The sequence below is a fragment of the Oryctolagus cuniculus genome, chromosome 9, assembly GCF_051225735.1.
Source record: "Oryctolagus cuniculus isolate XC-2025 breed Fujian yellow rabbit chromosome 9, ASM5122573v1, whole genome shotgun sequence".
NCBI lineage: Eukaryota > Metazoa > Chordata > Mammalia > Lagomorpha > Leporidae > Oryctolagus > Oryctolagus cuniculus.
The window spans coordinates 137,112,320-137,340,554 of NC_142875.1; the positions used below are offsets into that span (position 1 = coordinate 137,112,320).

The 228,235-nt window shown below is 53.8% G+C and overlaps 1 protein-coding gene and 2 long non-coding RNA genes across 12 annotated transcripts; 2 read left to right on the forward strand and 1 right to left on the reverse strand.

Moving 5' to 3' along the window:
* Nucleotides 1-2,326: 2,326 nt before the first annotated feature.
* Nucleotides 2,327-29,821, reverse strand: SLC38A2 (solute carrier family 38 member 2). Of its 6 annotated transcripts, none has more exons than XM_089304808.1 (17): nucleotides 29,559-29,807; nucleotides 28,993-29,154; nucleotides 28,813-28,894; nucleotides 28,565-28,680; nucleotides 25,989-26,062; nucleotides 25,800-25,892; nucleotides 25,608-25,689; nucleotides 23,958-24,040; nucleotides 23,649-23,707; nucleotides 23,394-23,561; nucleotides 22,949-23,028; nucleotides 22,756-22,856; nucleotides 21,091-21,215; nucleotides 20,621-20,765; nucleotides 20,414-20,511; nucleotides 3,189-3,371; nucleotides 2,327-2,618 (listed from the first exon to the last, which is right to left on the reverse strand). In XM_089304808.1, exons 2-17 carry the CDS (start codon nucleotides 29,106-29,108, stop codon nucleotides 2,586-2,588), a joined length of 1,638 nt encoding a protein of 545 aa, XP_089160934.1. In that variant the 5' UTR covers nucleotides 29,109-29,154; nucleotides 29,559-29,807; the 3' UTR covers nucleotides 2,327-2,585. The 6 variants fall into 6 exon arrangements, with proteins under 6 accessions (XP_089160934.1, XP_089160933.1, XP_089160932.1 ...); XM_089304807.1 differs by having other exon boundaries at nucleotides 2,327-2,622; XM_089304806.1 differs by having other exon boundaries at nucleotides 2,589-2,970.
* A 7,677-nt stretch (nucleotides 29,822-37,498) lies between these two features.
* LOC138843914 (uncharacterized) lies at nucleotides 37,499-38,349 on the forward strand. The gene is made up of 2 exons (XR_011379117.2): nucleotides 37,499-37,997; nucleotides 38,096-38,349. It is a non-coding gene; the product is annotated as an uncharacterized LOC138843914 (long non-coding RNA).
* Nucleotides 38,350-56,159: 17,810 nt separating this feature from the next.
* On the forward strand, nucleotides 56,160-225,620 carry LOC138843915 (uncharacterized). Of its 5 annotated transcripts, XR_016213711.1 has the most exons (5): nucleotides 56,160-58,006; nucleotides 76,269-76,383; nucleotides 150,452-150,581; nucleotides 179,377-179,596; nucleotides 225,340-225,620. It is a non-coding gene; the product is annotated as an uncharacterized LOC138843915 (long non-coding RNA). The 5 variants fall into 5 exon arrangements; XR_016213712.1 differs by lacking the exon at nucleotides 76,269-76,383 and having other exon boundaries at nucleotides 56,172-58,006; XR_016213708.1 differs by lacking the exons at nucleotides 56,160-58,006; nucleotides 76,269-76,383 and adding an exon at nucleotides 116,665-117,376.
* The last annotated feature ends 2,615 nt before the right edge of the window (nucleotides 225,621-228,235 follow it).

Here is a 228,235-nt window from a genome sequence, read left to right on the forward strand (position 1 = left end):
ACCTTCCTCAGTGGGCTGGCTTCGCCTCCAGGAGGTGGACAAGAGCAGCCCTCTCAAGTCACGTCCTCAGAACGTTTGTCAGTGGAACCTAGCGGAATTCTGTGCTTTACAAGAGGGCTTACCAGCTAACTTGCTCTGCTGCTGCTCGGTCTCCCTGCGGCTCAGAGTGGGCCACTTGGCCATGTGCACTCAGCAGCCAGCTCAACAGGTCCTTCCCGCTGCTCGGGACGGCGACTTTGATCAAAAAGGAAATACACTGATCCTTCTGTTTTCTGCGTTGGAAAGGAACAAAATGACAGGACAGCGTCCCCCTGCGGGCAGGCATTCGCCCTCACTCACCCCGGCTCAGCCTTTTTGCACATTGTATATCTCCTTGGGATACTTGCTCCTGTGTTTTTATATAAATTGCTCATCTTCTGTGTTGTCATTCTCATCTCTGTGGGTTGTAAAGTCTTCAAACCTCTACCATCATTAACAAAGTGAAAGCAGGAGGACCCCGAAGGGAGAGCGGGAGACAGAGGGCGGACATCTCCTTGGCTGTCCACCAAAGGACGGCTGGTCATGTCTGTTGGTATCTGCCTCTCACTTTCTAAACACACACACACTGATTCCTGCAAAAAACAAATTCACCGACTGTAGAAATCTTGAAGAACAAGGCCAGCGCCACGGCTCACTAGGCTAATCCTCCGCCTTGCAGCGCCGGCACACCAGGTTCTAGTCCCGGTCAGGGCGCCAGATTCTGTCCCGGTTGCCCCTCTTCCAGGCCAGCTCTCTGCTGTAGCCAGGGAGTGCAGTGGAGGATGGCCCAAGTGCTTGGGCCTGTACCCCATGGGAGACCAGGAGAAGCACCTGGCTCCTGCCTTTGGATCAGCGCAGTGCGCCGGCTGCAGCGTGCTGGCCACGGCGGCCATTGGAGGGTGAACCAACGGCAAAGGAAGACCTTTCTCTCTGTCTCTCACTGTCCACTCTGCCTGTCCAAAAAAAAATAATTAATTAATTAAAAAAGAAGAAATCTGGAAGAACAATGAAATGTGGAAGAGAAAACTGACTACCCAAGCTCACAGACTCTCCTCACGCACCGGTGGCTGTCATTGCCTGGGAGTTCCCGGCTGCTCTCCTGCTTTGCATTCGAGGTCACGTCCAGCTTTGATTTGCAGGTGCCAGCAGATCATGATCACTGTACTGTGTCCTTAAAAGTCCTCACAAAACATAGCTTTTAATAACTACAAATATTCTACCACGTGGTTTTACAATTCTCGATTTCCGATTTCCACTTTTTATATGTGTAAAATAGTTTGTCCCCATTACTATTTTCTTTTAAAGATTTATTTATTTATTTGAAAGAGTTACAGAGAAAGGAAGAGACAGAGAGAGAGGTCATCCATCCGCTGGTTCACTCCCCAGATGGCCGCAACGGCCAGGGCTGGGCCAGGGTGAAGCCAGGAGCCAGGAGCTTTATCCAGGTCTCCCGTGTGGCTGCAGGTGCCCAAGTACTCTGTTGCTTTTTCCAGGCCATTAGCAGGGAGCTGGATCAGAAGTGGAGCAGCCCAGACACAAACCAGCACCCATATGGGATGCAGGCATCGCCAGGAGTGGCTTTACCCGCCCCGCCATAATGTTGTCCCCTACTATTTCTAAAAGATAAATCTGTGGGTTGGAAATGTCAGAATTTCAGGGTTAAAATGTGCTAACATTTAGAAGTATTTGATGCCAGCTTAAAGATTACCCATGAAAACCCTCGCACTGGTGAGGTGCATGGTGGTGCTGGTGGGATTCCTTTACTTTGAGTGTGTTGCTAGTTTTTCTATTAACCTCGTAAGTGAAAAAGGACTTCTGAGGTTTAATTTGCATTTCTCTGTTAGAAGTTTCGTTGAACTTTAAAACTGCTGGGGCAGAGGTTCAGCCCAGCGGGTTGAAATGCCCACATTCCACCCTGGGAACACCTGGGTTCTGTTCCTACTTGGGGCTCCTGAGTCCGTCTCTTCCCTAATGCAGGCCCTGGGGGGCTCCAACAGCTGAGTCCCTGCCAGCCGTGAGGGAGACTGGACTGAGCTCATGGCTTGCAGTTCAGCCCCAGCTCAGCCCCAGCTCAGCCCCAGCCGCTGCAGGCATTTGCGAGAGTAAACCAGCGGATGGGCGCTCTTTCTATCTCTGTCTTTCGGTCGCAAATAAATATTTTTAAAACGTGCTTATTTCACCTTTCATTTCTTTTATACTGATTATACATTCATGTGCTTTGCTCATTTTTCTTCTAATATTTTAATGTTTTTCAAATCCATTTGTGTAAGCTTTTTTATGTCAAATCATATTGGTATGTCATTGCCTATGAGTTTACCTTCCATTTTATTATGCTCAGAAGTTTGACATTTTTATGTCAATGACAGTTGGGTTTTTTCTTAGACCTACAAACCGGTTTCTCATACACAGACCATATCCCCCGTGTCCGTCTTGAGTTCTTGTGATTTGATTGTCTCCCACGCTGGTGTGACCAGAGCCTGGACAGACACACTGCACGCTGCTAACCAACTGCCCCAGCACCCGCTGGCAGGAGTCTCCTCTTCCCTTTGTCAGTCGTTAAAGCTTTCCTATGGTGTAACTCTTCCTCTCTCTCTGTAACTCTGCCTTTCAAATAAATAAAAAAGGAAGGATGAAGACACGGAAAATCCACCACACTCTTGAATAGCCTGAGGATGTCGACTTCTGCTAGATTAATGGATGAAAAAGTAGCTTTGCACATAAAACCCTGACACCAAGAAAAAATGAAGTGTACTAACCATACCGGCTACGTCAGCCATTTGCCAGTAGATAACATTCCCGTGCTAGGCAACACAAACAGGAACCCCGTGTGCTCACTCCTTAACCATCTGTAATGCATTCCTGCACATCCTTATTCTACAGGGACAAGTGCAGTGACCGAGAACGAGGGAGGCTGTCAGCTCCTGGGGGCTCCGGGCAGGAAGATGCTGAGATCTGGGTGAGGAAGGGAGGGAAACAGGGCGAGCCTGGGGGAGAAGCTGGGGTCCGCCACCCCACGGCGAGCTGCCTGCTGTGGTGGCTGCACACTGGGCCTGGTTAGGGCCAAGGGCTGGGTCGCCGAGTCATCAGGCTAGGCCTCTCCAGGCAGGCAGGGGCAGGCCTGCAGGGGACACCACACCTTTATCACCTCCATGTCCTTGGTGTGTACTCACAGGTATGTGCAGCACAGTCTCGCAGGGCCCGCGGGGCTCCACGCACTCTGCTTCCGGCTTGTGTGTCTCCGGGACTGAAAGCCAGGACTCTCGTCTCCTGGCAGCCTGCAGCCTTCCCTGGTGAGGCAGCCATGAGGAGCAGCACCACGGGCCCTCCAGCTTTCTCAGGGTTCCGAAGCAGGCCTGCAGGGGGAAGGGCAGGGCAGGGAGGATGCGGGGGAGCAGTGTGAGTTACTGACTTCCGGGACACAGGGCCCACTCCCCCAGCTTGCAGAGGGGCTCCTCTGCCCAGCTCGGTGCTCACTCCGCCCTGCGAGCCTGGGTCCAGAACAGGGCTGTGGCACTTGGAAGTCGCCCTGCCTCCTGGGGCAGCTAAGGCTGGCTGCTCACCGGCTCAAGGGACGTTCAAGGGAGGCTTTCCGGCACCTTCCTGCTTTGTGGGATTAACAAGAGTCATGAATTCAGTTTCACTCCCGGGGATCCACTGGGTGTACCAGTGCCATTAATTATTGGGGTGTTGGCTTTGCCATTTCAATGGCATCACTGTCCAATTACTGCCCTTGGCAGTCTGCCTGAGTCATCGGGGTGCTGCTTTGGGAAGGCATTCTAGGCGTGGGGTGCGTGGGGTAGTGGATTTTGGAGGCAACAGCAGTGTCAGGAGGCCAGCATCTCAGGGAACTCCAGAGCGGAGGGGCTCTCTGCCTAGCTGGCTGCCACCAACACAGAAGTTACATGCCATGTGTTCTGCCGATGGTGTGGGGCACTAGTTTCATGCATGGCCTGGGCTACAGCCATGCCAAGGGCTGGTCTCCTGCGTGTCCCAGAATCTCCATGATTCCGAGTTTCACTTGTAAAACAGGCATAAGCGTGCCTTCTGTCTGATGAGGGACGTGCGTTGGTGCACCTGTGTCTTATCCCTGAGGCAGCGCTTGGTGCTCCTCAGCCACTGGCCACTGCAATCAGGGGACGAGGAGCACTCCCTGGGGAGAGGCTTGTGAGTGCGACTCGCCATCCTGGTCACCGCACTGCCAGGGGTGTCAGGACATGGCCCCTCCGGGCTGGCTGGAGCTGCCGAGCACGCGAGCCTCAGACGCACGTGAGCGGTATGAGTGTGGGGTCCTGTCCCTGGAGAGTCCTCTCCACCCAGGCAGCCGAGGGGCTGCTTCTGTAACTGAATCCTAGGTGAGCTTGAAGGAGGAACACACGGGCTGCACCTGCTCCACACCTCCCCCACACCTTCTGCCTGCATCCCCCCTCAAACTCCACCGCACCCCTGGGCCTCTCCCTCGTCCACGAGTGTTTGCGGAGCCAGGAGCCCTCATTAAGGAACATGCTGCTAACTTCAGCTATAAAAGCATCTTTCTGTTTGAAAGGAGGAAAGGGTCCGAGCCGCTCTCCCAGTCCCCAGGACCCTTCCTTCCCCAACCCCTTTTCCTAGGCCTCGGCGTCCCCTTCTGTGAAGCGGGGACAGACGCCATGCACAGAGTGTCGTAAGGAACAAAAATGGCACGAGCCAGTGTCGCTCCCCCTCTTCGTGGAGGAGCAACACAGGACCCTGCGCTGTTCTTTTCGTCTGCTCGGCCCTCCCCGGGTTTGCTGCTGGTTCTTCCCGGGTTGGCTACTATCCCTTCCACCTCCGTGGAAGGGCAGTTCCCCCTGGCCGCATTCCCCACTTCCGCAGGGGAGCGGCACACCGCCGGCTGGCTTTCTCGGGGGCTGCACGGGTTCCCTTAGATGTTCCCCATAGATGTTCCTCGTGCATGCCGTCTCTCTCCTCCTTTATAGTCCTCCTCCGCCAATCCTAACTCGGCTGCCCACACGCCGAGTACGCTGCTCTCCTCCAATCAGGAGCAAGTCCTACAGTTTATTAGTTGAACTGGAGGCAGCTGTGCGGAAGCTGTTTACTTCTCTCCCAGCACCATATTGTGGGAGAGCAGATGCATAGAATAAGTCTTAATTCCAGTAACTCAGTCTAGTCCGGTTGCTCCCCACAAGCCAGAGCCTAGGGCAGGGCTGGTGCGTGGGGAGCAGAGGACCTGGAATGGCTCTGGGGGGGTCAGGGACTGGACGCAGAGAAACTCTCGGACGCCTCTCCAGGGCCAGTGATGACAACGACACGGCGGCACGCTCGTGCGCTGCACACGACCCCAACAGTGCTCGACAGGCAGGACCACAGCCCTGTGGGGACATGACTGTCATCCCCACCGCCAGACGGGGGCTGAGGGGCAGAGGGACAGGGCTCCTTGTCTCAGTGGCCACAGAGAGAACTCACATACTCAGCAGACTTGGCACCCCGCTGCCACTGAAGCAGGGGAGCGAGGGGATGTGTGACTGTCGGGGATGGGGACAGAAAGCAGAGGGCAAACGCCTCCGTGTGGATGGCAGTGTGCGGGCTGGCAGCCCCGGCTGAATCCACATCCACGGGCATCAAGCCTGCAGGAGCTGCGTCTGGCCTCATGTCCTGGAAATGTTTGATCACAGCCCTGCAGGTCAGTTGGGAATGAGGCAAAACTCATGTAAAGGCAGGGCTGTGTCTGCTGCCTGCGCTGAGTGCCCCAGGCGCGTGCTGTGTGTGCCCAGTGATCAGCTGAGTGCACAGGTGCCTCTCTCAGGCCTTCCCTCCCCCTGCGCCAGGGAGTGTCAAAGGCCGGCGAGGATTGGTAGAGACTGGGGACGCGGGGAGCAGAGGTAGGTGGTGTTCACCTTACAGTGAAACAGCCGGTGACAGCTCCCAAGGCAGAGGTTCTGCCAGAGACGTCACACATGCATTCTTACGGTGTGGCTAATAAAATGGGAAGACACAGCGATGTTAACCAAAAATAAAGTAGGGAACCAGTGTGTGCACAGTGACTCGCAAATGGCAGAACTAAAGAGGGCATGGAGGGGGCTGGCATTGTGGCACAGTGGTTAAGCCACCACTTGCAGCACCTGCACCCTGCAACAGAGCATCGGTTCCCATCAGCTCCACAGCTCGTGGCCTGGGAAAGCAGCGGAGGATGCTCTGGGCCCCTGCCACCACGTGGGAGACCCTGATGGAGTTCCTGGCTCCTGGCTTTGGCCTAACTCAGCCATGGCTATTGTGGCCCTTTGGGGACAGAATTGGTGGATTAAAGATCTCTCTTTGGCCGGCGCGGCAGCTCACTAGGCTAATCCTCCGCCTTGCGGCGTCGGCACACCAGGTTCTAGTCCCGGTTGGGGTGCCAGATTCTGTCCCGGTTGCCCCTCTTCCAGGCCAGCTCTCTGCTGTGGCCAGGGAGTGCAGTGGAGGATGGCCCAAGTACTTGGGCCTGCACCCCATGGGAGACCAGGAGAAGTACCTGGCTCCTGGCTCCTGCCATCGGATCAGCGCGGTGCGCCGGCCGCAGCGCGCCTGCCGCGGCGGCCATTGGAGGGTGAACCAACAGCAAAAGGAAGACCTTTCTCTCTGTCTCTCTCTCTCACTGTCCACTCTGCCTGTCAAAAAAAAAAAAAAAAAAAAAAGCAAAAACAAAAACTCTCTTTGTCTCTCTCATCACTCTGCCTTTCAGTTAAATCAAATGAATCTTTTTAGAAAACGTGTAAGATGCCTATGGGAACAGCCACACTGACATTGAGTGACTGTTTGTGGTCCAGCTCTGCTCACTCCTCTGTTCCAACTTCCTGCTAATGCAAACCCTGGGAGGCCACAGATGATGCTGAAGACGTTGCGTCTCTGCCTTCCACGTCGGGGACCTGGATTGGTCTGGTCCAGTCTATGCTGCTGGACTATGCTGTTTGGGGATGAACCAGCAGATGGGCGCTTTCTCTGTCTCTTTCTTCTACTGATTCACTCTCTAAACACCTGCAACAGCCATGGCCACACCAGGCCAAACCCAGCAGCCCGAACTGCATCCAGCCATCACCTGCTACCTTCTCACACTCATTAGCAGGAAACTGGATCTGAAGAAGGGGCAAGACCTGCACAGGCATTCTGATGTGGATGTGGGGTGGCTTAACCTGCTGTTCCACCATGCTCGCCCCCTAATGTTTTTAAAAGGCAAGCATTTAAAATGTTTCATTAGAGACTATTTCTGGTGAAAGGACTTAGTGTGATCTTAGGTTCTTTAAACTCATTTGCATTTTTTCTACGCTTGTATTCATTTTATAATCAGAAGATTCTCATACTGTTAACAATGAAAAGCAACGTGCAGTGTTTGTTTCCTCGCAGGTCTCTGAGTCCTAGCTAAAGCCACAGTGTCTGCCGAGCAGTGCTGGCCTCCACGGTTGCTTTAGCTGCTGCGCTGCTGTGCTGGGAAAGCGTGAAGGGCAGCGGAGAAGTCAGGCCTCATCTCTCCCTGGCGTCCACTGTGGAGCAACACCGAGTGGACGCCCTTCCCAGGGCCGGGCACTGTGGTGCAGCCCATTAAAGCCACCACCTAGGATGCCGGCCACCCGTGTGGGGTTGGTTCGAGTCCCGGCTGCTCCACTTCCAACCCAGGTCCCTGACAATGTGCCTGGGAAAGCGGTGAAGGGTGGCCCAGGTGCTTGGGCCCCTGCCACTTATGTGGGAGACTTGTTTGCAGTTTCAGGCTCCTGCTTTGGCCTGAGCCAGTCCTGGCCGTTGTGGCCATATCGCAAGTGAACTAGCAGATGGAAGATCTCTGTTTCTCCCTCTATCTGTAACTCTGCCTTTAATAAAAACATCTTTAAAAAAGAGAGAGAGAGAAAAAAAAAGAAATGCTTTCCTCCTAAGCAGAAAAGGGAGGTTGGCCAGGAGGGCAGAGAGAGGAAGCAGTGGTGAGAGAGGGGACTTGCTCTGCGCACTGGCTGCCCTGCAGCCTGCAGCTGTGGCTCCAGGCAGGGCGGGCGATGCACTGAAGTATGGTGGCCTCCCAGAAAGGCCAGGGGAGGGCCTTGCGGGTTCAGCTGCCACGCGGAACGCCAGCATTCCATACTGGAGGGCTTCCTGCTCCTGTGCACCCTGGGAGGCCGCAGATGATGGCCCAAGGACTTGGGCCCCTCGCCCCTCAGGATGGAGACTTAGTTGGAGTTCCTGGCTCCTAAATTCAGCCTGGCCCAGCCCCAGCTGTTGCAGGCATTGGGAAAGTGAGCCAGTGGGTGAAGGGCTCTGTTTCTCGCCTCTCCCCCTCCCCCTCCCTCCTCCTCTCTGTTGCTTTCCTTTCAAAAGAAAGCTGAAGTTCCATCTTGCGGGCATCAGAAAGCTGAAGGGGCCTGCACCTGACACCGACACCCACGGCCCACTAGCATCAGCTGCGCCACCACTGGCACTGCCCTGCTTTTACTCACTGCCTGCACGATGTCACACACAGCGTCACTTACGCTTACGTACTCTGAAATTGTGAAAACACTCCATGACTGCAAAGAACATCTTAGAGCAAGAAGGCAGTGACTCGCCTTTGAGGACCCAGGTATTTTCATTTGGGGGTTTTGAAAGGGTCAACTCATGTCATAGGAACTTGGAGGAAAACATGACCCCCTAGATTCCAGTCCTGAAGAAAACCACCATCACTTCCACGCTGTGTGCACACAGACAATACTAAGTATTGTGGGAGTAATAATTTTGCAATCTTATTTCCTTTTGCATTTCTGGCTAGCATCATGCTAACTAGGAGTGTGAGGGAGAGGAGGCTGGGGTGTGGGGAGAGGAGGCTGGGGTGTAGGGGGAAGAGGCTGGGATGTGAGAGTGAGGAGGCTGGGGTGTGGGGGGAAGAGGCTGGGAGGGAGGCTGGGGTGTGGGGGGGAGGAGGGTGGAGTGTAGGGGGAAGAGGCTGGGGTGTAGGGGGAAGAGGCTGCGATGTGAGAGTGAGGAGACTGGGGTGTGGGGGGAAGAGGCTGGGGGGAGGCTGGGGGGGGAGGAGGGTGGGGTGTGGGGGGAGGAGAGTGGGGTGGGGAGGGGGAGGCTTGTGTTGGCCGCTGACGACAGCGTGTGCCCAGGTGCTCTACAGCAGGGGGGAGCTCAGAGAACTGGCCGGGAAAGTGACAGAGAACAGCCACAAGGCTGGGAACTCATAGACCTGCGGAAGGCAGAGTCCAGGGATCTCGCTGGGTCCAGCCACTGGACACGGCGATAAAATGCTGTGTGGGTCAGCACGTCCCCTGCTCCATCTCTTTAAGTGGCTAAAATAGCTCCAAGTGCAACAGGATGAAGACGTGACTCTCCCACCAGAGACAGGCCCAGAGGAAGACAGAGAGGGAGGGAGAATAAACCAATCAGAAGTATGACTAAAGAGAAATGAAAACCCATGCCTTACAAAACTTGAGCACAAATGTTACTGCAGCATTATTATGATAATTGCCAAAATGTGGAAGTAGCCACTTTCCATTGACTCATGGGTAATAAAATGCGGCACAGCCATGCAATGGAGTACTTGCAACAGTAAGACAAAGCCACACCTAGGTTCAGACATGTCCCACAATGGGCATGGGGCTCCACAACGCTACACCAAGGCCAGGATGGGACAGAAAGCAGCGTGAGGGCTGCCACACCTGGGATGGGGTGGGGGAGGGGGATGGTGGGAGAAACAGGGTGACAGCTCTCCCTGGGGTGCTGCAGAGGCTCTGTGCTTGCTGCTGATGGTCGCACAAGTCTGGGGATTAAATCTAAAACCTACTGAGCTGTGCCCTTGATGTGTGTGAATTGTCTGGTCTGTGAATACTACCTCTCAGAAAAGTAAACTTGAGCGAAGAGAGGGACGTGTTGGGCAAAGGACCGTGGCTGTGGCAGCTGCCTTGGAGCTCCGTGCCCCGGCAGCTGTGTGCTGGGGTGCGTCACAGTCCAGGGGACCTCTGGACTACAGGGCAGAAAAGGGAGGGCAGCCTCTGCCAGCCCTCCAGAGCAGGAAGTGGGCGAAGACATCTTCTGCCCCGTGCCCCAGACATAGTAATCTGCCCCCCACACGTTAGTAGAGGAAGGGCGCTTGTTCCAGGGATGTGAGGGGCATGGGCTGAGTCCCTGCCGGGGGCTTCCATGACTCAGGAGGACTTTCCCAGTGCTGGCCCAGGACACGGACCCTGACTCCAAACCCAAGTCTGGGGGCGCTTATCCTGCCCCTGCCCCACGGCTACTGATGACAACCTGCCTTTCTGATTCACAGGACTTGCAGCAAGGAGTGTCACAAGCAGACGTCCTGTAGGGTGCAGGGGCCACCTTCCGGGGCCCGAGACTCCAGTGTGATGCTGTCTGCCTGCAATGACTGTGTCGTGGGAGAAGGAGCCAAGCACAGGGTGACCAGAAGAGTGGGCCGTGTGAGGTCATCAGGGACTTGCTTCCAGCCACCTGCTGGGACCACAGTTCTCGGCCGTCTTGAAGGAGCACCATGGACTGTTTGACCAATGAAACACAAGCAGAAGGGGGCTCCCTGTGCACAAGCCAGCACATTCTCACCATCCCACTGCACACCACGCCTGCTGAGACAGAGCCTCAGGGTCCCGAGTCCGCCCTTGAACACACACATGGACTGAGGAGGAAGCAGTGTGTGTGGAGCCACAGATTTGGGCTATCTGGAGATGGCAACACGACTGGCTCTGTCCGCCACACACAGCCAGGCCAGTTGTGGGTTATGTCATTGACGAGGGCCATTTCCAGAGTGGGAATCTCTTCCTTTCATTTCATCCCAACAAAGAATCATCCAAGCTTAGTCCTGGGCAGGATCGGCAGACAAAGGCGTGTGCAGGCACACAGAAAACCTTCGCTTTCGTCTCGGGTCCATCTCTAGTTCTATGACCGTGACTCCATGGTCACCAGCTCCTGATTCATTTGAACATCATAGCTTCCAAAAGTGAAGACAGGGCAAGCAGTAGTGATTCAACTGCTTATTATTTGGGTTTGCAGATGAATTCATTGTCTCATGCAATAAATATCTTTCTTTCTTTCCTGACAGGCAGAGTGGACAGTGAGAGAGAGAGAGAGGCAGAGAGAAAGGTCTTCCTTTTGCCGTTGGTTCACCCTCCAATGGCCTCCACGGCCGGTGCACTGTGGCCGGCGCACAGTGCTGATCTGATGGCAGGAGCCAGGTACTTATCCTGGTCTCCCATGGGGTGCAGGGCCCAAGTACTTGGGCCATCCTCCACTGCACTCCCTGGCTACAGCAGAGAGCTGGCCTGGAAGAGGGGCAACCGGGACAGATTCCGGCGCCGTGACCGGGACTAGAACCCAGTGTGCTGGCGCCGCAGGGCGGAGGATTAGCCTAGTGAGCTGCGGCGCCAGCTGCAGTAAATATCTTTCTAAATAGGAATCTATTCTTGTCAGCTCCCTTTGAAAAGCCTTTTTAATGATACCTATTGAGCCAAACCATATGAAATGTTTTGTAGGTAGAAGCAATGACAGAAAATTGTCAATTTCCTATCATTCAGTCTGTGCAAAAAAGCATTTTTAAGGACTTCAGAAGCACATTTGGGACAATCAGTCTGTTCTCGGCACCCTCATTGGTCCACACGGGTCCTCTTTTGTCTGCCTGTCCACTCTCCTGTCTGCCTTTATGTACTCTCTACCGCCCCCTGTCCCTATCGCAAAGTAACTGCTGCATTGAACATGGCTTCTTTAATTGTATCAAACATTATAATAAAGATACTGTTTCATTTTGATAACTTTGAACTGTATAAGGAGATGCCTGTGATAGTCTGGGACTTGCTTTTTTTTTTCCCCCCCACTGGAGTATTTGCTTCAAGATGAACCACACTTTAGCTCATTCTCAGCACTGCACACTGTTCCACTGTGTGCTATGCACAGTGACAGGCACTTCCTGGCCACTTCCTTCAGTACCCGAGATCACCCTAAAAGCCAGGGCTGCCTGTGTGTCCCTACTTTCCTGTGGACAGACGGGGGCAGAAGTCTCGCTCGGTCGCCTTTCTGGGTGTCGCTCCCCGTCTTCGTGGGGGAACGACATAGGACCCTGCGCTGTTCTTTCTGTCTGCTCGGCCCTCCCCGGGTTTGCTGCTGGTTCTTCCCGGGTTGGCTACTATCCCTTCCACCTCCGTGGAAGGGCAGTTCCCCCTGGCCGCATTCCCCACTTCCGCAGGGGAGCGGCACACCGCCGGCCGGTTCTCTCGGGGGCTGCACAGGTTCCCTTAGATGTTCCCCATAGATGTTCCTGGTGCATGCCGTCTCTCTCCTCCTTTATAGTCCTCCTCCGCCAATCCTAACTCGGCTGCCCACACGCCAAGTATGCTGCTCTCCAATCAGGAGCAAGTCCTACAATTTATTAGTTGAACTGGAGGCAGCTGTGCGGAAGCTGTTTACTTCTCTCCCAGCGCCATATTGTGGGAGAGCAGATGCATAGAATAAGTCTTAATTCGAGTAACTTAGTCTAGTCCGGATTGCTCCCCACACTGGGGGTCTCACTGAACCTCCGAGGTCGATGCACAGCCCGCAAGCCTCGTCTTCTTCAGCCGAACGTTGGTCAGAAGCACCCACCCAGGGGATGGCAGCGACTGCCCACGCAGCGGCCTGCACAGGGCGGGGACTGGGAGCCGGCTGAGGCAGGGACAGCGGCAGGGCCTGCTGGGGACCACACAGCCCAGACTGGTAGCCCTGAACTTGAGCCCCACTCCGCACAAATACGTCAGCCCCTCCCCACATCCTGGCCTGGAGCAGCGAGCAGCCGCTGGCGCTGCCTGGTGTGGGCTCTTCTTCCAGAAATACCACGGCGGGGCCTGTGATGCCCTGTGGGAAGCCGGAGCCTTCTGAGTACGCAGCTGCTCGTGTGTGTCTTTTCTTTTTAAAAATTTATCTATTTGTTTATCTGTCAGAGAGAGAGAGAGAGAGAGGGAGCTTCCATCTGCTGGCTTACTGCTCAGATGGAATAGTGGCTGGGCAGGAGCCAGGAGCTTCATCTGGGTCTCTCACGAGGCTGGCAGGTGCCAGCCACTTGGGCCATCCTCTGCTGGTTTCCTAGCCGCATCAGCAGGGAGTTGGATTGGAAGTGGAGCAGCCAGGACTTGAACTGGTGCCCATGCACGATGCTGGCAGTGCAGGTGGCGGCTTCCCCCACAACGCCACAACGCCAGCGACTGTGTTTCTCTTGAGGGCAGCGTGCGTCTCTGAGGCACCATCCTCTCATCGCTCCCCGAGGAGCAAGAACGCTCTCCGGCCAGGCGGAAGCCCCAGGCGTTTCTTCCCGGGCGCTCCGCGACACAGGAATGCCTGCAGATTTACGAGGCTCCCGCTCGCTTGTATTCCAGATTTCCTTCTTTGGCTCTATTTAGGGATCGGCTAAAACTGCAGCTCCTCCGTCTGGGGCGAAGGGCGGTGACCCACCGTCTCGAGAGACTTCGGGAGGACGCACAGGGAAACGAGAGGCAGCGCCGACCTGGCTCAGCACACGGCACAGCATGCAGCGCGCTGGGCAGAGCCAGGGACACTGGTGGGGAACCTTCTGCTTACCCAAGCTCGAGGCCCCTTTTCCCCTTGGGAAGAACAAACCACCGCGGGGGAAGCTGCGTCCTCATCACAGCACCTCCTGCCCCGGTGCCCACCGCGGGGGAAGCTGCGTCCTCAACACAGCACCTCCTGCCCCGGTGCCTTACTTTCCAACGTTTCCAGTGGGAATTTCGCAAACGTTGGAGGTTTAAGTTACGTGTTGAGAAGCCAGGGATTGGTATCAACTCCCTGAACAGACGATTCCGCGGACTGCTGTCGTAAGCAAAGACTGCCGGCACGGGAGCTAGCCGGACACCTGCACTTGCCTCTGAGCTCTTTCCCTACGCGTTTAAGGTCACAGGTGGGGGAGCGGAGCAGCCTTGAAGCCCCGGCTTGAGACCCCACATCAGAGCTGGTAGAGTGCTAGGAATCTCAGGATCTGGAAGGCAGCGCATCAAAGCCCAGCTGCTTGGGCCCCTGCCACCAACCTGGAGGGTGCAGGCGGTGCTCCTGGCTCTTGGCTTGAGTCTGGCCCAGCCCTGGTTATTGCGGCCACTTGGGGAGTGAGCCAGCAGATGGATCATCTCTCTCTGCCTCTGCCTCTCTATCATTGTGCCTTTCAGACAAATACATCAATTGTTAAAAATAAAGACAAAAAGATTGTGATTCCTTTCAGCAAAGCAAAGGCAAGCCCCAGCAGCAGGCATCACCGGCCGACCGGGGATTCGGAGTCGGATCATGCAATGCACGTGCCTACTTCCCAGTGGGATTTCTCCCCTGCTCTGCCTCGGGACCACAGGACACGAGCACTGGCTCGGCAACAGTCACAGCCAGGACAGCCAGGCTTCTGTATACCTTGTTCCAGTCCGAGGCTCAGCAACGGACGGTCCCAGCCTGGTGGGGCTCAGCACACCTTGGGAGAACCGGGCGCCACCGAGGGCCTCGGGTGAAGCAGCTCTGTGTGGCCATCGAGCGGGGACGAGGCGGGGGAAGGAGGCTCGTGCTGAGGCCTCACCTGTGTCCCCGTTTCACCCAGCACAACCCCGCTGCTATCCACTTTACACGCTGAACGTGCTGTCAGCATGGTCTCACAGAGACGGAATTCAGCAGGACGCCGCTCTGGGCAACGGCTGTCATCGCTCAGGCTGTTGGGAGGAGACGGACCTTGAACAGCACAGTGGCAGTGAAGACGGCCGGGCACCTGACGTCATCACGCCGAGGGCCGGCATGCCACCGCAGGGAGGGCCTCCAGCTCATGGCACGGCCAGAGGGCTGGGTAAGACATCAGGGTGTGGTCCACAGTGGGGTACGCAGCGTTAAACCCCGTGGCAGGGGGTGTGCACAATGGAGCCTTGGAGAGAAGCCGGGATGGAGGCTGGGGGCCATGAGCTGACGGTGGAGACGAAAGCAGACAACGTCCGAGTTCCACTTGAATACGACACTTGCTGCTGCTGTTCTCGAAGCAGACACCAAGTACGGGAGAGAAAACTGCACCCCTGCAGCTCAGAGAGGTCCAGCCCCAGCTTCCAGGTCCTGCCTGCGCCAGGCCACACGGCAGCGCTCCTGTCCTGGCCGAAAGCTGCAGGGGCTGAGCAGCCAGGATCCAGCACCGTCCTGGAGAGCGCCGTGCGGCACAGGAGAGCCCAGCCACCACGGCTGCCTCCTGAAGGGCACTCCCAGGCAGCGGCCCGGGCTTACGCACGGCTCCTGGAAGACACACAGGTAAGCAGCCCAACGTGCTGGTTTAACCCCTCCACCCAGTACTAGGAGGCGTAATTATTCCTTCAATAAGCGCATGGAGTCTCTGCGTTTATTTGCTGGACACAGAGTACAGAGTAAATTCAGGAAGAGACAGATGCGTGCTCTAGGAAGCCTGGAACTCCTGCAGAGAGCCCTGGTGCAGAGAAGCAGAACATGTGTGATTTGAAGGAGCTACAATCCACCAAATCGCAGACAAGGCTGGCGTCCTGCACGGAAGTCTGGGATGGGGAAAACCACTGAAAGTGAGTTTATGGTCAACTGGGCTGTGCCTCTCTGGCTCAGGGTCAGACCATCCCAGCTGGCCTGGGTTGCAGGATGTGCCAGGGTGCAAGACTCTCAGGGCTAAGCTGGGATAGCTGGTGGCCCTATTTCCAGCGTAGGACCATGGCATCGCCTCTGGACTCTCCTCCCAGCCAGAGGGGTGGGGCCTGGCAGCTGTCACTCAGACGTGCAATGAACAAAGGTGGAGCTGTGACATTTCACACACTTCTGTCCAGGAGATCACAACACAAATCTACAATTTTTGGAACCCACTGTTATCCGTTACTTGTTAATCCTCTGAGACATTTCACTCTGCTTCTACTAACTTCCTTCCACCTGCGATTTTTCCTTAAGCTAACGCAAATGGGTTTTGTTTCCAGAAACTTAACCCATCTCTCCCGAGGCGACAGCAGCTCTCCATCTCTGCAGTGCTCCTGGAACCATAACCTCCAGGGGTAGCCGGCTGGCACTCCCAAGCTCGAGCAGACCCACCTTCCAAGCCTACTTCTGGTTTCTGCTTAATAAGTTGCCATTCTGGTTCATTTGGCTTTTTTTAAAAGATTTATCATTAATTCAAAAGGCAGAAAGAGCAAGCTCAATCTTCTATTCACAAGCTCATTCCTCAAATGCCCACAATAGCCAGGGCTGGGTCAGGCCACAGCTGGGAGCCAGAAACCCCACCTGCATCTGCCATGTGGGTGACAGGGTCCCAAGCCATTGAGCCACCACCCGCTGCTCCCCAGGGGCATCGGCAGAAAGCAGGATCCAACAGAGAAGCTGGGACTCACAGCAGCACCTGGCTGTCACGAGCAGCAGCTTGACCTAATGCGCCACACCTGCCAGTCTTCAAATTAGCATCATCCTATGTACGCAGGGCCTGGGAGACCTGACACAAACCCTTCCCACAGGCTCGCTGGACGCTGAACACCGGGACAACGCCACAGCTTCTGCCCAGGCTTGCTGCCGGTCCTGTGGTGTCATCATGGCACCCAGGGGCCCCCACCCCAGCACCCTCCATTTTGAGCCTGGGTCCCTCAGCTTCACGGCCTCAGCAGGTGTGAGCTGCAGCTCAGGTGCCCGTCGGCTGGTGCACCACTCCTCTCCTTCCCTGTCCAGTTCTCCAGTCTGCCAGGTGCTCCCGACATGCTCTGTGCATCACAGGTGTGGTGGGGTGGGGTCCTGAAACCAGGAAGCGGAGCCAGACCCTTGCCTGTTAGCCCAGGCCTGGTTGACTTCGAGAGCTGAGCTTCCACAAAGCTCTCTGGCAGACACCCCTCCCCGCACCGGTAAGGCCAGGTGCCAGACTATGACACACAATACGTCAGGTGTGACCTCACCACCCGTACTTGAAAACAAACGGACACTGCCACTGAGGAGTAAGCACGTATTTATTTTAGTTCAGTTACAACAAACATCCATTGTTTCATTGAAACGGTGCAGCACTCCCGGCCAACCAGCCGCTCTGGAGCTGCCGGCCTGACGCACAGCGGAGCTATTTACATCTATGTACACGCCTTCAGCACACCCAGGTTCTTGAAGGCCTGCATCACGCTAATCACATGTGGTTTCACTGCGCTAGATCACATTGTAAAACTGCTGCATTTTGAAGATTTAGACTTTATTTAAAATTCAAATAAGGGGCCTGAACTTGCACCAGGTTTTCAGTTAAAGATTTGATGGCCAGCCAGTTTACTGCAAATACAATTTAAACAAGTATCCTCAATGTTTGGGGTCTGCACACAGTTTGCCTGCTTTTACACTGAATTCTCTGTACATGTTCTATGGGGACAATTCTTACAGATATATATAATGGGAATCCATCAAAATGCAGTTAAGAAATGCACAGGACTATATACACTTGAACCCAAGACCCCACCTGACATTATATACAGCCTATTTACAAATACATATGGACAGACAATGTATGTACAGATATCATAAATATTGAAAAATAGGTTAGCTTTCATGGATTAATGCTGTTCTATAAATAACATTACAGTTATAACTGAAACACCCACGGAAGACAGTAATGCAAAATGAGGTGATGAGACAGTGGTTCTAATACTGAAGACCGCTCACTCTCGGGATGCACTGTTAGGGCCTCAAGGCGGAGGAGTGACGCAGCGCGATGTCCCCAGGCAGGCGACTCCCAGCTGCAACAGCCCGGATTCCTTTTCCCTGCTGGGTGCCAGGGTGCTTCCTCCCACACAGAACAGCTCAGGTTCTCAGTCACAGAATCAGCCACTCAAGCAGAAGCGCCAATCTCAGCCTGAGCGGGTGGGGAGGTGGTGGATGTGATCGGTGCGCCCGAAGCCCGGTTAAATGCCAGCAGCGCTGTTTCCAGGCTGTCCCTGATGATTGTGTCTTCACAGAAACTGACAACACTGGACCACCGTTTCCCTCAACACAGCACTACACGATGTCTCCCAGGTCTGTAAGGTTCTAATTACAGACTCGCCTGGCCTGTACACTCAGTCACAGAGTACAGAAAATCAAAGAATGTGTAACAAAACCATGTCTGCCCTTTCTGGCCCTGGCCTGAAGCCAAAAATGCTTAGTTCAAGAGAAAACCTTGGAGCCAGATGACCAACTGAAGAATCCATTATTTGTTTCCCTCAACCACTTGATGGAATTATGCATGTTAGACATTATGCCTGATGAGCAAAGTACCACGTTACTTACTAATAGTCACCATACACCGCAACGTACAATGAGTGTGCTCTTAACGCCGAGTTTCAGAGTGACGCTTTCACCTCTAAAGGGGCTGCACGGCAGGGCGGGCGCGCGCCAGACCGCAGCAGTGCACGCCCATGCCCACTGCTTCCCTCGCTGACCACTCGCTGGACGTAAACAGGGAATTCCACGTTGTACAAGAATGAGATGACAATCCAGTGCAAAGGAGGTTTTTAAGAAGCTTACGGCACGAGGAAGCCAGTGGCCTCCACAAAGAGAGCTTCTACTACACCAGTATCGGGGTGACCTGTGGAAGAGACCTCTACCAGACAGAACACGAACACAACCAAGCCATACATTGTCAAGTAATCGCACTTCCAGGAGACGAGCATTTCGCAAAGCTGTGCTCTGGCTTCGTGCCACCAAATGCCCATTCTTCACTGCTGGAAGCAATGTCCAAAAGGGGCGGGCCCAAAGCAAGGACCCAGGGCTGTCAGCACGGCGCTGCCATCAGATGCGGCTGAATCAACCCTGTCTGACCCAACTGTATGATCTGCAACACAAAATTACTATTTCTCACAGAAATATCCGCATTACCTCCCATTCAGAGGTTGGAGAACTGAACACTTCAGAGTCAATGAGCCAAATTGTTTGGGGACAGAGAAGCGATGAACACGGCAGCTCACCAGAGCCGGCGTAGCAGGAGCCGACCCCGACCCATCGCCCTCCAAGTCAGGTGAGGCTTCAGCGGGAGGACACCACCCTCCTAACTCGTGGTGCAATCTTTCATTGCATCATCTCTCAAAGGTAATTTGGGTAAAAAAGCATTTGGCTTATTATGCCTACAAAAAGGCAAATCATTTCATATCACTATCTGTTTTAAATATCAGTGAAATTGTTTTGTCCGGAGTTCACTGACAACCGTTTCTGGATCAAGTCCAAGAAAAGCAATTTCTTCAAAGTAAAATAGTGCTTCTGAGGTCTTTAAGTATTTTTGGTACAAAAAATAATAGTGTTTTTCCTCAATGGTTATTCCAATACTTTGCAGTAAATTAAGAATTGTTTCTCACATCGAATGATTCCATTAGGCACATTCAAGTAAAAGCATAAAATATCCAAGTTAAAACAATGACACAGCCAAACATGTGGCTTGATAAAAGTTAAGAGTTTGTCCATTCTCTGGAATGGAATAAAATTGTCACTTCCCTTAACCCGAGACTCGTGGTTTTGCTGTGAATATCCATTTCTAACACACAGATAAGTTTCCTTTAAAAAAAAAAAAAAAAAAGTTCACTTATTCTGCACTCAGAAGAACGCGCGAGGAATCTGCACTTCGAAGGAAGTGAAACTGAACACATCCGTGAGACTTCGCAGTCGAGAAGACTCAACACTGGCGTCGGGGCTCGGGGCGCGGTGTCACTAGTGGCCCCCCGTGGAGGCGTTGTCCACCCAGTCCAGGACGATGAGCGCCATGCTGCCCGCCATCACCACCACGCCGCTCAGCAGGAAGAGCAGCGCCTGCACGGGGCACAGACAGCGTGAGCGAGGGCCTCCCGCGGACAGTCACACCTCGCTTCCGAGGGCCTGCTGCCCCGGCCCAGGGACTGCCCCAACTCCACGCAGCAGGCAGGCTACACCACTTACGACCGCAGGTGGGTTTCTGCCATCTTAGAGCAAAGCTTCAGTCACGAACTCAAACCCAACCGCTTGACTACACAGGCTGCGTCAAGGGGAGACGCGGCTTCGCTCAGCCCAACCCTACCATTCAGGGACCGCCATCCCTAGCTCTGATGGAGAGGGACAGACCACAGTGGCAGTGGACACCACAGCCGGGACGCAGCCCCGAGGGCTCTGCAGGACAGCCGCACAAAAGCCACCACCAGGAGGCTCCTCTTTCAGGAGGGCTCATTCACCCAGACACGTCACACACTTTCTCCAGCATTCGCCTGACGCCTGCTGAGTGCCTGGCACACGGCAGACAGAGCCCGACACGCACTGGTTCCAGGGCTCTGCACAGCTATACCCATCTCTGCCAACCAATCCAAGTGCCGAATGCATAGACGATGCCTTTCCCCACCCTGCCTCCACCTGTGAGGTTCACATATACTTCAGAGCGAAGCACACGTGCCCAGGCTGAGGTACTAAATCCAGTACCAGGCTCAGGAGTTTCTGGTCCCCGCCGCTCGTCACTCACCCCGATCTTCTGCACAGATGCCATGGGCTCCTTCTTCACTAACTTGATGTAGAAGGCAGACGGGAGGATGAAGATCAACATGGCGGCTGCAGATGCACCTGCAAGGGACCATCCACTGCGTCTGAGAGCTCAGGAGGTCACTCACTATTTTTAAAAACCTTACAATCCCCAGTATTTCAATCAGCTTGGGCACTTAGTACCACTTACCAATGAAACCAAAGATATCCCTAATTGTCGGGACAAAGATGACCAGCAAATTGGTAAATGCCAAGATAGACACAGTGATGAGACTGTGACGCCACCAACTGAAATCTTTGGCTGCACACAGCAAGTGGGTGATGGAACTCCGGATCTGTAAAAGGAGCAACAGAACATTTGCACGATGCAGCCGTCCATCCCCAGGTAACAGGGGCTGTGTCTGCAACGGCACCTAGTGGAGCGACACCACGCTCCCTCTCGTCACCACCTTTCCACCTGCCTGCCTGACCACTTACAAGAAGCATTCTATAGATCCAGCTGTGGAAAACATGCCCCATGTATTTAGAAAAATCTACATATTTTAAAAAGTCCCTTCAAAACCAGACTTGGTTTCTTTTTTTCTAGATTTTCATCTCTCAGCAAATCCTCCCATCTATAAAAACTCATTCCTACCAAAAGCAGTACAGGCAGTTGCTTACCGGGAAGATGACCACTGGCACGGTGAGGGTGACAGCTACCAGCACAGCCAGTCGGACAATGAGCAGCAGCACGTCGGTCTCCATGACGGTGGAGTAGGTGTGAAGCAGCTCCGACTCCACATGTTCTACCGAGAGACCAAGACGGCCGTGAGTGTTCCGCAGACAAGGTACAAAATCCGACCCATGGCCAACTCTGTTCCAAGGTTATTAGCTACTCACAAAGTGACCACACACTAAGAAGTTAATAAGATTAATTTGGAATTATGCTTGATGCAATTAAAATAACATTGAAGAAAGTTTTTTCTAAATACCAAGTAGAGATTTAGCCACATGACCCCCATTAAAAACAACGGGAGCTAAAACTCTAAATCCCGTGGTTTGGCTCAGTTTCTCTGTGCATGACACAGTCTGAGGGAGATAGGAGAAGAGGCAGTCAGTCTCAGTGTCTGATGGTCTGAGGGAGAGGGAGAAGAGCGAGGCCGCAGTCTCTGTGTGATACAGTCTGAGGAGACAGGAGAAGAGGTAGGCCCCAGTCTCTGTGTGTGACACAGTCTGAGGAGACAGAAGAGGCCCCAGTATGTGTGTGATACAGTCTGAGGAGACAGGAGAAGAGCGAGGCCCCAGTCTCTGTGTGTAACACAGTCTGAGGAGACAGGAGAAGAGGCAGGCCTCAGTCTCTGTGTGATACAGTCTGAGGAGACAGGAGAAGAGCGAGGCCCCAGTCTGTGTGTGATACAGTCTGAGGAGACAGAAGAGGCAGGCCTCAGTCTCTGTGTGTGACACAGTCTGAGGAGACAGGAGAAGAGTGAGGCCCCAGTCTCTAACACAGTCTGAGGAGACAGGAGAAGAGCGAGGCCCCAGTCTGTGTGTGATACAGTCTGAGGAGACAGGAGAAGAGCGAGGCCGCAGTCTCTGTGTGATACAGTCTGAGGAGACAGGAGAAGAGGTAGGCCCCAGTCTCTGTGTGTGACACAGTCTGAGGAGACAGAAGAGCGAGGCCCCAGTATGTGTGTAACACAGTCTGAGGAGACAGAAGAGCGAGGCCCCAGTCTCTGTGTGTAACACAGTCTGAGGAGACAGAAGAGCGAGGCCCCAGTCTCTGTGTGTAACACAGTCTGAGGAGACAGAAGAGCGAGGCCCCAGTCTCTGTGTGTAACACAGTCTGAGGAGACAGGAGAAGAGGCAGGCCTCAGTCTCTGTGTGATACAGTCTGAGGAGACAGGAGAAGAGCGAGGCCCCAGTCTGTGTGTGACACAGTCTGAGGAGACAGGAGAAGAGTGAGGCCCCAGTCTCTAACACAGTCTGAGGAGACAGGAGAAGAGCGAGGCCCCAGTCTGTGTGTGATACAGTCTGAGGAGACAGAAGAGCGAGGCCCCAGTCTCTGTGTGTGACACAGTCTGAGGAGACAGAAGAGTGAGGCAAAGGGAACTTGGAGGCAAATATGCCACTGTCTAAGGGTGTGGTTTTTACCATGGATTTTAAACATTATTGATCAAATACACACGGAGAAATTTTGAATCCTACACTCAATGTTTTCTCATAAATGTGAACACACAAACCAAGTGAAATTTTCAAAGGGATGGAAGTACACACGGCCAAGTGTTAGTCTCATCTCAGTAACAATGTGTGTCTATGTGTCTGAATAAACTAGGCACTGCAACTTACCGTAAAATGTCAGGTATCCAAAGAGAGCAGCAAGCAGGTACATGAGAAACATGGCGAAAAACGAGATCTTGGACACGTTCATCATCCTCCTCCGGCTACGGCTGTGCAAATTCAGAAGAAAAAGCAATTGTGTGTCGGCGGCGGCTAGAATCGGAGTCCAGTATTTCCCCAGTCACGTGATACAAACACTCACCCTCTCAGTTCCTCGTAGATGGGGAGAACAGCAGGGTGACAGACGAACGAAAAGGTCAGGATTGGCACGGCATAGACAGTCTGGAAAACACAGAGAGGTCCACTTAACACCCTGCGTACCACACTGTCACAACGGTTTCACAGCTTCTACTTCACGTGGACAGTCTCAGTCTCTAAGCCTAAGGAGTCGCTTTCACGTAATTAGCTTCCATTCTTCTAATGTGCTCCTCGTGTCACCGCCACTTGCAAATGCGTCAACTACTGCAAGAGTATTACTTCATTCTCGACCACTTAACACACAACCTCTGCACACTCCTCAGTAATGAACCAATCACACGTGCTCTAGAAAGTCCCTGCCAGTCCTCCTCACTTGCCCGAGAGGTGTTTTAAACTTTCCAGAGGCTAACTTCCCTCTGTGCTCCCCTAATGCAGACTGCGCCAGCTACCTGGGAGTTGAAGATGAAGTAACGCGGCTTGCAGGACTCATGGAGAGTCTCGTTGACCGCCGAGCCACGTGCAAAGGCTGCCGGCTGCAGCAAGGTGCCATTCACAGTCTCGTTAAGCATCAGCGCCATCTCCACGGGACAAGGAATCTGGAATTTCTTGCAGATCACCTGGAAACACATTACCCTGTACTTGTTAAACTGAACAGTCTCGAAAGGGCTTTGAAGCAATATTTTCTGAAGGAAAATGGTACTTGCCACAATTAGAAAGAACATCATGCACAACAAAGAAAGGCCACTGGTATATCCCAGATATCCTGTAAGAGGAGAAGAGCGACCGGTGAGGTGGGCTCCGGCGTGGCAGACGCCCCGTCGCCTCCCTGTCTCATCCTCACACTGTCACACAGCTTGCAGCACACTCAGCACAGCCAATCAGACAGCCTCATTCTGCGTCACCATGAAGCGCAGGCCCTCCCGTGGGCCCCTCGAGCCCTCCCGCGGCTGCGCTGCCCAGGCGACCCCCTGTGCCTTCTAGTCTCACGCACTCGTACTCGGGGGTCTGCTCACCCAAGTTCCTCAGCAGTGACAGAGGGAGAATGAGCACCAGCGACACCAGCAGGACCAGGTAGTCGCCGTTCAGGTACCACAATCTGGGTTGAGGAAAGGAGAGGCAAGGTCAAAAGCAGCCACAAAACCCTCATTCTAGAGCAACATCATGAAAACAAACAGACAGAAAAAGACAGGTTTGGGAAAACATCCCTTATTCAAGCCAGCAGTCACTTTTTAACTCTGTGGGCTAGAGGAATATTCACCCAGTTAGAAATGAGGCAGCAGACAGTGTAACCTCTGTCCCTCTGTTTACTCTGGGAAGGCTGCCAGTGGACTCATAACATAAAATACTCCTTAAAGGCTTGGTGCTCATGCGGCCAACAAGGCTGCTTTGTTAAGCCAGGAATCTTATCTTTAAGCACTTGGAGAAAACTGTATACTAACTTGGTTATAACTTTTAGCTTGCAAAGTCTAATGCTACAAACAAGGAAATTTTTTAAAAAATCTTTTGTCCCCGCCAGCCCATTTGTTAGCAAACGTACTTAATAAACATTTCAACAATTCTTTCATGCTTAGTTAAAAGGCACAGGTGAAACCAAAAAGACAAAACAATCCCCAAAGCAGGACTTCCTCCAGGTTGTCGGCTATTTCGTGACACCTTCACCCAGCTTTCCTCCAAAAAGTCAGAGCGAGGCCGTCCCTGAGGGTTCTGGCCCTGCAGTTGTCACAAACCCTTAGACCTCTCCTTTCAAACTCCAACTGCTCTGTGAATTCCACTCACTGCACTGAAGACTTACTTACCCAATTCTGTGCCTAAAGCCACAAGCAAAGATGAACAGCCTGCTCTGTGGTGAGCGGATAAGCTGCATCCAAGCAAGTGGGCCCTACTCCGTGTTTACTTAGAGGGAAAGCTAGCCGTCCACCAGGAGCAACAACTCTGCCGGGAGAGGGAGACTGTTCCACGGAAAGCAGAGATTAAATTTTAAGAGCCAGGACCGGCGCTGTGGTATAGCGGGTGAGGTCACTGCCTACAGTGCCAGCATCCCATATGGGCACCAGTTCGAGTCCCAGCTGCTCCACTTCCAATCCAGCTCTCTGCTATGGCCTGGGAAAGCAGCAGAAGATGGCCCAAGTGCTTGGGCCGCTGAACCCGCAGGGGAGACCCGAAGAAGCTCCTGGCTCCGGATCAGTTCAGCTCTAGCCATCATGGTCACTTAGGGAGGAAACCAGTGGAATGGAAGACTTCTCTCTCTCTCTGTCTCTCCTTCTCTGTGTAACTCTTTCAAATAAATAAATAAATCTTAAAAAAAAAAAAAAAAATTTAAGAGCTTCGAACCTAACCAAAAGCCAGACAGGTATTACATGACCTTTTGAGGTAAATCTGCAGCTTCAAACCTAACTCAGGTTGGAGTTCACATCCTAACTTTGACTCCAAGAGACAGTGAGTGCTAGACAATTCACCTCCACATACAGGTTAGAGAGCAGGTGACCAGAGTGTCACAGGGGAGCTACTACCTCTGGCCTCTTCATCCTCAAGTTTCAGGGGTCTCTGGTTGGTTTCCACAGGAACACGTATGGATAACTTACTCTGTATCTGACTAGGACTTAACGTGTCGGACCATTTGAGACTAGAATGGTTTCTTACGAATAACCTTACTTAGCACCTACCCAGTTGTATCTTCAATGTTCATTAATGCCTGGATCACCAAAGGTAACTCATATTTCACTATGAAGAGGTAGCTTGACATCGCTGGAGGAAAACAAAATTATACCATTACAAGTGCAAGATGTGCCACAGGACACTCAAACTCGTGTCACCACTCTGCGCTACACCACAAGCAAAGCCCCCCGGGTGCTTACCGCCGATGTTCTGCATGGTGATGGACCCGGAGGCGGCCAGCTTCCCCACCAGTCCGAACGCCTTGTGTCCCAACTGCTCGTACAGCAAAGACCCTGCGAAGCGAAGAGCAGAGAGGCCAGGCAGACGTTTTGTAAGAGGCAAGACACCATGACGAGCGTACAGTGAGGACACGCAGGAATGTCTCCTACCTCCTTCATTGGCAGTCTTCAGAAGAAGATGAACAGAGTACAGGGAAAAGATTGACACAAATGTCAACAGAATTCTGATGGGGAAAGCAAAGGCACAGGGTCAGAAACAAGCACAGCTCTTGGCGGCTGAAATAACATTAAGCATGGAATTTGTCTTATTCGTGCCCAAATGCCCCCAGAAACAGGTGTGCCCTCTCCTGCTGGCTCAAGTGTCAACATCTTCTCCTGCCTGGCAGTGTCTCAGGGAACAGGCCCACAGCGCTGGCTACAGCTAGGATCTACCCACTGGGGCCAAACTAATCCCAGTGGGGAAGCGAGGATACCGGCACCGGCACTAGCTACTGCTTGCCACTTCTGCCTTCAACATGTGGGTCACACCCGCCCCTAAAGCCAGCCCACGAGGTCTTGTGACGCCCGACTCCGATCAGCTCAGGGAAGGCCTCAGGACCACATGGACTGCGCTGATAAGAGGCAGCGCACCCCTCCCGCTGCAAGCACCAGGCGCTACAAGCTTTCCTAGCAGCTGGGCAAAAACCCGAGAAGGCGCCACTGTGGGGATGCACTTCTCCATAGCCCCCCATGAAGACCCAGGCCCAACCTCGTCACAAGTGCAACAGTGCCTGCGCCAGAATGAGCAGGCCACCACCAGCCCACTGGGGGAGCCAACTTCCCAACTTCTACCAGGGCTGACTGGGGGGTAAACAGTGGTGCAACAGGAAGGGCTGCAGGAAGCCCCGTGGCCCTCAGCTTCCCTGTAGGGCACAGGTGCCCCTTCACCCCAGCTCCAGGTTCCTGCCAGCCAGGAAAGCCAGGAGAAATGGAGGCTGCTTTAAAAAAAAAAAAAAAAAAAAAAAAAAAAAAAAAAAAAAGGAATAAAATCCACATTCTGCAAACAAGACAGTCGTGTGGCTTTCGACTCCGCGTGAGCAATCCGCATGCAGGGCTACTGAAGGGGCTGGCCAGGGAACCACGGCCTGCTCCCACGGTGCCCCGGTGGGGTCTACTCTACCACGGCCTAGGGCACCTCTGCCTGGAGATGCTGTCTCCACGACGACCCTGAGGGACAGAGGGGGCCCCTAAGCTCTGAGTCAGGTGTGAGCGGACAGGGCAGCACAGAAAAGGGTTAGCTGGGAGCTGCCGAGGCTGGTGTGGAAACCCATTCACCTGTGCACCCCTGGACACACGGCAGACACTGATGAATGGAAACTCACGTTAGCCACCTTCATGTCGCTTATCCACTGACTCAAATGGTTGACCCAACACAGAAGCACTTATGAAAGCACAGGGGATTTCAGCAGCGCCAAGACCCACAGAACTTCACTTAGCAAACAGATGCCATCTTATCTCCTTTAAATCTGCACTACAGCCACACCAGTAGCACTTAAAAACTGCCTCCAGTTTTTACACCAAGAGCCAGCGAGGACTTCCAGTATCTAACAGGACATCATTCAAGTTTCCCACTAACACTTCAGGATTCTTCCCATGTAAATTCCTGGGCACAATCTTAGTGGGAAGTCTGAAAAAAAAATCATCCTAATAAAAGGAGCCCAGGTGGCTCCTCCCTCCCAGGACCCTAAGGAAGGTGTGGCTCAGCGTGCAATGCCACAAAGCAGGGCTGTGCAAACTGCTTCTCTTTCAGGAATATTCTCTGGTCCTGGAGAAAGTGACTTGGGAAGGCACCAGTCAGCTAACGCAACACATCTGTGGCAAAGCAGCAACCCCACGCTACGTGGAAGGGACGACTAAGTCAGCTTCTTCCCTCCCGCCAGGAGTCTACCAACAATAAACCTGAACAGTTCTGACATGCACACCACTGAAAGACACGCCTGCATCTGCATTTTGTTCAGCATCTATTTTTCATCAAACTCCAAGGGTTCGTGATGCCAAGGGTCTTTCACCTCCAAATTCTATCATTCTACCCAGGCATTCACACTGGAAAGTCAAGAATAATTTATGCAAGGGGGTCGGAGGTGCTTTTAAACACAAGCACTAACTGGTACTAATTAAAACATTCAGTTTTGGCCACAACACGGATCTGAAAATGACAAACACTGGGGGGAAAAAAAGAGCACGAATTGCTCTCCAGCACTCAGAAAACTGTGACTCACTGGTCTGAGGAGGACGTTCCAGACTAGGTAAATACCACCACACCTTGTACCTTGTTTGGAAGAATTTTCTTTCCCTTATGCATGTGAGGGGCCAGAGGTCCTCGGGGAGATTTTTTGTTTTTACCAAACAGATGTGGAGACGCTGTCCTGACATTTGTCCCTTGTGCATTTGCCCCCACATTACTGACAGCTCCCCTGGACGTCTCGACAGTTCACTGGCACACGCGTTGCGATTCTGCCTTGGCCAGTTCTCAGTGCTGGCCTGTTTGTTTCCCCCCCTGCATAACTGGCATTCTTGACACCGCGCAGTGTGTAGGAGCACAGAGACCTGGGGGCTTCTCACACGTTTGAGTACAGGATTCTTAAGCCAACTACTTTGACGGTAAATTCAGTTTCTGGAGCCAAAACACGTTCTTATCATGCTACGAACGGCCCTGCACCGCACACTCACTGCTTACACATACTTACATAAACAGAGCAATTCCAGTATTAGCCATGGCATAAGAAAGCCCAAGGATTCCACTGCCCACAATCGCATTGCTCAGATTAAATACTGACATTCCAAAGGAAGTAGTACCTGGATGCTACACAGAGGGAAAACGATAACCAAACATATGACAAGAATTAAACGGGGGAAACCAGCGTTGGGCAAGTCAGATTTGAATGACTGCGTGAACAGCCACAGACACACACGCCAATCGTCAGCCGCAACTTACAAAGTCAGTTTCGTATTTCTTCTTGCCCAAATTCGACTCCAGCAAAAAGTTCTGGTTTTCGGGATCTACGTCCGCGTAATGGCTGCGAAAACAAAAAAGGAAAAGAAAAAAAACCCCGGTGTGTACGCGGTCCTGTCAGGCGGCGCCCGCGGCCGCCCCCGGGGGCGCGCGCCCGCCCACCTCTTCATGGCCGCCTGCTTGGTGGGGTACGAGTAGTTGAAGTCGCTGTTGGAGCTGTAGCTGCTGCTGTCCTCGTCCGGGGAGATGCTGAACCTGCCCATCTCGGCCTTCCTCATGCTGCGCGCGCTCCTTTTGTCCTTGGCGCTGCACCGGCCCGGCCGCCTGGAAGGTGGAGGCGGCGTCAGCCCCGCGGCGCGCGCTCACGTGACGGCCCGAGTGGAAAAGTACCAGGCGCGGCGGGCGGGGCGCGCGGGGGGCGGAAAAGTACCGCGCGGGGATGCGCCCGCCCGCCGCCTTCCGGGCCTCCCCCACCCCGCGCCAGGCTCGCGGGGCGCCCGGACCCCCCGGCCGCGCGCCTCTGCGGCAGCCGCGTCCCCGGGGAGCGCGCGCCGGGCCCCCTCCCCCAGCCCGGGCAGAGCTGATGCAACCGGGCCCGCCGATTGTCAAACCCGCCCGGCCGGCCGCCGCCCCGCGGCCCCGGCCCAGCGCGGCCGCCGCAGACCCCCGCAGCCGGGTCCTGCGTGGCCGCAGGCCCGCGCCCCCCGCCCGCCGCCCCCGCGCGCTACCTCGGTGGTCCCCGCTGTGGTGCCCGCAGAGCGCAAGCGTGCGTCCCCGGTGCGTTTGTCGCACACACGATTCGTGGCGACGACGACGGCGACTACGACTCCCCCCGGAGCGCGGGTCCGACAAAAGGCAGCAGAGACGGCTGGGGCAGGCGCGGGGCAGGGCGAGCGGACGGCCGCTCCGGCGTGGTCAGCGGGCGCGGGGCGGCGGCGCCGGCGGGGCGCGCGGTTATAGCGGCGCCGGGACGCGTCAGGGGGCGGGGCGCGCTTTGTGTACCCGCAGCACCTGGCCGCGCCCCGCCCCGCGCCGCCCCGCCCCGCCCCGCGCCGCGCGCCCGCCCCCCGCGCTGGCCCGGCCGCCCGGCGCGACGCGGGGCCGGGGTCGCCGCGTGTCCCCGCCGAGGGCGGCGGCCGTGCGGGGCCGGCCCGGCCGGAGACAAAGGCCGCCTGGCGGTCACGAGCGCGGGCCGCCGGAGGAATACTGCCGTGGGGGACGCGGGAGAGCGCGGGCCCCGCCGCGGCCCTGCCCCCCACTCCTAGCGACCCCTCGCCGCGCTGCCCCTGCGTCCAGTGTCTTCCGGAGGAAGGCAGCGCACTGCCCGCTGCCGCGGAACGGGAGCCTGCGGCGCCTCGGCCTGCGCCACGGCCCTGGGTGGAGCGAGGCGGCCCGGGCGCCCCTTCCGCAGCTCCCGGAACCCCACCCCGAGCCTTCTCTGCCCGGGCCGCGCACCTTCGGGGGGGCTGGTCCTGACCCCCACGGACGCCCCTCTCGGTGGTCACAGACTTAATTGTTTTCAAAGTGTATTTGAGAAATCGATGCCCCAAATGGTCAAGGATGGACCGGGAGCCAGGAACTCAATCCAGGTCCTGGTGGGTGGCCGGGGGCCAGCACCTACTCCCCCCCTCCCAAGGGTGCCTTAGCCCGAGGCTGGGGTCCAGAGTGCGGCTAGGACTCAGACCCAGACCTGTGGCGGGGACTGTGGGGCTGTTTTAGAACTGTGCTGTGTTGTCCAGGCTGGAGGTCTTTCTCTCCGGGGCCCCTTGGGCGCTCTGGGGGGCTGGCGTGCACTGTGACACATCACCCCTCCTGTGAGAACTGCAGTCATAGCCTGGAAAGGGCCTTCATTTCGGCTTTCTGCTGATTGGCAGGTGACTCTGGGGTCATCCCCCAGGCCCTGGAGAGGAGCTTAGGAACACTGGGGGGTGGGCGGGGATGGCCACCAGTCTGCACTGGCCACTGCACCTCCGCGCTTCACTTGGTGGTGGTCAGGCCGTGCGCACTTGGGAGAAGTGGGAGGCTGTGCAGCTGAGTGTTCGGGGGTGTGTCTCAGGGCTGTCATCTGGATCTGTTGGCCTAGGATCAGAACCTGGACAGGAAATGACCAAAAGGGAGGGGAGGGGCTAGCGCTGTGGCATAGTGGGCTAAGCCTCCGCCCGCGGTGCCAGCATCCCATATGGTCACCGGTTCATGTCCCAGCTGCTCCTCTTCCGATCCAGCTCTCTGCTATGGCCTGAGAAAGCAGTGGAAGATGGCCCAAGTCCTCGGGCCCCTGCACTGCTGTGGGAGACCTGGAATAAGTTTCTGGCTCCTGGCTTCGGGTTGGCTCAGCTCTGGCTGTTGGGCCATTTGGGGAGTGAAGCAGCACATGGAAGACTTTGTTACTGTACCTCTCAAATAAATAAACAAAATTTTTAAAAAGAAGAGGAGCGCCCCACACTTGCCAGCTGAGTTCATCTGAGGTCCATCTGAGGCCAGCTGCTGACTCAAGCCTGGCCGCAGGTGCTTTGTGCTGTGCTGGAAGGAGAAGCAGACCACCAAATTCCTGCTGGGCCAAGTGCTGTCATTTTGGTTTAAAGGAATTCTCTGAAAGGCAGAGTGACAGGGAGAGACAGAGATATTCCATCTGCTGATTCACTCCCCAAATGACAACAGCCAGGTCTGCACCAGGATGAAGCCAGGAGCCAGAAACTGGATCTGCGTCTCCCTGGGGTGGCCATCACCTGTGCCTCCCCAGGAGCACTAGCAGGGAGCCAGATCAGAAGCACAGCAGCCGGGACTTGAACCGGCACTCCAGTTTGGGATGCTGTTGTCACAGGCGTCACCCTAACCCACTGTACCACCATGCTGGCCCCCTGAGTGGTGCGATTTTGATTTCTAACGTAGGGTCTCACAACAGCAGTAATTTTCAAACTGTAACCGGTCGGTGTGCACAGTGTGAACTCCGCGATCACTGTCCGGTTTTTTATTTCTTGAGGGCACTAGAACAGGGATGCCCTGTATGGTCACGTTAAGTGTTCTCTGTAAGCCTCTCGATTACATATACCTGTGTGTGCATCCTGAGATGCAAAACAAACGCTTTTCACGCTGTAGGTTGGGGCTTGAGCAGGCCGAAAACAAACCTCATCATCGGTTCTTGGAAAAGCAGTCACAAACATCAGTTGTCAACTCTGGGTTTTCAGGAATGCGTTGTCAAGGTAGGTTGATGGGTTCCAGTGAGAGCAGAGGGCTGTCCTCCGTGGAATTATCTGACCATTACTGCCTGATTATTAAAATACAGTGGTTTTGCTTCCTCAGAGCCGTCACTGATCTTCCTGGCTTGTTCCACAGGCGATCTCTGGGGGGCCCTCAAAATTCTGTTTATCCCCCACTCCACTTTGCCTGTTGTGGGACTCGGCTGTCCCACTTGCGTCTCTCCTGCTTGGTTTTCATCTGAACAGATTCACTCTTAGGTGGCTCCCATGGCTCCCCGTGATGCAGCCCACCTGTTTCCGACCTGGTCTCCCATTGTTGCTGGGGCAGGCACTTCTAATCTTCTGGTGGGGAACCCTCTCCTGAACCATGAACCAAGCCTAGTGCGGCATGCCCCCTTGCGACACATCAGGGGATGGAAGGGCTGGGGCTCCCCAGCCCTCATTTGCTTTGTGGGGAGCCATCTTGTGAACTGTGCTATGGCGAGGCCCACGTGGCAAGGAGCAGTGGCCCCTGGCCGTGACCCGGGAGGTCGTGCGGCTGCCAACAGTCCCAGCAGCAAGCTCAGAAGCAGATTCTGCCCAGCTGGACCACAAGGACAGCCCCAGCCAGTCCCTTTGCCGGAGGTCCTCGGTAGGCCAGCCCGGACTCCTGACCCATACAAATAAGTGATAACAGACGGCTACTGTTTGAACCGCTAAGTTTGGCACACGTTACTTCTCAGCAACAGGCACCTAACATGTCCCTCCTTCGTCTGGTGCTTTTGCTCAGTGCTCCCGCCACAGGCCGTCCTCGCCCGCGACACTTCCTGCGTGCTCTTTCCTCCCCCAGTCTGTTCAAATTCTGCCTTGGCTTTCAGGCCCAGCTAGAGTGCATCCCTGCGAGTGCTTCTCTGTCGTGCCCGCCGACTCAGAACACCAGTCTCACTCTCTCTCAGCTTGGTGCTTTGTGCCTGGCTTCTCGCGACACTGCTTTTTCTGTTGTCTGTAGGTGACGTTTTTTGTTTCTGACTTTTCAGGGCGCGTGGTCACACCTGACCCCGCCACTTGTAAAAAAATGTGCATACGCATGAATCAAATACTTTCTCTGTTACGGCGCCTGTCACCACCCGAACTTAGGTGGCGTTTGTGTGTTTACTTGCTGTTGACCGTCTCTGTCACTGGAATCGCAGCCTGGAGGGCCTGATCTGCTCCTGTCACGGGCAGGCACCCAGGACAGGTGCTGTGAGTGACTAGATGCAGCAGTCAACAGTTCCCAGGAGAGACCCGTGGTCTGCCAAGTCTGGTGGGCATCTGTCTGACCCCTTACTGCCCAAGTAGACTCTGTCCAGCCACTGCCTCGCCTTCTCCTTGACCGTCCAGTGACTCCTGAGGGAGCTCAGGCCCCACGCCTGACCCCAGTGTCTCACGGCTTCTCACAGCCTACACGGACTTGTCATTGCGTTGAGAGTGAAATCTGTGTCCCCCTCCCTGCAAAAGGCCTTTCCTGGCAGGGCCCTCGGGGGCCCGCTCACCCCTGCACCCTCTGTCCCTGCTGCTCCGGTCCAGAACCTCTTTTCCCGGGCCTTCCTGTTGTCCTGGAGAGCTCAGCTTCAGTGTCATTGCCTCAGACTTCCTTGATGGCCACAGCCACAGCTGTCCCTTCATTGTCTGTCTTCATGACATGAATACATGGTTTAATTATCTCTTTGCTTATGCTGTCCCCTCTCTGCAGTGTTGACTTCAGAAAGCAAAGACTGTGGCTCACCTTGGGCTCTGCAGTTCTCAGAAAGTTTGATACGGGTGTGCTGAATCAACACATTTAAAACTTGCCCCTTCAGCACCTTACCATAATGAACTCTTCTTGGAACCAGTCTTCTGGAAGCCACAAGCAGGAGTATGGACTCCAAGACTTCCCTCTGATGTCTCTGTTTCACTCAGTTAAAGGACCCTGTGCTGTGTGCGCAGCCTGATTCCCTTGTCCCAGGTTCAAGGATGAACACTGGCATCGTGGAGAAGAATAAAATTGCTCTTCCTTCCATCTCCTGTCAAACCACACCCTTCTCCTTGCTTTAATGACTTCCGTATTTTCTTTTACTGATTTTTAATTGACAAGTTACATATTTATTTACCATGAGGTAAACCATGTTGTTTAAAAATACATGTATATTGTGAAATGGGTCAGTTGAGCTAATTAGCTATATGCATGATCTCATAGACTTTTTGCGGTAAGAAAACTTCAAAACCTACTCTCGGCAATCTTCAAAACAGTACCAGGGCTGGTGGTGTGGCACAGTGCATTAAGCCACTGCTTGCAATTCTGGCATCCCATACTGCAGGGCCGGTTCGAGTCCTTGCTGCTGTGCTTCAGATCCAGCTCCCTGCCACTTGGCCTGCAAAGGCAGCAGCAGAGGGACCTAGTGCTCGCACCCCTGCCACCCATCTGGGAGACCCAGAATTCCTGGCTCCTGTCCAGTCCAGACCTGGATGTTGCAGCCATTTGGGGACTAGACCAGTGGATGGAAGACCTCTTTCTTTCTGTCTCTCCCTCTCTGTTGCTCTGCCTTTCAAATGAGTCAGTCTTAAAAAAAATACAATATTTTGTTAACCACAGCTGCTATGGTGTGCAAGTGATCTCTTGAACTTACTCTCTCCATCTAACAGATCTCGTGTCCCCTGACGAACCTCTCCCCAGTCCCCCTGCCCCATGCCTCCAAGAGCTCAGTCTTGCTGGGTTCTGTCGGTGCTCATGTCCTGTGCCTGCTTTCCTTCCTTTCACATCCTGCCCTGCAGGTTCTCATGTCGTCACATTCCCTATCTTTTCAGAGTAGTCTCTCCCATTTCCCTTAGCAAATCCCTCTCTCAACTCTTTTTCTTCTTATCATTTTGTGTATCTTACGCTGGATCGTCTTCAGAGAGTGCTCAGTAAGTGAAGGGTTGTGTCTAATCTTCGTCAGGAGGTCCCGACCACAATCAAGAGTGCTGACTCTGGGAACGTTTTGCTGGCTTTGCCGTGTTTTTCTGGTTTTCAAGCTTACTTCATTAGGTACCAACTGCTACACAGCAGTTATTCCCAAATCAGCAGCTAAAACCAACAATAATTGATCATCTCTTGAAGACCAGGAACTGGTCGTGGAGACTAAGTGCCAGTCATTCTTTCACTGCCACGCTGTCACCATGCTGGGAGGTCTCCTGCCCTGGGCACATGGTGGCTTCAGGGGTTCAGGAGTCACAGGCAGCCAGGGCCACATCCGCTGGGGAACAAAGCGGTGTCGGTTGAGCGTGCTACTGTCGATGCCTCAGATCCATGGGCCAGGGCTGGGGATAACAGCCGTGCATAGAAACACACATTTTGTTGTGAGTGCCGATGTGTGCACAACCTGTGATTTGTGCTTATGGTGCTCATTTTTCAGTGAGAAAGTTACGGTGCCCCCGAAACTCAGCCTTAAATATATCTTACAGGAGCAGGCACCTGGTGCAGCAGCACATGACCCAACTACTCAGGCCTGCAGGGCGTCGAGTGATAGTGTGAAAGGGAGGACCTTTGCATGTAGTAGTTTTTTGGTGTTCATTGAGTAGGAATAAAACTTCTGAACATTTTTTTTTTCATTTAGCTAAGTTTATTTTAACATCTAAGTAATGGTTAGAGATTGGACAACTATGGCCAAGTGAAAATGCCACTTGAGACAGCTGCATCCCACACTCAGTGCCAGGGTTCGAATCCCTGTTCCACTTCTGACTGCAGCTTCCTGCTAATGCACACCCGGAGGCAGAAGGCCATGGCTCAAGTGCTTGGCTTCCTGCTGCCCACATGGGAAACCTGGATGGAGTTCGAGGTTTTTGGCTTCGTTCTGGCCCAGGCCAGGCTGTTGCAAACATTTGGGGAGTGAACCAACCAGCAGCTCGCTCTCTCTCTCTCTCTGCCTTTCAAGTAAATGAGAACTTGAAATTACAAGTGGGGAACAAAGCATTTAAAAAAATCTTAGAAAAACTTAGATGGTTTTACAGCTATTGTATAAACAAATTCAATTCTACCAAAACGGAAGACCGTTCCAGGGGCTGGCATCAGTGCTCTTGTGTGTATCATCCGCACACAAGGCGGCCAAGGATGTCCCTTCCAAGGTCTACCGAGGCTGGCCTTTCCGTGTGGCGCTGCAAGGGTCCACTTCCCTAGGTGTGACATTTCCCAATGAACGCGAGAGAAAACAGAGGCAGAGAGATTAAGGACTTGCCGGTTCTTTGACTGTGTAAACAGACACCTGCTAATTAGCTTGCACAGGAAATGTGGGAGCAAAGTCCTGAGGGAGGCTCAGAATGCCCCCAGGCTGCATCAGGAAGTCAGCAGTTGTGTCAGAGCGAGGCCCTCATGGTCTTGAAGTCAGAAATTCCAGACTCTCACAGATTTGCACACCAGGCTGACTTCGGAATGCCTCTGCTATTCCCCTGGAGTGTGTCACTGTATTCCACCTAAGACCGCTGAGGCCACAGTGGACCCGCCTTCCTGGCCTGCGGTCAGCTCCTGGCTGTTTCTTTGCCCAGGGCTAAGATACTGAACTAAGGATTTATTAAAATGAACATACCTGCAATTCTGGTTCTTAAACGGGAAGTGCTTAACATACAGGCTCCAGCACAACTCCCACTGTTTTGGCTGCGGCCTTTGGCACCTCGTGCATCCGGCCCACCGCCCCGGCGACCCGGGACTGCACCTCCCTCGGGTCCCACTGTCACCGCGTGGCCGTGGCCGGGTCACCCAGGCTGCAGAAGGGCGCCTAGCGCTCCCAGCTGCTTCCTCAGGGATAAACCCTTGGGTCGGGGAGAGCTAGGGAAGTGTCGCGGGGTGGGGACGAGTCCGCTTTCGCACGGTTAGGTCGCGGTGGCGCTTCTTCCCGAGCCCGGCGCAGGCGGGGGCCTCCGGGCGGCAGCCACCAAGGCGCCGAGGCCCCGCTCGCGGCCCAGGGGCGGCGGCGAAAGGGCGCGAAGGGGAGCGGGCGGGGCCAGCGCGCGGCCGCAGCGGGCGGGGCGGGGCCTCCGCGGCGCAGGCGCAGCAGGGCCTCCGGAAATTTCCACTGAGGCTCGGCGCGCCGGACTCGCCCGATCACGTGACCCGTGACTCACCGAGCCCGCGCGCGGACTGGGACGGGGAGGGGGGAGGGGAGGTGTGGGGAGAGCGGGGGAGGGGACAGGGAAGTGTGGGGACGGCGGGCGGCGAGAACAGCCGGAGGGGGAGGGGAGGCGGGGCCGCCACGTGGCCCCGCGGCGGGCCGGCCCCGGGCCGGGGCGGGCGTGCGCCCCCGAGGACGCCCGGGCTTCGCTGGGCAGAGGCCCCGAGGCGGCCGCTCTCCCGGCCGTCCGGCCGCGCAGGGCCCGCGCTGGCCGTGGGCCCCGGTTGGTCGCCGTCGCGCGGGGCTCTGCGGTCGCAGCGATGGCCGGAAGCGTGGCCGCTGCGCCCGGCGGGCGCCGTGTGAGGCTGTTGGTGCCGCTGTTCCCGGCCTTGCGCAGACCAGGAGATGGGGCCGGCCTGTCCGCCCGGTGAAGCCCCTGCTGCGGCCGTGTGCGGGACTTGGGTGGGGTTTTCCCCCTCGCCTTGCTTCAGCCTCCCTCCAGCGCGTTTTGGAGACCTAGTGGCGTTCCGGCCGGTCAGAAAACCACGCTGCATCTGCAGGGGCGCTCTGGGGCGGGCATGGGTGCAGGGCCCAGGTAGCCGGGTGTCACGGGGGCGGTTACTGAGGTGTTTGACGTCAGAACTTTAATCGGAGCCTGCTGGCCGCCTCGGGCCTCCTTCCGGGAAGACGCGCGGGCGCTCCAGTGTCAGTGCGTGCCGAGCAGCTATCGGTCCAGCGGACTCGGGAGTGCGCACCCCGAGAGTCCCTGGCACGATGCCAAAGAAAGGGAGCTTTCCAGGAGACACGAGAGTGGCCAGCCGTCACAGGAAGGTGCTGTTCGTTCTGGAACCTTCTTTGACGCGTCTGAAACCCTCGCTGACCCGCATGGCTGGTGAGGAGCGTCCCAAAGGCTCGTGGCGCCCAGGCGCTGCCCTTGTCTGCGGCCTGGCTGTGCTTCAGAGACAGGCATTCTGTCTTCTGTGTTCCCAGGCGTAGCAAGGAGCTGGGGAGCTGAAAGGACACACTTCCGTGGCTGTCTTGAGCTGGGACTTAGCGTGCAGGAGCCAGCACCGCCCCGGAACACAGGCCCCCTCCCTTCTCACGTTTCCTTGGCTTCCCTCTGAATCCAAGGACATGCAGATATGAACTGCACACGGCAGATGTAGGTTTTCAGTCCCACTTGTTTTGCATGTAATATAGCTTTTTGGTGTTTATTAAGTAGGAATAAAACTTAGGAAAATTTGTGATCATTTAGCTAAGTTTATTTTAACATCTAAGTAATGGTTAGAGATTGAACAACGACAGCCTTAACCCCAGCCTCATGATCCGGGGCGTCTTTAAAATGATAGACTCACAGGATTTTTTTTTTTTTTTTTTTGCTTGCCGAAGGAGAACTTGTAACCACTCTCTCCAAGAGGACTTCAAAAGTTTTATGGAAAAATTGAATTAAAAGATAAAAATTGTATTTTAAAAATATTAATTTATTTGAAAGGCAGAGTTACAGAGAGAAGGGGAGAGCCAGTGGGAGGTCTTCCATCTGCTGGTTCACTCTCCAAATGGCTGCGACAGCAGGGGCCGGCCAGGCTGAGCCAGGAGTGTGGAACTCCATCGGGATCTCCCCCGTGGGTGACGGGGTTTGAGTAGTTGGGCCATCTGCTGCTGCTTCTCCTGGCGCGTTAGCAGGGAGCTAGATTAGAAGGGAAGCCTTTGGGACTTGAACTGGCACTCACATAAGATGCTGAGGTTGCAGGTGGTAGCTTAATCCACTGCACCACGGTGCTGGGCATAAGCTCTGTGAAGTTTCAAACACTTGTATATCATGTGATACCAGCATTAAGTCCATCTCCAAAGAATTGGGGGTTCTCAATTCAACCAGGTCAAGGCAGTCCATTTTCTATTAACTGGAGAAAAATCGGTGTCCTTTAAATTTTTTTTAAAGATTAAGAAGTATGGGGCCGGTGCTGTGACGTAGCAGATAAAGCTGCTGTCTGCAGTGCTGGCATCCCAAGACCCGGCTGCTCCACTTCTGATCCAGCTCTCTGCTATGGCCTGGGAAAGCAGCAGAAGATGGCCCAAGTCCTTGGGCCCCTGCACCTGCGTGGGAGACCCAAATGAAGCTGCCTCCTGGCTTCGGATTGGCCCTGCTCCGCCCATTGCAGCCATTTGGAGAGTGAACCAGTGGATGGAAGATTATCTCTGTCTTCCTCTTTTTCTCTCTGTCTCTGCCTCTCTGTAACTCCGCGTTTCAAATAAATAAGTAAAAGTTTACAAAAAAAAAAAAAAAGATTAAGACGCAAACATCAAAAGGAGCTGAACCACGATTGTAAGGTGGATGCCTCATGATTTTCCATCAGAGCTCTTGCAAAACTGACCTTGCTGGATGAGAGGAGTGAGCAAGGGCTTTTCCACAGTGGAGAAGCTTTTTCTGTGTGTTTTACTGCTAAGACTTTGGCTAATTTTCTCAAAACACAAACAGCACTGGTGTTATCATTCTTTGGCCCTCCAGAAAGTCAACGTGGAAAATCCAAGAAACTGTTGCCATAAGCTTTGCTCTTTAACAGTCTTCTTCTGAAAGGCGCTGTGTCAGAGAGAAAGAGAAATAGATTGATCTTCCATCTGCTGGTTCACTCCCCAGATGACTTTAAGGGTCAGGGGCCGGGTCACACCGAAGCCAGGAGCCTAGACCTCCATCTGGGTGTCCAGTGCAGGCGGCAGGGGCTCAAGCACGGGTCATCTGCTGCTTCCCCTGGCACATACCACATTAGAGCTGGATTGGAAGCAGAGCAGCTGGGACACAAACCAGCACTCCCCCATGGGATGCCTGCATCGCTTAACCTCACGCGCCACAGTGGTGGCCCCTTGACTGGTCCCCTCTTACACTGACTGGACCGCTGTATTTCCATGGTAACCATTGCTTTGGTTGTGCTGGTAAAGTCGTGTGTCCTTCCTGCTCTGCGTCTTCCCGGGATCTCGACCCCACGTTGAAAGCTCTGCAGCTTGTCTGGAGCTGATCTGGGCACAGCGGTTTTGGCACCCGTTGACAGCAGGTTTGCTCTGCTTTCCTTGTCAGGATTGTGTAAGCTGAGCCCATTGAGATTTCTGGGTGCTCGCTGCTGCTGCTGCTGCTAATCGTTGGTCCTCTTGCATGAGGGCACGAGCAAGAAGAACTTTTCCTCCAAGAACTGATGTGGATAACCTGCTGCCCCACGCTTCCATTCAGTGTTGTCTTGTCCATTCTTAGAACGAGTTACACATTGGTGAACCATTGATTTCTTTGGGCATTGTCCCCATAAATTTTGGTGACACATCAGTGCTTTCAGTATCCTTCCATCCAACCTTCCCCACAATTTGGATCTTTTTCATGCTGCAAGTTTAGCTCTGATGTCTCAAACTTAGTGCCTCAGACTAGGTTCAGACATGTTGTGACGAGTTACTGTGAATTTATTTTGGTGCGAAAATTTTTGCAATCCATGCATAGTTTTGTTTTTTCACAGTAAGCATTTTGCACGACCTGTTCAAAGATGTCTCCCACGTGGTGACACCAGCTATTTAGATCGAATAAAGGAAATACAATGAACAATTAAGTTCTTCAGTAGCATTAGTAACATTTAAGAACCTGATGGTCACGTGTGATTAGAGGCTGCTGTGTTGGACAGTACGGATAGAGATGTTTCCATTCTCGCAGAGAGTTCTAGTAGGAAGAGCTGTTAAGTTACCAATAAGTAAATAAACAAAAAGGCGAAAGAGCGTAGTTTATTAGCTTAACTCTGTCACTGTCACTAAAAATCATTTCGGCTTGCGTCCCCGGGGCACCTTCAAACAAAGAACAGCTTGTCCTAGCTTAGGTGGCTGCTATGTCATGCAGGCCAGCATTTTTCAGTAGTCGAGTCCAGTGTGTATTTAAACATACAGAGTCAGAAAAGCTGGTGGCTCAGAGGGTCTCTCTTTGCATTCCGTTACAGTGAATCTTCTGTGAGCTTCGGTCTCTTCTGTGGGGGGGGGGGGGGTCCACTGGAGCCACTGCACAGGCTTGACCGTCATTCGATTTGGCTGTGCTTTCTAAGCCTGCGTGATTGGGAAACTCAAGTGCTCAGTAATGTTGGTAAAGGACAGATGCCAGATAGTTTTGGACTGACCAAATATATATTTAATGACATCACTCAGGCAATACAGACAGTTCTCAACTTACAAACCCTCTATTCAGGAGGAGCCCAAATAGAAAACAGCCTGGGCAGACCTTCGGTAAAATCCCGCTTGGAACAGGACTGCCCAGGTGGCCAGTGTGTAAACAAACAAATCAGTAAGTAAAAGTCGGCGGCGAAGTCAGTCTTGGCGTTCCTGGAGGACGTACAGCGTGAGTCTCTGGGCAGTGAAGCGGCTGTGTTTCCACAGAAGAGCAGATTTGCCTAAGTGGCAACCCCCCAGACAAAAATAACCCAGTCCCTCCCTTGGCTTGTCCCCTCCTGTACATCCCCCACCCCTCCAGCCTTTAAATCCTCCCGTTTTGTTGGTGTTCCAGTTTCAGTTCAGTCAAATCAGTGTTCTGGGGCTTTGGGCAAGTTTGCTGCTTTCTCTGGCCTTCAGTTTCCTAAATTATAAAGTAGGCACAGCAACATGCCGAGTGTCGAGATGAAGGAAAACTTTGCATGCAAACACAGATAAGAGACCTAACGAGCTGGGGTTTGGTGCAGGAGGTACAGTGCTGCTCGGACACATGCGTCCCTGTTGGAGTGCCTGGTTCAAGGCCTGAACACTCTGCTTCCCATCCAGCTTCCTGCTAATGTGCATCCTGGGAGGCTCAAGTAGTTGGTTCCCACCACTCACGTGGGAGATCTGCCTGGGGTCCTGGCTTTGGCTGACCCAGCTCTGGCATTTGGGAGGTGAACTAGCAGATGGAAAATCAATCTCTCTCTCTCAAATAAAATGGAAATGAATAAAAATTATAAGAAGAAATCTCAATGAAAGTAGAAAACTAATATGGGCTGGCGCCGCGGCTCACTAGGCTAATCCTCCGCCTTGCGGCGCCGGCACACCGGGTTCTAGTCCCGGTCAGGGCGCCGGATTCTGTCCCGGTTGCCCCTCTTCCAGACCAGCTCTCTGCTGTGGCCCGGGAAGGCAGTGGAGGATGGCCCAAGTGCTTGGGCCCTGCACCCCATGGGAGACCAGGAGAAGCACCTGGCTCCTGCCTTCAGATCAGCGCGGTGCGCTAGCGGCAGCGCGCCAGCCGTGGCGGCCATTGGAGGGTGAACCAACGGCAAAGGAAGACCTTTCTCTCTGTCTCTCTCTCTCTCTCACTGTCCACTCTGCCTGTCAAAAAAAAAAAAAGTTAAAAAAAAAAAAAGAAAAAGAAAACTAATATGCATGCAAAACATGCAAAACATACGTTTACAGATATTCACAAAGCGCCTCGCCCAGGTTAAGTGGCCCTGTGGTGGGCACGGGGCGGGACTTGGGCCCATCACATTCTGTATTTAAAGCAGGTGGTGGCACAAGGGTGCTCACAGAGGAGCCGGACGCTGTGGGAGAACACAGTGCACACTGAGAAGAGCTTGGACAGACGCCACCTTTTCCTCTGAGGAGCGAGGGTCGTTGCTTACATTTCCCTCAACTTCCTTCTTCTGTTGCGTTGACTATTCCCGGGGCTACTGTTTGCTCTACATTCCACCTGACAAAGCATGTTTTTAGAAACACAGCCTCACTTACTTTGGTTTTCCTGTTGTCGTTTGCTGACGGGGCTTCTGTGAAGGCCACATTCAAAGTGCAGCTGGCACGCAGCGCAGTGCCGATGGGTGGGGGTAGGGTCTGGGGGTCACACCGCACAGGGCAGCTTCATGTTCAGCCCCCAGAGCAGCACCGGCCACGGCCATCTGCTAGTCAAAGACAACACTTCCTAGCCTGGCCAGGCAACGGCAGACCCACCAAGAGGGAGAGGAGGTGGGAGGGTACATGTGGGAAAGGGGGAAGGAAAGCACATAGGATTACAGTGGATGCATGGTGTCACTGGGGGAGGCACCTGTGTCAGCTCTGAGTCTGGTGACAGCCCTGCGAGGTGGGAACCACTGTCCCCAAGGAGGCAAGAGCATCCATGCCCAGTGCCAAGCAGCTCCTGGGCATCCCCTGGACCCCTGCAGGAGCTGTGGCTGAACGCTCCAGTCTCAGGGCCCCATGCACTGTCAGAAATGACTGGGGGGTGCGACGCTGTGGTGTAGCGGGTAAAGCTGCCGCCTGTAGCACCGGCATCCCATAAGGGCGCCAGTTTGAGACCCGGCTGCTCCACTTCCAATCCAGCTTTCTGCTGTGGCCTGGGAAAGCAGTAGAAGATGGCCCAAGTTCTTGGGCCCCTGCATCCACGTGGGAGACCCAGAGGAAGCTCCTGGCTCCTGGCTTCGGATCGGCGCAGCTCTGGCCATTGTGGCCAATTGGGGAGTGAACCATCGCATGGAAGACCTCTCTCTGCCTCTCCTCTCTCTGTAACTCTCTGTAACTCTTTCAAAGTAAATAAATAAATCTAAAAAAAAAAAAAAAGAAAGAAAAAGAAATGACTGAGGAACCCAGAGTTTTGTTTAGATAGGTTTTACTGATCAATATTTACCATATTAGAAATTAAGACTGAGAAATTTAAATTTTTTATCTTAGATATATTTATTTGAAAATTAGAATTACAGAGAGAAAGAGGGAGAGACAGAGGTCTTCTATCTGCTGTTTCATTCCCCAAGTGGCCACAATGCCCAGGGCGGGGCCAGACTGAAGCCAGGAGATACGAACTTCATCCGGTCTCCCACGTGGGTGCAGGAGCCCAGGGACTTGGGCCATCCTCCGCTGCATTTCCAGGCGCATTAGCAGGAAGCTGGATCAGAAATGGAGCAGCTGGGACTCAAATCAGCATCCAGGTGGGAAGCTGGTGCTGCAGAGGGTGGCTTAACCCACTGTGCCAGAGCACTAACCCCAGAACTGAGGAATTTAAGAATAGTAAATTTGTTAAAGAATAACTCAGGCATGGCACATTACAATGGAAAGAGCTGTGTTTCTCAGAAACGATGGAGAATGGCATTGTTTTAGCTCTGCCTTGTCCGCACTGCGCTGTTCCTCTTGTGCATGGCAGATGTTAGGAAGGGGAGAGGGAATGGAGAGAACACAGGTCTCTCTGTGAGCACCCACATAGCCTGCATGAAGAAGGAGCCAGAAGTGATTTGGCTCCTTGATTTTCATGCCTGGTCCAACCCTCTGCAGCCTGTCTGGATTCATCTGAGGCCCTAGCAGCTGTCTGTCTCTTTCTATACACACACTGAGGTTCAGTCTGAGTCACAGGACAGATTATAAACTGGAAAGGGACTCAGAGGTTACCTGACTGACCTCCCTAGGTTATGTGTGGACAGACCTGAGCCAGGCAGGAAGACGACTGTGCTGGCTGCAGTGGTGGGTGGTAGTGGCAGGGCTGCAGGTAGAACCTGGTCTCCCGCCTCACTCTGCTCGGATGATGTCCATGCGGCAATCACTCAACCATTCAGTCCATCTGTGGCGAGTTCACAGGCTGGGGCCCTCTGCTGCTTTTCTGGGATTAGTTACTACATCCTGCCTGTCGCTTTGTGTTTCACAGGCAGTGCTTAGGGAAATGGGCATGAGAAGAGGCAGCCAGGGTCCTGGGCCTATGAGAACGCCCCCGCCAGTCCCTTCTCTGCTCTGCCTTTCCCAGGGATGACTACATTTTGGTCCACAGGTTCTCAAGGGAAGCACACTCCTGCTAACACGACCCCTGCATGGGCTGTTCTGGAATTTCACCTGCTGCAGCGAGGGGGTTAAGTGCAGGACACACACACAGGTTTCTGTGGGGGGCAGCTGTAGCTGGCTCTGTTAGCACCTCATTATACAACAGTCCCAGGACCAGGCCACGCCAGATGTGCTGTCAGCCGGGACATCCTGCCTATGTCGTTAACCCCTTAGGCGCGATTCCAGTGCCAGAAGTTAGCTGGCTGATGACCGAGTCCTGGCTTCTTCCTGAAGCTGACTCTGGGTGGACTCTCACTTGCAGGGGCTTCAAGGCGCAGGACAGTGAGTGCAGCCAGGAAGTCCTATGCGTCCCATGCATGTGCCTTTGGCAGGGATGGGAAGTTCAGCTTGGGTGCTGGACGTCACTTAGGAGGGTTAGGAGGACTTGCAGGGGCACCGTGGGGTTTGAGTGAAGATTGTGTGCCCCTGCCTCTGAGGGCTCCGTGGGGGAGCAGGGCCTTCCTGTGCTTGTAAACCAGATGTGAAGCCACGCACGTGTGGGCTTGCAAATGCGGATTTACAGAGGCAGCTGAAGGGACAGGGGAAGGCGCCGTCTGCGGTAGCACGACGTGACCCAGAGGTCGTGGCTTTGTGTTACTTGGTGCTGGAGGGGGCCTGCAAGTGAGCGTTTGCTTTTGCTTTCATGTGTTTCATGTTTGTCTGCAGAAATCTGTGGTGGACACAGCGGAACCTCAGCTGGTCCTTTACTCTAGATGCGCTTTGGGCAAGGTATAAAACAGACGATGGAAAGTTCAGATGTTATCTGGCATTTGTTTGCCAAAGCCTGTGACCTGGACACTGTGCACTGGACAGGGCCTTTGGGAAATGTGTTCCTCAGATCCAGGCTGCACCCTGAACAAATAGTCTCTGTGCACTGGGCTCTGGGCCTGCACTGCCTGGCCCGGCCCTGCCTCCCTGCTTTGCTTCTGCACTGTGAACAGGGACTTGTGGGGACTTAATGAGCCCACACTTGTCCAGAGAGCACTCAAGGCCATCTGGCATGCACTGAGCACTACACGTTAGCTTAGACACAGAATCTCAGATCTCGTCTCTGCCATGCCATCAAGTGACAGCTCGAGTGATGCTTCAGTAGTTAGAGTTAACAGAAAAAGTCCTCTCTTGTGGGAAAGTCCCGGTGCTCCCATCGGGCTGGGTCCCCTGCTAGAAGACAAGCAGGTGAGGCCGGATGGCATAGCGGAGAGCCAGTGCCACCGACGAGGGCTAGGCCTGGGCCTTGCATTGGCGAGAGGACCTTGGCATCACTGCCTACAGGAGCTGGGTCCACAGACCCATGGGGTGTGTAGACTGTCAAGCACCTGCAGCCTCACAGTGGAAAGAGCTTTCTTTGTAGAGAAAAAAGCCATTTTCCCTAAGTCCCCTGGAGCGTCTCTGGGCCATGGCTCATCAGTCTGCAGCCATTTTGTGACAACTGGTTGCCTTGTGCTGTTGGAGCTTCAGACTTGCTTAGCAGAGGCTGCTCCTCGTGGCTGAGGCAGCCTTCACACCCCCTGCCCGTGCAGTGCAGCAGCCCCCATGCAGGCTGGATTTAATCCCTGCGTCCCGCCCAGAAGGGTTGTCGTGGTTCCTTCCACTGAGACATAGCGGATCTGGGGGCAGAGACGGCTCAGCTTGTCATTGAACCTGACGGCTGACTCTGATTATTGAGACGACACACAGACATGTTGCTATCAGAGGTTACAGTACGTCACCTGAGGCTGAAAGCGGGGAGAAAGGCAGCAGAATAGACCCTTTGAGCTATGCAGTGCCATTTCCTACCGCTTTTCCACGCGCTCTCACGATTTACGGCGATGCCTTTTGTTCCCTGCGGTCTGCGAGCTGCGCCTGAAAGACGGAGCGCTCGCACGGCCCCTGCTGACCCCGTCAGTCTATTGACACAGAATCATGTCACAGTGCCTTCCTCAGATCTGTTGGTTTTGGCCTCTCGTTTCTCATCCAGTGCTCCTTTTCAGTATTAGCACAGTCAAATTCCTCCCTGGATGTGCAGTCAGTTAAAACCACGTTCAAGTTTGGACTGCATCCAAACACAGCAGAGTCTGGGTTCTTTGTCATTTCCTCCCGGGACCCTCCGCTGCATTTCAGGCCCCAGCCTTGGGACGATGGCAGTCAGGCGGTTTCCCACCTGCACAGTGAATGCCACCTGTAGGTCACACTCAGAACATGGTTTTGGGGCTGGCGCTGTGGCACAGCAGCTTAGCAGAATTAATATCAGCTAAGCACTAAATAGAACCATGAGAATCATAACAAAAATATATGTAAAATAAATATCCAACTGCTTGTTATTCATTAGATTGTTCCTTATTTACGTATAGAAAGCATAAGCTCTTAGAAACACATGAAAAACCAACAGAATCAGCTGTTAGATTTGCTATCAAATTTTATCTTTGATAGATGTAGTTGGCAATATGTAAGACCATTTACTACTTGAATAATGCTTAAATAATAATGTTGAATATCTATATAATGTTAAATACCTTTGTTTTAAGTTAATAGCCTTAAAAGTTCATAATAAACAAAATCCTATGAAAACCTCATTTGTATGTCCCAAAGAAAAAATTATAGAAATTACATCGAATTTCAAGTCAGTGGGAACATCCCTGTGTCAGGGCCAATGTTGTGGCACAGCAGGCAAAGCCGCCGCCTCTTATGCTGGCATGTCATATGGGTGCTGGTTCAAGTCCCAGCTCTCCACATCCAGTCCAGCTCCTTGCTAGGGGCCTGGGAAAGCAGCAGAAGCTGGCCCAAGTGCTTGGGCGCCTGCCACCCATGTGGGAGACCAGGAAGAAGCTTCAGACCCGCCCAGCCCTGGGTGTTGTGGCCATCTGGGGAGTAAACCAGTGGATAGACTCTCTCTCTTTTCTACTCTAACTCTGCCTTTAAAATAAATAAAGAAATTTTTTTTAAGAAGGTTTCATGGGGCTGGCGCTGTGGCTCACTTGGTTAATCCTCCGCCTGCAGCGTCGGCATCCCATATGGGCGCCGGGTTCTAGTCCCGGTTGCTCCTCTTCCAGTCTAGCTCTCTGCTGTGGCCTGGGAGGGCAGTGGAGGATGGCCCAGATGCTTGGGCCCCTGCACCCGCACGGGAGACCAGGAGGAAGCACCTGGCTCCTGGCTTCGGATCAGCGCAGCGCCAGCCGTGGTGGCCATTTAGGGAGTGAACCAATGGAGGGAGGACATTTCTCTCTGTCTCTCTCTCTCACTGTCTGTAACTCTACCTGTCAAATAAATTTAAAAAAAAAAAAGAAAAAAAAAAGAAATGAAGAAACGAAGTGGGAACTTTTTTTTTAAAGAAAAGAAAAAATAAATAAATAAACAAAAAAAGAAGGTTTCGTGATTTCAGGTAGATTTTCCCTCATTCTCAGGGAAGCCTGAAATCACTGCTGTGGTTCTGGTCTTACCCATTTCGTTTCCATTCCCGCCTCCTGCCCAGAATCTTTCCCGTTCTAACTGGAGCAGGAACCTGCTTTCCAGCAAGGTCAGAGCATACCCACAGTTCTGTAAACAGTTGTCTCCGTTGTCAAAACTTGAATAAGGAACACAGGCTCAGCACGATACAGTCTTAGAGCACATTTCAAGTGCACAATCACAGTCATCGTGATCTTTTGAGATGGCTGGTAGGAGTTCTTCTGCTTATTATACAAATGGGAAGACTCAAGTTCAGAGATCATTTTATTGATTAAAAAATGAGGTTGGGGCATGTGGTGCAGCAGGTTAGGGCACGGCATTGGACACCCACATCCCTTATCAGAGCACAGTTCAGTGAGTCCGGGCTGCTCTGCTTCCAGTCCAGCTCCCTGCTATTGCTTTCTGGGAGGCAGTGGACGATGACCCAAGTGCTTGGGCTCCCAGATGGAGCTCTTGGTTCCTGGCTTCCTCTGGCCAGCTCTGGCTGCTAAGGGCACCAGAGGATGGAAGATTCTCTCTCTCTCTCTGTCTCTCTGTCTCCCTCTCCCTCTCTCTCTCTCCTCTTCTGTTTAAAGTAGATGAGAAAATAAATAATGAATCAACATTAGAAATATTTGTTCCCACATTTCTCATGGAGTTAACCAGTACCAAAATATTACAACATCCCTCACTCATTTAGTTATGTTTAGTGCGTAGTACTTGTGGTATGGCCTAAACTGAGGAATGTGCATTTGTCCCTACTTAGGTAAGATAATCTTTTGGAATGATATAAAATTCTTAGAGTTTTCAGTTCAGGCTAGGACACCCATCCCTGCCACACACACACACACACACACACACAGAGAAAATAATTAACAACCTTCAGGCAACAATCAGAGCAGTGAGCACGTCTGCAGCCTTTCAGAGAAATCAGAGAAACTTGGACTTTAGCTTTGCTTCATCTACGATGTGCCCCACCTACTCTGACATTTTCACTTTTTCTGACTTCTTTTCAGTGTGTCTGACAGACTAATTTTGAGCTGCTTTAAGACTATTAGTGTCGGAGCTGGCGCCGTGGCTCACTTGGTTGATCCTCTGCCTGCGGTGCTGGCATCCCATATGGGTGCCAGTTCTAGTCCCAACTGCTCCTCTTCCAGTCCAGCTCTCTGCTGTGGCCCGGGAAGGCAGTGGAGGATGGCCCAGGTGCTTGGGCCCTGCACTCACATAGGAGACCAGGAGGAAGCACCTGGCTCCCAGCTTCGGATCGGTGCAGCGCCGGCCGGAGCAGCCATTTGGGGCGTGAACCAACGGAAGGAAGACCTTTCTCTCTGTCTCTCTCTCTGTCTATAACTCTACCTGTCAAAAAAAGAATATCAATGTTTGGGCCAGGGATGGGCAGCAGGTTAAGCCTGTGATGCCGGCTGGTTTGAGACCCGGCTGTTCCACTTCCCATCCAGCTCCCTGCTAATGGCCTGGGAAAGCAGCGGAGGATGGCCCAAGTGCTTGGGCCCCTGCTGTGTTCTGTACTGGAAGAAGCTCTGAGAGCTGGGGTGCACGGGGTAAGCCTGAGGACAGCTTTGCAGGCCCTTCTGGGGGTGTTGCTGCCTCATCGTGGCCGCCGAGTGGGGCTTCCTGCGTCCAGCTGTGGCACTGCACGATGGCTTTCCCATGTTTGTGACTTTCTGAGGTCAGCTGGACCTGAAGCGTGGCAGTGCTTCCTGTGGCATGTGTAGTGCGTACAGTCTCTGTGCACTCTTGTCATGCCGTGTCCACCAACTCCTGATCGCAGTGAGGTGTAGGAAGTGTCACCAGACACTTGGATGTCACATGAACGTGCCTTAGATGTTAAAGTTTAGGTTAAGAAGCTTTAGAAACACATACAGTTGTGGAATGTTTGAATAGATATCTACGAAATGTCACCGAACGTCTGACTCCGGCTTCTGTGAGTGCAGCCCCAGGGGGCCGTGGTGATGGCTCTGGTACTTGTGTTGCTGACACTCAACTCTGGGAAGCCCTGGTTGAGTTCCTGGTCCCTGGATCCGGCCTTGGCCTTGTCTCGGCTGTTACGAGTATTTGCGGAGAGAACCAGTAGATGGGAGCTCTCTCAAATAAATAAATAAAACTAGTAAGAAACAAAGTTTTGGAACCGTCACAGCACTGCGCCTCCAGCTCAGCTGCGCCATCCAGAAAACACCTTGCAGGGGCAGGTGTTCTACTCTCCCCCCGAGAGGTTCCGAGGGTTCCCACTTCAGATGGAATCCTTTGCAGCCACCTGTCCTGGAGGCTGTTTCCCTGTGGAGGGCTCTGGCCTGGGTGTGGGGAGAATCAGTCATTCCGAGGCCTCATTAGCATTCCCCGTGTGTGCTGATGGGGGCGGTGGACTGGGCACACGCTGGGGTTAGTCATATGAACTATTGGCTGGTGTGGAGACCTGGCCGCCCCCGCCCGGTGGGAGCCAATGAATCCTGCAGACAGCTCCAACACCATCGCTGTGCCTGTCCCCGCACGTAAAATTCCATGCCAAGGTGCAGACCACAACCCTCCTTTTCTTGGTTCTTCTGGCAACGATTTTAGAATGGATTTAGAGTTGAGCCTTCATGAGCTTTGGGCACAAGGGGCTTTGGATCGTTCGTTCACAACACAGCTAAAAGCATCTGTAGAATTCTGATGGAAGTGCTAACATTTTAGAGGCCTGTGCTTTTCATGGAATCTAAATTCCAGAGAGCACCACAGCTGTAAGATGCAGGACTAGGATACAAGAAGAAACGCTGGGAACGCACAAATGTCAACAGTGGAACTTCACGCACGGGGAGGCCCAGGCCTCCACACGTGGAGGGGAACGATGGCTGCTTTATGTGGTAGGCAGACAAGTGCATCAAAAACATCTCAACACAGAGCTCAACAGGCAGAGCCACAAACGTCAGAGCAGACGGACGCGTGAGGGCTACGCACGGGCCCAGTGCATGGACAGCTGGATGCCTTTCCCCGAGGATTTTATGACATACACATTTCAGACTAAGTACACATCCCGTGCCCGGAGTCTTAACAGTAGAAAACACATTTTAAATCAGCCCTAGACAGTAGAACAACTTCCTGCAGGAGCTGAAAGAGGTTTACTCTCCATTTAACAGACATGTAGTGATAACAGAAGGCAGGAAGTTCCAGGACATGTCTGCAGTTTCAAAGAACATAAAGTGGTAGAGATCCTTGAGGTTTTGGTTGTCAGGGAATTAAAAAGAACTTTTACATTGTTGTGTGAGCAAAGTGTGAAACCTAGGGGAAAAGGGAGGGGCAGGTATTTGGCACAGGGGTTCAGATGCCACTTGGCACACTGGCATCCAATGAGAGCGCGCCTGGTTCAAGTTCTGGCTCCCTTGCTTCTGATCCAGCTAATACACCTCGGAGGCACCAAGTGATGGCTCAAGTGCTTGGTGCCCTACTACCCATGTGAAGTGCCAGATGGCGTTCTGAACCTCTGGCTTAAGCCTGACCCAGCCCTGGCTGTTGCAGGCATTTGGAGAGTGTACTGGAAGGTGGAAGAGCTTGCTCTGTTTGTCTCTTTCTTTCAAATAAAATGGAAAGAAGTAAATTAAAAAAAAAGAGGAAAGAGGTGACCAGAGTTGTGATTCCCAAATTATAAGCCAAAAAAGGAACATCTGGGCACCCTGGAAAAGTCTTATGATAAAGGTCAATATTAAGAATTGAAGCAAGAACAGTATTTGCGTATTAATTCAGGGTCTCCTGAATTATGGAATGGACTCCTTGGAGAATCTAGGGACAGTTCTGGGCCCAGAAATATCCAAGTATCCATAGAGGTTCACACATGATGTCAAGGATTTGGGCTTATACTTTAAAGCTTGTACAGTGCACCTGCCAGTTCCTCTCAGAGGGTAGAGGCTCCCCCTACACGCCCACAACAGCTAGGGGGTGGGCCAAGAACACCATTCAAGCCTCCCAACTACATGGGCCATGATCCACTGCCTCTCAGGGTACACCTTAAAAGGAACTGGAATAGGAAGCAGAGCTGGGACTCAAATCCAGGCACTCTGATACGGGATATGGGCATCCCAAGCCACGTCTTAACCACTGCACCAAAGGGCCACCCCTACACAAAGAGGGATTTAGAAAACAAATGCACAATACAAACTGTCCTAGACTTCTAGCATCCCAGCCAGAGGTAAGAGTTCATAGACACAGAGTCAGCATAGTAACCATGTGTGTGTCACTGGAAGAGATTAAAATGCTAAGGTCTGACGTTATACAGAAAAGTCCAAGTGCATATTCTGGCCCAGGATTTTTAGCAGATCTTAAAAAGATGTGAAGCCTTTGAAGTTCCTAAGAAGCCCTGAAGAGACACAAAGCCTGAGGCACAGAAGTCAAAGCCACCAACTGGTATAGGGAGAGGCATCACCAGGCAACTCCTCCCCAGGTCGGAGGGGGATGGTTGAGGATGGCTGAGGATGTGGGAGGTAAGAGGGGCTTATGGGAGGGGAGGCTGGGATCTTCCCTGTCCAGTGGCAGGGCCAGGTGGGGCTATCAGTGGGAATAAATGAAACCCCTTCTGGTGGCCACGACATCAGAGACGGGCATTCCCAGGACAGAGGCTCCACGACACAGGGGAGGAGATGGAAGGGCAGTTGGGGAGCTGGGATGGACAGAGATCTTCCATCTGCTGGTTCACTCCCCAGATGGCCGCAAAAGCCAGCACTGGGCCAGGCTGAAGCCAGGATCCAGGAGCTTCATCCAGGTCTCCTACGTGGGTAGCCCTGACACAAGTACTTGGGCCATCTTCCACTGCTTTCCCAGGCACATTAGCAGGGAGCTGGATCAGAAGTGGAGCAGCCGGGACAAGAACCAGGGCCCATATGGGATGCTGGCATCACAGGCAGTGGCCTAACCCGCTACACTAAAACACCACCCCTCATCACATATTGAATGCTGACAGGATGTGTTACATCACAGATGAGACACATGACATCACTGGACTTGAGTGAAGGATGACTTGTACAGTCTCCTGGACTTGGGGTGTGCCCACGTGGACAATGGCAGGACATGTCCTCCATTACCACGTGTCTGGGCCCCTTCAAAGGGGATGGGAACATGGCTGCCTCTGGACCAGTCTTCCCAGGGGACAAAAGTAGCAGTGGGCTGTCGCTCCCCCTCTTCACGGAGGAACGACATAGGACCCTGTGTTGTTCTTTTATCTGCTCGGCCCTTCCCGGGTTTGCTGCTGGTTCTTCCCGGGTTGGCTGCTGACCCTTCCACCTCCGTGGAAGGGTGGTTCCCCCTGCCACATTCCCCACTTCCGCGGGGGAGCGGCACACTGCCGGCCGGCTCTCTCGGGGGCTGCACAGGTGTTCCCCTTAGATGTTCCTGGTGCATGCCGTCTCCTCCTTTATAGTCCTCCTCCGCCAATCCTAACTCGGCTGCCCACACGCCGAGTATGCTGCTCTCCTCCAATCAGGAGCAGGATCAGCTCCTGGAGGTCATCACTCAAGTTGGCAAGAGGCAGCTGCGTAGAAGCTATTTTCTCCTCTCCCAGCGCCATATTGTGGGAGAGCAGATGCATAGAATAAGTCTTAATTCCAGTAACTCAGTCCAGTCCGGGTTGCTCCCCACAGTGGGCAAAAAATAATTCAGTGATGGACTCTACTACCTTAAACCCAATTTCAAACCACAGCTCTGAACATCACTAGGTACCAAGGGCAAAGCTGCAAGGGGGCCCCTGCCACTGACCCCAGCTCTTGAACTCTTTCTGAGAGAAGAGCTTTGGTTTTTGGGATCATTTCACAGCATTCACTGTCTTCCCACCGCCATTGACTGTTGCCCTGATTCAGTCAGCGCACTATAGTGTTAGTCAAAATACAGATGTTATTAGAGGAGGATGAACTCACCCAACACAGGTCCACATCTAAGAAAAGCTGGGGAAAGTTCCAGGCTGGACATCGTCCACGGCCTTCACCGTCTTGGTTGTGGGGCTAATCCACAGTGACATGGCTGGCATAGCCATGGCTCTTAGGAGGCAGGGACACTTTCCATACACAAAGCTGCCAATCAGGAGGCAGTGAGGGCCTCCCGGAGAGTCTGGGCTCTGGCATTGCTGTGTGTCCCTGGCGCAGACTCTGGCCATGGGGTAAGGGACAGAGGGCCTCAGTGTGAGCCCCTGGCACCACTGACACAGGTTACCAGAGTTTCTTTCTGTAATCGTCATCCCGCCAATGCTGGCTAGGGTCCCAGGTGTCTCCAGGTGCAAGGGGCTGCCCCAGCCACCCTCCATACCTTAACCTGCTGAGTGTTCACAGTGGTCGTTTATATCGTCAGTCCCCTCTTACCCACAGGAGAGTATGGCCCAGAGAGGCTGGAATAGGAGTTGATGCTGACGGCAAACTTGAGGAAGCCATGGCTCTCCTGCATGGTAAGAAAATCATCTAGGACTTTGTCCTCCGTTTCTGAAGGGACCATCACTGAGGGCTGCTATCACCCTCCTGACCTGGCCTTGCAGCTGCCTGGATGGGCCACCATTGAGAGAAGGATCAGGACCAGGGCAGAGGCTGCGGGTAGGGGCTGGCCCCAAGCCTCTTCTCACCCCCCCCCACCACAGAGTTCCGGCTGTAAGTGTGTGGCAGAGAGAGCCTGAGGCCACCACCGGCTGCTTCATGTGGGGCTACCGGGATGTGTGGTGGCTTCCTTGTTTTTGGGGAAGACTTTTCAAGGGTGCCTCTGTCCTTGAATGACAGAGGGAATCAAGAGGATAAAGGGGAAAGACACAATCTTGTTCTGTGCAGAAACACGTGAGTCCTAGGACATCTGTTTCCAGTGCGCTGGTCAGGGGTAGCACTGTGAGTTGGGAAGCACTCCGGAGCTATGACATTTAAACTCCAGTTAAGAGCCCCAGAGGATGCACTGTTTTAGTTTTCTAATAACATTATAAGGAAAGTCAGAATCTTCTAGAAATCTTATCTGGGATATGCCCTCCTGGGCAGCCCTGGTGCTCCACAGTTTAGATACGGGGTTGTGAGTGATGCCTGGACCTCTGGGTGTGGGCTGGGGCCTGGCTCAGCCACGCTGGAGGACGGCACCTGCCTCTGCTGCCACATTCACCACAGGAACTCATTCCCTTTTCTGCCTCTTAGATGATGCCTCCGGGTGCTTTGTGCTGAGGGTGACACTTAGTTCTCTACACAGGCAGTGCTCTAGTGTAGAAGCGTCCTCGTCATTCTTTACTGCTTTTCGTATCTACGCCATCTCTTACAGGATGGCCGGAACTTCACAAACCTGTGAATGGCGCCATTGTCTTCCTCCTGAAATGGTGATGGGCACAGTGTGCCAGGGGAGTGTGCAGCTCAGGTGGGGACAGTGGGGGCGTTAGTTGGCAGCAAGGAAGTCATGAAGCACAAGGGCACTTTTGCTTTAGGCAGGAGAGCTCAGTTGCGTGCCAAATGCTGTTCTTATGTTTTATGTGATTGGCACTAGAGTGTGTCCCAGGCTTCACATCTATCAGATTTCATTCTCATGAGACATGAAGCCCAAGATAAGGGAACAAAAATGAAGTTCGAATGTTCAAAATAGTGCAAAAGTCAGCATATGAAACATTAAATTTAATCTAGGAAATTTAAGAGGAACGTGTATGAAGGCGCTTCAGGTTTGTGGAAAAATGGAATCAAAAGATCTTGCAGCAAAAAAATTGAAATCTGTGTGCAGTTTTTTTACGCCATGCATTGCCATGAACTTCTGTCATCCTGAATTTCTGGAAATAAGCATGGAGTTCCAGGTCGGGTCACTGAATCCATGTCCTTCCTCTCGGCTGCTCATTCATCCTCACTGGGTATATTTTTAGTGATGAAGCATCTGGAAGGTGTTTTACTTTTGTTATTTATTTGGAACTCAAAATTGCACCAGGCACTGGTTTAGGTTGGTAATCTGTGTGTATCAGAACCCAGAACGCTAACACCCGGGAAGAGGGAAAAAGCAACAAAAAGCAGCGTCCTTCTCAACACTGAGAGAAGGTGCAGGTGGCCTGAGCATCAGGGCCACCAGTCCAGGCACTGAGGCCAGGCCCTGGGTTAACCAGCTAACTCCTCTCAGAACCCTCGGGTAGTTACTAGCTCCTTGCAGAGCTGCAGTTTCGGCGCCGGCCTTGTGGTGCAGGGTAAAGCGTTCACTTGCGGTGCCAGCATCCAGGTAGTTGCTGGTTCAAGTCCCTGCTGTTCCACTTCCTAGCCAGCTCCCTGCTAATGTGCCGGGGAAAGCAGCGGAGGAATACCCAGGTGCTTGGGCCCCCAGCACACACGAAAGCAGCTCCTGGCTACGGACTGGTCTAGTTCCGGCAGTTGCAGTCACCTGGGGAGTGAACCAGCAGGTGCAGGATCTCTCTCTTTCTCTCTCTCTCTCTCTCTCTCTCTCTCTCTCTCTCTCTCAGCTCTGCCTTTCAGATAAATAAATCTTACAAAACCCAAAACCAAACCGAAACCATCTGCAGTTCCTTCTAGATGATGCCTGGAGAGTTTGCGGATTGCTGACCCCACAGAGAGCTTGCCCGCTCACCACGCCTCCTTCTGTCCCTGTTTTCTGCATGAAGACGACAGGGATTCGAGCAGCTGAGAAGGGGAAGGCAGGGGGAGAAGCCTGCCCCCAAATCCCTGCTGGCTGTCCGGGCCTCGCACTCCATTCCACGAGACGCCTTCCGAGGGTGAAGATTCCACGACATCCAGAAAATCTCCATCTCGCAGCACGCACTTCCGGTGTCCACAGACTTCCGGCGTCACACGCACTTCCGGCGTCCGCATGGCGTCCGCATGGCCTTCACCGTCGGCGCAGTCGCGAAGGCTCCACTCCGAGCTGCCGGGCCCCTCGCTGGGGCCGCGGTCGGCTGGGGCGGCGTCGTGGGCCGGGGGCTCGCTCCTTGGGCAGTTCGTCGCCCTCCGGACTGGGCAGGCCGAGCTCTGGTGTGAGCGCTGTGGAGAGACACGGCTTCCCTCCCTCTGACGACTGGAAGACGGCAGGGGCCGCCTGGCCGCGGACGCTCCTGCCCAGCGTCCTTGAGGGCGGTGCTGCCCGTCCAGTGGTCGTGACGGCAGTGGGGAGGCCGCCTCGGTCCGTCCCACGGCAGTGCCACCCCGACGGCCCCTTCCAGAAGCGTCTCCCAGCAGAAGAGAAGGCACCTGAACGGGCAGGCTGGGCAGGTTGCGCTTTGAGTGGACAGCGCTGGGTTCGCATGCCAGCCACAAAGGCAGCCCCGGGCTGTCCGCCCCGAGCTGTGCTGGTCCTCTTGCCCACTGCCAGCGGCAGGACCCTGCTGAGTTCCGTCTGTGGCACTTCGTGCAGCTTGGTTTCCAGGCCGCCGGCGGCAGCCGTGTGTTGCCGAGAGAACGCGGTGGCTGCCGGAGACTGGGACAGAGCCGCGGCTGCACCGTGCGGTGCCCGATCACCCCGGCCGGCTCGGGGTGCACTGGGCCCAGGCAAGGCTCTCTGAGGCCAGGAACACGGCAGCTCCAGGACTTCGCTTGGTGGTTTGGTAGCAGAGAACGGCGGATTCGCCAACACTTTCAGGTCAACCCACGTTTGTTGCTTGCTGAGACTGAACACCTGTTCCTGACCTTACCAAGCTTGGAGCTGAGCCAGGCAGACCACGGAAACCTCACTTCGCTGGAGACCTTGTCCCTCACTTCCTCACAGTTCAGAAAGGAATGGATCCGTGGGAGATGTCCTGGGCAGTGCCAGCAACCCGTCTTGGTGAGAAAGAGGGAGCTGGGGCTCTGAGAGAAATGGAGGGAGGGAGCTGGTGGCGGGCGCTGTGTTAGAGTCGCAGGAGAGGCAAGATGACGATTCTGCTTCTTGGGTGGAAACCTTTCAGACTTACAGATAAGTTAGAAAATAGCGCAGTGACACGCTTGCCTGCTCTGTGTGGCTTCAGCGCTTGTCAGTGTTCTGTCTTTGTATGCACTTTGTGAACTGTATAGGGGCGTGGCAGACATCATGGCCTTTCACACCCATCAAATAATCAATTCTGTAGTGTCGTCTGATTTAGAACTTGATTCAGATTTTCTCAGTTGTCCCAAATGTGCCTTTCATAGATTCTTTTCTCTGTGTGATTCATGATTTGACCGAGGTCCATGGATTGTATAGTTGTTGGGTCTCTCGGCCTCTTTGGATTTGAGTTTTTGTTTTGCTTTGTGTCATGACATTGTAGATTTGAAGAGTTTAGGTTGTATTAAAGAACATCCCAGATGTAGCACCCGGCCAACTGCCTCTTCATGAATTGGGTTAAACATTTGTGGCAAGGATCCTACAGATAGAGGTTGTAGCCCAGTGATTCCAAACCTAGGGCTCCTGCGTCTCATGGGTCTGCATGTGCTTCTTAATATTTCCTGTTAGGGAGCAGGTTTTAGTTTTTATTGGATTTTCAAAGGCTTCTAAAATTCCGAAGTCCCGGAGGTTAAGAATTGGAGCCAAGGTAGAAGACGCTGATATTAGCAGGAGACAAATAAGTGTCCAGTCTGCACTTACTTCAGTTTTCTTAAGCCATTAGATTGCATGAGCATTTGGACTTCTTAGATGATAAAGGCTCTTGAAAATAATCTGAGGCCGGCGCCGCGGCTCACTAGGCTAATCCTCCGCCTTGCGGCGCTGGCACACCAGGTTCTAGTCCGGTCGGGGCGCCGGATTCTGTCCCGGTTGCCCCTCTTCCAGGCCAGCCCTCTGCTGTGGCCAGGGAGTGCAGTGGAGGATGGCCCAGGTGCTTGGGCCCTGCACCCCATGGGAGACCAGGATAAGTACCTGGCTCCTGCCATCGGATCAGCACGGTGCACCGGCCGCAGCGGCCATTGGAGGGTGAACCAACGGCAAAGGAAGACCTTTCTCTCTGTCTCTCTCTCTCACTGTCCACCCTGCCTGTCAAAAAAATAAAAAAATTTGAGAGGGAGGAAGGAAGAAGGAGGGAGGGAGGGAGGGAGGACATTCCCCTCTGGTGGTACACTTACCAAATTTCCACTACAACTGGGAGCTTGGAATTGATTCCAGATCTCTGTGTGGTTGACAGGACCGTTTCTTGAGCCATCACCTGCTCTGCATTAGTGGAAAGCTGGAGTCAGGATGCTCAGCTGGTGTCAGTCCCAGGCTCTCCATTGTGGGATGCAGACAGCCATCCTAACCACTGAATGCTACCCCTGTGCATTTTTGTATTTATTTTCCAATTTACTTAAAAAGCAGACTGATGAGAAAGAGACAGAGCTCTGGCTAGGCTGAAGCCAGGGGCCAGGAACTCAATTTGGGTTTCCCATGTGGGTGGCAGGAGCCCAAGTACTTGAGCTGTCACTTGCTGCCTCCTAGGGTGTGCATTAGCAAGAACCTGGATTGGAACAGAGATGGGACTTAATCCCAGGTGCTCTGATACAGCATGTGGGCATCCCAAGTGGTGGCTTAACCTGCCGCATTGCAGTGCCTGCCTCTCTCTGTCTCTCTCTCTCAAGGTAATGCATATACAAGGTAAGATCCTAACCATGGAAAGATGTGAAAGTCAGCAGTACCCGTCCACTCCAGGTCTTCAGGTCATGTCCCTCTTGGCTGCAGTGGCTGGCCCTGCTGGTTTCTTGAGGCTCCCTCCTTATGTTCTAGTGCAGGTCAGTGTTTATGAGGACGTGATACTGCACCTGTTTATTTTATACAGTGGGGATGTGGCATAAGTGCATTTCATGTACATGAAGTAACTGTCTAACAAAACAAAAATAGTGAAACATCAAAGGAGAGCAGGAGACAGTCCACACTGGGTATGCTTGTGCCTTCTCTCCTGCAGCCAGACTCACATTCTGGACCCGAGGTGGGCCTTGACTTCTGAAAATAATTTTGTGTGATCAGAACGTCTCACATGAACTCTGCTGGTTTTGCAGTGCACAGTGTGGTTCCACTGAGAGCAGGTGTGGTGTTGTATGGTGGACCTTGCCTCCCCCAGCCCCTGACAACCCCCTCATACACTGTTTGGCCTGCTGTGCACTTACCATGATGTTCTCTTGCACTTACCATGATGTTCTCCTGGTTCACCTGTGTTGTAGCAAATGGGAAAGTGTTCTTTTTTGAGACTGACCAGAGGTAGCTGTTAAGACTGGATTTAGGGGCTGGCGCTGTGGTGCAGTAGGTTAATCCTACACCTGTGACGCCGGCATCCCATATGGGCGCCAGCTCGAGTCCCGGCTGCTGCACTTCTGATCCAGCTGTCCGCTATGGCCTGGGAAAGCAGTAGGAGGTAACCCAAGTCCTTGGACCCCTATACCAGTGGGAGACCTGGAAGAAGCTCCTGCCTCCTGGCTTCAGATTGGCTCAGCTCTGTCCGTTGCAGCCATTTAGGGAGTGAACCAGTGGATGGAGGACCTCTCTTTCTCTCTCTCTCTCTCACTATATGTAACTCTACCTCTCAAATAAATAAAATCTTTTTTATTTTTTCAAGACTGTATTTATCACGAACATGGCCTGGGTGCTGACTTAATCTGACTTGCCGCGGAAGAGCTAGCGATGCCTTTCAGCACCAGGGGAACCTGGCTCCGAGCACGGCTACCAACAGGGGGGTGTGAGTCTCCACTTGGGCATGCCTCCAGGGTCCTTGGGGTCGCATTAGGCTGCTCCAGACTCACATGTGGGCCCGGAACCCTGTGTGAGGTCGGCCCACTGCCCCTGGGCCAGTCCGTGCCGTTCCTGCTTGCTCAGCATTCCGAGGTCTGCTTTCCCCTAGAGATCTTTGTTCCTGTGGACAACTGTTCTGCACAAGTAGTGAAAATGTTTTGGTCCCCCCCTCTTTTTTTTTTAAAGACTTATTTATTTATTTGAAAGTCAGAGTTACACAGAGAAAGAGAGGCAGAAAAAGAAAAAGAGAGAGGTCTTCTTCCGCCAGGGCGCTCCCCAACTGGCTGCAATGGCCAGAGCTGTGCCGATCCAAAGCCAGGAGCCAGGATGTTCTTCTGGGTCTCCCATGTGGGTGCAGGGGCCCAAGACTTGGGCCATCTTGTTCAGCTTTCCCAGGCCACAGCAGAGAGCTGGATCAGAAGTGGAGTAGCTGGGACTCTAACTGGCGCCCATATGGGATGCCAGAACTGCACGTGGTGGCTTTACCCACTACACGACAGCACCGGCCCCAGTCCTAACTTTTAATATTTCAACTTTTCAAATTAAGTATAAGCATAATATAAATTTTTTTTTTGACAGGCAGAGTGGACAGTGAGAGAGAGAGACAGAGAGAGAAAGGTCTTCCTTTGCCGTTGGTTCACCCTCCAATGGCCGCCGCGGCCGGCACACCGCGCTGATCCGATGGCAGGAGCCAGGAGCCAGGTGCTTCTCCTGGTCTCCCATGGGGTGCAGGGCCCAAGCACTTGGGCCATCCTCCACTGCACTCCCTGGCCACAGCAGAGGGCTGGCCTGGAAGAGGGGCAACCGGGACAGAATCCGGTGCCCTGACCGGGACTAGAACCCGGTGTGCCGGCGCCGCTAGGCGGAGGGTTAGCCTAGTGAGCCGCTGCGCCGGCCGCATAATATAAATTAACATTTAAAAACCTAGTATGAGCACTGTGTTTATCTGCTTGGTGTAAGCGTTTGGCTTAGTGAGTATGTTATTGGACACGCTGCAACAGGGGTTCTCCCCTTTCTTTGAGAATGTCAGCCGTGAGACAGAGATCTGCAGCGAGCAAGTGTGGAAGCTTTAGTGATGCGAGAGCACCAGACAGGCCGTGGGCACCCAGGCTGCACGCGGGCTGTGGCTTTTATGGAGGTGTGTGAGGGGAGGGCACCTATTCCTACTGTTTCTGCTCCCCTCACCCTCTTCTCCTTCTGGGACATTGCTGGGAAGGCTTTCTGGCTGTGAAATTTTTCCAGGGGCTTTATCTTAAAAGCTAAGTGTTATTGGACCAGTAGTCCCATTGACACTGACCTGGGAAGATTGCCCAGGGGTGTCTGGTGGGGAGGCTGGGGTGTGTAAATGCCAGACAGTCAGAGTCACATTTTTTTCCTTTGCCTACTCTCACACGATAGTCCAGTTCGTCTACTCTACCTTCCTACCTGGTAGTGGAGATGTGGCTGAGATGCCCCATCACGTCACAGTGCCGAGATCTGATGCCCTGCTCCACTGCTGACTCCAGCTTCCTGCTAAAGCAGACTTTGGGAGGCAGCAGGTGATGGTTCAAGTAGTTGGATCTATGCTGCCCACTTGGGAGACCTGGATTGAATTCTGGGTTCCTTTTTTTTTTTTTTTTTTAAGATTTATTCATAATTTGAAAGGTAGAGTTAGAGACGGAGAGACAGAGACATCTTCCATTTGCTGCTTTACTCCCCAAATGGCTGCAATGGCCGGAACTGGGCTGATCTGAAGCCAGGAGCTAGGAGCTTCTTCCCTGCACATGGGTTCAAGGGCCCAAGCACTTGGGCCATCTTCTGCTGCTTTTTGAGACACATTAGCAGGGGGCTGGATCGGAATTAGAGGAGCCAGGACTTGAACCAGTGTCCGTATGGGATGCCGGTGTCACAGGTAGTGGCTTTACCTGCAATGCCACAGTGCCAGCCCTGAGTTCTGGGCTCTTGACTTAGGCCTGGCTCAGCTCTGACACCATTGCCAGCATTTGAGGTGTGAAGCGGTTGATAGGAGCTCTGTTTCTGTCTCTCAAATAAAACAAGTGACAAAATTAAGCCATTTAATGAAATCAGGACCCCAAAAGCTAACTCAAGCAAGGGACTTCAATAGGTATTGTTTATTTAACACTTTTTTAAAAGATTTATTTATTTATTTGAAAGTCAGAGTTACACAGAGAGAGGAGAGGCAGAGAGACAGAGACAGAGACAGAGAGAGAGAGAGAGAGGGAGAGAGAGAGGTCTTCCATCCGATGGTTCACTCCCGAATTGGCTGCAATGGCCGGAGCTGCGCTGATCTGAAGCCAGGAATTAGGAGCTTCTTCCAGGTCTCCCACGTGGGTGCAGGGGCCCAGGCAGTTGGGCCATCTCCTACTGCTTTCCTAGGCCATGGCAGAGAGCTGGATTGGAAGTGGAGCAGCTGGGTTTCGAACTGGCGCCGCCCACATGGGATGCCAGCACTTGAGGCCAGGGTGTTGACCCACTGTGCCACAGCACTGGCCCCAACACTTACTTTTTTTTTTTTTTTTTTTTTTTTGACAGGCAGAGTTAGACCGAGAGAGAGAGAGAGAGAGAAAGAGAAAGGTCTTACTTTTTCCATTGGTTCACCTCCCAAGTGGCCGCTATGGCTGCGCATTGCGGCCGGTGCGCTGTGCCGATCCGAAGCCAGGAGCCAGGTGTTTCCTGGTTTCCCATGTGGGTGCAGGGCCCAAGGACCTGGGCCATCCTCCACTGCACTCCCGGGCCACAGCAGAGAGCTGGACTGGAAGAGGAGCAACTGGGACAGAATCCGGCACCCCAACCGGGACTAGAACCCCGGGGTGCCGGTGCTGCAGGCGGAGGATTAGCCTAGTGAGCTGCGGCGCTGGCCAACCAACACTTACTTTTAAAATAGTTTTTATGGTTTACTAATCTCCATGATATGCATGATCACCATAAAGAACTGCAGAATGTTTTTTTTTTTTTCTTTTCATTTATTTGAGAGAGTTAGAGAGAGAGGGAGGGAGAGACAGAGAGAAAGGTCTTCCATTCTTTGGTTCACTCCTCCAAATGGCAGCAATGGCTGGAACAGGGCTGATCTGAAGCCAGGAGACAGGAGCTTTTTCTGGGTCTCCCACATGGGTGCAGGGGCACAAGTACTTGGGCCATCTTCCACGGCTTTCCCAGGCACATTAGCAGGGAGCTGGATCTGAAGAGGAGAAGCCAGGACATGAACCGGCACCCATGTGGGATGCTGGCACTACGGATGGAGGCTTTACCTGCTATGCCCTGGTGCCGGCCCCACTATAGAATCTTCCCTCCTTCCACTGTTCACTTTCCAGCTCACTTCCTGCCAGCGTCCTTCACTGCATCTTTTTTTTTTTTGTTTTGTTTTTTTATTATTTTTGACAGGCAGAGTGGACAGTGAGCGAGAGAGAGACAGAGAGAAAGGTCTTCCTTTGCCGTTGGTTCACCCTCCAATGGCCGCCGCTGCAGCCGGCGCACCGCGCTGATCCGATGGCAGGAGCCAGGAGCCAGGTGCTTTTCCTGGTCTCCCATGGGGTGCAGGGCCCAAGCACCTGGGCCATCCTCCACTGCACTCCCTGGCCATAGCAGAGAGCTGGCCTGGAAGAGGGGCAACCGGGACAGAATCCGGCGCCCCGACCGGGACTAGAACCCGGTGTGCCGGCGCCGCAAGGTGGAGGATTAGCCTATTGAGCCACGGCGCCGGCCCCTTCACTGCATCTTGAGGTCTTTCTCCTCTCCATAGTCCATGTCTTGCAAGTCTGTGTCTGGGTTCACTTTTCTTTGCACAACGCACAGAATCGTAAATCACAGCAGTGGCATTTGTCCGGTCACCACTAAGCTGAGTTCTGAATTCAGATACAAAGATTGCCATCCAGTATGGTCTTGTGCATTTGAGCTTGTGTTTCTTGAATTTCTGTTTTAGGCATTTGCTTTCCTTGAGTGGAGGACATTGTTCTCAGTTATCAGTCTTTTAGTATATACACATCACAGATTGGAACTGACAAAATATTCTCATAGAATATTGCTCTGGTTTTTATTGCTACAGATTAATGTAAGGTTTCCTTTGGAAACTGAATCTAGTTAACAAGAAAAGCAGGAAGCCTCGGGGTCGTGTCTCATGCCTCTTGTCTTGCACTTGCCGTCAGTAGCCCCTGTCTGTGCTGGAGGTATTAGCACAGAGAGGCTCAGCGTCCCGGGAACAGCACGCACTGTTTGCTCCCTGCGATGCACAGACCGTTTCAGTCAAGGGACTGGGAGCCCGCCTCCCCAGGCCTGTGTTTTGTGTGAGTAAGAAGGAAATGATTCATTGACAGTGAACTCCCAAGACCTTGCCTGGAAAACACAGCTGCCGGTGCACCAGCAAGTATTTGGAAACAGCGTCTGAGGAAGCAACCTGGGAATCTGTCCCTGTCACTTTCTCTCTGAGTGGCGCTGTCTGTTGTGTTAATGATCGCATACACACTCTCGCTCTGGTGGTTTGCATTCTTAAGTGCACTCCAGGCAGTGAGGTAATGCCTGCAGGGACTGAGGTGTCGTCATTTTGTCACAGGAGCTGAGGGCTCGCAGAGGCCCAGGGGCATGCCCGGGTCTGCTCCGGCAAAGAGTGGGAAGCCAGGAAATGGAGGGCCTGGGCTTTGTGACTTCGTCTTGTAGAGACTCAGCCTTCTGATCTGTAGAATGAGCCTAATACTTGTGATACAGAATTGTTATCAAAATGAGGTGAGATTGTATCAATAAAACATCTGGGTTAGTATTTTCATACTGTGGCGATCAGTGCCTCCCTTCCCTTTCCTTTCCAGCTCCGACCCTTGGTGCCGGGGTTGCAGTCCTGCAGCTGTGGTGGTGCCATGTCCGTTAGCATTGCCCTGCTCAACTCCTTACGTACCCGAGGGACCAGTCAGGGCATTACTGCACTGAATCCTGGACTCGTGTAACCCTTCTCCTGGGGTTTCATCACTCACTATTCTTTTCGTGTTCCAGTCCCTGTTCTTCCCCCACTCTTGGGCAAAAAGCCGGGAATGTTTTGAGGAGACTGAACCTGCAGTCCGTCAGTCAGATCCCAAGTGGAGTGAAGCTGAAGTGGTAACAACCGTTTTACACGGGGACGTATCTGAGGGGCAGTAGGCAGCAGGCGTAAGCAGAATCGTAAACCATTTGTCTGCCAGCACATTTAGGAAGGGGTGACGCCGCCGCTCAGGAATTTCCTGCTGTATATCCAGTTTTTTTCATGGGACTTTTCAATAGCTTGAAAGGGCTGTGGCGCTTCCTGTTCAGGCGCGGCTGTTATCGCGTCCACTCAGAGACTCCTTCCTGCTCAGTTGGAGCTGTGGTGCTTGTGAATGGAACACCTATTTTTAAGTGAATTGCATGCTGATTTGTATCACGGAAGGCTCTTCACTTACACTGCTCACACCTAGGACTGCTGTGAGAATTTACTCTTTTCTACCTCAACCTGATTATTTGAACCTATAGGTGCAAGGGACTGTGCAATCAAAAACTACCCGTGATTTTTATAGGAAGAAATTTCCTACAAAAACTACTTGAGGGAGTCTTCAAAAAGGTCACAGAAAATGTGTATTATGAAGAAACTATGCATGGATTTCAACAATTTTTGGCACCAAAATTACCTTAATAAGTTTTTTGAAAAAAGGTTTGTTTATTTGTTTGAAAGGCAAAGTTGCAGAGAGAGAGAGAGAGAGAGGGAGAAGGAGAGACAGAGACAATCACCTTCCGTCTGCTGGTTCACTCCCCAAATGGCTGCACTGGCCAAGGTGGGCCAGGCTGAAGCCAAGAACCTGGAATTCCATCCAGTCTCCCACATGGCTGGCAAGGGCTCAGGTGCTTGGGCCATCTTCCGCTGCTTTCCCAGGAGCATTAGCAGAGAGCTGGATTGGAAGTGGAGCAGCTGGGACTTGAACTGTTTACTGTATGGTATGCCAATGTTGTAGGCAGCAGCTTAAACCACTGTGCCACTTTGCTGGCCCTAACAACCCTGAATTTTTATTCCATTTTTTCACAAGCTTTTTTTTTTTTTTTTATCTTTTATTTAATGAATATAAATTTCCAAAGTACGACTCATGGGTTACAATGGCTTTCCCCCCCATACCGTCCCTCCCACCCACAACCCTCCCCTTTCCCACTCCCTCTCCCCTTCCATTCACATCAAGATTCATTTTTGATTATCTTAATATACAGAAGATCAGCTTAGTATACCTTAAGTAAGGATTTCAACAGTTTTCACAAGCTTTTTGAAGTCCCATTATATGCCAAGGTAGTAACTGAGGACGTTTTCTGGGCAAAAATTCACTTGGAAAAGACCCTTCTGTATAGCAGGAAACCAGCATTTAGAAAGTGATCAAAAAGTAGATGAATATTTTCTTTCAGTGAGAATCATTATTCTGTTTTTTCCTTTAGGTTCACATATAACTGATTCAGTGAATCACTCAGCAACCTAAACATAACCTGACGTTCAAGTGTAATTCTTTCACAATTTTTACATACAAAAATCTGGCCAGAAAGAAAAAACTGTTTTCTCAAAATGACGTTTGTGCCAGTTGCATGCGATTATTGTCAGTAGTATCCCCATCAGATGTGTCCATCCAGTGAGATTCACATTTCTGGGACTGGGTGTCAGGGTGCAGGGTTAACCAATGCTTGGCATGCCCGCATCCCAAGTCAGAGTGCCCATATCGAGTCCTGGCTGCTGCAGTTAGAATCCAGCTCCCTGCTAATCTGCCTGGGAAGGCGGCAGAGGGTCGCCCCGTGCTTGAGCCTCTGCTGCTCATGTGGGAGACACCGGTGGTGTTCCTGGCTCCTGGGGTGGCCTGACTTGTGCATTCGCAGCTGTCGAGGGCATTGGGGAGTGTACTGGCATATGGGAGTTTGCTCTCATTCTGCCTTTCAAATAAATAAATAAACATTTCTAAAAAATCCAGAAGTTGGGGCCAGTTGATCAGAGGCATTTTCAGAAACACAGAAGGAAGCTGAGCTCTCTGCAGGGCTTGCAGGCGAGCAGAGCACGTTTGTGCTCAGCGCTGCAGGGCTCGCATTGCCAGCCCCTGGAGCAGGTAGCAGTGGCTGAGTGAATGAACACACACTAACAGCCACCGCAGGATGTCTGGGGATCCCCATAAGTGGAATGCATAGGTGCTGTATGAAGGAAGGGCTGCCCTGGGAAGCCTGAGCGTGAGGAGTGAGACTGTGCAAGCCTTCCACCTGGCGCCCTCCCACCTCTGCCCTCATTGGCACACTCTCCCGTTCACCTGGCCGTCGCCCACGGAGCACTTTCTGAACTTGTCAGATGAATTTAAGCTCCACGGAGGCGCGGTTGTGTCGAAAGAGCTGTGACTGTTCCAGAAGGAGGACGGGGTCATGTGGGGGACACTTTTCTCCACTGCACGATTATTCACTTCACAAACCTGTGCTTGGCCGTGTTCCAGGCACTGGGGAGGTGAAAGTCGGTAAGCGCCCTCCCCAATCCCTCTTCTCATGGGACTTACCATCTAGTTTGGAGTCAAGGAGAACCTACAAATAGACGAGTAAGATCTAAAGGGTGCCAGATGGTCTATGTGCTCGGTGGGGGGGGGGGGGGTGTGAAGGTGGAGTGGGGGGTGGGGGCTCAGGGCACATGGGGGCAGAGGCTGTGCAGAGGGTGCAGGGGAGGAAACTGGGAAGGTGACAGTTGAGCAGGGGCCAGCAAGGGGAGAGTCAGGAGGTTATCGGGGATATTAAAAGCCACAGTAATTAAAACAGTGTGGTCTTAGCTCCAGACAGGAAAATAGAACAAGACATTGAATTCAGAAATTGCCCCAAATACATATGAAAATGTAGCTTGTGATGAAGCAAATGGACTGTTTATAAATGGTGCTGAGAGAACTTGCCAGCTGTTTGGGGAAAAAAATGGTAAGTTAGGATCTTACCTTGTACATAGAAAAATTACCAATGCACAGAGGATTTCCATGTTAGAAATACACATTAAACTGCTAGAATACTTAAGTAACCTTTACTTACATTTGTTAATTAGAGAAGGCCTTTGTATGCATGAGAACAAAGCTGGAGAATCAATGATGTTAACAGATCTGACCACATTAATGTGTGTGTGTTTAAGATTTATTTATTTATTTGAGAGGCAGAGTTACAGACAAAGGGAGAGACAGAGCGAGGTCTTCCATCTGCTGATTCCAACTCCCCAAATGGCCACAACAGCTGGAGCTGGGCTGATCCAGAGCCAGGAGCCAGGAGCCAGGAGCCAGGAGCTTCTCCTGGATCTCCCATGTGGGTGCAGGGGCCCGGGCACTTAGGTCATCTCCTGCTGCTTTCCTAGGCCATTAATAGAGAGCTGTATCCAAAGAGGAGCAGCTGGGACTAGAGCTGGTGCCCATATAGGATGCCAGCATCACAGGTTAAGTAGGTTTAACCTACTACGCCGCAGGACTGGCCCCAGCCACATTAATGTTTACATGGCACAGATAAGCAAAATAAAAAGTCAAAATCATCTCCCATAAATTTTTTTTTGAGAAAGAAACCCCATATGTGACAGGAATACTCTTTGTTTTCTCTTGTTTTTGTCCCTTAGGAAGTTAGGATACACATTGCATGTGGTAATGTCTCTGTCCCCTGGCTCATCAAAGTTGCTGTATAGCTTGTCCGTGGTCTAACTCACTGCCTGCTGGAAAGCACAAATAAGGTTGACAAGGACCTTTAGAACGCAGGAACAGGGGTAGGTGTTATGTCACATCAGGTTAAGGTGCTGCCTGTGATGCTGGCATTCCATTTGAGCACTGGTTGAAGTCCCTGAGGCCCTGCTGCTGATCTAGCTCCCTGGCACTATGCCTGGGAAGACAGTGGAAGATGGCCCAAACACTTGGGCCCCTGCCACCCACTTGGGAAATACAGATGGGTTTCTACCCTCCTGGCTTCTGCCTGGCTCAGTCCTGGCCTTTGTGGCCATCTGGGGAGTGAACTAGTAGAGGGAAGATTGCTCTGTCTCTCCCTCTATCTATCTGTCTGCCTTTCCAATAAATAAAATAAAATCTTAAAAAAAGAAAGCAAAGACATTTCTTTTGCCTACTCCTATAGCAGAGGGAACAGAATATCAACATGGTTCCCAAGGAGAGGAGTGCAGGTATCTCACCATAAACAGAAACTGAACTTGGTGGTGACGGAGGGAAGGTGCCTGGAGGCAACACTGAATGCAGTGTTGACCAGTTGGCTGAGAGACTTGGTGTGGAGTCTTATGAGAGGCTAGGGGCCTGCAGTACCCTCCTTTACTGCCGAGGGGAGCATAACTTCCCATGACCTTTGTTACAATTCATAATTTTTGGACCTTTTAATTTTTAAAAATTTTTCTTCAAAATTATGTAACTGAAAGTAATCAACTATGGCTATATGAGTGTTGTTTGCAGTAGCAAATAATTGGAAATGACCTTGATGTCTGTGCGAAGGGCATGGTTAAGTAAGCTTTCATGTCTGCAGACCACAGAGTGCCATGCGGTGACGTGTTTGGGTATGAACTGGAAGGCTCGTGGCCACAGCCCTTTTGGAGACAGTCTGACAGTTTCTTAGCAAGCTGGGGATGTGCCCCAGCAGTTACACTGCTGATGTTTCCCCAGATGAGCTGAAACTTAGGGCTGCACAAAAACCAGCCCACAAGTATTTATGGAAGCTTTGTAATGGACAGAAACGGGAAGCAGCCAAGATGTCCTTCAGCAGGCAAGTGGTAGGCACGCTGTTGTGCATGCTCACAGAAGCCATCACTTGGCAACAGAGAGCAAAGGCTTGGAGGGCCTCAGGGCTTCTCCTGAGTGGAAGAAGGGCACGGCAAGTCCACGGGTGCCCCTGGTGTGACTGCCCTGGCAAGCATACTCATGCATATGGTGCAAGGACCAGCGGCTGCTAGGGTTGGTGGGAGAGGAAGGAGGGATAAGTCAGCAGAATCCCTGGACTGTTAGATCGTGAAACTACTCAGCATGATGCGATGGTGGACACACAACTGCACGTTTGGCAAAACCCATAGAAGGCTGCATCCCAAAGTAAATTTTAGTTGCTAAAAACGTGCCAGTATTGGTTCCTCCACCGTAACAGGCACACTACGCCAAAGCAAGATGTCAGTCGTAGGACAAACAGGGAGTGGGCAAAGAGCTAGGTATGTGGGAAGTCTCTGTAGGTCTGTCCAATGTTTCTATGGAAACAGACTATCTAGAATATCTATGAACCTCTTTTTGTAATGTGTGTGTGTTTGTGTGTGTGTGTGTGTGTAGGAGGAAGTGTAGAAATAAATTTGTCAGGATTATGTAAAAATGCTAGCAATATTGTCTTCCATTAAGGGATTGTGAAATATGTATGTGTGTGTATGTGTAGTTAAAGATTTATTTATTATTTTTTAAATAATTATTTTTATTTGAAAGAGTTGGAGAGGGGGTAGAGCCAGAGAGAGGTCTTCCATTCCGCTGGTTCACTCCCCAAATAACCACAATGGCCAGAGCTGAGCTGATCCGAAGCCAGGAGCCAGGAACTTCCTCTGGGTCTCCCACGTGGGTTTAGGAGCCCAAGGAGTTGGGCCACCTTCTACTGCTTTCCCAGGCCATAGCAGAGTTAGATCAGAAGTGGAGCAGCCGGGACTAGAACCAGCGCCCATATGGCATGATGGCGCTGTAGGCTGGGATTTTAACCTGCTGTGCCACAGTGCCAGCCCCTATTTATTTATTTTTAAAAAGATTTATTTATTTATTTGAAAGGCAGAGTTACAAAGAGGCGGAGAGAGAGAGAGAGAGAGGGAATGCAAGCGAGCAAGAGCACGAAAGAGAGGTGTCTTCTATCTGTTGGTTCACTCCCCAAGTGGCTGTAATGGCCAGAGCTGTGCCAATCCGAAGCCAGGAGCTAGGAGCTTCCTCTGGGTCCCCCACGCAGGTACAAGGGCCCAAGGACTTGGGTCCTCTTCCAGTGCTTTCCCAGTCCATAGCAGAAAGCTGGATTGGAAGTGGTACAGCTAGGACTCGAACCGGAGCCCATATGGGACGCTGGCACTGCAGGTGACGACTTTATCTGCTGTGCCACAGTGCTGGCCCCAAAGATTTATTTATTACACAAAATTAGGACCGTAACAACATATTGTACAGTGGTATACAGGGTACTTCAAAAAGTTTGTGGAATAATGGACTTGAGTAATTAATTTTGTTGCAAAATTTTTATGAAATCTGTGCATAGTCACCTTATAATACACATTTTCCACAAACTTTGGAATGCCCTGTGTATGTGGGTATGTGCTGTTTGGTGAATATTTATATATATAAACTTTCTAAACTTCATATATCATTGATATTTTATGAATCATAAACAGTTTTTTAAAGGGCCATGTAGGATTCCATGGTATGGCTGTGCATTATTTATTAAACGAAACACTTACAAGTTAAAAAAAAAAATAAAGATTTATTTATTTTGAAAGAGAGAGCAAGAGGGAGAGATCTCCCATCTGCTGGTTCCTTCCCCAGTTGGCTGCAGTGGCCAGTGCAGGACTAGGCCAAAGCCAGGAGCTTTGCTGGGGTCTCCCATATGAGTGGCAAGGGCCAAACACTTGGGTCATCTTCCTCTGCTTTGCTCAGGCCGTTAACAGGGAGCTGTATTTTAAGTACAGCAGCCAGGACATGACCCTGTGCCCATATGGGATGCTGATGTAGCTGGTAGCCTTATATGCTTATGTCATAACACTGGCCCTGTGGTATTATTAGTTGGTATCTTTTTGTACTGTCTAGATATTTTATAGTTTTTATAACCAGAAATAAAAATGCAACAACTAAAAAAGAGAAAACCAATAATAGAAATAAAAATAGATAATTCTAGAGATAGCTACTGTTAACATTTTGGCATACATCCTTTCAGGTCACTTCCAATAGAATATGTAATATGTGAAATATGTACTGCAGTCTCTATATGTCTGTACACACAGATACATACATGTAATCCACAGTCTCTTTGTGTCTGTACACAGATATACTGCATGTAATCCACAGTCTCTATATGTACACACAGATACACTACATGTATGTCTGTACATGTAATGTTTATATGTCTGTACATATAATCCATAGTCTCTATATGTCTGTACACACAGATACACTGTATGTAATCCACAGTCCCTGTATGTCTGTATACACAGATGCACTGTATGTAACCCACAGTCTCTGTACGTCTGTACACACAGATACACTGTAACCCACAGCCTCTGTACATCTGTACACACAGATACACTGTATGTAATTCATAATCTCTGTATGTCTGTACACACAGATATGCTACATGTAATCCACAGTCTCTATATGTACACACAGATACACTACATGTATGTCTGTACATGTAATGTTTATATGTCTGTACATATAATCCATAGTCTCTATATGTCTGTACACACAGATACACTGTATGTAATCCACAGTCCCTGTATGTCTGTACACACAGATACACTGTATGTAACCCACAGTCTCTGTACGTCTGTACACACAGATACACTGTAACCCACAGCCTCTGTACATCTGTACACACAGATACACTGTATGTAATTCATAATCTCTGTATGTCTGTATACACAGATATGCTACATGTAATCCACAGTCTCTGTACATCTGTACACACAGATACACTGTATGTAACCCACAGTCTCTGTACATCTGTACACACAGATACACTGTATGTAACCCACAGTCTCTGTATGTCTGTACACACAGATACACTGTATGTAACCCACAGTCTCTGTATGTCTGTACACACAGATATGCTACATGTAATCCATAGTCTCTCTATGTCTGTACACACAGGTACACTGTATGTAATTCATAGTCTCTGTATGTCTGTACACACAGATATGCTACATGTAATCCATAGTCTCTCTATGTCTGTACACATAGATACACTGTATGTAATCCATAGTCTCTGTATGTCTGTACACACAGATATGCTACATGTAATCCATAGTCTATGTACACATAGGTACACTACATGTAATCCACAGTCTCTGTATGTCTGTACACACAGATGCACTGCATGTAATCTGTAGTCTTAGTATGTCTGTACACACAGGTACACTACATGTAAACCACAGTCTCTGTATGTCTGTATACAGATACACTACATGTAATCCACAGTCTCGGTGTGTCTGTATACAGATATACTACATGTAATCCATAGTCTCTGTATGTCTGTACACAGGGATACATTACATATAATTTTGCATGACAATCATGCTTTGTGTACGGTTTCATAAGTAGTTTGTTTTGCCACCTCTGATATGTTCTTGTATTGTGAAGGCGTCAGAGTACTGCATCCTAGGATGCAGTATCATAGTGGAATGCTTGGAGTTTTTTCACGTATCTTGATGTTGTAGAAAATACTGTGGTGAGTCTTAAGAAAAGAACTTTTATTATATCCTCATTATCTCAAGGTCAAGAAAGTTCCAGGGGTGACAGCATGGATGGGTTGCCATGTCCTCACAGTGGGAAGTGGCTTTAAGAATCTTGATCCCACTCCTGTTTGCCTGGACATCTTGCAGCCTAGCAGCGTAGAGTCAAGGATTCTTTCTAGCCTTGAAATTTTACCAGTGCACACGATGCCTTTGTGAAAACATCCCCAAGTGGAAATTGAACTCTTGTACATTCTAAGTCGATGTGATATGCAGTTCAGCTAGGATGCCGAGCTGTCTTATAGTGACCGAGCACCACCCTTGGGGATGGAGGAAGGAGCAGGAGCCAGAGGTCCTCTGGAGACTCACAGAAGCTGTGGCTTCCGCTGAGAGCATCACCTGTATTCTGAAGACACCCACGTGTTTCTGCACCTGGTACTGGACATGACATTGGCCTCAGGGTAATGCCCCTGCTATAGCCTCTGCAAGTGACAAAGGAGCCCAGCACCTCCCACCAAGATTTTGTGTTTGTATAAGGAGGGTTTCTAAAACCCTTTCCTGTGCTCGCTCTCCCTCCTCCCTTCTTCCTTCCTTCCTTCCTCCTTGCCTCCCTCACTCCCTTCCTTTCTTTTTAAGATTTATTTATTTATTTGAGAGGCAGAGTTATAGACAGAGTGAGGGAGAGACAGATCTTACATCTGCTGGTTAACTGCCCAAATAGCTGCAACGGCCAAAGCTGAGCAGATCAGAAGCCAGGATCCTGGAGCTTCTTCTAGGTCTTCCACATGGGTGCAGGGGCCCAAACACTTGGGCCATCTTCTGCTGCTCTTCCAGGCCATAAGCAGAGAGCTGGATTGGAAGAAGAGCAGCTGGGACATGAACCGGTGCCCATGTGGGATGTAGTTACTGCAGGTGGAGCCTTACCCTACACCATAGTGCCAGCCCTTCCTGTGCCATTTCATTCAAGCATCCCAACCTCTGGAAGCCACTAGTGCTGTGATATTTATTTCAGTTTCAATAGCTGGGAAAATTAAGGGCTGAGAGAGAAAGATTGGTTCAGGGTCTCTCTCCCCAAAGGGTGTGTGCTAGAATTCAAGCCCTGCTCTTCTGACTTTAAATCCAGCTCTGCATCAAATGTTCCCTCTGCTTGTCAGACCTTGCACTCCGCAGAATTGAGTACAAAGTATTTGGCTGGGAGCAGATGGGGGGCCCTCCATCCCCACTTCCAGGTCCCTGGTTCCTTTCCTGGCTCTGGCTTCTGACTCCAGCTTCCTGCCAGTGCACACCCTGAGAGACAGCCGTGGTGGCTCAAGTCGTTGGGTTCCTGCCACCCATGTGGGAGACCTGAGTGGAGCTGCAGACTGCAGGCTTCGGCCTGGCCCAGCCCCACCACTGTGACCATTTAGGGAGTGACCCAGTGGATGGGAGACCTCTGTCTGTCTCTCCGTGTGTGTGTGTGTGTGTGTGTGTGTGTGTGTGTGTCTTTGGACCCCTTATGATCTTGTCTTTATGTCCCTGCAGTATATACAGAGAAGGTACTCAGTCGATGTCATCAATGGCATTTAAGTTTACTTGCAGGACATCCTGGTGGTGGTACATGCGACCCCACTTACTTTATCTACACAGCGCTTCTTGCAGTCAAGCTTGTGATCACTCTGGTTATTTTCATAAAGACAATTAATGTATGAAGGAATTTTTCTCCCTGAATCCTTAGTGGAGTTGTGAAAAATTAAACATCACAATAATGCGTTGATGTGTTTATTTGAAGATGGATTGTTTGATGGTTTTACAATTGAGTTTCGTTTCTCTCATCAAATCTTCCTTCGGTGGGGTCTTCAGCTGACTGGTGTGGGAGCGAGTCCAAGGGGTTTGTGACACACAAGGTGCCTCTTGTCATGCAGTTTTCAGGGGCTCCTTCTGAGTGCATCTTCTCCCTGGCTAAGTCAGGGGCGTCAGGAGGGTGTCCCTGATGTGTGTGTCCTCATCTGTTTCCAGAACATGCAGCGTTCCCTGTGACGGGGGGAATCTGTCCACAGGAACTCAAGGCTTGAGCGTGCTGCTTTCCAAAGATGTTTGATTGACCACTGCGGACTGGGAACTAACTGAATCTGTAAGCAGGGGTTACAGAGGGGGGAGGGAAGGAAGGAAACACAGCACGGAGGGCAGAACTGAGGGCCGGGCAGCAGGCCAGGAGCCAGTGGGAACAGAACTGCGGGAGCACATGGTGGCCGCCCTGGTCAGGCCTGGGCTCGTCACTGCAGGCAGCTCCTCCCCGTCCTGTCTCACAGAGTCTGGGGCTGTCATTTACACTGAAGAGTGACGAGCCGTGAGCTCGCGCTGTGGTGCAGCCGGTTAAGCCGCCACTTGCCACATAGACATCCTGTATGGAGTACCAGCCTTTCCGCTTGTGATCTAGCTCCCTGCTCACGCACCTGGGAGGCAGCAGATGGTAGCCCGAGGGCTTGGGCCCTGCCTCCATGTGGGAGACCTGGACAGAGCTCCGGGTCCTGGCTTCGGCCTGTACTGGCCCTGGCTGTTGTGGCCATCTGGGGAGTGAAGCAGTGATGGAACATTCTCTCTCTCCCCACCTCTCTCTTTCTCTGTCACTCTGCCTTTCGAATAAGTAAAAAACAACAAAACACAACCTTTAAAAACCAACAAGGAGACTGGCTCAGAGAGGTCAGTGAATGGCTCAGGATCACACAGCCTGTAAGTGGCCACCGGGACCTGGACTCCAGGCATTTGGACTCCAGACCTGGGCACTTTGCCATGACGCATGCGGCCATCCGAGGAAGGCTAAACTGTGGCAGTTTCTCCCCATTTAGTGTTAACTGCCCAGAAGGTTTTCAACACAAGTGGCACATGCTCTGGTTTCTTTTTGTCCCAGATAAGAGTGTAGGGGGGTGCAGGTCTCCTTGGTTGAGGCTGACTTTTGTAGTCACTCCCTGCTGTGTGTTGGAGCTGCTGCAGGCTCCTGGGGTGCTGTGTGGGACCTGCTGTGGGAGCTCTTCTTTTCCCTGGGGGTTGTGACAGTTTGCACCTGTCTCTGGCAGGAGCTGGAGACTTCCCGTATCAGGGATTCTCTGCATTGCATGGGAGTTAAAGAGTGAGTCTGGGGGCAGATCCAAGTGATGCGAGCTTCCCACTGGGGCAGGCCTCAGGGGTCCGAAGGCTGCGGTGAGGCCTCTGCCACTGGCCTCGCAGTGGGGAAGGGAGCGGGCAGCTGCAAGGACTGGGCACTTGTCTTGCACCACAATGCAGGCCCCGGCCTGTTTCATTCCCCTCAGCACCTCTCCCTCGGTTCTCTTGATTCAGTTGGCTTCTGTGGTTTTGGCTCTGTCATTTCTAATATTAAAAACCAGGACATTGGCACACTGACACTGAGCTTCTCTCTGCTTCTAGGTCCCTGTCCCTTACCTCTTCCTCAGGGGCAGCCAAAGTCTCACACATGGTGCATGCTGAATTTTGATGCCTAAACAGTCATTAAATATGTAACTTGCTGAATTAGCAGACCCTGTGTTGGTTACATGTGCACATACACATGCAAATCAGAACAGACACAAAACCCTAGGCTACACATAGCACAGGTTTAGTGTCAAGAATCAGTAAAACATTCTTCTGTAAAAAGAGTGGTAGGGGTGGCCGGCGCCGCGGCTCACTAGGCTAATCCTCCGCCTAGCGGCGCCGGCACACCGGGTTCTAGTCCCGGTTGGGGCGCCGGATTCTGTCCCGGTTGCCCCCCTTCCAGGCCAGCCCTCTGCTGTGGCCAGGGAGTGCAGTGGAGGATGGCCCAGGTGCTTGGGCCCTGCACCCCATGGGAGACCAGGAAAAGCACCTGGCTCCTGGCTCCTGCCATCGGATCAGCATGGTGCGCCGGCCGCAGCGGCCATTGGAGGGTGAACCAACGGCAAAGGAAGACCTTTCTCTCTGTCTCTCTCTCTCTCACTGTCCACTCTGCCTGTCAAAAAAAAAAAAAAAAAAAAAAAAAAAAAAAAGAGTGGTAGGGGAAAGCAGTTGTCGTCTTCCTGCCTGTGAAGTTTTTGATTCTTTCACGTCATCTCCCAGTGCTTTGGTATCACAGCAGGTCAGGCCTTGTGCTCATAAGAGGGGACAAAGAGGCAGAGTGGAGCTTGGCTCCCGGTGGGCAGAGGCAGACAATGGACGCTCCTAGTGGGCAGGGTCTATCGTATCGTGTCCTTCTCACAATCACTCTGCGAGCACTTTGCTCTGCTGGTCAGAAAAGGATGTCTGCAGCCTCAGCTGACTTGTGAGGGTGCTCAAGGGTGAGGTGTGGCCTTGCAGCTCTGACTCCTGGCTCTCCTCAAGCCGGTGCCCTCCCGTGAGCTCTGACTCCTGGCTCTCCTCAAGCCGGTGCCCTCCCGTGAGCTCTGACTCCTGGCTCTCCTCAAGCCGGTGCCCTCCCGTGAGCTCTGACTCCTGGCTCTCCTCAAGCCGGTGCCCTCCCGTGAGCAGCAGGAACGCACTCTGTCCGCCTCGCTGCACAGCCTCCGCCGTGCTCCCTGCAGGTGAGGGCCCTTTATCCTGGCGTCTGTCTTACCTCCTGCTTCCTCTTCCCTGAGCAGACAGCACTGTCAGTTGTGGAGCTCCACCTTCAGCTGTTCTGTGCTTGGCGCTGTGCCTGCGGCGTCCCCAGCTCTGTCTTCTTCTGGGAGACACGGAAAGGCCCTGTGTCAATGTTTTGTGGCTCCAGATTCTCAAAAGTGGGCTCTGGGGATGAGAGGGCCTCGGGCAACTTGGGCCACTTCCTGGAAGTGCTTCTCAGGCAGCTGAGGTCGGGCCTCGTGAGTGGGGCAGGACCCCCCCCCCCCTGCGTTGGCCAGCAGGTCGGATCTGTGGCCTTGAGAGGAGGGGCGCGTGGTGATGTCCAGGCTGTGCAGGATGACACCAGGGAATGTGCCCTCTCTGTCCTGTAGCTGTCTGGGTGGGCGTGGTGGAATGCAGGGTGGTGCAGGAGGCAAAACCACTTGGGAGCACCTTCCGCTGTGCTTCCCTGCAGGTCCCAGTTGGATCTGTGAGGTTCTGAAAGGGCCAGCACGGAGCACTGCAGCAGCTCCATGGCTCAGGTACAGAGCGAATCCAAGGCCTGTCTCCTTGGACAGGAACACTGATAACCTGGAGATTTTTCTTCTGTGGGCTTTAGGAAAATCTTAAGTGCCCAGCCTAGGTGGCACAGTGATCCTGTTTGAAACCCTGAGATCTCATTCTTGCAAGCAATGCGGAAGAGGAGGGGCTCCCACCTGGATCAGATCTCCCTGGTTCTGTCCTTTCCCCAGCACTCAATGCCACAGGTGTGCGGGGTGAAGGGCCCACCGTCTCTCTGCTGAACAATCGTAGAGAACTGGGTGTGCAGGCAGAAGGGGGTCCCTGCTTATCCTTATGCGCCTGTCTGAGCATCTGAGGGAGTGAACGCCACTAGCAATCACTTCTGCTCTTGCCTACACATGGGGGGTGTGGGGTCCCACTCCAGGTGTGCCCCCGGGGCATGACTCCTGGAGAAGGTGTCACTCAGCGTGGGGTCCTACTCCAGGTGTGCCCCCGGGGCATGACTCCTGGAGAAGGCGTCACTCAGCGTGGGGTCCCACTCCAGGTGTGCCCCCGGGGCATGACTCCTGGAGAAGGCGTCACTCAGCGTGGGGTCCCACTCCAGGTGTGCCCCCGGGGGCATGACTCCTGGAGAAGGCGTCACTCAGCGTGGGGTCCCACTCCAGGTGTGCCCCCGGGGCATGACTCCTGGAGAAGGCGTCACTCAGCGTGGGGTCCCACTCCAGGTGTGCCCCCGGGGCATGACTCCTGGAGAAGGCGTCACTCAGCGTGGGGTCCCACTCCAGGTGTGCCCCCGGGGCATGACTCCTGGAGAAGGCGTCACTCAGCGTGGGGTCCCACTCCAGGTGTGCCCCCGGGGCATGACTCCTGGAGAAGGCGTCACTCAGCGTGGGGTCCCACTCCAGGTGTGCCTCCGGGGGCATGACTCCTGGAGAAGGCGTCACTCAGCGTGGGGTCCCACTCCAGGTGTGCCCCCGGGGCATGACTCCTGGAGAAGGCGTCACTCAGCGTGGGGTCCCACTCCAGGTGTGCCCCTGGGGCATGACTCCTGGAGAAGGCGTCACTCAGCGTGGGGTCCCACTCCAGGTGTGCCTCCGGGGGCATGACTCCTGGAGAAGGCGTCACTCAGCGTGGGGTCCCACTCCAGGTGTGCCCCCGGGGCATGACTCCTGGAGAAGGCGTCACTCAGCGTGGGGTCCCACTCCAGGTGTGCCCCCGGGGCATGACTCCTGGAGAAGGCGTCACTCAGCGTGGGGTCCCACTCCAGGTGTGCCCCCGGGGGCATGACTCCTGGAGAAGGCGTCACTCAGCGTGGGGTCCCACTCCAGGTGTGCCCCCGGGGGCATGACTCCTGGAGAAGGCGTCACTCAGCGTGGGGTGCAGAGTGCAGGCGATGAGCTGTGTGTGCGGTGCCTGCAGGTGTCTGTAGATGCAGGCTCTGTGCCCTGCCAACCCCACGGGAGGTGCACCTGCTCTCCACTGCGCGTGCTTCAGGGAGGGAGAGGAAAAGGTGACTGCTGGGGGGGAGGGGGGGAGGGGACGGAGAGGGCCGGGGTGCCACTGGAGGACTTGGCAGCTTGTGGTGATTCTGTAGCCAGGGGCCTTGCTGCAGTTCGCGACCTGAAGGGTCCTTGGCTTCCTGGGGGACTAGAATGGATGCTGACCCCGAGGGCAGTGAGGGACCGTGCCACAGTGCAGACTGGGCTCCGTGCCGGAGCCTTCTCCACATCGAAGTGGAAGGAGGGAAGGGAGGAGGAAAACTCTAACCAGGTTTGTTTCAGCAGAAATTGAGGGTTCAGAAGAGCTGACCTCAGAACTGACCCTCATTCCTGTTGCCTTGTTTGGGCCCCCGTCCTGGCTGTTGGTGGGAATCCCACAAATCCCTGTGGAAGGACCTGGGAAAGGGTCCAGATGCTTGCTTTTAACACCTTCCCTAGGTCATGCTGGCGGGCGGCGAGGGTTTGATCCACTTGTCGATGAAGCAATGAGGGCTTGGGTAATCTTTAAACATTCACTGCACTCTGACAAAGACCAGAGGCAACTGGGTTGCAGTTGTGTGTGAAGAAATCCCCTCAGGTTTACTGTCCTGTGGCCAACACAGAGATAAGAGGAGCTGTAGGGAGTGCGCAGGTCAGTCTTTCCCCTCTGCACTGGGTCCTTGTGGACTTGACCTTGGAACCACGTCTCCCGCTGCTCTGCAGCCCACTCCCTGTGAGATAGAAGGTGCTCGAATGGGAACACTGGGTGTTCAGGTGGACCTGGTGTCTGGTGTCTTGTGTGAGCCAGGGTCTGTGCTGGGTGGTCTCCTGCCATGCGTGCAGCAGGGTCGGCAAAGACGCTGCGAGCTGGGGAGGGTACCGTGGAAGGTGTTGCACGCATGCCCATGAGACGTGATCCAGTGCTTCAGAACCTGGAATGTGCAGCGTTCTTAGGACTTTACTCAAGGATTCCGTTCTGAGAGTCATCTTAAGGAAATGTTTTTTTAAAAGTAATATGTTACATGGGTAAGTGTTTGACACAGTGGTTAAAGTTGCTCCACTTTGGAGCACGTGGTTCGAGTCCCAGTTCTGCCTCCAGCCCGTCTCCCTGTTGATGCACCTCGTGGGGAGCAGCGGATGATGGCTTAAGTCCGTGGACTCCTGCCACACACGTGGGAGACCAGAATGGAGTTCCTGGCTCCTGACTTCAGCCTGGCCCAGCCCTGGGAGTTTTGGGCATTTAGGAGACTGATAGAAGATCTCTCTATCTGTTTCTCTCTCTCTGCCTGTGTCTCCCTCTCTGTCTCTCCACCTTTCAAATAAAAAAAAGGGAGTAATTATTGTGCATTTAAAGTGTAGCAATATGTGGAAATTCCATAAATATTAATCATTAAGGAAATGATGGGTAGATTATTGCATAATACTTCATTAAACGTTAGATGCTTAAACTTGTGGAGTCCATGTAGGAACTGGCAACACACTTATGACAAAAGGTCAGGTGCAAACCTGTGACCCGGGTTAGCCCACTGGGAAGCCCTGCGCGAGGGGAATGCTGCCTGGGTTTCCCTGAGGTGTGGTGATGGCCCCTGCCCCTGTCCCCGGCTTTCCCCTGTGGCTATTGCCCTCTGCCTGCACTTGATGGGGGCTGCCAGTCTCCTCCAGAAGGCCAGGAGCTGGTGGGACAGGCCAGGGTCAGGCCAGATGGACAGAGCCGGGCTTTCCTGCAGCCAGCTTTGGAGTCCCCAGGACCACCCTGTAAAGCCATCATTTACGAGACTCACTACTCCTTCCGCTTGTGTTAGTTACTCCCAGGACAGAGCTGATCTGGTTTTTGAAGTTTCCGTTTGAAGTCAGACTCTGCCAGCCTCCGGTGAGCCTTCCTCAGTTCCCAAGGAGGGCGCATCCTGTACCTGTGCGGAAACACCGTGCTGTGAATCACTTCCCCCTGAGTCACTTGCAGCCTCTGACCCCGGAGCTGCCCTTCCCCTCCCATCTCCCGCTCAGGGATCCCTGTGGTTTCCCTGCTTCCTGCTCTGACAGCAGCCGCCCCATGAACCAGGGCGGGGAGAGTGCCGAAAGCAGCCGGCCGACAGCCATGAGTGCCTGATGTGTGTGGCCCTGTCACTCAGTTGTACCTGGCCGTTTCAGGAGCTTGGATGACATCAGTGTGCATGGAGCTTTTCCGCTCGCAGCACCAGGTACACTGTGATCACACCCCTCTGTCGCCTGATGAGGAAGTAGAGGTGCATTGAGGCTGTGGGAGGCACCCAGGATCCCAGAGCTCACAGGCCAGAGGTTTAACCTGGATGGTGGTGCTGTAAGAAGCTTGCTCAGAAATGCTGGCTCTGGGACGTAAATCAATTTTTTAATTTTGTTTTGAAAAAGAAAAAAAAAGCTGATTAAACTGTGTCTTGATGGTGAGGGACGCAGGTATCGAGCTAGGATGAGGTGACTGGGGACTCGCTTCTCAATGCGGCATATGTGGAACCGTGGAAAAGCGTCCTGAGAAAATCCATCTACCGCTCACTGCTCAGGAGTCCACAGAACAGGCAGCAGCTGTGGCTACCAGGCACACTTTGCAGAAGGTGCTCAGTGTGGTCAGAGCAGATGTGGCCAGCCCTGTGCAGAGGAGTGAGAGCACTGAGGACAGAGGGAGGGAGGGAGTGGGCAGTGTTGTGTGGAGGTGGACAAGTCCCGGGGCGCTGGGGCAGGAGTGCTGGGGAAGGGTCCCCGAGAGGAGACACGTCTGACTCACTCAGGCGTCTCCTGGAGGTCAGGTGGCTCAGGCAGGACTGGGACTGTGAACTCTCAGATGCACGCATGTCTCCTGAGCACACACTCCTCCAACGCATGCTGTTAGATCATCACGTGGTGTGTATTTGTGTGCCTACTCATACTCTCAGATAAGCTTATCATAACCCTCGTAAACTACACAGAGAGGAGGTTACATAGGCAACACTTAGAGATACCCTGTTACTTTGGCTCTTGCAAACAGGTTCTTAAGTCCTGGAATGAGCAGTGTGTTTGGAAATGCTTTATGTTCTTGAGCACTTTAATGGTCTGGGATAGGGTAACTTTAAGGACTCGTTCTCAGTTCAGTTCATCCGGATTTCTAGTTTCAACCAAAGGAAGACACTTGCACAGAGGAGCAGTCCAGCCGCAGGAGTGTTGGTGGGGGGTGCTGAGAGGCCGTGGTGCCCACTTTTTGGACTTTGTAGAAGTGGAATTAATCACTTTCTGCCTTCCTTGATGAAGTCATTCTTGTAAACTCTGTAACTCTTTGGAAGGTGTTGCGTATCTAGATATCGTTTTTAAATTTTATCTATTTAATTTATTTGAAAAGCATAAAGAAAGACTCTTCCACCCTCGGTTCAATCCCCGAATGCCCCCAACAGCTGGCCGGGTTGGGACAGGCTGAACCCAGGAGGCAGGACCCCCATCTAGGACTTCTGGCATGGGTGACAGGGTCCCACGTACTTGAGCCATAACCTCGCGCTTCCCAGGGTGCACGTCAGCAGGAAACTGGATGGGAAGGAGAGTCGGAACTCAGTGCCGGTACTCCAACAGGGATTCGGGTGTCCCAGGCAGTAGCTTAACCTGCTGTGCCACACACCGGCTCCCGTGAGACTCTCTGGACCAGTCAGCCTGGGTGCTCTCGGGGAGCAGAGTGAGACTTCTTTGTGCTGCTCCACGTGGCCCTGTGGGCACCTGGGTGGGTGGGTGGGGGAGCTGAGGGATCCCACCCCACCCCATCCCTGCTGCTCAGGAAGTGGGAAAGGAGCGTGTGTGGTGACTGCTGGGCTTGTTTACTGGGTGTTTGATTTAATTTTTCATTTGAAAAACTGTAGAGGTCCATGAGGACAGCTTCTGCTCTCTGAACACTGGGGGTGTAGAACGAAGAGGCTCTCCCTGCCGTCTTATGATTCTGGCTGATTCTTGAGCAAGACCCCACAATGCCGAGTGAGCCAGGTGTGCTGGACAGAGCCTTGTGTCCGATTGTTAACTGTGACTGTAGAGGAGACCTTGCTCTCTCGTGGGTGGCAGTGCCTGCCCTAGCACACCTACCAAGGAATGGAGGGGTGGGGGGCCTGCCTGTGGCGTGCAGAGGAGCCCCTGCTTCGCGCCTTGGGTTGCAGCCCTTATGGCCTGCAGGGACTTGTGAGGGCCTGAACCAGCGTTTCCTGGAAGGTGAGTGTCAGTGCCACGGCCACCATGCGCTGTGAAGATAAGAATAGAAACTGCTCTCTCGTCAAAAGTGTGCAATGCTGGGTGGTGAGATACGGTGAACAAAACATTCAGGAAAATTTAATTTTTGAAAATATGGGGAGTCCTATGTTTCTAGATTCTCATCTTGTACCTTTTTATTTTTTAAAGATTTATTTTACTTATTTGAAAGAGTTACAGAGAGGTAGAGACACAGAGAGAGGTCTTCCATCCGCTGGTTCACTCCCCAGGTGGCTGCAATGGCCAGAGCTTCACTGAGCTGAAGCCAGGAGCCAAGAGCTTCTTCTGGGTCTCCCACGTGGGTGCAGAGGCCCAAGGCTTTGGGCCATCTTCTACTGCTTCCCTAGGCCACAGCAGAGAGCTGGATCGGAAGGGGAGCAGCCAGGACTTGAACCCGCGCCCATATGGGTTGCCGACGCTCAGGCCAGGGCTTTAACCCGCTGTGCCACAGTGCCAGCCCCATCCTGTACCTTTTAATAGTGGATAAGAGAACATGTTCTGCTCACACCTCACTATCCCTGCCCTCCAGACCTGCACTAGGCTACTTGTACTGGCTTCTGTCTTAGGGTCCAGGCAGCCCCTTCCTGTTGTTGTAAGTTTGAGTAGCCAGCTGATCCCCAAAGAGGCAGACCATGGGCAAGTCTGTGGTACACCTGCCTTCTCACCCACTTCCCTTGCTGCTTGGGTACTGTTGGCATGGAGGCACTTGCAGACCCCTCACCTTTGCTGTCTGTGTCCCAGGAACACTTTGAGTGGTCTCCTGGCTCCTGCCCCTGACACCCTTGCCTGTCAGCACCCACCCCCTCGCCCCCAGCTTTCTGTTCCCCTGACCATGCTGCGGGCCGCAGGTATGTAGTCCCACAGCCTGTGTTCCCCCTGCCTCCTGTGACACGGCACAGGGAGTGACAGTGGCAGCGCAGGCAGCCAGCCTGGGCATGTGCCAACACACTTGCTTTTGTTCGTCACTTCGGCAATGCTCGGCTCCATCTGAAACCTCAGCGTTCAGTGGAAGCTCATCGGGCACGGGCTCCACACCGCATCTCACAGGAATGTGCACAAGCTGGGGCTAGTGGGTGACTCAGCAGCACAGGAATTTCAAAGTGGTGATCTTCTGAGAAAGTCAGCCTCAGAAGCAGGGCAGCGGGCTAGAGGTTTTTGTTAACCTCAAGACAGCCCTTCCAGGAGCCCCTTCTAGCAAACATGGCTCCCAAGCACACAGGTCAGGAAACAGGTCACGAGTGGCCATGGGTGTTGAAGGTCGGCCCCTCTTGGTGCAGGCAGAATGGGGACTGCATGCCAGGGCCACCTCCTGGTCACATGGAGACCTCAGGAGAGGATAGGTGGGCAGAGAGCCCCCAGGTTAGGGACAAGGGCCCTGCAGGTGGCAGGCAGCAGGGGTGAAGGAATGCGGGGGAGGGTACTCTCTGCTTCCTTGGGTGCTGCGGCCACTTCTTGGAGCTGTAGGGCTCAGGCAGGGAGAGCTGGTGGGACTGTTCACTGTAACCGCTTGATAACTAAGTGAGGCCCTCACTGTGCCCGCTGATGAGAGGTGGTGCGGGGAGCCATGCTCTGAGAAGCCTCATCTTTGCAGATCGGGTGTAGCCCTGCAACACAGGTGCTGGGGGTCACGGGCAGCTGAGCAGGGCTTGGCCTCCTGGCCGAGTTTGCTGCCAGAGACTTCTTGCATTGGGAGGGAGTGACTTGCTGACCACTGCTGATGTCTGCCTGCTCTTCCTCCCTCACTAGCTTCCGTGTGTGCGGAGGTTCTTGGTGCTCTCAGGCCTGCTTCTCCCTCCCCTGCTGCTGTGGCACCCAGGGCCGCTGCCCCAAGAGAGAGCTCTTGACAGCCCCTGTGCCCCTCCCACAGCGGGCCTGAAAGCCAGCTCAGCTGCTGTCACTCAGCTCTCGAGGATCATTTTTGTCATCAAACAGGTGGAACCTGCCACCAGGAGTGTGACCCCAGGGAGCCCCTGTGGGAGTCCAGAGTCCATGCCACCAGGTCAGTGCCACTGGCCATGTCCGGCTCCCCTCTGCCCCCTCCTCATGCGGAGTCACAGGGAAGCTCTGGGCAGCTCAAGGAAGGCTGGTCGGGCTTTCTCAGAGGCTCAGACACAGAGCTCGGGGAGGAAAGAGGTCTCACAGTGCTCACCGTGTCTCACCTGTTCTCACACAGTCTCAGCGTGCTGAGCTGCTGGCAGCAATCCGTGTGCTGCTCTCGGACCGTTCAGGGCCTCCCAGCCTTGCTCCTTCCTCTGTGTTAGCTGCTGCTGGGTCAGGCTAACCCGACCTCCAGATGCTTCCTGGTCTGCCTGGAGCCAGCGCGGGGCTTGAGGAAGCGCCACGCAGGGGAGGAGACCTGCTGAGCTCAGGGGCATGTGGCTTTTAAGCTGTTTCCCGAGTTAGTGATTGTGCGACTCCTCCTGCTTTGTCTCCTGGCGCCTGCATGTACCTGAGGCACGCAGGGTGGCAGGGACTCCTCTGAGGAGACGCCGCGCCAGGTCAGCACGTGGAAGGCACTGCCGTGTCCACATGGGCGGCTGCAGGTGCCCAGCCCGGCTCCCCTGAAGCCACGAGGAGCAGAGGCGCTTTTGCGCTGCAGGGGCCAGTGTCCCTCCTTTTCCTTGCTTTCAGGGCCCGAGTGCCCTGGCGTCTTCAGTTTGCCCAGTTTTTTTCTTGTGAAGGTTTTGCTGAAACCTGTGAGTTTAGACTACCTGGTGCAGAGCCATATCCTCTTGCTATTGATGTTTCTAAACATTTAAATATTTTGACCTAAATGCTAAAGAACAAAGTCAATTGTTTCATTAGAAAAGCAGAATGTAAATATTTAGCTTAGGTATTTGGAGCACCTGTTTTTGCAGTCACAATGCTTTCTGACAAATGTTTGAACAGGGCTATAACGTGGCTTTGAAAAGTGTGGGAAATTAAGGATGAAATGAGAACTTGGCCGTGGATTTCCTTCCTTGAATTTAAATGGGATCTCAGTGAGGGTCTTGAATTTATTAGCTCTTTTTTTCTATTTTAAAGATTTTATTTATTTATTTATTTGAGAGGTAGAGTTACTGGCAGAGGGAGAGATGGAGAGAAAGGTCTTCCATCCACTGGCTCAATCCCCAAATGGCTGCAGTGGCTGGAACTGCATTGATCCTAAGCCAAGAGCCAGGAGCTTTTTTCAGGTCTCCCACGTGAGTACAGGGGCCCAAACACTTGGGCCATCTTCCACTGCTTTCCCAAGCCATGGCAGAGAGCTGGATCAGAAGTGGAGCAGCCAGAACTTGAACCAGCGCCCAAATGGGATGGCAGCACTGCAGGCAGTGGCTTTACCGGCTACGCCACAGCTCCGGCTCCGTCTTCATTGGCTCTTTATGTGGCTTCATACTGCTTATGTTTGGAAAGTACTAATTGCATTTTAGTTCTGACAAGCTTTAGACCGAAGTAAGTGAAATGCAGTTCTTGAAAATATTTTTAAAATGCTTTTTATTTGATCCCTTTTGGATTCCTTTATTCCCAGGACCTGCAGGTCAGTTTACCCTTCGTGATTTTGTTTACTGCACATTCACCTTCTGGTTGGAGCTTCTGAGCTCTTATTTCTTCATTTGGACACCCACTCACTGATTTGGCATCAAGTACCCGATGTTCTTCTCTGTAAAGGCAGGCAGTTTCATGTAGGCATAGTTCTTCTATATTTGGCAAACCAATTTTATTTATTTATTTTAAGAAGTATTTATTTGAAAGGCAGAGTGACAGAAAAGAAAAGACGTAGAGAGAAAGAGAGAGAGAGAGATCTTCCATCTGCTGGTTCACCCCCTAAATGGCTGCAATGGCCAGGGCTGGGCCAGGCAGAAGCCAGGAGCCAGGGCTTCACCTGAGCCTCCCATGTGGGTGCAGGGGCCCAAGCGCTTGGACCATCTTTTGCTGTTTTTGCAGACACATTAGCAGGGGGCTGGATCAGAAGTGGAGCAGCAGGGTCTTGAACTGGTGCTCATATGGGATTCCCACATCGCAGGCAGAGGTTTAACCTGCTATACCACAATGCCAGCCCCAGATAAATAAATCTAAAAAAAAAAAAAAAAAAAAGGCCACGGAGTTAGTGACTGCTGGAGCCGCACGATGGGACTGCGTGAGGCCTGGGGATAAGAGGGTCCTGCCAGGTCCTCACGTCTCAGGAACCCTTAGGAAAGGAAACGAGGCAGAAACAGACCAGCGGATACTGCATTGGGGACTTTGGAAGCATGGCCTTGCGGGTAAGGTGACTGCGCCTCCTCCAGTCCTGTGGCTCCTCTGTGCTCGGTGTCCTGTCTGTGGACTGCAGAGAGTGGCTTTGAAGGTTACGAGAGCAGAGTGGTCAGCGAGCCGGCGTGTGTTGAGTGCAGGCCACACAGTCCCTCCATGTGTGTGGCTTCTAAGACGGGCAGAAGAGCAAGTTAGGTTACAGGACAGCTGTGGTGGAGACAGAGCCAGCAGCGTGAGCCTCGTGACTCTGAAAATCCTACTCTGTGAGAACAGTGACTCCCTGCAGTGTAACCTGCCCAGTACCGTGGTGCCCAGGTGTGTAGTGCCGAGAAGACACTGACCGGGCCAAGGAGGACAGGCTGGAGGGTGAAGGGCGCCTGTCGTTCTGTCCTGGGAGATGTGAGTCCTGCGTGGGAACCCAGGCCGGGTTCTCTGTGGGTGTGTGGTCCTGGGGGCTGGGCCAGCCGAATCCAGAACGCCCAGGAGCACAGCGAGCGGCTGAGACCTGGTGTGCAGAGCCTGCTGGGAGGTTCTGTGCCGATGAAGTGGTGGCTGTGGGCTGTAGAGAGGCGAGATGCACATCAGAGGCACACAGACCACCGTAGCTCACAGCTGAGGCTGAGGAGGCTGGTTGATGCCATTTCATGCCTTCGTGTCTGCGTGCTCAGACTGGGAGCGGGAGGCGCTCACTCTGTGGCCTGGGCTGGGAGCAGAACGCTGGGCTTGCATTCAGGTCACCCAAGTCCCCGTCTCGGTGCAGCCCTACATCCATGTACCAGTCATCAGCCTCTGCATCTGTAAGACAGGTGCGGTCCTGGCTGGCCCTCAGCAGGCAGTTCTGAGGCTCCAGTGAGCCAGGGCCGTGGCGGGGCCCGCAGGCTGTCGCGGGCTCTGCGTGTAGGCGTTTGGCTTCAGCTCTGTTGTTGAAGGTCCCAGTGCCTGAAGGACCCCCACTTGGAAGCTGCTGATGCCCGTGTGTGCGCAGAGATCCTTCCCCTGTGTGTGTGTTTTCCTATGAGCACGGGCTCCTGGTAACTCTAACCACATCCTTCTGTTGAGCTCGCCCTCCCCTTGGCCTAGGAGCTGGCTGTTGGGTGATGGTGAAGGGGGCTGTGAGACACATCACCAGCTCCCAGGAGAATGGGGTCTCCTTTGGTTGTTGTCCCTCCAGCAACCCTGGTCCCACAGTCGCCTAGAATGTGTCTGGTGAGGTGTCTTCCCCATGCTGGGCCCCTTGCTTGTGGGATCAGCCCCCTGATGCACTGACAATGGGTGATTGCCCCCTTGGCCCCTAGGGAGGGCCAAGCCCTGCTTCCCTGGCCTCCACACAGGGTCACTGCCTCTTTGCTCTGCCCTCTTTCTGCTCTTGGAAAGTCTGAAACATGTCCCTCTCTGGTCTTCAGGTCTGCGGTTGTGGATTTCGTGAGCACGGCTGGCGCTTTCCCGTGGCTGGGGTGGAGCAGTGATTTCTGTTCCTCCTGCCCTTTGCAGCCTTGCTTCCTACACTGTGGGGCCCATGTGCACCCCCCCCCCCCCAGTGTCTTGGCCCCTGCTCGTGGCCTGAGTGCAGGTTGTGTTGAGCAGGTGGGTCAGGCAGCCTTGGTCCAGGGAGACCCTGATAGGAGGATCCAGCCTTGGAGGTGCTGGGATGTGTCTCCCAGCATCCCATCTCCCCTCCTCCATGTGCTCCATACCTTCTAAGTGGCCCAGGCCCTGGCACAGGGAGTGCCCTGGCTGCTGTGAGCACCGTGCCTGGGAACTTGCTCCAGTTTCTTTGGAGTTTAGGAAGTGAGTGTGGTGTCTGCCTGATCGACATCACAGAAATGATTGAAATCTGTTGCTGCTTTAGGGGTAAGGCCAGCGCCATGTTCCGAGGGGCCCCGGTGGGCAGGGTGAGGGCCACGGCCACACTGCTGGGCCTGGTTACTTGGCTCCTCTTGACCTCAGTCCTAGCTGCTCCAGATGAAGGGGTAGAGGAGGCCAGCAGTTTACATGAAGTGCCGGGGACTGGGGGCACTCAGGCTGTGGCAGCCACTGAGCTCGTCTTGTTTGTGCACCTGCTGGGTGCTTTGAGGGGCAGCCCTGGGGCTCCTGTTTCTTGATCAGTCCCTGAACTCAGGGTGGGAAGTCTGGCACTGTGTGACCTTGGGCAACTTACTCAGCCTCTCTGTTTCAGTCTCCTCGCCTGTGGAGAGGCTGTGAGAAGGAAATGAAAAGGCTTCAGCCAGCACAGGCTCTGCCCTGACTTCACGGCATCTCAGATGGCAGCTCTCAGGGGCACCCCTGTGCCCTCAGGGGACCTGCGTGTGCTGAAGAACATGGAGGAGGACTTAGGTGGCTGTTGGTGGGGAGCACTCCTCTTCCGCGTGGCCCCTGTTTTCCTGTGTGGTGCTCCAGGTCTCTCATTGGGCAGCCAGGCTGTGGGGATGGTCACGTCTGGCCCAACATTCTAAACACTTCTTCACCCAGTGAGACTTGGAGCACGAGGAAGGGCAGTGGGCCAAGTCCATGATCAGAGACGACGCCCCCACGCTGGGAAAGGTCACCACCCGAGGCTGGGGCGGGGCGGGGCAGGCAGCCGTGAGGACTTGCTCCAGTGGGAACGGGCAGTGAATTTACAACTACAGGAAAAATAAGCCTGCGTGGTCATTTGAAAATAGCTCCATTATGTATGTCGTGGGCTAAGCCCAGACCTCGGCCCCGGGTTCCGGGCGGGATTTGGGAACAGAGAGTGAATGGGAGATTCAGTGCCTAGGAACCACACATACAGACGGTACAAACACAGCCAGGTTTTCTCCAAACAAGCTTTTAGAATAGCTGCTCCTTGCCTATTTGTGGCTGGCCTAGGCTGTGACCCCCTGGTCCCAGTAGTGGGAGAGTGACCCCTAGCCATCGGGGCAGCTCCTTCAGAGTTGAGAGCTGCAGAATGCTCAGTGTGGGGCTTGCATGCTGACCCCACACAGAGTGCTGCCAGCATCCAGAACTTTCTGTGGCCCCAGCCAGGGCTGGCCCAGCTCAGGTCCAGCAGCAGAGAGGGTGTCCACGCACGTGTGAAATGGCACAGGAGGCGCTCATTTGTCTCGCTTCTTTGGGTGGGTATCTTGATGTGGGTTTGTGCCACAGGAAGTCAGATTCCACGTTGGGGGCCCTGGGTTGAGGAAAAGTTGTTTGCATATTGCTGGCTCATCTTCCCCGTGCAAAGCCAGTGTCAGCAGCGCAGTGCGTCAGCACGCGTGTGGAGGCGAGGGGTGGAGACCTGTCCTCATCACCTCCAACAAATCACTATGTTTTACATAAAATTGCAGGTTTTAGTTAGGCTGGTTGATGTAAAGAACACAAAATGCACAAAATGGAACTAAGTAAAAAATAAAACTCTTTCCCTTGATTTTTTTTTAGATAATCTTTTTTTCTTGCATGTTTGGGGAAGTATGACACATTTTAAAGTAAATAATTCAAACAAGCGGACACTGTTGCCTAAAGAGTCCAGACTCCGCCATAGCTCTCTTTACAGTCCTCTGCGTCCAGCACCTCCCAGGCCTTCTGAGAGTAATGGCTTCTGGAGTAAACCAGGATGAAGGAGGTTAAAACTGGGAGACAGAGGCGTGGCGCCAGCTCTGGAGAGCAACCACCTGCAGAGTGACCAGCACTGCGGCGGCCGCCGCCCTCTTGGCAGGTTTTGGAGGACCGGTGTAGTCGTGTAGCTCCCACAGCGGTGCAGAGTGCAGGCTGCCCCCCAGGACCCCTTCCTGCTCTCAGTGCAGCTCCTGAGTCTGCGCAGCACACAGCTGGCTGCCACTTTGGTGCCACCTTCTTCAGTGCGGGCGAGTTCTCGCCATGAGGGAGTGACTGGCAATGGTGAGGGCTCCTATGGATCTTGGTGTGAAGCCCCAATTTCTGGAGCAGCTAGTGTGCACACAGTAGGACCGCAGGCTTGCCTCTGCACTGTTGGGAGAGGGACAAGAGATTTCTGTGTTCTAAGCACACCACAGGTGGGGGGAAGAGCCCCTTAGATGTACCCTAATCACAGAGAAATTTGCCAGAAGAGGGGTGTCTGCCCTACAGTCAGCTGAGACCTGTGTGTATGGATGGCAGCATGTAGAGGGTGGTGTGGGGCCGCACTATGGCTGGAACATTGGTGGCACCTACTCCAGGGCGCCTCGTTCCGTAGCTTGGAAGGCAGGCCACATGCTCACAGCCTGTCACCGCGTAGCAGGAGCGGGAAGGCAGCCACACACCTGCCAGCCGCTCTGTGGAGATGGAAAGGAGGACAGTGCATGTGGGCGGGTCCTCTTGCCCAGGTCTGCAGTGCCTGTGGCCGGGCCTTGGCACAGAAGACCACACAGGGTTGGACAACCTGCTTCTGTGTCCCACAGCCACTGGTGAATTGGATGATGGGATGGCGCTCCTCAGCCTGACCAGGGAAGCCATCCCATGCCCCCTGGCTTCACATGGCACCCCCAAATGTTGATGGCATGGAAATGAAGGAGGAAGGGAAAGGCTGGGCACAGAGAGTGCCTCATAAGTGGAAGGCTTGGCTTAGAGCTTCGAGGGTCTCTGGCTGTTGTTACTTCCACATGGGGCCGCTCCTGACAGAGCCCTCCTCACAGCTGGGTGAATGTGGCGTCTGTGCACACAGACGGGTTAACTGTGTGCTGTGGCCCTGGTCCCCCTCCGCGTGCTGTCTTTGTCTGATGAGATCCCGCAGGGACATGGCTGCCCTGGCCTTCTCCGTGACAGAGTCGCTGTGTGGCCCAGGCCTAGTCTGGTTGGGTGACAGGAGCTTGCAAGCATTTGTAGATCAGTGGGTGTTTGCCCCACCCCCTCCTCCCAGGCGCCTGGAGACTGACGGAGTGGCCCACAGGAGCCGCAGGCTGGGTGGGTGGCACCCAGGAGAGGGGGCAGCACAGATCAGGTGTTTCAGATAGAAGGGAATTTACTCTGGGGGAGCAGACACTTGCAGAAGCGTTGGAAGCATTGAGGGAGCGGGTTCTGGGTGGTTCTGGACTCCTCCAGGCATGGCCTCAAGACTTTGAGCGGCTGCCTCTGGGTGAGAGTGGTGGGGCCAGGGCCTACCCTGCCTGCCAGTGGGAGTGGCCATGCAGGGAGAGGAGGGTGGTTCCTCTCCCTTCCCTGTCATTCTTGGGTGATCTACCTTTGGAGCTCTGGTTTCGGTCCAGAGCCCCAGCTGCAAGGGAGTCTGGGAAATGGGCTTTTGTCTTTGCAACCTCTCCATGAGTATAGTGAAAACTGAGCAGTGGTTTCTGCTGGGCTCAGAGGGTGGACGTACCTTCGAGTACCCTGGGAGAACCAGATGGTATTGCCACAAGGATGACTTATGCTTCAAAAAGTTGGCGGGAAATAGAATTAAAAGATAAGTTTATTTTAGTGCAAAAATTTTGATATTCCTGGAAGTTTTTCTGTCATATGCATCTTCAAGAACTTTTTGAAGACCCCTTGTGTACATCAATTTCAAAAATATTTTACACCAAAATGTACCTTTTAATGTGATTTTCCACAGATGTTTTGAAGTAACCTTGTATATGTTTGGCATCTATTAAAAACTCAAAAAAAAAAAAACCTCTAAAAATTAAAGCTATTATAATGTCATTTAGTTACTTAAACTCTTATGCCTGTGAGCCACATTTGTGTGTCTGACCAAAATGATTGGTCAGGGGCGGGTATGTTTGCTAAGCATGGCTGTTTCTGTGTAATGGTACGGAAGTGGCAGCCCTTTTTTATTATAGAAGCTTCTCCTGGTTGTAAAGTTTCTTTAGTGAGTGCCCAAGGTAGGCGAGAGCCGTCTCAGCAGCAGGGTGAGCAGTTGGGAAGGGGCCAGGGGACCGGTGTGGTGTCCCAGAGCAGCAGGAACCTGCGGGGAAGTGTTAAGTTGCCCTTGGAGGAGCTCTGTCTGGTGGAAGAGAGAACGCAGACGTGAGACAAGGGTGGACAGCAGGGAGGGTGAGCAGCAGTCCCAGCAAGGACAGCTGGACGGTGAGACAGTGCTGTCGGGGGAGCCTCTGTTGGTGTCCACCCGCATCTCTGGGTGCTCATCCCCCAGTGTGAAAGAAGAACTGACTGCTGCTGTCGCTCATGAAGGAAGAGGACGTTACGTTTTGTAGGTTTATGACTGTGAAGGAAGCAAATGTTATGTAAGACTTTCTCTGAACTTGGCCCACAGTAACCCCGCAGTCACCTCATGGCCAGGTGTGCAAGGCTGCTGCACATTAGCCGCCCAGATGCTGTGAGCTGCTGCAGCCTCACTTTCACAGTCTGAATGCCTCCTGCCAGTCCGGGCGAGGTCCAGTGCTAGGGGCACCTGCTCCAGGAATGCGCTCGCTGGGGGCGGTCCCGCCAGCTTCCGGCCACTGTCGGGAGCCTTGGTCACGGTTTCTTCAAAAGTAGATGACACGCCTGACGTGTGGCGTGCCCTGCCTTACAGTCAGTGGCGCCAGACGTAATTGCAGGATGTTGCAGAACTGCAGGGAGAGAGCTCAGTCAGTTCCCTAGCACAGAGTTCCCGTCAGCGCCGTCCCCGCGTCCCTGTTTGGCCGCTGGCATTGCAGGTAAAAGGTCATCCGCATTCCAGCTCTCTCAGTCGTGTTTCCTGTGCAGGCTAAAAATACTCGGGAGAAGCTGGCCAGGCTGTGGGGCAGGGAAATCAGTTTGTTTCATCCCAAGACAGCCACAGGACTTGGACGGCTCTGGGCTGAACGTGGGAGTAGTAAGAGACGAAAGCCCCCTCAGGACCCTGAGGTGCTGGGTGTGGTACCCAGGAAGATGCCCCTGGTCCTTGTTTCCAACTCTGCTAACTGGGAGGTTTCCACCCTCTCAGCAAGAGCACAGCTCAGGACACCATGGCTCCCTAAAAGAGTGTCTTTCAGTCGTTACGTGTTTGTCAGTTTAACTCCTAACGATGGTGCAAGTATTTAACCGATCTTATGGGCTGAATAGACAGCTCTTGTGCAAGGCTGTCTCAGGAATCCGAGTTTTCCAGCACCTGTGCCTGCTGAGGGCAGAGTCCCTACATCTCCTGAGTCCCCTGACACTGCCCAGCCCAAAGAACAGGGCCTGGACAGAGCCCCAGAGCGAGCCAGGGAGCTGCTCCCATCTAAACCTCCCCATGAGTCATTTTCTTGTCCTGTGTAACTGCATGACACATAAAACATGATTCTAACTAGATGTTCATAAACAATGTGACCATATCCTAATGTTTGACTGAGTCCCTAAAAATGCACAGGTTTAGGTAAAGTTCTTTAAAAAATACACAAAGACACAGGAGTTATAGTGATAAATAGAAAGCAAGCTTATTTCGAAAGATTTTCAGCTTTTTATTTATTTATTTTTAAAAGATTTGTTTATTCGTTTGAAAGGCAGAGAGAGGGAGAGAGAGAGAGAGAGAGAGCTTCCATCTACTTGTTCATTCCTCAAGTGGCCACAATAGCTGGAGCTGGGCCAGGCCAAAGGCAGGAGCCAGGAGCTTCTTCCAGGTGGTGGCAGAGGCCCAAGCACCTGGGCCATCTTCTGCATCTTTCCCAGGCTTCCAGGTGCATTAGCAGGGAAGTGGATCTGAAGTGGAGCAGCCAGGACTTGAACCAGCATGCAAATGGGATGCCAGCACTGCAGGCGGAGGCTTAATGTTCTACATCACAGTGCTGGTCACAGCTTTTTAAAAAATTAATAATTAATAGTTTATAAAAATTTTAAGGAATATGCCTTTATGAGCATAGAAAGTAAAAGGAGAAAACAGGTAGGGAGAACTAGAAGTCTGATTCCAAGTCATCGAACAGTGTGTTGAGAAACAGTCAATGCTTTGATTCGTTAGCCTTGATTTTCATGAAAGCCTTCCTTCAATGCCAGCTTTCTCCGATCTGTATTTTACAGACTTACACTTTAATTTTTTTTCAATTGCAAAGGAAAACACATCCATTCTCCTAATACATTTATGATTTCAAAATTATTTTTGCCAAGCTTAGCTTTCAATTTCATCATCCATGCATTTTTGAAGCACCTGTCATATGAAAGAACCAGACCTCATGATCTAAAATACTCAGAACAGAACGCACCAGACTGCACTCGGCCATTCCCACCTGGTGGTGCCCACCGTCCACACCAGCAGGCGCCTGCACCTTGCTGTCCTCTGCACTTGGCTGCGACACTATTTCTGAAACACGGCTGCCCTCAGCCCAGCCCAGAGAGGAAGGTGGAAAAAGATTGAAGGCAAAAGGGGATTCGTCTACGTGAAATAAGTTCTGCGTTTCTGGGGTCAGCCTCAGAGCTCTCTGCATAGTCTGCTCTGTGTTGAGCCCCTGACGTGACGTTGTGATCCCCGGCGTGATTGTTGGGAGCTGGGGCCTCCGAGGTGATCAGTAAGGTTAAATGAGGGCCTGGGAGAGGTTCAGATAGTGTGGGAGTAGCATCCCTTTGAGAGAGGCAGCAGACAGCACTCGCCCCTGTGCTCCCCCTGCCTGTGAGCGGCCACCTGCCAGCTAGGAGAGGTGGCCCCACCAAGGGGCCCTGTAGGCCTGCTGATCTGAGCCTTGTAGCCTCCAGAGCTCTGCAGTCCTCTGTGGGCAGGTGGCAGGGAAAGTGACCTTGGCGGCGTGGGGGAGGGGCAGGAGAGCTGGGGCTGGCGCCCGGTCCGCCAGGGCCTCCTCCTGGACTGGGCATGGCAGAGCCAGCGCATCACTCAGGACCGTGTGGCCCTAATCAACTCTAATAATATCTCTGTTGCTCAACTCCAAAGCCCTGCTCTCTGCTGGATATAGAGAGCTCTCCTTAGTGCCTTGGCCCCAGCCAGGATCTCTAGGACAGAGAGGAGCAGGGCTGAAGTTGGAGCAGTAGAGATTTTCTGAGAAGGATTAGAGAGAAGACGTTCCACAGACAGCGACGATTCCGTTCCCCAGTGTAAAAAGCAGTGAGTAGGATGCTGAGCCCAGGAGCCCCACCCTGCTGCAGGCAGGACCGGCGTGTTTCTGTGTTACTGCTAGAAGAAAAACAGCATTTTGATGACATTTCTAAGTAAAATACATTGCTTTTGATAATCACTTTTGTTCTGTAATCTTTATATTTTATTCAACTGTCATTTTATGTGTAAATTCACCTTTTGTTCTTCAAAATTTGCAAAATGTGTTTTAATTTTTGCTCTTAAAATGCTGCATCTTAGAGACACCAGTTTGGCACCATGGGTTAAGCCGCTGCTCTCGGCACTGGCGTCTCATATCCCTTGTTGGGTCTCGGTGCTCTGCTTCAGGGCCTTGCTAATGTGCCTGGCAGGTTGCAGAGGATGACCGAGTGCTTGGACCCTACCACCCTTGTGGGAGACCTCAATGGAGTTCCTAGCTGCTGGCTTTGGCCTGGCCCTGCTCTGACCATTGTGGCCATCTGGGGGTGAACGAGCAGATGGAAGATCTCTCTCCCTCTCCCTGTCTCTCTCTGTGACTCTGGCTTTCAAATAAATTAAGTTAAATAAGTCTTAAGAAAGGTGAGTGTCAGGTCTGGGAGCTGTGGCGGACCCGTGTTCTTGTGGAGGAACGCGTCAGGGTATGCGCTTGTGGATTGGCAGGGACGGGCGAGGCCTGGGCAGAGTGGACGCTCGCTGCATGGCTGTCTCAGGGTGGGGATTCAGAAACTGGCGTGGCTCTCGGAGATGCCCCTCACTTGGATATGAGGAGACAGACTGACCTGGACAGCAGGTGCCACTACGGGGACCGTGTGAGCAGTTAGTGCTGTGTGGTGCTGGGACAGGGGCTGTGTAGAAAGACTGTCAAGACTGTAATTGAGGGGCTGCTGCTGTGGTGCAGCAGGTTAAAGCCCTGGCCTGCAGTGCCAGCATCCAGTATGGGCACCAGTTCGAGTTCTGGCTGCTCCACTTCTAGTCCAGCTATGGCCTGGGAGAGCAGTAGAAGATGGCCCAAGTCCTTGGGCCCCTGCACCAGTGTGGGAGACCTGGAAGAAGCTCCTGGCTCTTGGCTTCAGATCAGCACAGCTCCAGACATTGAGGCCATTTGGAGAGTGAACCAATGAATGGAAGACACCCCCCCGCCCCCCCCCCCCCCCCGCTCCACTTCTCTTTGTAACTCTCTTTCAAATAAATAAAATCAATTTTTTAAAAAAAGAGTGGTCACAGGAGGATCTTGAGGGATCATGGGGTTGAAGCCTGAGAAATGGCGTTAGGGCAGGGTGCAGCCCATCTGAGTGCTGGCAGAAGGGGGCCTGGAAAGCAGTAGAAGATGGCCCAAGTCCTTGGGCCCGTGCACCAGTGTGGGAGACCTGGAAGAAGCTCCTGCCCTCCTGGCTGGAGTGAAGCCAGTGGGTAGGGCTCTGCAGATCTGGGCTTTGTTGTGTGTGACTGCGAGTCCAGTCTGGATTCATCCCAAGTGTGTGGATTCTGGCATCTACTGTGGGGGTCCAAGAGGAAAATGACTTTGGCCCTGATGAGGGTGGCAGCCAGGAAGCTGGTGGACCTGGGAGGTGAGGGAACTCTGTCCTGGCTTGGTTACATAGTGGGTGGGTTGAGAATGCCCCTGGACACCTAAATCCACACATGCTCAAGTCTCTGAGGCCTACATGCACCCTCCCATGCACTTTAAATTTTTTATTTAGTTTCATTTTATTTGATAGATAGCAAGTGAGTGCTTCCATCTGCTGGTTTACTCTCCATAGGCCTGAAATAGTCAGGGCTGGGCCAGGCTGAAGCCAGGAGCCAGGAGCTCCATCCGGGCCTTGCATGTGCGTAGCAGGGACCCAAGCACTTGGGCCATCAGTTGCTGCTTCCCAGGGTGTATGTTAGCAGGGAACTGGATCAGAAAAGGAGAAGCCAGGACCAGAACCAGCACTTAGATGTGGGATGTAGCAAATGCCTGCCCCTGGAGGTGGGGCTAAGGGAAAGAAAGGAGCCAAGAGGGTATTAGGTTGTGACAAAGTGAAGAATGATGGACTGCAAGGATTTAAAACCATGTGTATAAATGTTTGCTAATAGAGTATATTATAGCAAATATTTATTTTAATACAGATAATCTGTATATATATATCTATTTAAGATTGATTGATTGATTTGAGAGGTAGAGTCATAGAGAGAGAGAGGGATTGCCAGAGAGAAAGGTATTTCATCTGCTGGTGTACTCCCCAAATGGCCACAACGCCTGGAGTTGGGCCAGGCCGAAGCCAGGAGTCAGGAGCTTCTTCCCAGTGTTCCATGTTGGTGCAGGGACCAAAGCACTTGTGCCATCTTCTGCTGCTTTCCCAGACCATAACAGAGAGCTGGATCGGAAGAGGAAAAGCCAGGACTTGAACCGGTGTCCATATGGGATGCTGGTGCCGCAGGCAGAGGCTTAGCCTACTATGCCACAGCGCTGGCTTGATCTGTACATATTTTTATAGTCCAGATACCAATATCTTTTTTACAGTTTCAAAAAATTGTTGAGTATTTGGCATATTCCCCCAGAAAAGGAGGGCAGTTATTATGGACCCAGCTAGCGGTCTAATTTAGGTTTTACTCAGTGACTGCTTCACTTCCGGGGTTTGTCACAGATGAAGTTCGTACTTCTACGTAAAGTGAACAGCTCCATGCACAGTGTGTTTAGCCGGGGCTGGTGCTGTGGTGTAGTGGGTAAAGGCGCCACCTGCAGTGCTAGCATCGTATATGGGTGCTGGTTCAAGACCCAGCTGCCCCACTTCCGATCCAGCTCTCTGCTACGGCCTGGGAAAGCAGTAGAAGATGGCCCAAGTCCTTGGGCCCCTGCACCAGTGTGGGAGACCTGGAAGAAGCTCCTGGCTCCTGGCTTCAGATTGGCTCAACTCTGGCCATTGCGGTCATTAGGAGAGTGAACCAGCAGCTGGAAGATTCATTCTCTCTCTCTCTCTGCTTCTGCCTCTCTGTAGCTCTGCCTTTCAAATAAATAAATGAATGAATGAATCTTTTTTAAGAAATGTATTTAGCCAATAAGGATTAGCCATTTCAAACACTGCAGATGTAGTTGCATTCCAAGATTCACACTTTGCCCCGAGCACGCACCTGTTCACAGGTTGTGAGTTTGTTGTACACCTGGGAAAGGCACTCAACCATGCTTGCCCCCAGGATCTCCAGGAAAGGAGCAAAGCTCAGGGAGTGCTGCAGCATCCCCTTGCCCTGGCATTGAGTCCGCCTCTCCTGGCCCCAGCGCTAGGCTCGTTCCCTGAGTCTGGAAGTATGATTCCCAGGGACTTAGCACTGGTGCCAAACCTGTGGAAACATGGGCTTCGGGGCCAGCACCGTGGCATAGCAGGTTAAGCTGCTGCCCGCAGCACCTGCATCCCATTTGGACACTGGTTTGAGTCCTGGCTGCTCCACTTCTGATCCAGCTTCCTGCTATTGCACTGGAGGATGGCCCAAGTCTTTGGGCACCTGCACCCACAGGGGAGGACCTGGAAGAACTTGTTCCTGGCTTTGGCCTGGCCCAGTCCAAGCCTTTGTGGCCATTTGGGGAGTGAACCAGCGGAAGGAAGACCTTTCTCTCTGTTTCTCCCTCTTTCTTTCTCTGTAACTCTGCCTTTCAAAATAAATAAAAAGAATCTTTTAAACAAAATGGACTTTGAAATGCCATGGTGACCATTGTTTCTGCCAGTAGCTGGGGGGAGGGTGGCGGGGGCGGACAGGCTTGCTGCCTTCTCTGAAGACCAGAGGCTTCTCTCTGGAGAGATCTCCAGCCCAGGAGACCGCACAGGGGGTTCTGGAGAATAGGCCAGTGTGTGTCCTGAGCCGACTGTTTTACGGACTCAAAGGCATGGGATCAGCCACTTTTGAGCTCTGGCTGTTGGTGTTAAGTTTTTGATGAAGTGGCCGGCGCCGAGGCTCAATAGGCTAATCCTCCGCCCAGTGGCGCTGGCACACCAGGTTCTAGTCCCAGTTGGGGCGCCGGATTCTGTCCCAGGTGCCCCCCTTCCAGGCCAGCTCTCTGCTGTGGCCCGGGAGTGCAGTGGAGGATGGCCCAGTGCTTGGGCCCTGCACCCCATGGGAGACCAGGAGAAGCACCTGGCTCCTGCCTTCGGATCAGTGTGGTGCGCTGGCTGCAGCGCGCCGGCCGCGGCGGCCATTGGAGGGTGAACCAGCGGCAAAGGAAGACCTTTCTCTCTGTCTCTCTCTCTCTCTTACTGTCCACTCTGCCTGTCAAAAAAAATAAGTTCTTGACAAAGTGTATCCCGGACATTTACGAGGGGTGGGCTCCTGGCCTGGGGAGGGGATGGGGTTCTTCTGTGCTGGTTTGGTTTGCCGAGGAGGGCAGCACTGCCCCTCTCCTTGGGTTTTGGCACAGTTCCTCCTGGCACCCCAGAGACGGCAGCGGGACATCATGTGTGCTCTCGGCCTGGCAGTGAAACAGGACATTCTGGGGGACACCGAGTAACACTCAGGGGAGCCCGTCATGCTGGGGGCAGCCCGGCTTCTGGCTGTCCATTGCGGTTTCGTCAGGAAAGCCTGGGTTCTGTGAGCAGACACATTCAACCTGGGTCTGGTGCTTTCCCTTCAGCGCGGAAGGACGCATCAATTGCCCGGTGTCCCAGATCGCTGGCTGCCTTTACTGCAGCATGTCTCTTCAAGCCAAGCTCTGTAAGGGTTACTGTGAAGAGTGCATGAACAATGGGATAAAAGATGTGTGTATTTAAAAAACATTTATTTCGGTTCAAAAACTTTTTTTTTTTTTTTTTGAGAGGCAGAGTGGACAGTGAGAGAGAGAGACAGAGAGAAAGGTCTTCCTTTGCCGTTGGTTCACCCTCCAATGGCCGCTGCAGCCAGCGCACCGCGCTGATCCGATGGCAGGAGCCAGGTACTTCTCCTGGTCTCCCATGGGGTTCAGGGCCCAAGCACTTGGGCCATCCTCCACTGCACTCCCGGGCCACAGCAGAGAGCTGGCCTGGAAGAGGGGCAACCGGGACAGAATTTGGCGCCCCGACCAGGACTAGAACCCTGTGTGCCGGCGCCGCAAGGTGGAGGATTAGCCTAGTGAGCCGTGGCGCCGGCCCGGTTCAAAAACTTTTGAAATCCATGCAAACAAGGTGTCTTCTAAAAGTTTGTGGAAAAAACATACCATGGAAATGATGGATTTCAATTTTTTTTTTGCACTGAAATAAATGTATCTTTTAATACCATCTTCCCCATAAACTGTGAAACATCCTCATAGCTCAGTCTCTGCATGATCCGTTTCTTTGAACATTGAACTAGGCGCGTGCAGTGAGCCTGAGCCTTGGCGTGCACACAAGCGTGAGCTTCCGCAGGGCTCAGCCCGTTTCGGAGGAAGCCCCTGTTTTCCTTGCTGTTTTCGTGAACGCAGGTGCTGTTTCAGCGCCCTTTGCCGTTGGTTCACCCTCCAGTGGCAGAGGAGCTCTCTGGCTCCTTCGTGCTTCCCTTGTCCCCGACATTCTTCCCCCTGCGAGGATGGTATCAACAAGCAGTCCTCACACAGTCAGGGCAGGGGCCCGGCCACCTCCCTGTCCACAGCCAGTGACGTAGTCAACAGGGATGACGCAGGTGGACGACCATGACTGTGCAGAATCAGCCACTGCTTGCAGGAGGCGGCGTGGGTGGTGGCATGGAGGAGGAGAGAGAGTTGATGTTTTCAGTGAGATTAAACCAGCGCACTAGAGGAGTGGGATTCAGCCTCCTCAATCAGCTGTGAGGGGCTGTGCAGAAAGTCAGCCTGGGGCGCGGGACAGGAGAGAGGAGAGAGGTGCATCCCCTCCGTGAGTGTGTGCTTGTAGTCTGTGCTTCTGTGACGTCCGCTGCAGAGCAGGCACCACAGACAGAGAGCAAAGGTTGGGGCTGGGGCTGGTGCTGTGGCACAGCAAGTTAGGCTGCAGCCTGCAGTGCTGGCGTCCCCTCTGGAGGCTGGTTCAAGTCCCACTGCTCCGCTTCTGATCCTGGGAAAGCAGTGGAGGGCGGTCCAGGTGCTTGGGCCCCAGAACCCATGTGGGAGCCCTGGAAGAAGCTCAGGGCTCCTGGCTGCAGCCTGGCACAGCCCTGGCTATTGTGGCCATTTGGGGAGTGAGCCAGCAGTTGGAAGATCTCTGCCTCTGTCTCTCTTTCTCACCTTTTAACTCTGCCTTTCAAATAAATAGATAAATCTTTTTTTTTTTTTTTTAAGAACCAAAGTTAGAGCTGCAAGTGGCATTAAGGAGCCTTGGATTTAGGGATTCTTTAACCTTGGGGGTCTTTGGAAATTTGTTTAAAAATTCAGGTACACATAGCCCACCCTCCAAGCTGAGGCATCTGCAGCCTCCGGGTGCCCGAGGGTTAACGATTTATGGGTCCAGCTTTCCCGTTCCACGGAGGAGAAAGCCAGCGTGCCGGAGGCTCAGCTCACCGAGGTCCTGTCCGTTCCCTCCTAGCTTCGTCTTCACTGGCCTCACGCCCAGGCAGCAAAAGCATGCATCCATGGTGGGAGATGTCCAGGGATAATGTTTTCCCTGTTTTGGGACAGAAAAGAAGGGAAAGGTAGAAGCAAAGGAGGGGGAAGTGACAACATATGTCACTGAGAAGAGTTCGATAGATGTTCTTTGTAGCAATAAAATGTTGTCATAGCGTGGGTTGTACCCTTTCTACTTTCCCATTTTTGCTGACAGTTTTTACAAGGTGCTTGTTTTATGAGCCATCCACACCAGGGCTTGTGGTAAGTCGGGTGTCATGACAACCCTAAGGTGGATAGCCAGGCTCATGACTTTAGCTGTGGAGATGGAGACAAGGGTCACAGCAGCACAGGGCGATGGGTGCCATACCTGTGGCAGACTGGGGAGCCTGTGACGAGAGGGTGTGTGCTGGGTGAGAGTTCACACAAGATCTGGAGTCCAAGGTACTGAGTGTTATCAAAATAGGTCTGGATTTAAGTTCACCCACTGCCTGTGACCCAGTCCTGCCTCCCTGGCAGTGATTAACTGCAGTGTCGGAAGCACATTGTGCAGTGTGCTCTTCAGACCCGCTTCCCACAAGCTTCCTTTTCACAGTGAGTCAGCTTTCTGGTGTTGCAGCCCAGGGACCTGGCTCCCGGAGGTGGCGGTCAGCGCACGCAGCCGCTTCCTAACGTGGCTGATCCGAGAGGCTGGAGGAGGACATGCAGGAGAGGAGCTGCCTTCCCGTGTGGTGGATGGCTGCGTGTTCTGCAGCCGTGCACGGCGCTCCTGGCAGGATCCCCTCGAGGAGCCGCGGCCGACTCTTGCCGCGAAACATGCCAGATTACTCCGACAGATGGTCCATGGTGGGCCCGAACCTGCCTTGAGGGTGCCGTTTCAGCCAGAGTCCAGGTCAGCCCGGGGCCCGCTGGGGAAACCAGAGGCCCCTCTACTTTGGTGCTGTACGTGCAGGCCTTTCCTCCTTTGTCCTGATTTTTCTGATAATACTGCAAATTCCTTGAAAAACCCTGCCTTCTCCAGTTTTTCCTAAATAAAACCTGCCCCAGTCAGTAACCAGTGCCTTACATATATATCTAGAAGTATGTCACATCACATATGTAACATGTGTTACACATGCATGACATACCCCTGTGCATGTGTGTGTGATCTAAACACAAGCACACACACGTACTCATGTATGTGCCTGTACAGGAAGGAACTTCAGAGAGTTTGTGGAAAATGGATTTAAAAGGTAAGTGTAGGGGCTGGCGTTGTGGTGTAACTGGTAAAGCTGCTACCTGCAACGCTGGCATCCCATATGGGCAGTAGTTCAAGTCTAGACTGCTCCACTTCCAGTCCATCTCTCTGCTCATGTACCTGGGAAAGCAGCGGAGAAAAGTCCAAGTTCTGGGACCCCTGCACCCACCTTGGAGACCCAGAAGAAACTCCTTGCTCCTGGCTTCAGGTTAGCCCAGCTCTGGCTGTTGTAGCTGTTTGGGGAGTGAACCAGCGGGTAGAAGAACTCTCTCTGTGTCTCTTCCTCTCTGTAATTCTGCCTTTCAAGTAAATAATTTAAAAACATTAAAAAATTGAAATCCAGGCAGTTTTTCATCAGATGCATTTTTCATGAACTTTGTGAAGACATTCCCCCTAGATTTTAAGATCTTTTGCACCATAACACACTTACTTTTTTAAAAAATATATTTTTATTTATTCGAAAGACAGAATGAGAGAGGGAGAGAGAGGGAGAGAGTGATTTAGGGGCCATGTTCTGCTTTCCAGGATGCATTGGAAGGGAGCTGGGTTGAAAGTGGAGTGTGTGCGGGACGCTGGCCCGGTAGGCGGTGGCTTCACCCACCGCGCCACATTGCTGCCCCCTATTTTTTTTACCCAAATAAACTTTTAATTCTGTTTCCACGAACTTTTCGAAATACCTTGTGCATTTCCATGCAGACGGCAGCACACTCAGTGCCCTGGTCTGAGCCACTGGTTTCCACCTGGAGACGCCGCACCCCGACAGAGCAGCAGGGCCTCGGTCTTGCATGGGGCACATGGTTTTCTCAGTCTTCGCATTACAAGCAAAGGCACGGGTTCACCTGTGGGAATGTCTAGGGATTAATACCTAGGAGTCAGTTGCTGGATCCCACAGTGTGTGCTTTACATTTTAGTGATCACTGTTAAATTGCCTCCCAAGAGGTTATGCTAATTTATACTCCCACCAGCAATGCAAGAATGTGCCTGCATCCACAAATGCTTGCCAGCATAATCTTCTTAAATATTTTCATCTCTGCCAATCTGATAGTCGACCCCACTCGTGGTCTGTTGCCGTAGTCTGAATTTTCATCTTTTTTGTTGGGGACGGTGTGGCCTCTGCACGCCTGCAGCATTGCTTCTGCTGCTCTGGCCAGTCACGATTCTTTACCCTTCAGGCCTTTTCCTCTGGGTTGTGGGACCTCCTTGTTCATGGAGGAATTAGCCCTTGGTCTGGGATGTGAAGTTCAGTGTCTCTTGATTTTGCCTGTGGTGTTTTGAGACTTACAGAAACTTAGGCTTTGTAGTAGCTGAATCCATCATTTTTGTGTTTACAGCTCTGAGTGGGAAAACTTATACGAAGGTCTTCTCCACTTTGGCATTCTAAAATGTTCTCCCACACTTTGTTTTCCTCCTGCTGCTTTTATGTTTTCATCTTTCTCCTTAAAATCTTGATCTACCTGGAACTTTTGGAATGTGTGGCGTAAATAGGAACCCAGCTCCCCCCAGAGGGCTCTGAACACCTCCACACACATGCTAAATTCGCTGTTGTGGGTGGCCTTGGGCTGGCAGGGTGGCCACAAGGCAATGGTGTGGCCCTGCCTTGTGGAACTGCATTGTTTTCAGGGGGCTTGAGGTGGAGTGCACTCACTGCCAGCATGTGCATGAGGAGATGTGCACCCGTTGTACATGAGGGGTGTGCACCATTGGCAGTGTGGGCATGAGGAAGTGTGCACCATCGGCAGTGTGTGCATGAGGAAGTGTGCACCATCACCAGTGTGGGCATGAGGAAGTGTGCACCATTGCCAGTGTGTGCATGAGGAAGTATGCACCATTGGCAGTGTGTGCATGGGGAAGTGTGCACCATCGGCAGTGTGTGCATGGGGAAGTGTGCACCATTGGCAGTGTGTGCATGAGGAAGTGCGTACCATTGCCAGTGTGGGCATGAGGAAGTGTGCACCATTGGCAGTGTGTGCATGGGGAAGTGTGCACCATCGGCAGTGTGTGCATGGGGAAGTGTGCACCATTGGCAGTGTGTGCATGAGGAAGTGCGCACCATTGCCAGTGTGGGCATGAGGAAGTGTGCACCATCGGCAGTGTGTGCATGGGGAAGTGTGCACCATTGGCAGTGTGTGCATGGGGAAGTGTGCACCATTGGCAGTGTGTGCATGAGGAAGTGTGCACCATTGGCAGTGTGTGCATGGGGAAGTGTGCACCATTGGCAGTGTGTGCATGAGGAAGTGTGCACCATTGGCAGTGTGTGCATGAGGAAGTGTGCACCATTGCCAGTGTGGGCATGAGGAAGTGTGCACCATTGGCAGTGTGTGCATGGGGAAGTGTGCACCATCGGCAGTGTGTGCATGGGGAAGTGTGCACCATTGGCAGTGTGTGCATGGGGAAGTGTGCACCATTGGCAGTGTGTGCATGAGGAAGTGTGCACCATTGGCAGTGTGTGCATGGGGAAGTGTGCACCATCGGCAGTGTGTGCATGGGGAAGTGTGCACCATTGGCAGTGTGTGCATGAGGAAGTGTGCACCATTGCCAGTGTGGGCATGAGGAAGTGCGCACCATCACCAGTGTGGGCATGAGGAAGTGTGCACCATTGGCAGTGTGCATGAGGAAGTGTGCACCATTGTCAGATTGTCTGCAAGAAGTCCCTGAGGGCTCTGCTGAGGGAAGCTGAAGCCCTGCAGGCAGCCTAGGGGCTCCTGGTAAGGGAAGCCAGCAAGCCTTTTAGAGACAAAGAGAAACGCCAGTGGCAATGACGCCAGATCCACATTTCTTATCCCTGTTACATCACTGCACAGTGATGGAGAGCATCTCTAGTGTTTGAGTAGGGCAGCTCTGAACAGGTTCTGACGGCCCATGTTCATCTGACTTCAGGTAAACCGTGCACACTGACCTCATCGCCTGGCCCTGCAAATACAGCTCTTGGGAGTGTTCACTGAATGCGAAAGGTCCAAAGCAGGCCCCCAAAGCTTTCCTGGGGGTTATCGCACCGGGGTCTGCTCGGTCCCCCAACAATCGTCTGTTAGATTTTTCTTCTGGTCTTGCTGGATCCTTGTTTCTTTTTTTTTTTTTTTTTTTTTTTGATGGGCAGAGTGGACAGTGAGAGAGAGAGACAGAGAGAAAGGTCTTCCTTTGCCGTTGGTTCACCCTCCAATGGCCGCCACGGCCGGCGTGCTGCGGCCGGCGCACCGTGCTGATCCGATGGCAGGAGCCAGGAGCCAGGTGCTTTTTCTGGTCTCCCATGGGGTGCAGGGCCCAAGCACCTGGGCCATCCTCCACTGCACTCCCTGGCCACAGCAGAGGGCTGGCCTGGAAGAGGGGCAACCGGGACAGAATCTGGCGCCCCGACCGGGACTAGAACCCGGTGTGCCAGCGCCGCTAGGCAGAGGATTAGCCTAGTGAGCCGCAGCGCCGGCGCTGGATCCTTGTTTCTTTAAAACTTTGGTGTTCATAGGAGGGATGAGGGTGGGTTCTCATTGTGTTGTCCCATGAGTTAGGTAAAACGAGAGTTTCCAGACGTTTCCAGAAAGTTTGCTGACAGCTTCGGCTGTCATCAGCCCGTCTCCGTCTCTCAGCGTTACCCATTTGCGCTCCTGCAGTTGCCAGTAGGGAGCAAGGCAGAGCTCTCTGGTTCAGGAGACTGGTGATAGGACTTGGGGTGTACACACCTCTGAAAGTGGACAAAGCCACGCTGGTCATGTGTGCTAAAGGGCGGGCAGTGCACACCTGCTGCTGTCCCTCCATTCCCTGTGCCCGTGAAAGACACCCCCTCTCTGTCATCTCTGCTCTCTCCACGCTCTCCTGCCTTCCAGCCACACAGGGGGACGGGCACTCCCCTTGGTCCAGGGGCCCTGCTCTGGCTTCCCAGGTTCGCATCGCCTCTGTTCAGCAGCCCTCGCCTCCCCTCAGTCTGAAAGTCAGTCTGTAACCTGCCTGTGCTGTCCAGATTAAAACAAGCAACACCTCCGTCTGCTCACAGCCCTCAGGGGTCACCTTCGGAGCCCACTGTGTGTGAAATCATCCATGCCCAAGTCTTTCCCGGCCTTCTCCATGCGAAATTCACGCAAGTTCTGCTGTTCCCTGAGGTTTGGCCCATTCCTGCCCTGGCCCGTTCCCTCCCCGGGTCCCTCCCCACATCTCTGCCTGCCTCCCTGGGGTGGGATTCGCACTCCTGCCTCTGCTCACCTCTGGCACTCAGCCCTGCCATGTCTGGGCTTGTGAGCTCAGTGTCTGGAGCAGCGCAGCCTGAATGCTCTTCCCAGGCCCTACTTTTTGTATCCACAAGTTTTGCCATCTGGACAAGCCAGGTAACTCTCATGGGCTTAATTTTCTTATCTTTGAAATTAAATTTCCACCTCGAAGGACTGTAGTTACAAGTAAATGAAATCAGGTAAATTTTATATTACTGTTCTTTTATGTATAACTTTTTTTTTTTTTACTATGACATTCAACAAGAAATACAGACAACCCCACACAGGACATGCGTGCACAGATACACGTCTTCAGTAAGAGCGTCTTGCTCCCCTGTGGATTTTGTTGTCCTGTGTTCCATTCACAATGCAGGCTGTGATCCAGTAAACGCCCCCACCTGCTGAGCTCACGTCCCACAGCTGGAAGTGCTGTGGCCATGCTTGCTCCGCCCAAGGTGTCTGAGGCGTACCTGGGGTCTTTGTGCTCCCAGCGGGACGCTTGTCACCAGTTTGTTGTTCGGAAGACTGCCTGTTGTAACATTGCTGTATTTTTGCAGCTGATGGCACTCACCAGGAATAACCCATCTGGGCACTTGCACAGTGGCAGCTCCCCAGTGGGCCCCGTGTGCACAGGCTGCATAGGAGTCTCCACAGGCCCCCAGGGAGCTAACAGCTGTGGGAGCCACTGCCAGACTCACCTGTGCTGGGTGAGCTGCGTTGCGTGGACAGTGTCAAGGAAAGGCCTGAATGCCACGAGTCGTGTCTCATTTTCAAGCCCAAATGTGCTTTCTGGTGGCACTGCGAGATGATGATGGGTTCCTGCAGCAGCAGGTTCTCCTGGTCTTGGAAGGTGAAGGGTCTGTGAGGGTCTCAGGGTGGCCATGTCGTGGTTAGTGGTGGTTAGCGGCGCCTCTGCTGCTCCCCCAGGCACAGCAGCCCGCGGGGCAGCCACTGCCCCTGCGACACTGGACAGGCTGTGTCTGTGAGGGCTGAGACACCTGTCCTACTTACCTGTTCCCAGGAAAGCCTCCTTAGGTTTTACCCCGAGGTGATGCAAGTCTTGTTGCATTTAATGACCAGCGAAGGGTGTGCACCCAGCTGCCAGGCACACCGTGAGAGAAAGGCCATCAGCGGCAGTAGCGCGGATCTGAGGGCAGTGCGCGGCTCCCAGGCTGTGCCCTGAGGGAAGGACCCTTGGTCACTGGGGCAGGGGCCACTCACTAGCGGGCTCAGTGACGAGTGAGGGCCGTCTTCTCATGTTTGTTGAGGGGTGTGTAGGAATTTCTCATGGGCGTAGTATTTGCCTGTTGTCTGGCGCCAGGAGAGCTAGTCAGAAAACACTCCCTGGAAGAAGACAAGGCCTGACTCAGTGATCTCCTTGGGAGAGACCAGGAGGGAGGGGGACCGTGTGGTCCATCCCACATGCTCCTTGTGTCTCAGACCACACCAGAAGATAGGAGGGCGTGGGGCACATTCCAATAGATGTGTTTGATGGCATAACATGGAAAAACAGGCCAGGCCAGGGGCGAGGATGGCACTCTGCCAGCATCCCTGGCTCAGGGGATTTGTGGCTTCCAGGAGTCCTGGGCTGTGCTTGTCGCTTCCCGGGCCAGGGTGTCCTAGGCTCTAACGTTCTCATCCTCACATACTCTGCTAATTACCCATCGTCTTCATCAACAACAGCTTCCACCAGGGATGACCCGATGTCGTGAATGTGCTTGGCTGGGGAGGCCTGCCCAGGTTTACCCCAGAGTCATCTGGCCTCTGCAGAGTAACTGTCACTGATAGCAGTTGGCTGGCATGTGTGCTGCTCAGCAGGGGTGGCGTGCCCGGGACAGGCTGGGTCCGCCTCTCCCCTCCCCACCCCTCCTCCACACCTGTGCTCTGACCATGCTGGCCTGCCCGTTCACGCATTCACTCCTTCACTGCACAGAGGCAGTGCTGTCTGCTCCAGGACGGCTTTCCCGGGGGCTGGGCTGGCGTTGGGGCACCATGGGTGAGGCTGCCATCTGCGGCTTCTACATCCCATAGCAGAATAGCACATTCAGGTCCTGGCTGCTCTGCTTCCCTCCCAGCTCCTGCTAATGTTCCTGGGGAAGCAACAGGAGACGAGCCAAATGTTCGGGCCCCTGCACCACATGGGAGACCTGGATAGAGTTCCTAGCTGCTGGCTTTGGCTTGGCCCAGCCCTCTCTCTCTTACTCTGCCTGTCAGATAAAGAGTTATTTATTTGAAAGGCAGAGTTGCAGAGAGAGGGAGAGGGAGAGGGAGAGAGGGAGGGAGAGAGAGGGAGAGAGAGGGAGAGAGAGGGAGAGAGAGGGAGAGAGAGGGAGAGAGGGAGAGAGAGAGAGAGAGAGAGAGGTCTTCCATCCGCTGGTTCACTTCCCAGATGACGGCAGTGGCCGGAGCTGGGCTGATCTGAAGCCAGGAGCCAGGAGCTTCTTCCAGGTCTCCCACATGGGTGCAGGACCGTCTTCTGCTGCTTTCCTAGGCCGTAGCAGAGAGCTGGACTGGAAGAGTAACAGCTGGGACTCAAACTGCTGCCCCTGTGAGGGGCCGGTGCTGCAGGTGGCGACTTTACTGGTTACGCTGCAGCGCCGCCCCGGACAGGAAGTCCCCGATGCGGTGGAGAGGGAGTGCAGCAGACCGAGTGGGTGGGCGGGGCTGGAGATGGTCCAGGCAGGTTTTCTTTCCAGAAAGTGACCCTAGGTGACTGACCTAGGGTGGAAAGAAGAATCGTGAAGAAGATGTGGTGCCACCACAGGGTGCTAGCGTCCAGGCCACATGTCAGTACCACATCGGGTCAGCCAGCTGCTGAGCAGAGCCGTGCAGACTGGAACTCAGTTGGATTCTGAAGCCTGGGCAGCTACCCGCTCTGCAGTGCTGCCTCGGCCCTGTCTGCAGCAGAGGTCAGCCAGGGGCGGGGCAGCAGCAGGGGTGCAGGGCAGGGTGGAGGAGAGTTGGAAGTAAGGGAGGGCAGAAGAGGAGGGCTGGAGAGGGGAAGCGAGGCTGAGAGGTGGTCAGGTGCAGGCTCCTTCCCCCTCAGACACGGCCGCAGACTCGCCACCCCACGTCCCTCCCACTGTTTCTGCCTTCAGACCCCTGCTGTCCCTGCTCCTCACTCACCTCTGCTGACCCTCTTCCCCTGGGCCCCACCAGGGCTGCCAGCTGCCTCTGGGTGCTCACTCCCAGCTCCTCTGTGTACTCCGCAGGCTGCTCTCCAGGTCCCCCTCCTGTGCTCTGCCCACAAATGCAGGGGCCCCAGGAATGTTTTCCTTGTCCCCTTGTGTCCTTATACCCACCGCCCCAGATGTCGTGTTCAGGTTTGAGAGTCTTCATAGCTGACTACGTCCCTCCCTGGTCAGCTAGTGCCCTCACACACTCAGCAAGGCCCATCTCAGACCTGTGGTGCCTCGACAGTGTCCCAGGCTGTCAGTTTTGGGCAGGAGTCCCTGTTTTTCCCTCTCTCTGGTGTTACCAGTGTCCTGCCATGTTTCACTGGGGCTGGGTCCTGGCAGCCTTCTTTCTTTTCTTTCTTTCTTTTTTTTTTTTTTTTTTTTTTTTAAGATTTTTATTTTATTTGAGAGGTAGAGTTATAGACAGTGAGAGGGAGAGACAGAGAGAAAGGTCTTCCTTCTGGTGATTCACTCCCCAAATGGCCGCAACGACCGGAGCTGTGCTGATCAGAACCAGGCGCCAGGTGTTTCCTCCCGGTCTCCCACACGGGTGTAGGGACCCAAGCACTTGGGCCATCTGCTGCTGCTTTCCCAGGCCATAGCAGAGAGCTGGATTGGAAGAGGGGCAGCTGGGACTAGAACCAGCACCCATATGGGATGCCAGTGCCGCAGCGGAGGATTAACCTACTGCACCACGGAGCCGGCCCCTGGTCCTGGCGGCCTTCTGCCAGCCAGCCTTCTTTCTGCCTGTCTTCTTGTTTCCAGTGGATCGTGGACCCCGCCAGGATCATGTCATTTGTCTGTCTCTGTGGCCGTGTCGAGCATCCACCCGTGGCCTTAGCCTAGAGGTGACACCTGCGTTTGGGAATCCGCCTGTCACTTGCACTTCCCACCTGGATACAGCAGGTGGTCACTGCGTGTCCTCATGCGTGTGGACTCCGGTCCTGCTTCCTGTGAACGCCTGCGTCCCCAGCGCTCGCCCTGCTCGGGAGCGTCTGTGTCTTCAGAGGGGCTCATGGGAGTGTGCACCCACCAGTTCATCCGCAGTCCAGTCAGCCTCCAGGGCTCGTTTCCAACACCACTCCTTGGAGCCGCTTCTTACTCTCCTGATTTAAAAACCATCACTGGGGCCGCTGTTGCCATGCTGCTTCCCATGTAGGAGCATGGATTCTAGTCCTGGCTGCTCCACTTCCAATGAAGCTCCCCACTGATGCACCTGGGGAAGCAGCAGAAGATGCCCCTGCACCCACGTGGGAGATCTGGATGAATCTCCTGGCTCCTGCGTTCAGCCTGGCCCAGCTCTGGCTGTGGTAGCCATTTGGAGAGTGAACCAGCAGATGGAATATGTCTGTCTCTGTTTCTGTATATTGCTTTCCTTTTCAAATAAGTAAGTAAGTCTTAAAAAGTCCCTTTTTGGAAACCTCAAAGCACTCTCCTCTCCTTTTCTTTCTTTACTTGTTTCAAGTGTGCATTGGGATGCAGGCCTTTCTTATGTATGCGTTGTATTGGATCATCAGTGGCACTCTTGCTGTAAAATCTTTAACTATTTTTTTTTAAAGGGAAGCTGACCAAAAGTCTAGTTTGTTTCTTTTTAAAGATTTATTTTACTTGAAAGACAGAGTTCCGGAGGGAGAGGGAGAGACAGAAAGAGATCTTCAGTTCCCCAGATTACAGCAACAAAGACTGGGCTGAAACCGGGAGGTTCGAACTCCATCCAGGTCTCCCATATGGGTGGCAGGACCAGGCACTTGGGCCGTCTTCTGCTGCTTTCCCAGGTGCATTAGCAGGGAGCTGGTTCTGAAGTGGAGCAGCAGCTGGGACTCGAACCAGAGCTCATTGCAGGCGCTGTTAACCTGCTACACCACACATCTCTGATTCTGAGCTGGGTTGTGAGGATCTGTCCCTGGCGATGCAGCCTGACCCCAGGAATCTCTCACTTCACTCTTGGGGACTGGGGCTGTGTGTGGTGCAGAACCCCTGTGACAAAGCCCTGGAGTGGTGTGGCCACGGATGCTGGCAGCACTGCTGGCTCCCCCTGCCCAGTGGCCTGGCCCCTAGCAGGCCCTTCTGGTGTGCCGTGGCCTGGTTCCTAACCCAGGGGCCAGTGAATCAACGATGTTGAAGTGCAGGCTGCTTTCTGAAGCACGAGTTTGTGCTGTAGTTGTCACTCCTCTGCCAGTTGATGGAGAGGGTGTAGTTCTCAAATCCTCCCAGTGATGTCCTTGGCTGTGGCGTGTCTGGGACTTTCTCATGGCCACCTCCATCCTTTTCAGTGAAGCCAGTGAAGGCCAGAGTCCCAGGATGGGCAAACAGTCCCCCCCCCCCCGCCCCGCCCCGCAGCCATGGATGACAGGAACACAGCTGTGGGCACGGGAGCCGTGTGCGACTCACCCCTGGCTTCTAGCTGGGACTTCAGTTTCCGTGGCAGTCCTTTCCAGTGCCTCGGGTGGGGTGGGGGAGCGTGGGCAGAGGCTGACCTGGCCTCTGTAATCCGGCCCCAGGCCTGTGAACCACAGCATTGGTCACTCCTGGATGGGTTGGGTTTCCTCTGAGAGTCAGGAGGTCCTGGTGTGAGTGTTGAGCACCTGGGGGTCCTGGGGCACCCATCTCAGCAGGTCATTGCACTGATCAAACCAGAAAGGGGGGAGAGAGAAGCAGCCATGCTTGGTACCGGGCATTCTGAAGTGTGGACAGTGGTGCAGATACAGCCTGCACCTGTGCTTCCGCTCTCCTCTGGAAGACACGGCCCCTCCCATCCTCAAGGTCACTGAGTGTCATTCAGCCACACCGCATGGCACTGCACTGTGTGGTTGAAGGTTTCGCCTGCATACGATTTTGCACTGGTTGAGAGCCAGTTCCGAGACGTCTTGAATTGCTTGTAAGACTGCTTGTTTATCAGATACTTTCCTGAAATCTGCTAGGTTTAAGTGACTCTCAGGTTCACGCAAACAAATGCCCAGCTTGGGGAAATTAAGAATTAGAGGGGAGGGGTCACCTGCTGCGAAGGAAACCAGGAGCCAGGGGTTCCCGGTGACCGCCTGGGCCAGGTGAGGAGGCCGTGGGAATGCAGGACTTGCACCCAGAGCTCCTTCTTTTGAACACGTGTTGCACAAACATGCATCACAGATTCTGTTTCCACGTCAACACTCAGTCCTTGGGAGGAAGCAAATTTGATCCAGCTTCAACTCCCAACCCAGTGATTTCAGCAGCAAGTTCTAGAACCATCATGTGATATGTGTTCTTTCTTTCTTTAATTAATTTATTTGAAAGGCAGAGTTTCAGAGAGGCGGGGGGCGGGGAGGGAGAGGGAGACAGGGAGAGAGAGAGAAGTGGAGAGAGAGAGGTACCTTCCATCCACTGGTAACTTCCCAAATGGCCACCACGGCTGGAGCTGGGCCCATCTGAAGCCAGGAGCCAGGAGCCAGGAGCTTCTTCCGGGTCTCCCACACAGGTGCAGGGGCCCAAGGACTTGGACCATCTTCTACTGCTTTCCCAGGCCATAGCAGAGGGCTGGATCAGAAGTGGAGCAGCCAGGACTCGAATGGGTGCCCAAATGGGATGCTGGCACTGCAGGTGGTGGCTTTACCTGCTACGCCACAGTGCCAGCCTGTGCTGTGCTTTGACAGTGAGCGTGATTCTGCTCCCTGTGGACAGTTAGGTGAGCACAGCTGGTGACACTACACAGATACCCCAAGTGAGGGTTCCAGGCATTGAAACAGGGACCCAGGAAGGGGCAGATTTTCAAGTCCAGTTTTGGAGTTTTTACTGCAGTGTTGAAAAAGATTCTTCAGTGTTTGTGAAGTGAGGGGACACAGGCCCTCCCTGGCCCCTGTGGCTGGGAGCAGGGGCTAGGCTCTTGCTGGGGAATCCTTAGCTGTGAGATCTGCTGTGGGCTGAGATTCCCAGGCCATCAGCAAAACCTCCCTCGTTGAGCAAGGCCCGTGGGGAGCCAGCAGGGGTAAGAGCTATGAGCAGACGATGCTCGTCAAGCACTTTGTGCTTCTGGGTTCGGCTTTAAGAGCCTGTGAGTGTCCGCGGTCGGATCTGCCAGCCAGCCTCTGAAGCCGGCCCTGTTGTCGCGTTTTCACAGAAGAGGCACTGCGGTGCAGGAGCTTACACAGCTGGGAGTGAGTAGTATTTACACTTTTGTTCCCCTGATTGACCATGTCTACCATGCTTGTCTTCCTACAGTAACCCTGGTGCTCGGGTTCTTGGCCTTTGTGCAAAGACCTTCCATGCTGGAGTCTCTGTTGACACCTAAGTGGCTGGGCTGCTCTGACCTCAGTGTTCAGGGCCCGGCTGTGTTGCAGGAAGAGACGTAGGCCTGCAGCCTTATGGCTTTTCTGTACACACAGACCTAAGGTGTGCTCGCCTTCAGCACAAGGACACTGAGTGACCACCCCCTTGCTTCTTACCATACCTGCTTGGCAAAGGTTTCCAGTAAGGAGTGTGAGGTCCTGAGTCCCACAGTTCCTTCCGTCCCTTCCCTTCCCCACCGAGGCCAGGCTGAGACATGTGAGTGGATGGGGCTGCAGAGGGCAGGAGAAGGCGCCCTCACCAATGAGCACCGTGGTGCTGGGGTGCACTCAGGAGTAAGGTGTATGTGTGTGTTCAGGGCCTTTCTCTGCCTCAGCTGGTGCAAGGCCACCCCCTTGCCATCCTGAAGTGGGGGTTCCCACAGACTCTGTCCCTATGCTGCTCGAGACCCCGGCTTGCGCGGAACTCAGTTGTTCCCTTGACTCAAAATCATTGAGCTGTCAGATAAGTGAAGATGCTGAATTTGTGCCTGTAACAGGTGAACACACTTATGAGGCCCATTATTCCAGGCCTGGAAACAAACCCAGGTGTTGGGCTGAAAGACAAATGCAGCTCTACAAGGAGACAGGTGCCAAGAGAGCACCAGGGTCGGTCCCAGTGGAGCCAGTATACTCGCTTCCAGCACGAAGGGAAGTCCCTTTCCTGGCTGCCATGCGCACCTGGCCTGCAGATGTTCAGGCCGTATTCTGCTTCTGACTGCAAACCCATGGTCACACATGAGGAAAGTGTGTTCGTAGCCTAGTGAGGCAGCTCCCAGGACTGGAGATGGTTCTGGTGTGTAGGGGAGCACACACCTGTCTGGTTCTGCTTTATGTAGCGAGCACATTGGTCTGTGGTTTTGGTGTGCATAGGGAACATGCCTGTCTCTGGTTCTTAGATGTGTAGGGAGCACACCTCTATCTTTGGTTCCAGTGCGTGTAAGGAGCATGCTTATGTCTCTGGTTCTAGAGCAGGCAACATGCCTGTGTCTGGTTCTTGTGTGTGCAGGAATGTGCCTGTCTCTGGTTATACTGTGTGGAGGGATCACTCTACTTTCTGGTTCTGGTGTGCATAAGGAACACACACCTGTATGGTTCTGGTGTCTGTAGGGAACATGCCTGACTCTAATATTGGTGTATCATGCATCCCTGGTTCTGGTGTGTGTAGGGAGCACACCTGTATCCCTGGTTCTGGTGTGTGTAGGGAGCACGCCTGAATCCCTGGTTCTGGTGTGTGTAGAGAGCACATCTGTATCCCTGGTTCTGGTGTGTGGTGAGCACGCCGGTATCCCTGGTTCTGGTGTGTGTATGGGGAGCACGCCTGTCTCCCTGGTTCTGGTGTGTGTAGGGAGCACACCTGTATCCCTGGTTCTGGTGTGTGTAGGGAGCACGCCTGTATCCCTGGTTCTGGTGTGTGTAGAGAGCACACCTGTATCCCTGGTTCTGGTGTGTGTATAGAGAGCACACCTGTATCCCTGGTATGGTGTGTGTATGGGGAGCACGCCTGTATCCCTGGTATGGTGTGTGTGGTGAGCACGCCTGTATCACTGGTTCTGGTGTGTGTATGGGGAGCACACCTGTATCCCTGGTTCTGGTGTGTATAGGGAGCACACCTGTATCCCTGGTTCTGGTGTATGTAGGGAGCACACCTGTATCCCTGGTTCTGGTGTATGTAGGGAGCACGCCTGTATCCCTGGTTCTGGTGTGTATGGGGAGCACGCCTGTCTCCCTGGTTCTGGTGTGTGTAGGGAGCACACCTGTATCCCTGGTTCTGGTGTATGTAGGGAGCACACCTGTATCCCTGGTTCTGGTGTGTGTAGGGAGCACGCCTGTATCCCTGGTTCTGGTGTGTATGGGGAGCACGCCTGTATCCCTGGTTCTGGTATGTGTTGGGAGCACACCTGTATCCCTGGTATGGTGTGTGTAGAGAGCACGCCTGTATCCCTGGTTCTGGTGTGTGTATGGGGAGCACGCCTGTATCCCTGGTTCTGGTGTGTGTAGGGAGCACACCTGTATCCCTGGTTCTGGTGTATGTAGGGAGCACACCTGTATCCCTGGTTCTGGTGTGTGTAGGGAGCACGCCTGTATCCCTGGTTCTGGTGTATGTAGAGAGCACGCCTGTCTCCCTGGTTCTGGTGTGTGTAGAGAGCACACCTGTATCCCTGGTTCTGGTGTGTATGGGGAGCACGCCTGTATCCCTGGTTCTGGTATGTGTTGGGAGCACACAGCCATCTTTTTAGTTCTGGTGTGTTTTTGGAGTAGCCTTTCAATGTAACCATTGTCTTTGGATGTGCAGCATTAGCCTTGTCTCTTCTCTTTGTGCTCTGTGTTTTAGTTGGTGGTTGATTGGAGTCCCAAGGATTTAGCTCTAAGAGCCAGGAGAGTGAGGTGTTACTTGTGGCTGGGTTCAGGGATGGGAGTTGCCTCTCTAGGCTGCTTTCTCCCCAGCCCTTCCCCATGGCCTGGTGGTGAATGATGTCCTGCAGAGAAGAAGGGCTGTCCTTTATGATGTAATCAGCACCCCTGTCTTGGGGGGTAAGGGCATGGAGTGATACACAGGGCAGGATGAGTGCTGCCTGTGGCATGCACCCCTCTCCCCAGCGGCCAGGCGTCCCGGGAGCCCGCTGAGGGAGGAGCATGGTGGCTTCGCCCCATCTTGTGCAGCCATTGCCAGAGGCAGCGGCAGTTTCTTTAGGTGAAGTCAGTGCTTGGATTGTCTGCCACACTGTACGTACAGCTGGAGGAAAACACCCCCGCGGCTCACACGGGCTTTTTGCCAAGGCTGTGGCACCATGTCAGCGCTGCCACCTTGCCCACAGCATCTGCTGGGATGGCTTGGCATGTTCTGGGTGTTGCTTCAGCACAGAACTCGCAAGCGCATGACAGTGTTGTGCTCGTCACATAACTATGCAACATCGTGAGGCACAACAGGAAAGACTCCAGGTCTGTGTTTTATCAGAACCAGGTTCACACGTGCATGCTCTGACGAGGCAGGAGTTCTTTACTGACACAGATCCTGGCCGAGGCTCCCGCCCAGGCTCCTGGGGACAAGGAGTTGGAGTATCTCCTTGGAAAACAGAATTGCCTCTTTATTGGATTCTTTTAGATGAAACTGAGCAGATGAATAATGTGTGTTTTGGGCCAATTAATCAGACTTGTGACTGGTGGGGTGGTGACCCAGAAGGTTGACTTGAAGGCAAAGAAGTTGGAGGAGCAGACAAAGCGGTGGAAAATTCCAGGACTCAAACCGGGAGGCTCCCCGGGGAGCAGACGGTTACTGGGAAGGCCTGCGGCATTCCTGGCATTCTTGCATTATCTCACTCTGCAGAGGGAAGGGCTTCAGCCGGCAGCTTTGCTGCTCTCTGCTGGGGCTTGCTGGCCACGCCCCTCCCCACTTGGAGGGCCGTGGCCAGTGTTCTCAGACCCTTGGGAACCCCTGGCCAGCTTCCTTCCCCAGGGCTCTTGTGCCAGACCAAGGCAGAGGCCCCTCTCGCTGCATGAACCTTGCTGAGAATTTGCTTCTTGCACTGCCCGCCGTGAACACTGGGGACCAGGGTGGGGGCAGTGGGAGAGGCTTCGCTGCAGAGACTCGCTTCTGCCCCAAGGGAGGTGAGCTTTCCAAGTGGAGGCAGTGCTGTCCCGTCCCTTCACTGAGTGGGGCGGTGCTGTGAGGTTTGTGCAGGGTTTAGCACCTCTCCTTCCTGCCCTGGGCAAGTGGGTGAACTGGGTTGGCTGTTGTGTAAGGGGGTGGCATTAAGGCACAGGGCTAGGGCAGATGCTGGCAACGTGTCCAGCTCCCTTGTTCCTGCCCACGCCCTGCCCAGTTCTCCTGTGTCGGGTTGGTTAATGGGAACTGAGTTAAGTTGTGGGTTCAGCTCCCTGCTGATACACCAGGGAGGCAGCTGGTGATGGCCTAGGTACTTGGGGTCCCACCACCATGTTGGGCCTGAATGGAGCTCCTGGGTTCTGGCTTAGGCGTTGCCCAGCACTTGGCGTTGTAGGCATTTGGGTGGTGAATCAGTGGGTAGAGGATAGCTCTCTCTCACTCTGCCTTTCAAATAAATAAATAAACCTCACAAATACATAAACAGCAATGTATGTAAGTATAGCGGATCGTCGCGGTACCTGCAGGGGAGTTCTTGGAGTTCTTCAAGGTGCTGCCTGCTTGTGGGGCTCTGCTGGACCCCACACGTGGGCCCTGAGTGGCACTGAAGAGAAGGCGAGGTGTTTTCCTTTAAGAAAGCTGGAGAGCGTTTTCTCAGAGATGACCCTTAAAATTTAGACCTCTGACAAGAATGCTGTCCAGTTACTGCTTTTTTGCCACAGGCATTCTGTAGCTCATAGAATGAAGTTCCCTTCAGGATTGGGTGTGTGACTTCTGAGAGATTTGAACTAGTATTGGGAATATAATAGGGGTGGTTTTGGTACCACTGTTGCAGTGTTAGTTGGGAGGTTCATTTTGTCCAAAGTCACAGAAACTGACTTACAAAACAGGTCATTCACTAACATTGCCCATTAGGCTTGGGGAGGACCCAAGAAGAGTATGGCAGGGAGGTCTTGGGAAAGTGGAGCAGAGGCAGAGCGGGGGAAGCGTGGTCAGTTTCCACTCTGGATGCAAGAGTGTGGTGGGAGAAGCTGGCGTGACCTCAAGAGGAAGAAGGCATGTGACATCCTGTAGCTGGGCAGGTACCAGGAAAGCTGTTGAATCTGGAAATGACAGCTTCCAAGCTTTGTGTGAAACGTTACACACACACACACACACACACACAGACACACAAGAAAACATCAAGGGTTTTGTAGGCTTTCAGCTGTTACAGTTGGCATCAGTGTAGGGAGAACTTGCTGCCTTTCCAGGTACGTAGTTTCATGTCATCCTCCGCTGCATGGCCATGCCCTGCGTCGTGGTGCTTGCCACCAGGTCAGTGGACTAGAAGTGCAGTGGGTGGGAAGTAGCATGAAACACGTATGTGGCAAGCAAACCCGTATGCAGGCCAGAATGCTCCATGCTTCCACGGTCCATGTCCGTGGCTATCTTTGGCTTCGCCTGTGGGAGTCAGGAGGCTGTTCTGGTTAGAACATTTGCCATGAGCACTGTTGCAGCGCAGGTTACTGTTGATCAGAGGGGCAAGGCTGCACGGCAGGTCTCGGAGCTTACTCCCTTCGTCCAGGGACTCCGTGTCTCTCCCTCAGTCCTCCGGCACCGCTTCTCCTGTCTTTGGTTCTGCAAATTTAACTACTTCTGCCGCCTCCTATGTGTGAAATCATTGAACGTTTGTCTTTCTGTGCCTGGTGTACTTCTCGCAAGCATGGGGCCCTCAGAGTCACTCATGCTGTTGAGCCCTGTAGGGCTCCCTTCTCTTCATAGGCTGAGCAGTGTCCCACTGTATGCGGGTCCCACCTTGTCTTCACCCATTCTTTTATTTTTTAAGATTTATTTATTATTTACTTAAAAGGCAGAGTTATAGAGAGGCAGAGGGAGAGAAATATATATATATATTTCATCTGCTAGTTCACTCCCCAAATGGCCACAGTGGCCAGAGCTGGGCTGATCCAAAGCCAGGAGCCTGGATCTCCCACATGAGTGCAGGGGCCCAAGCACGTGGGCCATCTTCTGCTGCTTTCCCAGGCCATAGCAGAGAGCTGGATTGGAAATGAAACATCCGAGACCTGAACCGGTGCCTGTCGCTCCCCCTCTTCATGGAGGAACGACACTAGACCCTGCCTAGGCTTCATATCCGAGTCACGGCACCATTATGTCGCTCCCCCTCTTCGTGGAGGAACGACACAGGACCCTGCGCTGTTCTTTCGTCTGCTCGGCCCTCCCCGGGTTTGCTGCTGGTTCTTCCCGGGTTGGCTACCGACCCTTCCACCTCCGTGGAAGGGCAGTTCCCCCTGGCCACATTCCCCACTTCCGCAGGGGAGCGGCACACCGCCGGCCGGCTCTCTCGGGGGCTGCACAGGTGTTCCCCTTAGATGTTCCTGGTGCATGCTGTCTCTCTCCTCCTTTATAGTCCTCCTCTGCCAATCCTAACTCGGCTGCCCACACGCCGAGTACGCTGCTCTCCTCCAATCAGGAGCAAGTCCTACAGTTTATTGGCTGAACTGGAGGCAGCTGTGCAGAAGCTGTTTTCTTCTCTCCCAGCGCCATATTGTGGGAGAGCAGATGCATAGAATAAGTCTTAATTCCAGTAACAGTATAGTCCAGTCCGGATTGCTCCCCACAGGTGCCCATGTTGGATCCTGGCACTGCAGGTGGTAGCTTAAGCTGTTGGGCCACAGTGCCAGCCCCGTTCTTCCATCAGTATGTACTCAGGTCCTTGCCACTCCTTGGCTGTTAGGTGTAGTGCTGCAGAGAACATCAGAGTGTTAGTATCTCTTTGACTTCTTGGTTTGAATTCTTCTGAACAAGTACCCAGAAGTGGGATTGCAGGATCATGTGACCATTCTGTCGTAATTTTTTGAGGAACCTCTACTGGTTGCCATAGCAGGTATAGCAACTAGCAACATGCAGGCATTCTGATTTCTGCGTATCATCAGCAGTTGTGTCGTCCTGGCGGCTATGAGGTGAGACCTGTGAGTGGATGTCTGCTTTGCTGAGGACCAGTAACAGTGGGCACGTCTTCATATACCTTCAGATGTTTGTGGGTTGCTTTTGGAGCAGTGTCTATGCAAGTCCTTAGTGCATTTTTAAATTCAGTTATTAATTGTTTATTTTGAAAGTGATTGAGTATAGTTCTTTACATATTCTGATTATCCTTATCAAACGTTTTCTAATACTCTCTTCCTTTCTATAAGTTACTTTTTCATTCTTGATTATTTCTTTTGATGCACAGAAGCTTTATAGTTTGATGTAGTCCCATTTTTTTTATCATTGTTTTTGTTGCCTGTAACCAATCTCATATCCATGAAATCATTGGCGAGACTGATGGTAAGAAATTTTCTCCCCTTGCTTGTTTTTAGGAGTTGCATAGTTCTGGCTCTTATGTTTAAGTCTTTATCTTAAGTTGATTTTCATGGTATAAGATAGGGGTTGAGGTGGTTGTTTTTTTTTTGTTTGTTTTTTGCATGTAGATGTCCAGTTGTCTGAACACCATTTGTTGAGGAGAACACTGTTTCCCTATTGTGTGTTCTTGATACTCTTGTCAGAACATTTTATTGCATGGATTAATTTTTGGATTCTCTGTTATGTTTTGTCCTGGACACCCCCCCCCCCCCCGCTGTCACTCTTGCCTGCTGCCCCTGGTGGCCGCTGTGGTCTTCAGCGCCAGTGGCATGCTCTGACGTGGCAGCTGTCAAAACAGGCTTGAAGGAGAGCAGTGCCAGTAATCAAGCTCACAGTCACCTAAGCAGATTAGGAAGATACACCAGGAGGAAGACTCACATGTAGTTAAGGACTGCAAGGTCCGGCTCAGGTGCAACCACGGCCTGGGAGGAGGGGCAGGAGCAAGCCGAGCCTCTGCCTGCCCAGCGAGGGCCCAGGGCACCCACGGCCTGCCCGGGAATGCTCCGTGGGTGGAGACAGCTAGGCCTGCACGGTGCCTCGCTCTGTCCTTAGGGTTAGGAAGAAGAGCCCGACCTTGGCACGGAGGCTGGGGGCCGAGGGCTGCAGCCGCTCCCCCTGGCCCGCAGTGTCCTGCCCTGTGTGGGTCTGTGTTGCTCGCCTGATTGCTGCCATCTGAGGTCCTGCTCGCTAATTGGAGGGCGCCACTTTGTGGCTCTTCAGAACCGCCAGATTTCCTGCTACATCATTGCGGGACCAGGGAGCAAAGCGCCTGATGCCTCGGGGATGAGAATGAGGACGGTGAGGTCTCAGACGTTGCTGCGCTGGGGGTGGCGTGACAAGTCAGGGCCAAGAGCAGGCGGTGGACGTGGTTCTGCCTGAGGCTTAATGATGCTTCAGACCTGTGACGTGGCTGTGGGGACAGACGCCTGGAGTTTTGGAAGATGAGGAAGTCTTGGGGGGGGTCACAACTCCCGGATGCAGGTTTGATGGACCCACCCCAGGTGAGGGGTCGGCTGTGTGCCCACCAGCAGCCATTAGACCTCTGTTTCCTGTGGGGCTGCTGCAGACTCGCCCTCAGGACTGCGCTGGGCTCCTGGGCCTGGTGACTCGGGGCTCTCTGTGAATCAGGCGCACACTGTGCAGGAGTTGGGTGGCTGTGGGCCCAGCGAACACTAACTGGGTGTCGTGGCCTCAGCTGGTGGTGCTGCAATGCCCCAGAGAGGCATGAGGAGACAGACAGACAGGTCCTGTGGGCTCAGGGAAGAGCTGGCCCCACAGTGAGAGGGCTTCCTAAGCTCTACTAGCCTAGCCCAGGGCCTGGGTTTCTGCGGCAGCCTGGGAGGTGGCCGCCGGCTGGCAGAGCTGCTCACCGAGGGCAGCCACACCTCTGCCCTTCCTCGGCAGGCACTGAGTTCCCTGGAGAGCTGGGCCACGTGGCCAGCTAGCAGGACAGTTGCTCCCAGGCTAACTCGTCACCCGCTCTGCATGGAGGGCTGGCTGGGGCCAAGTGCTAGAGGAGGGGACGCCTATTTCTAGTGGCTTCTGTTAAAGTGCAAGAGGAGGCGCCTGAAACTGGCGCCCCCCCCCCCCCCCCCCCAGGTGACTGACAAAGTAGCCGAGGTCTGTACTCCTGGATGTGGCGAGTCTGTGTTTTCACTGTCAGGGAAAGAGAGCGCTTGATCCTGGGGGCGTGTCCTGGTGTCATTTACCTGTGACCCCTCCCCTGGGCTCCTCTTCCTCCTGGGCACACATCAGGTGGTTGTGGCCAAGAGAAACAGCTCAGTGCCCCTCTACCCTCAGCCGAGAACAGAGCGGGTGAGGGTTGGGATGTGGCACACAGAAGCCCAGATTAAGTAACGGTCACCAAAGTCAAAGGATACAATAAACTGTCAGGTGGAACAACCTATAACGTATAACCGTATATAGTATAGCAGCATGTAACATGTGACATGAACACATGGTAACTTAATGTATAATGCAGTAGAGCAACTTACACAGGTGGCGCTGCTGACTTAGCCCCAGATCTGTGTCAGGCCCTCTGGATCTGGGTGTGTTTGTTTCTCCCCACACCCTGCAGAGCAGCTGTGGGCACAGCCATTGCACGGGTGAGGGAACAAGTGACTTGTCCAAGTCCAGGCCCTGGACCGCATTCGACCCCAAGTCTGCAGAAACCGGTGCTGGTGGACGTTCTGTTCCGTGTGCTGACCCTGTGTCTGGAAAGGCTTTCCTTACAGGTGTACGTGGAGAGGAAGCCGGAAGACAGGAGAGGAGGGCGAGAGGCACAGCCGTCACCACGGGACTGGATGAGATGTGGAGTCCCTGGACGCAGACAGGCTGAGGACCCAGCCTCGAGCGGCGGAGGGCACGGAGGAGCGGCGGCCAGGAGGCCCGTCTGGTCTTTCAGGACTGCTGAGCTCCTGCGGAGACGGGGAGAAAGACGGTGCGGCCACGTCTGAATCGGTCAGCACTGTCTTCCCCGACGTCTACCACGGGGCACTGCCTCTGCTAGCACACAGGTGCAGGCCACACGCAGTAGCTGACTGACTGCGTCTTCTGGGCACTCCAGCAGCTGACCCGTCCTCTTGGGGCATTTGCCATCTTGCTGGCAGGCCTGTGCGTGGGGTGTGGCTGTGGGCCGAGGCCCAGCTGCACAAATGGGGCGCTGAGATGACTGTGACTTCGCTGTGTCCCGGGCGGGAGGGTCTCCTGCTCTGCTGCCCCAACGCTGTTCCCGAGCCACCTCGGCTCCCGTTCTGTTGGTGCCACTTCCTGCTCCAGATACTTGCAGCGTTGCTTGGCACAACACTGTTTGGAGTTGCGTCTGCATAGTCCTGGGTGTTGTCGTGCATGCACAGGTTCCAAGCAGCACTGGGAGGGAAGGGGCCACTGTCCTCTGTCGCCCAGGCCCATGTTTCTCTGCTGGCCTTCGTGGGCCTGGCTGTGCCCGCACAGGGCTCTGCAGCTTACCCTCCCTCCCGTTGGAACTGTACCCTCTGCCGTCAGGGGGTGCCTTAGGCATGTGCACATCCCCTCCCCTCTGCAGAGACCCTCAGGCTCGGTCTGTCAGTGGTCTTCTGAGTGTGGTGTTGTCTGTTGTCATGGGAAGGACTTCATGGGTACCCTGGATAGGGGCTCTGCATTCACTTTTTTGTGAATTACCTTGGGAGTAAAAATGGAAGTTAGGAGAAGTCGGTCATAGGCAGCACCCAGGCTCCTGCCCCTCTACTGTGCTGACAGCTTTCCTCGGGCCTGAGGGCTGTGAGTGGGGTGTAGAGGGCGTCGCCATGCCCAGAGCAGCTGCAGCTCCCCGTTTGCCGCTTAGGCCTGGTGTGTGTGTGTGTGTGTGTGGGGGACACGTTTCCCCCTGGGGGGCGTCTCCAGAGACAGCACCCACTTCCTCGCTGAGCCTCCCAGCCAACATGGTGCCTGGGGAAGCTCCTGAGGCCCTGGCTGCGTGGACGCAGAGTCGAGGAGCACAGGAGATTGGGATGAGGCCATCAGGGTGGGGAGGAGGCGAAAAGCCTGAGGGCGAGATGCGCCCTGTGTCTCCTGGGCTTGCCATTGTCCAGCTTCTGTGTTCGTGCCTCACACAAAGGCCGCAGTGCCAGTGGCTTCCCAGAGTGACCCCCAGGTTTTATTCCCTTCACTCCGTTTCCGATGTTTCTCATATTTCTGTTCTACCTTCTGGGAAATGCTTTCCTCATATCCCCGACTCTCTTCCATCTGGATTCTTCTCTGGTTAGCGTTTTTTCATTGCCAAGATTTAGAAGCTAAGGCTTAGGTGTGTGAAGCGGAAGCAGCAATGCCCACGCACTGTGCACTGCCCTGGGCAGACGCAGGGCCACATTGTACTGCTGCCGTGTTGGGGGCAAACGGCTTTCCTGTTGCACTTGGCTTTGATCTTAGGAGGGCGTTGATTCCTAGCCGTTCCAGCCACCGCGGCACGCTGCAAATCCTGAACCCGGCTGTGGGTGCGAGTCACAGTGGAATTGTGTGGCTGGAGCCCTGGTTTCCAGGCACACACAAGTTTAATGACAGCAGTTGTTCAGACAGCTCTTTTGCTGTGTTTGATTTTCATGTCTGGACTCCTTTGATTAAAGGAAATGGGAAACAATTTGGGAATGTAGAGTAAATCAGACTTCATCAGTCACTCTTCCTTACCTGGACTCTGAGACCTCAGTGGTGGGGTTTATAACAAAGCAGTTACTTAGAAAGCACTGGGTCCTCCAGAACAGATTTTCAAAGCTCCCCAGTGGAGCAGTCCTTCCACAGGTAGGGGCCGCCTGTGTTCTGGGAAGGCTGCACATCTGTTTGCAGGTCCCGATGCAGCTTTGCCTTGAAACAGTCTTGTGAGAGCGTGGAACTGGTAGTGCTGTGAGGGGCAGCATCAGTGCAGGGCTGAACGCCCCATGTGCCCAGGCTCTGCAGCTCCAGCCTCTGCTTTTGACTGCACCCCTTCAGGGGACTAGACCAGGTGGCTCTCGTCTGCTTTTCATCCCCGAGTGGTCCTGGGAGGCTTGTCTCTGTGCAGGTCCCTCCCTCCACTCTGGGGACAGCGGAGAGGTGTCAAGTAGAGGTGGGAAGCCAAGCTCCTTGGGGCCAGAGTGCCCTCAGAACCACTCACACACCAGTGCACAGCCCAGTGTCACTTCGTTGGAGGCAGAGGCCATCATTGGTGTTTTGGTGGCCCAAGCATTTGAGAACTGCATCAGCCCTGACTTGTCCTGTCTCTCCCATCATCGTGGGGTCCTGGGTTTGTCCAGTCAGGTGGCCTTGTGCATTCCTTTAACAGCAGTTCTTCCCCGCCCCCATATTTGCCAGGTGTTGGCGTCTTTACCTGCGTCTCCTCCCTGTGATTGGTTTGGTTTCCAGTCCTGAGCACTGTTGCTTTGTTGTGGATCTGAAGACAAGAATTCAGAGACTTGGCTTTCAGCCCTCGGGTCACAGCTCTGCGCCACCAGCCAGGGCCTCAGCAAGGGGAGGAGACGTCCACCGATGCATTCTCTCTTCTCACCTGGAGACCTTCTCTGCCCACCAACCGGGTGGTTTCTACCTGGTTACCCTGGTCTGGCCCCAGGGGCCATCCTGACATGGGGACGGCTGGGCAGGCAGAACTTTGCACCCCGAGTCACTGCACCCTTAAATGAGAAGTGGGCCCCTGCGCCACTGCGTAAGACGACCCTGCAGGGTTCAGCAATGACCCTGGCCTCTCCCGATGCCTCAGGCACCAGCAAAACTCCTGGGGGATGGACCTGGGTGGGTGTGGACGTGCTCACTCCCTGAGGCCACCTGTCTGTCCACCCTTTGGCTTCTTAGGAGCCGAGGGCACTGGGAGAGCTCTCCCCTGCCTTGGAAGGGCTCCCTGATGCCCTGCCCCCTCTGTTAGGGAACCACAGCACATCACAGGTGAGCGGAGAGGATGGTGAGAAATGCTCCAGGCTTTGCTTCTGCAAGCAGCTCTGTGCTCCATCAGGCTCAGCAGGAACTGGGAGGTAGACTTCACCCCAGGCCCAGGCCACGAAGCCTCTCAGGGCTGCTGAGAGGCGGCCCCACCCCAGACACTGCATGGGGCCCAAGGTCCGTGAGGGCCTCAGGCCGGGCTCAAGGCCCCACGCTAGGTGCTGTCTGCGTCCGCTCCAGATTCTGTCCCCTGGCCAGTGACAGGCACCTGCGTGAATGTCAGCCTGTGAGTGTCAAAGCTGTTTCCACAAGCAGGTCTTGCTGTTAGTGGCCAGGAGAGGAGAGCGTGGCCAGCGCTGAGGTAGGGGGAGGAGGGAAGCTGTGGATGTGGGGAGGGTGGAAAAAGGCCAAAGATAAATGTCACCCTTAGCATTCGTTTGTTTGTTCCAGAAGTAAGTGCCGAGAATCCCTTGTGAGTGAAGCGCTTTGCCAAGGCCTGGGAGACAGAACTGTGGGAGCTGAGAGAGTAAGGGCAGAGACAGCCCCGTGTGAGCAGTGCCTGGGCAAGGCAGAGAAGAGGGGCCCCGAGGAAGCACCCGAGTGCAAGGTCGGGGGCAGAGCCTTCTCCGAGCTGGTGATGTTGTGACTTGTTCTGAAAAGAGGAATAGGACTGTTTGTCCAGGGGACTGTAGGGGAGGAGCTGCCCCTGCGGGCTGTGGGAGGTCCGGGCGGAGGGTGCAGGCCAGGAAAGTTTGCGTGGGAAGCTGAGCTACAGCAAGACGTCCCCGGCCCTGGTCCTCTCACGGAGTTGGAACTTGATTCTGTAAGCAAAGGGGAGGCCTGACAACAAGGGGCCTGGCACAGAGAGACAGTTCTGGCCACGCTCAGGGCTGGGCTGGTGGAGCGGTGGGCTCAGGTTTGAGTGCCAGGTATGTGTGGCACATGCAGCCACATGATAGCTGTGTCCTCGTGGAATGCCTGCAGACCTCACACAGGCACCTGGATCTTGGTATCGGTGTGATTTTTCTGCTGCTACTCAAAGCTTCCAAGCCGGGGAGGAGAAGGCTTGAATCCAAAACTTAGACTCTGACACAGGTGGATGCACGAGTGGTACCGTGTGCATGTTGCTGCGGAACGTTTTCAGGTTACCTGTTTAGTCTGTCGTCACAAAACTAACAGGTGAAATTTTGTGCAGACTGACCAGGGGGCGCTGGCATTTCCAGAGGACATGAAGGATCTGTCCTCACTGAGGACTGAGTGTGACACAACACGAGTGCTTTCCCATGGTCCCTGCACAAAGGGACTTTACGTCCAGCCCCAAAGATGCACTCAGGCCTGGGAGTGCAGAGAAGTGCTTGGCGCCTCTCCTCGTTTGGGCCCAGTGAGCGGCGAGCATGGCCAGCACTCCTGGCCTTCACACCCTGCCAAGGGTATGAGGCCAGGAGCAACCTTGGGAGAATGAGGAGAGGAAGGCAAGCCAGACCCTCTTGTTGCAAGATAAGACTCCGACAGGTGCTGGGGCTTAGGTCTCGGTTATTAATAGAGTGGAAATTCTGGTGAGAATAGCAGGTGACGGTGGGAGCTAAGCACCCACTGTGTCGGGAAGGCTGCACGGTCTCACAGGCCCCTCTCCAGGGGGCCCGGGGTCTCCCCAGCCACGCTGCCTCTCCCCCCTCTCCTCTTCTTTCCTGGATCTGCAAGGCATCCCCCTGACTCCCTTTACCGTGCTGCCTCTCTGGTTCGTGGGGGGCCCTGCAGGACAGGAGTGTCACGGCCTTGTCTCAGGTGCTCCAGGGTCACATCTGCGGCGGGAGCTCGCACAGGACGGCTGCGGAGACTTGGCTTCTGTGGGGTTTGGGTCTGACTCTGCGGCTCCGAGCCATGACCCAGCAGCGCCAGGGGCTTAGCTCCTCAGGAGCTCGGGTTTCTCAGTGGGTTCCTCTAAGAAGTGAAACAATGTATTTTTAAACCCTGTGTCTAGCACATGTGACTCCCACTGTGTGCTGTTTAGCAGACCCCTACTGTTGCCACAGTTGTCTGGCTCCTGGATGACAGCAGGGAACACATTATTCCATCTTATCTTACCTGTAAGAGGGCCTCTTTAATCTTACAAAATGAGACCAAAATACCAACTGAACTAACAACATACTAGCTGTAGTGTGTGCTCAGGAGGGTAAAACGCTGTGGTTGGCCGTCAGTGCAGCTCACGAGGCTAATCCTCCGCCTGCGGCGCCGGCACACCAGGTTCTAGTCCCGGTCGGGGCGCCAGATTCTGGCCCGGTTGCCCCTCTTCCAGGCCAGCTCTCTGCTGTGACCCGGGAAGGCAGTAGAGGATGGCCCAGGTTCTTGGGCCCTGCACCCCATGGGAGACCAGGATAAGCACCTGGCTCCTGGCTTCAGATCAGTGCAGTACACTGGCCGGCCATAGTGGCCATTTCGGGGGTGAACCAAAGGAAGGAAGACCTTTCTCTCTGTGTCTCTAACTCTCTAACTCTGCCTGTCAGAAGAAAAAAAACAAAACAAAACAAAACAAAATGCTGTGGTTACATGATCCAGATGTTGGAGAAGGAAATGACTTCCTGGATGACCTGAGTTTACGGAGCCATGTGGGATCCCCACCCCCTTAGACAACAACACTGTCCATTCACGTCTCTCAAAGAATGATCACATCTCACAGAGTTTGGCTTTCTGGTGGCTGAAAAGCCCTGAGTTCTCTGGCCACGGCTGTGATGTAGTGCACATATATGCTGTCTTTGTGGCTAGAGGCCCCCGTGCTCCCCGAGACATGACCAACTTTTCTCTGCCACTCCAGAGAACACCTGCTTTTCTCCCAGCCGCCCCCACCCTCCCTCAAAAGGCAAGAGCCAGAGTGACTCAGGTTGTGGGCTCTGAGAAGGTTTGGGTCCCCCAGGGTTCTGCCAGGGCCCTGGGCTGAAAGCTCACCATCTGTTGTTAATTTGGACTTCATGCAAACCTATAAGGCAGATACCGTGCCTCACAGATGTCAAGTGATTTGCAGGATCACGTAGCTCATTCATGGAGAGGCTGGGATATGAACCCAGGCAGGTCACTCCAAACTGGATGCTGGGGCCGGCGCTGCGGCTCACTAGGCTAATCCTCTACCTTGCAGCGCCGGCACACCAGGTTCTAGTCCCGGTCGGGGCGCCGGATTCTGTCCCGGTTGCCCCTCTTCCAGGCCAGCTCTCTGCTGTGGCCCGGGAGTGCAGTGGAGGATGGCCCAAGTGCTTGGGCCCTGCACCCCATGGGAGACCAGGATAAGTACCTGACTCCTGCCTTCGGATCAGTGCAGTGCGCCGGCCGCAGTGCGGCGGCCATTGGAGGGTGAACCAACAGCAAAAGGAAGACCTTTCTCTCTGTCTCTCTCTCTCACTGTCCACTCTGCCTGTCAAAAAACAAAACAAAACAAAAAAAAACTGGATGCTGGCCTCAGGCCGAGGTGCCTGTCACCAGCAAGCCCTTGGACCTCCCAGGCTTGGGCTTCTCGTTTGCAAACTGAGGCCACCAGTGCTCACAGGGCCATGATGAAAATCAAGGGGTGACGTTTACATCAAAGGGCATCTTGGGGGCCTGTGTGCTGACTGAGCAGGCACCACCCCATAGCCCCGAGCCCCCAGTCCTCACCCCAGAAACAGACAGCGATGTGATCAGATGAAGCAGTGCAGCCCATGAGGGAGGGGCCAGGAAGCCGCTTGTTGAGCACCTCTGGGAGCGAGTCCTGCGGGACCCCAGGGTCCCCGTGACTGGGAGAGAGTGCCGCATGTTGGGAGTGACTCACAGAGGCGCTTTGAGGGGTCCTGGGTCACTCCGGGACAGGTGTGGGTGAGGAGGGCAGCGGTCAGTTCCAGGCGTCTGTGCTGTGATGAGGACTGGGAGCTGCACCCAGGAAAGGCGTATGCGGTGCTTCTGGGGCACTCCAGGGGAGGGCCTAGAGCATGTCACGTGGGTGGCGTAGACCCCGCCCACTGCCGGTGCAGGTATGCAGAATGTTTGGAAGAGGGAGAGACCAGAGACGCCGTCAGTCTTAAGGTTATAATGGCTGCTCAGGGAGGATAAGAAAGGCCAGCCCTAGTAGGCAAGGAGGGGAGATGGCAGTGAGTTGACGTGGAGGTGGAGCTGCCGTCCCAGGGAACTGCCCTGGGCCAAGCCCATGGTGGTTCCACCATCCACGCAGGCTGCTGTCAGAGGCTCATGATGTACACTGCGGGCGACAAGTGCTTTGCCTGCATTTCTCCCACACACCAGCCTGCATCTGCCTGTGCCCAGAGACTGCAGATGACCTGGACAGGGAGGGGGCATGCTGGGCACAGGTGTCCCATGGAGTCTGACTCTTCCCACTAACATGTTGAGTGTGTGCTGCTCTCCAGGGCTGCTGGGGAGTGGGGGTGGGGAGCTAGGGGTCCCCTCCTCCCCCCAGAGCAGGCTCACTCAGGTCAGGGCTTCCAGCCTCCACAGTGCTGCTGGGATCTGAGAACTCTGCCGGGAAGCCCAGGGCTTCAGGGAGGTGGGCAGCCTGTGCGCCTCCTGTTGTTTGCACTCACAGCCTTCCTCTGAGCTAAAAGTCCCTGCAGCTAAACACTCCAGCAACCAGCAAGCGCCTGTTCGTGAGCCATTAGCAAGTGTCACACAGGCAGCAGGCTGCTGGCTGGCTCCTGAGCCGGTACCCTGTGAGCCTGAACCTGTGGGGCAGGTGGGCATGACTGCAGAGGCTCCAAGCACACTTGTCCCCAGAATTCAGCTTTCTGGTGTGTCCTGCGATTACACACTTACTGTCCTTTCCCAAGTACAACTCTTTCTTTAAAGGAAGCTCTGCTTAAAGCTGTGTGGCAGAGTCATCCTCAGGGCAGCTTGCAGGCACGGTTGGGGGCAGAGCAGGGAAGAAGCAAGTGCCTGCCCCCCGCCCCCCACCCCCCGCCGGAGATGCACTGACTCCACCAGGTGGGTCGTGTGGGTCTGTGTGGTCATTCAGTCACTGTTGGCAGAGAGGAACTTAATTCACGCATTTGTTCACCACTCTTCGCCAGTGCCGAGGCCAGGGAGAGGAAACGCCTCTGGAGCCAAGGCCTCCCAGCGTCCTCTGCAGGGGACGTCCAGTAGGTCCTCCCCTGGGGAAGTCTGGGACTTCTGAGCCGCCATTGAGATACCGCCATGTTTGTGGTGTGCTGGTGTCAGCCCACACTTGATTACCTTTGCCATCTCCCCACAGGCAGTGCTTCTGTGTGTGTGGGGGGGGGGGGGGGGCGTGCAGTGGCACCGGCTGTGTGGGGAGTGGGGTAGGGGTGGAAGATAAAGGGCATTGCGCAGCAGGATGCAAGCAAGACGTCTGTGGAGCAGGGGCCATGTTGATGGGCAGGGCGCAGTGGCCGGCCCTGCCTCAGGTCCTGCCTGACCCCTGTTCCCCAGTCTCCCCCTGGACCCCCTGCCCCTGCCAAATGCCAGGATCTCTGCCTCTGGTGGGCACACTGACCCCAGCCCCTGCAGGTCCCCCCTCTCTCCAGCCTGAATCTTCCGTTGCTGTTTTCAGGAACAAAATCTGTTAATTCTGGTATATTTTTAGGGACACAGATGCCCAATGTCAGCCAAATTTGTCCCTTCTGCTTCTAAAATAATTTGAAATCGGGGAAAATGTGTAACTTGAAATCTAGCAAACATGCTATAAATCAGATGGCCCACGACAGTATGTGTACAGCGAATCAGCCAAGAAGCCAGTGTTTCTGCTCAGAGTTTACAGAGTTCAGCCGGCGCCTGTGCATCCGTCAGCGAGGCTAGTGCGGGCCTGTGTTCTGCTTCCCTTCCAGGGCCGGCAGGGGTGGCTCAGAGCCCATAGTCGGCGCCGTTTCTGGGGCGTGACGTCAGGTACGTCAGCTGGGCCATATCCAGCCTTGGTCTGCAGGGCACAGCACAGGGCCCCTGTGTCCCTGTGTGTCATGAGTGGGCGGGCCTCTCGCGTGGGGGCCCCTACTCCAACTAAGCACGGCAGCACCCTGCCGAGTGGTGAGGTGGGGATGCCGACTCTGACACTTGCCCCATACCTTCCTGGCCCCTTCAAGCATGGGAGAAGCAAGGCCTGGGTGCACAGGGTGTCTGTGCATGGGCTCACCTGACTAGGGAGCTTAGTGGCACTGGCCACGGGCAGCCCAGGTGCTCGGGCTCAGGTTTGGAAGGCATGCATGCATTCTAGGGTCTCTGGAGGTCATCTGATATCTGTGCTCCAGCCTGAAACTGGGGCTTGCCCAGCACCCACACCTCCTTCCCATCGCTGACTGTGTGCCACCCCAGCCCCCAACCCGCACGTGTCCTCCCCCAGCCCTCGGCTCCACCCCCCACCCCGCTGTTCTCCCGACCGACCTCCTTCCACAGGTTCCTCATGTTGCTCCCTATTCTGTAGCTTAGGGCACTTGGATGTCTCAGCATGGCCTTCCCAGCCGCTGTCCTGGCACAGCAGCCTTATCTAAGCAGGTCCTGCCCTCGTCCCCCACCCTCCCTGCCCCCAGCCCAAATCTGCTGAGGCCTAGTCCTGCCTCCACTCGTTCTGCCAACTTGTCTCTCCTCTGCACAGTGTAGATTTCTCCGGCTGCCCGCCTCCTTCTGTGGTCAGTTTAGCTTGGAAAAGTGCTGACTTCTCTTGCCCACGATGTATGCAGAACTGTGTCAGACAGTCTCCTTCATGGTCCTCGCACCGCACTCCGGTGTCTCCACATTTCCTGCCAAGCTGTTCCTTCTCATGTATACGCTTGGTGTTTTCCCACGGTCCCTCAGTTTGTATCTGTTTTCCCCAACTGTTGTGCTGGCCACTGTTGGCAACGGGAGCTGTCTGTCTGTGGGAGGCGGGCGATGGGGCAGACAGGACAGAGAGGTGGGGCTGGCCTCTGTGTGACCTTGGGTAGATGCACAAGCCCTTTGGGGTCCCGGTCTGCTCACCTGTGAAACGGGACAGAACACATTGTACGGTGTGTGGCAGTGGGCAGCCACTGCTGGGACTGTTGCCATGCTATTGTGGGCATGGCTGTGGCATTTTCCCAGTTCCGGAGAAAGGTGGAACTTGGTTTTACTTTGTATGGGTCCTCAGGTATTCTGAAAGAGACAGGCCACCCTGGGCCCTGGCCTGCATAATCCCGCTCTTCAGATGCAAACGCACTCACCAGGTTTCCAGGCTCGAGGGCTCTGAGCATGTTTGTAAGCTGTCACACTGGGAACAGCAGCCTCAGAGGACCCCTTCCTGTCCTGTGTCCGGCCCTCCCCACTTTCCATAGAGAGAGCCAAGCTCAGTCAGCCCGGCACCTTCCCCTGAAGCCCGGGCCCTGGTGGGAGGGAGTGTGTCCTGCTCAGTACAAAGCTGACTTGCCTGAGGGACTGAAGAGTGGGGTGATGGGCATGGAAGGTAGCTACAGACTCCAGCCTGCCAGAGGCACCCATTTGTATGGGGAGGAGGGGCTGGGGAAGGGCCCTGGATCACATCTCGGTCTTTCCCTTCCTTGAGAGATGCACCTGTTTAAAGCTGCTGTTTTCTTGCGAAGTATGGGAGATTCAAGTTGTAGTTGTAGGAAGTGGCTGTGAACCCACACCTCATAGCAGGTTGTTTTCCGAAGTCTGCAGACGTTTCTCCTTATTTACAAAGTGAGGAATAATCATGATAGTCCATGTGTTATCATGGACCCCACAGATAATACCTGTTGAGAGAGAAAGTGCTTTTAAAAGTTGTAGCTGTGGGAATGAGAATTTAGCCTAGCAGTTAAGACCCCTGTGTCCCAAATGGAAGCGCCCAGGTTCAGTTCTTGACCCCAGCTTCCTATGGACCCAGACTGCAGGAGGCAGTGGTGATGGCCCACGCCACTGGGTTTCTGCTGCCCACGTGGGAGACCTGGACTGCGTTCTTGGCTCCTGGCTTCACCATGGCCCAGCCCTGGCCTCTGTGGGTATTTGGGAAGTGAGTGGTGGCAGGGAGGTCTTGCTCACTCTGTCTCTCCCTCCATCTCTCAAACAAATGCAGTGAGAAGTTCCAGCTGTGACACTGGTTTCAGCCGCTGACGTATTTTAACAGCTGGGTGCAGCGGCCGTGCTGCTTGCCCTCTGACATCTCGAAGGCAGTTGCTGTCTCGTGAGAGTCAGTACTGGCAGTGCTTGGAGCAGTTCTGGATTTCAGTATAGGCTGCTGATGCTTCCAGTTCAAGACATGATCTCCAATGCCCACATCAGGCAGGCGGGCTCGTCTCTGGTGACGGCTTCATCTCCACCTCAGAGAGTGTTGCCCCCATCCTTCCACGTGTCTACACCCAGCCAGCCTGCCTGCCCGTGTCTATGTTTTGCCTGTTTGTCCCGCTCTCGAAGGCTTCTGCCGTGGCTGGGGCAGTGTGGTCCCAGGTCCCACCAGGCAGTCGCTGACACACCTGCTGTAGGTTTGTTTCTGGCCTCGGGATGATGCTGTGTGGAATGGCCTGATTGCCCTGGGACTGTGCAGTGTGTGGGTCTTTGCTCCAGGGCAGAGCCTCCCGAAAGCCTTGGTGCCTCTTGTTTGTGAGGCTATTAGGAAATCCGCCCCCCCTTTAAAAACCTCATTAGGATGAAATTTCTGATGGGAAAAATTGGAAATTTTGTTTTGCTCTGTTTTGCATATGACCTCTCCAGGATAGGAAAGGGTAGCACTGTTAGAAGCATGAGTGAAGGGCAGGGACGTTTTTTAAAAAAGATTTATTTATTTATTTGAGAGGCAGAGTTACAGACAGAGGGAGGAAGGAAGGGAGGGAGGAAGGGGTCTTCCATCTGCTGGTTCACTCCCCAGATGGCCACAATGGCTGGAGCTGTGCTGATCCGAAGCCAGGAGCCAGGAGCTTCCTCCAGGTCTCCCACGTGGGTGCAGGGGTCCAAGGACTTGGGCCATCTTCAACTACTTTCTTAGGCCACAGCAGAGAGCTGGACAGGAAGTGGATTAGCTGGGTCTTGAACCCTCGCCCATATGGGATGCCAGTGCCATCTTTGACTGATTTCCCAGGCCGTAGCAGAGAGCTGGATCAGAAAAGGAGCAGGTGGGACATGAACCCGCATCTATATGGGAGCCGACAATGCAGGCGGAGGCTTAACCTACTACACCACAGTACCAGCCCCAGGGATATGTTTTGAACAAAAAAAGTTACTGAATCAAACCACCACATGGCAGCCGACCCACTGTGTAGGTGAAACACGCAAGCCAGGTTTGAATCTTGGCACTGCTCTGACTATAATTGTCTATGCCTCAGATTCCTCCCTTGTGGAATAGGGATGACGCCACCGTCACCTGTTACACAGTGTCATCGTGATAATTAAGTTACTAATTTTAACTTTATAAATATTCTAGAGTTCCTGGGCATATTGTGAGTGTGGTGTACTACCTGCTATCATCACTACACGTGTAGGATTTTAATTTTTAACTGACAAAAATTATATATCACATTACAGTGTGCAATAAGATATTTTGAAGTGTGTATACATAGTGGCATGGAGCTAATTAACATGCATTACCTCACATGTGTTTTTGTGTATGTGATGGGAACACTTAAAATCTACTCTCTCAAGAAACAATACATTCTTCTTAAACATAGTCACCTTCTTCAGATACACAATGCAATATTGTTAACCTGGTCTCCGCCTCGCCTGGGTGGGAGATGCATTGTTGTTAGCCCGCATCACTACCTTCAGGTACAGATACTCTGTTACACTGTCTCCAATATTAAGCCCACAATTCTTGGTTGTTAAGTTCCTCACCACCCTGTGCTGCAGACTCCTTGAGCTTCCTTCTGTCCAGCTGAGGCCATGTGTCCTCTGACCAGCCTTTCCCCAGCAGCCACCCTTTTCCCAACCCCAGGGGACCACATGCTGCCGCACTGTGGGATTCTGTTGTAGATGCAGAGTGAGAAGATCGCATGTGTCTGTGTCCCTGGGGTCCTGCTCAGCCAGTGTCCTCCAGGTGGGTGAAGGATTCTGTGTGTCTGTGTCCCTGGGGTCCTGTTCAGCCAGTGTCCTCCAGGTGGGTGAAGGATTTTGGTTGCGCAAGGACTGTAGGCGTCCTTCAGAAGCAAGCTCCAGCGTTTCCAGGGAGAGTCCGAGAGGTGTCAGCTTCCTGTCTTCAGGCTTGAAGTTTGTCCAGCATCTCTTAAGTTTCAGGAAGTCGAAACTTGGCTCCATCTGGACACCTTGATTCTAGTTGTTATCTAACAGCCTTCACTATCGAGTGACAGGCTGTGTTAGGGAGTGTTCTTCAAGAATCAGTCATTAAAATAAACTGATGCACAGATTGGAGAACAAACAGGGCTTTCTGATCTCTGGATTATGATAACTAATGTTGTAATTCTCTGTGGGGTTATCTGATCAGTCCTTGTCTTTATCATTGTCCTTTGTGTACTTACTTTAAAAAAATCCTTTTATTATTTACTTATTTGAGAGAGAGAACTCCCATCTGCTGGTTCACAGCCCACATGCCCACAACAGTGAGACCGGGCCAGGCCAAAGGGGAGAGCCAGGAACTCCATCCTGTCTCCCACATGGTGGCAGGGACCCGAGTACTGCAGCCAGCGCCTGCTGCCCTCTGGTACGGATGCCGCGGCCCATCAGCGGTGCGTGCCCCGTCGTTACGCCTCAGATTCCATGAGATGGGACTGTGTTTCAGCTTCACCAAATCCAGTACCCAGCATCTGATACACAGTAAGCGTTCAAACATAGGATTCCAGTGAGCAAGTTAGCGAATGAGTTAATGCATGTTTGGTAGTAAAAATGTTCCTTTGAAAGCTATATATACATAATGTATTTTAAATTTCATTTGTTTTTCTCAGAGAGGCAGGAGAGTGAAACAGAGGTGGATCTCCCTTCCACTGACTGATGCCCTCAGTGCCCACAATGACTGGGCCTGGGCTGGGCTGAAGCTGGGAGCCAGAAATGCAGTGCAAGTCCCCCGTGTTCTTCAGTCCCAGAACCCAAGTCATCCTGCTGCCTCCTACGGTCTGCTTTAGCAGGAAGCTGGGCTCGGGAGCCAGAGTTGGTCATCAGACCCACCCGGCACTCGTGTGGCACATGGGCGTCTGCCCCTCCCCACCGCGTGCAGGCTGCAGCCTTTAAGAAGCCCACATGGAGTCAGCAGGATGACTCACCCTAAGCAGCCTTGCAAGGTCCGTTACTTAGCTGGGAGAGAGGCAGGGGGAGGAGCGCCCAGGCCGCTGGGTTCCAGTTTGCGTCCGTTTCCAGTAAGCGGGGAGAGGATTTGGGGACTGGGCAATGCCCTGTCCTTCGCTCTTCTCCCTGCACTCTCTCTGTGACTTTGGTCCTGCAGATGCAGGAGGGTAAAAGGAGAGGGCCTTGGGACAGACGGTCAGTGATGCCCCTCTGGGCACGGGGCTGCTGCCTTCCCAGGAGAGGGCCTTGGGACAGACGGTCAGTGATGCCCCTCTGGGCACGGGGCTGCTGCCTTCCCAGGAAGCAGGTCAGGTGGCGGCGGCAGTGCGGTTCTGGCCGAGTCAGAGGGTGAGGCTGATCTCCAGGTGGTGGATGTCTCGGGGTTAGCAAGGACAATGTAAATGCATGTGGCGCCTTGCTGGACAGTTATTGTATAGGCAAGTGGGTGGCTTCCTGTTCAGCACCTGGATCCTCTTGGAAGACCCCTCATGACCATCTGCAAACATTTGAGGAAATGGAAATTGCAAAAACTTAGCAATCCATCTGCCTCGTTGTCCTGATGGCCCCGTTGGCTGGCCCCCAGGCAGGTCTGGAACCTTGTTTGCGGTGAGGTAGCCGCCAGCAGACTCCCGAGGACTAGTCCCTCTCCTCACCGACTGCTGAGTGACGCGCGCCCCTCATAGAAGCCAGATCCTCGCCCTGGTGCTTGCGAGTTAGCTCCCGAGAGAGGCTTGCTCACACACCTGCTTGTTACAGAACGCAGACGCCTGGAATCAGAGCGGCTGTGTGTCTCCTTACAACGCAAGGATCGACGAGAACAAAAACCAAATCAGGCTCTTCAAATTGTGTGTGGGGTCTGCCAGGTGTGAATGTGGTGGTAGGTGCGCACAGTCAATGGTGCTTAAGTCCGGTGCAGCTGTCCCCAGCCGGCCACACCACAGTGAGACGTGAGTACCCTCAGGGCACACTGGCTTCCCCTCTGGGGCTGTCCCCTGTGGGTGAGGACACTGTGGGGTGGAGACTGCTGTGCGCTTAATGCTGTGGTTAGCACAAGTGTAGCCCAAAGACTCGTGGCTTCAGTGTTTGTTGGAAAACTTCCCTAAATTGTTTAATTTTCGTGCATCAAAAGGATAGAATTGTGGGACATCTGTCTTTGCATGTTCAGAACATTACAAGTCCTTTGGGGTCCTTTGCTGCCCTCTAGAAAATGTCATGGCCGGAGGTTTGGCCAGTTGAAATGCTCATAGTCTGGTTAAAAACGAGGCCCCTGGACCAGCCGTGTCTGACGCTGAGCAGTGGATGATGAACAGATGATTACTGAGCACCTGCGACTGAGGCCCTGGACCCTCCCTCAGGAGCCCACGTGCATGGTGGGGGGAAAAAAAAAAAAAAGCCCCGTCGGTGTGAGGGGGCACAAGGAGGCAGGGTGAGTGCCCCTGTGGAGCCGAGCGGGGACTGCCCAGCTCGGAGGAAATGCGTGGCCACATTCCCTGCACACAGTGAGGTGAAGAGAGGGTGGGGTGCGACCCCAGGGAGCAGACTTGGAAAGTTCAGAGAGATAGTGCCACCTGCCTAGGATCCTGGGGGTTTCCATGCAGGTATCAGGCCTGAGAGGTGGGAAGTGAGTGTGGCTGGGCCCACGGTGGAGGCAGATGCACAGACACTCGGAGGCCCAGCGGTGGAGACCAGCGGCCTGACGGCCTCAGGAGGAACCCTCTGGCGGCCAGGGGTGGAAAAAGGCAGAGGGAGGAAGAGATGTTGTTGATAAACATCACAGTTAATATTTCAAAACAGTCTTCTACCATTTTGCTAATTACTTGCTGACCTGAATTACAGTTTGAAATACTGTTTTACATAGAAGGGCCTCTCTCATTTGAGTGCTGTGCTGTGATACTTTGCCTGTAAGTGTTGGGAAGCAGACACAAGTGGCTGTGGCGTCCTCCAGGTTCACTTGGATCCACTGAGAAGCTGACTAACGGCCGCCACCATCTGCAGTGCCGGTATCCCGTATAGGTGCTGGTTGGAGTCCTGGCTGCTCCTCTTCCAATCTGGCTCCTTGCTCATGGCCTGAGAAAGCAGTGGAAGATGGCCCAAGTGCTTGGGCCCCTGCACCCATGTGGGAGACCCCAATTAAGCTCCTGATTCTTGGCTTTGGCCTGGCCCTGCTCCAGCCATTGTGGTCTTCTGGTGAATGAACTAGTGGATGGAAGTTCTCTCTGTCTCTCCCCCTTTTTCTCTGTAGCTCTGACTTGCAAATACATAAAGGAGAGCGGGAGGGAGAGAGAAACTGACTTAAAACCAGCCCTCCCAGCTTCTTCCAGAAGCTGTTGGAGCATATACTGTGGGGAGCAACTCGGACTATACTGTTACTGGAATTAAGACTTATTCTATGCATCTGCTCTCCCACTGTGGGGAGCAACTCGGACTATATTGTTACTGGAATTAAGACTTATTCTATGCATCTGCTCTCCCACAATATGGCGCTGGGAGAGAAGAAAGAGGCTTCTACACAGCTGCCTCCAGTTCAGCCAATAAACTGTAGGACTTGCTCCTGATTGGAGGAGAGCAGCGTGCTCGGCGTGTGGGCAGCCGAGTTGGGATTGGCGGAGGAGGACTATAAAGGAGGAGAGAGACGGCATGCATCAGGAACATCTAAGAGGAACATCTAAAAGGAACATCTAAGGGGAACATCTAAGGGGAACACCTGTGCAGCCCCCGAGAGAGCCGGCCGGCGGTGTGCCGCTCCCCTGCGGAAGTGGGGAATGTGGCCAGGGGGAACTGCCCTTCCACGGAGGTGGAAGGGATAGTAGCCAACCTGGGAAGAACCAGCAGCAAACCCGGGGAGGGCCGAGCAGACGAAAAGAACAGCGCAGGGTCCTGTGTCGTTCCTCCACGAAGAGGGGGAGCGACAATATACCACCCTGGGATCACAGTGTACCTAGGACGCAGTTAATTCTCGGCACAGCATACGGCTTCGGTTACAAGGGCATGTAGCCTCCAAAGGGACAGTTTCTGCCTGTGTATTTCCACAGAATGGACGCCTGCATCAGCATCCAAGCTGCATGGGTTTTCTCCTGCTCCCCTAATTACAGGGTAGCGCTGGCAGGTCTGAGGGTATTTGTTTGGAGCTGGAGGTTGTAGCACACATGGTCCAGCTCCAGGGCTCCATCCTGCCATGGCCTTGTCCTGTAGAGCTCCACTTGCTTCAAGTCCACACTGCAGGGTGCAATTTGGCCAGACGGGCACTTCTCGGACAGATTTGTGGATGCACACAGTACGACAGGCAAGAGGAAGATCTGAACAAGCACCGTCATGCTGAAGGCTGGCATCTGGCCACTCGCCTGGTGCCAGGGATGGCGTGGGCTGGGCACTGCGGGCTGGGCCAGCTTGGCAGCTGAGCACGAGGCTCACACCCCATCTCCCAGGGTCAGAAGATGCCTTGCTATTTTGGGGACAGGCCTGTGTGTCCTGCTCTCAGCTCACGGCATGTGCCCTGCTGGGTTTTCTGATGGGTCTAACCATGGGTTCATGTTACCTATGACAGTGTTGCTCTTTGCACTCAAGGTCAGTGATGTTACCTCAGTGGAATTCCCTGGACTCCGAGCTGATGATACGGGCCAAAATGCTTTTGTCTGTGGTGGGAAAACCGGTGTGGGGGCTGGTGCTGTGGCACAGTAGACTGAGCTTCCCCTGTGGCACCAGCATCCCTTATGGGAGCCGGTTTGTGTCCCAGCTGCTCCTCTTCAGATCGAGCTCTCTGCGATGGCCTGGGAAAGCAGTAGAAGAGGAAACCAAATGTTTTAAGTCATGAATTACAATTCTGGCCTCTCTTTTTCCCATCTAAAATGGCTCAGTGAAATCCAGTTGGTGCAAAAGCCAAGTGTAGACAAGTGCTTGAATTTGTTGTACATTTACTAGAACTTCTGTTGGCTTTCAGGACCAGTCCTGGCTTCCCTTTGCAGAGCCTGGTCTCTCCTGTGGAGCTCTGATCCCATCACGGGTCCTGGGCTCTGAGTCCCCGAGCGATCACCCACTCAGGGAGGTGGGTAGTGGAGCCCAGTGGCCAGGTCATGTCCATGTGGACCCAACGCTATTGTGGGAGGCCATGTAGTTCCTGGTGCTTGAACCATGTGCCTGTGCCTGGCCCATGTGAGAGGTGCACTGTTAGGAAATACAGGATCTTGTCCCTACCCAGGAGAGCAAGAATTAGTCCATGACTACAGGCTGTGAAAACCACGTGGGAGACAGATATGTAAATGAGGGTGCTGAACACAGCCGCAGAAAGCCAGGAAGGGACAGAGCCAGGGTCATGTTTGGGCACCAACAACTGGGCTGGTGGCTGGGATAAAATGTGCCTGGGCGACTCACTGCGTTTGCGTTGAGATGTCGGCCGCCGGCTTTGGAGACGGTCAGGCAGCTGTGTGGACACCGCATGCCTGCTGCCCACCGTGGTCCTCGTGGGACTAGACAAGGGTGGGCACAGCTGCTGAGAGGCCTGGCTCGCCTAACACCCAGAGCGCTTGGTTACTTTCTGAAAGACTGTGATAAGTGAAGGCGTCAGGAACTTTGTCTCTCCAGGTGTTCAAAGCCTGCACCCCATTATTCTAACAAACCCATGTGGGTGTGCTTTACAAGGGCAGTGGCCACAGCTGGTTACAATGGCTTCATAGCAGGGTGGATGCTGGAAGTGAGATGGTGCAGGGCCCACTGTGAGGTAGCAGAGGCAGAGATGCAGGAAAGGAGGGGCATGGGGTGTGATGGGATGGGGAGGACTCCCGGGAACAGGAGCAGTGCTGGGAGGCCAAGGCCAGAGAGTGCACTTGGAGGTCCTGACCCTGGGAGGCCCCGGGGGGTCTGAGAGCCAGGAGCTGCAGAGGTACTGTCTTGCAGCTGCAAACCAGCCATCGCCTCGCCCTGCGGCTGTGTCCTGGAACATGCTTTCTGTCAAGGCCTTTTGCATTGTGAATTCTGCAGATGGCTTCATTCACACGGGGCGTAGCCATCCAACAGGCAAACAAGGCAGAGCAAGCCCCAAGAACTCACGGGCGCCTCCTCCCGCCACCTGTGGATGGATGTGTGCATGAGAGCGAGCACGGAGAGCAGCTGAGACGTACGTTACGTGGAGCAGTCTGGACTTGGGGTGGCTCCTGGGGGAGCAGGGGCAGGTGGGCAGTCTGATCTCTGGTGCTGCACTTCGATCAGAGGGCCAGTTGTCTGCAGCACGGGATGCCACTGGCATTTTCTTGTACAAACACACCAGGCCTTCAGTGTTTATTTTGAGCTTTTGGATCAAGCCTGAGCTAGTCAGTTATGTGTCTGGCAAACCACAAGTTCTTGCCGAAATCTCTGGCAAGGTTTTGAAACCGGTCTGTGCATTTGCATTTATTGGAAGTGTAATTGTAGGCTGCCTCCTTCCGGAGTGTTCCCAAGGCACACAGGGGAACTCGTTTGTCTGATGAGTTCTTCATGGGCAGTGGCACTCTGCTAGCAGCTTGTAGACCAGGAGCCACACGCCTGACCAGGCCCATGTGGTTGACTTCTCACCACTTCCGAATAATGGCCATGGGATATGGAGACAAAATATGAATCACCTATTGCTTGCCTTCTCTTTTAAAAGGAAACTTTCACATGTGTCTGCAATGAAAGCGAACCTGAGTTTAATTTACTCACTTGCTAAAGGTTTTATGTGCGTGTCTCCACTGTTTTATGTGCATGTCTCCGCTGTGCTGTGGCAACACAGAAATGGGAGAGAGAGAGCAACAGAGATGGACGAAAGGACGCAGAGCTGTTCTGGGACGCAGCTCCGCCTGCACGCCTGCCTCTCAGGGTCAGATTGACCTTGCCCCGAACCTCTGGACGCGGGCTGGGTGCCACGGGGAGGCCCCCCAGGCACCGCCCTTGGTGAGCACCTTGACCAAAGAGCCCTGCAGAACACACTCAAGTGTGCAAACAGGACAGCGCCCCGCTGCTCCCCTGCGTGCAGCCACAACTATGCGCGTCTCATGGTTACAGGCCAAGTTCTTGTCTGGGTTTGAATCTAGGCGAGTCTTTACATGTATACACAAAGCTTCAGGTCAAAGTTGATTTTCCCAAGGCTCACAGAGCAGATTGTTCAGTGGCACAAAACCCTATTCATGCTTAAAAACGATTGACACAGACGGAATGGCTTCACGGCAATCTAAAACGGCAGTCAAATATTAGGCGATTTTAATCCAAACAAAGTATAGCCCATAAAACCCTGAAGATTGTTATTAACTTGGGAGGCACTGCCTTCTGTTGCTTTTCAAGGCGAGCCTGGGACCGCGGAGCCCACATAAAGTCGCCCTGTTTCAGGGTTTGGAGCCCACCCCTGTGGCTTCTCAGGTCGAAGTTCCTTCTCAAAGAGCTGTCCTGGTTCTGTGTCTTCCACACTCTGTCCACACACGCTGTGTGTGCACACACTGTTTTACATCTGCCCTTAATTAAGTTTATTTTTTTTTAAAAATCAGGTCAATTTTCGCAGGTACCCAGGACTTAGAAGGTTAGGAAAAAAGCTGACAGCATGTTCTTGTCTCTGCCAACCTGTCACTTGTTCCTCCCAGACTCTTGGCACACTCCAGAAGCGTGCCAGGCAGTCTTAGCTGACCCTGCGTGTGGCACTGGTGCCTGCTGGCCAGTAGCACTAACCTGTGCACCATCTCCCTGGGTTGAACCATTCTGGAAGTTACCTACTGCAGAATGCTTGTGGCCTGTTCTCTGCACCAGGCTTTGCACCGGGTGGGAGTGGAGATGAGGCTCACTGCCCTGCGTGAGTCTGGTGGGTGGCCACATGCTGGGGTGCGGCTGGGTTCGCCTGGGTCCATGGGCCCGCCTGGGGTTCTGTGAAAAACAAACTGAGGAGAGTCAGATGTTTCTGAGTTAGTGAGAAATGTATCCCATTTGTTCTCTAGATAAATCCTAGAAGCGGTTCATGAAGCTGCCAAGAAAACTCCTGTTAGGATTTTGGTTCTAATTGCATGAAACTTTTCTTTAACTTTGCCTTGTCAGTATTCTTATTTATGGCCATGAGCTCTCTTTCACTTGCAAATAATTTTTTATTTAAATTTTTATTTATATAAATGGAACATATTTCACATATCTCGTACAGTTTTAAGTACATAATGAGACTTCCCACCCCATCCTCCCTCCCTCCCTACCACTCTTCCTTTGTTATTTTTCTTTTAATTTTTGCCATAATACACTTTTTTCTTTGAGAAAAGTTTTATCACTAATTGAAGAAGCACCCAAGGAAACAAGCAATGGCGTTGGGCACTTAGGCTTATCTAAAACTTACAAGACATAAGAATACCCTCCACTTAATACACTAAAACAAAGTAAATCTTTGAGAACAAGATTTACTGTTAACTCTCATAACTCACTGAGGACGGATGTCATACATGGGAAGTTAGTGCACAGTGACTCCTGTTGTTAATGTAACAGTTAATACTGTTATGTATGACATCAGTGATCACCCTAGGCTCTTGACATGAGCTGCCTAGGCTATAGAAGCCTTTTGAATCTGCAATCTCCGACAGTAGACAGGGCCATAAGAAAAGTGGAAGTTCTCTCCTCCTCCTTTGATGGCCCCTTCTTTCCACTGGGGTCTTACCCATTGAGGTCCTTCATGTAGGACATTTTTTGCCACAGTGTCTTGGCTTTCCATGCCTGAAATGCTTTTGTGGGCTTCTCATCCAGCGCAGAATGCTCTAGGGGCTGATTCTGAGGTCAGAGTGTTACTTTAAATGATTATCTTTCTATGAGTCTGCTGTATGGACTGTTTTCTATGTTGGAGCATTCATGCCTTTTAAATTCTATTATTATTACCAAAAACTAATCCTATTCATATGACCATTGTAACACCTAATCCTTGCTTGTCATTGCTCTTGAGCATGGCCTTTTCCAAAGCCCGCAGTGGGCCCCTGAGGGAGTCGAGGCCTCCTGCGTTCCTCTCCCCATGGCACTTCCCGAGTCTGTGGCTAACGATCATGGGTCCATCCTGTCAAAGCCTCCATTGGGTTGTGATTCGGCTGCACTCAGGCCTTTGAAGGACTGGAGGGTGGCACCTGGGCTTTGGTCACACGTGTGCCATGCTCACGCCCACTGAAGGGCAGCGTGCTCCTGCTTTCGGGGGTATCACAGATGCTCTTGCTGTCTTGTAGATTTCAGGATATTTTTATATTTTTAAATACCTAAGAAACACAATTGTGAAATTAAATATTGAAATTAAGGTTGGGAATGGGGTGGGAAAAGTGGAAGGACTTTTTCAAGAGAGCAGTCACAAGTCCTCATCAGTGCTGTGCGTGGAGGTCAGCAGCGCTGTGTGGTCTCGGCCAGCGGGCGTAGCTCAGGCCCTCGCAGTGGCCCTGCTGTCTGTGCTGGGAGATGCTGTGATGGCAGCCACAGGCATGCTCTTTGCTGTTTTCCAGACTTGGAAGGGGCACCTGCAGGCCACCTTTCGTTAGGTCTCTCTGATGGTACAGTAGAGGGGTTGGGGAACACTGAGGGACTCTTGGGGTCAAGTGGGGCTGACGCGTGTGTGAGAGGAGGGAGAAAACTGTTTGATGAGGAACTCGATGCAGGGCTGAGTAGGGGAGAAGCCGAAGTTGGCCGCGAGATTCTGGGCGGGGTGGTGGAGTGGACCGTGATGGCTGTGACTGAACCGGGCCTAGAAGAGCGAAGCAGGTGTGGATGGCGGTGGGAGCTGAGGTCTGGCGCTCAGGGCAAGAACACACTGTGGTTGTGCTTGCCTGAAGCTCTTCTACAGACCGCCTTATTCTTACTGTGAGAAAAGACACACAACATGGAATTCACCACATGAGTATGCAGGTCAGTGGCATCGAGTATGCCGCACTGTTGTGCAGCCGTCACTGCCATTCCCAAAGTCTACATGATCCCCCTGGTGGTCAGTGACACGGAACACCGTTGCCTGTGCTGCTGGCCACTTGTTGCTGAAAGCTGTCTGCCTGTTTTTTAATTGGGTTGTTTCTTCTTTTGTTGTTGAGTTGTAGAGAGGGGGTCAAATCCTGGCTGCTTACAGGGCCCCAAGTCCCATTATTTGCAGACAGTAATTCGGTTCCTTCTGAATTCGGCCAGCAGACCCCCGAGCTGGGTGTGATTGAGTGGACCCCACTTCAGGTGCATGTGTCACAGGTCTGGCAGGTCCAGCTGTCTCTGCCAAGCCGCAGGAATCAGTGTGCATTCTGTTCTGTCACATTCCTAACTATTTCTGCACTTGGTTCAATGTTCTAAGAACTGCTCCCAGACTCTCGTCTTGCTTGCAAAAATACCAGATAAATATATACAAATGACAATGTGTTTTCCATTTTCAGGATATATTTGCCGTTAAACCCAGGACAAAAGAAGGCGCACGTGCTGGCCTGAGGCTTGGGAGCCCACCCACTGCCCCACAGAGGGCCACTGGTGTGTGCCTCTGACTCTGTTTACCGTTGGAGACCAGAGGTGAGAAAGAATGTTGCCTTTCTATTCTGTGACATTTTTGTGGTGGCAGAGATATTCTTATGAAACATAGCCGTGAAATTTCCTCTTTGCTGAAAAGATAACATGAAGAATTATTTTTGGGAGAGTAAACTCTAAATCCCTGCCCCTTGTGCTGCAAATGTACCTGCGTGTGACTGTAGCTCGCTGGTCTGGAGGGAGTAGGCTCTGGGGAACCACAACATTCCAGAGACTATAGCTCGCTGGTCTGGAGGAAGTAGGCTCTGGGGAACCACACCATTCCAGAGACTGTAGCTCGCTGGTCTGGAGGGAGTAGGCTCTGGGGAACCACATCATTCCAGAGACTGTAGCTCGCTAGTCTGGAGGGAGTAGGCTCTGGGGAACCACACCATTCCAGAGACTGTAGCTCGCTGGTCTGGAGGGAGTAGGCTCTGGGGAACCACACCATTCCAGAGACTGTAGCTCGCTGGTCTGGAGGGAGTAGGCTCTTGGGGAACCACAACATTCCAGAGACTGTAGCTCACTGGTCTGGAGGAAGTAGGCTCTCGGGGAACCACAACATTCCAGAGACTGTAGCTCGCTGGTCTGGAAGAAGTAGGCTCTGGGGAACCACACCATTCCAGAGACTGTAGCTCACTGGTCTGGAGGGAGTAGGCTCGCTGGTCTGGAGGAAGTAGGCTCCGGGGAACCACACCATTCCAGAGACTGTAGCTCGCTAGTCTGGAGGAAGTAGGCTCTGGGGAACCACACCATTCCAGAGACTATAGCTCACTGGTCTGGAGGGAGTAGGCTCTCGGGGAACCACACCATTCCAGAGACTGTAGCTCGCTGGTCTGGAGGGAGTAGGCTCTCGGGGAACCACAACATTCCAGTGACTGTAGCTCGCTGGTCTGGAGGGAGTAGGCTCTCGGGGAACCACACTGTTCCAATGACTGTAGCTCACTGGTCTGGAGGGAGTAGGCTCCGGGGAACCACAACATTCCAGAGACTGTAGCTCGCTAGTCTGGAGGAAGTAGGCTCTGGGGAACCACACCATTCCAGAGACTATAGCTCGCTGGTCTGGAGGGAGTAGGCTCTGGGGAACCACACCATTCCAGAGACTGTAGCTTGCTGGTCTGGAGGAAGTAGGCTCTGGGGAACCACACCATTCCAGAGACTGTAGCTCGCTGGTCTGGAGGGAGTAGGCTCTCGGGGAACCACAACATTCCAGAGACTGTAGCTCGCTGGTCTGGAGGGAGTAGGCTCTGGGGAACCACAACATTCCAGAGACTGTAGCTCGCTGGTCTGGAGGGAGTAGGCTCTGGGGAACCACACCATTCCAGAGACTGTAGCTCGCTGGTCTGGAGGGAGTAGGCTCTCGGGGAACCACACCATTCCAGAGACTGTAGCTCGCTGGTCTGGAGGGAGTAGGCTCTGGGGAACCACACCATTCCAGAGACTGTAGATCGCTGGTCTGGAGGGAGTAGGCTCTCGGGGAACCACAACATTCCAGAGACTATAGCTCGCTGGTCTGGAGGGAGTAGGCTCTGGGGAACCACACCATTCCAGAGACTGTAGCTCACTGGTCTGGAGGGAGTAGGCTCGCTGGTCTGGAGGAAGTAGGCTCCGGGGAACCACAACATTCCAGAGACTGTAGCTCGCTAGTCTGGAGGAAGTAGGCTCTGGGGAACCACACCATTCCAGAGACTGTAGCTCACTGGTCTGGAGGAAGTAGGCTCTGGGGAACCACACCATTCCAGAGACTATAGCTTGCTGGTCTGGAGGGAGTAGGCTCTCGGGGAACCACAACATTCCAGAGACTGTAGCTCGCTGGTCTGGAGGAAGTAGGCTCTGGGGAACCACACCATTCCAGAGACTGTAGCTCGCTGGCCTGGAGGGAGTAGGCTCTCGGGGAACCACACCATTCCAGAGACTGTAGCTCACTGGTCTGGAGGGAGTAGGCTCTTGGGGAACCACACTGTTCCAATGACTGTAGCTCGCTGGTCTGGAGGAAGTAGGCTCCGGGGAACCACAACATTCCAGAGACTGTAGCTCGCTAGTCTGGAGGAAGTAGGCTCTGGGGAACCACACCATTCCAGAGACTGTAGCTCGCTGGTCTGGAGGAAGTAGGCTCTGGGGAACCACACCATTCCAGAGACTGTAGCTCGCTGGTCTGGAGGGAGTAGGCTCTCGGGGAACCACACCATTCCAGAGACTGTAGCTCGCTAGTCTGGAGGAAGTAGGCTCTGGGGAACCACACCATTCCAGAGACTGTAGCTCGCTAGTCTGGAGGAAGTAGGCTCTGGGGAACCACACCATTCCAGAGACTATAGCTCGCTGGTCTGGAGGGAGTAGGCTCCGGGGAACCACAACATTCCAGAGACTGTAGCTCGCTGGTCTGGAGGAAGTAGGCTCTGGGGAACCACACCATTCCAGAGACTGTAGCTCACTGGTCTGGAGGGAGTAGGCTCGCTGGTCTGGAGGAAGTAGGCTCCGGGGAACCACAACATTCCAGAGACTGTAGCTCGCTAGTCTGGAGGAAGTAGGCTCTGGGGAACCACACCATTCCAGAGATTATAGCTCACTGGTCTGGAGGGAGTAGGCTCTCGGGGAACCACACCATTCCAGAGACTGTAGCTCGCTGGTCTGGAGGGAGTAGGCTCTCGGGGAACCACAACATTCCAGAGACTGTAGCTCGCTGGTCTGGAGGGAGTAGGCTCTCGGGGAACCACAACATTCCAGAGACTGCAGCTCGCTGGTCTGGAGGGAGTAGGCTCTGGGGAACCACACCATTCCAGAGACTGTAGCTCACTGGTCTGGAGGGAGTAGGCTCGCTGGTCTGGAGGGAGTAGGCTCTGGGGAACCACAGCATTCCAGAGACTGTAGCTCGCTGGTCTGGAGGGAGTAGGCTCTGGGGAACCACACCATTCCAGAGACTGTAGCTCGCTGGTCTGGAGGAAGTAGGCTCTGGGGAACCACACCATTCCAGAGACTGTAGCTCGCTGGTCTGGAGGGAGTAGGCTCTCAGGGAACCACACCATTCCAGTGACTGTAGCTCGCTGGTCTGGAGGGAGTAGGCTCTCGGGGAACCACACCGTTCCAAAGCGCCCGGAGTACAGAGTGCAGTTTGTAGAAGCACGGAGCCAGCCGCAGCGTGAGTGTGTTCTGGTCGGTGTGTTATCACTTGTACATCCCCCAAGGACGTTGTGAGCAGCTCCCAGTCACTGTTTTTCCTCCCCTTTACTGTGCAGCAAGGTGGTCCGGGGACTGTGCCGGCCGCACAGGTGCTGCTGAGTGGCTGATCTGGAGTTTAGGACTTTGAAAATTCGCTACTCAGAAGTTGTTTTAAATTTGGTTTGGAAAAAAAGAAGAGAGGCTCTGCAGTGTATAGTTTTGCACTAGATGCCGACCTTCAGCACGGTCTGTAGGTTTTGGCCACGATGGGAGTGCTCTCTAGCCATGCAGTTACCGAGGTCAGGCTTCGTGAGCCTGGGCAGACAGCGCTCCTTGTTCCTGTGTGCCGCACGCTGTGGCTGTTGACGCCATCTCCTCCTGTGGCCCCTGCTCAGACACTGTATCTCACGTCTTGCCACGTGAAGAGAACCAACATGTGCTTGTCCAACTACGTTTCCCAACGTGGAAGCCGCGTGCGCCATGCCGCTGTCTTGTGCGAGAAGCACAGCTCATCGGGATGGAGATGTGCTGTGTGAGTGGGACAAGCAACAGGCTTCAGAGACTTAACAAAAGAGAGTGGGAAGTAGCTCAGTGGTTTTCAGTATCAGTTCCACATTGAGATGGTATGATTTTGGGTTTGTTCAGTAAAGTATGGTGTTGAAGCTCTTTCCCGTTCTGCCTCTCTCTGTTCTCACATGGCTGTCAGAAGTTTCACGCTCCCCCTCTGACTCTCAGCTGCCTTCTCTCTGATGGCCCTGCTCTTGGGCTCAGCTTCCCAGCCACACTGTGTGGATGCTCTGGGACAGAACTCTGCTGTGGGATTGTTTTGAGCCTTGGGGGACACTGAGCTTCCCCAGGCTCTGTCACTGCACAGCAGAGCCCCTCAGCTGGGACCAGCGAGCCCATCTCCAGACACTGCCTTGTGTACCCTGCCCCTCGGTCACCCTGGCGGAGAACCACCCAAGGGGGTAGACAGTGGCTGAAAGGGCACTGACGAGAAGGTGGCTCAGAGGTGACCATGCCCGGTAGCTCGTAGCTCGTGAGAGTTCATCTTGTTCCTCCCCTTTTCTTCATTTTCAGCCCCCATTTCCACCTGCCCCAGCTTTTCTAGGCAGTTACACAGGCTGTGGTCACAGCTTTGGGTTCTGTCACCGTGCAGAGCATTGGTGGAGTTTGCACCGGTAGGGTTGTGAGTCTGGGTCACAGCAGACCCAGTCTGGGCGCTGCCTGCTGGGACCCCAGCCCTGTGAGAGCCCACGGATCCCAGAATAGCAGCTCTCTAACTTTAGAAGAACCCATGTTCATCCTGACCGCAGCTGTCAGCATTCCAAAGGGCTCTGTTCTGTCTGTTGAAGAGAGGACCTACTGCCCGGGTTTAGAGAATGACCTGATGCGTGTTTTATGCATCGTAACTGTTTAAAACTGGCTTAACGGAAACAGGGAGAGGATTCTAAAGGCTCACCAAACAGTTGCCAGAGAAAACGCTTCCTATGTGAGTGTGCTGGGCTACTCGCCCTACAGGTACAAATCTGGGCTTAGTCTCTGCCCCTGAGAGTGCGTGTTCGAGCGAGCTGCTAGCAGCGGAGTGAGCCACGGAGTGGCCTGGTCTTCTGAGCACCATTGTGGTGTGGCCGAGGCTGCCGGAAGCTCTTCCGTGTGGTGCCAGCAGCATGTGTGGTACAGACTCTACCCTTGGTGTTGGACAATGGGGCGGGTCCCAGCTTACCTGCAGAGAATTGCAGAAGCCACTGTGATGGAACGGGGGCTGCGACCACTGCCTGCTTGTCTGTGAGCATGGGTCTGTGGGCAGTGTTCAGACTCAACTCCGTTACATTTAGCCCGCGTTCTGGACAGAGCACGTTTGTGCTCCCTGCATGGCTGGAATTCTCGGTCTATTAAGATCTGCTGAATTGCATGCCAGTGGCCTTCAAGCTGCGCTTCTTGGGCCAGGATTCATAGCCAGGGCTTTCGCTGTGGCTGCCTCACTCTGGGTCCCGACTGTCTGCTTGGCCACCTCTGTGGGAAGGTGTTCTGGGGAAGCTATGTGGAATCCGGTCATTTTGGCTTCTGACTCTGAGGTCGGAGGGTTGCAGATGGAGGTCGCTGCTGGCAGTTGTCCTCGAACTTGAGATCTTCAACAGTTAGTACATTGGTTTCTGGCAGCTGCTGGGGCATGGGCAGAGGAGGAAATATGTGCAAGGAGCCCAGCATGCAGAAAAATGCCTCAAGTGCACGTTTGGCTGTGTCAGAAGGCTGTGAGGTTTTCTCCATATTGGGAAAGAAGAAAACCCATGGAGGGTCACAGATACACAACACTGTGCTTCCGAGGCTTACTGGTCCTGGTTCCCACTGCCCTCACTGGGCCCGGGGCTCTAAACCCCTACAGAGGCCCTGCCCACCTGCTCCTGGGTCGGGACCCTTGAATTTGTCGCCTAACTTTTTGTGTGCGTCTCTCTCTTTTCAAAAACAAATCTTGGAAATAATGTCCTGACTTCAGCATGTCACACATGCACAAAACCCACACATACCCTGCTCACGTGAATAAAACAGTTTGAAAACCAGCACTGGGAAGTGGTGAGACGGCGCCAGGCACTGTGCAGATCTGCTGTGGCCTGACCTGCACACGTTTGTGTAGTTGGGATGCACGTTACATAATAGGGCTGCAACAGAGCGCAGTTTTACTTCAGTCTTGGTAGGTTACAGCATGGCTTTCCTGGAGCAAGCAGGGGCTGTCCTGTTTCACCCCAGCAGGTAGCTTGGTCCCCCTCAAAGGCTACCGCACTGTTTGCTTGTCAGAAACTCTGCCTGCTCAAAGAAGGAGCCTGCAGAGCACAGAGCTCATGCAGATTTCCACTTGTCTGCTCGGACCCCTGGTGTGATGAGCCACCCACGGTGGCTGTGGAAGTCCTGTTTTCACTCCACTCTACTAACTGAGGTTAGACAGCTCAGAGGGTCAACACTGCGTGGCGTTTACATGACGCCTGTTCCTCATGATGCTGGAGACACGGCCCTAGGCACCCAGCTGGCCCAGGGGTATTGAATCAGTCGCCAACAGGATTTCATAGCGATAGGGGTATGTCAGTTTTATTCCCTGTTATGTCTTGGATGCCTGTGATGTTGCATGGCATGCAATAAATTGCTCAGTAAACTCTTTGAGTGAGGTCACCCACACGATGATAATTTAGTCAGATCTCTGTTCAGAAATGCAGAGAATGGTTCTGGCACTCGATAGGGTTTGGGGACTTCTGCAGGTTTGAGAATTAGCCACTCCTTTTTAGCACGCCGATTTGCAGATGTTTCAGATCATGTAACGTAACGTGCCTGGGAGACCTCCACATTGGTTTGTGGGTTGATGTGGACCTGGCCTCAGAGTCCTCGCCCCAGGGAACACTGCAGTGCCAGGGAGAGCAGGGAGCAGCTGACATGGAGGAGTCAGCGGGGAGCACAGCCTCCCAGGGCACTGGCACAGGGGGTGAAGCTGCCAGGAAAAGGAGTCCTAGTTTTCTGGTGAGAATGGGTGAAGGAAAGCTAATTTGGGTATTTCTTCATCAATCAATCATCTATCTGTGATTCTGCCTATCTATCTTTGCATCTGTATAAATCTATTGTCCACCAATAAATGAGCCTATGTATCTATCAATAAACCTATCCTTCTGTTAATCTATGAATCATTCAGTTATTTTGTCTGTACTCTATCCATCAATCTATATTTGTCAACCAGTTAATCTATCAGTCTGTCAATCCTATGTGTAGCAATCTACTGTCAATCTATAGTCTATCCGTCTATCAATCTGTATCTGTCATCTCTGACTAGGTAGAGAGGGAGGGGGGAGAGGGAGAGGGAGAGGAAGAGAGATCTTCTGTCTGCTGGCCCCCTCCCCAGATGGCCACAACAGCCAAGGCTGGGCCAGGCTGAAGCCAGGAGTTGGCGCTTGGATGCAGCAGCTAAGCTGCGGAGCTGCACTGCCGGTTCCGGCCGTTTCTGTCTGGGCACCTGTTGGTGGGGAATGGCAGCAGCTGGTGACCCCATGCAGGTGGTCAGGCAAGCACAGAACGTGAGAAAGATGGATTTGGTGGACAGATTTGGAGCAACAGAGTCACCTGTACTGAGGGTAGTTCCCTGTTCCTAAAGACAGAAGCTTCCCCAGGACCGGGTGGGCTTCCAGCTGGCTGTGGAACGTGGGGAGACTCTCTCTCCTCTGCTCGTTTAGTGCTTTGGGGCCGTGGCCTTCAGTGTCACTGTCTGCAGAGCAGAGCAGAGTGGGCTCGGGGGCTGTGGCTTCTCTTTGCTTTCCAGCTCTGTGTCTGCCTGTCCCTGGTCAGCAGGCCCCAGGCTTGAGCCTGAGACAGCCTAGGGGGCACAGCCTGGATTCCAGAAATGGAGACTTTGTGCTGCTCCCAGCATTCCTTCATCCCTCTTTCATCTCTCCATCTCTCTTACTCCCTTTGGCAGGATGTGGGTGGCGAAGTTGGCAAGATGGCAATGTCCCTGGCTCCCTGGAAGCCACACCCCATTCCATTCTCCCTCTGCATGATGAGCTACCTGAATGTCTGGGTTCCAGCACCCTGCGTGGTGACAGTGGCAGCAACAGGTGCTTCTCTGCAGGGCCTAGTGGCCATGACAGACACTGAGTGCCCCTGGTGTGAGGCCCATGGATGGACAGGTGGCAAGAGTGTGTTTGCTTTGAGACATGGAAATAGGTGCCGTGGCTCGCTGAGCAGAGTGTGTGCGAGACTGCGGCTGTGTGTCCTGACGTGAGGAAGAGCAGCCTGGAGACCTGGCAGGGTCTGTGACTGTCCGCATCTGTGCCCGGGTCTGTGAGCCGTTGTTCACGCTGTTTAATTAAGGAAAAACTCTTGTGAACAGGGTTCCTAGTTTCATTTTAAAACCACCTCTCAGACTTTCAGGAACTCACATCCACTCTCACAGCTGGCCCAGCTCCTCCAGGTTGTCCCCTGCTGCCCCGGCAGAGACCCCAGTGGCATGTTTGTGGCAGTGTAGTGCCTGGAGACAGGTCATGTCTACAGAGCTGTTCAAGTATTTCTCAATCAGGAACAAGTGAGCTGATCAAAACACACAGATTGTTCTCTTTGGTGTTTTTCAGATCCCTACAAAATAAACTCTGCTGTCTCCATTAGATTGTGAGTTCTTTGTCTCCCTGCCCGTCGGCTGCACTGTCTGTGGTCACAGGGCGGCAGCTCTGGCACAAGGACGACATCCAGAGGCTGACACACCTTGCCCCAGCCCGAGCGTGGTCTTCTGAGAGGGGGCAGTGCAGGGACAGCTGAGCGTGGGTGAAACGCAGAGAGCTCCATGGGTCTCCAGACAACCTGGCATTTACCTTGTCTCACTAGAGAAGTGGCTGAACCTGTTGCAAAGTAAACAGCTCGAGGTCAGGTGTGCACTGACCTGAGGCTGGAGCAGCTCTGCCTGGTGCTGTGGGTTCAGCAGGGACCTGCAGAGCCGCCCAGTCCAGTGCACCGTGGAGGACACCGAGGAAGCACAGCAGCTGGAGGGACGGTCGCAGCCCAGTGCACATCCTGCTTGGGAAGCACAAGCTCAGGCCACGCAGTGTGCGGCACGTAGTTGACGTTGGGGCGCAGGCCTCTGGACTCCTTCATGTCTGTCACATCATAGTGTGACAAGAAGAGGACGACAGTGAATGGGTAGATTGGGAACTGACTGGGAGCTTTCCCTACACGGCATTTAGTGAAAAGGATTGAACAGTTTAATACTGTTTCGTCGAAGAAGAACCTAACAGATATTAGAGGATTTCTTAAGTATTGACTTTGTGGAAAACTTCCAAAGAAGCGTTTCAAATGCTTTAGGAGACACACAAGTGCTGTCTCACATGTGCTTGGAATGACTTCACTCAATGTCTGACAATGTCTGAGAACTGTTCACTGAAGAGAAACCTTGTCCAAACACCTACATGATGCAAAATGTGAAACAGCTTTTAATGTGATCCACAGCTCTCCCTACTGAAATGGCAGCAGAAGACTGGACAGCTCTCTCTTTCCTGTGCTTGGCGTTCTAGGTGTTGCGGTGACAGAGGGGCTGTTGCTCACCAGTGCGGCCACGTACACGCAGCTGGCCTCTCCAAAGTGCAGGGCTCAGTGGCATGAACGCGTTCACCGTGCTGTGCGGCAGCCACCACCCTCTAGTTTGAAAGCACGCTCATCTCCGCAGAGTGACACCTTGTACCCGTTGGGCAACCACCCCGTTCCCCTCCCCCAGCCCTTTGCCATCATTAATTTGCTGTTGGTGTCTTCTACGTCTTCTGGACGTGTCACAGGAAAGGGAGTCGAACGGGACATGACCATTTGTGTCTGGCTGCCTTCCTGCAGCGGTCCCGGAGCGTCCAGCACTGCGTTCCTGTCTGGCCAGTTCCTGCTGTGCTGTCTGCTGCAGCTCTGTGTGTGTATCCGTTCACCTATTCACCCGTTGCTGGCTTTCGCGGCTGTTTCCGCCTTTTGGTTGTGGTTAATGTTGCTCACATTTGTGACTAGTGCTAGTTTGAGTACCAGCCATCGACTCTTTCTGGTTTACACCAGTCGTGGAATTTCTGGACCAATGGCAGTTCTGTGTTTACCTTTTCTTGAGGCGCTGCTAAGTGGTCTCCCACAGCGGCTGCACCCAAGCGCTCCTGCCACCAGCGTCTGGGAATTCTGATTTCCTCACAGCCGCATCCACACTTACTGTGTGTGTGTGTAGTAAGCTTGCCATCCTGGGATAGTTTAGATTTGCACGTTCTTAGCAACCAGTGATGTTGAACAACTTTTCATGTACTTGTTGGTCATTTGCATATCTTTTTTGGAGAAATGTGTGTTCAGATCTTTTGCCCCTTTGGAGCTTGATTTTTATCTTTTCATGGTTCAGTTGTTGGAGTTTCTTACATTCTTGATACTAAGCCCTTATCGGATACATGAATTGAAAATGTTTCTCCCTCTCTCTAGATTGTCCTTCTGCCGGTTCACTCCCTAGATGGCTGCAATGGCCAGAGCTGAGCCAATCTGAAGCCAGGAGCAGGAGCTTCTTCTAGGTCTCCTACACACTTGGGCCGTCTTCTACGCTTTCCCAGGCCATGGCAGAGAGCTGGATCAGAAGTGGAGGAGCCAGGTCTCAAACCGGCGCGTTATGGGATGCCGACACTGAATGTGGCAGCTTTACCCGCTGCGCCACAGCACTGGCCCCTAGATGGTCCTTTTGTTTTCCTGATGACAACCTGTGATGTGCAGAATTATTTTTATGAAGTCTAACTCACCTGTTTTACTTTGCTGTGCGTGCTTTTGGTATCAAATGTGAAAAATCCATGACCAAATCTGAAGTAATGAGGATTGAACACTATGTTTTATTTTTAGTGGCTTCAGAGTTTTCATTCGTAAATTTAGGTCATTGACCCATGCTGAGTTTGTGTGTGAGGTGAGCCAGGGCCCAGCTTCATTCCTTTGCGTGTGGATACAAGTGTCCCCGCAGCGGTTGTTAGAGACCCATCTTCTCTGTGGAGTGGTCTCAGCCCCTGCAGTTAGAGACCCATCTTCTCTGCGGAGTGGTCTTGGCCCTCACAGAGCTGCTGGCGTGTGCTCTTGGGCTCCCAGCTCGGCCCCTTATTCTGTGTGACTTCCCTGTGCTGTCAGCACACTCTCAGCCGCTGTGGCCTTGTTCTGAGTTTTGACACCAAGCAGCGTGTGTCCTCTGGCTCGGATTTTCCTGTTCTGATTTTGTTGTGGCTGTTCAGGGCCCCTAGCAATTCCATGTGAGTGAGAGTGTGGAGCCTTCATCACTGCCACAAGTGTTACTGGAATTTTGGTACAGGTCGCATCTAATATGTAGATGGCTCTGGGGAGGATTGCCGTTCTAACAAGATTAATTCTTCTGCCCCATGGGATGGAATGTCTCCACTTATCAAGGCCTCTTTCAGCAGCGTTTTGTAGCTTTCCATCTGCAAGTCTTTCACCGCCTCACTTAGTAGATTTATTCTCAGGTAGCTTTTTGCTTTGGATGCCATTGTAAGTGGAATTGTTTTTTTAATTTCCTATTGGCTTAATCATTGCTAGTGTAGACACAAACCGGTTTTATGTGCTCATCTTGCTTGTACCCTGTGTCTGATGAATTGAGAGGCTCTAGAGTTTTTGTGTGTGGGTCTTCAGGACTCTCTCATACAGAGAAACAGCCACCTATGAATAGAAATATTTCTGTTCCTTCCTTTCTGGTTTGGTTGCTTTTTATATTTTCCTTGCCTAATTGTTGCGGTAAGGACCGTGTCGAATAGCAGTGGTGGTGCGAGGAGCCTTGGCTTGTCTCTCGCGCATCATGGGGGCCGGCTTTCCCTCGGCCACTGTGAAGTCTCCTATCTGTTGGTGCTTCACACTTGCTGGCTTGCATCCGGTAGAGGGAGTGCCGCTCTGTTTCTCGTTTGCTGGGTGTTTTATCGTGAAGGGGTTTGACTTGTGTTGGACGCTTTGTCTGTGTCTGACGAGCTCGGCGTGTGCTTCCTGCTCTTGCTCGACTCCTGCTGTGTACGTGCATGCCCTTCCGTGTGCTGTGCCGCCCCTGTGTTCCTCAGCTGGCTCTCGTTTGACCCTGGTGTGTACTCCACACGCCGCTGAGTTCAGTTTGCTGGTATTTTCTTGAGGACTTGGCGTCTCTTCATAAGGTGTCAGTCGGTAGCTTTGTTTCCTTTGTAGTGTCTTTATGTAGCTTCAGTATCAGGGTGATGCTGATCCCATGGACTGTGCTAGGAAGTATTTTTTCTGGTTTTTGAGTTTTGAGAGGACTAATTTTTTTTTTAAGATTTATTTATTTATTTGAAAGAGTTACATAGAAAGAGGAGAGGCAGAGAGAGAGAGAGAGGTCTTCCCTCTTCTGGTTCACTCCCCAGTTGGCCACAATGGCCAGAGCTGCACCGATCCAAAGCCAGGAGCCAGGAGCTTCTTCCGGGTCTCCCATGCGGGTGCAGGGGCCCAAGGACTTGGGCCATTGAGAGGACTAGTTTTAATTATTCCTTAAATGCTTGGCAGAATCCATCCACGAAGAATCCATCCATAAAGCTTTTTGGTATCAGAGTCTATTTTGTTGGAATTTTTTTTTCTACATTTCCTTAACATATTTTAGAAATCAAATAAAATTTAGATGTGTTTATAGCATTGAGAGGCAGTATGATGTTTTAAAATATGTACATTGTAGACTGTCGATACTGAGCTGATATGTGCATTACCACACATCATTTGTGTGTATGTGAGGAAGAACTCTTAGAATCTGTTCCCTTACTAATGTGCTGTACCGTAGGCCCCTGGGAACTTACGCCATCTGCTTAGTTGAAACTTTGCTTTGACCAAGAGCTTCCCACCCCTGCCCCCAGCCCCTGGTAACCGTAATTCTACTCTCTAATTCTGTGAATTTGACTTTTTAGATCTGTCTGTGAGCGAGCTCATGTGGTATTGTTCTTTGTCTGGCTTTTTTTACGCACTGTCCTCCAGGTCCATGTATGTTTTGAGAAATGACAGGGTTTCCTTATTTCTGAGGCCAAATACATGGTTATGAACTGCATTTTCTGTATCATCTGTCGGTGGACACTTGGGTTGGTTTTTGGGTCTTGGCTCCCGATGTACAGAATTGGGAGTGCAGATGTCTCTTCACTGAGTTCACACTGATTTCCGCTGGATGTGTACTCCACAGGGGGCTTGCTGAGCATTTCTTCTATTTTTAACTTTTCCCCTGTTTATTTTTTACATAAATATTAACTGATAGATAAAAAATTCATATATATTTCTCAGTACCAAATGATGTTCAGTTTATGAATACATTGTATAATGCTCAAGTTAGGGTTAAGCGTATGTTTCTGCTTGCAGAGTTGTCATTTCTCTCTGGTAAAAATGTTAAATCCTTTCTTGCGGCTGAGAAAATCAGATTCAGTACATTGCCCACAGTCAGTCTGCTGTGCAGTGGACTTCTCACTGCAGACTTGCACTTCATGCCCGCTCACCAGCCTGCCCCAGCGCTCCTCCCCTACTCTCCCAGCCCTGGTAACTGCTGTTCCGTGCTCAGTTTCTGCAAGAGAGCTTCTTCAGATTCCACATGGGAGTGAAGTCACGTGGGGCTCGTCTTTCTGTCTGGTATTCATTTAACACAACCACCTCCAGTTCCGTCCACATTGTCACAGACAGAACTTCGTCCTTTTAATGGCTGAATAACATTCCACTATTCCTCAGCTCACTGGTGCTGGAAACCTAGGTTGTTGTGAATAGTGCGGCAGTTAATGTGGGTATCTGGATGTCTCCGTGACAGACTGATTGCATTTCCTTGGGTACACACCTAGTACTGGGACTGCTGGTGCACTTGGTGGCTCTATTTTTAATTTTCTCAGGAACCTCCATACTGTTTCTCACAGTGTATGAGTCTATGTTCCTTTCAGCCATATTCAAGGTTCCCTTTTCCCTCATCCATACCGATGCGGGTTGTCTTTGATAATCGCTCTTCTAACAAATGTGGGGTAACCTCTCACTGAGGTTTTAATTTGCAGAAACCTTTTCATACACATTGGTCGTTGGTGAGTCTTCCTTTGAGAAATGTCTGCTCAGGTCTTTGGCCGATTTTTTAACTGGCTATATCTGTCCTGTTGGTGTTTGAGTTCCTTATATATTTTGGATATTGACTGTATCAGATAGTTTACCAACATTTTCTCTCATCCTGTAGGTTGTCTTTTTCCTTGGCTAATTGTTTCCTTTGCTGTTTAGGAGATTTTTGTTTTGTTTTGTTTTGTTTTTTGACAGGCAGAGTGGACAGTGAGACAGAGAGACAGAGAGAAAGGTCTTCCTTTGCCGTTGGTTCACCCTCCAGTGGCCGCCGCGGCTGGCGCGTTGCAGCCGGCACACCGTGCTGATCTGATGGCAGGAGCCAGGATCCAGGTACTTATCCTGGTCTCCCATGGGGTGCAGGGCCCAAGCACTTGGGCCATCCTCCACTGCACTCCCTGGCCACAGCAGAGAGCTGGCCTGGAAGAGGGGCAACCAGGACAGAATCCGGCGCCCGGACCGGGACTAGAACCCAGTGTGCTGGCGCTGCAAGGCAGAGGATTAGCCTAGTGAGCCGCGGCGCCGGCCCAGGAGATGTTTTTTAAAGATTTATTTATTTATTTGAGAGGCAGAGTTACAGACAGAAAGGAGAAACAGAGTGGGGCAGGAAGAGGCCTTCCATCCACTAGTTCGCTCCCCAAATGGCCGCAATGGCCAGAGCTGGGAAAGCTGAAGGCAAGAGCCAGGAGCTTCTTCAGGCTCTCCTACGTGGGTGGCAGGGGCCCAAGCACTTGGCCGTCCTCCATTTCTTCACCAGGTGCAAGTAGAGCAGCCAGGACTGAATCCGGTGCCCATATAGGATGCTGATGCCACAGATGGAGGCCTCACCTACTGTGCCACAGCACCAACTCCAGAAGATTTCTTTTTTACATAGTTTGATGTTATCCTATTTTATTTTTGCCCTTATAGCCAGTGTTTTTGGGAGCAAATCGAAAACTCATTACCCACACAGATGTGATGACTTTTCCTGAGGGAGGTTTTGATTTCTTTCTTTCTTTTCTTTTCTTTCTTTCTTTTTTTTTTTTTTACAGGCAGAGTGGACAGTGAGAGAGAGAGACAGAGAGAAAGGTCTTCCTTTGCCGTTGGTTCACCCTCCAATGGCCGTCGCGGCTGGCGCACCGTGCTGATCTGATGGCAGGAGCCAGGTGCTTCTCCTGGTCTGCCACGCGGGTGCAGGGCCCAAGCACTTGGGCCATCCTCCACTGCACTCCCGGACCACAGCAGAGAGCTGGCCTGGAAGAGGGGCAACCGGGACAGAATCCGGCGCCCTGACCAGGACTAGAACCCGGTGTGCTGGCGCCGCAAGGCGGAGGATTAGCCTAGTGAGCTGCGGCGCCAGCCGGTTTTGATTTCTAATTTAATCTCTTTACCTCTAATAGGTCTGTTGAGATGCTTTTATTTCTTTTTGAGTCAGCTCAGGTAATTTATATTTTCTAGGATTTGGTCCATTTCATCTAGATTATCTGATTTTTTGATGTGAAATTACCTACAGGATTCACTTACAGTCTTTTCAATTTCTTCAGTAGACATGCCCCCAATTTATTTTCTGATCTTAATTGTTTGCATATTTTTCTCTTTTTAAAAGATTTATTTATTTATTTGAAAGAGTTACACAGAGAGAGGAGAGGCAGAGAGAGAGGTTTTCCATCCGATGGTTCACTCCCCATTTGCGGCAATGGCTGGAGCTGCGCCAATCTGAAGCCAGGAGCCAGGAGCTTCCGGGTCTCCCATGCGGTTGCAGGGGCCCAAGGACTTGGGCCTTCTGCTGCTGCTTTCCCTGGCCATAGCAGGGAGCTGGATCAGAAGTGGAGCAGCCGGGTCTTGAACTGTGCACCTATGGGATGCCGGTGCTTCAGGTCAGGGTGTTAACCTGCTGTGCCACAGTGCTGGCCCCTTTTCTTCTTTCCTTAATCTGTCCAGCTAAAAGCTTGTTGCTTTTGTTGATCTTATTTAATGAGTAAACTATTGGTTTTGTTGATTTTCTGTTGTTGTTCTATTCTGTTTTTAAAGAATCTTTGCTCTAATTTTTATTGTTTTCTTCCTCTGATAGCTTTGGGATGAGTTTGCTCTTCTGCTTCGTTAAGATGTAAATCTAGGCTGTTAATCTGTGATCGTTCTTTTATAAAATCGCTCACTGCTATACATTTTCTAATCACCGCTCAGCATCTCACACATCTCGGTAGGTTGTATTTTCTTCATCATCTGAGAGTGTAAATTTCCTCATGACTTCTGTGGTGCACTGGTTATGTAAGAGCATGCTGTTTAATTTCCATCTGTTTACGTATGCTTTAGTTTTCTTAATGACTTCCGTCATTCTGTTGTGGTCAGAGAACATTCTTCTTATGATGTCAGTATTTTAAAATTGTATGTGGTTCTGGCCGGCGCCGCGGCTCACTAGGCTAATCCTCTGCCTTGTGGCACCGGCACACCAGGTTCTAGTCCCGGTCGGGGTGCTGGATTCTGTCCCGGTTGCCCCTCTTCCAGCTTCTGTCAACAGCATATAGCTTAATTCTTTTTAGATCTATTTGACCAATCCTAATCTTTTAATTGGTGAATTTAATCTGTTACAGTGATTGCTTATAATGAAGCATTATTTTTGCTTGTTTTCTGTGTGCCATGCTGTTCTTGTTTCTAAACTCCTCCATTAGTGTCCTTTTCTGTGTTTGTTTTTTCTAGTGTACCATTTTGATTTTTTCCCTCTCTGCATGCTTTTATTTAGTTATTTTGTTACTGGTTACCATGGGGATACAGTTGACATCTCCAATTCATAGCAATCCAGTGTGAATTGGTACCCACTCAGGTCCGGCAGCAGATGGGAACTCTGCTCCTATCCTGCCCTACTCTGTCTTCCTCCTTATCTTACTGTGGTCATAAGTTACATATATAATTTGTCCTCGGTAATATAGATTTACAGCTATTTTAAATGCGCTTTTGTTTTAGATAGTACAAAAAGCAGAGGAATAGTTACAAACCAAAAATGTAAAATAGTAACTTTTATATTTACCTGCAGAATTATCTTTTAATGCTGATATTTATTTCTCTGCATGGCTTCAAGATACTGTCTAGTGTGCTTTCATTTCAGCCTGAAAAGCTCCCTTTTTTTGGGGAAATTTTGTAAGAAAATTTAACAAAAGAAAAACTAAAGCAGCTCTCTGTTTGGAAAAAGAACGAGGTAATGGCTGCAGCCTTGGAAGGATGAAATGGACGGGGTCTGCTGGCAGCTGCTGTCTTCTCCTTCCCCTCACCGACGCTGTCTAGAAACAGGGAACCGTGCACTCTAAAGTCTTTGAGTTGCCAGTTTCAGAGCTCTCAGTACAGCTCCCTCTGCAGTAACCAGCACTATTGGACCCATTTAGATGTGTTCTTCCTCCTGTAGCTGTGTCTCACTATCAGAGGTGTCACAGGGATCCTGTTGATTCTCTTCTGTTGCATGTAGATAGCCAACGTAAGCCGTCCAAGGCTGCAGGGGCCAGGGCCAAAGCCGATTCTGATTGGTTAGCTTTAGTGAGGGGCTCTGGGTGCACAGCTCAAGACCAGGGGCTTGTGCACGCCTCTGAGCCCTGGTTCACAAGTCGTCCGCTTCGGGAAGTTCCTTGTCATGTGCAGGGGCCTCGGCTGACGACTGAAGATGTGTTCCCTGTCACGGGTCCCCTCTCTATCACCTGGGGCTCTCCTTTAGTGGTTTGATGGAGAAGATCCAGTGACAGCTTGCTTAGATTTGGTTTATCTGGAATCTTAGTTTCACCTTTATTTTTGAAGGGTAGTTTTGCCAGGTTTAGAATTCTTAGTTGAGCGTTTCAAATAAGTGATGGCACTGCCTTCTCGCCTCTGATTTCTGCTGAGAGACCAGCTGCCAGTCATCTTGAGGATTGCTTGCACATGGCCAGCCTCCGCCTCTTGCTGCTGTCTTTTGTCTCCTGACAGTCTCAGTCAGTGTGCCCCGGTGTGGACCTGTGTGCTTTCAGACGGCTTGGACTTGGGTAAGCTTCTTGAAAGCGTGGGTTCATGTTCTCCATCAGTTTTGGAAAGTTTTCTGCCATTCGTTTCCTCAGTTACTCTCTCTGCCGTCTCCTCTCATCTCTCTGAGACTCTGCAACATGTTAGTCTTGTGGGTGGTCCCACAGGTCCCTTACCTTGTCTCCCCTCCTCTCCCTGCCCCTCCCCTCCCCTGTCCTCTCCCCTTACCTGCCCTCTCCTCTCCCCTCCCCCCTCTCCCCTCTTCTCCTCTTCTCTCTCCCCTCCCCTCCCCTATCCCCTACCCCTCCCCTCCCCTTCCTTCTTCTCTCCCCTCCCCCTCCCCTCCCCTTCCTTCTTCTCTCCCCTACCTCTCCCCTCTCCTCCCCTCCCCTCCCCTCTCCTCCCCTCCCCTCCCTTCCCCTCTCCTCCCCACTCCTCCTCTCCTCCCCACTCCTCCTCTCCTCCCCAATCCTCCTCTCCTCCCTTCCCCTCTCTTTTCCTCTCCACCCCTCTCCTCTCCCCTACCCCTCCCCTCCCCTCCCCTTCCTTCTTCTCTCCCCTACCCCTCTCCTCCCCTCTCCTCCCCTCCCCTCCCCTCCCCTCTCCCCTACCCCTCTCCTCCCCTCTCCTCTCCTCCCCTCTCCTCTACCCCTCCCCTCTCCTCTCCTCTCCCCTACCCCTCCTCTCCCCTCCCCTCCCTTCCCCTCCTCCCCTCCCCTCCCCCCTACCCCTCTCCTCCCCTCTCCTCTCCCCTACCCCTCCTCTCCCCTCCCCTCCCTTCCCCTCCTCCCCTCCTCCCCCCTACTCCTCCCCTCTCTTCCCCTCTCCCCTATCCCTCCTCTCCCCTTTCCTCCCTTCCCCTCCCCTCCCCTCCTATCTCCCCTTCCCTCCTCTCCCCTCCCCTCTCCCCTCCCTTCCTCTCCTCTCTTCTCTCACCCCTCCCCTCTCCCCTCCCCTCCCCTCTCCTCCCCTCTCTCCTACCCATCTCCTCTCCCTATCCCTCTCCTCTCCTCTCCCCTACCCCTCTCCTCTCCTCTCCTCTCCCCTACCCCTACCCCTCTCCTCCCCTCCCCTCCTATCTCCCCTTCCCTTCTCTCCCCTCCCCTCCTCTCTCCCCTCCCCACCCCTCTCCTCTCCCCTTCTCTCCCCTACCCCTCTCCTCCCCTCCTATCTCCCCTAATTTCCTAATTATTTATATGCTTTGTTTTTTGCTTTTATCCAGAACTAGATTTTGACTGTAACATGGTACATCTTCCAACCACATTCTCCTCTTTCCCCCGGGATTGGAGTTATTGCCCACTGAGAGTGGCCACTGTCACTTGTTGATAGACGTTTCCAACCTATTTTTTTTCTTTTTTTTTTTAAGATTTTATTTTATTTTACTTTAAAGTTACAGTTAAAAAGAGAAGAGAGGCAGAGAGAGAGAGAGAAGGAGAGGCAGAGAGAGAGAGAGAGAGAGAGAGAGAGAGAGAGAGGTCTTCCATCTGCTGGTTCACTCCCCAGATGGCCACAATGGCCGGAGCAATGTTGATCTGAAGGCAGGAGCCAGGAGCTTCTTCCAGGTCTCCCAAGCTGGTCTCTCAAGCACTTGGGCCATCTTCTACTGCTTTCCCAGGCCATAGCAAAGAGCTGGATGGGAAGTGGAGCAGCCGGGACTAGAACTGGCACCCATATGGGATGCTGGCACTGCAGGCAGCGGCTTTACCTGCTACACCACAGCGCCGGCCCCTCCAGTCTATTTTTTTTCAAAAACTATTCCTTATCGTGTGTAGTCACTGAATTCTGTCACATTGTTTCTGGGGCGAGCAAGTATCCTGACAGAAAATTCCTTGAATGTATACACTTGGTAAGGAGAGAAAAATACCCAGTGTTCTTCCTCTTTAAACTCTTCTGGCAGGAAGAGAATAGGGAAGCCTGAGGCCAGGAGCTGGCGGCTGTTGTGCACAGCACCGAGTCCCTCAGCTTCTCTGGCTTCTTTCTCTCCTCGTTGCTGTGGTTACACTGGGCCCCAGTGTCCCCGAGTGCTTGAACGGGGCTCCCAGCAGCTCGCCTCGCCGTGGGGGACGTCCTGCTGCCTGAAGCCCCGTCCTCGGTCCTCTGCTGGCTTCTGCACTGACTGCTGAGGGCTCACTGAGGGAAGGAGCTTGGCCGGCACTGATGCTCCGGGAGTCACGCCAGTGTCCCCGAGTGCTTGAACGGGGCTCCCAGCAGCTCGCCTCGCCGTGGGGGACGTCCTGCTGCCTGAAGCCCCGTCCTCGGTCCTCTGCTGGCTTCTGCACTGACTGCTGAGGGCTCACTGAGGGAAGGAGCTTGGCCGGCACTGATGCTCCGGGAGTCACGGCGGCGTGCTCTCAGCAAGGCGGCGGCAGCGTCAGCGGTGAGAGTCTCCGAGTGGACGCAGACGGAAACGGAGCTGCTGCCAGCGGATGAGGCTGCCCAGGGCTCCTGTCCCGCGTGCTCGCTTCCTCGTCCCCACCCTGTGCCCCGCGAGGGTTCTTGTCTCTCCCAAGGATGTTGCTGACACTGATGGCCTCCCCAGGGGCTCTTCCTGTGCTCGGCAGGCGGCAGGCGGTCGGGCAGTGAATGTGAGAAGCAGCCTGTTGGGCAGGAGACAGGAGCCTGGGTGCAGCTGCCTATGGCCAGGGTGCTGAGCGCACAGGCTGTGGCCATCCCAGCCTCCTCCTGGGCTACCAGTGTGCTGAGGGTGGCGCTTGAGAAGCTCTGAGCGGTACACTGGCTGCTACAAATGTTTGAGAGCTAAGCATTATCTGAGATAAACAAAAAACAATCTCACCTCAAAGAAAAGTAACACATGGAGCTTGTAGACCTGGCCAAGAGGTGATTTCGGACCCAGGCGTAGATTTGTCTGAGTGGACTCCTTGGTGAGGCTGGGCAGTGTAGGAGACAGCAAGCACCCTGAGCAGCGTCAGCAGGCCGGGTCCTGGCCTGCCCATGTGGTGGACGGCAATCCATACCCTGCTCTGTGGCGACCCCAGACACACACTGACTCAGTCCCTCTGCCTCTCAGAGTGCCAGGCCCCAAGATGCCCCAGATGCTTTCGTTGATCCTCGGTTGCACTGTTCATTGACGTGATCTTCGTTCTTCAGCCCTTGAACTTGTGACATCAGTGAAGCTGGTGTTGCTGGTCAGGAGGGGAGGGTGGTTGCCAGAGCGAGCCTCGGGGGTTCTTTGCCTCAGCTTAGTGTAGAAATCAAAAGCTGGGAAACAGTTTGCAAAGAGGCAGAAACTTATATTCAATCAGCAAGCGACAGGGAAAGCGTCTGGTCTGGGAGGAGCCCAGGAGGAGTGCCCGAGTGGACACTGGCTCCGAGGAAGTGTCCCGTCTGGTGTGGGAGGAGCCCGGGAGGAGTGCCCGAGTGGACACTGGCTCCGAGGAGTGTCCCGTGTGGTCTGGGAGGAGCCCGGGAGGAGTGCCCGAGTGGACACTGGCTCTGAGGAAGTGTCCCGTGTGGTCTGGGAGGAGCCCAGGAGGAGTGCCCGAGTGGACACTGGCTCTGAGGAAGTGTCCCAGGTTTTTAAGACATTACTGTTTTTTTCATTGGGTCATACTGTTGGGGGTGCCCATTGGATGGGGGTTTCACATACGTATGTTGATTGGCTTGGGGCTAAAGGAGGTAGTTGGGGGGGTCTCCTGGAGATCGTCCGTCTCCTTAGGGGCTCAGACCCCCTCCTCTGCTAGCTCTGAGTGGAAGGTGGCAGCCACCCCGAAGGTGTGATTTAAGGCCGCAAGGTCACACATGCGGCACAAGAAGCTGTCAGTGGGGAGATGTCACTTGGCCTGGAGACAGGCTTTCCAGCCACAGCCGACAGCTTGCTTATGAAGGACATTCTACCCATGTCTGCAGGGGCCCACAGACTCCCAGCCCCACTGGCCGGCCTCAGCTGGTCCAGGCTGTGACAGAGAGAATAAACCCTTGTAAATGTTTTTCTGTTTTATCGAAATCCCTGCAGATTATCCTCATTGTTAAGTGATTCACTGATTACCCAGAATTGGCTGTTGTGTGTTAAAAGCCGGTCTCAGCCTTCTGGGATGTGACATTTTCTGCTGGGGTCTGCCTGTGGGTGGTTCCTGCTCACCCAGCAGAGGCTTGGTGGACGGGGTGGGGTGGCCTGAAGAGGGGCCTGCTTCCAGCGCTTCCTCCTCTGCAGCCTCTGGAGAGGCAGAGGCTGCCCGGGGCAGTTCCGGCTCCGCCGGACGGCTGTGGTATTGCACGGCCCTGGGGCGGGGAGGGCTTGGTCCCTGCAGAACTGCTGCTTTTCCTGCTTGTTGTGGGGAGCTGTCCTGCTCAGCATGTTGAGAAGTTTTGGTTAGAGGAGAAGTGTGTTTTCGATTAGAGAGGCTGTGCACATTACACCCCTCACCTGTGCGTGGGTGTGCGGCACTCAGGGCCGCTTCGGAGGTGGGTAGAAGCGCCCTGTGAAGGCTCACTGAGGGAAGGAGCTTGGCTGGCGCTGATGCTCCGGGAGTAAGCAGCTGCTCCCAGCGTCTGCACCCCTGGCTCTGGGTTAGGGCCCTTGACCTTCTGGTCACCTCCCTGCTGGCGGGCCCAGCTCCATGGCAGAGGGCCCCGGGGCTCCCCACAGATCCAGTTTGTCTGTGCCACTCTCCCTGGTTCCTCCCAGCTTCACGCTGTGCGCAGTGCTCCTCTGTCTAGAGACGGGAGCATTCCTCAGTGCCCCGCCTGTGGGCACTGTTCTCCCTGGCGGTTGCCAGCATCGGGGGCTGCAGTGCAGACAGCTGCTGAGAAGACACACTGTGGCGTGGAGAGCTTTGGTTCCGTGTGCAATGGGTGCACCCCGTTTCTAGCCTTTGCCCAGTGCCGGCCATCAGGACTGGCTGAGCACAGTCACGTTGTTCCTGCCCATGCCTGCTGTACAAGGGTGGTTGGGATGAGTGTAGGACGTCATGGAGCCACCTTGAGGACTGTCCTGAAACACAGGGGCAGTGCTGCCGGCCCCTGCCATGACAGAGGTGATGGACCCGTGGCCACACTCTCCTGTCCCTGTTCGTGAGGGCGCCCTGTGCACTGCAGGCCACATGGGGACTTGGCTACACACCCTGCCAGTGACCTCGGCATGTCGTGTGACCTTGCCCAGCCCGGCTTCCTGGTCTGAGATTGGGATGGTTGCAGCGGGGACTCCCCATCCTGAGTCTCATCCCCTGCTCCCCACCTCCCCACCTACGGCCGAGGCCCTGCCCTGCAGCTGCAGGTCACAGGGACCTGGCAGTGCCTGTGGTGGCATCGGGTATCTAGCGTGGGGATATGGGTGTTGTACCTGCAGTGGCCACTGCCTAGGGCAGCAGAGGCTGCTCCCCAGGGGGGCTCAGTGGTAAATCCTGGGATGCCCCTGGGATGGCTCTGTGCGCTCCCCGTGGTCCTGTGAGCTGGCAGCACCTTCTGGAACGCCCCAGGGGCTCTGCCTGTTACTCTGCACCTGCTCAGAGAGGGCAGTATCCAGCAAGACTGCGGAGAGCACACATGTGTGGCAGCACCCAGTAGGGCGCAGGTGCCCCGCAGCGTGGAGAGCTGACTGCACACATGATCCTGAAGCGCAGTCCGGGGCGCTACAGAGCTGCCCTGGCGGAGCCCAGGTACCCCCCCCCCCAATCAAGGCCACAGGGGACCCAGAGTGAAGTGCAGCGCTGAGCTGGACCCAGGCTTTGAGGCTCTGGCGCCTCGGGAATGGAGTGGGGACAAATCCCTCCGGGCGGCTCCGCCAGGCCTGGGGTCAGCACTGTGCTGGGGGAGGAGGCCCTTCCCAGAGGGCAGCGGGCCGGGTCCCTGCGGGCTCTGGAGGACGAGAGCAGCCACGGCTGTGCAGGATGAGGTGAGGCTGTTTCTAAAGACAGCTGCGGTGAGCTGGGGACACTGACTCTGGGCGTCCTTGTCTTCGTGAGGTCATCACCACGGGAAACAACAGCATAGAAACCACGAGGCCACCGTGGAAAACGAGCATTCGGGTTGCCCCCAGGGATGTTTCGCGGCTGCTCAGGTTTTGTCCTAGAGCCCTGGGGAGTCACCCTCTCTCCCCATCAGCAGAAAGCGTCTTTGTGTCGTTCTGTGGCCTCCCAAGTGCAAACTCCAGCTGGCCTCTGATGCCAACAGCATTGAGACAGCTTACAACACAGAGGGGAGGACACAGGCTTGGTTTACAAGGCTGCCCGTGTCCTTGGGCACGCCGAGTTACGGAACAAAGCTAAGTAACCCCTCGGCTAAAATCTGTCAGCTGAGAAACAACAAGTGTGGAGCCACACTGGGAGCAGCCTCCTCGCCGGGTGCCAGCCCAGCAGCACGGAGACTTGTGCCCACGGGGCCAGCGCTGCGCCGTCTAGGCGGGCCGTGGGCGAGCCGGCAGTCATTCTGAGGCACGCTGGCCGTGGGGACGCTGTGAGCTGGTCTCGGCCGGCAGGACGCTCGGCGCCTGGCCTCCGTGGAGCTGTGGTGCTGCAGTGGGCTAAGGAGGAAACCCCACACCCAGAACGCTGTTCTGTCAGAGGGAGGTTGTGTTCTTCTCGCTGGCCAGAGCAGCCCCGAGAGGAGAAACCTGAAACTAAGAACCTCTAGTCCTAGGGAGCGTGCCAAGAATCACACTTCCAGATTTTCCTTGGTTTTGTTTGCTTGTCTTAAGGAGGTCAGACAGATCCCCCCTTCTCTCCCCTCTCTCGCTCCATCCCCTGCTGCCTCCTCCATCTCCTGCTCCCCTCCTCTCTCCATCACTTTCTTCCTCCCTCTCTCTCTCCATCTCCGGCTCTCTCTCCCACTAGAGAGCTCTCCCTAGCTGGCCGCCTTGTGCCCTCACAGAAGACCCCACGGGCCTAGACCGGCTCTGCTTGGGTTTCCACGCGTGTTCTCTGGACCCTGCCTCCCCTATGAAGTGCTTTGTTCTGGGCTTCCCCTCTGCTGTTTCCAGCCATCTAAGGATATATGGAGTCAAGACTCAAAAACTTGAAGGTGTCAGCTCTTCCTAATTGACCTGTAGACTTGTGCATTCCTAAAGTGTCAGCAGTCTGCTTCAGTGAGCATTGGAAGGCTGATGCAAATGACTAAAGCAGAGCCCAGCTGGAGGCCCCTCCCCACCACTTCAAGATTCTGGGTAAAGCCATGGGTCAGCGGGACAGAAGGGGCCACAGGCTGACCCCACCCTGGGGTGTGCAGGTGGTGAGGGACAGCTAGGCGTGTGCATAGGAAGCCTGAAGCTTGACTCGTGCCTGAGACTGTGAACAAGATGGGTCACATACGCGAATGTAAGAACCTAAACAATAAAAAGTGTATGCAGAGACACCAGGAAACATCTGTATGTCCTTGACGTAGGCGGAGAGTCCTTGGATGGGCACAGAAATCACGAACCTTGAAAGAAAAAGTGATGTTATCAAAATTGAGAGCTCTGAAGAGATGCGCTTAGGTGCGTGCAAGGCCACGGACCGTGGGAGCAGCGTTTGCCATGCCCTGGGTGTGCTGTGAATTAACCCCCAGGTCAGCACCTGAAACAGCTGCGTGAATCATCTGGCCAGAGCCAGGAGGGCGCAGTGAAGCTTGGTCTGGTCTGTGGCCACCAGAGGCTCGGCTGCGGGAGGACTCGCTCCCAGGCCCACCTAGGTGGCACTTGGGAGAAGGCCCTCTCATGCCTGGACATGTGGGCCTCTCCATGGACTGTTTTCTGGGCTCAGCAGGGCAGCTGGTTCCTACTGGAGAGTGAGAGAGGGGCCTCAGGCACGGCTGCAGGATTTTAGGAGCTGCTCTGCAGTGACGTCACGCACCTCGGTGCCACACCACTGCGGGGGGCACATGTTCAGCTCCTGCCTGCACTCCAGGGGAGGTGGCTGAACTCCACAGCTCGGGGAGAGGAGTGCTCGAGTCGGAGCGTGTGTGGCGCCACAGCGAGCATCTTACATGGGACTTGTTTGCAGAATACAGGAACAGTGCCGTTCCATATCAGTGACAGAGAGTTGAGTCAAGGGAGGGCACGTGGAAGAAGGAACTCTAGTGTCCACTGAGCACACACACAGTGCTGCACGTCGCTGGTCGTCAGGGGAATGTCGACAAAAACCACTACCACAATGACTAAGACTGAAACACTGGAAGTGCTGACAGCCGTTGGCAAGAATGTGGAGCCATAGGGACCCAGTGTTGCCAGTGGGGGTGTGAAGGAGGACGATCCCTGTGGATGCCGTCGGCTTCTTAGGAAGTCGCACGCTCCTTGACAAGTCTAGCACCCCTCGGGGTATTTATCCAAGGCGAGTAAACCCAGGACCACGTATAGGCCTGTGCACACAGGGTCATAGCAGTGCTGTTCACCACAGCTGGGAGAGCTGCAAATAACTCAGCTGTGTCTCAGGCCACCGGGAGAAACAAACCATGGCACATCTGTGTGATGGACCCAAAGGGACAAGAGTAGACCCCAGGGTCGTCCGTGGGGGGAGTGCACTGAGTGAGTCGAGCTGTGTGGAGTTCCGGGGAATGGCGCCCCACCTGTAGTGACTGCTGCGGCTCAGGCAGAGGGCAGAGTGCAGTCAGCAGTCCTAGGGGCTGACAGACGATGTCTGGATCACCTATTTCTGTATCTGAAGTGGGTGACGTCTCCTGACTGTAAATTGTATCCCAATAAAGGTGACTCCAGTGCGATGGGTGATTGATGAATGTCACAGTGTGTGAGCGTGTCCAGTGTTTGCAAAAGCTGTGGCCTGGCGAAGCGCTTAAGTTAGCTGACGGTCAGCGATCTCGTCTGTGAAATGTGTGGATCTGGCAGCTGTGTGCAGAAGGAGTGGGCGGGCGGGCGGGCGGTCTGCCGTGGCGGGCCAGGCACTCTGGGCTCCTTCCAGCTGTTGCACAATCCTGAGTCCTGTTGCCGTGTGGACAAGAGCCCAGGCCTTGGCACCCAGCAGTGGACAAGAGCCCAGGCCTTGGCACCCAGCAGGCCTGGCTTCAGTGCTAGTACTGCTGTTTCCGGCGGCATCCCCTGGTCAGCAGCAAAGCCTTGGTGTCCTGAGAGGGAAAGCAAGGACAGGAGTCCTGCCTTGGGTGAGTGGACACAGAAACACTCAGCCCACAGAGGAGGCACCGAGAAGGTGTCGGGTAGAGACTCCTCCCCTCGGCCCAGCCCCGGGAGTCGTGACGCTTTCAAATCCAAAGTTGTGGGTCTTTGAAAACAGGCCGGTTTGAAGGGTGCTCAGAGATCGGCAGGGTCTTCATCTCTGGACTGCCGGGACAAAGTGAGCGAGACACATCTGGGAAGAAGGTGTGTGGGGAGGTTGAGTCTCTCCTCCATCAGTTGTAACTCAGAGCTTGGAGTCCCAGAGACACGAGTGCTTCTCTCCAGTGCACTGACCATGCCCCGTAGGCCAGGTCCCCTCACTGCACAACTGCCAAGCAGAACTCGGAACATGGCCGCTGCAGGACAGTTGAGGGCTGCAGTCCTCGGCCTCGAGAACAGTGACGGAAAGCGTGAGCCCACGCCCACCACTGGGCTCCAAGCAAACCCACGCGGTGGCCCACTGGTAGACGCTAGGCAGGCAGCCAGCTCAGCATTGCTGTGCTGGAAGTCACCAGCACCTCCAGCCCGTGTGTAATCCTATCCTCCCACTTGTCAGTCAAAACACCCCCTTTCCGGGATGTGTCTGCTTCATCCGGGAACTGGGGAAGACGCCAAGCGAGCATGGACTTGGAGCTCCACGTGGAATTCCCAGAGGTGCCAGGGAACTCCCAGGTGGCTTCATCCTCATGGAGCCCCCTACCACCACCTCCTAAGAGAGACCAACACTGGGAGGCACAAGTCCGTGGCTGCAGGAGGGATGGGGTGCTTCTCTCAGCTTCCCTACCCCACCCCTTTGTCCTGTTGGACAGGATCTTCTAGACCCACTGCCCACTCAGGACGGGTGTCTCGCTGTGGGCAACCTGTGCTCACGTGTGTGTGCACTTTCTCACCTTTTGGATAAAACTTCCCTTATCTGAGCCAGCACTAAGAAGAATGCCCATCTCTGTGCATGACAAGAGCCTGGGCTGAAAGATTTAGTACCCCGCCTCTCTGTCCATCTTGGCTTCCTGATAGTTTCAAGTTGTGTGTGTGTGTGTGTGTGTTTTCTTTTTTTTTTTTTTTTTTTTTGTGGCTTGGTGAACATAATCTATGCCTTTGTTCTAAAATGAGTATAAACTGTGTAAGGTTTGTGTTAGAAAAGCAAGCATTGTTTGCAGAGTGAAAACATAGGCAGAGAATGATTTAAAAAATAAAATAATTGTAGAAGTTGCAGAGTTATCCTCCTGCCTGATTGAAAGAGGGAGTCAGAAGTGCAGGGATTTGCTTGGAGGTGTGTGAATGTCTGCTTTTGTCCCTGTTTGTTGACTGCTTCGTTCAAGGATTGCAAATGCTAATTAGACCCTGTGTTTTCCTCTCATTCATCAGAGCTCACAGCCAGGAGTTTGTTTTTGCTAGTTGGTGCAATAGCTAATTTTCAGTTATATTAAGTCACATTTAAGTCACCTAAATAGGAGCAAATGTCCCTTAAAAACAAATACAGCTTTCACCAAATAATTCGAGTCAGGAAGTGGATACTGAATGCCTGCTCTGTCGTGAGCCCGTCCTCTCCACCCTGAACTTCTCTCAGTCATTTCTTCTGTAGGCTGCAGGCTCCCTGACCGTAGGGCTGTACCCCAGCGGCCACTGCGTCTGTGCTTGGGTCGCACGCGGGCGCTGGGCGGGAGCAGCAGTGGCCGGGGCTTGGCCGGGGCTTCCGTCCCCCACTGCAGGGGAGCATTTGCCCCACGGAGACAGGCAAGGTTGTTGGAGGGAAAGCAGGTGACAGGCGGTGGCAGCCTCTTGGTGAGCTTGTGGGCCTCAGGGAGATGCCCCTTGGGGCTCACTCTGCAGAGCTGTGACCCCTCTCAGGCTGGGGTCACGAGGAGCAGGTGAGGAGCTCTGGGTAGACATGGGAAGCCTGTTTCGTCTGGGACAGCTTGGGTGTGTGCTGTCGAGAAATGAGTGGACGCGATGACCCCTCAGGTGCTCCTGGGAGCCTGTAGCAGTGCAGGCCTGCCCCTCACCGTCTCGGCTGCACTGTGTGAGATTGAGATTCCTGTCAACCTGATGTTTCCACAGGGGCTGCCCTTCCACGCCTGGTCCTGCCTGCATTCCCTGCTGTCCTCCCTGTGTTCACGAGCGCGCTCCGTGCCAGCAGCTCTTCCAGGTGTTGGGAATCCCACAGCAGACAGACACAGTGGCCTGCTTTATGGAGCGGGCAGTCCGGTGGCAGGAAGAATAGGCAGGCGAGGTAAATGCTGAAAACATAAAGCAGAGGAGCCAGTGACGCACGCTGCAGGTGAGCAGGGGCGGCAGTGCCGGGTCTTAAGAGGGTGGCAGGAGTTGAACTCGCCGATGTAAGTTCTGGGAAGGCTCCCGTATTGGGTGGTGTGGAGTGCAGCCCTGAGGAGGGGTGGTGGTGAGCCGTGAGCGGCAGGCGTGTCCGCAGGGCGGTGTTTCAGGCCAGAGGCACGGCACGTGCGACCTCCCTGACGTGAGACACGTGGTCCCGTGTCTCCAGCCGCTCCTGTCGTCAGTGCACGTGCCTTAGGCCTCTGTCCCCTCTGCCAGCTTTGCTTTCCACACGGGCTCGTCCCCCCGTGCAGTCGTCGGTCTCTTCCCTCTCCAGATCCTGAAGCGTCGCGTGGTTTGTACCATGCTGTTGTGCTTAGGTTAGGCGTCATCTGGTTCAGGTGTGTGTTTGTGTGTCTCATGTACCCCGTGGAGGGCCGGGCAGAGTGTTTTGAAGGAAACAGCAGAGGGCAAGGGCTGGCACTGCAGGGGCCTAGAGTGTCACCGACGTTGAGTCACGTGGCACAGAATGACGTGTGTGCAGGACGGGGACCCACCATGACACAAGCACCCAACACTGCATTTCTCAGAACGAAGCCCAGGATTGGCGGCGTCTAACCATAATTAGTGCCTTCATGGGTTCCAGGAACACGTCCCGAGGTCCAGGATCGTCCCCTGGGCAGCTCTCGGTTCCATTATCATCTGGCAAGCCTTAAACCATGGCTTGAAACTGAATCCAGAGAATTTCACCCCAGAAGCAGTGTTCAGCTGGCAGTAATTTTCCAAAGCAACCTTTTGAATGAAAGCTGAAAGACTTTTGAATACGGAAAGTTTTATTATAGCAGGATGCCATTAGGGTGTGTTTCTCCAGTTTAAATAATGCCACTTCCTCTTCTGATATATTGGTATGCAGCTGTCTCTGTACACACAGATACACACGAGTGTGCACACACACTCATTTATGCTGTATGTTTTTGTGTGTGTGTGTATGGTCTCTTCAGTGATATATAGGGAATTAGTTTGGAACACCTAGATATGACTAGCATATTAGTATATGAAGGTAGGTGGCAATTAGACTAAGCCCAGCCCTTGGGCTGCACTGTTACTGCACTATCAAACCAGCTAAGTTGCCACGACAAAACCTTAGACGTGTTTCCAATGGTCCTGTTTTATTCTTAACAAAAGGGAAATTGAGGTTTCAGAAACAGCATCATTTTAGTCTGTTAACAGACAGGTGTTGATGGCTGAATTCTTCGCCTGGACTTTGGGTCTCTTCAGACTGGTGTGGGAAGGACAGGTAGGGCCATCCTGTGGGCTCAGCCCCCATCAGGGGAGCTGCTTCCCCAGCTGTGAGGGGCCAGCCGAGCTTTCGGGAGTCTGTGTGGAGAGCACTGAGCTGTGCTTGAGCAGCAGACATTTTCCATGGTGGTTTCTGGGTCATGCAGGGGACCCTGCACATGCCCGAGTTCTTAGAGCACCCATCACTCCCTCATCCTGGCTTCAGTCCCTCTCTAGACACCCTTAAACTGTGTCTCCAGGCCCTCCCTGCAGCGCAGGGCTCTCTGGTCTCCCACTGCCTCCATCTACTCCTTCACCAACATTTCTTTGCATCTCTGCTGTGCACTGGAGTGGCAGTCTCTGCTCCCAGAGATGCATAGGCTGCAGTGGCAGCATCCTATAGCAGCCACGGGGGTCGGGGCCAAGGGAAGCTCCCAGGCCTGGGTGGGGCTTCCTGGGGGTTGCAGGGTTGGCTGGTGAGGACGGTTGGGGGGGTGGCCACTTCCCCAGAAGTGCTGGGGGTGGCACTGGGTGAGAGCCATCTGTGCATGGTGTCCAAGGTTTTACCGTGCGAGACAGGGACAAGGTAAGGAGGGTAGTGACAAGATGTTGGCTTCTGAGTAATGACTCTCTCAGCATCTGGAGGGTGCTTTCCAGGGAAGAGGGAAGCCAGAGGCTAGGATACCGGTTGCAGACAAGTGCTGCTCGTGCATGGTGGGGCTGCCTTCAAACCCAGACGCCCTGGCTCCAGAGGGGCCGGTGGTCGCTTCTACCCCGGCTGCCTCCTTTTGCAGGGTCCCAAGTGAAGGCTCAGGGGACTCCCCTCATTGCCTCAGCTCCTGCATCTGTAAACCTGGGAGAATTGAGACATGGTACTCACCCCATGAGATTAGAGGAATAAATACTGTATCTGATGTCAGTGCTCAGCATACAGCAAGCACCACCTAAATGCTGGCAGTGACGATAGCGGTGATGATGAAAGCAGTTGTCTCATCAGGCCACTGGGGCCAGCTCAGCTGGAGCTGACACCAAATTGTCTGTTTCTGGAAATGGAGTCATTTCTGCAGTTCTCCAGAGGATGACCTTTCAGTGCACCGGCCCTGCGTGCTCAGGGCAACCAGAACTGTGGCAGGCTGAGCTCCTCCAGAGGCCGTGCAGACGAGCACCGGGCTGTCCCCTGATGCAGGCTCTGACACCCCAGCGTTTATGAAAATGCAGACTGTTGGGCTCCAGCTGCAGAATTAGAGTGAGGCTGACGTGTTGGTCCACACCTGGAGAGCCCTCAGCCTTGGAGACGGAGGCCACAGCCCCATCCCATGTCGCTGCTCAGGTCTGCAGCCTGGGCTGCCTGGGGCTCTGCTGGGTTCTCTTCCTCACCTTTGCAGTTGAGAGATTGGACTGGACTCCCCGAGGCACAGCCCCAGAGCTCAGAATTGGCACCCCAGGCAGAGGTGAGGGCTCTGGAAGCCAGCAGGATCCACACTTGTTTCTCTGTGGCCTGTTGATGGTGCCGGGCTTCTGAAGCGAGTAGAATGCTTTCTGACACTTGTCACTTGTGGCTGGGTTGTGCATCCTGCAGTTATCTAATTTATAGGATCACAAGCCAGAGCTGTCACCATCACCAGTGACTCAGCTCAGAGATCCTGGAACTGCGGTCAGCCTGGCCGTTGTGGGTTAGGCCACGCCTCCTGGTTGCACCTGTTGCAGTGCTGGGCTGCAGGAGGGCCCTGGGATGGAAGCCCATTGACCATGATGGGGCAGTTGTAGGACGAGACCAGAGCTGTGTGGGGTTGGTGCTCTGTGCTGGTCCCGAGGCGGGCGGGTCAGGTTTTCACAGCGTGTTACATAACCACCCTGGAGAGGCACGGCATGTGTGTCTCAGTGTCCTGCCACGGTTCATTGTTGTGAATAATTTAATGTTGCTGTATCATATTGCATATTTCTGCTCAACTCCAGTGGCTTGCCTGAGGAGGTCCTTAAGAACTAGGTTTTTGTAATGAACTACCTTTTCTTGTAGAAAAAAAAGTGTAAAAGCCTAAATTGAATCCTAATGATCTTTTCCTTAGGATCTACTAGAATATGTCTTTTTAGGACTTCCAAATGCTCCGGAAAAATGAAAATATATATTAACCTCGGCAGTAAACTGGTGATGGTGGCTGGCTGGCTCTGGTCGCTGTGGCCAGTACCAGCTTCTTGCCAGGTGAGGGACGAGCACAAGACACCGTGGAGGTTGACGGAGAAGACTGGAGTGGACATTTAGCCCAGGTTAAGATGCCTGAGCCCCTCATAGAAGACCTGGGCTTGGTTCCCAGCTCTGGCTTCTGACTCCTGCTTCCCAGCAGTGCATACCTTGGGAGGCAGCAGGTGACAGCTCAGGGTGCTTCCCTGACACCCACATGACAGGGGTGGGTTCCCAGCTCCTGGCTTCAGTTCTGGCTCTGTACTTGGGGGCATCTGGGGAATGAACCACTGGCTAGGAGCTCTGTGTGTCTCTGCGTCTCAAACAAGTAAATCTTTAAGAATTAAATGCGCTCTCCTGCTTAGAGCACAGGTGGACCATTTAAACTCTGAGAAGTGCCAGTGCCTGGAGGCTGAGCGCGGGGCCCGGTCTTCCTGCTCTGGTGCCTGCAGGCTTCCGAAGGAGGAAGGGAAGGGGGCCCTGACAGGTGTGGGGGCAGGGGAGTCCCACCAGACGCCTGTGACGAGACTGGTTCTGGAAGAACCTGTCGCTCCCACCAAAGGCCGCCTGATGACTCCAGGCCTGTCTCAAGGGACATGGAGCCCAGAACTCACTGTGTGGCACAACCGAGACATGGTCAGTGCCCAGGCTCTTGTGCCCTGAAACGGTCCCAACCTTCAAAGATGGCATCTGGGGAGGAGGCACAGACCTGGCGGCTTCTACGTACCATTCTGGCCGTCTCAGCCCCACCAAGCAGCATATCAGCAGTGTGTCAACCAGCTGGGAACTGCTGGACTGCGGCCGTCCTTGACGCGAGATGCAGAGAAGTGGTGGGCGTGAAGGTGACTGGGAATGCTCGGCCTTGTGGTAGGAAGGTGTGGGACACACCGTACTGTGGTGCTATCTGTGAAGAGGCTCCTTGGCAGTGCTCTGGGAGGAGGTGTGGTGTCGTCTCACGTGGGCCGTGGAGCTGCTGTGGGAGGAGGAGGAGGAGGAGGAGGTGTGTGGTGTGGTCTCACGTGGGCCGTGGAGCTGCTGTAGCAGGAGGAGGTGTGTGGTGTGGTCTCACGTGGGCAGTGGAGCTGCTGTGGGAGGAGGAGGTGTGGTATGGTCTCACGTGGGCTGTGGAGCTGCTGGAGGAGGTGTGTGGTGTGGTCTCACGTGGGCCGTGGAGGTGCTGGAGGAGCAGGAGGAGTGTGGTGTGGTCTCACGTGGGCCGTGGAGCTGCTGTGGGAGGAGGAGGAGGAGGTGTGTGGTGTGGTCTCACGTGGGCCGTGGAGGTGCTGGAGGAGCAGGAGGTGTGTGATGTGGTCTCACGTGGGCAGTGGAGCTGCTGGAGGAGGAGGAGTGTGGTGTGGTCTCACGTGGGCCGTGGAGCTGCTGGAGGAGGAGGAGGAGGAGTGTGGTGTGGTCTCACGTGGGCCGTGGAGCTGCTGGAGGAGGAGGAGGAGGAGGAGGACTGTGGTGTGGTCTCACGTGGGCCGTGGAGCTGCTGTGGGAGGAGGAGGAGGAGCAGGTGTGTGGTGTGGTCTCACGTGGGCCGTGGAGCTGCTGTGGCAGGAGGAGCAGGTGTGTGGTGTGGGAGCAGCCCCTTGGTGCAGCTTGGATTGAGAAGCGCCCTCTTTGGATGAGAGGCAAGGGTCCTCCAGCGAAGCCCCGGGCTTCTCGGAAGCAGGAAGTCTGGTCGTGCTCTCGTACAGCAGGTGCATGACTGGTCTCTCACTGGTGGGATGGAGCCTTTGTGCGCATGGCTTCTCTGTGTCTCTGCTTATCGCTTCTAAAAGAGGTGATTGTAAGATACTTTTTGGAATCTGTCACACGTTAGCGATGAGGTAATGCCGTTAAGTGTCTGGCACACTCTGAGAAGGGCACTCGCCAACACCTGTCTCTCCCCATGAGCCCTTCCAACATGGCACCTTAAGGCTTAATCTACTCTCCAAGTGTTATTTAATCTTCTGTGTGAACATTTGGTGTCATTTCTTCCTGATTTTTTTTTTACTAATATTGATAGTAAAAGTTATTTAAAGAAGCTATTTAAAGTTCCAGGTTTGTAAGAGAATAGACTATTTCTTTGTTCTGTTGAAGGTTAACAGCAGAATTGTGTGGAAGGTGTAGGAATTCCCCACACACCCTCACCATGCACACCACACGTGCCCTCCTGGGCTGTCAGTGTCTCCTGGCACCTACACAGACAGGTGCACCTGTTCCTGTGGGTGAACCTGTGTCATTGCCCCCAAAGCCTGGCATTCCCCTTGCTGCAGGATGTTCTGTGAGCTTGGGCCTGTATCCAGCATTGTGGCACACATGGGACAGTTTTGGTGTCCCCATGCTGCCCGTCTGTCCCCCTTCCTCTCCCAACCCACGACAACCCCTGTTTCTGCTACTCATAGTTGTGGCTTTCCCCAGAATGCCGTGTAGATGGAAGCATACTCTGTGCAGCTTCTTTCACTCGTCCTGTGCGTTGGAGGTAGCCCGTTTCTTTTTAACCCTGAATGAAGCTTTGTCTGGCTGGAGCGCACTTTGTTCATCACTGCTGCCAGTTCCTGGCAGTTAGGAAGGAAGCGCTGTGCACAGCTGTGTGCCAGTTTTTGTGTGGCTACAGGCTTCCAAATCCTTTGGGAAAACACCAGGAGAGTAATTGCTGGGTTTTACCGAAGAGAGTGTTTAGCTGGGTAAGTGACGGCTGCTGTCTTCCAGAGTGGTTGTTCCCACTGCTGCGCATCCTCGACCAACGATGCCGTCAGGGCTTGGACTGTGACCGTTCTCCTGGGTGCAGCAGTCCCAAGTGCACTTTAAATCACGTTTCCCTGGTGACTCGGGCCGCGGGCTGTGTTTTCACAGGCGTCCTTGCTGTCTGTCGTCTTTGATGAGCTCCTAAGAGCTTTGGTCCATTTTGAGTTGGGTCATCTCTTTTCTTATTGCTAAGTGTTAAGAGTTTTTGTCCATTTTGGATAGCAGTACTTTGTCAGATGAGTCTTTTTCCCAACTTCTGTGTTCATCCTGCTGACAGTGTCTTCCCCAGAGCAGAGAACTTTAATTCTAATGAAGAACAGCTTATCAACTCTTTTTCCATGGATGTTGCTTTTGGTGCTATGATAGAGTGTTTAGATAAATAAAAGGCACCAAATCCAAGGTCATCGAGACTTTGCCCATGTCATCTTCTAGAAATTTCTATTTTGCATTTTTTGTGTAGGTCCCTGGCCCACTTTGTGTGTTGTGCAGTGTGTGAGATCTGGGGCTGGACTCATCTCCACGCGTGTCCTGTTGTTCTGGTCCCAACTTTGTCAGAGGTCAGCTGGCTGTGCCCATGTGCCTCTGCCCAGGCTCTGGTCAGTATTCCACAGAGACAGTCATGCTTGGTGAACAAAGTTGATTTCTCCCTTCCCAGTCAGTGTGCCTGCCATTTTTCTTCTCTGATGTAGGTAGGACGTTAGTACAGGGCTGAAGATGAGTGGTGAGAGGAGCCGTCCTTGCTTGATTCTTGATCTTAACAGGAAAGCTTCAAGTCTGATCTCAGCTGTAGCTGTCTTAGAAGTTGACAAAATTCTGCACTGTTTTTGGATAATGAAGTTTTTTAAAAAAAATCAAGATTGGGTGTTGAATTTTGAAAAATGGTATTCTGCATTGACTGAGATGATCATGAGATTCTTGAACTGCCTGTTGGTGTGGTGGACTCCACTAGCAGATCTCTGACGACTGGACCTCCGTGCCCAGGCTGAGTCCTAACTGGCTGAGGTGACCGCTCCCTGCATACACGACCACACTTGATGGCGGACATTCTGCTGAGGTCTTGGAGTTGATACTCAGGAGATTTTGGTCCATCGTTTCCTTTTCTTTTGATTTCTTTGGTTGGAACATTAAGGTAATTATGGCACAAAATATATTAGAAAAGAATAAAGATTAATGTTAATCTTCTAAACTTTAACCTTAGGAAACTAGAAAAAAATTAAACACAAGGGAGAACAAAAGTTTAGAAAAATTATTGCCTATCGTTGAAATTGAAAATAGGTCAGCGCCGCGGCTCACTAGGCTAATCCTCCGCCTGGTGGCGCCAGCACACCGGGTTCTAGTCCCGGTCAGGGAGCCAGATTCTGTCCCGGTTGCCCCTCTTCCAGGCCAGCTCTCTGCTGTGGCCAGGGAGTGCAGTGGAGGATGGCCCAAGTCCTTGGGCCCTGCACCCCATGGGAGACCAGGAGAAGCACCTGGCTCCTGCCATCGGATCAGCACGGTGCGCCAGCCGCGGCGGCCATTGGAGGGTGAACCAACGGCAAAGGAGGACCTTTCTCTCTGTTTCTCTCTCACTGTCCACTCTGCCTGTCAAAAAAAAAAAAAAAAAAAATTGAAAATAGGAAATCAATAAACAAAATCAGTGAAGCAAAAACACTTACTCTTTGGTAAGGTCAGTGAAGTTGGTAAACCTCCTCCTGGTTAACCAAGGAAGAGAGAAACACAGTACTGTACGGAATCAGAGGTGGGTGTAACCGCTTCTGCATCCGAGAGATGGTTGGGAACTGCCCTGACTTGCCACTTGGAAGCTTGGTAGCGCTCACCAGTGAGCCCACCTGGGCCTGGTGCTTTCTGCTTTGCAAAGCTGTTACTCACGAGCGTTTCCCTTAGACACAGCCTGTTTGAGTTGATGTTGCCACGGCTCTCAAGGAATTGGGCTGTTTAACTCAGGCTGTCAGACCTGTGGGCTTAGGATTGTTTGTTTTTTAATGTCATGGCGTCTGTACTGATGCTCTCCTTTCATTTCTTTTTTTTTTTTAAGATTTATTTATTTATTTGAAAGAGTTACACAGAGAGGAGAGGCAGAGAGAGAGAAAGAGAGAGAGAGAGAGAGAGAGGTCTTCCATCTGCTGGTTCACTCCCCAATTGGCCACAACGGCCAGAGCTGTGCCGATCCAAAGCCACGAACCATGAGCTTCTTCTGGGTCTCCCACGTGGGTGCAGGGGCCCGAGGACTTGGGCCATCTTCTACTGCTTTCCCATAGCAGAGAGCTGGATCGGAAGTGGAGCAGCTGGGTCTCAGACCAGCGCCCATAAGGGCTGCCAGCACTGCAGGCCAGGATGTTAACCCACTGTGCACAGCACCGGCCCCCACATGTATTTATCTGAGAGGCACAGAGACAGAGAGCAAGCTCTCACTCTTTCACTCCCCAAATGCCCCCTACGCCTGGGCCAGGGCCAGGCAGAAGCTGGGAGCTGCTGCCTCCCAGGGTGCATCGGCAGGAAGCTGGAGTCAGGAGCCGGAGCCTGGCCTTGAACCCAGGCCCTGTGATGTGGGATGCAGCCGTCTCAGCCACCAGGCAGGACAGCGGCATGGGGACATTTCTGGTATTATTAATTGGTATTTTCTTGGCAAGAGGCTTACCGATTTACTGATCTTTGCAAAGAAATAGCTTTTGGTTTCACTGATTTTGTGTATTGACTTCCTGTTTTTTACTTCTCTATTTAATAGATTTTATCCTCTATTTCTTGCTAACTTTGTATTTAATGTTTTTGTTTTCGAGGTTCCTAGGGTGAAAGCACAGGGCTTTCTCCTTTTCTAATGTGTACATTAAATGCCTTGAGTCCCACTCGGCACAGCTTCTGTACTGCAGAGTCTGCTTGTTGTGTTTTCACTGTCACGTAAGTTTCTCCGCGGTTCCTTCTGTGAGCCACGTGCTGTTGGGAGGTGTGCTGTAGAGCCTCCACGTGGTTTGGGATTTTGCAGCTGCCTTTCTGTTAGTTTCTGCTCCAGCTCTGTTTGGGTATGAGAGCAGGTATTGCGCGATTGCTTGTAGGTGTTCTAGGGTGCTGTGCTGTGAGCGATCCGTGGGAGCGTGAGGATGTGTGTTTGTGGATGCTGGAGGACGCGGCCTGCGATGTCGCTGTGTCCAGCTGATGGGTCCTGTCCCTGGGCCGGGGTGTTGACACGGGTGCAACCTTTCTCCCTGCAGTTCCGTCACGTTCTTCCTCGTGCAGTTGGATGCCTTGTTGTGAGACGGCATACATCCAGCACTGCTGCGTCTTCCTGGGGCGTTGGCCTCTGGGTGTTGATCTAATCCTCCCCCGACCTCTTGCCCTGAACCTGCTCTAAGATTATTGTGAGCACTCTCCTTTCGTAGTGATTGTGTCTGCGTGGCGTTCCTTTCAATAGGTTTTCTTATTTGGTGGCTCTCTGGTAGACAGTCTGTAGTTGAGTTTTGTTTTGTAATTGGTATATTGAGACTGTGGTGTTGAAAGTAACCATTAATGTAGCTGGATTACTATCTGCCGTGTTTTTACTGTTTCTGTTTGCTACCTTTGTTCCTTGTTCCTGTTTATATTTTCCACTTGTTTTCTGCCTTTTGTGGCTTTAAGTGAGCATTTTATGATCCCATTTTCACTTCTGTCTTAGCACAGTAGTTGCACTTTTTTTCTTTTAACTTTTCTTAGTGGTTGCCTGCATTTGTAGCATCCACTCAGAATTGGCCTGAGTGCTCCCCTCCGTGAGAGGACCAGGATGGTTTGAGGGGCTCGGGCTGTGCACTTCCCTTCCCTCAAGTGGGCAGCTGGAGGGAGCTGGGGATGGGGGCTTGGGCTCTGGTGAAATCACCAGCGCTGTGCTCCAGGGGCGGTGCTGCGTAGGAAGGGCAGAAGGCACTGGGCTCCGTCAGGGCGGTTTCCTGCCCCTCAGCCTGTGCAGGTGTGAGGGCGTCTCCCTGCAGGCTGAGCGGGAGAGCCTGGGAGAGCCTGGGAGAGCCTGGGAGAGCGGCCGCAGTGAAAACAGAGCAGCGCTCTCCCTGCTGACCAGGCCTCGCTGAGCTCCTGTGGTGCCTCTGTCCCAGAGTCCCTGCTTGGCTGGTGGTGTGGCTCGCCGCTCAGCTCCTCTCTCCATGCTAGGGGAGCTCGTGTCCCGGCCTCCTGTTCCTCGTCTCCCCCTCCTTCCAGACCTAAGAAGAGTTGTTGATTTTTCACTTGCTTTTCTCTTGTTAGATCAAAATGGTGACTTCTGAGCTCCTTGTATGCTGAACTGCTAACTAGAAGCTGCTGCTGCTTTTTTTTCTAATTAGAAGATTTATTTATTTATTTGAGAGGCGGAGTTACAGACAGGGAGGGAGAGACAGAGAGAAAGGTCTTTCACCGCTGGTTTACTCCCCCAGTGGCTGCAGTGGGTCAGACAGGAGCTTCTTCTGGGTCTCTCACATGGGTACAGGGGCCCAGGTACTTGGGCCAACCTCAGCTGCTTGCCCAGGCCATAGCAGAGAGCTGGATGGGAAGAACAGCAGCTGGGACTCGAACCAGTGTCCATATGGGATGCCCACACCACAGACAGAGGCTTAATCTACTTCTCCACAACACCGGTCCTTGCTACTGATTATTTAAAACGAAATGTGTTTCAGAAGAGAGCCGATTTTATGCCAACATTCTTGGGAAAAAATGGATAACTCTGACATTTTTCCATTGTGATTTTTGGTTTCTACCCCATAGTTAACTGGTTGAGAGAAACACACACCAAAGTTTATCTGTATCACTGGTTCATATAGATAAGGTTGGGAGACAGTTTCAGACAATGAGGCTCTGTGAGCTCAGAAGGGCCTTCAGCGGGGGCCAGGAGAAAGCAGCCTGGAAGTCGGGGTGGAAATGTGTTTCCAGCTCTGGGCTTGTTGTTCTTTTATTAGCCAGCTTGTGGCCTTGTGTCAGTTCCTTCTCAAATTCTCAAAGTCAAAATATGTGGGTTCTGCAGATCGCTCCAGGGAAAATAACTTCAGCTTTTTAAATCCAAATCAGGGAGCTGCCAGGCATGTGCGGCTCCATGCCACTGGGTGCCCACAGCACCTCAACACCCATCGCCTGGAGGCTGCATGCCACCCTGTCCACACAGCACCCCAACATTCCTCACCTCGAGGCTCCATGTGACACAGCACCCCGACATTCATCCTCACTGGAAGCAGGCAGAGAAGCAGCACGCTGTCCTGCGTGGTGTCTGGGTCTGTCCCAGGTGTCTGAGAAGGTGGTGTTGTGTGCTGGGAACCAGAGTCGTGGACAGCGTGGCTGCCACTGTGGCTGACCGAACTTGGCCTTGCATGATCTCACGGATGGGCTTGGAAGCCCTCACAGTCCAGTGCACCCAACTGACTGATTCCACAAAGTTATTTCTGTTTGCACAACTTAGCCCAGAGATGAAGTTTCACAGGCCTGCTTTCCTTCCAAACTTGGGTCGCTGACAGTCAGGCCTGTCCTGGTGTCTCAGCTGTAGACGTGCGTCTTCAGGGTCACCTGGGGTTGGATCTCTCCTGATCCTCACTGGGAAGCCTCAGGGGTCCTCTGGGAGAGAGCTGGTCCACAGGGGAAGCGCAAGTTCTTGGCTTCTGCCTTTATCCATGGAAGATGAACCAGAATGGACAGGGGAGGCACCGCCCAGGGCAGCTCTGGGTGCCACGCAGGGAGCACACGCTCCCACTGCTGCAGGAGCGGACTTAGGCTGATCTGCTTACATGGTCAGCACCAGCGTGCTGCAGACAGGATGAGATCCCTAAAGTGAGAGCTGTGGCTATAAACCCCTGGTCAACTAAGCAGTCTTGGCAGCCCCTTCAGCCAGCTCTCTGCTCAGGCCATGACACCGGGTCCTGGGGAATGGGTGCCTGCTATGTCACCTCTGACCTGGAAGGAGAAAACCATCCCCTTAGGTCAACAGCATGATTAGAGCTGGAAGAGCCAATTTAGACAATTCAAGGACAAGGTTATTTTCTCTGACTACAGACTCAGATTCTATGCATGGCGTGTGGTTGTGTGTTGGCTGCCAGGCCTAGAAGTTCTGGTATTTCTCCCCCTACTAAAGTAAAATATTGACTCAAAGCAATTCAGAGAGCTGAGAAGGACGAGGAAGGGGTGGGTGACACTGAGACCCCCCCGGGGTGGGGCTGGAAACGCCTGCCACTCTGGGAGGACATGGGTACTTCCTGGTGTCTTCTGCAGGAGGGGAGGTGGGCTGGGCAGCTGTGGGGCTCTGTGATCTTGTCCCACCTTGCCCCCCCCGCCCAGAGAGCTGGGGGCTGTCAGACACGTGCTCACGGCTGGGCCAGCCATGCCTTCTGCTTCCCTGAGATGCCTCCAGAGCCAGCAGGGGATTTGTGTGTGCCTCTCCCTGGGACCTGCAAGACCTCCATGGGGGTCCTGCCTCCTGACCTGCCCAGTGCAACCCGCGATAAAAACCGGAGCTTTTGGGTGCACACTTGATCCAGGAGCTAAGGCACCCGACTTTCCCGGTACTTGTTAACTGTGGGTCACGTTGCATAGCTCATTATGAATCTGAGCTTTATCCCTGCCTCAGACCCCTGCCTGGGTAATTCAAGAACAGTGAGGTCTGGGGATTGGGGTTTGGGCAGGTGGCCAGAACCCCCTTGGCCTGGGTGTCCCTCCAGGTGTGCTGTACCTGACACCCTTAGGAGGTGGCAATGGAGCCGTCAGCTGAGGCCCTTCTGCCCTCTCTCCACGTGTCTGGCCAGCCCCTTTGACCCCCTATGCTTTTTGTGGCACCACCCATGACCAAACAGGTCAGCATGGCCAGTTCTGAGCCCCTGGCTTCTCACATAGTCAGTACTAAAGCTATGTCTAGTCCATACCTTTTCCCTCATTTGGTCTGGAAGTCAGGTGGGAACAGAGGGGCACTTTCCTGGACCGCAAACCCTGTGCTTGGAGACCCTGTGCATGATGGACAGGGTGACTCAAAGGTGGTAGCTGCTCTCGGAGGGCAGGGCGGCTAGGCACATGGACGTGGAAGCTAAGGTTGTCAGTCAGTGTGCCTGGGCCATGGGGTGCAGCTCCATGCTCCAGTTCCACATCGCCCAGCCTTGCCTCAGTCCCAGGTGGGCCACCTCATGAGTGCGTGGCTTGCGGAAGGCCTTTGCCCCAGGCTTCAGCTTCCCCATCTCTGGAATGGGGTCATCGCTGCCCATCAGGGGTCTCGTGAGACTAGATGAGATGAGGCATGTAAACCGTGTAGCCCTGGGCCAGGCACACAGCAAAGCCATCCCCCTTGGCTGCCGTTGCTACTCAGTATGGCACAGAGGCCATGGAACCTTCGGGTGAGTGTTGCATTTGCAACATGGGCAGAAGCCCCCGTCCACATTGCAGAGTGGAGAGGGGCAAAGCCCCCAGACAGGACCTCGCATGTGCCCTGAGCATCCCGAGTGGAGCAGGGCCGAGGCTGCCCCCACCAAGCGTTGACAGAGGCTGCTCTCCCCAGGCTGGCCTGCGTCTGTGTTGGTCTAGCACACTGGCTACTGCCCAGTGCCCGGGAGGGGAGCATGGCTCAGTTCCTTCCAGAAGATGCCATGGTTCCTGTTACTGTCACCGGAGTGATGAAGTCCATATGTGGACGTGGCTGTGAGGGTCCCAACTGGAGTAGGACAGGACGCACAGGAGAGAGGGACGGTGCAAGAGGAGAAAGGCAGTGCAGAGGCGGGGGCAGTAGAGGACTGCCCACCATGCCCTGCAACCACGGAGCCTGCTGACGCACTTTCCCTGAGCGACTCCTGAGGGAGCCTTAGTTGAGTGTTCTGGTGCTCCCAGGCTTCACACGGGCACGAGGTGCTGTCACAGCCCTGTGCTGAGACAGTGCCCTGTCGGCCAGTGCTGCCCCGTGGAGAAGCTCCCCCAGGCTTCCTGCTCCCAGGAGGGACCCTGTGCCCCAGTCACCCCTCCGTTCTCCAATAGCATCACGGCCCACATGGTGTGTTTGCCTTTGGCTGCTTGTAGCTGCTCTCCTTCTGCCCTGGGTGGGCTTCTCTGGGGGTAATGCTCCTCAGGACAGGGTAGGGGAGGCACCAGCTTTGGGGAGTCCTGGCCTGAGAAGGGACCCTGTGGCATGTTCATTACACCTGGAGGCTGTGGGCTGACAGGGACTTTGTGACTTCCTGGCTGAGGCAATGGCCCCAGGAATGGGGCAGCTGGGAACCGGGGGAGGCAGTGTGGCAGGTAAGAAGGGCGGGGGCAGAGGCGGCGCACCCTCCTCCCCTCCCCGGCCTTCCCCCAGCTGCTCTTTGCTGTAGCTAGTACTGTTCACAGCCCAGTGCTGTTTTCCATAAATATTTGTCGAATGGCTTAACGAACTTGCTGATCGGGCCCAGGGCTGCACCTGCAGAACATAAGGGTCAGTGAGACAGACACGGTCCCTGCCTTCACGGGCTGTGGTCCAGTCACTGAGACACTTGCAGATCCATGCCGTCCTGGGGAAGGCAGAGAGGGCTGAGGGCACCCAGAGGATGGACTTCGGGAGGCCGGCTGTCGCAGGTGTTGTACTGAGGCGTGTCGCAGGCTGTGTTTCCAGCATCATAACTCAGTGGGTGGGTCACAACCCCTCAAGACTGGCCGTGCTGATGAGAAGTCCAGTGCAGATCTGTTTCAGCCATGCCTTGCATCTCCTGCAGAATGATCCAGCGAAGAACCGCCGAGGCAGCATGCCCACACCTGCCCTAGGCACGGGTCTGCTCACCTGCACAGGGGAGGGCTGGACGTGGGTTTCTTTAGGGAGGTGACCCTCCTGCAGCCTGTGGAGGCCTGGGCTGAGGTCAGAAGCTGGGGGAGCCAGACAGAGTCAGTGCTCCAGCGGCAGTATTCCCTGGAGTGCAGATTCGCTGGGCCATCTGGGACCTGCAGTTGTCTTTCCCTCTCAAGGGCTCAGTGTGGTTGTTAGATCAGGGCTTGGTGGGTTGATCAGGCCTGAGGGAGCACAAGTGGCCAGAGGGAAGCAGATACCACCCTGGTACTGCTGAGGTGCACAGGCAGTGGCCAGTGCACCCGCGACCCTGCGGCGGGTGGACAGGCTGGGCGGTCCTGTCTGCCCGAGGGGTCAGCCCTGGATGCACCAGACAGCTTCCCCTGGGTTTTTCCAGTGCAGGTCTTCAGCTGTGTGTCAGGCTCCACGTGGTTCAGGGAACGGGTGGGGTGGTTACCTGAGCTTGTGTGCATTTGGGCTCAAGGCCATGGAAGCCGGCTTGGGGTGCTATCTGCTGCTACAAAGTACTGTTAGTATTCCACATTGTGCCTTTAGATGTTTACATAATTCACCTTGGGAAATGGAAAAAATAAATTTTGGTGAAACATAAAAAGGCCATTGAAATGTCAGAGTGGTTACAAAACGCTGGGTTACAGAATCCCTGGCGTTAGAGACGGGGTAGGGGATATTATTAAGGCATCGTTAGTAATTTGAAGACCTTCAAACCAGCCCTCTTCCAGGTGCTGTTGTGCGTGTTGCTGGCGTCTGCTGGAGCTGTTCAGACAGCCTGGGCGCCAGCGCTGCCCTGGCAGGGCCTCTGGCTGCGACTGCGCGCCTCCGCCCCACTCTGGCCTGGGCTCGCAGGCTAGGGCTGCCCAGCGGCTGTGCTCTCACCCACCCGGAACACTTGCTGGGGCTGCGTGGTCAACAGGGCCCACCCTGGCCTCTTATTTTCCCAGCTTTGTGCTCGAGGTCCTTCTAAATCTACAGCCCAGATTGAAAGGGTGTAGTGTGTCAGGAAATGGCACGGTCTGATTTACCAGATACTCGTTGTTTGCAAGATGAGAGCTCATTAGGAAGAGAGAGGCTCAGTGTGGTTAGTTATGAAATGTGCCCCCGGAAGCTGGTTATGTCACACGCGCCACGGAAGCGGGTTATCGCACAGGTTCCATGGTGAGGCGTGCTACACGGAAGCGGGTTATCACACAGGTTCCATGGTAAAACATACTCTAAGGAAGCTGGTTATGATACATGTTGTAAGCTACTTGTAAAATGGACTCCATGTTAAATTGGTTATAAAATACATTCTGTGTCAATGTGTTGCAAAGCGTGCGGAGTTGGTGGTGCCCAGGCCATGGCTCTCGCACTGGGTGCTGACCCACATATGATGGTGTGGGAGAGACGGCCCTTGGCACTGGGAGGCTGTGGCCTTTGGCAGCTGGCATGACTTCCCCGGGTCCTGGTTCTCCTTGGGACCAAGTGACCTTTAAGGATCCCATTCACTCCAGGAGCCACGTCCCAGGTCTCTGGCACGGGGCAGCTGGCAGAAGCAGCAGGGGGTGTGATTTCATTCAGCCACTTAAATCCCTCCTAGAACTGGACTAGAGACAAATGAAACCAAACCGTGAAGGCCCCAGCTTATCAGGAACCCTAACTCAATTTTGATCGAATGTTGTTTTGTGAAATAGATGACTAAGATAATAATACGCTTGGGTGCAGGGTCCTGGCTGCAGATGAAGGGAGTGCTTCAGCTCTGTCCACTCTTACCAGGGAAAGCTGATATTTTTCTGAGAACCGGGCTGCACTCGCTGTTGGAGAGCTCAGGGCCACGCAGGCCAATGTACACATAGCCTGGGGCTCCCGCACAGTGCTGCTCTGCCGCGCCTCGGACAGGGTGGGCATCTGTTCCCGTTGGGAACGTTGGTGCGTTTCAGAGGAGTGGCGTGTGAATCTGGGTAAGGGAGATGCCTTCTCCAGGAGCTCGCTTGCTTCTGCAGGCAGAGTCCACTTGGGTCACGCCCTGCCTGTGCTGCTGCTTGGGGCGCCCTATTGCAGACCAGGCAGACTTCTGCAGATCATCTCGTTTGGTTTAACCTGGTGTTCTGTGGCCTCGCGCGGGGGCCCTGGCGTTCAGTGGTCCTGCTGGTCCGGCGGGGAGAGGGCCCGGGTCTGCATTTCATGCTGCCCAGCGTGAGGCGTTCTTCAAAGTGGCACACAAGCCACTCACGAGGCGGCCATGCTGTGTGCTTCCGGGGTGGCCTGTGTCGGGGTGCGGCTGCCCCAAGGCTCAGCCCGGCCTTGTCCCTCAATGGCTGGGGTCGGGGAGGCCTGGGCCGGGGTTGCTGAGCCCCACACTCTGACTCTGGTTCAGCAAGTCTGGATGGGACAGGCGGGGTGAAGCCTCACTAAAGGTGACGCCAGTTGAGTAATTGGTAGGACATTTGGGTTCTTGTAAAAACAGATTTTAGCCGTAGTTTAGAATAGGAAACTAGCAAAAGAGAAAGTAGAGAGTGAAACAGAGAGAGAGAGAGAGAGACAGAGATCTTCAGTTTACTCCCCAGATGCCTGCAACAACCAGGGTCCAACCAGGCCAAAGCCGGGAGCCCTCTCCCGCGTGAGTGTCCGGGATCCACCTGCTGTCTCCTTGGGTGCACATTAGCAGGAAGCTGGGTGGCAAGCTGAGGGGGACAGGAACCCAGGCACTCTGATGGGGGATGAGGGCTTCACTGCTGAACCACATACCTGGTCACAAAGCATCTTTGCAGTGACACAGATGTAGAAAAACTTAGACCTGTGGAGACATGCACAGGTGTACGGGGGCAAATGTGGCTGTCAGCGACTCCTGAGAGGGAGGGCTCACATGACAGAGACAAAAGATCGATCGAAGCCACTAGTTTATTTCCTAAATGCTCTCAGTGGACAAGGCGATGAGTGAAAAAACAAAAACAAAAAAACTCCATCTGGGTCTCCTGTGTGAGTGCAGGGCATCGACTTCTTGGGCCGTCACTGCTGCCTTCCCGGGTGTGGAATCAGGAGAAGCGCTGGAACTTGAACCCAGGTCCGCTGACAGGCGCTGTGGTTGACCCCGGGTCTTCACCGCTGTGCCAGGTGCCTGCGCCTTTCCCTTTCTGACTGTCGGATGCTGTTTCCTGATTCCAAGCCAGACATTTTCCAGAAATAGCTGAGGCAGGAGATGGCTGTGGAGCCTTCAGAGGCATGGACCTGTTCTCGCCCACTCGCCCCGCCTTCCTGACTCTGTGTCTGCGAGTGAGAGGCGCTGGCCTTGACCTGGACTCTCGGCAGGAAGCTCTGGCCCTGCCACCCACCACTCAGTGCCATCAGCGTTCACCAGTGCCTGCTGTGTTCTAGGCCCTGGAGACGCAGTGATGTGGAAGACGGCTTGGTCTTGGCTGAGTTTCTCCCTCTTGCTGGTCACCAGTCCCTGTCATCCCCAAGAGGGAGAGGGCGTGGGGACCCCCTGTGCAGAGGGGGCCGTTTGCTGACCTGGCGGTCTACGCAGAGGAAGTGTGACAGAGGGCGCAGCGGTGGTGCCATGGCTGCATGCCAGGGGAGCTTTGCAAGCTGAGGCTGGGTCTGTCCAGCATCCTCAGGACCCTTTGGAATTGGCCATCTCTCCCTTGGCAGGTGTACTGGAGAGTTTCCCTAAGCTCGTGTGCGTTAGTGGAGTGAAGGCATCGCGAACACACTCAGGCTTGCTGCTTTTAAACGCCTGCTTCGCAGTGGAGGATTCTCCACGCTCGCGAGGGAGGACGGGGGTGGGCTCCTCTCCCTGCCCTCCTCACTGACCCTGCCGTCCTCGTCCAGGGATGTCTTCCCACGGTGCTTGTGTCTCGGGGGTGTAGGTGCTGTGGTGGCGTGGCCATCCCTGCACTGAGCCAGCATCAGTGCCCTGTCAGCTCTTGGACTGCAGGGGACAGAGCCAGCGCGCACGGGAAGGCGGCACTTGCCCATTGAGTGTCTCTGGTAGAAGAGTCCATTGTTTCTAGAGTTTTCCCCCAGTGATACCGTCTGAGGTCAGGTTTGCTTCTTGGTTAATTTCTTCTGCGTGCTTTTGAATTTGTCCCCTTCCCTTTACAGGTGGGACATCCAGGGGCTGCCAGCGGGTTAAGCTGCGGCTTGCCATGAGTCTGCCTTCCACGGCAGTGCCGATCTGAGTCCGGGCCACTCTGGCTCAGTCACCTGTTGAGGCCCCAGGGGGCGGCAGTGGTGGCTCAGGTCCTTGGGCCTCTGTCACCCAGATGGGAGAGACCCAGATGGGGTTCCTGTCCTCCGGTTACCTGGCCCAGCCCTGGTTTTGGGGGCACTTGGCGACGGAACCCACAGATGGAAGACCTCTCTGTCTCTGCTGCCCCCTCACTGTTGCTCTGCTTTCAAATGCGTGTCATCCAGGACTTGACAGTTCCTCGAGCTGTCGGACTGTGCCCTGCCCTGCTGTCTGCTCCATCCACGTCACTGACAGCAGTGCTCTTCTTCACCCTCTCTGGCCATCAGGGTTAACCTCTATTAGGTTTGTTTTAAAAGATGCTTTAGAAAGATGCCATTTGTTTGAATTTACATTTCAACACTACAAATGCTTCTACAAGAAAATCACTTGGCTTCATGGACACGTTTCTTGATTCTTGCACATGTTGTCATTTATTTTTACTATGCAAACGATGTTGTGGAGCATAGGTAGACACTTCTTCCAACCTGTGGGAAAGATGGGGCCATCTTCACCCTGGGGGTGTGCAGATGCAAGCTGGGGACCAGTGGGTTCCTGGCAGCTGTCCATCATAGGCTTGGCTTGGGGGAGGCGGGGAGTGTGGAGGGATGCGGGGTGTCAGGAGGTGCCCAGTTCTCTGCAGCATGGCGGTGCCATCCCCAGCACCCTGTGAATTTTCCTGTTTTCACTGCTTGGAGCAAGGGTTGCTTGGCTTTGCAATGGGCTGTGGTTCTTCCAGCTGTGGAATTGTGACTCGGCACCAGTGGGACGAGCTGCCATGAGATGGTAACACCACCCAGCAGCAGTCCTGTGGCACAGAAGCCCTAGGCAGGCCATGGCAGTGACCTTGGGGCTGGCTGCTTCCCAGGTGTGGAGCAGCCGTTCTTAATACCTTTCTCTGTCACTCTGGCGAGAGCTAGAGCAGCCTTCAGAAAGTTCACGGGAAGTATGTACTATGAAAAACGGTGCAGATTTCAAAATTGTTCTGCACCAAAATAAACATTTCTTGTAATTCCATCTTTGAGGAATGTTTTGAAGTCTCCTTGGATGTTGGAAGATAAATCTTTCACAGGGAGACGTTTTCCTTTCTGTGGGCTTTATTAACATCAGCAGCCTTTTAGATCTGCGTGTCGCGCACGCAAGTGCAGCAACATCCTCCACGCTTAGCGTGCTGTCGCCTAGCGAGTTGCTGAAATACTGTGTGAACCTGTTACAGTGTTGGAACTGCCTGCGGGTGGTACCTGGCGTCAGCAAGGTGAAATGGTGTCCCAGCGAAGGAAGCCGGGCCCGTGACAGCTGTAGGCGACCTTTACTTCTGCTACCACTGGGTGTCACCATTACAGCTTTGTTGTAGATACTCGTGAAGTAACAGTAGCAGTAATGCAAACCCTTTGTTATTCTTTGCTTTAAAAAATCTATGCTGTTGGTTCCCGTTTGTTATTTTCTAGATAAAATTTGTAATTATCAAATTCCAAAAAAATTATTAGGAAATTGAGTGGACCTCAAACTTATAAATTTTACTTATTGAAACCTGGAATAATTGGCTACTCCACAATATGTCTCCTCACTCAGCTGGTTGGGTGTATTTGCAATAATTTAGTGTATTTCACATCCTTCAGTGAGGTTTTGAAGTTTGCTTCAAAAAGCGCCCCCACATTCTGTCGTGCTGTCTCATCTGTGGCCTGGGGTGGTATTTTTCCGTGTTTCCTGAGTTCTGACGGCATCCACTGAAGCGCTTCATTTTCTGTAAATTCTGTCGTCATTTTCTGAGGGTTCTCTGGGGTCTCTGGGCAACCACTGACCATCGTTTGGTCCCTGTTGCATCCTGGGTAGCAACCGCTCAGCTGCAGTTCAGTTTGAGAGTTAGCGCCTGTGCGCTTGGCACAACGCCACTGGGCTGATGGGAGGCTGTCCCGGGATGCACATGCGTGCAGTTGGATGTGGAAACATGCTGATTGCAGGATGTTGCCCGCGTTCTGTTACGATGTGATACATAGTGAACAAACTTTTCCAAAATGTGAAAAATCCTGAATTCCGGAACACCCAACCCCAGTCCAGTAAGGAATGTAGAGTCTGTTTATGTCTTGTCCCTTGTCCTTCAGTGTTCCTTGTTGAGGAAGTGACAACTGGTGTTTTTTTCCTTTTCTTTCTTTCTTTCTTTTTTTTTTTTTTTTACTTTAATGAAAAGGTAATTATCTAGTGTCTTAGACTTTAGTATGATACTGGCTAAAACCTAGATGGACATGCTGTCATAAGAGAAGAATCTTGGTAAAATTAGTTTTTCTCTCTCTGTCTCCTCCTCTCTCTGTAACTCTTTGAAATGATACATCTTCAAAAGGGGGAGGGGCAGTGGCTTGGCATAGCAGGCAAATCCGCTGCCTGTAGTGCCAGCATCCCATGTGGGTGCTGGTTTGTGTCCCTGCTGCTCTACTTCTGATCCAGCTGCCTGCTAATGGCCTAGGAAAGCAGAGCAAGATGGCCCAAGTGGTTGGGTACCTGCCGTCCACGTGGGAGACCTTCATGGACTCCTGACTCCTGGCTTCCGCCTGGCCTAGCCCTGGCCGTTGCAGCCATCTGGAAAGCGAACCATTGTATGAAGAGCCCTCTCCCCCCAACCCTAACTCTGACTTTCAAGTAAACAAATGTCTTCAGCTTGTTTTTAAATAAACTTAGTTTGTCTTCAGACATCTGTCTGGGATGCGTGGAGGTGGCAGTGTGCCTTTCTGCTCTGAAGTGTGGTGGTCGTGTCCCTGGCCCGTTCTCTGCTCCCGGAGCTCAGCTGCGTGCCCTGGTGGGCAGAGTGTTGCTGGGCGGAAGTGAGGGTTCCGTAGCCATGTCAGCGTTTGCTTTGGCTCCCATGCCCGTTTCACTGTGAGAAGAATACCCCTTCCAGGGCCAGCCCTCGGGTCCCGAGAGGGGTCCCGAGAGGGTGGCGGCCTGTGGAGCAGGGCCTCTCGAAGTGAGGCCAGCTGCCGGCCACTCACACTGTCACACTGGAGTCTGTGACAGGCGGGGGTCTGGCATGGCTGAGGCAGATGTGCCACTGGCTCCCTGCATTTACAAAGTTGCGATATTAAGCTGTTTTGCATTCCTGAAACAAACAAGTTTTCCGATACGTTACAGGTTATCATTTTATCATAGAGCTGGATTCTGTCTGCTTGACTGGTGTTTCAGACCTTTGTGTCTGCATTCGTTGGTGCTCTGGATCTCCTGTCTCCCCAGTTAGGATGGTGGTTGTGCTGTCATCGTAAAACCTGTTGGGACAGTGCCCTGCCTCCAGCCGTCACAACCACAGTGACTCCCAGATGCTGACCCATGGAAAGTGCTTAGGAATCCCTGGAGTGCTGTAGAAAATCAGGAAAATGGGATGGCTTTGAAGCCTAATCTGCTTTAAAGAATATTCCTCAGTTCCGAGATTATGGACTTCTGTGTCCTCGGTGTTAAGCTGTACTTTCTTCTTTTGCAGAACTGTTGTGCTGATGAAATGGCAGTAAAAGAGAACGGCTGTACAGGAAAACCCAGAGCTTCCGTACTTAGAGAGTTGAGACTTCTTAAAGCCCACCTTTGAAAGGTCAGCCATGCCAGACCCCCGCCTGTCAGACTCCTCTTGCAACAGGGAGCAGTGAGCAGTGTGAGTGGCCGGCAGCTGGCCTCACTGCGAGAGGCCCTGCTCCTCAAGCCGCCACCCTCTCAGAACCTGAGGGCTGGACAGCTGAAACACCGAGTGATAAACACAGAACTGGTTGTCGTGGGTCGCAGCGGCCAGGGCTGTGCGCGGTGGGAAGGCTGTGTGGGTGTTTGGGGGCTACGGCGAGGGGGCCAAGGGAGACAGGAGAGCAGGCGATATGGGTGGGTGGGGGGTGTTTGTTTTTATTCCAAGTTCTTGTCATGCACAGAGCATTCTCAGTACTAACACAAGTGAGGTGCACAGTGTGATCAAGATGATTTTTTAAAAAGATTTATTTTTGTTTATTTGAAATACAGAGTTACAGAGAGAAATAGAGAGAGGTCTTCTATCCACTGGTTCACTCCCCACTGGGCACAGTGGCCGGAGCTGAGCTCTGGGTCTCCCACATGGGTGCAGGGGTCCAAGGACTTGGACCATCTTCTACTTCCCCAGGCCATGGCAGAGAGTTGGATTGGTAGAGGAGCAGCCGGGACTTGAACCGGTGCCCTTATGGGATGCCAGCGCTTCAGGCTGGGGCTTTAACCCCCTGCACCACAGCACTGGCCCCAGATAAAGATTATTTAAAAGGTGAGTGTGACATGCCCTACACATAGGAATACTCATCACGAGTGGGTACTGAGCCACAAGACTGCCCACGGGAAAAGGGGCAGGGGAAGGGAGACAGCCCTTGGCAGTGCCTCCAGCCGTGGTCTGTGGTGAAACAGGTAGAGCCCCTCCCCGCTGTCTACCTCCTTTGTGAGTTTGGGGCGGTACCTCTCCAGGCGTGAAGCCACCTGGGAATACATGGCACCTGCACAAGTCCTGGATGAAGCCGATGCATCCTGGGAGAGGGGCCGTTTTGATGGGCAGATAGGAGGATGGAATTACACATGGGACAGGGGGTAGGGGTGACTTGCCGGCACCACCAACTCATAGACTTACCTAGCCCCCTTCCTGACTACCTAGCCCCCTTCCGGAACTGAACCCAGCTGAAAAGTTGGGCTCCTTGGGTGAATCGCGGGCTCACTAGAGGGCGCTCCGTGGACTGAGCGCCGCAGCTGCGTCCACCGCCGCCGCCCAGTCAGTTCTGCTGCACACCTGGTCCCAGTGAAAGCCGCATGGCCAGGAACGAATTGTCTCCCCCTACGCAGAGCTTTTGAAGAAACTATAAAATCGAGCTAACAAGCGCTGGCGATCAGTGCGTGAGAGCCAAAGGAGAGTGTTGGAATTCTCAAACTCATTCATAGGCCAGCAAGGGTATTTTTGTTTGAGACCACGGAGTACCACTGCCTTCCAGCAGAGGGAGGCAGAGGGCTGAGTGACTGGACTCCACGAGAAAATCACATCTAAATACAGTCGTAGTCTCTGCATGTTCACCGCACCAGCTCCTGTGTCATTGTTTGCCTCCGTGATTGGGCAGCTTTGTCAGTGTGGCTGTGTGAGTCATGCTCAGAGCTCAGAGTGCGTGGCTGTGCGGGCATGAGCGCCTGCAAACCACCTGTTCCAGGTCTCCATGTGTGACTACACCTGAAAAACATGTAGTGCCGAAGGTGGGTGCTAGGGAAACCTTGATTGGCAGATAAGCCACTCTTCACTGCCCTTACCTCTCTGACACTTAGGACACCTGGCACTTTGTAATGCAATTCCACGCAGAAGGACGTCGTAGAAGGGCTGAGTGGGAGAGGCCACGGCTCTAGTGCAGGCTGCTGTTCTTGGTGGGCGGGCCTGGGCCTGCCGTCCCTGGACCATCGCAGGAGCCTGCTCCCGTGGGGCTGGGCAGTCGTCTGCAGAGGGCTGAATTCTTGGGCTGTGAAGATCAAGTGGAAGCAGGTCCTGTGAGTGAGCTGTGACACAGGAAGCAGGAGGAGGTATGAAAACCCAGGTGAGCTGGAGGCCGCTGCCTCCGAGTGGCTGAGCAAGGGGCAGGAAGCGGCCCTTGGGCCTTCTCTGCGTGGGCCAGTTCTGGCTTAGCTGGAGATGGACACGCAGGCTGGCCACCCCGGCACCAGCGCCTGCCTTCCTTGAAATTCAGAGTCTGCAGCCAGGTGTGTTGGGGCCTCCAACAGAGTATTTCAACTGAAATGCTGGTTGAAAGCCAGATGGAGCATTTTACTACTGATTTTGGTGAGTTTGTCGACACCAAAGAAAGTTTGCTACAAAGTTCCAAAGGGACTTTTACCTAGAGACCCCATTGAGATGCAGGGTGAGGTGGTCTTCCTTCAGCCGCTGAGTACGGTGCTGGGGGGCATCTCTGAGCCCAGCCACACAGGTTTGCTGCCTGCCTGCTGCTGGGGGAGTGAAGACCCACAGGGACATCGCTGCGTATCTAAGACATCAGTGCGCCGGCAGCTTGGCAAGTGGGAGCCCGGAGGGCTGCCTGGGCCCAGGTGTCTGTCTGCCGTGACTCCTGGTGCTGACTGGTGCAGGAGCAGGGTTGTTACTGATGGGTGATCACCTGCTGGAGAGGTCGGGAACTGCGCGTGTGGTGTTGGGCATCTGTGAGCCGCTGGGCGTCCTGTGTCAGCAGCTGAGGCCAAATCCTGAGAATTAACGCTGCGCCTTAACCCCACCCGCACAGCCTGGGGAGGAAGGCTTAGGACGGGTGTCCTAGGGAAGCAGTTGTGTTCAGGGTCGGTGAGGGCGCGTTAAAACCAAGAAATGCTGAGGCTGCTCTTGGCAAAGCTGCTGGGCTCACACTTAGAACTTGGAGGTGCAAGGCAGAGGTGTTTCCTGGAGGCCCTCCTGTGTTGGCTGCAGGGGATGAAGAAGCTGACATGCCTGATGGGGCCTGGAAGGGGCACACGGCACCCAGTTGACTCGGGAATAGAGCAAAATGAGAGCAGGAAGATGCAGGCATACCAGTGATTGTCAGAACTGGAACCCGCAGTCAGCCCACAAGGACTGCGGGTTCCTGTGAAGGGAGAGGAGCAGCACTCCTGGTGCCTGCCACCTTCCAGACGGACGGTTCTCTGTGCCCGATAGACACCTGCTCTGTCAGCTCCATGTGCACCAAACCCCTAGACAGAGCTGCAGCTGACTGAGAGCATGTGCACACTGCTCCTGTGTAGACACTGCTCCTGTGTGCACCTGCTCCTGTGTACACACTGTGCCTGTGTAGACACTGTTCCTGTGTACACACTGCCCTGTGTACACACTGTGCCTGTGTAGACACTGCTCCTGTGTGCACACTGCCCTGTGTACACACTGTGCCTGTGTAGACACTGCTCCTGTGTGCACACTGCTCTGTGTACACACTGCCCTGTGTGCACACTGCCCTGTATAGACACTGTGCCTGTATAGACACTGCCCTGTGTGCACACTGCCCTGTGTAGACACTGCTCCTGTGTGCACACTGCCCTGTGTACACACTGTGCCTGTGTAGGCACTGCTCCTGTGTGTACACTGCCCTGTGTGCACACTGCTCCTGTGTAGACACTGTGCCTGTGTGCACCTGCTGCTGTGTACACACTGTGCCTGTGTAGACACTGCTCCTGTGTAGACACTGTGCCTGTGTGCACCTGCTCCTGTGTGCACACTGCCCTGTGTACACACTGCTCCTGTGTGCACACTGCTCTGTGTACACACTGCCCTGTGTACACACTGTGCCTGTGTAGACACTGCTCCTGTGTGCAACTGCTCCTGTATAGACACTGCCTGTGTGTACACTGCTCCTGTGTAGACACTGCCCTTTGTGCACACTGCCCTGTGTGCACACTCCTGTGTAGACACTGCCCCGTGTATACACTGCTCCTGTATATACACTGCCCTGTGTGCACACTACTCCTGTGTAGACACTACTCCTGTGTGGACGCTGCCCTGTGTGCACACTGCTCCTGTGTAGACACTGCCCTTTGTGCACACTGCCTGTGTGCGCACTGCTCCTGTGTGGACACTGCCCTGTGTGTACACTGCTCCTGTATAGACACTGCCTGTGTGCACACTGCTCCTGTCTAGACACTGCTCCTGTGTACACACTCCTCCTGTGTAGACACTGCTCCTGTGTGCACACTGTACCTGTGTAGACACTGCTCCTGTGTAGACACTTCTGTGCTTGCCAACTCCCTCTTTTCATACCATTCAGAATCTTTGTGGTGTAAATTTGATATCACTAATCCAAGAAGATATTTATTTTGAAACACCCATTATTTTATATACCACTAAAAAAGCTGCCAATTTAGCTGTGCAGTAACACTCTTCATCATTCAGATTTTAAACTGATGCCCACTAAATGAATTGTGAGCCTTGTGACACAGAGAACCTTATGTACTGACACACGTCGGTAGGGACGCACAAGCAAGACACATTGCACAGGACACTTGCAGAATGCTGCCCGAGCAGGGTCCAGCTCCTCCAGGGCTGATGGTGCTTCCCACACAGTGCCATTGTGCATCAGGAGTATCCGCAGTGTCGCATCACTTTTCTTAAAGAAACAGTGCTTGTTAAATAAATACACTGCTTGATTACCTCAAAGAACATCCATCAAGCCACTCCATGGCCAAGAAAGGGAATCCCTGCAATACCCAAAAGGCCATGCACTCCTCCCAGGCACTGCTATTAGCCTGTTCTCACAGATTTGTCTGCCAGTACTGCATCATTACAGATGAGTATGTCAGTACGCTGTCATTGCAGATCAGTCTGTGAGCAGCACATCCGTATAAATGGTATTTCAGTAGCATGTTATTACAGGTCAGTGTTTCAGTAATGTTTATCATTACATGTCAGTAGTATATCAGTATAGATCAATACGACAATGGCATATTATAGATGATATCAACAGTATATCTAAATATGTCAACAGTATATCATTAGGGATTGATGTCAGTAGTATATTGTCAACTTATAAGTCAATAGTATATCATTACTATTGAATCTAAATATCACTGGTGTATCATTATAGATCATTATGTCATTTGCTTATCATTCTATCTGAACACTTCAATAATGTCTCCTTAGACGTCAATATGTCAATCATGTATCATTATAGATTGATGTCACTAATTTGTGACATAGATCAGGATATCACTAGCATACCATTATAAGCATTATAGATCTGTATATGAGTAGCCTATCACTATAGATCACTGTGTCATTAGCGTATCATTAGAAACCAGTATGTCTGGCAGATTGCCTGATAGTGGTACTCACGTAAGTGCATTCCTTTAGTACACGTTCCTTTGTTTCTGACTTTTTGTGCCTAACCTTAGGTTGTGAGAGGTGTCCTTGTAGTTGGCACAGTGTGTCCATTCTCACTGCTATGTAAGATTTCATTGTATAACTGTACACCATTGTGTTTGTCCATTCTCTAGTTGATGAACAATTGAGTTGTTTCCATTTTTTTCCACTACAAATAATGCTGTGATGAATGGTCTTGTGTACATGTCTTTGTGAATTCACGTATGTGTATAAATTCAGGAGAGGAAATCTTGTGTATGTTCCTTTTTTTGTTTGTTTGTTTTTGTTTTTTTTTTTTTTTTGAGTTGTATTTATTTGAAAGGCAGAGTTACAGAGAGGCAGAGGCAGAGGGAGAGCGGGAGAGAGAGGTATTCCATCTGCTGGTTCACTTCTAAAATGGTCACAGCAGGTGTAGCTGTGCCAATCTGAAGCCAGGAGCCAGGAGCTTCTTCCACGTCTCCCATGTGGATACAGGGGCCCAAGCACTTGGGCCATCTTCCACATCTTTCCCAGGCCATAGCAGAGAGCTGGATCAGAAGTGGAGCAGCCAGGACTCAAACTAGCACCCAAGTGGGTTGCTGGCACTAGAGACAGCAGTGTTACCCGCTACGCCACAGCACTGGCCCCAGTCTTGTGTATTTGCAACTTTAGTAAATAATGTCAACAGTTTTCCAAAGTAGTTTTATCAATTGACATTCAAATTAGTAGCTTATGATAATTTCTTGATCTTCCGGAAGATTGTCAACTTGATAAAGCAATCACAATTCCTTCCTCAACTATATTTTATCAAATGTCAGTGTACTGTGAAAATAATCTCTGTTCTTACTGTTTGACTTTTCAGATTTAAATAGACTTGTAAATACCTGTTTGAAGAATCATAAAGTCATGAAATACAAGAATACTGGTCGTATCTGTTTTTTATTAATGACATGTTCAGTTTGAGTTGATGAGTAATGTTCTTAAATAGCACAATTCAAAAACCATGAGTCAGCGTGGACTGGTGTGTACATGCACACACACACACACACACACACACACACACACCAGGAGTGGTGCAGAAGAAACAGACTGAAGTTAGAAAGGGTGAAAAAGATAAAAGGTGTGATGTCCTGCTTTCTCCCCCTTTTTGGGGGGACTCTTTTTGAGCCTGACTTTTTTCTTCACATTGTAACTTCCGTGTCTCTTAGGTCTTGTATGTTTTCTCGCTTTGCATCTCTGTGGTGACTTATTTTTAGTGTTTTGGGTCTATGTCCGGGTCACAGGTCACCCTGGGCTTTCCTCCAAGCCATGTCAATGACGTGCTTACAAACTGGTCTGTCCCCTTTGCCGGGGCAAGCGCGAGCCTCCTGTGCGTGTGAATGGGACGCTCTCAGCCACTGCGCTCTGGGAGGCTCCTGCTGGGTGGCCACTGCCCCACACGCGTGGCCTGACCTGTGTGCAGGGGTCTGAGGAGAAGATCGCCAGTGTGCATGGACATTCCCGCCAAACCGTGGGGCCTTTCGGGAGAGCGACAGGGAGGGGCGCTGACAGCGCAGTTTTCTCATTCTCCAAGTGGCTCTCGTTGTTCTGAGGTTCGTGCAGTGCATACTTGTGGAAGATCCTGCCGCTGATCCGAGACGCTGGCGTCACACTGCTTCATTAAACACGGTGGCTGTGCTGTGCTTCCCACAAGCAAGGTGTGTTCCCCTACTCTTAGTTCTGTGCATTTCTTTCCCATCAGTGTTCAACAACAAGTGGCCTGGGAATGCTGATAGTTCCTAACTTTTTATCCTGCCTCACTGTAAAACAGCAGACAGTGCATCAGTGAGCTCAGTCTCCAGGACCAAACTCCAATCCGTTCAGCCTGGGGCAGAGCCTTTTCTAAACCTTGTGCTGGGTTTTAAAAAATTGATAGAGGCAGTCTGCTGGTTTTTTTTTTTTTTTTTGACAGGCAGAGTTAGAGAGACAGAGAGAACGGTCTTCCTTCCGTTGGTTCACCCCCTAAATGGCTGCTACGGCCAGCGCTCTGCGCCGATCCAAAGCCAGGAGCCGGGTGCTTCCTCCTGGTCTCCCACGCTGGTGCAGGGCCCAAGCACTTGGGCCACCCTCCAGGCAGTCTGCTTTTAAGCATTTGTTTTGTTTGATGTTGTTTTGTATCATAGATGTGAGGTCTTAGAGGTGTAGAGCATATATATATATACACATATATGTATATGCATATATATATATATGTTGAATCAAGCAATGTTAAAATTTATTGGTGGAACTAAATATTTTCATCTTCCTGTTATAAAAATGTGGATGTCATGAGACAGAGAAAGGCCAAGGATCGCAGGGGGCTGAGGAGACGTGAGAGCTCGAAGCAGAGGTCACCTCAGCACATCTGGGACCAGGAAGATGCTATCAAGGGCACTATTAGGAAAACTGGTGAAAACAAGATAAGAGCTAAAGTCTAGGAGGCAGTGTGGTGAAATGCTTTCCTCTCTGTTGTTGTTAGATAATAGATGCCAGACCAGGGGCAGCTGGAGGGTAGAGAGTAGATGTAAACATGTGTGACGAAAGCCAGACTGAGTGCTGGGTGCCAGGCTGAAGCCGGGAGCCTGGAGCGGTCTCCGGGTCTCCCGTGTGTGTCAGGGGCCCGCACACTCGGGACGACTTCTACTTTCCCAAGTGTGTGAGCAGGGAGCTGGATCTCTAAATCACAGTGCTGCCCCCGTCAAATATTTAAATAAACTTCCACAAGCCTTCCCAGAACCCGAAGAGAGAGCACTAACCAGTTTGTGGTAAGAGGCTAGAGTTTCCATATCAAAACCTGACAAAGATACCCAGGAAAGAGAACTATAACCCATATAGATGTGGAAATCCTCAAGAAAACACCAGCAAAACAAATTCAACAATATGTGAGAATTATTCATGTTCACCAGGCGAAATTGATCCCAGGGTTGGTTTACCATGTGAGAATCAATCCATGTTGTATGCCTTATTGAAATACGGAACAAGTAAACAACCTCAGTAGATGCAGAAAATGAATTCTATGAAATTTGATACTCATGATACTAAAAGAATACCAGGAAACTGAGAATGGAAAGGAATTTTCTTAAAATGATGAAGAAACGGAGAAATTGGAACCATAACAGCACTGATGGGATAGCAAAATGATGCAGGTATTTGTGAAATAGCCAGGTGTCCTTAGAGTGTCCAGTACAACTCAATTACCATAATCCCTGCTATTCCAGTCCGTTTACAGTGCCAAGAGAATGGAAAACACATGACCACACAGTGTCCACAGCAGCATTGTTCATAATAGCCCCAAAGTGGTTCACGTACAAGGGTGGTGTGGTTCACACAAGGCTGATGCAGTTCATGTACAAGGCTGGTGTGGTTCATACATAGGCTGGTGTGGTTCATACACAGGCTGGTGTGGTTCATACATAGGCTGGTGTGGTTCATGTACAAGGCTGGTGTGGTTCATGTACAGGCTGGTGTGGCTCACATACATGACTGGTTTTGTTCACGTACATGGCTGGTGTGGTTCACGTACATGTGGTTCACGTACAAGGGTGGTGTGGTTCATGTACAAGGCTGGTGTTCATGTACAAGGCTAACGTGATTCATGTACAGGCTGGTGTGGCTCACATACATGACTGGTTCACATACATAGCTGGTGTACATGTGGTTCATGTACAAGGCTGGTGTACATGTGGTTCATATACAAGGCTGGCATGGTTCACCTAGAAGGCTGATGTAATTCATGTACATGACTGGTGTTCATGTACAAGGCTGGTGTGATTACCGTATGGGGAATTCTCCCCTCCCCCACAGAAGGCTGGCTGGGCCCTTCGGTTGTTGGGGCCGAGCCTTCAGGGCACTTGTGTTTTCCGCTGGCTGTTCGCAGAGGAAGGCTGGTGCCCGGTGTGGGGAGCAGGGCGGCTGTGCACGTGGCGTGAAGACACCACGTGGGTGCAGCGAGGCAGGCTGTGGCCCTGTGAGCGTCGGGGTTCTGAGAGCTCAGCCCAGCTGTGTGACCGCACGCTGAGAGGATGCTTCTGGTGGGCAAATACCATTTGCCAGGAACAGCAGCCCTTAGCGAGGCACTCTGTGTTCTCTCGGTTGCCAGGAGAGAGGCTGGCAGAGAGGGCTGATCTGTGCCCTGTGCTGGGTTTGCTTCCCTTCTCTGGCATCAGGAAGCCGAGGAAAATGACCACGCTGTGTAGAAAGAGCTGGCTGTCCCTGTGTGTCAGTGCCTTCCGCGTACTGGCACTTGCTGTGCTTCTGTGTTCTCGCTCCTGTGGTGCGGCCTTGTAGACACTGTTCAGAAGCCACTCCACTGTCACAGAGAGAAAGGGGAGCTTGCAACACCTGCCGTCTCCAGCAGCCAGCGGCTTTCCCTTCTGCCTGCAGCCTCTCTACCCGCAGACAAGGCAGCTGCTAACTCACACGGACCAGTGGTTGTTTCTGGACACGATATTGTCAGAAGCAGTTTGGGCTAATATTTGTCCTCACAGGAAAAGAGTTGAGCCCAGGTTATTTTTAAGAGGGACCTGGTCACCTGTTTTTACAGAAGGGGTCACAGCTCTGCTGTGACGTAGGCACTGGGACTGTAGCGCACAGTACCCGGTGGGTGGTTCTCAGGAAGGCTGGTGGGGGAGGCGTGGCTGTGGTCAGCTGCACCGCACTCCGCCCAGTGACCCTGACTCACAGCACTGACCGGGGATTCCCAGTGTCAGTGTGTTACTGTAGTAGACATGGAAGCAGACAACCATCCTCACAAGGTGGGGGAAGTGGCACCAATCTTGTGTATTTTACCTTTTTTCTTATGTTGGATTTTCAGGATACTTGTTGTGTCTTTTAAAAGTTCTGTATTTGAAAGGCAGAGCAACAGAGAGAAAGAGAGAGGGAGGGAGAGGGAGAGGAAGAGAGAGACAGAGACTTTCCACCTGCTGGTTCACTCTAAAGCCTCACAATGCTGAAGCCAGGAGTAAGGAACCCCATCGAGGTCTCCCCGAAGCGGGCAGGGCCCAGGAAACTGGACCATCCTCTTCTGTTATCCCAGTGCATTAGCAGGGAGCTGGGTGGGAAGTGGGACAGTTGGGACTGGCACTGGTGTGCTGACTTGGGATGTGGCACCGCGGGCTGTGGCTTAACCCATGACACCACACACTGGGTTCTCAGGATCATTCCGACCTTCTGCCAAGGAAGGGGTTGGGATCATTTTCACTGCAGTGATGCTGAGCTAAGACGTGGAAAAGCCATTGTGCAGGAAAGGGCAAATGGAAAGTTTATTAATAACCAGTCTGAGTGGCTGCTTGGACGAGAGCTCAGAAGACAACACAGATGAATAACACCCTGAGACATGTGAACGCTCCAGCGGCAACTTGAGAAGCCATAAATGGTACAGCTGCCACTCCGGGGCGCCTGTGCGTCTGTACAGAACGGGCACGACCAAGGCTCCCGGGGCCTGTGGGCAGATTGTCAGAATGACCACCAGAGCTCCGGGGCGCCTGTGCGTCTGTACAGAACAGACACCACCACGGCTCCCGGGGCCTGTGGGCAGATTGTTCTTCCTTGTTCATCTACACCTTTACAGTGTGATGTTGCAAAGCCTCTCTTCAGGAGATGAGCTGTACCGCCCTTCAAATAAGGGGCAGTCACAATACCTTGGCCACTTAAGAGACTAAGGCTTTGGGGCTTGCTTCTTGCTGAATACCTTAGAACCCCACGACAGCCCCAGGTGGACATCCCAAGCTAGCCCACGGAAAGGTAGAACGGGGAGCGCTGGCCAGTGGCCTGCCAGCCTCCAGACTCGGGTGAAGTTGTCCAAGATCACGTACTCAACCTCAAGTGCGTCAGCTTTTCGTAGACACAGCCAGCCAGGAAAGATCAGATAACCTTGGCCAGGCCCAGGGCAGCTGTCCAGCTGATTCATCCAACCGTGAGCCAAGTCAAGGGGATTAAAATGTTCCTACATTGAGTGCTTATCTGTGGCTGGGTAGTCACCCCCAGAACTAACAGATGAAAACATCAGACATTGGCACCTGCCTTCTCTAGGTAGGGACCCAGGCACAGGAAGTGTGGGAGGCTTTGTCTCAAGGCTCACATCACAAGGCTGAATGCCGTGGGCATCTCAGAACTTGACCGAGAGGCTCACTCCAGTGGCCTCTGGTAGACCTCAGGTTCTCTGGGCTGTCAGCCGGAGGTGTCACTGCTGGGTACGGGGGCCTCTCCCCAGAGCTACTTCCAGGATGGCAGCTGGCTGTCTCCAGTGTGAGACCCGAGCAGGAGGAGATGGGAGAACCCCCAGGGCCGGGGAGACTTTCAAGGCCTGCGCTTGGAAGTGACATCTCATTACTGCTACCAAGTGCATGTGTCAGCAGTGAGTCACCAAGTCCAGGGTGTTGCACTGGGGGCTGCTCGCCTCTTGTACGCTCAGAACAGACTGGGCTTCTTGTAGCCATGGAAACACCACATCCATTCTACACTCGCTTACGAGGTCACTACAGCTTGCCTTTTTTTGCAAGCCCAACCAATCATGACCAGCCCCTCACTTGTGCAAATCAGGAATGCATTTACTGTAGATGCACACCCTCTGAGTGCCAACCATTGACCTGGTCTCAGCCGCGTCGCCACCCAGACGCGGTGATGCCGGCCCACTCGTGGTGCATGTCCAGTCCTGACCCCACCCGCTCTGCCGAGTCAGCCACGACCCTGGCTTTCTCTCCACTTCTTGGAGATGCTCACAATCCAGGAGATGCTGTGTTGGGCCACGGAGTCTGAGCAGTAAGGTTCCAGCCGCCATGGCTGTGGATCGCAGATCCATCACAAGTCTTGTGGGTGGAGCCCTGACTCACTGGCGTGGGGACGGGAACCTGGAGACCGCAGACTTCTGGGAGCTGCCGGTGTCGTGAGTTGAGGTTGGCTTGCACTCGTCACACTGCACTTTGCCGTCCTGTTAACGTCCGGAATCTTCGGCGGCTTGGGTGAGCCTCGAGGAGTCTGTCGGGCATTCTGGGTGCTCAGCCTGCTTGACCGTCTTGTTGCCCTGGGAATGGCACGCACCTCCACGTGGCGGGTCTGGAGGAGACTCGGGGCACAGGCCCTGGTTTGCTTCTGTGAGTTGTGACGGCTGTGGGTCTGTGCTGTGCCTGGGGCCCTTTCCTGTGCTTGCTGTCCTGCCCAGAGCTCCAGTGTGGTCATTCTGGTGTCCTGTGCCCGTCCTCCTGACGAGCAGCATTTCTGACACTCAGGTTTGCTGCTTGCTGGCCCATTCCCAAGCAGCCGCAGAGGCAAGCAGGCCGGGTCTTCCATCCAGGTGTGCAGGATTCCAAGTGCGGCCTCACAGATGTGGGCAGTCAGCCCACCGGAGACCACCGCCCCACTAGAGGCTGGACCCAGAGAGAAGGAGGGAAGCAGAAAGCAAGGTGTTTATTGGTTCCTTGGTCAAGAGTGGTGTCCAGCCAGTGGACACAGGCACTGCCCTCAGAAGTCCAGCTCCTGGACCCCTGCCACCTCTGTCCCTTCCTGTGGCTCCTTGTTGGTTGAGAAGTTGGGAGGTGCAGCTTAAACATGACACAGCGCCCAGGGCGGGTGCGGGGCAGCGGGGACCGTGTTGTGGGCAGATTCAGGGGGAGGCTACATTGTAGTGCCAGCAGGGCCTGCGCAACTCCAGGAGCTGAGATGAGAGAGCATTTTGTGGTGAGATGCAAACAGCCGTGCTGGCCGGCTTGGGGGCTTACTGTGGCCCTCTTCTACCTGCTGCCGAGGCCTAGTATCGTGACCACACAAAGGCCAAGCTAAGTCTTCTAGGAAAACGCGCCATGGTCTCTTCTTGGGCGGCAGAGGGAGCTGTCAAAGTTGTTTCCAAGTGGCTGTGATCTGGTCTGAGCTGCTGAGGGGAGGGGACGGGGGCCAAGGCTGTTAGGAGCCGTAGGGTTTGGGCTGAGTCCTGGGGTCTCACAGCCATGCCCCTGTTTCTCCATCTACAAGCCGAGCTGTAAGACCCCAAGGTGTTTGAAGAACGCACGGTAGGAAGCCAGGTCCTTAACTGCTCAGTGTCCTGTGAGGCAGAAGTGAAGCCGTCTCAGTCTGGGCCATTGAGGGGTGAACCCACCCATGGGCCGTGGTGGTCAGTGTTGAGGCTGTTGGTTTCTTCTAGCACAGTAGCGCATCCAGCTGACCGAGGACCCCGGGCCATGCATGGGCTGCCAGGACAGGGGTGCTGGGAGGCCAGGCCGTCGGCTGTGGGCACTCTGGTGAGGTAAACTTGCTCCGTGCCCTCGGATCCGCACAGGGAAAGGCCACACTGCCTTCTGTGTCAGTGCTAAACTGTGCTGCCCTCAGGGTGTGCGCTCTGGAGTCTTTCTGCTTCCTATCCTCTCCATCTGTGAGTGTGCAGTGCTGCTGTGAGCGCCCAGGGCTCCCCAGAGAGATCAGAACCTGCTGGCCAGGGCACAGGCCCTAGCAGGAGGGCTTTGGTTACAGCAGCTGGTCGGAGACCCTTCATTCCTGGTGTCAGGGGCTGCGCTGAGTCACCTTGCCCAGGAGATGGGGCCCTGGGGACTGGGGGTGTGAACACCCACCGGCGGGTCCTGGGCAGTGGCTTTGTCTGCACGCCTGAGTCAGCGAGCACTTGATTCAGAGTGCTCAGAGCCAGGCCCAGAAGTGCGTGTCTGCCCTCTAAGGCGTCCACCCTCACGCCGATGCCGTAAGGGGTGCAGAGGCAGGTGCTCGGGGCACACAGGCAGCCTCGCTGTGGGCCTGGGCCCAGGGCTCTGAGAGGCCGGGTCAAAAACCCCGCCCCACCCTTGGCCCTGAATCACACATCGCCCAATAAGTCTTGTACTAATGCTGGTTGTGAAGTTGTGGAGTGCAGCCTGCCAGAGCCACAGTGTGTGTGCATGTGTGTGTATACAGACACAGATGTGGACACATACAGGTACACGTGTACACATGCAGAAGCACATATGGACACGTGCTCACAGACTCACACTTGCATGCTCACACACGGTCCCCTCCTAGTGTCTTCTCTTTGCTGAAGAATGAGGTCTGGGTTCTAGCATTAGATGCCCGTATGTTTTTCCTCCAAACCACAGGGACCCAGTGTTTCTCGTACCAGGTTTTCAGAGGTCAGGGGTGTTAATTCCAGCTGCCTGTCTCTTGCGAAGAGCTCCGAAGGTCCATTTTTTGTGGAACAGGCTGTGTCTCCTGCATCCAGAACGCTCGCATGGAGAAGTGTCTGGATTTGGATATTTTGGGTCTGGGGGTATTTGCATATGATCCGTATCCACCTTGCACATCATTATATGCAGTATTTTAAATAGTTTTGTGCATGAAACAAAGCTTCATGGTATGGGATTTTTTTTTTTAAATTTTTATTTTTTTTGACAGAGTTAGACAGTGAGAGAAAGAGACAGAGAGAAGAGGGAAAGGTCTTCCTTCCATTGGTTCACCCCCCAAGTGGCCACTACGGCCGGCGCTGCGCTGATCTGAAGCCAGGAGCCAGGTGCTTCCTCCTGGTCTCCCATGCAGGTGCAGGGCCCAAGACTTGGGCCATCCTCCACTGCCCTCCCTGGCCACAGCAGAGAGCTGGACGGGAAGAGGAGCAACCAGGACAGAATCCGGGGTGCCGGCGCGCAGGCAGAGGATTAGCCAAGTGAGCCGCGGCACCGGCCGGTATGGGGTTTTCCACCTGTAGCGTCATGCTGGTGCCCAGAACATCTCCGACTTTGAGTTTTAGTGATGCTGTAAATGCCAACCCAGTCTCCTCTCCTCTCCTCGCCTTTTGATTCGCTCAACTCAGAGGCGCCCTTGAGGCCAGAGAAGCCAACATTCGCTGCGTTCCCACCACTGTGGGCACCGAGCAGTGGACATTCACGCCCCAGTCCAACGCGGTGGTCCCCGTTGCCAGAGACCAGGCCCGCCTGGCCAGTGACGGGCACGAGGGTACCTCCCCCAGAGCACTTGTGCCCTCCAGACACTGGCCCACCCTTGAGCTGCGTGCTGTTGGTGGGAGCCTGCAGCAGGCCCTCTGATGGCAGGAGTCGTGTCCCTGCTGTGCCCAGCCTCGTCCTCTGCACCTCAGTCAGTGAGTAGTTAGTTTGTGTGATTGGGTGAGGCTGAGCGAGGACCAGGGAGGCAGCCTCCAAGGAGGAGACAGGCCCTCGTCTGCAGCTCCAGCACCTCTGCCGGGTTCCCTCCACTGCTGGGCCTCGTGGGAAGGAGGAGGTGCACTGAACATGCAGGTGCGTGCCTTAGCCAGCAGGAGAGGCAGCTCCTGCGCTCAGACGTGACAAGGGCCCCAAATACGTGGTGTCAGCACCATGCAGCCTGCACACCTCGTGACGCCCGGGCGTGTGGGACCTGCTAGGGAACACAGAAACCTCTGAGCCGTCTGTGGCAGACCCCGGAGAACACTGACGCAGCTCGGCTGGAGTGTGGCTCGGCTGCACGTTTATCCTGTGCCACGTTGTTGCCAAGCGTGTCGCCAGCCTGTGCCTGCTGGGTGCTGTCTGCAGGGCCACAGGATGGGGGATCCAGGGACTGTCCCCCATGGCTGGACCCCAAGGTATCGAAGGGGAGCGGAGGGGATGGAGGAAGATGTCTTCCCTCTGCACTGCCTGTGCTCTCGGAGATGTGCATTGGGTGACGCCGTCTCCAGGGCGACACTGGGAGGAAGGGAAGGAGCTGGGGAGGGCTCCGGGCAGGGGTGTGAACCCCTCAGAAGGACCACGTGGGCGGCGATGGACCAGCAGAGGGGCCGCTGCAGCAGTTCTCTGAGTGGCGCAGACACGGCGGTGCTGGAGGAAAGCTGAGACTCACGGACCCGGGCAGTATCGGGGGCTGTCCTGTCTGCAGGCGAGGGGGCTGGGTGGACAGCGCTGACACCCGGGCAGTATGGGGTGGGGCTGGGTGGACAGCGCTGACACCCGGGCAGTATGGGGTGGGGCTGGGTGGACAGCGCTGACACCCGGGCAGTATGGGGGGGCTGGGTGGACAGCGCTGACACCCGGGCAGTACGGGGGGGGAGCTGGGTGGACAGCGCTGACACCCGGGCAGTACAGGGGAGCTGTCCTGTCTGCAGGCGAGGGGGCTGGGTGGACAGCGCTGACACCCAGGCAGTACAGGGGAGCTGTCCTGTCTGCAGGCAAGGGGGCTGGGTGGACAGCACTGACACCCGGGCAGTATGGGGGGGGGCTGTCCTGTCTGCAGATGAAGGGGGCTGGGTGGACAGTGCTGACACCCGGGCAGTATGGGGGGCTGTCCTGTCTGCAGGCGAGGGGGCTGGGTGGACAGTGCTGACACCCGGGCAGTATTGGGGGGGGGCCTGGGTAGACAGTGCTGACACCCGGGCAGTATGGGGGGGGCTGTCCTGTCTGCAGATGAAGGGGGCTGGGTGGACAGCGCTGACACCCGGGCAGTACGGGGGGCTGTCCTGTCTGCAGGCGAGGGGGCTGGGTGGACAGTGCTGACACCCGGGCAGTATTGGGGGGGGGCCTGGGTAGACAGTGCTGACACCCGGGCAGTACGGGGGGGGGGGTTGGGTGGACAGTGCTGACACCCGGGCAGTATGGGGGGGGCTGGGTGGACAGCGCTGACACCGGCTGCAGTACAGGCTCTGGCAGCAGCTGGGGGGCGGGGGTCCTGTGTCCAGGGCCCTGAGGTCTGTGTGCATCCCTGCTGACAGCCCAGGCTCTTGCTCATTCTGGCCTTGCCCCGCCCTTGTCTCATCCCACAGCCGGGAGGGCTGCAAGCTGACGTGGAGCCTGGGACAGCACCTGCCACTTGCTGCCGTCTCCGCCTCAGCTGCTGCACGTCCCTGGGTCCTCCCCCTGCGCTACCGCGTTCCCCTTGCCACCAGAGCCCTTCACTGACGTCTGCACCTTCTAGGACCACACTGTCCACTGTTTCCCTAGGAAACGCCGCGTGCGCCCCTGGCAGTCTGTAAACGCAGGATGTGCAGGCCCGCTGCGTGCCGGCCGCCCACAGCCTCCAGCCACGAAGTGTCTGTGGATGGTTTGCTGGCATTTTGCGTCTGTCCGTGAGAGAGATGGATTTGCGGCCGACAAAACGGGGATGTTCTTGGCAGTCTTGGGTGTGAGAGCGGGGAGTGTTCGTTGCTCCTCGTCTCTTCATGAGAGTTTGTATGAGCGGGTGGAGGAGTGCACAGGCGAGAATCCACGGGCGGGGGCTGTGTGTGTCGGGGTGGAGTGATGAGAACTCAGTTTTTATGTAAGATTCTCACGTAGGTTAGAAAAGGGGGTTCCTGTAGTGTCTAGACACTTGAAGGGAGACGTTGACTTACATGCTAACGATAAACAAAGCTGTTACAACCCAGCATCGGGGAACTGAGCGTGGGTGACCGGGTGTGAGCCGAGGCTGCCACAGAGGGTGCGATTCGCGGCTTCCGCCTGCCGCGTCTGTGCCAAGGGTGACTCGGTTTTCTTCATTCTTGAGACGGCGATTTCCGACGGTGACCGTGACCTCACGTAGCAGAATGTCCGGCTCCTGTGTCGAGGGGCCACGTGCTTACTACAGCAGCCTGTGCTCCCAGAAGCTGTGACCGGGCACGGCGCCGGGAGGTGTCCCCTGGGGAAATCCGCGTCGTTGCCGAACTCCCCGGAGCTGACACTGTAGTTGAGAACAGTCGCTCAGCCTGGGCGAGGCCCAGCTTGGGGTCCTGTTCCACGTTGGAGGTCTGGCATCCGGCCTCACCTTAAACATGTCACCTATGGGGACTCCTGGGCTGCTCTGACCACAGGAGCAGGAGCCCAGCACATGTGGTTCGTCAGATCATCAGAAAGAACGTGCATGTGCAGACGTCTGTGGGGAGCTGGGGCGTGGGCAGAGTTCGTGGCGCCCCCTCCCCATTCTGCGGCCCTCCTCGGCCTCCGTCGTTCACCCGTGCTTTGACCAGGGCCCTTCCTCTCCGGGAGGGGTGCAGGCTTCGCAGAGCACCTGCCCAACCCAGGCGAGCGTGAGGCTGTGCGTTCCAGGAGCGGCTCCGAGGATGGCGGCGCCATGACGGTGGGCTGCCGTGGACCAAGGGCTTGTGGTCTTCACCACACGTTTGCTCGGAACCTTCCCTCTGGGCTGCACGCTGCTCGGCTGGCAGAACCCGGGGACCAGCGCGTGACCTCCTGGGCCTCACAGCGTGCAATGCCTGTGAGGTCGGGGCTGTGGAGCCTTTCAGTAGCGGCTCTGTGCCTTCCAAGGGGTCTCGCACAGGGCTGGGGTGTGGAGGGGAGCTAGAGCGAGGTGCTGGGGACTCTGCAGGAGGGCTGGGCACTGCTTTCCTGCCTTGTGGCTGGCACCAGGTGGGGGGGGTAAAGGAACAGTCCTCTGGAAGCTGAGACGCAGGGGCCAGCGCCCTGTCCGTGCACCGGGCAGGGTGGAGGGGTTGGGGCGGCCCAACACCCTGGGGTCAGGAGGAGAGAAGGATGGTCGCTTGCGTCCCTGAGCTGGCCAGCCCGGCGGGGCCTGTGCCTGGAAGTCACCAGCAGGTGGAGCCTCAGCGCCGCATCTCCTGCCCTGGACCCTGAGGGCAGGTGTCTGTCTGAGTAGGTTAACGATACGTTTCCAAAACGTTCAAAAGAATTGTAAGCTTAATTGGTAAATTCAGTCTCATAAATATGTGTATAAGATACTCATATATCCTGAATGTAGGCTGAAAGACACGATCTGGGGAACTCTCTGAGCTCCAGGGCTAGCATTGGCCTGGAGGTCAGGGCTCCCACATCCCACACTGCAGGGCCTGGGTTTAAGTCCTGGCTCAGCGTCCTGCAAAATGTGCACCTGTGAGGTGACGCCAGGTCATCGGGTCCCTGCCACTCACAGGGAGACCTGGGTGGAGTTCCCTGCTCCCAGCCTTGGCCTGGCTGTTGCAGACATCTGGATCGTGAACCAGCAGATGCTTCTGGGTCTTCTGTCCTCCTCTTGAATGAATGCATACATACACACATAAACCCTGGAAGAAGAATATTCTTGATTTACCCCCATTTTCTCTGAGCTTAACGGTGTTTGAATACCTGTGGAGAGATTTTTTATGAGCAAAGCCAACAGAACAGGCCATTTGAAAAGTACCAGTAAGTGGCCGGCTCTGTGGCGTAGCAGGTTAAGCATCTGCCTGTGGCGCTGGTGTCCCACATGGGCGCTGACTGCTCCATTTCTGATCCAGCTCCCTGCTGTGGCCTGGGAAAGCAGTAGAAGATGCCCAAGTGCTTGGGCCCCTCACCCACATAGGAGACCCAAAGAAGCTCCTGGCTCCTGGCTCCTGATCAGCCCAGCTCCAGCCATGGCAGCAATTTGGGGAATGAACCAGTGGGTGGAAGACCTCTCCGTCTGTCTCTACTTCTCTCTGTAACTCTTTCCAATAAATAAATCTAAAAAAAAAAAAATACCACTGGGAGGCCATAGCCCCCTAGGCCAGTCACCCCCTCAGGCAGCCATGCCCTTGACCGGGCATCAGGTATCTCAGGGGAGCTCTGTGTTTGCAGGATGCACCTGTGGTTTGTGTCCTCTCCCTGCTTAAGATACTCTGTCCATCATCTGCAGTGGATGCACATTCGCTGTTTCAAGTTGGTGGCCTTTAAACATAGGGCTATCAGTGGATGGGTTTGTGGACTGGTCTTTTGGCAAGTTGGGGGCATCTCGCTGCTGGGCCCGTTGCTACACGTGGGCTCCCTCTTGGGGTGCACCGCCACTCACTGGAGGGAGATGCTGCCGACAAGTGGCCGAAGCAGGAGGCTCAGTTCACCTCCCCGGCGGCAGCTCCGAGTTCAGCTGCCAGCGATGCTCTCAGTGACGTATGCCTTGCCCATCCTCGTCCCCGCCTCCTCGTCAGCCCTTCTCTCTGGCCCGTGAGTACTGGGAACATATGCGGACAGAATTCGCATCACTTTCGCCTAATGAGCATTCTCTTTCACGTGCGTTGGTGACTTGGATATTCTCTGTGAGTTGCCAGCTGCATCTTTGATCCATTTGAAAATTGGGGCTGTGTGCCTAGCTTCTGTGGTCTTGGGAAGACTGGTCCTCAGTTACCCTGTCCCGACGCAGCCGTGGCCTGGTGTGATGTGAACCTCAGTTATCCTGTCCTGACGCAGCCGTGGCCACGTGTGATGTCACCTCAGTTATCCTGTCCTGACGCAGCCGTGGCCAGGTGTGATGTCCACCTCAGTTATCCTGTCCTGACACCCTGTGGCCTGGTGTGATACCACCTCAGTTATCCTGTCCTGACGCAGCCGTGGCCAGGTGTGATGTCCACCTCAGTTATCCTGTCCTGACGCAGCCGTGGCCATGTGTGATGTCACCTCAGTTATCCTGTCCTGACGCAGCCGTGGCCAGGTGTGATGTCCACCTCAGTTATCCTGTCCTGACGCAGCCGTGGCCAGGTGTGATGTCCACCTCAGTTATCCTGTCCTGACGCAGCCGCGGCCACGTGTGATGTCCACCTCAGTTATCCTGTCCTGACGCAGCCGTGGCCACGTGTGATGTCCACCTCAGTTATCCTGTCTTTACACCCCGTGGCCTGGTGTGATGTCCAGGTTAGGAAGCTTCACTGAGCAAGCAGTAAGTACTCTATCCCGTCTCTATCACGTCGCGGGGGCGTGGTGTTGTCGCTTACTAAGATGTCTGGAAGAATTCTCTGATGAAGCCGTCTGAGCCTGGGATTGACCTGGTTGTTTTCAGGTGACAGATGCAGTGTGCCCCACAAGCATCAGTGTGTAGGCATGCAGGATCATGTTGGTGATCCTTCCTAGTGTGCGTGTGAAAGCTACACGGTGACTGTTCAGTCTGTCTCCAGGCCACCGCTGTCGCTCTCCCATTGCTGTCTTAGAGCGTCCACTGGGACTTGTGGGCACTTCTCTGGCTGCGGTTCTGTTCCTGTCGTTGTCCTCTGCGACACACTTTCCCCACTTGCTCTCCGCGCAGCCAGCCGTCCCTCCTGGCAGCCGTGTCTGTCTGTCTGCATGGCAGTTTGCCGTAAGGACAGCGTTGGCAGCCCCCTGTTCCCCGTGGGATTGCCCCGTTCCGTGAGCCTGTTAAAACCGTTTTCTGGTCTTACTCGCACACCTTCTGCGCTCTAAATGTAGTCTCCAAATAGTCGCAGATGCAGCTCTCCACTCTGGTAGGTTCTGAACTCTGTTCCGGCACACCGGGTGTGTCCTTGGTGCCGGCTGGGTCGTCATCTCGGCCGCGGCTGTGCAGGGTTCTGTGAAAGGCGAGGTTGTGTGTCATGGAGCTGAGCTGCCCATTTCCACGTGATGAGAGTCAGCACCCAGGGATGTTGCTGGAGCCTCCGTCACGCCCTGCACTCGTGTTTCTCCCGGTTCTCCAGATCGTGGCTGCCTGTGCGTGCCTGTGTGTTTCTGTGTGCACATATTCATGTCCACTTAGCGGAAAGGTGGTGTGACAGAGGGAGACACGAACACATCTTCCATCCTCTGCTTCACTCCCCAGGTGCCTGCAAACTCTGGGCTGGGCCAGGCGAGAGCCTGCAACTTCCGGTCTCCCAAGTGGGTGCAGGGACCCAAGCACTGGGCTGTCCCCCACTGCCTTTCCAGGTGCCTTAGCAGGGAGCTGGCATTGCAAATGGGGACATAGCCCAGGGTGCACAACATATGAATCTCGAGCATAAGGCAGTAAGTGACCGCAGAGGAGAGTCTCAGCGGACCCCCTTACCGTTAGCGGTGCCTCTTGTCCTCAGTACTCTGTTGTGGCGGAGGCAAGAGGCGCGGAGTCACCACACAGACCCCGGGAGTCGGGTGAAAGCAGGCCTGAAGCGAGCAGCCCGCAGACTCTTTTATTTCAGTTACTACAACTGCTTATATAGCCAACACAGCCAGTCTGGTCAAGGGGTGGTCTATGCCCTAACGAATCACAGCCTATTGCCAGGCAGTTTCTGAAGCCATCCAATCACAGCCTGTTGCCAGGCAGTTTCCAAAGCCATCCAATCACAGCCTGTTGCCAGTCAGGCTCTGTTGTCATGTGGTTTCCGAAGCCATCCAATCACAGCCTGTTGCCAGGCAGTTTCTGTTGTCAGTGGCCATCTTGGCATGACCTTCTCATTGCACCACAGTACTCGGCTCTGATACCAGTGTGTTCTGTGGAGTTTGTACGTGGGGCTCAGTCCTCTTGTTCTCACCCTCCCTTTGTCTTCTGCTAAAGCCGTGCTTCTCATCAACGCGTGCTTCTGCAGGTGTTGAAAACCGAGTCCTGTGGTTCTTGTTTTGACCCAGAGAGTTGGTTCTGTTTGTATTCACTCTAACAGCAGTACCCTTAGGTTTACCCAGGACATCTTCAGATTTACGTTCGATTGGACCCGCACATTCTGCTTCTCCACTGTCAATCTTCCTCTTTTTTAAAAAATAAAGATTTTATTTATTTGAGAGGTAGAGTTAGTGAGAAGGAGAGAGGTCTTCCATCTGCTGGTTCACTCTAAATGGCTGCAACTGCCGGTGCTGAGCCGATCAGGAGCCAGGAGCTTCTTCCCGGTCTCCAATGCGGGTGCAGGGGCCCAAGGACTTGGGCCATCTTCCACTGCTTTCCCAGGCCACAGCAGAGAGCTGGATCAGAAGTGGAGCAGCCGGATCTCGAACCGGCGTGCATGTGGGTTGCGGGCACTGCAGGCGGAGGATTAACCTGGCACCCACCCCAGCCTCTCTTGCTTTGGTAAGGTGGTGTTGTCTACTCCCCTCTGGGCCGCTATCAGCCCGAGTCACTGCTGCCACTCTGGGAAAAGCTGCCCGACGGGTTAGTTATATTCACCCTCGCTTTCTGGTCTTTGTCCTGTGTCCCAGCTCTGCAGAGTGCTAACCCCCAAGGCCGTGCAGCACTCCCTCAGAGTTCCTCCTGCACGTCCACACCCCCACGTGTCCACCTGTGTCCATGGTGAGTCCGCGCGGGTCCGTCCGTGTCCGCCTGGTCTGGCTGCAGACCGGTCGGCCCCAGCACCACTCCAGCTTCCCGAGCCACCTGGCTTCCAGCACCTTAATCAGCACGCGTCCGCTGCATCGGGTGGGTTTGCTCTGCGTCTGCCTTCGACACCCAAGGTTTTAAGGTCCGTGTTTTTGCTCAGCCTGGGAACACTGCCGTGTGGGTCCCGAGACCCTGAGCGTGTGAGAATGCGCTCAGGCCTGCTGTGCCGCCCCCCACCCCGGGGTGTCACGCCCGCCCAGGGATGGGGAGCCCCTTGCCCTGGGCCCCTGCTGCATATCGCAGGCTCCTGCCTCCCTGAGGCGTGATTCCCGGAGGGCTGCTGGCTCAGGCTGCTTCCGCGGCGGTGCTGTGCGCCATGCAGGGGCCGTGGGGCCGTGTCAGGATTCCGCAGAAGGCGAAGGCAGGGCTGCCCCGTGGTCCCGCCCTGCCCGGCCGTGCCGCCCAGAGGTTCGCCCGCAGAATCCGCGGGAGACGAGGCCTTCCCGCACTGCGCGCAGCGGCCGGCAGGGGGCAGCAGAGTCCACGGCCGCCGGGAGGAGCTGGTACCCGCGCGGAGGGGAGAGGGCGCCCATCACTGTGGGGGACCGGCCTTGCAGAAGCCCCTCCCTGGGCTGTGGAGCCCAGACGCACGAGAGGGGAGCCCCTGAAAACCCCAGATTCCAACCTGGGGGCTCCCCTGTAGAAACCGCGGTGGGGGCCGGGGAGGGGCCAGCGCGCACCTGTGGGTGCGGGGGTCGCGTCCCTGTGTTCTACAGCCTGGGCCGCGCTGAGGGGCCGTGTGCCGAGCGGCCGAAGCCCCCAGTCCTGGCCACAACCAGGCGGTGCCTTCCCTGTCCCGCGCTCCTGCAGGGCTCCAGGGCTCGCCCGCGGACTCTGGCCCAGTGGGCGCTGCGGGGCTGGCGGGGGCTGGTGCCGGCCCTGCCTGCTGTTCGCTCCTGGGGGGGTGGGGTCTTCGTGGCCCGCGCTGCTGGGGGCTGGTGGGGAGGGGGTGCCAACGTGCCAGCGCCCTCGCTTTCCCCGGTTCCCGGCACACCGGGGTCCTCACTGCTAGCTCGCCTGATGCGTCCTCTTCCTCCTGCCTGCTTTGGGTTTATTCTCCCCTTTTCGGGGAACTGCCTGCCTGGCTTTATTTCCGATTTTACACCGAGTGCTGTGTTTCGCTGCTTTGCCGCAGGAAGAGTGTTTTAATGTCTGTGCGGCCTGCTTTCTCTGTGCTGGACCTCAGTGTCTGAGGTTTCTCGCCGAGGGTGGGGTCCTGGGGGGGCCCTGGGGCTGTGGCCGTCCTCATCCGCGCTGACAGTTCCCGGGGCGCGGCTCCCTCGGCCCTGGACTCGCGCCTCTGCTCTGGGGCTCTGGGGCTGTGGACTTGGCACCGCTGCTGCAGCCCCGCTGAGCGCTTCAGCTCAGGCATCCGCGGGGCGGGAGCTGTCCTCCGCAGCTGCTCTATCAGATGGCAGTGCCGCGCCTCCATTTCCTGTTCGTTTTGTGTCCGTGTCTTCCGTCCTTTTCATTTCAGCCTACCTTCCCACCAGACGTGAAGCACGTTTCTGGGGAAGAGCAGGTGGCTGGGCCGGCTGTCACTGGCGACTGGAGACCGCCTCGCCCGCGGCAGTTCCGGGCCGGCTCGGGTTGGGTTGTGCTGCCAGGAGCTCCTGGATCTAAGCTGACTGCATCCTAACTTGTTTATGGCGTTGGGGAGAGATCTCGTCACTCGTTCGTTCGTCTCTGCCATAGCTGCTGTCTCAGTCACTCTGGAGCGCTTTAAAAACTGGAAGATGGAATGTAAGAGCTTACTGTGGTGGAAGATTTGAAATTCGTGCGTACTAGGGATCTTCAAAACGTTCATGGGAAATCTCTACTGTGAAAACACATACATACGTTTCACATTTCTTTGGGCTCAAGTCAGGCTGCCTTCAGTCCCGTCCTCGGCCGACCGAGGTGCCCGTGCGCTCATTTCTTTGTTTTGCTGTGTGGTGCGAAGGCAGCCTCGGGGCTGGCTTCTTCCCACTCGATGACCTCGGCCGTGCTGGTGAGCACGCTGCGCGCTGAGCGGGGAAGACAGCCACAGGGGGTGCACCCGCAGAAGCTGAGGCCCCACACCCCTCCCACCGCACAGGCCTCCCAGGCTGCCCCGGCTGGGTGACAGGCAGCAGGAAGGGCTCCGCTGTGCTGGGGCCGCCTGTCTGCTGGTCTCCCGGCCACGAGGCAGGGCACTTAAGACGGTGGCGTTTCCCACCCGCTAGCCGCTCCTTAGATAAAGCCAGCTACGAGGCCAAGCGGACTCCACCGAGCGTTTGCAAGCAGGGAAGAAGTCTCCCATGCTCCAGACTTGCAAACACAGTGCACGATGGTGCGCACGCCGCTGCAGCTAGCCTGGCTCGGGGAGCACCCCGCGGACAATGCAGAGGCCTGCAGTCGGCTGGGGGAACGCCGGGTCTGACGGGGGCGAGAGAAGGGCAGAGGACCACTGTGCAAACGGGCAGACTGAATGCACTGTGTGGCCGCTGAACACAGGAAAGCCTTCCGCACTGTCAGACCCGTTTCATGCAGCCTGGAGAGGCTGTCCTACGAGACGCTGGGACAGGGAGCCTGGGGTCTCGTTGACGTCACTGGGGGACAGGACTGGAAGGGCCACGCGGGAGAGCTGCTTGGAGGTGTCCTCTGATGCCAGGCCTGCTGCGGCCCTGCGACCCGCACTCTCCCAGGCTCCCTCGTCTCCCACCCTCATCAGCCTGAAAAGAGACAGACGACTTCCCC

Bases quoted from the DNA above. Each gene is read 5' to 3' on its own strand.
- SLC38A2 (XM_089304806.1), bottom strand. From the start codon at position 29,108: ATGAGGAAGGCCGAGATGGGCAGGTTCAGCATCTCCCCGGACGAGGAC. The intron at 28,895-28,992 runs GTGGGCGGGCGC...TTGTTTTCGCAG, and splicing joins AAGCAGGCGGCCATGAAGAG to CCATTACGCGGACGTAGATC. The intron at 28,681-28,812 runs GTAAGTTGCGGC...CCCTCTGTGTAG, and splicing joins AGAAATACGAAACTGACTTT to CATCCAGGTACTACTTCCTT.